Raw genomic sequence first — 288,358 nt, forward strand, 5'->3', positions numbered from 1 at the left:
AAGCAATATTGAGTGCAAGTTTGGATTTTTAATCATGGGTTTAGCTGAAACAGATCACAGACTTCTTGTTGTTGTGTTAAACCGGCAGAGATATAGATATTAGTTGCTGAAGAAGCAAAAAAAAAAAAAAAGTTAAATATATTTTTTTGTTCTGTTTTCTTTGTTTTTATGATACAAATGGGTGAAGCTAGTGAAGAAGCTAGAAGAAGAGCAATGGAAAGTCTTTCTTTGGAAATAGAGAAGTACCCAAGAGATCTATTGCAGAGATTTACGTGTATGAGCAGCAACACACAGAAACAGAAATCCAATGAAGAAGAAGAGGAAGAAGAGGAAGAGGAGATTGAGCTGAATCTGGGTTTATCATTAGGTGGTCGATTTGGTGTTGATAAGAGCAAGAAGGGGCTGATAAGGTCGTCTTCTATAGACATGTCATATAGGAACACAATAGATGTGTCGTATAGGACTAATACGACAGTGCTGACAAGGACTTCTTCTCTTCCTACAGAGACAGAGGAGGAGTGGAGGAAGAGGAAGGAGTTGCAGACATTGCGGCGAATGGCGGCGAAGAGAAGGCGGTCGGAGAAGCAGAGGAGTTGTAAGGCTGAGAGGGAAGAGGAGAGGAAGGAAATTGAGAGTCCAGTGGGATTGAATTTGAGAGATAGGCAACAGTCTCTTTCTCTGCCTGTGGCTATGGCTAATAGGCTTAATTCCACTTTGTCTTTGCCTTTTGGGATGCCCCCTTGGGAGAGTAATAAACGTCTTCAAGCTCAAGGTATATTAATATTAGCATTTGTTTGTTTGTTTTGTTGTTTTTTTGTTTTCTTCCCTTTTTTAAAATATATTTTAAGTGGGAAGAGGAATTCTAATCCTGTTGGGAAACACTAGAAGTAATATTAGCATTTGTTGTTTTTATCTATGTGTATGCATTTAATTGGTGAGCTACATGTTGGATGTCTCTATTGGAAACATTAGGACTAATACTACAATTCTCAACAACTTGTGAAAAAGGTTGTGAATTCTTGTAACACTTAAATTTCACCAAAAAAATTAGTTTGTTGAGAATTCATAATAAGGCTTGGTTGTTGTTGTAGTTTGAATTTTAAAATTTTGGTATGAATTGTTTAGTTAGATGGGTGGAATTGGACTAATTTTTCTTTTAAAGTTTGTTTGACTAGGTGTTCTGTTTGCTCTTGGAATTGGTGTTTGCAATTGATGTAGGGGATATTCTTTAGGTTTTCACAAGTACACCAATATTATGATGATCTTTTTGTTTCAATGGGTGTTTTCTTAAAATGTGCTTTCTAAGATTGTTTTAGGTAGGAGAGACATATTTTTTGGTTGCTGAGAAAATTGGGGAACAGAAAAAAGGAAATTGGACAATGAGTCATTCAAGACTACGAATCCCAATAGTTGTGTTATGCCTGTTAAAGTCTGATTAAGTGGGTTGCTTTTTTTTACTTTTCAAAAAGTAATTGGAAACATTGACTGAACAAAGAGATTCAAAGAATTAGTAAAATTATGTTCATCAATAGAAGAAGTTGAATGCTACTTTTTTACTAAACATTAAACTGATTGTTCCCCTAAAGATGGAAAATGGGTTAAATTGAAATAATGCATGACCCTTAAGGGTCCACATGATATTGTATTCACAGTGATTGAACCCAAAACCAATGCTTATTGTGCCGTGCAATATACTAGATAGTTTAGTGGATGCTCCTGTTTGCTAATTTTAATTATGTGCTTTTATGCATAAACTAAGGAATAAGTAAAGAGCTAACTGTAGTTCCATTCCTTTATCAGGGAAAAAAACATTATACTAGGTGGAGCTCACTTGAGTTGAATCCCTAAAAGTCTTGGTACCTTATCTGGATGCTTCTTAACTTTTAAGCAACCTGATGAGTCAGTTACCTCAACTTGTTTTGACACTCAGTTTTACACCACTCAAACTAAAGAGGGAAGAGAGAGGTAGAGGCAATTTTCTTAATAAAGGAATTGCCTGAATCTGTGTTGTGTTATTATTGGTTGCCTGGTCCAATGATGGTGATGCAAACCCTTTGGCCATTCATTGGAACCCATCAAAGCTTCTGTGCACAATGACATGGAAACTCGTTTTTCCCTGTTACAAAGCTACCGTGTTGGATGTTACAGTTCTTGAGTCTGGCTTATAATGTACCCAAAATTACAATTCTATGTTTATTTTCTGAATGAGTTCATATTTAAGGTGATATTTTGATATTTATGAAGTGCTTGCATAAATTATGCCATATTAGATGGGTGTTAAGTTTACCATGATGTATAAAAGAAGAATAATAAATACTTCTGTATGTTAGCCATGTTCCTGTGACCTGTCTCCTTGGTTTTGGAGGTTGTGCAGTCTGTTGCCTTGACACACCTCTACTCAGTAATCAACCAAAAGATTATGTGACATATATTTGTTAGACATGCTCTGGCCACAACGGAGTATGAAGATTGCTAACAAATGCAACCTCCAGGACATTGTCATAAACATCTCAGCCCCTAGCCCTAGGTATGGATGAACAAGGAAAAGAAAGTGTCAATTTCTTAAGTAATTCAATCTTTGATTCTAGTTATACAAGTTGACGCTATTTCTAACTTTTTGGTCTGTGTCATGGATCCTTTAACTTGAATTTTCTCTCAAATTGGAGGAGGCAGTTTTCAATAATCTAAACCCCAAATTTGTCAATTTTTGGCCTGTGATTGGTTCTTAAACATTTTTCCAAGTTTTCACTCACTGCATGCAACCAAGCTGTGTGTGATCTTCTTCTCAAAAAAAAAAAAAAAAAACCTGTGTATGATCTGTATCACCAAGTTCTTATGCTTGCCACTGTGTTGGTTTGCATGTGAAGGAAAATGATAGGTTAACTCCTCGTGTTTGTAGCTCATGGTATCATATTTTCGAAAAATTGAATTGGAGAATTCTTTTACTTTCAAATCAAGGTCCATATCAAATTTCAGATTGATAGTTCCCATGAGAAAAAGCATCTTGACCATACAGTTCCTTCCACTATTGCATTGTGACGCCTCTACCTAATCTGCACTGAGCTCATTGATGCTTGTCAAAATGATGACTTACTACATGCTTCAGAGAGGAATATTTACTGCATTTCTGTGTTTTCATTTCAGCCACACATACATTGTTAACATGTTCACTGTCGGTGGATCACCATTCTATTTTGAAAGGCATAATTTGTCCAATATGTGTTTTTGTGTATTTGAGTACATGATTTTTCCCTCTTAAAACTATTTGAACCTTGTAGGTGCTTGTTTGAACTTTTACAAATTTTAGATATGAACCATCAAATAACTAGGGCAGGTTTATTAAAGAGATCCTTAGACTGGATATGGAAGAGGTTGGTTTCCTGGTGGAAAGCAATGAGATGTTTCCAAGTGGCTAGAAGGTGTTATGAAGATCATGCGCGCCATAGATTGCCATAGACAGGAACACACTCTGGTAAATATTGAAATTTGATGCTGATCATGAGAGAATGATACCAAATTTCTATTGCTCGGAAATTACAGCACAAGTAACTTTTGGAGAGAGTAGGTAGGTATACCAATTGATCCAGTATAGGGTAATTAGAAGATAAAAATTGGATTTTAGTTGAAAGTCTAGTAACTGGTTTTTGTGACTGCTGATCCTTGCATGTGGACTAGATTGATTTATTATCAAAATTTTGACAATTGTAATACATATGAAGCCATGCACCAGCTAATTACAGTAGGTAGTGTAATTGAAGACTAACTTAGCTAATTACAAAATTTGATCAAGACTAGTGGTTTGTTCTCAGGCACAGAGACAGCACCACTGCTCATCCAAGACTGTTCTATATGCAATTGCAGCAATTACTAATCATTTATGCTTCATAGGAAAAGTTAATCTTTTAATTCAATGTGAACATTCTTAATGCAATCTGGCAAGCTGCAAGTGATAATTATTATGAATGTGGAAAAATAGAGGAGACTTTGCAGAGGATATAGGAGACACAGGTGTTTGAAAATCATTCTAGTGCTGATTGGAAGGAAGTTGTATTTAATTGATATTGCTTCACATAGCACTCTGAATTCCTAATTATTTTGAACTTGTTTGACTAAGGGAAAAAAGAAAGGATTGAAACACCTTGAGCCAATGGTCTTTGGACTTAAAAAGGAATCTCGTCCCCATAAAAGTATGTTGTCATCAGTTCAATTCAAAGGATGATGTAATCAGTTCAATTTATACAGGAGTGTGAGTCGAATTTTCCTACCAAAAACATAGGGGATGTGGTTAAAACTACTTAAAACTTGACTATTCTGTTTATTTCAATAATTGAAAAGATAGAATGAAAAGTATTCAAATTTCATGTCGCAAATGAAATAAGTGGACTATAATTTGTCAATGCATAGTTTTATTTGAGCTGTGTTGTATCATCTTTCTTGCTGTTTACAGTTGGGTTAGCTTGTTTGACGGATGTCACTTTCTTTCTTTGACTTTTTTCCTTGTATACATCCGGTGTACTAGGGTTGCATCCCTTCTTGCTTTTCTTTTAATGAATTTTTTACTATTAAAAACTTTCTTCCTTTGCTCCTATGGGTGCAGAGTGAAGACCTTGGTAATTACATAGTCGGAATTTCTAAATGTTATACTGAAAGATGCTTAGCTTGAATTTCCAGCTATACTTAGCAAATATTACATCAAATTTTGGAGTTTGTTATCAATTTATTCTATGTTTGGTAAAGGAAATGATGTAATGAAGTACAAATTCTTAGTTTTATTTTCTTATTGGTTTTCCTATACCTACAGGATTGAGCACTTGTGGTGAAGCAAGAAGCTCTGCTAGTGATCAGTCCTTACAAGAGCAAAGCAATCAGGAGGCTGTAGGTTCTTCAAGTACAAAGGCCAATGAAAATCTGTGCAGAAGTTCCACAGCAGAGATGGATTCTCCATCAAAGAAACCTGTTTATGCGGAAAATAGAGTGAAGGAGGTTGGGATGAATGCAATGGAAGATATGCCTTGTGTTTTCACAAAAGGAGATGGTCCTAATGGGAGAAGAGTAGATGGCATCCTATACAAGTATGGGAAGGGAGAGGAGGTGAGGATAATGTGTGTATGCCATGGAACCTTTCTCTCGCCGGCAGAGTTTGTCAAGCATGCTGGTGGTGGTGATGTTGCTCATCCACTTAGGCATATAGTTATAAACCCTTCTTCTACTTCCTTTCTGTGATGTTGGCTTCCTTGTCAATTTTCATCCCTTAAAAGAAAGGGTTGTAGAATACATTAAATAGAAGAAAAGAAAATTTAGAAGTAACAGCCTTTTTTTGTTGTTTATTTTTTGTTAGGTTCTTCAAAGAGAACTGTTTTCTATAACTTTTGCTCATGTTATGGAAGAGATTATAAATGCATCTCTTAGCAGTCCTTTATTGACCTTTGTGCTTTCCCCCTCGTTTGTTTGAAAGCTGAGTGTGCATGGGAAATATAAAGAAGGCAAATAAGCAGGAACATGGTAACCTGCTGATAATTGTTTCTTTTAGAAAAAGCTAAATTACTACAAATTTTGCAACAAAATACTTACAAAGTAACGTGACAATGAATGGAGTTAGGAAATCTAATTTGCTAAGATTAATTTTAGTGAATTACAAATGTTTAATGTTTAATAATGCCTTTTGTGTTACTAAAATATTCTCTAAATTCAATAACTAATAGCCATGCAAATTTTCTAGATATTAAAAACAAAAAATTTTAAAGAATGGTTAAACAGAGGAATGATTTTTTTTTTTTTTAAATTTTAATTTTCTATTATTATATTATTTTTATTTAAATTAACAAAAAGTTTGAAGCCGAAATTCTAACCCCCCGGAACTCATAACTCATAAGTCAATAGATCTCGAATTAATTGTTAACAATAACTATTAGTTATTTTTTTTAAAAAAAATTAATGTTGATATGAACAAAAAGTTGATATGAACAAAAAGTGTGAAATTGAATTTTAATCCCTCATAACTCATAAATCAAGTAGATTTCCAATTGGTAATCAAATAAGTAAAAAAATGAAAGGATTACAAATTAACAATTCAACTTAAAAAAAAAAAAAAAAATTTAAACAAAAGAACTAGAGCCCAATGTAAATTCATGCCTTACAAAAGATGGAGTATATTAGTAGTTGGATGGCATTAGGACATAAAAGTAGGATATGGTGATTTACATAAGCGTAATATTTAATTTTTTTGGTTAATAAATAGTTAATGGTAAAACTATTCTTACCTTTTCTTTTATTGCTCAAACTTAAATATCAAAAAAAAAAAAAAAAAAAAAAAAAAAAAAAAAAAAAAAAAAAAAAAAAAAAAAAGAGAAGCGCGAGATGACCAGAATACTACAAACACTTGGAGTGTATCCAGAGAAATAGTTGAAGTGTAGTATACTACAAACACTGCATGAAAACGAAACATTATCAAATTGCACTATATAAACCTACAACACTCAGAGTGATAATCCAAATTCATTCTAATCAAATTCTTTGAGTGAGAGAGAGAAGCTAAAATGTCTTTCTATAGTAAGTTTCTGTTTTTATTATTTTTTTAATTTTTAATTTTTAATTTTTTTTTTAAAGTTAAATATTGTTTGTTCTGTTCATTCTTTCATTGGATTAACTATGTTAGTCACCTTGTTTTGTTAATTCTAGTTTGTTTGCAATGTTATATGTGAGGAATTTGCATCTGTGCTAATTTTATTAGAGACCTTAAGTGCAGTATTTCTGTATTTGTATTATTTTATTAGAGATCTTAAGTGCATGCATATTACTATGTGATACTTTGTACCAGAAATATTCTGGATATATATATTTTTTTTACATTAGACTGTCAGTGATTGATCACTATCCCGCATGGAAGAAAGGAGAGAGAGATAAGGAAAAAAAAAACTATAATATATTAGAGTGGAATCTTAATTGAAAATCTAAAATAAATTCTAATTGCATCTTAATTCTGTATTATGTGTCTTTCTTAAAATTATAATTTGACACCAAGAGTGTGTTTGGCTTTTTCTTAATTCCCGTAACTTTTTTGCGTAGTCTTTATAAAAAGATATGGTTTTGGTAACTTTTATATTAAATATATTAATATTTTGGTATTTTGCATAGTGTTTGTCTTTTTGAGTTTGCTGATTACTTATTTCATGTATAGAAGGGAAAAAAAGTAATATTTTTTATTTGGTCTGTGATCTGCAAAAATATTGCTTTTCTTTCTGATAGAAAAAAGTGAGACATGTTTCTTTTTGTTTTTGGAGTTTGTAAGCTTGTTGAGTTGCCACATATATTGCTAGATTTAATATTAAATTTTGTGTCTTGTACTTTATGGTGCTTACTGTTTTTAAGTCAAAAGTTTAGTACTATGAATTCAAGTTATTCCACAAATTCATAAACGGTATGAATAAAAGTTATCCATATAAATCTCAAAGAATAACATAGTCGTGGATTTATAATTTATGAAGTGGAGGTTATTGATTGGAAAAAAACAATCAATATGATAGAATGTGATCCGGTTTCTTTTTTCAGTTTTCTTTTCTATTGAGGGAGGTGACTTGATTCATTAATATTTTTTTTTATCAAATTAGTTATTTATATATATAAAATAATATTATCCTAATCACATTGATTGATCCTTAGAATTGCTTAATCAGCCATGTGTTCCATAACCATTTTCAGTTTACTTGATAAAATTCTTGTTTAGCTTGAAGAACACTAATGTGAACATTGCTGTTTGTACTTGACAGAGTTTGTCCTGGTTCCTTTTCTAGTTCTTCTAACTATTGAAAGCTGTGTTGGAAGAACACTTCCAAGTAAATTATCTGATAGTACTAAACAGCCCCTACAAACATCTCGACCATATAACATTGCTCATCGAGGTTCAAATGGAGAGTTTCCTGAAGAAACTGCTGCTGCATACATGGTATATATGCCTCCTATCTATATTTAGTTTGATATATGTGATTGAAGCATTAACTTGGATTCCACATTTGTTAATATCACATCTTCTTTTGTTTGATACAAGGGCTTTGAATACTAGCATACATTATTAGATTATCTTTTTCTTCTACCTACTTTTTTGTTCAACTTTTTTACAAAATATTAAAAAAAAAAAAAAAGGCTGTTAAAATATTATATCTAGTTAAAGAATTGCCAAATTGCATGGATTTTAAGTTATCAAGCAACTCCTTTGGTGCTCAACCATGAATTTGTTTGCACATTGGATTGTTGTGTTTATTTTTATATATCATTTTATACCTTACAGTGCAATAATGAATATTCCCTAAACTTGTTATTTGGCTATTGTAGAGAGCTATTGAAGAGGGGGCAGATTTCATAGAAACAGACATCCTCGCCACTAAAGATGGTGTGCTGATATGCTCCCACGATGTAACACTTGGTGATAGAACAAATATTGCAAACTTTAGTCAGTTTGCTGATAGAAAAAGAACCTATGAGGTTCAATATGTGAACATGACTGATTGGTTCGTAGGTATGTATCACAGCTTCTCTTTGTATTTCTTCTACTTTTATGTTTTAAATGTAATTATGAATATGACTTTTATGCTGAATATCTTAATCTCTTTTTCTGTTTTTCATAAATTGTCTAGAACATAAGATACAATTCATCAATCTGAGTCTAGCCAACTTTGATTATGTGCAGTTGACTTTACACTGGAAGAATTGAAGTTATTAGGGGTGAACCAACGGTTCAGTTTTCGAGATCAACAATATAATGGTTTGTTTTCGTTTTTATTTTTAGTAAATCTTCCGAGTACTTATTTGTTCTCCCTACTTTTCTCTGGATTCTATACCATTTGTTGGCTCATAATTTATCTATCATTTAACGATGGCGACTGTTCTATCCCATACCAAGTCGTGATTAAACTTATTTTTTAAACTATATCATCATAATAGAATTGATAGCAAAAGGGATGGGTGGGAGCCCAACCCATTGGCTACTTGGATTTAAAATTTTCAATAAATAAAAGAAAAATTGTAATGATACATTTTCTAAAATTGCACAAGTTGACATATGTTGATTTCCTCTATTTAAGGTATGATTTTGGTTTCCTCTAATAAAAAATTATTAATTTCTTAATCACACATACTGTGACATATTGTTTGATCATGTTTTAAAGATGCTTCTTGTAGTGTTTTCTTCTCTTTTATATAATAGTGACATGTTTGTTTTAGTTATTTTCATAAAGCAAGGTACACTTGGAGTTGTCCAAACTGCCTAATGCCAGTATAAACTCATCACAACTTGTTTCAATTTTATTATTGTGTCTTTGAGTGAAATGACAAGCCATAATATAATTAAACATAATATGAAAAGCTTAATTGAGTTTAGTTTGAACTTAGTAATGAATGTAATTTTTATTTAAGATTACGAAAACTATCTCATTGATTAACTATAATTTATTGTATACCAATCTGTTTGTTCTTTAGGGAAGTTTCCAATTATAACCTTCGAAGAGTACATATCAATTGCACTGGATGCAAAAAGAGTGGTTGGAATATATCCGGAAATAAAGAATCCTGTTTTTGTCAATCAACGTGTAAGTGATTTTCCCTGTGTCATCATCATAGTTGATAACATGAAAACTATACCAACTCAACTCATACAGTTTTGGTACTTGAATCAATTAGATAGTGATCATGTATCTCCTTTATATTCATCAACAAACTATGTAGCCAACACCTCTACCAATTGTACAACAGGTCAAATGGTCAGATGGGAAGAAGTTTGAAGATAAATTTGTGGAGACACTGAAGAAATATGGATACAAAGGTTCATATGGTTCAAAAGAATGGCTGAAGCAACCTGCCTTTATTCAGTCATTTGCTCCATCTTCACTCACATATGTTGCAAACCTCACTGATTTGCCCAAAGTTTTCTTAATTGATGATGTGACAATACGAACAGAAGACACCAATCAGGCTTGTTCTTTACTCTCATTCTGGAAATCTGATTGACTTCTATAAATTGACTTCCAAATATGAATCATTTTGACAGTGAATATATATATGGCTGGTATTGTAGTGGAAATCTTAGGTAATATTCATTTAATAAGGTCCATAAATGGCTTTTACGCTTTTAGCTGACATTCAACAGATATGAGTGGTAGTGGTGTATTGGGCAGGGAACTCAAAAAGCCCATTAACAGCCTTAATTTGATAATAATAGAAAATAATTTTCAATTTTGTTTTAGAATAATAGATAATTTATTTATGGAGTCCATGTTTAGATATAAGTTTAATTATATTTAAGGTAAATTTTGTTATAGGTATGACAATAAAGAAAATTTCAACTACTTTGATAACAATAATTTGATTTCCAAAGGTCTTCTAGGTCTATAGTTGTACTTCAAATAATCTCAAGCACAAACTACATAGTTCTCTTTGTCATGGTTAAAAGTATTATCTTAAAATATTTCAGATAGTTATTTCAAATAGTTACCCTTTTTTTTATGGCCGACAAGGGGGGTCGGGGGTGACTATTGTGACTCACCCCCTTGAGCGTGATCATATGAGCACCCCCCATTAGAGAATGTTGGATTGAGCCATAGCTATTGTGGTTGGGGGTGACTAGAGCTAGTAAATCAGGGGTTAGCTGCAAGAGGCAACCCCACTTCTCGCTAGGGTTTGAATGTGGGACCTCAAGACAGCGATCACACACCTTGACCAGGAGGCTACCCCTCTCAATGGTAGATAGTTACTTGATGCAGTCACTTTTTATTATATGTTTCATGGAGTAAACTTCTTTCTAGTAATTGCTTTAGCTTTTCTAATAATAGTTGTGTTCTTGTTGAATAAATGCTTTGTGCAGACATATTATGAGCTTACTTCAGATAGCTATTTGGATTTTATAAAGAACTTTGTGATTGGAATTGGACCATGGAAGGATACAGTTGTTACTACAAAAAACAATTATTTGGATGAAGTAACTGATCTTGTTGCCAAAGCACATGCTCGTGGCCTACAGGTGCATATCTTTTCCTTAATGCATGATGTTTAAGATTTGTTAGGGAACTTAGTAAGCACAGCGATTACTATTATATGTTTTACAAAAACTGGTTAGAACATGATTGATAGCAAGTTCTTTCTTATCATTTCAGGTGCACCCATATACTTTCCGGAATGAAAATTCTTTCCTACACTTCGACTTCCACCAAGATCCATATGTTGAATATGATTACTGGATAAACAAGATTGGAGTTGATGGACTCTTCACTGATTTCACAGGAAGCCTCCATAATTTCCAAGAAAAGACATCCCCTCTCTCCTAAAAATTAAGATAGTAGATTGGACTCTTAGTTATGTTGAACTTCTTGTGGAGAAGAACAAGTCCTTAAATGGTAATTTTAGCTTTAGTATCTTAGTTTGCTTTCGATAGGTTATGTTGAACATGTTAGGGAGAAGAACAAATCCTTGAATGGTAATTTCAAACTATCTTCTTTATCTTTGGTTTTAATTTTCTTCATTTTTGAACCTTTATATTCATATTGATTGGGAAATTGTTCAAAAAGTAGCATAAATAAAAATTACCACCACTCTTGTTTATTGTGGTGAGTAGGCTGCTATAAACTCACAAACGTGTGTAGGAATGTCGTTAGCCTGTTGCCACATTTTTCCAAGATAAAGGAACTGTAGGATCATGCCAAATACTCATATACAACTCTATTACGAACTTGTTGTAAAATGGCCTCAATTATCAATTCATATCCAATTTCTGTACACTCATTATCTTAGCCTAAAAGAAGAAAACAATCCTCTTACACACATATACACGGATGAAGATATTATTACATAGAACTTAAAGAATAGTTGATACAAATGAAAGCAATAATTAACAAGGGTAGGTGTGTCCTTACAAATAGAGCAATTGACAAACCTTTGGACATATTTTGCAACTAATTGAGGTGCCTTTGCTACTATAGGATCATGTGAACATGGTAAGTGGCAAGATACCTCAACAAATTGTGAAAAAGGTTGTGAATTCTTGTACCCTTATTAACAAAACGACATTCGATAAGCATAGAAATTTGATCTCTTACTAGTCTTCTCGGCTGGAATCATAAATGGGGTTGTTTCTATAGGTAGAGTAGGATTGTCATTTTAATCATGAACCAATCATAGAAGGAATATAATTTTAGGAAAGCTACTCCAATGGGATGAGATAACTTTCCATCTTAGGCATTTGTTGTGCCCAAAAAGTCATTAGGTTGGAATCTTTTTATTGAATATTTTAATAAATGGATGTCTAGATACAAGAACCATAAAACTATTGAAATTATTCCATACATCCAGTGTATTACACATTCCTCATTTCACATAAAAATAAACCTCACGTGTGAATCCTCCACATAAGATCCATTATGTGAGAGAGAAGCATAGTTCATTGTGTACAAAACTTCTCCTAAAACTAACTATGAAGCACGGACACAGCTGGGAAGGTGCCGCATCGGAGTTCAATGTTGCTTGACGCGGGGTGTGGCGTCCGACGTGGCTGCTTGCGCATCGGTGCTGAGTCTGAGCTTTTTTTTTTATATCACGGATTCGTGTCGACTAGGCTTGATTTGCGCCGACTTAGCTTGATTCGTGCCTAACCAGGCCGATTCGGCCAGAATTGGGCCATATCGACTGAATCAGGTCGTATCGGTCAGCGACTAAAACGGTCGAAATCGGCCTTGAATCATGCCGGAACAGTCGAAATCGCTTTGAATGAGGCCCAAACATCCTATATCTGTCATTCCTCAATTTTATATTGAATATTTGTTACTTCTTTTGTGTTTTTATTTTTGTTTTGTGTTTCTTGCCTTCTTCTTTCTTTGTTTTGTGAATTAAGGCATAGTAATGTGTTTTTTAAGAATATTTTAATAGTAAAAATATATAGAAAATATTTTTAATAATTTTTTAATCGCCGCATCCCGTCACACTTGCACCCTACTTTTTCAAAAATTACCAAATCCTACACCGAATCCGGAAAGGCGGAAACACACTTGTGCTTCATAGAAAACTGACCCTCAAATAGTTGGATTCTGACTAAATATGAGCACTATTTTCCAGCAAAACAATTTCATCCACTAGACCATCCTAAGGCAGTTGATCCTCCATATATTTGCACTAAGAGTTTAAAGCCAATATTCACAAAAAGAAGAATTTATTGGCCTTATTTTAACTTAAAATATATATTTTTAAAAACATAACCATAATCATATCCATTTGCTAAAGACAGCTGACAGCTACATGCAAGTTCAAAATCATTTTTTACCCTTTCTGATGTTAAAATTGGCATGGAAACTGCAGATAAAGAAAGATCCTATACAGCTGGCTATCCATATGATCAACAACTACCAATTCTGTTTGGTTTAAATTTCAATGAAAAATGAACTGAGATACATGTATTGAAATACAATCAAATCTGAATATTTCTCAGCCAATGTCTTTCTTCTGCAGACTATAACCTATTGTAAGGAAACTAAAACCACCACCTTAGAATCAAATCTGAGAGATGCTCCAAAATGGAACTGGGTAAAACAACTGTATCATGCCTTCTATACTGCTATACTTTCTAAACTCTGGTGAATAATTCCAGAAGCCTAAATCTATCTAGCATGATGAAGGCTGAAGTTGTTTCAACCTATGTACAACTTGCTTCATGGTAGGCCTGTCAGAGAGGGACTCACCAGTACATGTCACAGCCAAGTGCAAAGTGCTCACCAGATCATCATGGGGACCTGCATCCCATAGCCCAGCTGTGAAGAACTCCTTAGTTTGATCCATTCGTAACAGCATGCATGCCCAAGAAACAATATTGAAACCATTTCCATGTGAAGAAAATGATGGATCCAAGGCTTTCTTATCTGATAACAATTCAAGCAGCACGACACCATAGCTGTAAACATCAGCCTTCTCAGACACACGACAGGTCATAGCATACTCAGGCGCTACATACCCAAATGTTCCTGCTACACCAGTTGTTGCATGGGTTTCAGAAGTTCCCAAAAGCCTAGATAAACCAAAGTCAGACAAATAAGCATTGAAGTCATTATCCAACAATATATTACTCGGCTTGACATCACGGTGTACGACACGCGGAACACTTTCCTCATGCTTCTCGTCATGCAGATAAGCAAGTGCACGGGCTATATCCAGAGCAATCTTGTGAAGAATCTTCCATTCAACAGCTCTTCTGACTCTTTCCTTAATAAAATTTTCCAAATTACCTCCAGGCAGATAATTGTATATGAGGAACATCTCTGTTTCACTTGCATGGAAACCTATTAAAGTTACGAGATTAGGGTGTCTCAACCTCCCAAGAGTATTTACCTCAGCACAGAGCTGTTGAACACCTTGGAACCTTCCGACAGCAAGCCTCTTTACAGCCAATATGATTCCTGGAGAAATTTCAGCCTTGTAAGTGCCCCCAAAACCTCCACAGCCAATGCTATTGCTATTACTGAAATTTCCTGTTGCTTGAACAATATTCTCAAATGTCAACGGAACCCCAATGTCAGTGAAAACTTCAATTGCTCTAGATTCAACCTGGACCCTGGAGTTTGGTACCCATTTTCTTGTGTAAAAGAAAAGGACAATTAGAGCTAGAAGAACAAAGACAATGACTGAAGCAGATGTTATGGAAGCAATCTCGATTGGGCTAAAAGTAGCTGATCCTGGATTAGCTTGGGAATCCCCATTGCTATCTGCCTTAGCTGGAGATGATGCCATTAAGGAGGCTATAGGGCAGGAGGAAAGGAAAGGGTTTCCAATGAGCCCACTACAATTCATCACATTAAGGTTATGCGGAAATGGCCCAGACAGGTTATTAAAGGATGCATTAAAAGTTGACAGAGATTTCACACTAGCCAAACTGGAGGGTATCTGCCCAGAGATTTTATTATTGTTGATCAGAAGAACATTTAAATTTCTCAAGTTCGCAATGCTTTTTGGAATTTCACCAGAAAGAGAGTTTGACGAAAGTTCTAACACTTCAAGGGAGCGCAACCTTGCAAAGCTAGATGGGATGGTGCCCGTCAGGTTGTTACCAGCCAGGGAAAGATGCTTAAGATGCTTCAGATGACTAACACCAGCTGTAATCTGACCATGCAATTTGTTCCCACTCAAGTCAAGAACAACAAGAGATCTCGAATCCCCAATACTTTGCGGTATTGATCCAGAGATTTGATTCTTCGAGGCATCCAAGAATTGAAGAGATCTGCACATTGGACCAATCTTCAAAGGAATATTACCAGAAAATTTGTTATTGCTAACATTAACAATCATTCCGTTTAAGCCATTACATTTTCCAAATAGACTTCCAGGAAATAATCCATCAAGCTTGTTTCCACCAGCAAGAAATGCATAATCAGTCTGCTTGCCCAATCTCTCTGCTGCAATCGGAAGCCATTGCATTGGACCAGTGAAGTTGTTCCCACCAAAATTATGAATCACAAGTCTAGCACCAGAAAATGGAAAAGGAGCTGTAAGACGGGTTTTACAAGTAAAGAATGACAAATAAGCAAATGCAGTGCTGTCAACTCCAACAATCAATGAGGGCAAACAGGAACACATGCTGTAATTAAATTTTGGGATGGGCCCTGACATGAGGTTCCCACTAATGTCAAAAAATGTCATACAAGGAACTGGAAATTTATTATCAAGCTCTCCAGTAAGCTTATTTGAGCTTAAATCAAGAAAATGCAGCTTCTTGCATCTCTCAAATACACTGGTGATCCCTCCACTGAAAAGGTTCTGAGCTAAGTTCAACATTTCCAAGTTCTCACAACTACCCCAGTTGCTTGGAAGCTTCCCTTCCAGATTTGCCCTTGGCGCCCAAACTATTCTCAACTTTGGAAGGGTTGTGATTTCCATAGGAATGGAGCCTTCGAAATAATTGTACTCATTTGGGGCAGCATTCAATGAATCTCCACTCGAATTCCTGTTGGTTTGGGGTGGATCAAAAAGATTCGAGAGGACAAGAACTGACAAATTGACACAATGTCCAAGCTCAGCAGGAATTGGACCGCTAAGGCTGTTTCTAGAAACATCTAGAGTTTCAAGCATCCGAAGCCGACCAAGCTCACTAGGAATGACATCACCAAACATATTAGAAAACAACAAAAGTGTCCGTAACCGCCAACATTTCCCCAAACTACGCGGAATCTGACCAACTAGGAAGTTCCCTGACACATCAAGATGTTCAATACTACTACAACCATTATTATCTCTAAACACTTCCTCAAAAGCCCCAGTTAACTTATTTTGAGACAGATAAAATTCCTTCAACTTCATAAAACTACCCAAAAATCCAGGAATGGACCCATTCAATCTATTACCAGCTAAATTCAAGACCTCCAAATTCACACACTTGGAAAATGAAATAGGAATCTCACCCTCAATTCTATTAAACCCAAGATTCAAAACCCTCAAATTTCTCAAACCCAGAAACCCCGCAGGCAAAGTTCCAGTCAACAAGTTATCTTCAAGGTCAACCACCTCTAACTTCTCTAAACCCCAAATTTCAACAGGAATGTCACCACTAAGACCATTACAAGGCAGTGATAAAACTCTAAGTTCAGTGAGTTTCCCAACCAAAGGTGATAACTTTCCCACTAGTTTTCCACTACCCCCACTTGAACAACAACAACAAGAAGTTCTTCTAGTTCTTCTAATCCCATCTAAATATGGAAAAATTCCAGAAAACTCAGAGCAAGAAAGTGGTTCAGAACAGTTACCTCTGCCAGTGATATTGAGAGAAAATACCCTTGAATTTGAGTCACATGAGACTCCAAACCATGAACAGTGATCTGGGTTGTTGGTGGAGTTCCAGCTTGAGAGAATCCCAGATGGGTCAGAAGCAGAGTTCTTGAATTCCAGCAGAATTGATTTCTCGGAAAACACTTTCCCAGAAACCAAAACAGAGTGACAAAACAGAGACAACAGCAAAAACAAAAACAAGACTTTGGTTTTCTCAGTCTTAAGCAACAGTTGGCATTTCATTTTTTCCCTCGGTTCAAACTTCAAACTCACAAGCACTTGTAAAAAGGTAAGAAGCTTTAAACCCTCTCCCCCCACAAAGATATAGAGAGAGAAGAAAAATGTTTTCTTTGTTTTTGGAAAACACTGATTTCAAAAAAAGAAAGTGTTTTTTTTTTTTTTTTTTTTGGGTTTTGGTTTCTGAATTCTATTACTTCTTCTTTGCTCTCTGATATGCCTTTGAAAATTTTTTTTTAATGATTTTCTTTTTCTTTAAATTCCACGGCTGTTTTTGTTGTTGAGGTGCAAAGTGCAACATGTGGGGTCCAGTGGAATTCAAAGGTTGTGGTGTGGGACCCACTAAAAGGTACATGCTGACATGGCTCCTTACCGTTGGAAAAGAGGTTAATGGGTCCCACAAATGTTTGTACACGTGGAGTCTCTGTGCCTGACCGTTACTCAAGGCTTCTGGTCAACTCAGCATGTTGATCTCTATGCACCTTTTAAAAAAGAAAAAAGAAAATGATTTTTTTTACTATTTTCCTTTTTAAAGCAAAATCTATTGGATTTTTGTAAAATCCATAAATGTAAGATCACAATTTTTATTGATGTGAAGAATTAAAATTGATATTTAATGGTTTCTCAAAAGAAGAAGAAGATATATAATGAAATTTACATCATCAAGACTTCATGTAAAAGTACTACTATTTATTTATAATTATTGATGTGACGTATCAAAATTGGTAAATAATGAAAAATAAAATTACATCATTGATGAGTTCATGCAAATTGATATATTTCTAATTTGTTTGCTTTTTAAATGACATAATTTTTTTTTTCTCTTTTGAACTTGGTAATATGACCACAATTTGAAATTTATAAGATTCTTTAAAAAAAAAAAAATGCTAACGAATGCCCTTAGGATATTAGTTAACATTCAATTTAAAAAAAGTTTTTATGAGAAAAGAAAAAAAACAATTAATATTTTGATTGTTTTTTTCATTTTCCATAAAAGTGGTGTCAAAATTTTCTTAAAATGAATTGTTAACTAATATCCTAAGGGCACTCGTTAGCATGGCCAAAAAAAAAAAAGAAAAAAAAAGAAAGAGAGATAAACCTATAAAGATGCTCTTAATAAATACCCTAATAAATACCTTAAAGCACACATTATGAAGTATTAAATATTCAATTATGAGCTCTTATCCATAATTTTAAAAAAGAAGACATATTTGTTTATTGGTTTGCATGCTTAAATATACTATGGATGTGAGAACTTTTCTTGATATCTGTGTACATTTGCTAACATTTTCCTTTTAAAATTACTAATTTAAGTGGCACATGCAAGACACGTGTTACTCCTTGGGTGAAAAAATTAAGGTAGAATTTTTATCTGGAGAAGTATAAAACTACATACATAAAAAAAAAAATGTATATTATATAAAGTTAATCTCATTCATATAAGAATTTTGGTCACATGCAAAGTTAAGAGAACTATTTAACATATAAATATCTATTTTACCATGATAGTTTCTTAGTACCTATTTGCTAAATGTAATATCCACTCACTAAAAATTTCTAAGAATGATAAAGAATATCATCTTCCAAAAATAAGCAACTGAATTTTGCTAAGATATTGCTACAATATTTAAATTTTTGCAATGAATGATGTCATATACTACAATTGAAGCTCTTCATCAATTACCTTCAATCATACATAATGAAAATTGTTTTCATTCATACTTTCTTCTTTATCATTCTACATGAGTCTAGATACAATGTTTAACTTACTTAGTTTTTAATGAACACCTATTTTTGGCAAGAAAACAAAAAACAAAAGGTATGTGTCATCAATTTTTTCATTAGATAAATTATAAGTTTTGAAGTTCTAAACCTAGAAAATCAATGTTCTCTAGTTAAAAAATAAAACACCTTATATCATCATTCCAACTTTCCAAGCATCACTACCATTTAAAACTCAAAATACATGAAGAAAATTTTTAGGATGTTAAAATATAGTGGGAGTATTTTAGACATTACACAAAGAAATATTTTAAGAATTATAAGTTTTTATTAGAGTTTAACTGGGAAAATAATAATATGACATATTTGCTATTTTCCAAAATATTAAAAGGAAAAATGCTTGATTTTAAATTTAAGGAGGAATTGTGAACTATCCTAAACATAAATGATGAAAAGTGTTTTTATCTCGAGTTTTTGTTTTTGTGTAAAACAATGTTTTTACTTAAAATGGTGCGTAAAGGAAAAAAAAAAAGTCAACCAAAGAAATCTATATGTTAAATAGTGAATTTTGGCTCAATAAAGTTGACTAAGCAAAAAAAATAAAAATAAAAAAACTCTAGAAACACAACAAATGACACATCATTTTCATAACATCTCTATAATTTTGCTATATTTTATTTTGACATACAAAAAATTGACATCTCAGTAGTTGTGAAAATATATTATGAAAATAATGCGTAAAGAAAAAAAAATAAAATAAAAATCAACCAAAGAAAACTGTATGAGAAATAGTGAATTTTGGCTCAACAAAGTTGACTAAACAAAAAAAAAAAAAAAAAAAAAAAAACTAGAAACATAACAAATGGCACAACATTTTCATAATACCTCTATAATTTTGTTATATTTTATTTTGACTTATAAAGAAGTGACACCTCAATAATTGTGAAAATATATCATGAAAATTATGTGAAAAGAAAAAAAAAAATACAAAAAGTTAACCAAAGAAAATTGTACGTGAAATAGTGAATTTTGGTTCAACAAAGTTGACTAAACAAAAAAAATTCTAGAAACACAACAGATGGCACAACATTTTCGTAAAACCTCTATAATTTTGTTATATTTTATTTTGATTTATAAAAAATTGACACCTCAGTAGTTGTGAAATTATATTATGAAAATGGTGTGCAAAGAAAAAAAAAAAAGAAAAGTCAACCAATGAAAATTGTACGTGAAATAGTAAATTTTGTCTCAACAAAGTTGATCAAAAAAAAAAAAAAAATCTAGAAACACAACAAATGACACAACATTTTTATAATACCTCTATAATTTTGATATACCTTAGTAGTTGTGAAAATATAAATTTCACAACAAATCATAAGTAACAGGTTGTTATGAGTTGTTATTGGTGGGCAAAAAAATAATTTCATTGGTAAGTTTAAATTAGAACCAATAACAAATTACCACCTATAATTTGTTATGAAAGTGTTGTGAAAAATGTTGTGAATGTAACACATTTTTTTTTCACAATATATTTATTTTTAATTGTGGTTGGTTCCAGTATGATATTTTATTATTTTATTTGGCCTATAAGGAATTAATATCTCAACAAATGTGAAAATATAATAGCAATTTTTTGTATTAATATTTTATTATTTTAGGGTAATAACTCATATGTATATAAAAATTTAAAAAAATAGAAAGCAAATTCAATAGGCAATATTAACTAAAAAAAAAAAGCCAGAAAAACTGTGTGAATTGAACAAATAAAAAATTATGTAACTTTACTCGTTCACTTTTATTTTTATATATATATATATATATATATATATATATATAAGAAGTATAATTTTATATAATCTTGACCCATGTCTAAAGAGCACAAGTTAACAAAAGTCATATATATAAGTAGTATATGATCACTGTGAGAGTAATATTTCTCCAATAAAATCTTATCGCTTTTAAGTTTTAACAAGAGTTATGTCCCTAACATCCCATCCTAATAATTCACACCTCATAATATGATTTTTTTTCAAATTTATTAGTAAGTCCTGTATTTCCTTTAAAAATTGGTGAATGATGTATAAACCTGTGCTTAACTACTTCTAAATGCAATTTTCTCACGGGATTGAGGAGGGAAAAAAAATGGTAATGGCTAGATTAAAGAATACATGAACAAAAGCTTTGACTTATTAAATAATTTTAACATGCATGTCAAAACAATACAAATCAATGGACAAAAACAGTAATTTAGTGATTTTTAATATAAGATTTTCTCTTCCCAGCATGAAACCATGGTTGATCCTTCATTTTATGCTATTTTATTATGTGTACTTTCTTTCTTTGGCTTATTAAATAATTTTAACATGCATGTCAAAACAATACCAATCAATGGTCAAAAACAGTAATTTAGTGATTTTTACTATAAGATTTTCTCTTCCCAGCATGCAACCATGGTTGATCCTTCATTTTATGCTATTTTATTATGTGTACTTTCTTTCTTTCTTTCTTTTTTTAGAGGATTCTTAGTGCCTATTTGACAGGGTTGTTTAAAAGTTCACTTTTTTAAAGTATTGACTTTTTAAATCTCAATTTTTTGTAGGTCAAATTTTCAATTAGTCTAGCTTTTGAAATTATTTTAATACATGAATTACAAGAAAAGAAATTGATGATGAAGACTGGACCTGTTCTTAGTTTGGTAGCTAAGTACATTCTGATTTTGATAATTAATAATTAAAAATATATATATATATATAAATTTTTGTCAACAAGATTCTCTCTTTCAAATCATTCATAAAATAAAGAATTGAGGGTGTTATCTAAATTATTATTTATTAAATAGTCAAACAATAATTTTTCCAATCATAGAATGTTTGCTGGCAGAGAGACAATCATTTAAAATTGTGAGAGAATGGATTTCATTCAGTGCAACTTTGTTTGGCTTCAAAGTCCCGAAGGTAAGGCCATACATCACACCTAGAGTAAGCAAACCAGACTCCCTTAGATTTGTCTACCATCACAACAGATTTCACATATTATTTTACAGAGGTGACAAGTTTTGAATGATAAATTGATATATTCCGTTGGTGCAGATGAAAATCAATAAATATTTATCAACTCAAGCATTATCAACACTGTTGTGTTTGTAACAATACTCTAATTTTTCATATAAAATTTTATGATGTGGTCAAGTATCAAAAGAACTAGGAGTTTGAATTTCTAGGAGTTTGAATCTCTCTCCCCACTTATTGTAATAATGTGTTTGGTGTCGATTTCTAAAAAAAAAAGAGTGTTGTCAATGGTAGACCGAAATGAAAAAAAAAAATGATATTACTCAAATCACAACAAGTCATGTCAACAGTTATGAAAAATGTTATATCCTTACGTTACAACATTTTTAACAATAATATAAGCAAGAGCTCATATTAATATATTTATCACAGTGGTTTTTTGGCTTCCACACAAAATTCAAATTGATTAACAAGGGATCTGATGGGTAGCCCTCTCCCTCAAATGATATGAGTTGCCTACTTGATCCAATAATTATTTCATAAATCAGATATACACCTTCCTTCTTATAGTGTGTGGACCTTAGATCGTTCATTTATCAGAGATTGGGAGTGGAGCTACATATTGGAAGCTCTAACTAGTACAAGAAAAAACCACACTAATTTCTTCCCTGAATCCATCCAAACATCATATCAACATAGGTCTGGAAATCCCCAGCCATTGCTGCTGTTAACACTTTTTTCTTGATGCTAAAAAAAAGAGCCAATTCAAATAGGATACCATAATACCAAGCAGCATATATAGAGAATGAAAAATAGAATCTGAAACCTGAAACTAGATTAGAAGAAATTATTCGGATTGAAAAGAATAACTGCAAACTTTGGGCCTTTACATCTTGACAGGACTCCTAATGAGAATCTGCATACACATTTCATTCTTGCCTCAGTTCTAAGTACCTAAAGGAGATGGCTAGTCACTCATTATGAACAAGGAGGCTTAGCACTCGCGTTCTCAACAACAATGAGCACAAGGACGACAATGAACACGAGAACAATAACTACCACCCTGTTGCAACCAAGAAAGGAAAGGAAACCAACATTTTGCAGTCGATTCTGAAGCCACTTTTGGGGATAGTGGCTTCTGCTGTTGCCGCTGTTCCTCATCTGCATTGAAAACAGCAGTACTTTCCACTACTGCAAAACTGCAGTGATCCAAAACAGACTGAATTAATGTATTTATACAGTTGACACTAAAGAGTGTACTGCAATATACATAACATTGTGAAATCATAAAGTTCAAGAAAACTGGAAAAGAGATCAGAGGTATAAAATTAAGAATACAAACTACAACAAACGAGTTTAAAAAACAATGAAATTACTAAGGGCAAAAATAGAGTAAAAAGGATAGATTTGTTTTCAATTGATACTTGCCATTAAATTATCATAGATAAAGAAAGAGAGGCATACATGGTAGAAGAATGACAAGAAAATACTTTTCGGCTACAGTTCCAACAGTAGCAGAACGCCCAGCTACAATTAGAACAGTAGCAGCTAGGCCACCTAAAGTAGCAGCTTTGCCATATACAGTAGCGGAACGCCCCGCTACAATTGGAACAATAGCACGATGGCTTTGCATGATTCGTCTTTCTGCATCACAAAAAGGGTATATTCCACATTGACAGTATTAGGTTTGGTGACTTTCCTTTTTAAATGTGTTACATGTATTATACATGTATACTTGTGGATAAGAAAGAAATGTATAACTTCATACAAATGTGCATACGCCTAATTATTGAGGCACATCTAATGCTGACTCATATACACCACAAGTCTGCAAACATACATATTTCTGTGAATTAAGCATACATGTATATAATTATGAGCATGTTTGAGATAGATATGATGGAGTGAATACTCATTCATTCTAATATGCATATGAAGCATGTCCATCCATCTCTAAGTACAGCGGAAATCAGCAATGTTGGAAGAGAAAATGTGTATTCAAAGATTAAAAGTGTTCACAGTTGAAGACTGAACATAGACTTACACAGGGAAAGCAAAAGATTCTGCACTGTTTCTGGTATCATCAGAATTTCGGGAGGGGCTAGAGGAATTCCTGGATACTGCTGGACGTGGCACATTTTGCAAGTTTTGAGCTTCTGTACTTACTTTTGCTGCATCATTGCTGTTCTCATCAACCTCTAATGTAGCTCCACCTATTTTTATTTTCTTTTTGTCAATTTCCTCTTTTGGAACGGAAGGGATTGAGCTGAGCTTGGTCAACTCACCTGATTTGCTCAGTTCATCAGATTTAAAATCACCAAACAAAAACATACGATCTTTCGAGAAACTATTGTTCCCTACATGAAGGCTAAACAATGAGTCATTGGAAGCAACACTCCAATCCATTGGTGTTGTGGATTTGCTTGTTTCAAAAACAGAACGTGGAATCCTAGAAGGATCATATCCTACTGAACGGTCCATCACTTGTATCTTAGGGGATTGTGTAGGAGACATATTCTGCGCCACTGATTCATGGCCTACATCAGAAACTGGAGTGGATCTGTTACTGGAAATGTCAGTTTCTTCTTCTATTGCTTCATGAGGAGTATCAGTGTTAGGATTTGGAAAGGAAGAATTACTTTCTCCAGATTTGGGGACTTTATTTATAATTATTTGGATGACATCTTCCAATGATGAATCTGATGAAGAAGTAGGCCCTAACTTTTTGGCTAGGGCATGTTGATTGGCTTCATTAATGGCATCCTCTTGGTGAATAGATGAATGGTTACTGCTATCAGTTCCATCAATAACTTCTGTCATATCTATAATATCTGAACAAGTTTCTGAATGCTTACTGCTTCCGCTTCCGTCAATAAAATTAGTCAGATCTATAACATCTGAACTAGTTTCTGAATGCTTACTGCTTCCGCTTCCATCAATAACAACTGAACACGTTTCTGAATGCTTACTGCTTCCGCTTCTATCAATAAAATCTGCATGTGTATGTGTTTCCTCATGCTTACTTTGAGTCCGAATAATAAGAGATGGATGTATTTCAAATTTTTCACTGCTTCCGCTTTCACCAAGACTTTCTGAATGTGTTTCTGAGTGCTTACTACTGCTTTCATCACTGATCTCTAGAAGTATTACCTTATAGCTTCCACTCCCATCCTTCAACTCCATACCTGAAATAATTGACAGCATTAAGATTCCAATGGTCTTATCTTATATTCTAGTTTAATTTCCCTTACGATGAAAAGAAAATTTGACTTGGAGTACATTTCCAAGTCAAATTCAAGTATGAAGGAAAAAAGAAAAAGAAAAAATTATTGCATTTGGATTTTCACATGTATGATACACTGATTGTTTTTATTTATTTATTTTTTTATAATCATAGAATGAGGTAGCATAAGTCACTAAACAGATGCATACATCAATATCAAGTAATTAGCAAACTTAAAAAGAAATGAGGAAAATCAGAGGGGATCAGTAATCAATTGATAAACAAAAAAACTAATGCAAGCTCAGCTGACTTAGTTTACTAATAGGTACACAAGCACAACATACATAAGAGGATTAGTGATCCATCAACATGGAATCTATGATCTCCTCTCTTTCAACCACAACTATCAATCATTATAATGAAAGGCATAAACAAACAAACTGAAGAATTAAGACATACTAATTACATTCAAGCTCATGGATTACAAAAATTTTTTTTTACATTGACCGATCTAAAGAGGGTTCTTACATCCAATAAGCTGACTTTGTTTTAACTCAGACTAGATGCATCTAACTAACCATCACTGCCCCTAGACTAAGATCTAACGTGTGTTCATCACATAATAGTATAATACCAATATTGCTTCTCCTGCTGTTATACATTTTTATCTCTGCTTAATTTGTCGTTTCCAAATCCATCATTTGCATATTTGTACAAAAATCACAATAAAAGAAACCCAAATAACATGAAATGAAAAAAAAAAGGAAGAAAGATTATATTTCAAACTGCATCTATAATAATCATAATAACAAGTTCAATTTATTCTCTAACCCTTTTTTTTTTTGGCATCATAATACTATAGGAATAGTGTAGATGCTATATACCATGATTTGTACACAATCATGATAGCTCATGGTATTATACAGAATTGCCACACTATCTATGTTATTCCTATTATACTGTAAATACTACGTACCATGGTGTTGTATGAAATCACGATAACCCATTGTATTATACAATACCAATATGTCTTCACTATGTTCAGTGCTTCTGGACAAAATTGCGATAGCCCATGGTATTGTACAAAACCACTACACTATCTATGCTATTTCTATAATAGGAGCATTGTTGAATACAAGCAAAATAATAGGGATAATAAAAATCTATGTATTCTCATTTATTCAAAACAAGGAAATCATTATCAAAACTCACTTTTTTTTTTCCTTTTTTTTTTTTTTTGGTGATGAATGAGAAAATTTACAACAAAACTCACTCTTAAATCATAGAGAAGCCCTTTGGTTCCGGCCTCCCCACTGCTGAAATCGAAGCACCGGAAGTGGCACCAGTGATCAGCAGCTTCTTCTTCACCTCAATCCAATCTGATATTTCAAACCCAATAAATAAATCATACAGATAAAATTTTTCAAAGCCCAGATAAAAAAAATTGAATATTTGGGTAAAAAACAAAACCCCAGATTGTTAAAACTCTCAAATGTAATGAAGAATCAGAGCAGAGATTTGAATTGCAAAAAATACCTGAAATCAAAATGCAGTGTGTATATATATATAAATAATAATAAAAAGATTGGATTTTGGTGAAGAATATATGAAAAGATTTAATTTAATTTTTTTTAAAAAGGAAGAAAAAAATGGAGGAAGTGAATGAATTGGGTAATGGATAATTAGGGTTTGGATTTGGGAAAATGAAATCTGAGGCCTTGCTAGAATTTCGGCATTTATTTTCAGTGTTTTTCTCACAAAGTCTGAATAAGAATAACAGCTGTTTATCTGGGTTTCGCGCCATTCTTCAACTGCCATAATTTAGTTATTCTTTATCTTTTATTACTATATGTGTTGGCCAATTGTGGAGCGCCACCTCATGAGTTCCAGATACTTTTTTAGCCAACTTGGAGTTCTTGTTGTAGATGCTAAGAATGTTTGTTGCGGACTCGGCTCTCTCCTAGGATTAGGAAGTATTCTAATTTATTACCAGCTTCATCGTATGCGCTTTCTCATTTGAGGTTTACATGTTTTCTCATTAATATTATGTATTTAGAACTACTAATATAATTTGGAGTGTCATGAGGCTACTATAATTTATTACTAGTCTTATCACACGCGTTTTTTCATCTATTCCAATTTGAGATTTACATGTTTTTTCATTAATATCACACATTTAGAACTACTAATACAACCTGGAGTGTCATGAAGCTAGTTTCAAAAAATAAACAAATATTGTGGAGCGCCACGTCATGAGTTCCAGATAATTTTTTAGCCAACTTGGAGTTCTTGCTGCAGATGCTAAGAATGTTTGTTGCAGACTCGGCTATCTGCTAGGATTAGAAAGTATGCTAACTTATTACTAGCCTCATTACACGCACTTTTTCATTTGAGATTTACATATTTTCTCATTGATATTACGTATTTAGAACTACTAATACAATCAGGAGTGTCATGAGGCTACTATAATTTATTACTAGCTTTATCACACGCGCTTTCTCATTCATTCCAATTTGAGGTTTACACGTTTTCTCATTAATATTAATGCATTTAGAACTAATAATACAACTAGGAGTGTTATGAAGCTAGCTTCAAAAAATGAACAAATATTACACGTTTATTTTGTAGCAAAAAAAAAAAAAAAAAAAAACCCTGTGTTCTAATTTAATATATATAATTTTTATTTTGAGAATCTAATTTATAAGTGGATAAAATAATTTGAAAATCAATAGGAGAGTGACCCTATTTTAGGCAATGTTTTAGTGGCAATTAGAGTTGCATTTTTACTGGATTCTCCTTTAGTTTTGTCTTTACTTAAATATAAGGATGTAGGAGCATTTTTTAACCAAAAAAAATGAGAATCCCAAACTGGTGAAGTCCCTTAAATAGTAGTATAAATTATTATTATTTATTTAAAATTTAAAATATAGCAAAATTCGATGATAATTGTTCTTTGTTATCATGTCAAAATACCAATTGATTTTTTTAAAAGAATTTTTAATATGTATTTTTTAAAAGTTAAGATAATATATTGCATTTAGAAATTTTGTGTTTTTCTAACATTGTTATTAGGATTAGAAGAAAATGAAATCAAACATAGATGCCAATCATTATAAGAGTTAATCTAGGGTCATAATTTTTACTATACTATTTACAACAATTTACTACAATTATCTTATTTGATAGATTTTAATTGGCGGGCTGTTACTTTCACATAAATTCATTACTTTTTTTTTTCCATTATTCACAATTAGTCACATATGATAGTTGTGGTAAATGGTGTGGAAAAGGAGAAATTATTAGATTCACCAGGAGAATTGCTGAAGTGGTCCTCCTGGTCCTTTAACCAAAAAAAAAAAAAAAAAAAAAAAAAAAAAAAAAAAAACAACTGTCATTCATGCAAATGCAACATTACCTAGTGATTTTAAAATTTTAATTCTTGTGTTGATTAAGAATTTGACTCACACACATTTGCATAAATGACATTATTTCATTAGTTAGGAGAACCATTTCAGCTGTCCTTGCAGTGGATCAAATAATTTTTTGTGGAAAAGGGTGTGGTACTAAAATTTTTGTTATTATAAATATTTCACAAAAAAATTATAAATAGTATTAACTTATTAAGACACTCTTTGAACTGGGGAGGGGAATAAGAGAAATAGAAGTGAAAGGAACTTAATATATTCATTTTCCTCATAACTCAATTTTTAATGACTTCATAATTGGGAGGAATTGTCAAGAGCCTTATAAATCAGTGGCACTACTTAGGCTTAAATTCCCTACATGTTATAACAATTGGATTATTAAAAGGGATGGAGAGAGGAATTGGAAAATAATTGCTTTTTACAATCAAGTAAAGATGCTAGAAGTTTTTTTTTTTTTTGGTTTGTTGGCAGGTGATTCGAACTCAAATATGTTGTCCAACAATAAGAAACTTTACTAATTAAGTTAACTAGTAACAGAATATATAATTTATTATCTAAATTTTATTGTAGATAATTTTTTTTTTCTAAAAATTAAACAATTTCTAAAAGTAATTTATATCTCTCTATTTTACAAATATATAATTTTATCATTTTAGGTGTTTTTGATTGATATTATTCATTTTTGAAGTGGTCTATATTCTTCTAATTAACTATTGTTATTATGTATTATATTTTCCTAATTTCTCTTTGTACAACTAAAATTTGTAAGCTTCTAATTTATTATTCAAATTTCTCATTCTCATAAAGAAATTATCATGATAATAAAAACTTATTTAATTATAATTGATATTACTCAAATAATTGCTGATACTATTGACGCAAACATGTTTTTCCTCATTTTTAAGTAAGTGCAAGAAAATGGATCGAATAGATTGAAGGGGAATTGGACCTTTGGACTGTAATGGACCAAAGTGGACCAAATTACATCGAAGTGGATTAAAATGGACCAAATGGACTGAAGTGGACTGAATTTTGACCTGTAATTAGTAAACATAACTCAAAAAATTAATAAATAATTATAATAATAAAGTAACGTAAAACCATAACCTATTATAAGTAATATGTTCCACTGTTTTGTTTTGATATGTGAAAGCTCACTAGTATAAATACTAGAGTTAGTTTAGAACCCCACTTTTTAAGTTATGGCTAGATTGTTTTTAATTTACTCTAAAAGATACGAAACAAGAGTAATAAATGCGCAATCAACTGAGACTACTAACTTGTGCATGGGCATACATAATTGACAATTAAGTAAAAAGCACAAGTAGTATGGCAAGAGAGAAGCAAACACAAGATAACAATGTGATGTGTTATAGAAGAGGAAAATCAGAGAAACCGACTAAAAAATCTCTTTGTGACCCTACACTCCGAATCGATCCACTAGTAAATCAGTTGGAGTACAATGATAACAAATAAACCCTCCAAGCCTAGACTACACTTTGTACTTGGACCCTCAAGTCCCATCTACCAATGGGCTTCACCAAGCCTTGTCTTCACTAACTTTCTGGATTCCGCAATTGCTTCCACCAAAGATTGGCATGATCCAATGCTTCCCAATTGCTCCAAATCAACTCACAACACTCTACACGGGTTTGGTTTGTATTTGGACTAAGAACCTCTCAAAGGATATGGAATTAGAGAGGGAAGAGAGTAAAAAAAACTAAGAGAAATGTGTAGAAGATTGTTGGTTTGCAATCTCTAACTCTGTAATGTGGACTTTTATTGTGTGGGTAAAGGTACGAGGGAAACACACAAAATTCTAGTTGTTAGTGCATCTTGTGAGTTAGTTTGTGAGTTGGTCAAGTCACAAGCTACTTGCGAAATGCCTCTAACACTTGAGTCGTTTGAACTTCCACATGTGCTCTTCACGTGGCCTTTCGTGGGTTGTACTAGTTGTGAGTCACTCGTGAAAGCCCTTGCTTCATAGTTCTTCACCAAATTGAACACTAAACCCATTGCATTTAGTCCCACAAAAATACATGTACATGATTGAGTAAATTACAACCAAATTTGTCATGGAATTTGTCACGGAATTAAAGCCAACTAACATGAATTGAAAATTACAACTTTACAATATAGAAATGGTTTGTTGTTGAAATAACATCAATCAGATTTGGTATCACATTAATATTTTGAACTAAATTATTTTGCATGCGTCTGTGATTCTATGTGCATGTTGAAAATTTTATTCAAGTTGAATTTGAAACCATGCATAGAAAGTTAGTATACTAAAAAAAAAAAAGAAAAATAAAAAGGAAAACCATTTGCATGTAATATTTTATGCAAAAAGAAAAAGAAAGGAAAAAAAAAACATTTGTCAAGAGCTTTATTATTTCTATCTCTTGAAGTTGATAAAAATGACATATGGTTTTCTAAGTGGGAGCAGCACTAGATCCTTCAACATTGCCTTGAATACTACATTAGCATAAATATATAATTACACTAGTGGAATATGATTTTTTTTTTTTTTGGGTGAGTATAAACTAATAATAGATAAATGGTATCTCTACCCAAGTTATTTGTATTATCATGTTAGTGATAAGTGATTGTCCTATCATGATTGATAAGTTACAATTAGGTTTTAAGAATTTGTAAATATGTAATATATTATTGAATACATTAGTGTGTGTATATATATATATATATATATATATATATATAAATAAGAAATAATGGAAAGAAATTGATAACATGACAACTGATATGGTTTTCTAAGTGGGAGCGGCACTAGATCCTTCAACCTTGCCTTGAATACTACATTAGCATACATATATAATTACACTAGTGGAATATGATATATATATATATATATATATATATATATATTTTTTTTTTTTCAGGTGATTATAAACTAATAATAAATAAATGGTATCTTTGCCCAAATTATTTGTATTATCTTGTTAGTGATAAGTGATTGTCCTATCATGATTGATAATAAGTTATAATTAGGTTTTAAGAATTTGTAAATATGTAATATATTATTGTATACATTAATATTTATATACATATATTTTTTAAAGAAATGATGGAAAGAAAATGATAATATGGCCGCTGATGTGACTTAACAGAAGAGGACCAAATCTGGACTAGATTCCTCTACCATTTGATCAAATCCTTTCTTGAAGGATTTGTTGGACCGAGAGTTTCAAAATTTCCAAGAAAAGTTTGATTCAATTTTGTGTTCTTGAATAGTAGAGTTTCTGATTTGGAATTACCTTGGAGAGTCCAAATATAATTTTGGATTAGCTTGTATCTTTTCTCTATTCTGAGATTTCTTGAGTGGGTTTTCAACAACTTGAAGCATTGCTTGTGGCTTCAATTGGTACTTTGTTATAATCAGTTGATATCCTTCAAGAAAACTAGGTGAAACAATTTGCAAGGCAAGTGCTACCTTGATTGAGATAGTGCTAAATTCGTATCCTCGGATGAGTATATAATAATAATAATAATAATAAAAAATACAACTATGATTCAACATATATTAAGATGGTAAACATTTATTATACACAAATAGACATAGAAGTAATTCATTAAAAAATATATGTAGAAATTAAAATAACTTAAACAAAAAAAAGGTTAAACCATTTTGAAATTTCATAATTTTCTTCCCAATAACTTTATATAAGTTAAGATATACAACTATGTAAATAATCAAAAATAAATCATGAAAATTATTGTGCTGGTTAATTTATTTTCTTAATATAGATTTTTTCTTTTCTTTTTTTTTTTTAGAAGAAGATTTCTTCTTTTTCTAAAATAAAGACTAAAGAGTATTACATTTTTTTTTCTTAGAAGAATATTACAATCTAAACCCCATAATTTAAGGGAATAACAAATTGAATTCTATAATTTTAAAAGTAAAAAAAAAAAAATAATAATTGAGCTTTGAAGAGTAATAAAAATATAAAATAAATTAAACAACTTGTGTTTGGCCCTTGATATTGGTTGAGGATTAATTTATTATATTTTTAAATTTGAGTTTAAATTGCTACTTTTGAAACTATTGAGTTTGTTAAATTTATTATACTTTCTAAATTATGGTTTAATAATATATGTAAAAATATTTTTTTAATTTTTGAAAAATAAGTAGATTATTGTGTTTAAATACCACTTATTTGTTAAAAATTAAAAATTTATTATCAAAAATAAATAATTTTTAATAATATAAATAATATCGAGAGACTAAAAAATATGCTAGTATGTGCTTTTTTTTTTTTAATATTTATGTGTTTTTGGCTGAATCTTGAACACTACAGTACCGCGAGATCCAGCCAAAAACGCAAACGCTGGAAACGTGGAAACTGCCGCTATCCAAACTAACTCACGACTTAATTCTTTGGAGTAAATGAAAAAGTGGGGACCGATTTGAATTTATGATGAATGAATGGGTTTACAAAGAATCCATCCACCTTGACTGAGTTCGATTTAAAACTAAAACTAAAAATACCAAAACCATTTCAAAAGGCAAAGGTTTGATCAGCTTTCTTCAATGGAAGATCCTCAAGTCCACATATTCCACTTATGGTAATTTCTCTATTAACTGTTCCTCTGAACAAACATATGTCTTTCTTCACTTTCAGCTATCCAAGCTTTCCTATATTGTCTGTCAACTCTGACACTGACAACCTCAAAAGGGTGTCTTTATTTTGTTATTCTTCTTCCATTTCTGCACCTGGGTTTCTCTGATTTTCATCTGATGGGGTTTCTGTGATTTCTCGATAGCCATAGAAAAAAAAAAGGGCATTTGGGTTTATCATTTCATGCTTTAGTTTATGTGAAAATTGATTTTTTTACTCATCAGTTGGGGTTTTGGGTTCACTGTTTGCATCTTTGCACAGTTGTTGATTAATGGTGGAGACAATTACTATAGGGAAATTTATGGACAAGTGGCTCATAAAGATTGAAACTTTATGGGTTTTGGGTGTTGAATTTCTAATTTAAGATTGAAAATCAAACTGTTTGTGTTAGACTGTTAGTTCACTGTATGCATCTCTGCAAAATTGTTATGGATTGTGGAGACAATTGCTACAGGGAAATTTATGGGCAATGGCTAAAAAAATGAAACTTTTGGGGTTTATGGTGTTAACTTTTAAGGATTTTGTAGTGAACCATTTTAGGAAACTTTCCTAAAATGGTTCATTAACAAATGCCTGGCATCTGTTAACCAGAACCAATTTTTAATAATGAAACTTTTTGGGTTTTGGGTGTTGAATTTTTAATTTAAGATTGAAAATCAAACTTGTTTGTGGTAGTTTTCGTCTGGGATGGAATTACTGGGGCAAGCTTTTAGGCAAATTAGTTTTCATTAGTGAATTGCATTAAAGTATGCATATTGTTTGCGCTTGTTGTTTCGTTTTTCTTATGGTAAGCAATATTGGTTACTACTATTGGTTCGAAAAAGTAAACTCAATTTAGATTTGATAGTTTTAACATGCTTTGTTGAGTGCTGGTCTAATTTTGTAATGTCTTAGAATTGAGAAAACTACATCTTGAGATGTAGTACATGTTTTAACATGTTTTCTCTTTCTTCTCCTTCTAAATGTAGTACACATGTTGTTACTTATCAAAGAGATGGTTTCTTTAACTTCCATTTGAACACTTCATTTTTCCCTACTTTGAGCCTGCTGATGGAAATATGATCTTGAATTGATTAATTTATTTGAGTTTCTTCTAGAACACTTCTACTTTTCAGCTTTTACTTCAGAAATGTAAAAAGAAGATGAATGGTATCGATACCAATGGCTTTGATTGCGTATACACTCAATTACCAGCTTGCACGAGCAAGATTGTGGTTGTGACACAGTGGCATTTGGATACAATCTGATTTGTTTCTGATACGGAATCCCTGGAGCAAAATATTTGATTGTGAAACAAAGCAGGAGAAAGTAAAATCTGATGGAAGAATCGCAGCCTCTTTATGGTCCTCCTAATCTTACTGAATCTGCATCTGCTCATAGTAGTGAGAGATTTCATTCAAATGGGAATAGGAGTAGAGGGTCTAGTATTACAGCAGGCCTGAAGAAGAGAGGTCACGGGAGTCGATCTTGGATAAAAATTGATAAAAATGGCAATTCAAAGACTTTGGAGCTTGACAAGGCCACTATAATGAGACATTGTTCTTTGCCTGCCAGAGATCTCCGACTTTTGGATCCTTTGTTCATTTATCCTTCTACAATATTAGGACGGGAGAGGGCAATTGTGGTCAGTCTTGAACAGATACGGTGTATAATCACAGCTGATGAGGTTATCCTGATGAATTCCTTGGATGGATCTGTTGTGAAGTACAAGTCAGAATTGTGCAAGCGCCTTCAGATAAAAAAATATAAAGCCGGTAAGAAAAGCATACAAAGTTAAATTTTTTACTAATCTGAAATGTATACTTGCTTCAACCTTCAGTAGCCCAATGTTAAGTTCTTGCTGAAAGTGGGTGCTGATGTTATGCTAAGGTGGTTTTTGTACTCTTCAAATTTAAAATGTTAAAATGCTGCATAAATTTCTTACCATGTGTACTGATTTGATTCAGAGGATCTGCCTTTCGAATTTAGGGCACTGGAACTGGCTTTGGAACTAATATGCATGTCTCTTGATGCTCAGGTATGCAATACACCACAACCTTTATGGGAACATCTTCATTGAAAATAGACCTAATTGAATATGTTATTTGCTCACAAAATATGGAGATAGAATTCTTGTACTTCGTAAAGCCCTGATGCTACTTACTAAACAATTATGGACATCCTTGGTCAAGCCCCAGTTTTGACTTACCTGGGTGATTCCTCAAAATCGATTAATGTGCTAGTGGCCACATTGTTTTGGACCACAAATGAGTCACAAGGTTGGGTTGGCTTGTATATATCTTTTCCATTCCATCTGATAGTCTGTTATACTACCTGAAGAGAGTGGAACCAATCGGTCCCTGTTCATTTCAGACTCGGTCTTGGAATTGGCTTTTGCTGTGTTCAGTCTTGGCTCCCTCTTAGTTGATATGGTTGATTTGACACACTGAGAACCCTGAGCACAAGGGCTTCATCTCTCTAAAGGTTGTAAATAGCAAGCACCTTTATGAAATATAGCTAGAAGTTTGTATGCAACCTAGCGTAATGCATCCTTTCTCAGCATAGTCCTTTAAAACTAAACAGGTATGTGATGAGGGTCTGCATGCACAATAATTTTGCTTGCTTATTCATTTAGTACTCGAAAACTTCATGTTGAACTTATATTTGCCAACCTTGTGATTTTACAACTGTGTATCTCATGCATGTGGGAGAGAATGCCCTGATTGGATATGACAGCTATCTATTTCATTTTTCCACATTTCTTTAAAAACTTCTTTTCACATCTCAACTCAAAAAATCTGCAATCTCAATTGCTTAGAGCCTACATGGATTCTTCTTCACCATCAAGTTCCATCTAGATCCATTCCCTCCACTAACCTCTTGTCACTCACATCCATATTTCTTAACATGAGAACTTTATTTTATTTTATTTTTATAGGTGAGTTACACACACACCTAGTGGGTCTTAAACCCACCCTTGACCTCACCTCCACATAGCACCTGCAAGGGAAGGAGGTGCCAGTTGAGCTAGAATTCATTGGTAACATGAAAACTTAGATTAGGAAAGGGGGGAAAAAGTCTTGCATGGGCAATATATGGACAGGATTGCAACCAACGTCTGAAGCTTAGTATTTTGTGTGCATTGTTGTAAGATTAGTGCGCTTGGTAAAACCAGGGTTCTATTAGAAGGTATTAAGTGAGGAAGAATAGATAAAATAATTATGTTTGAAGTATCATGTAATCTACATTTTTGAGTGTTATGTGAGTATGAATTAGCATTGGGAATTTGGAAGGGCCACCTCATAAATTAAAGCATGAAATGTTATTGTTAAACCCCTCACATTAAGGAGCTTCTGGATTTGATAGGTATATGAACTGGAAATGGAGATGTATCCTGTGCTAGATGAATTAACAACATCTGTTAGCACCCTCAATCTAGAACGCGTACGTAGACTCAAAGGCCACCTCCTTGCCTTGACACAGAGAGTTCAGAAGGTAAATATTTTAAATTTAGTCTTATTTGGATAACTCTATGCTTCTCATGCTCTATGTAACTTTAATTTCCAGGTCCGAGATGAAATAGAACATCTCATGGATGATGATGGTGACATGGCTGAAATGTATCTGACTGAGAAGAAGCAAAGGTCAGAGGCTGGTCTAATTGATGTTTGTATACAAACACATACCTCAGGTGGGGCCCGAGAGGTTTCAAAGTCTGCTCCTGTTTCACCTGTGGAGTCATCCACCAGTGGATCCCAGAAATTGCAAAGGGCTTTTAGCAGTATTGTGAGTTTGAGCAAACATGGAAGCTTAATTAGTTCATCAGATGCTGGGGAAAACATTGAACAACTGGAAATGTTACTTGAGGCATACTTCATTGTCAGCGACAATACTCATAGCAAATTATCAACGGTTAGTGATTTCCTGTAAACCATATATTTGGCCTTTCATTTTTATTTTATGTTTACAAAAAAAAAAATCATGATTTAGGCCACTTTTTGAAAATCACTGAGGTACTTCTATCACCTTATGTTCTTATGATTGGCTTTGCTATGTCTCCAGTCACATATCTTCAATGAAGGAGCCTGGGTATAAAATGCTTATTTTTCAGGCCAAAGCCAAAAATAACCTTTATTGATTAAAATTTAATAGGTTTGAGTCTCATTCAGTTATGGGAATAGGGTCCCCCAAATAGTGCCCTAGAAGATTGCCACTGAACTTGCAGGCACTGATATCAAAAGCTTTATTTCTTTTATTGGTGATGCAGCTCAAAGAATACATTGATGATACTGAAGATTTGATCAATATTAAACTGGTAAGGCATGATTTAAAACTTCCAAATTTTATGTTGCCTTTTCCTCCATTTATTTTGAATTTCAAAACGTTTATACTAAAGTTCTAGCTTTACACTGTTTACTTGAATAGGGCAATGTTCAGAACCAGCTGATACAGTTTCAGTTGCTTCTTACGGCGGCAACCTTTCTGGCTACAATATATGCTTCTGTAACAGCAGTATTTGGAATGAACTTTGCAGACTCAATATTTGACCATCCATCTGCATTCAATTGGGTTCTGGTTATTACTGGGAGTGCCTGTGGGCTTTTGTACTTCTCTTTCCTATTTTATTTAAGGCGCAGGAAAGTCTTTCCATTGTAAAGTGCACGCTGTTTCAAATTAAATGACAAATAAGGTTTTCACTACCTCTCTATCTTGTTGTCTCCAACACTCATTTCGTTGGTGTACCTTCCCTTCCCTTAAATGCAGGAGCTTGCTCAATCTGAGATCAGGTCTGCAGAAACCATTATTTCAACTTGGTTTGTTCTATTTTTGTTTAGGGTCAAGAACTATAAATAGATAAAAAGTGCCTGGTAGCTTTCCTAGTAACATGGGGATATGTTGTGTTATTTTAATTGAACATAAAAGGGTTGGGTATTTCACCTTTTGTTTGCTAGGACTCTAGTAAGATAATAGGCCACTAGATTCAATGGTTGCTAGACATTAAAATTACATGCTAGCTTGCCTCTGCCGATGATTTGTTGCTAGCACAAATCTGGGCTATCATTCGATGACTTCATACTTTCTATAACCTCCAGGCTGTAAGGTTGGTAATAGTGGCCAGATATCATTCTAACTCTAATCAAGTGTGCCTCATTCTCCCTGCCCCTCCTCTCTTTTCTCTCCCAACTAGTCAAAAAGGTTTCAGCCGATGGCTCCATTGTCAGCACCTCTACAACTAGTGTTAGAAGTGTGCTGATGATACAATAGAGAATACTATTAGGCAGCAGAAACTGTTGTTGATGTAGGGCAAAACTTAGATACAGTAATTTAGGTTTTCAACCACTTCCCAATTAAATTCAAGGGGATATTACACTTTGTCCATTTGTGATTTGCTCAAAAAACACTTTGCCTACCTGTGGTTCAAAAATTGACACTTTACCCACTTAAGGTTAGCTCTGTTTGTCTCCCGTTACCCCACCTCTGTTTAAAATTAAAAATAAAGGTAGATTTATATTTTTGTTACCATTTTATGTTTCTCTCCTCTCAAAACATAAAAAAAAACTAAAAAGTCAAAGGAAAAGATCCAAAAGCTAGGTTTTGAAAAAATTAAAACTTAACTTTTACATCTTCTTTTCACGTATTAAAGAAGCCTACATGTTTTATTAAGAATATGCCCACAGTATCTAAACAACAATAAAAATATCGACAATGCAAAACGTGCTTGGATTGCTAAAACGGTTAATAAAAATCATGGCACTGGCATTGCAAGCAAATAGAGAGCCCCTGCCTGTTTGAGTCGTTGCGAGCCTACCCCAAATGATATTGAGGTTCTCCATATATGGCAAAAGGTAAAGGTGAAATAGAACGCCTGGATGCAGATAATCAGCAATATGAAGACCCAGCACATCGATTGGAATAAAGCTAAAATCAGAACTAAGGATCCAAAGTTTTGGAAAAAAAAAAAAGTTGGAAGGAAAGTTTCTTATTTTCTTCTCTGTTAATTTCACTTTTTAATTGATGTTTGTTCTTCACTCGATATGTTTGTTGCTTCTCTATTTTGTGTTTCCATGTTTTCCTCTTTTATTTTTTTTTTGCATTCATGTTCTTGTCTGGTTGAAAACAAATACAAAGCTCACATGAGAATCCAATTCACACACAATAAAAAAGAACAAAATAAATGGAAAAGAAGTGAAGAGAGAAAACCTTGCCTTCTATTTTGTATGGATGGGTTGCTCCTTGTTGCTCTTGTAATTTCTTAGCCGCACATCTAAAAGTTGATTCATGAAAAGAAGATATAAAAGTTAGGTTTTAATTTTACAAAACCTAGCTTTTAGATCTTCTATTCCCTTGATTTTTTAGTTTTTTATGTTTTAAGAGGAGAGAGACATAAAAAGGTAACAAAAATACAAATTTACCCCTATTTTTAACAAAGGTGGATAATGGAAAACAAACAAAGATAACCTAAGGTGGGTAAAATATCAATTTTTAAACCACAGGTAGACAAAATGTTTTTTGAGCAAACCACAGGTGGGCAAAGTGTAATTTCCCTTAAATTCAATGATGGCTACATTGGCTAATGCAGTACAAATGATGTTGTTAGGGATCAATGCAACCACACAGTTGAATTTAATTAGAGAGCTTAAGGTATAACACTTAAGGATTTGCACCTTTGAGGTAAAGGGAAGCAACAGCTACATTATAGAAGTCTTGAACTTGGCCTCAAGCTCTTGACATTCACAAATTCTTCCTTGAAACTGACTAGGAGTTTGCAAATTAGTTGAAGGTTCTTCACATCCTTCGATTCTCCAAGTCATTGGGATATGAATGCTATCATTGAAGATATCTGTCAAGCGAGGGTCAGGTTCTCAGTGCATTTCTTTTCGAAAGTGGATAGATCTTACATGGAAGCAGCTCTTCTGGAATTGTATCCAGGAAGAAAAAGGAATTTAACAGCAAATTGCCAATCCCTATTATACCTGATATCAACTTCAGTGCCATTGGAAAATCATGATTTCACTGTTCAGAACATCACCACCCTTTTCACACGAAAGAATCAGATAATATAAAGATTATATTTTGTAACTAAAGATATAGAACATTCTAACTCGGAAAATCAAAAGTTCTTTCTCCTTTTTGCATTCAATCTTCAAACTGTCAGATCAATTTCTAAATATGTATTGAGTAAAAAAATTTCATTGATATCCATAATTTAACTGCACATGTATTTTTTCCCTTTGTCATCCTATAGACCTAAACAAACATTAGTAGGAATGGTAAAAATATTGCATGTCAATTAAGAAGGTAATGATAGAATAGAATGCCTAAAAAAACATTTGTTGATCTTGATTAGTTTGTTGAAGATTTATAGTTTTTCAAAAAATTTGAAACTAAAGCTTGGTTGTCATGGTTGTTGTTTTTCAACCTAGCATCATGACATTTATTGCTTATTCATTGATTTCAGCATTCTTTGAGCATTTAAAACCTTAGAAGAACCTTGCCTGGTCTTCTCCACAATCTGCTTTATCAATAGCTTTCCCATCTCATGATCGTCTTCATCAACATCTTCACTCTTTCCTGTATTGTTATGATCTAAATTCCTTGGCCATTTCTCCTCAATGATATCACATTGTGAACTGGACTCATTAGCCGTACCATCACCATCTTGACCCTTTAACATATTTTTGTGAAAAGGATTCAATTCTTTCTTATCACTGTTGTATGTTGTTTCTGGTGGAGCCCCTTCATCTGTTATAGTCATCTTGATAAATTCTTCATAAGCCTCAATATATAAATCTAGAGCTTCCCCTGACGTATTTATAATGAAAGGTCGTCCATCCACATTGCCTTCATCCATAAATGTTGGGCTTTCTTGGGTTGAAGATCTTTTTTCCACATACAAGTTATTTTGAGAGATCATATGTTCTGATTCAATGGCATGCAAACTCATCTGGGTGTCTTCAAGCGCAGTCTTGAGTTCCATGATACGTGCTTCAAGCTGCAAATGAATTACCTCATGGAGACGTATGCTCAACTCCCTAGGTGACACTCCACAGTCTGCTGTATGAGTGTAATCGGTGGGGGTGGAGGTCCCATCTACATCACAGTCTGAGTCAGATAAACAACCAGGTGGCCTAGTGAGCTTGAGGGGTGGCAGATCTTCTTGAACAACATCAACTACAAAGTTGGGATCCAGCTTCAATAAAGAAAGAAAAAAAAAATCCAGAACTGTTATACTACAGAAGGTAAAAGTAAAGGCTTGTTGTTTATATAGGAAATAGAAATTTAATCTCAAGTGAACAGATAGAGTAACAATAATATGACATATAAACGTAACACATATGGGGCAGTGTTTATAATTTTAAGTGGTGGATGATAAATGATAATTCTTGCTAAAGGTGTGATCATATGAACCAAAACCTATCAAAGTAACAGCAGCAGTTGTTAAAATTTGCACCAAGAATGGATTGGGTAGTTGGAAATAACACAACTGTCAATTGATTATCAAAAGAAATGTGGCCATAAGCCATATTGCCATGGGTAATATGGAATGGTTAAAATAAAACAGGTTCTATGTAGCCAAGTTGAGTTTTATTAAAAAAAAAAAAAAAACTACATGCACCCAGACTTTTTCCATCACAGGAAGCAAAGCTAAGAATTGCTTACGACTGATAACAGTATTGAAGCAAGAATACCACACTTTCCATCAAAAAGAGAGCTGCAAATGATGGAAGATATAATCTTGAGTCTGCCTTACTAAAAGCAACTTTTTAGGTTATCTTAAGGTTACTATCAACACCTGTGTCTTTTTGCATAATTTGCAATAATGTGTTGCCTATATCTTACTGCAGACATGCACAAGCAGCACAACTCAATTCAGTTTCACAGTTGTCTTGTCAAATACAGTGTTTTGGATTTGTGTACTGTTAGAATTATGGTTAAGTGATAAAACTCATCACTTCCTGATAGCTTAAACTTTTGGGACAATTGGTAATTTAACATCGTATCAGAGCTGGAGATCCTGAGTTTAATTCCTGTCTTCACTTTACCTTCCATTTAAAATGTTAAATTCCTAATTGTTGGGCTCTCACTTATTAAGGGGAAGTTTAGGCCCACAAGTAAGGGGGGAGTGTCAGAATTATGGTTAAGTGATTAAACTCACCATTTCCTGATAGCTTAAGCGTTTGGGATAATTGGTAATTTAATATGTACAAACAGATTTTTACATTTAAGCAAGACAGAGAAGAAACAAATATTACGGTGACGGTGCTGACAGAGGTGATGACCGGAATGCTAACACTAAATGCATGAATTATCTTTAGATCAAATTAGGTGATGACAAAACACTATCACCTAAATCCAATAATTATCTTTAGAGAAATTGATGGAATCTAAGACAATCTTATCTCATTCATAGAATTTAATATGTACAAACAGATTTTTACATTTAAGCAAGACAGAGAAGAAACATATATTACGGTGATGGTGTTGACAGAGGTGATGACCGGAATGCTAACACTAAATGCACGAATTATCTTTAGATCAAATAAGGTGATGACAAAACACTATCACCTAAATCAAATAATTATCTTTAGAGAAATTGATGGAATCTAAGACAATCTTATCTCATTCATAGAATTTTAAAGGAGCCAAAGTGAAGATGTATGGCACAGAAGGCCTACATAAGCAGCATAGAATTGAAGACACTTTAGATTCTCCATGGTACTGTAGTGTGAAGAGAAGTCAGACAGACTAATTATATACTCATTTCAAAATTAATAATGACTCAAATCTTTCATTTTCAATATAAACTATGTGTTGGAGAAAAAAAAATATTTATAGAGAAAGGTTAATCAAAAAGTTAACAAGTTTTATAAATTAGCATTCTGATGCATATAACAAAACCACATAACTACGAGATGACCATAGCCTGTCTTTGTTAAAAAAAAAAGTATGCATTCAAATTTTATTAGATTCAGGGGCAAAATTACCTCAACATCGTTTGATATTCTATCTAGACTATATGTCTTCATGTTTAATTCCAACCTCTCTAGTTCAGCTTCAAGCTCTGCCTCAATTTTACTTTTTGCCTCCGAGTCATCTGCCTCCTGATAATCTGGCTCCCTCCCATCATATTTTTTAGATTTATCTAATTCTAGCCCAGTAAGAGACGCATTTGGTATATGATCGAGGAAAGAAAATCCATTTGCTCCACAGGATTCAAAATCCTCATTACTGAGCTCTTTAAAAGTATACAAATCATTAATCTTGAGCTCCTCATGTAAATCTTGAACCAAGTTCTTAGCCTGCTTCAATACAGCATTCAAGTTGTCCACTTCTCTTTTAATAGCAACTATGGTAGATATTAGTCCAATATTGATACCAAGAAAGAAAAGAAACATTCCATTGTGTGAACCTGATTTTAGTTAAAATATTTAAGAACAAAAACAAAAGGAAAGATACAATCATGTATCAAGCAAAGAACTTTGGAATCAAGATTTTAGATGAATGTAAACATTGCCTTTTGTAAAAAGTAGTAGGTCTCCAAAAACAATTTCCTTCATCATTTTAATTTCTGTGCGTGGCTTCCCTATCCACCAAAATTAGATTAATCTCATGATTGTACTAAACTTTCATTATGATGATTTAATCAACTACAACCTTTTTATTTATTTATAATTTATGAGAGAATTTCATTTAAAAGCATAACAATGTACAAACAAGCAGAATGAGCCTGTAAACTTGTACAGGACCAATACAAACAAGCAGAATGAGCCTGTAAACTTTTACAGGACCAATACAAAGTAGCAGCAACTATTTATATATAGTTAGATATAGTTAGTACACCTATATCTAACACTAAACATTACTCCTTACAGCAACCAAATCCCTGTAACAGTTTCACTGTCAAGATTGTTCTAGTTTTCTGGGCAATATTAAATGTTTAGATATAATTGATTTTATCAAAAGAGTGGCTAAGAATTCAAGAAAGGCATGTGCCTACTTATCCAACAAGTTGATTACCTTATAAACTTTCTATTCCAAAAGAATCAAGTAAAAGCAGCTATAGCCATACATTCAATTAAAGATAAAATTTCTTTCTAGACAAGTTCTTATCACATTTAGCCTTGCCAAAGACATTCAAGGAATATAACATGAAAGATAAAAAAGACATGAAAGCAATGCATTAAAGCAATGTCATCAAAACCAGAATAAAGATCAAAACCTTGAGAATGAAATGCTCCACCATCACCACCACTAGAAGATGCCCTTGTTTGGCAACAGCTCAATCTTCTAGACCGCTGCGCCTTTCCAATACTTCGCTTCATTTTACTCACAATTTGCATGTCCTTGAAACTACTGCTATCTCTGCAGATTACTTGGTTCCCATCTGTCACCAACAATGGTCTAATGGCCAGTGTGGTTATTGAATGAATTGAATTGCACACATACTTTTCCATTCTAGCACTCACCCTATACAGCTGAGCTGCCATCCTACTTTCTGAAGAATTCACTGGCTTAACAAAATGCCCACAAGACTTACTTCTAAGCTGCCTGCTTCTACTACCAAGAACACCAACTTCATTCTTTGTTCCTTGAACATCACTAGTACTGGCCTCTCCAGTGGCTTGCAAGGAAGCTTCTTGGTCCTTTGGAAACAGGCTCTGCCAAAATTCAGCTATGTGCCCAGCTGCAGTAGTTGCTGCAGCCACCAACAAATCCATGATCTCTTTTTACTTTGGCATGTAAAGTAAAACAGTCAAATCCTCAATTCTTTTTCTTGAAAACCCTGTAAAGTATATGACTATCTGGATTGAAAAAAAAAATGAAAGAGATTAAATCAACTTTGATTGTGTTGTTAAAGAAGATTGAGAGAATGGAAGAAAAGGGTCATACAAGAAACGTTCTGACCAATAAAACAAATGAGAAAGTGTTTGCAGTTTAAAAAGTTAACGTTTGGCACAACTTGTGAGGGCCGTTGTGCCAAGTTCCTGACCACCAAGAGAAACAAAGAACGTACGTTGGTCTGTTATCTACTAATGTATTGTTTGGGATGAAATGAGGTTCCAAAATTAATAAGATGAAAATGACACTTTCTTTCCATTTTTAAAATGGAGGTGTAAATTTATAACCAAAAAGTAACAATGGGAAAGTGAAGTGTCACACAATTTACCCCAACTTTTACAATTTATTACTCCATTCATTATGTTTTGTCCACTTTGAAAAGTCAATTTTCATAATTTTTCTAATTTATCATTTGTTTTATTTAAAAAATCATTATGCTTATCTCATTTGTTTTTTTTTTGAGCCTAAATTAACTAGGCTAATTTTAAAAAGTTGTACTTTTTATTTGAAATACATTATATTTTTAATTACAATATTGGATATTTTAATGTAATCAACCAATTTGGAAAGGAAGGATCTTAGAAATGAGAATTCTTTTAAAAGCATGTAACCCTCTTCTCTCTCTCTCTCTCTCTCTCTCTCTCTCTCTCCTTTTTTTACAACAATTGGGGATGGGGGATTAAAACCCAACTTTAGGCCGCTGAATCATAAGACTATTTAACATTTGAAATGGGGTGATAGTGGTACATCTGAAATTTGATGACACAATAGAGGATATGTTCTAGTTTAAAAGTAGAAGGATGTTCAATATGTCTGTATTTGGTAGCCTACAAATTTATGGTAGGCTTAGAGTTGTGTTGTCCTTTTTGGAAAGTTTGGTTTGGTTTTACAGTGGTAGTGTTTTTTTTTTAGCCTTATCCAACGTTGTCCTTATAGGGAATTTGGGGCTAGTTTTACAGTGCTAGTGTTTTTTTAGCCTTATCCAGCGTTGTCCTTATAGGGAAATTGGGGCTGGTTTTACAGTGCTAGTTTTTTTGGCCTTATCAATCATAGATAACTGGGATCAAAACAATGTTCTGAATACTAAACTTGTTTTGATTGTTTTCCTTTTATTTCTGTGTGCTTATGGTTGATTACAACGTATAGATATATTATTTTTTCTTAAGAAACAATTAATCTCATTAAAATCTTCTTGCGTTCATATGATGACACTAACATGAAGTTCCTAGAATTTTCACCATTTGCGATAAATGAATGGTTCAGTTTTACTACATCATCTTAAATGGAAACCAAAATAATTGTAGTTAATGTTTGTATAAATGTGTGCAAAATGTTAAAAGATACCTTGGAGTTTGGATTAAATTCGTACATGCTCTTATACTCTCAATTTAGTGTATTTTTCCATTTAAATGTTGACAACATGATAAAATTTAAACGATTCATTTTTTTTTTTTTGGCGATGTTAATTACACACTGGAGTGTACGGTGTGTGTGTCACATCAATTGAAATCATGGGTTCAAAACACGATTTTGGTTAAATTGTAAAATCTTGTTTTCAAGATACAATTTCACCATTTCAAATTTATAACTAAAATCGTGTTGTGAATACACAATTTCCAAGTGACGTGTGTATGGTGTGTGCACTTCACGTCGTGCAACAACAATCTTCCTTTTTTTTGGGGGGGGGGGGGGAGATAGGTAGATTGTGGAGGAGGGCTATTCATTTAACCATGAATAGTTAAAATTTTAAGAACTCTATGATAGAGTTACCTTTAGAACTCTAAAGCATCTTAATCCAAGAAAAGAAAAAGAACATGGCTGGTCTAAAGCAGCTAGTTACACGAACCACCACCATGAAGATAAAAGTTACAAACATGAATCAATGATACTCTAATGATAATTACAATTTTCCCTTTTAGAGTGCACCTTCCCCTAGTCATGTTTATATAATTTAAACAAAATATGGTAAGATTCTGATGCTCAGCATCAAAAGAGAATTTTTTGGGTCTTTGATACTAGCATTTGCTTTTGAAATGAAATTTTTAATTTTTCTTTTTACTCCATGGCATGATGCCTTTTAAGAGTTGTCAGCTGGCTTCTGCTGTTGGTGGGCATGGCTACTTCAGCAGGGCATAACACTATACTGTGAACAATTAATTCACTGTTTCTTCATAATTGGACCATGAGTTTGAATAAAATGATGATTTTTTCATCTATAATGTTTGATATGATTGGCTGGTTGAAGATTAAAAAATATGCAGCTCATGAGATAAAAGTTTCAGAAATTCAACTAATTACAAATACCTGTATTTTGACATATCTTTGGTTTATTACAGATATAGCATCCTGTCTCTAGCATTCAAGTAATGATGTTGATATTACTTAATTCACAATTTAATTGTGGTAAGACAATAATAATTGCCTTTAAAAAAAAAAGTCATAACTATTGTGAAGTCAACACAAGAACCTCATCATTCAAGATGCTAGGGTCATACTTGGGCAACTATCCACAGTGCAGGCCAAGATGTCCCTGTAATCCCGAGAGATTCTGAAAGAGTCGTAAACCTTTCCATCCCTGCTCTTCTTGTACTCAAACAACAGGTTTGAATGGTCAAATGCAGTAAGTTTTATGAATCCATAGTCAAAGTCTCTAAAGAAACTCCATTTTGTTTGGAGGGTTGTGAATGGTGAAAGGCTTGCTCCTGCACCACCAGCAGCCACATGAATTGTTCCATTCAAGGTGCCCTTGTAGTAGCGTTTCTCTTCATTGGTGCAAATATTCTGCAAAAAAAAAAAAATGGCAATATATTGTTAGTTTAAAGAAGAGTTGGATGCAACACATTTTCGGGCTCAATTGCTGCTGGCTAATATTTATTTCACAAGTAGCATGTCTGTCATTTGAAAGGAGATAACGGTGTTGAGACATCATACTGTCAATAACTGACAGTTGACAGGTATTTGGATACCTCACTATTTTTATGACTTGTTTAAAAAAAAAAAAAAAAAAAAAAAAAAAAAAAAAAAAAAAAAATTTATTTCACAAGTAGCATGTCTGTCATTTGAAAGGAGATAACGGTGTTGAGACATCATACTGTCAATAACTGACAGTTGACAGGTATTTGGATACCTCACTATTTTTATGATTTGTTTAAAAAAACAAACAAACAAACAAACAACAAACAAAGACGTGAGAAAGGACAGCTATTTCATGAAATTTTTATTTAGGTATTACTTGTCTTCTGTTTTCCAGAAATGGAAATTTTTTCCAAATTCTAAAATAATAACAATAATAAGTAAAGTGGAGAGCCACTATTGTGCTTTGACTTCAATATATACTCATTTCTCAACCTCTGCAATCCTACTTCTGTTGATATGCCTGCCCAAATAGGCTATAGACCATTTTAAGTCAGGTCTATGAAGGGTTTGTTCAAAGCATTACTAAGATATTGGAGCCAAAAGCGCAAAGAAATATTAATACACCATATAATTCTGTGAAGTCTTTCCTCTTCATGTCTTTAAAGAAAAAGCACATACAAGTGACTTTCACATAAGAAGCAGTTACATATTTTCTGTAGAAGTAACTTCAAGAGAAGTGGAAATCATTATTACTAATGTAACTATTACTACCATTGTTGTTCTTCTTGTTGTTAATGATTTCTCTTGGATATTGAAAAGCTAATAAAGGATTATTCTTGGAGATGGGAAGAAAAGCAATCAGATATGTCTATATTATAAACGCCAGTAACTTGTTAGTCACAACTCACAAAACTTATCCTCAACATTGACAGGTTAATTTGAAAACATGCTATCCAATACTACATTTTTACTGTGACACTATTTGACTTAAGTGTAAAGGCACAATGAAAATGCCGTAGTTTCGCCAGAAAAAAAAAATCATATTTCCTTCCATGTTTGAGCAAGATGCAGCAGAAAGATGTGGATAAGGATAAGGTACATCTTTGTCACTACAGAGAGTTATAAGACTACCTGGTATATGGGGCATGTCCTTTCATAATTGTGCACATGGCCATACACAGCAATGTCCACCTTGTATTTCTGCCAGAGCTTTTGCAGGCTCTCCCTCCCCATTGGTTCCTCAAATGATCCTTCTTCTGCATAACTGGCATCAGATGAATAACCAAGTACTCGATGTGCAAGAAAAATTAGCCATGGTTGCTTTTGCCTGTCGACTGATGCCAAGCAGTGCTCAATGAACTTGTATTGCTCAGTTCCCTCCCTCCAGTCAAGTTCAGTGTGAGCTATGCAGAAGCGGAACATGCCATAATCAGTGGAATACCTGGAGTGGAGAATGAAAACAATATTGTTTAAACCAGTTTCTTGCACATCTAGAAATAAGTCCAAGTATAGAAGTTATTGTAGGCAACATATGGGGAAATTGTGGTACTGATACATTATTCATTGAACATATATATACGAAGAGATTTAGGTGAATGACAATCACTTTGCAATCTACTTTAATGACAATCACTTTGCAATCTACTTTCCATATAAATACACACAGATATAGGTGAATGGAAAGCAAAACAAGTTAGAAATGATATTCCTGTACCAGAATTTGGCTCTGTTCTCAGCAGGGACATAAAACATAGTCTCAGCCAACACACCACATTCCCCCCCCGAGTCCATGTTCCCATAGAAGGATCCAGTCCCTGGCCAGTCACGTTCATGGTTGCCACTGTAAGGATTGATCACCAATTGGCACATAAGACAAATTACAAGACAAGAATAAGCTCAAATATTATGAGTGAGTACATTATGATGAAACCTTGCAATCATGTATGGCACGGTTGATGCAATTGGCTCAACCTGTGCAGTAAATTGGTCCCACTGTGAGATGTATCCATTTGCATAACATATATCTCCAATGTGGAAAACTATATCAATGTTCTTTAAGTCTTGAATAAGCTCTCTAGTAGTGTTAAGTGAGCCACGCTGGAAATTGTTATATTCGTTGGAACCATCAGCTTCATCCTGCAGAAGAAAAGGTTTAAGCAAAATACTCCAGAAACTACATAAAGATTGGATAGGGATTCATGATCCTAAACAATGATCCTAAAACTTAAAGTAGCAGATTTTTAATACAGGCAGATATCAATCTTGGAGATCAATATTCTGAGTTTAAGGAATGTAATTACTGTGCATTCACAATGAGAAATTGCATATACTCCTTTAAGATCGGGCATATATTTGTACATTTAATATCATAGCAGTATAATTGAAAAAAAAAAAAGAAAAAGGTTAAGCAAGATAAATTAGTATGTTGCTGATGATATATATAAATTTACTGCAATAACCGACACACAAGTCATTGATTAATGATTAGCTATTGCTGCAATATAGGATTTACTAATTTAGATTAACATAAAATTTTCCAATAGAGTTCAAACCTTCCCCATGTCACCAAAAATAACTACACGTTGTAGAGAATTTTGACCAGGATAAGGAGATGCTCTAAATTGATATTGTTGACTCCAAACATATGTACCATTGAACAATTTATGCCCCAGCTTGTAAGTATACCTGTATAATCAATAAAAAAACATAATTGAATGTTTAGTTGCTCATAAGTCAAACAGCTGAATGTGAGAATTTTAACAAAATACCAACCCCATAACTTCTATGGTTGGTATCTTATAATCAAAACATTTGTAGTGAAAATTATTCGTATTTCAAACTCATTCCTTTTCAAGAGAACCATATTTAGAATTTTAAATTTATTGGACCACTTTATAAACAGTTAAGAGAGTTCGATTTCATCTTAGTCCACCCCCCACCCCCCACCCACCCCCTCCAACTTCATGTTTCTTCCGACTACTGTGACCAAGTATCCCAAACTTTTTTTCTATAAGTAATGAAATTTTATTGAAGAAAAGAACAACTAGATGAGTTGAAAATAATAAAAGATTAGGGTTCTGTGAGAAGAAAGAGGGAGCAATGAACATAGGCAAAGAAATATTAAAAAATAGGTTTAGAACTTAATTAATTAGTCCCCTCACCGTTACATATAATTTATTTATATTAGACTGATATGACATGATTAAAGAATAGGCTTAAGCTAATATAAGAATAACAAGCCTATACAAAATAACAGTGTTAACACTAACATACCTCATGTACACAAGAATATACACAAAGTATACAAAAATGAATAAATATGAATGATTTCCCTGTTTAAATATATGAACATAAAATGACATATCATTCAGAAACATCATTATGTGGGGGCCACTAAATAACACATTACCAAACTTTTTACTATTCTACCAGATATTTTATTATGTCAACCTTCCAATTTTATGTCATATTATTTTTATTAAGAAACTGGAAATAATTTAATAGTTGATTTTGAGTAACTAACAACTTGCTTATTTTACCATTTCTTATGAAATGGCAAATCAATACTTTCCTCTAACAAAAATCCTAAAATGGTTAATATTTTTTTTTTAGGAAAAAAAAAAAAAAAAAAAAAAGAAGAGTTTGACTAAAAGCTCAAGTCGATTATTAATCTTATTTATATATCAGTGTGGAGCGGTGTAACTGAATAATGAACTAAGGAAGGGTTTTTAAGAGCTTATGGATTGCAATTCCATGAATTTTGGCCCAAAAAGTGAAACATATGCTCAAAGAAAATTAAACAAAGCTTAATGTAATGAAGATAGAGAGCCTAGCCAGAAAGAATAAAAACAAAATAATGGTGTTGTTCCTCACTTCCTCTACATAAACTTAGCCCAAAAACCTGAATTTTTGAGAGTTGACACACCTAGAATCAACATTATATGCAAGAATAGAGATAAAACATACACTGCATTGGGCCACAACTCCTTCAGAAAACTAGTATGTATAAATCCAGGATCACGCCATCCCACTGTTCTTGCTGGTGCACCTGCTCATAAACATGAATAAGATAAATTATGGACCAACGGGAAAGAACTAATAACAGATTTTGGGTGATATTTGAACAGTATTGAAAAGCAAAATGAACCATCATGCAATTCTTTTGCAAATGTGTCAACTCCCAGATAATTTTTAAGAAAGCAAAATTCAAAGGAAAGAATTTTACACACCACACATGCTGTTATGATCAAAAGTCAGTGTCCCAGCTGGGGAATGCACTTGGTCACCTCCTTTTGGACCCCACTCAACAAAAGGTCCCGCTTCATTGATCCCGTATCCACTTGTCCATGTCACAGTCATCTGAGTATCAATTCAAAAGAATCAAAACCATGTTATATCCTTGATATTGTAAGCTTCTCAAGGAAAAAACAGTAACCCAAGGTCACTATAGGATAATTATCCTATGTTATTAGTGAAACATGGACAAAGGAGTCGCTATACAGTACAAAAAAAAAGGTTAGGTCAAGTACTCTGTGCCATGTTGCTATTCGATGCTCACAATGAGAGGACTTTTTACTTTTGTTATGCCCTAATGAACGAGATTCAAGTATTAAACGAAAGAAAAAAAATTTGAACTTACTTCGTTCCATTGTTTCCCTTGTGCTAAGCGTGGGTAAACTGGTGCATTGGGATTTGCAAAAGCTACTCGATTCGAAACTGCCACCAGCTTAGGCTATTATATAGAAAATAAATATGCAAGTAAACAAATTACAGCAAAGGTCAATCAAATTTGAAATGCAAATAGCTAAAAGAAAACTTTTAAGTGCAATAAGGGAGAACATTAAGAGCAAAAATGGAAAAAGAAAATGAAGGAAGACAAGAGCAGAGCCAAAAGGACATAGGTAGAAGCCTTGCAAGAAGCCATCACCTCCAAGTATTTCAGGAAAATATGGACGTCAACATGCAGAACAGCAAATATAGATAGAGTTATCCAAACCAAAATAGTTGAGATTAACACTTTGTTGTAATTATATTATAATCCATCAAGCAGTGATCACAAGCATTGTTTATATATGAAACTTCCTAAATATCAAAAGATGATTTTTTTTTTTTCCTTTCTTTCTTTCAAAGAACTGAACAGGAAAACATAATAGTTCAATGCATAATAACTATTAGTTCATATGAAACAGATAAGTTATCACATAAATATGCAGATATTGATATTTGTGAGCATACATTTGATAAGCCACCAGAAAATAGTGCAAATGAGAAATCTGATCTCTGGTTAATCAGCTGAAGCTTCAAATATCCTTTACCAGTGTCTTTGTACTCGGGACTGGAGTAGTCTGCAAACTGAAACTGCAAAAGAAGACAATCCAGTTCGCTCTTTTATCTCCTTTTCTATGTCAAAGAAGATCAGGGTAAGAAGAATTTCAGAAAGTCATTGCACTGTGCAGGATGAACCTTGATAGGTGCAGAACATAGTAGTGGAGGATAAACTGTAGGGTTTTCTTCAGGGCAGGTGGAAGCACTGAAAATGTTGTAGTGGAAAGGCTTCAAATTAGATCAATGCAATTTAGGTTAATTACAAGCACAAAAAACAAGAAAAGCTCACAAGGTTCCAAATGTAGACTGAAGGTTCAGAAATTCAATGACATTTACTCACCTGAAATTTGCAGGAGAAAATACTCCTATCCAATCATCAGCTGATGGCTTTGGAGAACTAAACTCCAATGTTACCCATTCAGTAGTTTGCGCCTAAAACAGTGAACAGAACTTGCATCAATAGCAAAACAAAATCTATGTTATGCACAATTTTAGCGGTTTGATCCCCGCAATTTAAAATGACAACCCAATTGAAATATTTAAATGTAAATAAAATTTAAAGGAGCACAGATGCAGAATTCACAAAATTAGAAAAATAAAAAGGGGTTTAAGACATTATCAAATTTACCAAGAAGAAAGTCATCAAACTTTCAGTAACATGGATCAAATTAAACACTAAATCATCAACTTTAACAAACCCTATCATCAACTTTAACAAACCCTAACATCAACAATTTAATTTAACAAAGACCCAGTTAACTAACCCTAACATCATCACTGCAAAACAATGCATAGTTCAAGATTTGAGTATGAAATTTCCCTCATATCAACACATCAACCCACGAATAGAACAAAGCACAAAACAAAACAAAAAAAAATAAAAATAAAAATCAAACCCACAAACCAATTCAATCTCAAAACACAATAAAGTTTCGCTCTTTTTTAGCAGGTTTAACAGTTTTATTACAAATTCAATACAGAACCCAAAATAGAAAACAAATTCGTGACTGATGACTTTCTTTAATTTTTCATGCATGTTTCTCGGCAACCAAACAGTAAACGGTGGGTACAAAGCAACTCACCTTTTTCTTTAGTTTTGAGAGACCGTGTAGAAAGAAAAAGGTTGTTGTCGCTTGATCGAAGCTTTTGGCGAAGGCTGACTGAGACTGAGAGTGAGATTGACTGAGAGTGAGAACAATGAGATGGAGAAGCCGGTGAGTGAGAGCGTGAGTGGAGAAAGTCAGTGACGGATCAGTGTGTGAGAGGGTGAGACAGTGAGTGAGAGCGTCGCCTTAAGCGTTTGCTCTGTGTGAGAGAGAGGGTGAGGGTGAGGGTGAGGGTGAGGGTGAGTGACAGTGGAGAGTGATTTGTGTGAGGTGAGTGAGGCGTTATTTTTGAAAATGTATTATTTGAAACTCGAGTTTCTGAGACTCGGTTTTACTTTAAGTAAACCCACTCTTAGAGATTGAGTTTAACGTGTGGCATCTACGTGGAACTCGAGTTTCTGAGACTCGAGTTCCATGTAGACGCCACGTGGATTTTTGCCACATGGAACAACCTAAACCGAGCCTCAGAGGCTCGATTTACGGGCCCAAAATCGAGCCTCTGAGGCTCGAGTTGCTAGTTTGCCAATATGTTTCCAAACTGACCCTACTAACTAAATAGTTCGGGTTTTATGGGTAATTACCCATTTTCGCCTGTTGGCACAAGCCAAAGGCGCGACTTCCCTAGCTTGTGTACTGTACAGATAACAATAAAAAAAATATATGAAAATGCGAGATATCAATTATCATTCCTTTTTAAAGCATAAAGAATACTTTTTTTTTTTTTACCATTTGGGTAAAATCCTCTCTAATAATAAAAGTATAAAATAAATAAATAAATAATTATATATATATATATATATATATAAAAATTAAACCATTCATTTAATCATGAATTGTTAAAATTTTAAAAAATTTATGGTAGAATTACACTTGAACTCTATAGCATCTGAATCCAAGAAATGACAAGAAAAAGGTTGGTCCAAAGCAAGTAGTTACAATAATATCTAAAAATTGAAGCATGTAACAAAGGTTAAAAAACATTGATGGCAAATAGCAATGAAAAAAAATATGGAGATACGAGGTATCGATTCTCGTTCTTTTCTAAAAGGGTTTAGAATACTCTACCATTTGAGCTACATCCCCTTTTATAATAAAAGTATGATATATATATATATATATATATAAATAATTGAACCATTCATTTTACCATAAATTGTTAATATTTTAAGAACTTTATGGTAGAATTACCCTTGGCTGGTCCAAAGCGAGTAGTTACAATAATATCAAAAAATGGAAGCATGTAAGTATGTAACAAGGGGGAAAAACACTAATGGTAGATAGCAATGAAAAAAATATGGAAATGTGAGATATCGATCCTTGTTCCTTTCTAAAAGTGTTTAGAATACTCTACCATTTGAGTTACGTCCCCTTTCATAATAAAAGTATAATATATATATATATATATAATTGAACAATTCATTTAACTTAAACAAAAAAACAAAAAAAAAAAAACCAATTCATTTAACCATAAATCGTTTAGATTTTAAGAACTTCATGGTAGAATTACCCCTGGCTAGTCCAAAGCAAGTAGTTACAATAATATCAAAAAATTGAGGCACGTAAGTATGTAACAAGGGGGAAAAAACACTGATGGTAGATAGCAATGAAAAAAACATGGAGATGCGAGGTATCGATCCTCATTCCTTTCTAAAAGTTTTTAAAATACTCTACCATTTGAGCTACACCCCCTTCTATAATAAAAGTATAATATAAATAAATAAATAAATAAATAATTGAACCATTCATTTAACCATAAATTGTTAAGATTTTAAGAACTTTATGGTAGAACTACCCTTGGCTAGTCCTAAGCAAGTAGTTACAATAATATCAAAAAATTGAAGCATGTAAGTATGTAACAAGGGGGAAAAAAACATTGATAGTAGATAGCAAATAAAAAAATATGGCGATGCCAAGGTATCGATCCTCGTTTCTTTCTAAAAAACGTTTAGAATACCCTACCATTTGAGATACATCCCCTTTTATAATAAAAGTATATAATATATATATATATATATAATTGAACCATTCATTTAACCATAAATTGTTAAGATTTTAAGAACTTTATGGTAGAATTACCCTTGGCTGGTCCAAAGCAAGTAGTTACAATAATATCAAAAAATTGAAGCATGTAAGTATGTAACAAGGGGGACAAAACACTAATGGTAGATAGCAATGAAAAAAATATGAACCATAAAATTGTTAAGATTTTAAGAACTTTATGGTAGAATTACCCTTGGTTGGTCCAAAGCAAGTAGTTACAATAATATCAAAAAATTGAAGCATGTAAGTATGTAACAAGGGGGAAAAAACACTGATGGTAGATAGCAATGAAAAAAATATGAAGATGCGAGGTATCGATCCTTCTTCCTTTCTAAAAGCGTTTAGAATACTCTACCATTTGAGCTACATTCCCTTTCATAATAAAAGTATAATATATATAATTATAATTATAATTATAATTATAATTGAACCATTCATTTGACCATAAATTTTTAAGATTTTAAGAACTTTATGGTAGAATTACCCTTGGCTAGTCCAAAACAAGTAGTTACAATAATATCAAAAAATTGAAGCATGTAAGTATGTAACAAGGGGGAAAAAACATTGATGGTAGATAGCAATGAAAAAAATATGGAGATGTGAGGTTTCAATCCTCGTTCCTTTCTAAAAGCGTTTAGAATACTCTACCATTTGTGCTACATCCCCTTTTATAATAAAAGTATAATAAATAAATAAATAATTGAACCATTCATTTAACCATAAATTGTTAAGATTTTAAGAACTTTATGGTAGAATTACCCTTGGCTGGTCCAAAGCAAGTAGTTACAATAATATCAAAAAATTGAAGCATGTAAGTATGTAACAAGGGGGGGGGGGGGAACACTAATGGTTGATAGCAATAAAAAAAATATGGAGATGGTAGGTATCAATCCTCGTTCCTTTCTAAAAGCATTTAAAATACTCTACCATTTGAGCTACATACCCTTTTATAATAAAAGGTATATATATAATTGAACCATTCATTTAACCATAAATTGTTAAGATTTTAAGAACTTTATGGTAGAATAACCCTTGGCTGGTCCAAAGCAAGTAGTTACAATAATATCAAAAAATTGAAGCATGTAAGTATGTAACAAGGGGGAAAAAACATTGATGGTAGATAGTAATGAAAAAATATGGAGATGCGAGGTATCGATCCTCGTTCCTTTCTAAAAACGTTTAGAATATTCTACCATTTGAGCTACATCCCCTTTTATAATAAAAGTATATAATAAATAAATAAATAAATATATATATATATATATATATATAAAAATAATTATATAATTGAACCATTCATTTAACCATGAATTATTAAGATTTTAAGAACTTTATGGTAGAATTACCCTTGACTGGTCCAAAGCAAGTAGTTACAATAATATCTGAAAATTGAAGCATGTAACAAGGGGGGAATAGCATTGATGGTAGATAGCAATTAAAAAAATATGGAGATGCGAGGTATCAATCCTCGTTCCTATCTAAAAAGCATTTAGAATAATCTGCCATTTGAGCTACATCCCCTTTTATAATAAAAGTATAAAATAAATAAATACACACACACACATATAACATTGAACCATTCATTTAACCAAGAATTTTTAAGATTTTAAGAACTTTATGGTAAAATTACCCTTTGCCGGTCCAAAGCAAGTAGTTACAATAATATCTTTTTTTTTTTTTTTTCAAACCGACAGTAGTATCTAAAAATTGAAGCATGTAACAAAGGGGAAAAAACATTGATAGTAGATAGCAAATAAAAAAATATGGCGATGCGAGGTATCGATCCTTGTTCCTTTCTAAAAAGCGTTTAGAATACTCTACCATTTGATATACATCCCCTTTTATAATAAAAGTATATATAATTGATCCATTCATTTAACCATGAATTGTTAAGATTTTAAGAACTTTACGGTAGAAATACCCTTGGCTGGTCTAAAGCAAGTAGTTACAATACTATCTAAAAATTGAAGCATGTAACAAGGGGGAAAAACATTGATGGTAGATAGCAATGAAAAATTATGGAGATGTGAGGTATCGATCCTCGTTCCTTTCTAAAAAGGGTTTAGAATACTCTACCATTTGAGCTACATCCTTTTTTATAGTAAAAGTATATAATAAATAATTGATCTATTCATTTAACCATGAATTGTTAAGATTTTAAGAATTTTATGGTAGGATTACCCTTGGCTAGTCCAAAGAAAGTAGTTACAATAATATCTAAAAATTGAAGCATGTAACAAGGGGGAAAAACATTGATGGTAGATAGCAATAAAAAAAATGGAGATGTGAGCTATCGATCGTCGTTCCTTTCTAACCTCTTTACCCTTCTCATTTTATTTCCTATAAATTTGCTATTCTCGCGCATGCACACACACGCACACTCTCTCTCTCTTATTCTTTCTTGCAACTCTACTATAGGCTAATGAATCATTGTGCTTTTTATAACTCTTGTTTAGGTTTATACATTTTGGTGTTGTTTTTTTGAGTTCCCGTCACAAGAAGTCTATCTCCCTCTTATAGTTTTGGTTTGATTTTTATTCAAGTTAATGTAGGGATGTCAATGTTTGACACGACCTGCGAACACGACACTGGTTTTTGTGGGTCAGGGTTAGACCTTAATGGGTTTGGGTCATAAATGGATTAACCTAAAAACGACACGATAAAAAGCGTGTCATTAGCGGGTCAACTTGCGTGACCCACAATAGACACGTTTGACACGCCAATTTATTTGTATCAACCCGAAATAACCCATTTAACACAACTCATCTAATAGATAAATATTCATTTTATTTTAGATTTATCAAATACCTTTTATATCTAATCTATATTTTAAACTTAAAAAGAAAAGTGAGTAATTACAAAAACTTATAGTGTTATAATTGTAAATTGAAACTTTACAAATTCTAGATCTCTAAACCCTACAAAACCCTAAATCTCTTAAACTTCTTATAAATATCTTATTTTATTTTATTTTTGTTGAACCATGTTATTTTGAACGTAGGTTGCAGACTTGAAATGTATGCTCTGTTTTTTGGGATTTAAAAAACTTATTTCTATATGGATTTTATATTTAATTTTATGCGGATTGAAATGGGTTGTGTCACATTTGTATCAACCCAACACGATCTGTTTATTAAGCATGTCAAGTAGGTCAGGTCATGTCAACCCGCCCCATTAACAGGTCAGATTAGGGTTGAAGAGTCATGTCACAATTATTAAATGGGTCGGGTTTAAGTTGAGCCATTTAGTTGAATACCCCTACCTAGACACGACATGAATATGACACATTAACCTAAATTGACACCGTTAAGTTATTGCTTAGTTATTTTATAAGTGAGAATTTAGATTTATATCAAAACACAATGGCTATAAATTTGAATGTTTCTATCAATTATTTGAGTAATATCTTGTGTAATTTTGTTATGAGTTTTGATTATTCTCCTTTAAAAGAATGGAGAATTTGAATAATTTATTTGAAACTTCAAAAGTTTAGTAGTACAAAATAAATTTGAAAAACATAGTGCACTGTAACATAATTTTAAAGAATATGGATCACCTCATAAAGAAATAATATCAATCAAACACATCCAAAACAAGAGAATGATATATTGGTAGAAATTGAAAGATGGAAAATAATTTTAGAAATTGTTTAATTTTTAGAAAGAACAAATTACTTAAAACAAACTTTAGAGAAAAAAATTATATATTTTATCACAATTACAAAATAATTATCTATGTGTGGGTCTGCGACTAGTAAAGATAAAAGTTAAGAACATGAATCAACGTTACTCTAATGATAGTTACACGTTGCCCTTTTTGAAAGCATCTTTCCCTAGTCATTTTTATATAAAATATACAAAATATGATAAAACTCAAATGCTTGTGATCAAAATAAAAAATAAAAAATTGGTGGGTTTTTGATAATATCATTTGCTTTCAAAATGAGCTTTTTAATGGTCCTTGCCACTCCATTGCATGGTGCCTTCGAGAGTAATCATTGGGGTACAATAGTTCCACACTGAACAGTTACTTCACTGTCTATATATATATATATATATATATATAGGGTGACCATGTGTGACTCACTTTCTTGGGCGTAACCATAGGGGCATCCCTCACTAGGAAATGTTGGATTGAGCCATAGTTATTGTAACTGAGGTGCTACAGACCTCACCCTAGCACACTAAGAGAGCTAGTAGTACAGGGCACATTACATGAGTGCTCCTACCTTCCATCCCCCATACTCACCAGGGTTCGAACGAAGGATCATTGCGCATGCGCGCGGGAACCTTACCGCTAGGCCACCCCTCTTGGGGCAGTTACTTCACTTTCTTTAGAATTAGAACATGAGTTTGCTAATATAATGATGAACTTTCATTTATAATGTTTGATATGGTTTTTTGGGACTGATAGTAGAAAAATTGATAGAGAAGTCACCCTTATTGCCACTCTATAGAACCGTACATGACATTTTTGAAAATCATTGGATCATTTTCCTTGTTCGAAAATCTCCTCCCTTCTTCCACTACGCCCCAAAGAGTAAAGTAGGCTTGATTCAGTCATGTTTTCAATCATTTGGAATTTGGGTTCTTCTACTTAATTTTGTCGAAATAAAGACGGAACCAAAAAATAATGCATAAATACAAATTCTATTGTATATTTGCTTTTCTACAATTGGCTGGTTAGAACAGAGATCAATGCAAAACATATACAGCTTATGAGATAAAAGTTTCAGCAACTCAACTAAAAACAAATGCCTGTATATTTATATATCTTTGATTTCTTACAGATATAGCAGCCAGTCTCTAGCATTCAAGTAATAATCTTGATAAGAGATTACTTATTCCTTTTTTCTTTTGTCTTGTTTTGTTTTGTTTTGTTTTGTGTTTTGTATTTTTGTATTTTTTATTTTTTGCTTAAGAAGAGATTACTTATTCACAATTTTATTGTGGTAAGACAGTCACAATTGTAATTAAAAAACAAAAAGAAAAGAAAAAGAAGACAGTCATAACTAATGTGATTTCACTACAAGAAGCCTCATCATCCAAGATGCTAGGGTCATGCTTGGGCAACTATCCACAGTGCAAGCCAAGATGTCCTTGTAATCCTGGGAGATTCTGAAAGAGTCGTAAACCTTTCCATCCCTGCTCTTCTTGTACTCAAACAACAGGTTTGAACGGTCAAATGCTGTAAGTTTTATGAATCCATAACTTCTATGGTTCCTATCTTATAGTCAAAACTAATCTAGTGAAAATATTCCTATTTCAAATTCAATCCTTTTGGGTCTATGGGTTAGCCCATTGGTTGTTATTGCTGGAGAGGTGTTACTGATTGATGAAATAAGAAAAGAAATTTAAGAGCTTGTGGATTGAAATTTTAACAAAATTTTGGCCGAAAAGTAAAAACTTATGCTCAAATAAAATTATACAAAGATTAATATTATGGACATATAAATGCAGAACAAAGGAGGTGCTGCTCCTCTACATAAAACTTGGCCCAAAACCCAATTTTTAAGAGTTCACACCTAAAATCAAAATCATATGCAAGAATAAAGATACAACATACACTGCATTGGGCCACAACTCATTCAGAAAACTAGTATGTATAAATCCAGGATCCCGCCATCCCACTGTCCTTGCCGGTGCATCTGCTCATATACAACAATAAGATGAGTTATGGACCAATGGGAAAGAACTCAACAGATTTTGAGTGATATTTCAACAATATTGAAAAGAAAAATGAACCATCATGCAATTCTTTTGCAAATGTGTCAACCTTCTGAACATAATCTGTCCCAATTCTAGGGATAAGTGTTTTTTTTTTTTTTTTTTTTTTTTTCATGCTGGTGAGTCCTAATGTTTAGAGCAGCAACATTCCCAGATAGTTTTTAAGAAAAAAAAAAAAAAAAAATCAAACGTACGAATTTTACACACCACACATGCTGTTACGATCAAAAGTCAATGTCCCAGCAGGAGAATGCACTTGGTCACCTCCTTTTGGACCCCACTCAACAAAAGCTCCTGCTTCATTGATCCCATATCCACTTGTCCATGTCACAGTCATCTGAGTATCAATTCAAAACCATGTTATCTACTTGAAATTGTAAGCTTCTTAATGTAAAAGCAGTAACCTAAGGTAACATTAGAATAAGTATCAAATGTTATTAGTTCAAGGAAAAAAAAAAGAGTAGAAGAAGGTGCTAGAAAACTAGTGGAACAAAAGCTTCAAGGTAAATGAATAGCTTTACAGTACAAAGCAGAACAGGCAGGATAAATACATGTGCTGTGTTGATAGTCTATGCACAAAATAAGCAGTCCTACTCTTGTTATGTCATGTATGAGCTTCAATTATTAAAAGAAAATAAAAATTGGACTTACTTCATTCCATTGTCTCCCTTGAGCTAAGCGTGGGTAAACTGGTGCATTTGGATTTGCAAAAGCTACTTGATTCGAAATTGCCACCAGCTTAGGCTATTATACAGAAAATAAATACATAAATAAACAAATTGCAGAAAAGGTCAATCAAGTTTGAAATGCAAATAGCAAAAAGAAAGCTTTTAATGTAAAAAAGAGAGGTCATGAAAATGGAAAAAGAAAATGAAGGAAGACAAGAGGAGAGCAAAAAGGACATAGGTAGAGGCCTTGCAAGAAGCCATCACTGCCAAGGTTTTAAGGAAAATATGGAGTCAGCATTCAGAATAGCATATATGGATTGAGTTAACCAACCCAAAGCAGTTGAGATTAAAGCTTTGTTGTATATATACTATAATCCATGAAGCAGTGATCACAAGCATTGTTTATATATGAAATTTCCAAAATATCAAAAGTTAAATATTTTTTTCTTTCTTTCAAAGAACTAAACAGGAAAACGTAATATTTCATTGCATAAGAAATATTGCTTCATATAAAACAAATAAGTTATCATGCAAATATGCAGATATTGACATTTGTGAGCATACATTTGATAAGCCACCAGAACACAGCGCAAATGAGAAATCTGATCTCTGATTAATCAGCTGAAGCTTCAACTATCGTTTACCAGTGTCTTTGTACTCAGGACTGGAGTAGTTTGCAAACTGATACTGCAAAAGAAGACAATCCAGTTCACACTTTTAGCTCCTTTTCTATGTCAAAGAAGATTAGGGCAAGAAGAATTTCAGAAAGTCAATGTGCTGTGCAGGATGAACCTTGATAGGTGCAGAACATAGTAGTGGAGGATAAACTCTAGGGTTTACTTCAGGGCAGGTGGAAGCACTGAAAATGTTGAAGTGGAAGGGCTTCCAATTAGATCAATGCCATTAAGGTTTATTACAAGCATAACAAAACAAGAAAAGTTCACAAGGTTCCAAATGTGGACTGAAGGTTCAGAAATGCATTGACATTTACTCACTTGAAATTGGCAGGAGAAAATACTCCTATCCAATCATCAGCTGATGGCTTTGGAGAACTATACTCCAATGTCACCCATTCTGTAATTTGCTCCTAAAACAATGAATAAAACTTACATCAGCCGCAAAACAAAATCTACGTTAGGCACAATTTTAGTGGTTTGATCCCCCAACACAAATTACAATCCACATAGGAAATTCAATGGCCATATTTTATTTTTACAACTAAAAAGCATGCAAACTTGAAGATCATCAAGCAAGTTCCTGATTAAAATACATATTCTAAATAATTAGACAGAGATGAAAGAAGCACAATGATGTTGATGCTTACCTTTAATCCAAGGACTGTAGGAGAATCTTTAATATAAGCATCGTGATTAAGATCAACTGTTGCCTTATGAATCGCAATTTTTGACAGAGGCTGATCCCCATGTGACCATGCCTCTTGAAGGGTTGTAAGAACCAAAAATATTGCCAAGGACAACAAATTTAGTCCTCTCATCCCACCCAAGATCTGAGTTCAATAAAAAGGATATGAGTTCATACTAAACAAAATTGCAACTCCAAAAACATACTTTCAAGAAGTTAAAATGCATAAAACACATGTAACACCCTAACTAGCACTGTCAATATGGTTTATTATCAAGAATTAAACTAACTTTTTATATATATATATATATATATATATTTTTCGAGCACAGTACCTAGGCTGATATTATTAACCGTGCTAACCTTGTACAGCAACCAATATAATATGAAGCTCAAAAGAATGTCAAGATACTATCTTCCCATTAAAAGCAGAATGAATGCAAAATATGAATGAAATTGAAACTCCCAAAACATGCTTTCAAGTAGCTATACCGCATAAAGTACATGAAACACCCTAACTAGCACTGTCAATATAGTTATTATCAAAAATCAGACAGACTTAATACAGCAACCAGCATAATACATATCTCAAAAGCAATTGAAGATACTATCTTTACCCCTTGAAAGCAGAATTGAATTGCAAAACACTGGCTCATACACACCGATATTATCAACCAAATGAACCCAACAAAATGGAAAAGCCCAATCAAATTCCCATAATAGGCTTACATTGCAATTTTACAAATACACCAAAGAAATACCTCTACTTACTGATTCTACTGCAAAGGAAGCTGAATAACAATCGAGAATCCAAAACAAGCAACTGGGTATTCACCTAAACTTCAGTAAGAAGCACAAGATAAGAAAAAGAAAGAAACTTGGTGCACCTGTAGAGAATTGTACTACCGAGAGCCAAAGGTCAACGTGAAACAAATAAATAAACCAAAGATGGTAAATTTGTAAATAATTTAAATAGAGCAATTTAAGAAATTATAGAAAAACATTGGACTTAGGAATATCTAAGAGAAGATTCGACCGTTGGTACCGAGGTTAAAGCTGAGTTGTCACTTGTTCGTTGATGGACATACCACGAAATACCCTCTTTTTCCTTCTTTCTTTCGGGTTGGGGGATTAGAACCCAAGTTTAGTTTAGTTTAAAAGAAGATGTTCACTATGTCTGTTTTTGGTAGCCTACAAATTTATGGTAGGCTTACAATGCAGTCCTTTTTGGAAGAGAAATGTTACCTTAACAAAATTTTCACAATAAATTTTAAGTGACAAGTTATTATTAATTGTTAAGAGTAAACAAAAAAAGTAATTTAAAGTGTGGATTCTAATTTAAATCAATAATAGCTTGTTACTAAGATTTATTGTAAAAATATTACAAAAATACCACTTCTCCTTTTGAAAAGTTGGTTGATTTTACGGTACTAGTGTTTTTAGCCTTATCTGGTGTTGTTCTTTTTGGGAAGTTGGGGTTGGTTTTTTAGTGCTAGTGTTTTTGGCATCAGTCATAGATAACTAGGATCAAAATGATGTTCTGACTTATATCCCATTGTTTATAAATAAATATTTAAAAAAAAAAACTATCATATTAAATCAATAACAGCTTACCACCTAAGATTTGTTGTGAAAGTGTTGCAAAGATATCACTTTTGTTTTTGAAAAGTTGGTTGGTTTTACGGTGCTAGTGTTTTTAGCCTTATCCAGTGCTATTCTTTTTGGGAAATTGGGGTTGGTTTTTTAGTGCGAGTGTTTTTAGCATCAATCATAGGTAGCTGGGATCAAAATGATGTTATGATTATATATACCATTGTTAAAAAAAAAAAGAGACTATTATATCCTATTCTAATAATATTCCAAAACTTGTTTGGTTGTTTCCTTTTTCTTTCTTGGTTTGCTTATGTTTGATTACAACTTATAAATAACATTTTTTCCCCTTAAGAAATAATTAATCTCAATAGGATCTTCTAAAAAGTTTGACTTACTTCTAATACTTTTTTAATTGGATATCTCATTTTGTTTTAAATATACAATAACAATTTTCCTAAAAAAAAAATATACAATAGCAAGTAGTTGTGGGTTTTAATCTCCACATCTTTAAATGGAAAACCGAAATTCTTTGTTTAAATGTGTGCAAATGCAAAAAGATATCCTAGAGTTTGGATCAATTTCAAATAAATTTGTATACTCACAACTTAATGTATATTTTTCCCTTTTAAAATCAAAACCATTCATTTTACCATGAATTGTTAAGAACTTAAGATTTTCAGAACTCTATGTTATAGTTCCCTTTGAAATATAGAGCATCTAAATCCAAGGAAAAAAAAAAAAAAAAACACATACTGGTCCAAAACAAGTAGTTACACAAACCACTACTATAAAGATAATAGGTATGCCCACAGCCTTGTAGCTGGATTGACATCTCCCCTTGCACAAAGTGATTGGTTTCTAAAGGGAAAAATGTTTGAATTGTGAGATTAACAGCATATTGTAACTATCTCAAAATAAAAAGTAAAAGTTATGAACAATGCCACACTGAACAATTGATTCACTGTTTCTTCATATATATATATATATGTATGTATTGGAAATGATAGAACATTTTTTTTTAGAGATAATTACAACTTTCTACTAACCTCACTGTTCGAACCCTTTCTCCCATAGACTCCCAACCATTTTGTGCATGGACAGGTGCCAATTCAGCTACAAAACCTTTGATATGATAGAACATTTTTGATCTCACATCACAATGGCTTTGAGCTTGTGACAAGGTTGAGAAGATAGGTATCACATCCATCATACTATATAAGTTGATCGATTGGAATAAAAAACTTAACCTCAACTAATACACTTTAACATTTGTTAATCAAATCCTAAACAAATTTCATAATTTTTTCAATAACATTTGATGTGATAATTTGGAATTAGTAAAACATCATGTTCAGGCTTCCAAAATTATCTTATTTCATCATTATTTTAAATTTTTAATTAAAGTGTATTTTAAAATATGAATTGCAAATTTTGCTACTTTTTTCGGGATTATGAAGAAATTTTCCATTGCAAGTGTTTTTCAGTACTTGATAAATTTGGCATTTTATTCTAAATTTATCAGTTTTTTTTTTTACTAACAATGATTTATTTTTTTTAAAGAGATTCTTATAAAAATTTAGATCATTTCATTATTAATATAAACAAAAGGGAGGAGCCTTAATTTCTTCAAACTTCAAAGAAGGGAAGTGTTTTTCTTTTTTTGGTCTGAGGTGGAGTGTCATTCCTATAAATCTTAAGGGAGAGAAGTGTAATTAGCCCGTAATACAATTCTAATCATTTCGTGCACCAACATAAATCCGAATTCAAATTTATAACGTTAAAGACCCAAACCGACGACATGAAGTCGAAAATATATAAAATATTATAAATTTTACTATATAAATAATGTGGCATTGAATATAATTTGACGAGGTTCAACCACTTAGTAAATTAATAATTAGTAAATAAAAAGTCAAAAAGATATAAAAATATTATAAATTTTATACCATATTCATAACGTGGCATTGAATATAATTGGATGCAGTTCAACAATTTAATAAATTAATTAATAAATATTTAATTTATTTTTAAGTCAACAATATAATAAAATTTGTAATTTAAGAAAAAAAAAAAAAAAAACCCGTTGTTCATAAAGTTATTTTATTTCATCATTTCTCTCTTTCTGTCTCTCTCTCTCTCTCTCTCAGCTTCCCAAAACCCATGGCCACAAAGAGACCTCTCAGCTTTCACTCTCTCCGAGAACGACAAAAAGAACAGAATATCAGCAACAATGAAGGAACCCCACTTGGTAAAATCGCTAATCTACATTGTTTATAATCTCTCTCTCTCTCCTGCTTTATTTTTTTTTTGTCCATGCCAGTTAAACTTTGGTACCTTCTTTATATAAAAAGATTTTTTTTATATGTTTGTTGAATCTCTCTGTGTTCATTTATTATGCTATATATATATAGTAAGTAATGTAACTGCTTGATCATGAATTTTTTGATGGGTGCCCATGAAATCTTGATGGTTGAGTCTGGGTTGGTTTTGTTTTAATAATGTTCTGTAATATAATAATGTCTGGTTTTGTCTGATATACTTTTTGTGCTTTTATATTAATTGTTTATTAGATGTTAAGCTTGTCACCTTATTTACGAGTTCTTGGTATTTTCAACGAAGACATCTTCTTCTTCTTTAACCTTAAAGGAGACATTTTTTTTTAATTATTATTTTTATATATAAGATGTCTGTTTATTTATTTTGTTTGAGAAAAATTAGAATTTTTTTTCTTCTTTCCTTTTTTTAACTGTTGGTGTGAAGTGTGAATGTTTGAGTTACTGAGTTAAATGAAAATGGGAGTGTATTGTAGCTCAGTAGTGTTGTCTAATTCATCTTGGGTGTAAATCTTCCTCTTACTTATTGTATAATAAGGGGGGAAAATTATCAGCACTGGTATGGCTTCTTCTTTTTATTTTTGAAGAATGTTGAGATTTTTTATTTTACTACTTAACTTTAGAGGCTAATGGGGTTTGCTAATTTGGAAAGATTTTGTTTTTGTTTTTTGCTTTTAAATTGTTTATAGTCCTTTTTCTGATTGGCTATAAACTTTTTGTAGTAAGAGGGTGAAAACAAAAGATGTTGATATGTTATCTATGCACAATGGATAGTGGAAATAACTAGATATTTCTTTATATATAAACAATTAACCTAGATAAGATCAAATTGGGAAAAAGTATTAGATCTACCTTGATGACACTTCCCATGAGGAGAAAAAAAAGATTAGAAAAAAATTTATATGATATACGAAAAAGACCTTCCCCATTAGTTCAAGAAGTGGTATTTTTGAACCTATCATGCATAAGATATGTGAATCATTCTTCAAATTGTGTGAACTTTACAACCATGTAAAACTCACATGCTATGAGAAGGAATGTGCATATATGTACAGTGCACAAGATACTTTCGTCTTCTTGAAGGGGAAATTAGTAAGTGCATTTTGTGTACGTCCTTCTCTCATATAAGCAAGAGCCCCACAACCCACTTATCAGATCTATACACGATGGAATATACCTTTATGTGAAAGAGAAGTATAGATGTGTAATACATCGAATCCTTGACAGTGCATGTGTTTTATAAATGTGTTTATATTGGGGAGAAAATACTACTAGTAAAATGTGTTTATAAATGAAAATTCTGTAGAGTAATTTTGTGATAATTGATTTAACAATATAAATATATTACCTTTGCAAGTAAATCATAATTTTTTTTTAATAATTATTGCGGCTGTTGGTGCCTGTCCTTTTGGACTGCAGGGGCAGTCTATAGTGGCCCAGATTTTCCTTAGCTGCTTTTGGGCCCAAATTTTAAATGCCCCACATAGGTTTGTGCCACCTGTCCCCATTTTCCCTCCTTAAATTTTTGTCACCTTGGTTTCTTTCGAAAGTGGTTTCTGGATGTGCCAAAAGTCAGAAAAGCACTTAGACATCCCAATAATTCCCAACCAGGACCTATTTTGGTCAAAAAGGAACTAAATTATTTTCAATTAATAAATTCCAAAAGTTGACCAGAATATTTTGATTGAACTTAATTAAATTCCATTAATGTTTTGGTACTCGTATTTGGAATGTCATGTTTTACTCTTCCACCTTGCAGGATGAAATTTGTGACATATGTGGTGATGCTGGTTTTGACAATGCATTAGCTACTTGCTCCAGTTGCTGTAGTCATGAACATGGGTATGATAATATTTTATGAGTGATGTTAGGATATTACAATTATTACTTCATAAATTGTATAAACTATGTGTCAACTTTTAAACACAAAACAAAAGTTATTGATGTGACACTAATCATGCTTATTGTCATGTCAGTCAGGAACCTTTTTTTTGGGTAACAAAAATGATAGTACTTTCAATGTTTTTCACTTCTTATTTGCCTCCAACACCTTTGTGTGCACGTGTGTGCATGTTCATCCATGCAATTAATTTCACTTTATTTAGCGCCCCATCAATGACTTTTAACTACTATCAGTACGTGAAAAATGAAATGCACAGTTATCATTTCCACCATTTTTTAAGTATACACAACTACTCTTGTTGTAGGAAGCAAGGAAACTTAATTCAGGTGGTGTTTTCTTCCCATATAGGCTTTTATGTTGGTTCTTTCAGGACCCAACTGCAGTGTGTTTAGACCATAAGTTCAAATTGGTTGGATGGATCTCTTGTTCTTGTACTTTTCAGCTCTTGAACCGTAATGATCATTCTATGTAGTACTCTTAAAGTTTTGTAAGGTCACTTGGATGGAATAGGTTGGATGTTTATGGTTCATTCTTTTGATTTGTTTCATGCCTTAACTCTTTAATTATATGCTTTTCAATTGATAAATATGGTGCAAAGATTGTCATTCTGATCTCTCCATTTTCAGTTATTGCATGCCGGTTCTTCTCCATGATATTCCAGAAGATTGGATTTGTAAATCATGTTTGTCAAGTGGGATGGTATTGCCAGAAGCTGGTGGGAAGGACATCACCATGAGAACCATGACAATATATTGCTCTGAAATGACTACAGCAGGTCTCAGTAATTTTTTTTTTTTTTTTCTTTTTTTGAATGAGATAATTTCATTAAACAATCAAGAAAGATTTTTAAATTGATCAGAAACAAAAGAAAGATACATGAAAAATTAGAAACAATCAAATGACAAGCAGCAACAACAGCAGAACACAATACCAAACTGCTAGATAGTGATTCTATAATTAAGAAACATATATCCAAATAACTAGACAGTTCCCTATTGTTCAACTTTTTTGAACCCATTGCATACTCCCATTCTAGCTTTAACATCGTTCTTGATTAACCCATAATCTTCTCCTCTTTGTGAATCAGACCATTGTGAGCTCTTGCAGTTCTTTAAAGCCAGACTTGATAAATGAAAGAAGCCCAAGCAAGCTTGTATAAGCTTGTATAAAGTGAGTGAATCCCCTAGTACCCATCCATTCAACAGCCTTTAAAACAAACTCAATTATAACACTTTCTGCCTCAGTCTTCTCGTAAAAGAGCATTCATAAGATAGAAAAAGAGTTTTACCTAGTGCACAAAGTCCCACTTTTGCGGGGGCTGATTCATGGACTTGAACCTGTAGCTTGTTGCTTTTGTGTTATTGAAATTGTGTTTACAGTTGGGACTGTAGTAGGCCATATAACAATTTGGTAACCTGATTGCTCTTAGTTATTGCTATTTCTGTATTTTGTAGGTGGTAAGTCCCAAGCTGTTGCTGAACAAAAGAACTCTGATGTTGAAAAAAGCAAGTTGGTGAATATTTTACCTATATTCAAGCTATACTGTGATTATCTCCCTACTTCACATGGTACTTGGAAGTCGGTAACCGATCTCTTCTTGTTTTGTATATAATCTATTCTTTCATGATGTTGGAACTCATTCAATCATAAAAAGAATGTTTAGAAGTAACATACTTTCATCATTTTGTCTAATAGATTGTTTCTTGGGATGTACATGGCAAACATTTCCTGTTTTTTCTCTATTGGATTTGTGAGTCATGCAAGATTTTTCTTTCTTCAGGGGAGGATTTTTTGTTACTAATTCTACACCTAAAAACTTTCTTGGTGGGTTCAAGGCTCAACTTCCACCCTCCATCAGTCGTAGAGCCTCTGAGTTTTCAGGAGAAATGCCTCTAGTCCTTAGTGTTGAGTTGCTTCCTCAATCCCAAATTTTGGCAGATCTTTTTCAGAATGATTGTCCTGATCTTCGTGACATTGCTCTATACTTTTCCCCTGATGATAATATTGAGAGGTTTGTCTTGGCATCTTATTTTTGTGTGGCTATCTCTGCTTCAGCTTTTAAGGGCATCTTCTGGTTATGCAGTTTTTTATACATCTTCTATTCACTTATAGTTCCAAAGAGCACGCTGCCTCCCTGTTTGAGCAGATGGAGGTCCAAAATTCATTGATGAGAAGCTCCTTTAATGGTGTGGAGTTGCTGATATTTACATCAAAACAGCTTCATGTGGACTCGCAGAGTGAGTTATCTTTTTTCCACATCATTCAGTTTTCCTATTTCTTTTCACTGTAGCTCAAGCTTTTCTGATTGATGAGCATAACAAGGTCAACCTTTTTAGGTTTTCTGATTATTTTTTTGATTGAGATTATCCTTATTGATACTGAAATAACTTGCATTGGAATCTAGGATTGTCTCCTGATATATTGTTCCTTATTTATACTTCCCTGACTTGGGCCTTGCCTTATTAGTTTTTCTGTATGAACTACTTTATTTTCCTGGTTTAACATAATTGTGCACTTGTGGATTTTTTAAGTTCATTTTACTTGAATATTGGTACCAAAAAGTTAAAAAAAATAAAAAAATCTAGTTGGTCCCTTATCAAATGTTAAATATTGTGGGCGTAGAAATTTATGAATACTATATGAGGGGGCCACCGTAAGTTTGGAATTTCAATATTAAAATGAATTCTTAGTTTTTCGAAACTATAAACAGTATATCTTCTTCATGCATGAGGATCCTGATATGTGAACTTATGATGCACCAGCAGACTTCCAGATTGAAGATTTTGGCTATAGGTTGATGTGGTGGTTGTTGGTGTTTTGTGTGTTTATTTACATTACAGCCAAATGGTTCTTTGTACATGACTTTCCTTGTCTTGATGAATATGACAAAAAAATGTGTTTATAGATGTTATTGCAAGGTTGGAAGCAAAATACCAGTTTTGGGGAGTCTTTCGCCCTGTAAAAGATAATCATACTCTTGACAAGGGAGATGCAGAACCCCCTCCAGTCATGTCTTCTGTGGAACACGCACACAATGACCGTGTGAGCATGGATGATAGTGAGGCAGTTGATATGGAAATTGATATGGCAGGTGGAGAGAATGTGGGGAGAGTTGATATGGTTGTTTCAAGATATGCATCCAAGAGACATTATGAACTCACTTCTAATTCTGGGAGTAACTTGCGTAGGTTAGCTAGAAATACTTCAACTATTTCGAAGTATTTGATTTCTAGTAGTGAACAATTAATATTAGGGTATAAACAAGGGGTTAAAAGTAGAATTGAGATTGCTTTTGAGCCCCACTTGCACAGCTCAAATAGGAAGGTTTCAATGCGGTGGACCAAGATGTCATTCCTCCGGGATTTGAGAAAGTTTTAAGACAAAACTGAGAGATAGTATACAATACTACAATCATAGAGGAAAATCCTGCAGTAACATTCAAGATAAAGTTCAGTTGATGGGGGAAGATATGGCAGCTGTAGCAGAGAAATATGAACTGGGGATGTATTATGCTGAGAAGGAATTTGAGTGAGCAGGGCTTCTTTCAAGCATGACCAAATGCTTTAACCAGTTTGGCTTTGAAATTTGTCCTTATGGCATGGAAAGAACTTCACACGTATACTTGTAGGTGTTAGTTGAACTTGTTAGCAACATGGTAAATCTGTAAATGCCTGTAAGATTTCATGATATAGTCAAATGATTTGAGGCCTGGACTCTTGGACTGATTAGGGCACCTGCAAAGTGTTCATTATAACTTTGCTTTTACCATGCCATTACAATGTGAATGTTGCATGCTTGCTGCAAATGACAGAGCCAAATTCCTAAGATTGAGATCAGTTGCTTATTATATCCCAAAAAAAAAAAAAAAAACTTGGAACGAATTTCATCCTGAGGCATCAGTATATAAAAAAGTCACACATGATGCTTATGAATAGCATTTTGTTATAGCAAAAAAGGAATAGCATATTGCAGTGCAGCGTATCACTCTGAAGTTGGCTATAACTTGGTTGCACAAATGATGTTCATCCATTGATAGATATAGCCAAAGAAAGGCACTTCACTCTATGGTGTGTGAGGCTTGGCACCTCTCCAATTGGAAGAAGCTTTATATTCCTTGTTGAGACCTTTTTTCTTGAATTTTGTTCAGTTGAATGGGTGATATTATTAGAACTCAAGACTCAAAACAGTTCTGCGAACAAGCAGAAGTTTGCAACTACAATAGTAACACAACCAAGCCTTGCCGGGGCAAAAAAGGTACAAAGCAAGTACGCTACATTAAGTGCCTAAACACCACAACTACAACTCAATTCTTGAAAACAGATTGAGATATACTCATGCAAAGAACTCTGTTCTTGACATATTTCTTTACTCTGCAGCAGAATTCCATCTTGGATTTAATGTACAACAAATAGAGAGGTGGATCCCTTCCTCAGACTTAATCTGGACATTGTAAATCTTGGTGTTTCTTTGAAGCTATATATTGTTGATAGACGCCGCTCAGACCAATCTGCATAGAGTGGATTTGAAACACTTCCTCCTCAAGGAATTTACCCCCCAATTGAACATATCATCCCACTTACAGTAAGGTTCACTAATGAAGAAATAACTTGGTACTTTCATCCAAATTCTTTTTGTAATGAACACTAAAAAAAGATATGATCTCAGATTTCAATACAATTTATACAAAACATGCATAAAGTATAATCTTCATAATCTCTCGGTATCAATCTATCCCTTTTTGAAAGCCAAATCCTCATTGGCAAACCAAATAATAAAAGAATGCCTGGAAATTGAAGGGACAGTTGGACAGACCAAAATAAATTGGATCCACTCTACTATGGGACATTTAGTTCTAATCTCCTCCCAAGTGATTTTACAGGACAATTTAACTGTTCTAGAAGGTAATCAAGAGAAAGTATCCTCACCCCCAAACTTCATCTCACGCAACCTAGATTAAATGGATTCTAGATACTCATACCTGGCTGGTGGCCAATGCCAATGGCCTTCATGAATGTAAGAAGATAACTTGATATTTGCATCATTATAGACGATCTTAAATATGTACTCGGGAAAAAAGAGACCCTTCTCGATGTCAAAAATCATGCCAAGTGAACTTTTGTTTGATCTCCCACAATATGCTTGCATTGGTCTTGAAAAATACTTCTCATTTTCAACAATTTCCTCCAACCCCAAGAGCAACCTAGTATTTTTTTTCCTTTCAAAATATAAATATAATGTCTATATTATTAAAACTTGAATTTTAAGGTAAGTTTTTTGAATCTTTATTATTTTTATTGCTTTTTTAGGGTCCATATCTCTAATGCCTATTTTATTTGTATTTTTTAGCTCAACACTAAAGAATTTGGCCCAAATAAAATAAAATTTCAAAAATTTAAGAAGAAAAAACAATTTTGAGTCCAAAACTAAAAATGCAACTTAAGAATCAATTTAAAGCCCAATAAGTCCAAAATAAACTTGAATGGACCAAATGACGTAAGTGGATTGAAATGGACCCTATTAGACCGAATATGACTGAAGTTGGCCAAATAGACTAAATGGACTTAAGTGGACCGAAATGTTACACTAATATGCCTCAAACGAAGAGCAAAAACAATGAATATCGCTTTAGTTTTTAAATATTATATAGATTTGTAACACATATTTGTAGTAAAATTTGCAGTAACTAAGTATCACTAAAAAAAATTAGGAATTTGTTTATTATGTTGTTAATGTAAAACTAATCAATCATGTTACTTTGTAAATTTTTTAGTTAGTAAACAGTATCATTTAAATGTTCTTTTCATATTACAAATTTAAATGAAAACATTCATATAATGCATTATTTAAAAGATCTTATTGTTTGATTAATATTAATTTAAAAAATGTTTAAGTGACTTCATGTACTAACAGATTTGGACAAAATAATTAAATTAACTCATTTAGATTTTTATTAATAGATTTTACAATTGGAATAGACTAAAGTGGACTGAAGTGACCAAGTTGGACTGAAGTGGACAGAAATATTAAAGTGGATTAAAATGGACCAAATTGGACCAAACTGGATAGAAATTCTAAAGTGGATTGAGTGAACATAAATACTACGCTAATGTGACTGAATAAGAGCGTAATAACAATAAATGATACACTTCAGCTTTTAGATATTATACAGACATAGATTAGAAATTGATAAAAACTTTCATACAAGATAAAAGGCTCAGTTTCTTAGACTTGATTAATCAGAATAATAAATATTAAAGCAACAGAACATGATGAGGAACTGCTAACACACACAACATTAATGAATCTTTATTTAAAAATAGCACTTAGCACTCATCAACAAAAATTTCCCTTATATTTGTATCAAGATACTACTGTGCTTGTATCAAAAAAAAAAAAAAAAACTACTGTGCTAGTGTAAATTTTGGACAACTATCAACAATACAGGTCAAGATGTCCCTATAATCCCGAGAGATTGTGAAAGAGTCGTACACTTTTCCCTCCCTGCTCTTCTTGTATTCAAACAAAAGGTGTGAATGATCAAATGCGGTAAGTTTGATGAATCCATTATCATAGTCTTTATATATACTCCACGTGGTATTGATGGGAGCAAATTCGTGAAGGCTTGCTCCTCCTCCTCCAACAATCACATGAATCGTTCCCTTCAAAGGGCCTACATAGTTGTGTTTCTCTTGACTGGTGCAGATATTCTGCACCAAGAAGAAAAAAGATATAAATTACCACTAGTCCTCCAAGCTTAAGTTGATAGAAAACAGTGAATTTAATTAATTGCTTAACTACTATTCTATGTTGTCCCTCATAAGGCTTAAACTACCCCTCAAAAAGTGAATCCAACACGTGGAATATTTAACTTTTGAATGGGAGGTAAAGTGGAGGCATGGATCAAACTTAAGATCACCTAATCTAATACCAAGATAAACTACCACTTATCCAAAAAGTTTTAACTGATTGTAAAGAGCGGATTTTATTACTTAACCATTTTTTTAACAATTAAATTGTCGGTTAAGAAACTGCAATGTCTGTGGTGGTACCAAATCTATGCAGTGCAAAATGTAGGAAGAAATGACTATGGTACAACTTTACCTCGTAGACCGGGCATGATCTTTCATAATTGTCCACATGGCCATAGAGGGCAATGTCAACCTTGTACTTCTGCCAAAGTTTTTCGAGGTCCTCCATTCCCATTGGTTCCTCAAAGATCCTTCTTCCACATAGAAGTCCACAGAAGAATAACCTAGTACTCTATGTGCAAGAAAGATTAGCCATGGTTGGCTTTGTCTGTCAACTGATGCGAGGCAGTTCTCAATGAACTTGTATTGCTCTGATCCCTCTCTCCAATCAAGTTCAATGTGAGCTACGCAGAATCGGAACATGCCATAGTCAGTAGAGTACCTGGAAACAAGTAAAAGTGTTCATCAAGAATCCCACCCCTTCTCCCTTCTTGAACAAGTAAATTTTTTTTGTGGAACCAATTTGGCAGCTGGTTCTTTACAGCCAAAAATTGGAGAAACCCACATTAATAGTGAACGTAAAACAATGGATTTGGGAGTAATTTCAGAATTTTTGGAGAGCGGTTTTGAGTTGTGAAGATGCATATGTTTTTTTTTTGGCAAAATTGAAAGAATGTTTTACAGAATTTCTAGCTGTGTTGGAAGATATTTCATGCAGTTGGGATCCTAACAATACTATCACACTACATAGAGGTCAAAGGTATGAACTAAATGAGCAGCACCTATGGTTAATAGTGAATATGACAGGTAAATAAAGCAAACAATTGCGACAAAGTTCTTTATATCTGAGTATTACTTCCGTCCCAGAAATTAGCCTTGTTCTCAGCGGGGACATAAAACATGTTCTCGGCTAACACACCACACTCCTCCAGAATCCATGTTCTGGTAGAAGGATCCAGTTCCTGGCCAGTCACACTCATGGTTACCACCGCAAAGACATTAAATGATGGCACATATGAAAAATCAGAAGATGTCTACATGCTTAATGAGCTATTTATGCATATTATGACCAACCTTCTAATCATGTAAGGCTTAGTTGATGCAATTGGCTTAATCTGTGCAGTGAATTGGTCCCACTGTGCAATATAACCCATAGCATAGACTATATCTACAATATGGAAGACTATATCAATGTTATTTAAGTCTTCAATATGCTGCTTAGTAGTGTTCAGAGATGCAGGCTGGCAATCTTCAAATTCAAAGGAACCATCAGCTTCGCCCTGTAAGGTGGACGATTAAACAAAAATCTTGTGAGATTCCATCCAAGTACAATTTGGATATATAGTATGCTGAAAGATGAAAAAGGCCAAAAAAGACTGGTAATTGATATTCAGTTAAATTAAAACTAGCAGCCACACATCCTTAAGAGGGCAAATGTATAAATGAATAGACCTTTACGCAATGTGACATTTGTAAATGTTAACAAAAGTAAAATATAGTTCTGAATTTTAGAGGTTAAGGAAGGGAGATTAAATAGTAGGTCAGACAATTTCATTAATCTATTTACATGTCCTTACATACACAACAAAATGCTACACTTAATAATCACTGAAACAACGTGCATACATTAGATGGTATTGAAGTCCCTAGTCATTATAAATGGGGAAATGGGCTTTATTTATATGCACATCCAGTCTTCCAAGAGAGTTCACACCTTTCCGATTCTTTAAAAAAAGAAAAAAAAGAAAAAAAAAGAGTTCACACCTTTCCCATGTCTCCAAATATGATCACATGTTGCAAAGAATTTTGACCAGGATAAGGAGATGCTCTAAATCAGTTTCTTGACTCCAAATACATGTACCATTAAACAACCTATGCCCCAGCTTGTATGTATACCTGAATAATCAATAAGAAGAATCGGAAGTTAAAGTAGCATGCAAATCAACATGAGCAAATAAACTCTAACATACCCTTTGTTAGGCCACAACTCCTTCAAAAAACTTGTGTGTATGTATCCAGGGTCACGCCATCCTACTGTCCTTGCTGGTGCAGCTAAATAGTAAATGGCTAAGATAAATTCATCTATTTTCCAAAAATAACCAGGAGGAAAAGTCTGGGATATTTTAACATATGGAAAAAAAAAAAGAAGAAGAAGTAATATTACAAGAGATCCATAACAGAAATTTCCTTGCAGGAATTAAATTTACTTCTACTTCAATTTTTCTTTCTTTCTTTTTATGACAAAATGTGTGATGTATCAAACTCCAGTGTACAAATCAAGTTTCTGGAATTCCATTACCAAGATTACAGTGGTTTGCCTACCCAAGGTTATTCTATTTCAAAAAACCAACAGATCTATCTGCAAAGACAAAATTGAAAGGTATAAATGAAATTATGCACCACACATGGTGTTCCGATCAAAAGTAAGTGTACCAGCAGGGGATCTCACTTGGGCTCCTCCTTTTGGACCCCATTCTACAAAAGGCTCAGCTTCATCAATTCCATATCCACTTTTCCATGTTACAGTCATCTGAAGATCATGTGAACATCATACATTATTTCCTTGAGATGTTGTAAGCCACGCCCCATGCCCCACTCCCCACTAAAAAAATATTAATATAAAGACATAGTGTAACACTTTGTGAACAAATGAATAGCTATGCAATAGAAAGAAATATAGGTATAACAATAAAATTTTGCTGTGTTGTAGTTCCATACACAGACAAATGGAGGACCCTGTCATTCAGATTGTAGAAAGTAAAAGCTTTGAGATAAAAATCAATACAGATATTGAACTTACTTCATTCCAAACTTTTCCTTGTGCTAGGCGTGGATAGACTGGAGAATTTGGATTTACGAAAGCTACTTTGTTTCACACTGCCACAAGCTTTGGCTGTAATGAAAAATTGATAAACAAACAAATAAATTGTTAATACAATCAAATGCAGAGCTGAAGTTACTACCAATTTTATTACAAAAGTCTTACAAAATGACGTGGCAATCAATGTGATTAATTCCACCTCAACAACATTATAAATAAATGTTTGAATTACTATTTGTGATTGGTGAGTCATCTTGTAAGACTTACGTAGTAAAATTTGTTGTATCTCTAGTATCACTCCTCGTAAAGCATTTAAAGTTTTATAGCAAAACATATAAGAAGTGATATCGAAAGTAATTGGCAGATTATAATTGCATAAGTCAAACAAAATTAGGCTCATCATGTAAACCATTTGAATTGTGAGCCATTTCAACTAGGTCAAAGAGTTGCGTTTATTTTAGAAAGACCTCAGATCTTATTTAAGAACCAAGGCTTGTATTATAACCAACACACCACTTAGGTTCCTTTGAACAACTATTAAGAATTATTCTATTTATTTTTAGATTTATGTGATTTATAATTTTTCAATGTATTCTATTACCTCTCTCTCTCTCTCTCTCTCCATATACCCAAAACCCACAAACTGGCGAACACAAATCTCTAAAATCTTCTTGAGCAAAGCTATACCCAAATCCCATCTACCTAAACCAAAGCCCCCAGATTTCCATATACCCAAAACCCACAAACAAATCCACTTGTTTTAACAAACCCGAAACCCAATCACAAAATTAAATCCACAAATAACTAAACAAACAAAGGAAACATACATTATTTAAGAGAAACCTTAGCGTTTTTAGGGGAGAAAATGCTGATATTTTTCAAGAATCAACTGAGATTTAAGAGTAACTTTTGAAATGCAGGCAGAACCCCTTCAACAATCAACTGAGATGTAAGAGTGATTTTTTATCGGTGTGTTTTGACGAGGCTGACTTTTACGAGTTGCTTCATCACAGGGTTGTCAATTTGTCATTCTTATTGCAGGTTCATTCTAGAATATGTTCAACCTCCATGCTTTTGGATACTGTTTGCTACTTTACCTTATGTGTCATTTCTTGAAATGTAAAGCTTGTTGTGATCAGGACCTTCAATAGTGGAAGAAGTTCACTTCTGTTATTGGTGGTTGTAGGTAATATACTGGTAACGTAATTTTACCGAGGGGACATGCTTTGGTTGCTTTATTTTGGTACCACTTACCACTACAAGATAACCACATCACTTCATAAAGAAAGTGAAAGTAATTAAATCAATTAACAGTTTAACACCCACAATTTTCCTATTCTGCCATAAACAGAATCCACAACTCCTTTATTTTTTTTTTTTTTGTAAATACTCACAATTCCCACATTAACATATTCGGCATGTTAAGCCATTCTGATATTTTATTAGAGGTTCATGACACAATACTAATAGACATATGGACTATGAACACACTTTCTATTGTATTGGACAAAAAAAAAAAACCTCCCACTTCTGAAATTTAAAAGTTGAGGAAGTTTTCTGGCAGAATAAAACCTAGAGCTCGTTAACTACTTAAAACATTATTAATGTTCAGAAAAGGGGATATTTCAAGAACCAGGATTGAACTTGTTAAACGGTTAGAAAAAGGGAGCTTTCTCATGACATTTGACAATAAATATAGCATTTTGTGCTGTTTTTCTCGTTGAACACTTTATGTCACATGCTGAACATTTGCTAATGTTTTTAGGTATATTTTGGATCATTTGGACAAGGACTTGCAGGAAAAACAAGGCTCATATGTCAGAGGTCAGTTATCGCGCAAAAACTTCTAGAAAAGTATATAATACAATGAAGGAATAGCAATAAATAGATAGATAACAAAAGGCTTAGACACAATCACCTTGCTAATCTTAAACAATATTTGCCCACACTCAAATGATACTAAAGGATTACTGCAAATTTGTTCCCAAACACAACTAAGCTTAGAATTCTTCAAGTAGTATTACCGAGAGAATTCTTGTGAATTTTTATGAAAAATGGTAAAAGAAGGTAGATACAAAAATGAATATAAGCTGAAGGGTTATGCCCCTTCAAAAACAGTCACTTTGATTGACTATAATATTCACAGAGTATTAGCCGTTTGACAAACCAGAAAATCCCCATCTAGAAAACTGCAGAAAAACAGTTTTTATGATCGATCGAGTATTCCTTCATCATCAAGCCAAGAATTGAACAAAGAACAGGGTTCTCATATTATACAGCCTTCGACTTATTGAGCCATATCTCGATTGATCAAAACAAGTTCAACCGATCAAATAGGAGTTGAGCTCTTTAAACCAAGGCTCAGCAGCACTTTCAATGGCATTTTGAAATCTCTCCTCTTTAATCTTAAATATATAACAACCTACATTGTATATAACTTTATATACAACAAGAACTCTGAACACTTCAATGTGAACTTCAAAAATTAGTCCACTAAACCATGGGTTCAAATTCAATTATAGTTTGCTATTCTAGATATTTCTAATAAACATGAAGGGTTCAGAAGAAACCTTGTGTCTTTTGTAAACTAGATTAGTTCTTGGATTGTGTCATATGTTTTTAACTTCTTAAAGGAATGAAGCTCAGCAGGTGACGCATCTTTCTCTCTCCCCTGTCCAGTGCAAAATTTTTAGTCCAGTTTATTGCCTAATGCAAACTTTTCACCCCATTTTTTTTATTTAATTATTTATTTATTCAGGGACCTTGTTTATATTCTCAAATCTCAAGCATATCAGGATTGACAGTTCTATTTGTATCAAAGCTAGTACCAGAGACTAAGGGGTAAATACTTGAAGAAATGCAGACAGGTATGAACCCTTTTCCAGCAAGGTAAGCCAGGTTTCTTGCACACTAGTATTTTTTTTTTTTTTTTGGTATAGGTAATAGATATCTTCATTAAAAAAAGTACGTCATGTTCATGATGATGAACAGAATGTACTAGAAACAAATACAAACAAATCAAACAGAGATAGAATGCACGAAATCAAAAATGGAAATACATTGTGTAACACTAGTTCTATAGTAAAGCATTTGAAATTAGGCTTTCTTCTACGGTTTATTTGATTGCTGATTAATTGGGAATAATAAAGAGAATCTGGAACATTAAAAGTATTTGGGACTAGTATTTCTTTTAAACTAATGGATATGATAGCATGTTTAGATAGATGATTATTGAAGTTTGTAACTAAAAGATAGCATTAAGTATATATGCTAGGATTTTTGTGTTCTTGTATTCAAATTGGTTCACTCAACTTAAAGGCTCCACTTTTCTTGCTAACTGAAATTACAAGGAATAGAGTTAATTTTTCAGGCAAAAAAAAATCAGGGACATTGTCTAGGAATCATTAAAACCTGAAAAAATAAAATACCAGTTGAGATATAGCTCATGGACACAAAGTGTTAGACATGGAAATTTCAGAAAATTTATGGATAAATCTACAAAAATTCCATTCAGGGGGTCAACAAATTGCAAAAACTATCAAAATCCCTCTTTGTTTATTTTATTTTTTATTAAAAAAAAAAAAGATGTAGTTCCTATTTCATAAGTCTAAAAGTCAAAAAAGAAAAGAATGAAGGTCCTTTTTTAAGGACCTTGAAATCAGAAATCATCGTTTCAGCAAGAGCTTTAACATTATGTAACTTGCATTAAATTCTTCTTCGGATTAATTCTGCATGATTTGAGTGATAATATCTTAGGGCATATAAGAATCACAAAAAAAAAAAAAAAAAAAACCCAAACTGAAGTTCTTCGATTTGTATGTGCAATTTGGAGGCTTTCAAATGCTGACTTAGTTGTACAATATAAATAGTCATGCAAATGATTCGATTGGCAGAATTGCAAAATAAGTGAGAAGTTGGGATGCCTACTTCCCACCTAATTATTATTTTTATCTATCTCTCAGCTTTTTTTATTTTGTTTTTGGTACTAAGCAATGAAGAATAGCAAGAACAAAAAATAACAGAAAAGAAGAAAAGTCCATTTACTTGCCCCATTGTTTACACAAGACCATATAGGTTCATAGAACCATATGAAGCTAACTTTGCAAGGATAGCTTACAGAGCTGTATTGATCTCTTACAGGATAACTTTGCAAGGATAGCTTACAATGATAGTTTACACAAGACCATAATAGGTTCATAGAACCATATTGATCTCTTGATTTCTTATTAGTGAAGCATGACAGGACAGCATTTACAACAGCTTCTGCCTATGAAAATTTGTTGCATTTTAAAGGATAGCTTACAGAGTTTTATCATACAATAACAATGGTGCAAAGAATATAAAATAAGACTCAGAATGTCAAATTCAAAAGAAGATTAGCTGCCTACCTCAGAGGCTCCAAAAGCCATGTGTTTTGCGTGGTCATTGGTTGTATGTTGTTTAGCATTACCAGTGATGGCATCATGGTGCTGTGCAATCCCTAAAGCATCCTCCAGGCTGACAAAGTTGGCACCGTCGGATCTCTTTCCAACCAAATATTCAAGTTGTCATGCTGTGTATTTTTAACATAAGGAAAATTCCTTCATTTATGTTTATAACCCAAATAAATGGTGAGAAAACTCCACCCTATTGATGACCGGAAAAAATCATCCTCTCTCCGCATAGAACACATCTTTGTGTTCCTTGCAAAGTTCTTGGAATATAAAATAGATAACTTTTGTGACCAAATACCAAGAAAAAATTACCAGGAATTTCCAGGATGGCGGCATGGGATGCTAGGTCATTTGCATCCAGCAAATCAAGTGTAGAGGAATGGAGGAAATAGCTATCCCTATCTATTCTGATTCAACATAACCACCAAGGCAGATTGACACTGATGTCATCCAAAATAATATCCCCTCAGAATTTGGACATATTGCTTCAAGACTGGGCAACTAGTGAAAAAGTCAGTCCAATAAGCATTTGCCCTGTCTGCATACCTTCTAGCAAGCATTGGTCAAGCTTATTAATGGCAGTAGATTTCAATCAATTTTGCTTGGTCAACTAAAGGTAGATGGAAAAACAGTAAAGCTTATGGGAAATAATCATCAGTTTTTACTGGCCATAATTCATTTGCTGCATTTTTTTGCCTTAGTACAGATAGATGGTGTAGAATACAAGGCATTAACTTGATCGTCTTGAGAAAATTAAACACACTCGTAAATGCATTATTATAACTAAGTGAAATATATTGAACAACTAATAAAGAGAAAGGTAGAAAAATAAGAATGTTTTAAAGCTCCATTCCCATTTTGAAATTAATTAAATTACATACCAAGAAATGATAAACAACAATTTAACAATAAGAATACCACTAATGAAGCATAAGAAGAAGAGAATACCTCTAAACAAATACATTATTTGGTGACTAACTAAGTATCAAACAGAGAGTAAAAATAATCAAGATTAATTTAGAAGATGTATCACACTGGAAAGACACAATCTACAGGGATTAGGACAGGATATCATAATATCTTTTGAAGTACCAAGCTAAATGTTGTAATAATTAACATACCCAACTCACAAATAAGTTTACAGAACATGAGATGCCGCATGGTTTTAACACAGATTCTAAGAACACTTTAACCTTAAATATGCTAGTAGAGATAGATATTATAGAAACTTAATTTCCAAATTAAACCCTCAATCTTTTTTGAGAGCCATTATCCAAATCATCTAGTAATGGACCTGATATCAAGAGTCATTATTTGAAAATCTAGTGCCATATTTGAGTTTTGAAAATTTGCTTTTCATGCAGTATTAGATATGGCCACCATCCTGTTGAAGCATGTGTTGTTAAAACATCCAACAAAGAGTCTGGGATTGAAAAATAGTTCATCTCAATTATTTCATGTAAGCTATTTAACGTGAAATGATGGAAATGCTTAATTGCTAAATTTTAAAATTTTAGGGATAGTTGCAATTTTTCAAATATTAGAAATGAATTGGAACTTTTTGTAAACTGAAAGGACTAAAATAGTGTTTGCCCTTGTAGGTATTTTTTATTCAATGAACTTGAAGAATCATTGCTCAAAGAAAAATATCATTGTAGCCTGAAAAATTATGCAAGCAATTTGAAAGTCTAACAAATAAATGACACAATAAATTGATGAAATTTGTACCAATATGCTATTTGCAGCCAAATTTTCCACTACTCCTTTGCCAGCGAAAAAACCACGACCAAGAGGACTGTATGGAACTATTCCAATTCCAAGCTTCCTACAGGCACAATAGCATCAAGTTTCAAGAGAGCATATTCATGCTTCTGAATGAGATAATTTCAATATATCAAAATCAAAGCTACACAAAATGGACAATTTTCCTTATTGTAGCAGTCATTCAAAAACAATAGTAGTATTGTGATCCCAAGAAAGAATAGAAGACAAAAATGGAGAGATTTAATTTTAGGATACATGCAATCTATCTCTCAATTAAAATGTTCACATTGTCGCATCAAGAACTGATGAACATGTTAGTGGTGTATTCTTCGAAAGTTTCTTAAACATGGAAACAATCAAGAGACCAAAATTTATTAAAATAACCAACATCTGTGAACTGAACATACCTGCAGAGTGGAATTATCTCTTCTTCAATATCACGAGTCCATAGGGACCACTCCATTTGTAAAGCTGTGATGGGATGCACAGCATGAGCCCTCCTTATTGTGTCTGGGCTAGCTTCTGATAGACCAATATACTTGACCTTTCCCTCTTCTACTTGACCAATATACTTGACCTTTCCATTTTTCAAGCAAATTCAAGCATTACAATTTTCAAAGAGAATAGAAAATTTAAATCTTTTCATGAAGTTTCAATAACATTGGATGATGCAACAGAGCGCTGAAAGTGCAATCAATAATGGATTACCATGTGATCAATTGAAAGTGGTTGACATTTTTCATTATTTCTTAATTTATATGTTATGTTTCATCATCCTTAAATGTGCAGCCACTTTTGGAGACTAGATTACAAAAAATGTAACTCTACAGCTAAGTAGCCAATGTGCTTAACATAAGCAAAAGAAACTTGATTTTGGAACTTGACAATAAGCATATACAACATGAGGATAAGAAGACTAATAAAAGAAGAAAAGGAATTGAACAGTCGGGAAATTTTGACCTACATTATTCAAATATGGCCTTGCATCTGCCCCCAAGAGATTGATATGCTCCGTTGCAAGAAATAAACCAACAGCGGAAACCAAAAGTATTTTCAGAATTGGCATTAATGCCACAATAAATAGATCGAGGAATTCCATTGCGAACTTCTTCACTAAACTCAAATGAAGTTTCTCCTAGCCAAGAAAAATGTCCAATAAGTACTCTCATATATATTGTATAATTAAGGAAAACATATTCAAGTTCCATACAAGCAACATCATTGCAAATCCGAATATTAACAAGTACTGAGGTGGCAAAAGCAAGAATATGACCCTGGGTATGTATGGAACAGTGAAATCCAAGAAAAAAGTGCCATTCAGAAATCCAAAAATAGAGATAAAAGACAATGTGACAAGAATATTCCAATTTATATTAAACATATACTAGAGAATAGTTATTAAATTGACTTTCATATAGTTCAACACTATGGTACTTCACATCACTGGCTTAGGCAAATTTTGATGGCATGATTAGAATGTAGCAATAATTGCTCCACATATTGACAAGCCTTTCTTCATCATCAAATTCTTCCTCTTCTTCTCTCTCTCTTTTTTTTTTTTTTTTTTCCTTTCTAAAATAGAAACTCTGTCATCAGATGGAGTGTCATGTCGCATTTGAGTGTTCATTAGGCAGAGTCTTAGGGAAGACATAAAAATAAAACTTTGTCATCAGATGGAGTGTTGTGTCAAATTTGAGTGTTTATAAGACATAATCGTAGGGAAGACATAAAATCAGAAATTCTGTCACCTTTTTGGGGTGTCATGTCACATTTTGTTCCATTATAAAAAAATATATATATCACATTTTGTTTTTACAAGGATCTTGTTTTTTTTTTAATATTCTGTAAAGAAATGCAAATGTCAAGCAAGAAGTAAGAACACACGATAGCTCAAATTCCAGTAATTCATTTAGACCACAATATCCAATAATAGGTGAGATAATTAAGTTTATATCTCAGTTTCCAGTTTTGCTAGTAAACAAACCCATTTCCAGTTTTCCTTCTCTAGACTTTGCAACAAAAGCGTGCCACTCCATTTGGTATCTCTCTTCCAAATTCCATCTGGGATTGAAATAATTTGTCAATCCTTGATGGGCCTACCTTCTGTTATGAAGTCTGATTTTACAAGCAACATCACAGCTAAGCTTTCTATCTATTAAGATTGCTTGAACTAGTATAGCATCATGCAGTATTTTCCAAATAAAAAGTGAAACTTTGCAGAAATTTTAACTTTCCACAATATTTTCTAGACTTCACTGTTAACATTATTAGTTCTAGCACTGTTACTGTCATCATCATCACCTCCCATTCTCAAATACCTCATTCCCACATGCCGGAACACTATCCTTGTGGTAGTAAAAAGGTCAAGTACCTTAGAAACAAAATTATTTTGTTCTATAAATGTAAGGCTCCTCTCAACTGGCAGGAGATCCGATGGATAGGTTAAAATAGAACGAAAACAGAATCTTAGAAGCCAAAAAACACATGCAGTGAATGTACGTGGACATCAAGTGATTTTCCTATTCAAGTCCTCTTAAAAAAAAAAAAAAAAGAGTAAATAATTCATTAAAAAGCAGAGGTGTGGAACCCATGTACATGATGTCCACATATTACACTTACTAGCCACAAACCAATAAAATGCCTAATAAACTTCATCTTAAAAACAAAGTTCCCCAAAACTACACCAGTAGACAACCATAATAATACAATAGATTAAAAAATAAAGAATTAAAGGCTCAACCCAAATGAAAAATATACAAATAAAAATTAAAACAACATTGGTCTTTCTATAAACAATTGTTGTGAATGTTGAAATTACACTGGGCACATTGATAGATCACTTTTAACATTGACATTGGTCTTTATTTCTTCAATGAAAGTACATTGTGTGTGGGTGAAAGTCAAATTACTATGTAGCACCTCCCAACTAGTGGCCATTATATGTGTTACTTGACATTTGGATTTTCCCCAAGAATACAGTCACAATGAGCAGGAAAGCTGCACTCTGCACAGTAGTAGAACCATTGCTTGGGATCTCGTTCTTCTTCACAGATATCACAGTAATATTCATTGGAGTCATCTTCAGGAGTATAACGGAGGTTGAAGGGATGTTCATGTTGGTTGTACCATGTGTTTTGTGGTAGTGTAGCACATCTTAAGTCTAGAGAAAATTCACAAGTGGAACAACGGAATACTCTGTATCTTTCATCGCCACAACTACTACACTTTTGTAGAGAGTTTGTCCAGGAGAGGTAAAGGCGATGCTCATGACAGGCAAGAGTGAGGGTGTTTGATAATAAAACACATTGAACATTGTAATCACGGTTGCATATTTGACAGTTGTATTTTAAGCCATTGCAGGTCTGGGCACAGGCATTACAGAAAAAAGAAGCTTGCTGATATTTGAGGGTGAGAGGGTGATAATGAAGTGGGTATCGTTTTATTTTGGGTAATTTAGAACAAGATTTATGAAGAAAGAAGCTACACGGGGTACAACTATAAAATGGAGAGAGAATGGATTGTACGCACCCGTTGCATTTTTAAAATAGACAATCTGGCACTTCTCCACTAAGCTTAGACGCTAATGCTCTCGCTGGCTGGGCTTGCTCAAATTTGATTTGGAAATCCAATTTTTAATGTCAGCTTGTGAGATTAGAGGTGAGGATTCTGGGATTTTAAGAAAGATAGGAGACGTTTGGGTTCATTCGGAGGTGGATGCTCTCAGCATTTGGGTTCAAGTGAGTGTTGCACTTGCACGCACATCAGATGTTTGATTTGGGACTCGTAAAAGTAAAACTAAAGTGGTTGGATTTAGAAGAAGCGTTTAATTAAAAATAAAGTTTATAAAAAAAATTAATTACAAATAAAAGGCTGTTAATAAATATTAAATAAAGCTTGTGATTTAGTTTCCCTAAAGTAATGCTTACTGGTTTTTTTTTTCAATGTAAAATGTGGAAAACAATGTTGAAAAGTTTTAAATATTGAGATAGATAATAATTTTTTTAAATGAGTATTAAAAAAATATTATGAATTTTCAATGAATATTTGGTAGGCAGTAGGCACAATGTATAAGTTGTTCTTTATATTCTCAAAAAAGTTGTCCTTTACGTTACAAATGGAATTAGATTTTATTAGTGTCCTTCTTTCAAATATTTGACTGTAAGAACATCTATTTTTGAAGTTTTGGAGGCATGAGTCAAGTGAGTGTTGCACTCACAAACATAAAGTGTTTGATTTGGGTCTTGGAAGTAAAGTTGTTGGACTTGGAAGAAGTAATTAAAAATAATAAGCATTGGGGCCTTGGGGCGTTTGTCAAATTAAGGTTGTAACAGCTGGTGGCATATTTTGTCAGTTAATAAACATAACTTGTAATTTAGTTTCCTTAAATTTTATTTTATTTTATTGTTAATTTTTATTTCATTTTTGCATTGTAAAAGGTAGAAAAGTTTTAAATATTAAGATAGATAAGATTTTTTTTTTTTTTTTTAAATGAGTATTGATTTAAGTTTGGTACTAGTAGTAAGAAATAGAGATCGATAGAGAAATAGAGAGAGGAGACATACCGTTTCTAGCATAGATGCATTCTCAATCTTAGTGTTGGAATTAGAGGATGACTCATTTTCATCTTTGTTTGAGTCGACATTGGAGTGGAGTGGCTTCCACTGGCTTCCAAATTGTTTTTGTTGTTATGTTAGACGTATGGAAGGCCCTCAGAGGAACTCATCACTCTGGCAAGAGAGATGGCACAATTAAGTCTCTTATTTCCTTCTGTTCACAGTTCACACTGCACATCACACACTCTCTCTCTCTCTCTCTCTCTGTCTCCACACATTTGCATTACAAAGTTTGGCTCCAACCACCGATAGGAAAATCACATTAATCCTTGTTATGTGCAATGCACATAACTTATTTAACTTCTTTTTTTTTTTTTTTTTGAGAAAGACATAACTTATTTAACTCAATCAACTAAGTGAGTCATGCACAATACACGTGACGAGACACACATTATCTCCTAAAAATAATCATAATAGTTTTTTTTTTTTTTCATACAAATCATAATAGTTTATGACTCATCATTTTATATTGAAAATTATTTTTTTGGCACAAGTGGAACATTTTTTTTTAAAAATATATAAAAATAGAAAATAGAAGTTACCAACAAATAAAATAAAATGCTTACTTACAATCTAAAGGTTTTTTTTTTTTAATAATTAAAAGATAGAAAACTAAGGGTATTAGTATAAGTGTATAACATGAATATTTCCATTAAAAAAAATAAAAGTATAATATGAATATTTGATAGACACAACAGGTTTAAGTAACCCTTTACAAAAGAATTTGGATTTGATTTGGGTCTCCATCTAAAAGTGTTGAACCAAATATCCCCTAATTTTTTTGGTCTCACACTCCAATATAAAATTATGGAATTAAGGAAAAGGTGCCTAAAGGGTAGGGATAAATAATAAGACATTAATTCTAAGAAAAAAAATAGAGATATTATTCTTGCACAATACAAGTTCCAATCATGTCTTTAATTGATACCACAATTATTATTATTATGTTAGAGAAGTGGAATTTGTTTTAGTTTCTTTTGTTTATGTCAATAAATATTCATTATAATTAAAAAAAGTTAGACTTTGTGTAATTTTACAAAAGTTGTTCTACTAAATAACTTTATTTTGTAATAATAGTTTTCTAAGCCTAAGTAAATATTCTACATGTTGAGAGCAATGCTCTTTCCTCTCATATAATTGAGGGTATTACTATTTAGATTCATGGTAGGAACCCACCATTTTTTAGGGAAATGATTATTGCTCCAAAAGTATTCAATATTTTTCATCAAATCTAATGTTAAAATAAATTTCTTTGCATAAGTAAAATGGGAGGCATTTGGAGTTAGATTCTCAGAATCTGGGCATAGTTGGAGTTTTGTAAAAATAAAGTTGTTGGTTTTGGAAGAAGTGATTAATTAAAAATAAAACTCATGGTTTGTCAAATTGGGGGTGGATTGGGTGGGGGTGTATTTTCACTATTTTGTCATCTGTTAATAAATATTTAATAGAGCTAGTGATTTAGTTCCTAAAGTAAATATATATTTATATATATATATATATATTTTCAATGTAAAATGTGGAAGACAATGTTGAAAAGTTTTAAATATTGAGATAGATAAAAGTTCTTTAAAATGAGTATTAAAAAAAATTATGAATTTTCAACTAAGATTATTAATAAAAGATAAAATGAATATTTAATAGGCACTATGTACAAGTTATTCTTTACATTATAAAGGGAATGAGATTTTATTAGGGTCCTCATGTCAAATTCTTTACACTAAGATTAATGTTCCTTCCTCCCACATAATAGTAGGTAACACTAATTAAATTCTTGGTGAGAATCTACGTTTATATGAGAGGAGAGATTGTTACTTTTGAAATATTCAAAAATTTTCTGCTTAACTCACAGTTGGAATAAATTTCTTTCCGAACCATCAGGTTTACCAAATATTATTATGATCTATCATTCTTTCGGAATATTGAATCAATTAGGCGTTAGAAACTCATTAATTTATAAAGGGATCTTATAGTTTTTTGAATTATTAAATATAATTAAACAAATAACCATATAGATTTAACAGTGGATCGCAACTGATTATTGCAAATTCTTGCATGTGATTAACCTATAATAGATATTTAATAAGAATGTGAATTCAAGAAAATAGTAATTTAAAAAAGTAACTAATTGATGTAATTTTTATGAAAGCAAAGTCAAATGTAGCATGAACCAAAACCATTTAGCAATAATTTGTATCTCACAAAAATATAATGTTAATTCAAGTACTAAATAAGGCAAAAAAATTACTTTATTTAACATCTATACAACAAAATTTAAGCAATCAAATCATCTATACAACAAAATTTAAGCAATCAAATCAACATATTCTTTATATAAAGTAATTAGAAAAACACACATGCATATAAATAAATTTGCAAAAACAACCATCATTACTTACTATAAGAATAATCCAATATTGACTTCAAAATGCACCAAGGAAAGCTTCCAAGTTAGTCTCAATATCAATTTCATCAAATATATGTTCATGTGGAGGTCATCCATAACTTCTTCTATATATAGGCTTCTTATGCCTTTGGCACATAAAAACATTTACCAACACAAAAGAAAGAACATGAGAAGAAATTGGGCAAGGAATTTGATGCTTACTTGTTCAAATGTTTATACTTATCTTTCTCATTTTCTCTTAACATTCACCAACACAAAAGAAAGAACATGAGAAGAAATTGGGTAAGGAATTTGAAGCTTACTTGTTCAAATGTTTATACTTATCTTTCTCATTTTCTCTTATTATTATTATATCTAGACTTCATACTAACATTTCCTCTTCTTTTCTTTTTCTTTTTTGTAAACATTTCCATACAATCAATTTATTTCTCATTCATTTATTATATTTCTTTATGCATCTCTATCTAGGTTATACATGCATGCATGAAACTCTATCTTTTTGTTCCTTAGATATATTCTTTGAAAATATCAAGATGTGCTAGTTGAGATGCACACCTTTTGGCGATAAAATAGTAATTTGATGATGATCGATCAATCCTAATTATGTAATGTATTCAACACCCAAAAGAAGCATCATATATTGTATTATATTTTATTAATTATATGTGTAACCATATTAAAACATAGATGATAATCTGTTAGTGGTTCTAATCTGAGCCATCAAAGATATCTTCTTTTTTTTTTACCCACTATTAACAATTTACCACCTGTTGTGAATATATTGTGTCCCTAGCTTTATTCATATGACTTAACTAATTGAATTTATTTTGTTATCTTTTATATTAACTAGCATGTAACTCCATGCAAATGCATGGATGCATTTAAAATTAAACAAAATTTTTATTATAAAAATATAAATAATTAGTCAAATAATTTTTTTTTTTTAAAGAATACATGTAACACATGCATTCATGCATACGTATAGATACATTTAAAATGAAACACAATTTTTATCATAAAATATAGATAATTAGTCAAATTATTTTTTTTAAGTTAATATTATTAGTCACATATAAAAATTCTTATCTAAATTTAATACTACTTATGATCATTTTTTTTCTTCTAATTTTTAATAAGATAGAATGTGTGGTGATTTTTATTTTATTTATTTTTTGAGAAACATGTGGGGATTTTTATTGAGTATACGTAATTGTTTTTTTTTAATTTATAATTAATTAATATTAGATTCTTAGTATTTTGCACTCATTAACTCATTTGACACAAAAATTTAAAAACTTAAGCAGACACATGGCACACGCTTAAGTGAATAATTATGGTATAGTCCCCACATAAATTTAAACATGTGCAAAATTGGATTATAATTTCAAATTCTAATTCAACTTTCTCTAAGTTTTACCCATTAATATTAATATATATATATAGATGACTTATAAATTTGAATTTTTTTTAGTTATATGATTATATTTTTTATGGTTTATTATATTAGACTTCTCGTTTTCTACACTAAATTAATTAATTTAGCACAAAAATTTAAAAATTTAGATTAGATGAGATTATTTGAAATTCAATTTTTACACTAAATTAACTCACTTGGCACAAAATTTTAAAATTTAGATTAGATGAGATACATGGCGCAAAATTAGACTCTAATTGAATTTCAATTTGAAATTTAATTGGATTTTCTCTCAGCTTTACCTATTTTTATTTTTATTGATAAGAAATACTCTCATTTTATTAAGTTACGAAACAGTACATAGCATCTTGCGAAACCGAAGATGCAAAGAAAGGTGGACACTCTTCCATCCAAGTTACAAAAGAGTCAATATTATATTTATAGATTAATGTATAATTGATTTCTTCTAGATAAGTAGATTAATAGCTGTAATAAATGTGTAACTTAGGTTCTAGTACATTTAACGCTTTTGCTTCAAAAGTTTAATAGATTGTTTTCCTTTTTGTGTGTGTTTCCTCTTTCCATTTTTTTTTGTTTTTGAAAAACATAAACATTGAGGTCAAAAAAAGAAAAACACAAACGTTAGAATGACGTAAAAGAGAAAAGGAAAGAAGATTGAAAAAAGAAAAAGAAATTATGGTCTATAAGAATTCTTACCATCTCTTCATATATTTTTTCCTAATAATCAAGAAAATAAGAAAATATATAAAGACAAAAAAACTTTAAAGAAATGAACTCCTTTATCTTTGCTTTGATTCCACTAAATCATTTTAAAAAATTAATTATTCCAAACTTGAATGCTATATCTTGTGTAACTCTCACTTCTTTATCTTTGCATAAATTCTACTCAATCATTTTAAAAAATTGATGATTCTAAACTTGAAAGTTATCTTTTTGTGACTTAATCATGTCAAACGTTGCCATTAATATCTGGTACCTTTAATAAGCATAAAATATCAGTTAGTCCATTGTATTATAGTTTATCAACATCTAATATAACTTTAAACAATGTTATACCTACTGTGATTAAGGGTCTAAGAGAGGATGAAAGCTTATTGGTTCCATACGGTCTACTGTTGGAGGATGCAAAGATTCTATCTCGACATTTTGATGAGCTGCGTTACTCTCATACAAAGAGGAAAGGCAACAATTTAGCACATAGTCTGGCTAAATATGCAGTTAGCATTCAAGATTTTTTATTTTGGATGGAGGATGTTCCATCACAATTTCTTTTTGTATTACAAACCGATTTATCGGATTTATTTTAATAAAAGTTTTGACGTGTTGTCCCTAAAAAAAAAGGTTTGCTTGAGATCTGCTTATTTTGCTAATAGTACTGTAGATAAAAGTAAAAGTTAGTTGAAATAATACAGTAAGACTCATGAATAATACCAAAAAGTGCAGTAAGACCCATGAGTAGTAGCAAAAATAAGCTGAATAATAAAAAAAGTTGACAAAAATAATCTTTGCAAAATAGACACTTAATCTATATATTACTTTTCCCTTAAAGAAAAAATCTATATATTACTAAAAACTGAAGCATGATATTTATTGCTGTTGAGCTCCTGTTGCGCCATCTCATCTCTATGTCATTCACTACATAATTATTATTTATTATTTATTCCTTTTTTTTTTTACAAATATATATATAAATAGATTATTGACTTTATATATTCATCTTTGTCAGTTTTAACATTTATATAAATTTATTTTTTATTTCCAATTTTCCTATAAATTTTTTTTTACATTCACTTATTTTTTAAATATTTATACTTTCTTTAACCTTTCTACTTCCCTTACCTTTTCATCTCCCTACTACCCTCTAATTTAATATTGCTATTCATCTTTCCCTTCATCTTCCTTTTTTTGTCTCTTCTTATCCATTCCCTCTTACCATTAATTTGTCACTATTTTTCATTCTTTGCATAGTTTTCTCTCACAGAAGGTTTTTCTCTCTCTCTCTCTCTCTCTCTCTCTCTCTCTCTCTCTCATAGTTTTGGTGGATTTTTATTTTTTATTGCATCTCCGCTTTAGGTTGATAAATTGTTGTGTTTTTAAGAACTCTAATTTAGGTTGATACAATTTAGTTTTGTGTTTTAAGTTATTACTATTATTATTTTGCTCTTTAATTGTTAAATTTTATCCGATTACATTATAAAAAATTAAAGATAGTAGTAAAAATAAAATAGTATTCCATTATATAGCATAATTTGAATAATTTAGTATTTATTGTTATATCTTTTAATTTTTCTTTTTTTTTTCTTCTCTTCTATTTTACTCAATATTGAAATTCAACCACATCCTCCTTATCATTAAATTATTTATATTTTCTCTCTCTCTTTTTGTTTTAAAAAATTAAAAAAAAATGTAATATTTTAGTTTAATTCAAATAAAAGAAAATTGTGCTCATCAAATTGTACTTATTTTTTTTAACATTTACACTTGCTCCAACCTTTTTCCTTTTCTTTACCTTTTCATCTCCTCAAACATTCTACCTTGATATCACTTTTCCTCTTTTCTTTTATCTTCCTTTTATTATCATCCTCTTAGTATAAATTCGTCATTCACTTTTCCATTATTTACATAATTTTCTCTCATAAAAAAGTGGTTATTTTCCACTCTTTCTCCCTCAATTTTTTGGTGGATTTTTATTTATTTATTTATTTGCATCTCTATTTTAGCTTGTAATAAAGTTTTGTATTTTTAGAACTCTATTTTGGTTGATGGGATTTATTTTTGTGTTTTAGGTTTTTTTTTTTTTCGTTAAATATTATCATATTGCATTATAAATAATTAAAAATAGTACATAAGAATGTACTATTATTATATTACATAGAATTATTTGGATAAATTAATGTTTATTGTTATGTATTTTATTTTTATTTTTTCTCATATCATTTTATTTAACATTTAAATTCAGCCACATCCCCCATATATATCATTAAATTATTTATATTTTCACTCATTTTTTTATATATTTAATGTCATAGAATCACCATCAAATTTTGGAAAACGATAGGTTGCCAATGGAGAGAGAGAGAGAGAGAGAGATGGGATAGAAAAAAAAAGGCGCAATACAAAGTAATAAAGAGTAGATAAAGAAAAAAAACCAAACGTCAATCAATAATCGTTGATTGGAAAATAAAAAGGTGGTTAAGAGGAGTAAAAAATAAAATAGAGATGGCTATACAGTGGACATTGAAAACTTTATAGTGCAATAAAATCAACCATTAGATTCACTTAATTAAATCAATAATCAGTAATCAACAATAAAATATAATAATACAAAATTTAAACTTAAAACTAATCAAACTCTAACTAGAGAAATTATATTTCCTATCATAACTAAAAATGAGATGTTCTTTAGTAATTTAGAAATTATATTAGAAATGAAGTTGGAAAATTTTATAATCTCATTTTTTGACATTTTATTTAACCTTATATATATAATCATAATCTTCACACACCATGACTTTAAAAAATCTATTGAATAGTTCTTCATCTTATTTAATGTCTATGTTATGCAAATCATCAACCAATAAATTTATGATAATGGTAAAAAAAAATGTTATAAACAAGATTATGAAAAAAAAAAAAAAAAACTATTTATAAAGTCTAGAGACTAAAGTAGTATTTTACCTAAAAAATTACCACGCGCAATGCGTGGGCCCGCAACTAGTATAATTAAAATTTTGAAAATATTTAGTGTTAGATTACATGTTCTTTATATTTTTAATATGCATCTATGAACTTTTTTGTTGGAAACACTAGTTGACGTCAATTGAATTATAAGACTTTTGACACAAAATTATAATTTAACTAGAAACATAAATGTTATATTATCACGAATTTGATAGGAATTCATCTAATAAACCAAACTTGATAACTCTATATTTCCATGGATATGATTTCAGGAATGGAAGATTCCACAAGTCAAATGGTCTCTAAATGTTTAAAAATTCAAGATTTACCTTTCACATTCCCTGTGGTGAATAGGTAGTTTCTCTCCAAGTGCAATGCAGAGTTTCAAGCTATGGTTATCAATTCCATAACAGTTTTAGAAAATAATTCTTGGATGATAGCTGCAAAGATATCTTGACTTTTGAAAAAAACCTTGCTTATTGTGACAACCATTCACCAATTAGTCTAGCACTTAGTACCACAATTTAATGGAGCTAATGTTTTAAGAAATTATTTTGCTTATTCGAACACGGATTGGTGCTGTTGTACAAGCATGCGAAATTCATTTTTTTGTTGAAAATGGATTCAATGATGCTTGAATTTCTTCAAATGTTCGCCCCTTGGTCTCTGGTACAAACTTTTCTACGAACAAAACAGTCAAGCCACATATGCTTGAGAATGTGAAGAATGTTCCTGAAAAAAGGTAAACATAAATTAAAAACTAAAGTGATAATATCGCAGTTTGCATCCAATATAACATCAATATTGAGAGATAAGACTAGCTTGGCATCACCTGCTGAGCTCCAATCCATTAGAAAGTTAAAAGCATATGAAACAATCCAAGAACTTAACCAGCTAACCAATGTAAGAAGGCTTCCAACTGAGCCTTTCATGTTTATGGGAAATATCTGAGACAAATTCAACTCTATTTCAGCCAACAATAGGCCTTCATGGCAATTATTTTGATAATAAAAGATGGTGTTTCAAGTATGATAAGGTCAATCTACCTCTGACACTATAACCCAAGGAATTCCTCCCATGCCTAATGAGAAAGATCCTGTGTACACCTGATTGCAGAACCAAACAGACAAATTCAACTTAACCAATCTTTAAACCACTAAGAATCAGGCTCAAACTAATAGTTAACATCAACTGGTCTACAATATTGGAATTGTGACCCTTAAACCAATTGCACCATGAATATAGATTGAGAGCTATAATAGATGACCAAAATCAGATCATAAAAATCCACAACTTTATGCAAGACCTTCTGAAATACTCATGCTTTTAAAGCAGCAAAAACTATTTCCAGATTGCTACTAATTGGTTAAATACAACCAATGGTAATGGTATTAAACAACATTCATTTTATGAGCTTTTAAACTTAATAGGATTTCCACACTCAAAAGTACTCAAAGACCATGGATAAAATGACGAAAGTTGGAGATAAAAGCAAAATAACATTTGTCACAGGCTGTTCTTTCTTTGGATGTTTTATAAGAAAACCAAAACTGTCCTCGGGATAATTGCAATACCAGTACTCCAACAAGTGCTAAAATTGGCGTTGTCTTGATCCATGTTTGAAGATCCTGCATAATTGAATATTTATTCTATTAAGAAATATTCAACAAAACCAATGAAACTAGTTTTCAAGAAAAATAGATTTTTCTGTAGAAAATACCTACAAGAAGAATGACAATCCCACAAGCAAGCAACCTACGCAAGTTCCTGTTGCAGAAACCTGTGAATATAGTGGGATTCAAAATTATTTTCATTCAACTCCATTACACAGTAGAGAGTTCTTAACCTTCTTTCCAATAGAAGTGGCCGCCTTCCAGATTTATCCATCAAAATTACCCCTAATGCTGTCATTGGAATCTGTACAAAATCAGAAAATCACTTAAAAAGCATTACATAGAAGCAAATGTAGGAATTCCGCAAAGAGAATCAAGAACCTGAACAATGACCATTGCTATGGTCCCAATACTACCTAAAAAGCCTGTCATTGACAAAGTATTCCTCTATTCAACTTCAATTTCCTGTTAACTATAAGTAGCATTAAATAAGGGAAAAAAATAAGAAAAAGAAAAAAGACAATCCTTTTTCTACTAGCTGATATGAATATAGCACTTGCATAAAATGCAATTCCATTGACTTCTCCAAATTGTTGTAGCACCATTAGGCCAACCCCAACCTAACCCGCTTTTATGTTAGCCAAAAAGATCAAACCTGTCTAAACAATTAAAAAAACATGCTACAAAGATTATGATACAAAAGCTTACAATAAGTGAGTAAGCATATTTCCATTGAAATAAGTCAAGAATACTAGCTTTAGAAAGTAGTTGAAGGGTTTCTATGTACTCCTGTAAAATGATTCAAAAACCATGTCAATACTTGTTTCTAAGCAAAATTGTTGGAAAACATTTAAGACTGTGTCAAAGTATGTAATTTTTCTAGTTAAAGAGGAAAGAAAGAGTTGTCCAAAAGTTACTCTAATCTCAATAGCTTTTGGAGTGATATCAGCATTCTGCCTCCTAAGGTGCTGTAGAGCAGCTTCACACTCTTCCTTTTGACCAATTTTTGCCTTAAAAAAAAATCATATGAGCATGTCAGTCAATGCTTGAATTTTCTTTTTCACTTTATAGCATTTAGATATCTTTGTCAAATCACATGTACTTGGCTAAAAAGAAGAATAATGGAAAAAGAAATGATTAGCAAAACTATAACTCTTTGTGTTTTTTTTTTTTTCTAGTTTTCAAATGCATTATCCAAAGAGCACCTTTTGTTAGAATATTTACGTGTGAGTGGTGTGGTTAGTTATAAGTTGTTTAGTTATAAGTAGTGAAGTCCCACACTGGATAATAATGACAAAAGTGAGTGATTAAATATAACATAATTGAGCCGAAACCCATTGCCTCAAGCTTTTGGGTTAAGTGATGTTGCAATATGTTATATTAACTCCTCAATTGGAGTCTCCCCAATGTGTTATCTCCCCAAAACCGTCCAAAAAAAACCTCTAATAAAATTTTGAATAACTCACCAGCCATCTTGGAGATTCTGGAATGAAGAATAGACCAAGAAGTTGTACTAGACATGGTATAGTTCTTGAATTAAAGAAAAAAAAAAGTCTTACTATGAAACTACCTTCAAATGACAAGAATACAGGACAAGAGCAGGGAAGCTTATCAATCAGAGCCAAAGTTCGCTAGTTCACAAAAGCTTCAATTAGATATGTAAACGATACGCCATAACAAATCATTAACTATATGAGTGGCAATTAGTAGGTGAACAGGACTGTCAAGGCAATGACTTACACAGTTTCCATATTCATGAGACTTTTGCCTTACCTAATGAACAGTTGTAAACCCTACCTGAAGATTCTTAGGTTTTATTTCTGCTAAATATATAGGTACCTGATTGCTATCGGGAACACAATTAATTTTACAGTTTACATGAAAGATAAATCATTGAAATTGCAATCTAATAACTTACCACATAGGAAAGGAGTCCCATCCCACAACCTACCAACAGTCTCCCAAGGTCAAGCCACCAAGCACCCATTCAACAAGCACCAAACATTTGACATTATGAAGTAGCTAAGATAAAATATCTACTGACTACCAATTAATTCCTGAAATAATTTTGTGACATAGGGTACATTTGGATTGAACTTATTTTTGCTGAAACTGAAAACTGAAAACTGAAAATTGAAAACGCTGTAGTGAAATAATTTTTAAATGTGTGAATAGTGTCGTGGAACCTGTGAACAGTGCGTGAACAATATGTGAACAATGCATAAACAGTGTTTTTTTGTCCTCTGTACAGTAAAATCATGTGATATTACTGTTCACGTGCAGGGGAAAAAAAAAGTCTGAAAACGCAAAATGTAAACACCACATTCAGTTGAATCCAAACGGGTACATAGTTGTTTCTGATCATGTATGATCATCTAAACTTTAGTTTTATGTAAGAGGAACTACAAAATTATGATGCTGCCTCAATGCTTTCCATTATCCTTATGTAAACATCTTTTCAGATAAAATGTAGGGGTTGTCATGCATGTGACATTAACATTGATGTTTGGAACTGCATAAAACAGAGAGATGGGATTCAAAACCTTTGAGAATGCTTTGGCTAGCCACCCTGCCAGGCAGAATATCTCTGAAAAGCCCATTGTCTTCCTTGCAAAACAACCAACAAATTGAAAAACTGGTGAACTGTGGAGTTTGAACCTTAATAATACCACCGGCAATGATTCCAGGGTGAAGTACTTACACCTCTTCTACCTATGTAATCTACTATTTGGCCACTCACTATTGCACCTATCATTGCTCCAATTGTCAATATTGAACCAAAAAGTGAGTACTGCAGTATAACCAAAAGATGTTGAGAAAATCATATACAAAACTATATAAGGCAAGCAAAAGATAGTTTACGAAGCAATGCAACAAAAATGAATTTTGCAAAAAGCAATACGATACAACATTTCACTTCATTTTGAAAGCTGAAACGGTGACTTCTATATGAAGATCAGATCAGTATCTCCAAGTCATATAGTCCTTACTACCAACTAAAATTATTTTCTACATTCAAACTTTGAAATGTCATTAATCCTAAATGTTGTATGCTTTTTAATTGTATTTAATATTACTCTAAGTCATAGTTGAACTTTATTCAAATTCTCTGATCAGAAAAACACAAGGTAGGTGATGAACTGTGTCTGTGATCTTGCCATGTGGACATGATTTTCCAAACACAACCTTTCTTCTTTTTCCCTGCAGTAGAGCTCAAATATTGGTATCTTCACATGAAGATTTGTTGTCACAAATCACCATAATCCCAGACAATAGAAGCATAAATACTGAAGTTTACACAAAATTTCAATGAAATTAATATAGAAATGGAAAAATGGTTATAATAATACAAATGTTATATTCATAGTAGAAGATGTTTCCAGAGAAAGATAGTTCAAGTGCTTAAAAGTGTTCTAATATGATAATATCATTTGCCAAAAGTAAAAATGCACTTTATAGTTTTACACCCACCTCTGCCACAGAAAGACCCAGGTCATCCATGATTCCAGACTGAGCAGGTGATGAATATCCCACCTACAAAATCAATTATACACCATTTTCAGTTCAGTAGTCAGCATATCAAACGTCTAGGCATCCCACATAGAGATACCCATCCCATTTATTGTCTTATTCAGTTATTCTCTCCAATGTTACAAAAACACTCCCTGCAATCCATTGACAAATCTATACCTCAATCATTTAGATGCATTTGGCGTTCAACTAATATATTTTCTATCATGGCCTAGTAGCATAGAAAACATTGTGACTCTTCAAACTGTAGAGATGATTCAGAAATTAATAATTTTTCATAGAATTTGAGTTCTCTACAGATTTGAAAATTTTGGCACTCATCATAAACACATCAAAATCTTTGCAGACAATATCCCTGGACCAAGGACCATGCGGACTAAAGAGAGTGTGGACCATTCTATGCTAAAGTAAAATTTCACTTACAGCTGTGCCAAAAACATAGGAACCAGAGACAGCAACCAAAGTGCTAAGCACGACCACACCTGTGGCTGAGGAAGATCCACTCTGACTCTCACCACCATCATCACAACCAGAACTGTTGGCACCACCAAGATGGTCACCACAGCCATATAGTTGATGGTAAAGAAACGGTATGTACAGTATGAATTAAAACTTCAATTTGTTTTTCAAACACAAAGAGAGGAAGAGACGAAGAAGTGTGGAATTTCTGAGTTTGACGGATAGAGATAATGAGATATTGAGTTGGAGAAAGTGGAGATGAAGTGTTTAGAGGGGACCCATGTGGAGTTCATCATTGGACACTTTTGTCAGTATTTATTTAATTTTATTCTTGGATGTGGTACTATCTTTGTCCTTATCCTCCTTATTACAGATTTAGATAAAGTGCCAGTATTTTCATCATGTGTAGGTGCCTGAATAAAAAAATTTAAAAATAAATTGAAGGATTATCTTTTTTTTTTTTTTTTTTTTTTTCTACAATCCTCTTGTCTAATTGGAAAGCCCATTGAATGCCCAGTAAGCCGTAAATGAACAAAATCATTTATAAATAATTTGGGTTTAGTTCGATAAAAAGTTCATTCATATTTATTTATTTATAAATAAATCAAACTTAAAACTTTAATTTTAGGCATAAATAAGTAAAAAGTGATTAAATTCACTTTTTTCAATTACTTTTGACTTAGAGTTGCTTCATAAGGTGTGGTTTCTAACCAATTGTTTAATCCCTTGAAGTTATCAACCTTTTAAAATTACAATTTTGAAATCAAGTTTTTGAGATAAATGATAATTTATGAGAAACTTATTACATTATTTCCAGTTTATAAATTCAATAGAAAGCCACCAAGTTATATTACAAAATTAGCAATTTGCTACACTATGGTGGTTTTTTGTGATATTCTTAGATTTTAGATGGTTAGCCTTTCTTCTAAGTGGTGGTCTGAAGCAAATAACTTCAGAATGGCAACTTAACTATTGTCAATGTGCTTGAAAAATTGTGTTCCCAGAATTATCAATTGCAGTCTTTTTTTCTTTTTAAAAATTCGTAAGCTATAAAACCATTGAATTAGTTGGCGAAAATTGATAATTTGATATCATGCATCATGAAAATAACATAAACAAAACTTGATGATAATAGGATGTTTACAATAACCTTGATAAAGGTGTGCATAAATTTCACAATACTTGATGATGAAAAGATGATCTTCCCCACCAAATAAATAAGCTGATTTCTCCCAAAATGTTTCCAATAACATTTTTCTTTGCCATGAAAAATTGTTAAGTGGTTTATTGGGTAGAATAAGTAACTGAACTGAGAATCATGATGCATGAGATAACCCCACAACTGAACATACTTAAACAGTATATATTCACAAGTGGAAGTTTGTTTTATAGGGTTTTTAGATTTTAGTTGAACTAAGATGAACAAATTTTCTTATGTCTTAAGGGTTTGAGATTTTATGCTGAGGATTGGTAAATGATGCATGAATTTCTTCCAGTGTTTGCCCCTTGCTCTCTGGTACCAGCTTTACAATAAATACAACAGCTAAACCACAAATGACTGAGAATATGAAAAATGTTCTTGAAGTATCATAGCCAAAATAATCATGATTAGTTACCACAGAGAAACCACGAAATTGGAATGTAAAAGTGAAGATGTGTGGTGGGTGGGGTGCTACTTATGAGTTACTTGCTAAACTCCATGCTATCATAAACTTGAAGACGTATACAATAATCCAAGCAAAGGACCAGTGTGCCGAAGTCACTAGGCTTCCAGCTGTACCCTTGATGTCTATAGGATATATCTGAAATGAAATCATCCTTCAAAATCAAAGTTCAATCTTATCTATAGTCTTGCTTGTCCTGTGAAACTCTTACACTTCTATACTTATATACTATCATGAAAAAGGAATTACGGATTCCCCCCCCCCCCCTTCTTTTGTGTCATCTTTCTAAATGGCCTTAAGTACCCAATTTATAGTTACATCTTGTGTGGTTTAGTACTACAGAAAAGAAATAGGATAGAAGGAATCAAACTATGATTGAGTTCTATAAGTTTATAATCCTTGCAAATTCTTTCTTACCTAACATGTTATTGGAGCATTGGATGATAATAAGAGTTAAGTTCATAATCCACTTCAAGGAATGTTGCTATTAGAGAGAGCCTAATGCTGTCACAAATAGTTAAAGCCAGTTTTCTCTTACAATATGTAGTGATCATTGAGAGCAACTTTGGATGTGCAGAAGGCTATTAAATTTTGAGTTCAGAGTTCAATAAGTTACATACCTCTGACATTATAACCCAGGGTAATCCCGCCATGCCTATTGCTTGAGACATACTAAATACTTGCACAAATTGTTAATTGGTCAAATAAATACATGTCATCTGATCTACCAGTACATGACAACTTGGCTAATAAATACAGGGCATTTGTAGCAGTGGAGCTAAATAGCTATAATGCTATTTTAATTCCACCAAAATACCAAAAAGGGCCACACAGCAATGGAGGCATACCAATAATTTTTAGCTGAACTGCTACAGTACACATCTATTGATAGATGTTCACTGTAGCCGTCATCAAAAAAAAAAAAAAAAGAGTTTTTTATTCAGCACTCCCGATTAAAATAATACGTTTATTTTTTTTCATTCTTTTATTCTTCATCTCACCGCCTAATCTCTCATCATTCTCAAGCTCCCATCTCTCCATCTGACCTCCCTCAAACTATCCGATTCACTCTCACCATCTCTCAAGCTGACCGACGCCGTCCCAGCCGAAGCTCGACCCACTCCCGCCTCATCCCTCAGCTCGCCGACCAGCCAGAAAAACAGTAGTAGAGGAGCAATAAGAGCTGAAGTTCTGCTACTCATATTTGTATTTATCGAGATCGAGGGGAGGTTGTTTTTGGAAGATTTTGATGTCTCTGACTAAGGGACCAAAAATTTCATTGGAGGTTCGTTTGAGAGATTTTTGTTTCTCTTTTCTTTGTTTTTGAGTTCTTTGTCGTAAGATTACTTCTCCCTCTTTAGTTAGCTTTGATTTTTTATTGTGAAATCTTTTATGAAATTTTGGCTCTAGAGAGGTTAGAAGTGAATGGTTTTTTTTTTCTTTGAGAGTGTTCTTTGGCAAATTCTTTGATGCATTAATTGATATCTTTGGTTGAAATTTGCTGTAGGGCTGTAGGATTGATAAATTATGTACTCGGACCAATGCCTTCCCGAAAATGGCATGTGTGATAGTATGGGTCTCTCCATTATTTGGCTTTGTTGCCGAATCGTGTCTTTGCTGAAGACTTTTGATTCTTCTTCTTTGTTTAGATTTTGAATTCTGCGGTTCTTATACTTTTGATTTTTTTTTTCTTCTATGGGTTTGATGGCTGTGGTGGTGGCGATGGTAGTTGTTGTGGCTATGGTTTGGTGTTACGGTGTTTGATTTTTTTTTTTTCTGTGGGTTTGGTGGCTGTGGTGGTGGCGATGGTGGTTGTTGTGGTGGTTGTGGGCTTGGTTGTGTCTAGTGGTGGTGGTAGTGGTGGTTGTGGGTGTGGTTGTGGCAGTGGCTGATGGTAGTGGTGGTTGTGGATGGTGCTGGGTTGTTTTTTTAGGGTAGTGGGATATATATTTTTATTATAGGAGATATATTATTTTATTGTGATGTTTATATTATTTTATTATGTTGATAGCTAAGATTTGCTGCAGCATGTGTGTAGGTATAATAGATAAAGTAATTTTTGGTGGAGCTAAAAAGTTAAATTTTTAGCTCCACTGCTGTGGATGCTCGATCAAGTGGAAAACAAACATAATAAATTGCTTATTTTCCTTTGCTAATAGGTGATAAGAGGGATTCAAGTCTTAGAAGACTATTACTTGAATCCATTTTCATCCAATATAAGCTCAGAACTTAGAATATACTAAAGCATTTTAAATCCCCACATATATTCTAGTTGGCACTTGTAAGTAAATGAGAAAAAATGTAAGAAGTTCAACAGAGTTTTTTTCAGTTCTTTTCTTGATAAGGGGAACAATTGTCTTGCAAAATATTGTATTACTGATAAACCAATTAGCACCAAAATGGGAGTGAGCTCCTTCAACAGGCTAAGGTTATGAGTTAACTCAATTGAGAAAATATTATCACTTGTATACAAATATATATATATATATATATATATGTGTGTGCGTGTGTGTGTATGTGTATGAATGTATGTATGTATGTATGTATTGGAAATGATAGAACATTTTTTTTAGAGATAATTACAACTTTCTATTTTTTTTTTTTTTGATAAGTGATAATTACAACTTTCTGTTAACTTCGCCGTTCGAACCCTTTCTCCCCTAAACTCCGAAGCACTTTGTGCATGGAAAAGTGCCAGTATAGCTACAAGACCTTTGGCATGATAGAACATTTTTGATCTCACATCACAATGGCTGTGAGCTTGTGACAAGGTTGAGAAGATAGGTATCACATCCATCATACTATATAAGTTGATCGATTGGAATAAAAAACTTAACCTCAACTAATACAATTAGACATTTGTTAATCAAATCCTAAACAAATTTCATAATTTTTTCAATAACATTTGATGTGATAATTTGAAATTAGTAAAACATCATGTTTAGGCTTCCAAAATTATCTTATTTTATAATTAAAATTCATTATTTTAAAATTTTAATTAAAGTGTATTTTAAAATATTAATTGCAAATTTTGCTATTTTTTTTGGGATTATGAAGAGATTTTTCGTTGCAAGTGTTTTTCGGTACTTGATAAATTTTGCATTTTATTCTAAATTTATTGGTTATTTTTTTACTAACAATGATTTTTTTATTTTTATAAAGAGATTCTTATAAAAATTTAGATAATTTCATTATTAATATAAACAAAAGGGAGGAGTCTTAATTTCTTCAAACTTTAAAGAAGGGAAGAGTTTTTCTTTTTCTGATTTGAGGTGGAGTATCATTCCCACAAATTTTATGGGAGAGAAGTGTAATTAGCCTGTAATATAATTCTAATCATTCCGTGCACCAACATAAATCTGAATCCAAATTTATAACGTAAAAGGCTCGAACTGACCAAACATGAAGTCGAAAATATATAAAAATATTATAAATTTTACTATATAAATAATGTGGCATTAAATATAATTTGACGAGGTTCAACCCCTTAGTAAATTAATATTTAGTAAACAAAAAGTCAAAAAGATATTAAAATATTATAAGTTTTATACCATATAAATAACGTGGTACTGAATATAATTTGACGTAGTACAACAATTTAATAAATTAATTAATAAATACTTAATTTATTTTTAAGACAACAATATAATAAAATAAGTAATTAAAAAAAAAAAAAACCCATTGTTCATTAAGTAATCATTTCATCATTTCTCTCTTTCTCCTACTTTCTCTCTCTCTCTCTCTCTCTCTATTTTTCATGTAAAATTCACATGCTATGAGAAGGAATGTGCATATATATATAGTGCACAAGATACTTTCGTCTTCTTGAAGGGGAAATTAGTAAGTGCATTTTGTGTACATCCTTCTCTCATATAAGCATTAGCCCCACAACCCACTTATCAGGTCTATACACGATGGAATATATGTGAAAGAGAAGTATAGATGCGTAATACATCGAATCCTTGATAGTGCATGTGTTTTATAAATGTGTTTATATAGGGGAGAAAATACTACTAGTAAAATGTGTTTATAAATGAAAATTTTGTAGAGTAATTTTGTGATAATTGATTTAACAATATAAATATACCTTTACAAGTAAATCATAATTTTTTTTTTTTTAATAATTATTGCGTCTGTTGGTGCCTGTCCTTTTGGACTGCAGGGGCAGTCTATAGTGGCCCAGATTTTCCTTAGCTGCTTTTGGGCCCAAATTTTAAATGCCCCACATAGGTTTGTGCCACCTGTCCCCATTTTCCCTCCTTAAATTTTTGTCACCTTGGTTTCTTTCGAAAGTGGTTTCTGGATGTGCCAAAAGTCAGAAAAGCACTTAGACATCCCAATAATTCCCAACCAGGACCTATTTTTGTCAAGAAGGAACTAAATTATTTTCAATTAATAAATTCCGGAAGTTAACCGGAATATTTTGATTGAACTTAATTAAATTCCATTAATGTTTTGGTACTTGTATTTGGAATGTCATGTTCTATTCTTCCTCCTTGCAGGATGAAATTTGTGACATATGTGGTGATGCTGGTTTTGACAATGCATTAGCTACTTGCTCCAGTTGCTGTAGTCATGAACCTGGGTATGATAATTTTTTATGAGTGATGTTAGGATATTACAATTATTACTTCATAAATTGTATAAACTATGTGTCAACTTTTAAACACAAAACAAAAGTTATTGATGCAACACTAATCATGCTTATTGTCATGTCAGTTAGGAACTTTTTTTTCTTGGGTAACAAAAATGATAGTACTTTTAATGTTTTTCACTTCTTATTCGCCTCCAACACCTTTGTGTGCACTCGTGTGCATGTTCATCCATGTAATTAATTTCACTTTATTTTCCTTATTTAGTGTCCATCAATGACTTCTAATTACTATCAGTACATGAAAAATGAAATGCACAGTTTTCATTTCCACCATTTTTTAAGTATACACAACTACTCTTGTTGTAGGAAGCAAGGAGACTTAATTCAGGTGGTGTTTTCTTCCCATATAGGCTTTTATTTTGGTTCTTTCAGGACCCCACTGCAGTGTGTTTAGACCATAAGTTCAAGTTGGTTGGATGGATCTCTTGTTCTTGTACTTTTCAGCTCTTGAACCGTAATGATTATTCTATGTAGTACTATTAAAGTTTTGTAAGGTCACTTGGATGGAATAGGTTGGATGTTTATGGTTCATTTTTTTGATTCGTTTCATGCCTTAACTCTTTGATTATATGCTTTTCAATTGATAAATATGGTGCAAAGATTGTCATTCTGATCTCTCCATTTTCAGTTATTGCATGCTGGTTGTTCTCCATGATATTCCAGAAGATTGGATTTGTAAATCATGTCTGTCAAGTGGGATGGTATTGCCAGAAGCTGGTGGGAAGGACATCACCATGAGAACCGTGACAATATATTGCTCTGAAATGACTAAAGCAAGTCTCAGTATTTTTTTTTTCTTTTTTTGAATGAGATACTTTCATTAAACAATCAAGAAAGATTTTTAAATTGATCAGAAACAAAAGAAAGATACTTACATGAAAAATTAGAAACAATCAAATGACAAGCAGCAACAACAGCAGAACACAATACCAAACTGCTAGATAGTGATTCTATAATTAAGACACATGTATCCAAATAACTAGACAGTACCCTATTGTTCAATTTTTTTGAACCCATTGCATACTCCCATTCTAGCTCTAACATCATTCTTGATCAACCCATAATCTTCTCCTCTTTGTGAATCAGACCATTGTGAACTCTTGCAGTTCTTTAAAGCCAGACATGATAAATGAAAGAAGCCGAAGCAAGCTTGTATAAGCTTGTATAAAGTGAGTGAATCCCCTAGTAGCCATCCATTCAACAGCCTTTAAAACAAACTCAATTATAACACTTTCTGCCTCAGTCTTCTAGTAAAAGAGCATTAATAAGATAGAAAAAGAGTTGTACCTAGTGCACAAAGTCCCACTTTTGCGGGGGCTGATTCATGGACTTGAACCTGTAGCTTGTTGCTTTTGTGTTATTGAAATTGTGTTTATAGTTGGGACTGTAGTAGGCAATATAACAATTTGGTAACCTAATTGCTCTTAGTTATTGCTGTTTCTGTATTTTGTAGGTGGTAAGTCCCAAGCTGTTGCTGAACAAAAGAACTCTGATGTTGAAAAAAGCGAGTTGCTGAATATTTTACCTATATTCAAGCTATACTGCGATTATCTTCCTACTTCACATGCTACTTGGAAGTCGGTAACCAATCTCTTCTTATTTTGTATATAATCTATTCTTTCATGATGTTGGAACTCATTCAATCATAAAAAGAATGTTTAGAAGTAACATATTTTCATCATTCTGTCTAATAGATTGTTTCTTAGGATGTACATGGCAGACATTTCCTCTTTTTTCTCTATTGGATTCGTGAGTGATGCAAGATTTTTCTTTCTTCAGGGGAGGATTTTTTGTTACTAATTCTACACCTAAAAACTTTCTTGGTGGGTTCAAGGCTCAACTTCCACCCTCCATCAGTCGTAGAGCCTCTGAGTTTTCAGGAAAAATGCCTCTAGTCCTTAGTGTTGAGTTGCTTCCTCAATCCCAAATTTTGGCAGATCTTTTTCAAAATGATTGTCCTGATCTTCGTGACATTGCTCTTTACTTTTCCCCTGATGATAATATTGAGGGGTTTGTCTTGGCATCTTATTTTTTTGTGGCTATCTATGCTTCAGCTTTTAAGGGCATCTTCTGGTTATGCAGTTTTTTATACATCTTCTATTCACTTATAGTTCCAAAGAGCACGCTGCCTCCCTGTTTGAGCAGATGGAGGTCCAAAATTCAATGATGAGAAGCTCCTTTAATGGTGTGGAGTAGCTGATATTTACATCAAAACAGCTGCTTGTGGACTCACAGAGTGAGTTATCTTTTTTCCACATCATTCAGTTTTCCTATTTCTTTTCATTGTAGCTCAAGCTTTTCTGATTGATGAGCATAACAAGGTCAACCTTTTTCGGTTTTCTGATTATTTTTTTGATTGAGATTATCCTTATTGATATTGAAATAACTTGCATTGGAATCTAGGATTGTCTCCCGATATATTGGTCCTTATTTATACTTCCCTGACTTGGGTCTTGCCTTATTAGTTTTTCTGTATGAACTACTTTATGTTCCTGGTTTAACATAATTGTGCACTTGTGGATTTTGTAAGTTCATTTTACTTGAATATTGTTACCAAAAAAATAAAAAAAAAATCAAAAAATCAAAAAATCTAGTTGGTCTTCTATCAAATGTTAAATATTGTGGGCGTAGAAATTTATGAATACTATATGAGGGGGCCACCGTAAGTTTGAAATTTCAATATTAAAATGAATTCTTAGTTTTTCTAAACTATAAACAGTATATCTTCTTCATGCATGAGGATCCTGATATGTGAACTTATGATGCACCAGCAGACTTCCAGATTGAAGATTTTGGCTATAGGGTTGATGTGGTGGTTGTTGGTGTTTTGTGTGTTTATTTACATTACAGCCAAATGGTTCTTTGTACATGACTTTCCTTGCCTTGATGAATATGAAAAAAAATTTTGTGTTTATAGATGTTATTTTTTTTTTGATAAGTAATAAGATTATATTGAATAAAAAAGGAACACTCTAGTACACAAGGAGTGAACAAGGGATAAGAAATCAAATACAAAAATTGCAAGAGTCTAGGAAATCAATAAAAGAAGGGAATGATTGTTTTTGCAAAGCAAACAACCAATCCCTTAAAGTTCTAAAAAAGAGTAGCTTGAGGTTTGGAATAGATCTCTCAATATCTTCAAAACATCTACTATTTCTCTCCCTCCAAAGACACCACATTAGGCAATGAGGAATGATGGACCAAATATAACCATTTCGATGGCGACCAAAGCTGCCTTGCCAACACTCTAACAGCCCCAAAACCGTGTGTGGCATAACCCAAGTTACTCCAAATAGACCCAAAACCATCGACCATAGATCCATAGCAAAAGGATAATGAAGGAATAGATGGTCAACCGATTCACCATTTCTCTTACACATGTAGCACCAATCCAAAATCCACACCTTCTTCTTTTGTAAATTATCAATCGTCAAGCATTTCCCTAAGACAGCAATCCAAACAAAGAAAGCTACCCTAGAGGGAATCTTTTGCTTCCAAATACTTTTCCAAGGAAAACCAAGGAAAGTGTTGCCAACTAAAATTTTATAATAATCACTAACCCTGAAACCCTTATGTTTGCTAGGAGTCCAACACATTTTATCCTCACCTAGCCCCCTTAAAGGAGAAGCATAAATGGTTTCCGTGAAGTCTGACATAGCCTCTAAATCCCGATCATGCACCCCCCTAAAGAATCTCACATCCCAAAAGAGGACACCATTGGTGGACTTCCTAAGCTCAGCCACACTGGCATCATTATTTTTGCAAAATCTGAACAAGTCAGGATATCTAACAGCAGGAGAAGTCTCCACACCACCGGTCTTGCCAAAACTTCACTCTAGACCCATCACCAATATCATACAGAATATGGCGTGAGAAAGAAGGCCATCCCTGACTGATATTTTTCCATAAACCAACACCATAAGGGCCATTCACAGATCTGGTACACCAGACCCCCCCCCCAACACACACACACACACACACACACACACACATCCATATTTCATCTCTAACACTTGTCTCCAAAGGGCATCTTTCTCAATCCCAAATCTCCAAAGCCACTTCCCAAGTAAAGCTTCATTGAAAAGTCTTATCTTCCTTATCCCTAAGCCACCCGAAGAAATAGGAGAACAAACAGTAGCCCATTTAACCAAATGAATTTTAGGATCATCTCCAAAACTGCCCTATAAGAAATTCCGCTGGAGCCTCTCAATTCGGTTAGCCACACTAGCAGGTATAGGAAATAAAGATAGGAAGTAAGTGGGTAAATTAGATAGGGTGCTTTTGATTAGGGTGACTCTACCTCCCTTGGATAAATATAAGCGTTTCCAACCCGCCAATCTCCTCTCCATTTTCTCTAGAATTGGATTCCATATAGACTTATCCTTGAATTTAGCACCCAAAGGAAGATCCAGATATTTCATTGGGAGAGAACCCTGCTTGCAGCCAAGAACAACCTGGAAAAGGTCAATATTATGGACTACCCCAACCAGAACAAATTCTGACTTGCCCAGGTTAATCTTTAGACCCGACACCGCCTCAAACCAGATAAGAATCATACGAAGAATCAAAATCTGATCTAAATCAGCCTCACAAAAAATTAGCGTGTCATCCGCAAAAAGGAGATAAGACACCGCCAGGAATCTTTCCTCCAAGTTACCCACATTAAATCCTGACATGCGTCCTTCATGAACTGCTTTATCCAACATTCTTCCAAGAGCTTATATCACCAAAACAAACAACAATGAAGACAACGGATTACCTTGCCTCAAACCTCTGGTGTTACCAAAGAATCCACAAGGAGAGCCATTAATCAAGATGGAGAAACGTACTATAGATAGGCAAAAGAAGATCCATCGTCTCCATTTGGCAGAGAACCCACTTCTTTCTAACATCTGGAGTAGAAAACTCCAGCTTACATGGTCAAAAGCCTTCTCTAAGTCCAGCTTGCAAATCAGCTTACAATCTGATTTGTTTCTGATACGGAATCCCTGGAGCAAAATATTTGATTGTGAAACAAAGCAGGAGAAAGTAAAATCTGATGGAAGAATCGCAGCCTCTTTATGGTCCTCCTAATCTTCCTGAATCTGCATCTGCTCATAGTAGTGAGAGATTTCATTCAAATGGGAATAGGAGTAGAGGGTCTAGTATTACAGCAGGCCTGAAGAAGAGAGGTCACAGGAGTCAATCTTGGATAAAAATTGATAAAAATGGCAATTCAAAGACTTTGGAGCTTGACAAGGCTACTATAATGAGACATTGTTCTTTGCCAGCCAGAGATCTCCGACTTTTGGATCCTTTGTTCATTTATCCTTCTACAATATTAGCTATATTAGGATGGGAAAAGGCAATTGTGGTCAGTCTTGAACAGATCCGGTGTATAATCACAGCTGATGAGGTTATCCTGATGAATTCCTTGGATGGATCTGTTGTGAAGTACAAGTCAGAATTGTGCAAGTGCCTTCAGGTAAAAAAAATATCAAGCCGGTAAGAAAAGCATACAAAGTTAAATTTTTTACTAATCTGAAATGTATACTTGCTTCAACCTTCAGTAGCCCAATGTTAAGTTCTTGCTGAAAGTGGGTGCTGATGCTATGCTAAGGTGGTTTTTGTACTCTTCAAATTTAAAAAGTTTTCTTACCATGTGTACTGATTTGATTCAGAGGATCTGCCTTTCGAATTTAGGGCACTGGAACTGGCTTTGGAACTAATATGCATGCCTCTTGATGCTCAGGTATGCAACACACCACAACCTTTATGGGAACGTCTTCATTGAAAATAGACCTAATTGAATATGTTATTTGCTCACAAAATATGGAGATAGAATTCTTGTACTTGGTAAAGCCCTTATGCTACTTACTAAACAATTATGGACATCCTTGGTCAAGCCCCAGTTTTGACTTACCTGGGTGATTCCTCGAAATCGATTAATGTGCTAGTGGCCACATTGTTTTGGACCACAAATGAGTCACAAGGTTGGGTTGGCTTGTATATATCTTTTCCATTCCATCTGATAGGCTGTTATACTACCTGAAGAGAGTGGAACCAATTGGTCCCCGTTCATTTCAGACTCGGTCTTGGAATGGGCTTTTGCTGTGTTCAGTCTTGGCTCCCTCTTAGTTGATATGGTTGGTTTGACACACTGAGAACCCTGAGCACAAGGGCTTCATCTCTCTAAAGGTTGTAAATAGCAAGCACCTTTATTAAATATTAACTAGAAGTTTGTATGCAACCTAGCGTAATGCATCCTTTCTCAGCATAGTCCTTTGAAACTAAACAAGTATGTGATGAGGGTCTGCATACACAATAATTTTGCTTGCTTATTCATTTAGTACTCGAAAACTTCATGTTGAACTTATATTTGCCAACCTTGTGATTCTACAACTGTGTATCTCGTGCATGTGGGAGAGAATGCCTTGATTGGATATGATAGCTATCTATTTCATTTTTCCACATTTCTTTAAAAACTTCTTTCCACATCTCAACTCAAAAAATCTTCAATCTCAATTGCTTAGAGCCTACATGGATTCTTCTTCACCATCAAGTTCCATCTATGTCCATTCCCTCCATTAACCTCTTGTCAGTCATATCCATATTTCTTAACATGAGAACTTTATTTTATTTTATTTTTATAGGTGAGTTACACACACACCTAGTGGGTCTTAAACCCACCCTTGACCTTACCCTCCACATAGCACTTGCAAGGGAAGGAGGTGCCAATTGAGCTAGAATTCATTGGTAACATGAAAACTTATATTAGGAAAGGGGGGAAAAAGTCTTGCATGGGCAATATATGGACAGGATTGCTACCAATGTCTGAAGCTTAGTATTTTGTGTGCATTGTTGTAAGATTAGTGGGCTTGGTGAAACCAGGGTTCTATTAGAAGGTATTAAATGAGGAAGAATAGATAAAATAATTATGTTTGAAGTACCATGTAATCTACATTTTTGAGTGTTATGTGAGTATGAATTAGCATTGGGAATATGGAAGGGCCACCTCACAAATTAAAGCATGAAATGTTATTGTTAAACCCCTCACATTAAGGAGTTTCTGGATTTGATAGGTATATGAACTGGAAATGGAGATGTATCCTGTGCTGGATGAATTAACAACATCTGTTAGCACCCTCAATCTAGAACGCGTACATAGAAAGGCCACCTCCTTGCCTTGACACAGAGAGTTCAGAAGGTAAATATTTTAAATTTAGTCTTATTTGGATAACTCTATGCTTCTCATGCTCTATGTAACTTTAATTTCCAGGTCCGAGATGAAATAGAACATCTCTTGGATGATGATGGTGACATGGCTGAAATGTACCTGACTGAGAAGAAGCAAAGGTCAGAGGCTGGTCTAAGTGATGTTTGTATACAAACACATACCTCAGCTGGGGCCCGAGAGGTTTCAAAGTCTGCTCCTGTTTCACCTGTGGAGTTATCCACCAGTGGATCCCAGAAATTGCAAAGGGCTTTTAGCAGTATTGTGAGTTTGAGCAAACATGGAAGCTTAATTAGTTCATCAGATGCTGGGGAAAACATTGAACAACTGGAAATGTTACTTGAGGCATACTTCATTGTCAGCGACAATACTCATAGCAAATTGTCAACGGTTAGTGATTTCCTGTAAACCATATATTTGGCCTTTCATTTTTATTTTATGTTTACAAAAAAAAAAATCATGATTTAAATAAATAGGCCACTTTTTGAAAATCACTGAGGTACTTCTATCACCTAATGTTCTTATGATTGGCTTTGCTATGTCTCCAGTCACATATCTTCAATGAAGCAGCCTGGGTATAAAATGCTTATTATTCAGGCCAAAGCCAAAAATATCCTTTATTGATTAAAATTTAATAGGTTTGAGTCTCATTCAGTTATGGGAATAGGGTCCTCCAAATAGTGCCCTAGAAGATTGCCACTGAACTTGCAGGCACTGATATCAAAAGCTTTATTTCTTTTATTAGTGATGCAGCTCAAAGAATACATTTATGATACTGAAGATTTGATCAATATTAAACTGTAAGGCATGATTTAAAACTTCCAAATTTTATGTTGCCTTTTCCTCCATTTATTTTGAATTTGAAAACGTTTATACTAAAGTTCTAGCTTTGCACTGTTTACTTGAATAGGGCAATGTTCAGAACCAGCTGATACAGTTTCAGTTGCTTCTTTCGGCAGCAACCTTTCTGGCTACAATATATGCTTCTGTAACAGCAGCATTTGGAATGAACTTTGCAGACTCAATATTTGACCGTCCATCTGCATTCAATTGGGTTCTGGTTATTACTGGGGGTGCTTGTGGGCTTTTGTACTTCTCTTTCCTATTTTATTTAAGGCGCAGGAAAGTCTTTCCATTGTAAAGTGCACACTGTTTCAAATTAAATGACAAATAAGTTTGGCACTACCTCTCTATCTTGTTGTCTCCAACACTCATTTCTTTGGTCTACCTTCCCTTCCCTTAAATGCAGGAGCTGGCTCAATCTGAGACAAGGTCTGCAGAAACCATTATTTCAACTTGTTTTGTTCTATTTTTGTTTAGGGTCAAGAACTATAAATAGATAAAAAGTGCCTGGTAGCTTTCCTAGTAACATGGGGATATGTTGTGTTATTTTAATTGAACATAAAAGGCTAGGGTATTTCACCTTTTGTTTGCTAGGACTCTATTGAGATAATAGGCCACTAGACTCAATGGTTGCTAGACATTAAAATTACATGCTAGCTTGCCTCTGCTGATGATTTGTTGCTAGCACAAATCTGGGCTATCATTCGATGACTTCATTCTTTCTATAACCTCCAGGCTGTAAGGTTGGTAATAGTGGCCAGATATCATTCTAACTCTAATCAAGTGTGCCTCATTCTCCCTGCCCCTCCTCTTTTTTCTCCCCCAACTAGTCAAAAAGGTTTCAGCCGATGGCTCCATTGTCAGCACCTCTACAATTGGTGTTAGAAGCGTGCTGATGATACATTAGAGAATACTATTAGGCAGCAGAAACTGTTGTTGATGTAGGGCAAAATTTAGGTACAGTAATTTAGGTTTTCAACCATTTCTCAATTAAATTCAAGGGGAAATTACGCTTTGTCCACCTGTGATTTGCTCGAAAAACACTTTGCCTACTTGTGGTTCAAAAATTGACACTTTACTCACTTGAGGTTAGCTCCGTTTGTCTCCCGTTACCCCACCTCTATTAAAAACTAGTAAGTTTCCCGTGCGATGCACGGATAATGTTATAATGTTTTATGTAAATTTGTTTTTTGGAAAATATTATACATATTTTATAGCATATTTATTATAAAACTTTGTTAGTAATGAGTTCATCATAAAAAGTAACAATTATAAATTGCTCACATATATCTATTATAATTATTTTGTTTAAGTAATAAGCAATAATGAAAACAACTTGGAGTAATATTGTATAATAAAAGTTGATAAAAGCATATTAATTCATTCTATATTATTGATTTTTATTATGTGATGTAATAAAAAGTTTCATTTCGAATTTTTTTTTCTTCAATGCTTTGTTATTGCGGTATGGTGACGCTTGTTGTCATCATCAGTTTCTCCATCTTCATCATTTGAAATTTAGTCCATCCATATTTGTTCAATTTTTGAGCTTTCATCATTTTTTCTTTTTGTTGCATCATTTGTGTTAATTACTAATGAATTGGCACCGAGAGATTCTTGATTAGATCTTACAAAGTTTGGACTTTGTCGCTAAGATTTTTCATAGGTATCATTTATATTAAATTTCAATGATGTGACAGTTTTTTATAATTTTTTTTTGTTAATTTTGGAATAGTGCAGCAAAAAGAATTAATATAGCATGTTGAATTGTGTTTTTTTTTTTTTTTCTTCCATACCTTTTTATCATTTGAAGGAGCATCAAAAATCTTAGCAACTATGTAATTTTCAAAACCATATTTTAGATTGAATTCATTCAAATGAAGTAGAGAAATCAATTTTTTTCCAAATTTTTTTTTTCAAATCACGTGGGATTCCTTCTCCAATATCAATATTTTTACAATAATTTAAATAAGTTGTATCTTAGTTTATTTTTCAGCAAGATCTCAATCTTGTAGATTTATTTAGGATTTTCTTGGCATCTCGATCAAATATCACAAACTTTGTTTTGTTAGTTGCATTAAAAACTTCAATTTGAATCTTGTATCTGAAATAGTTTGCAATTGTATATATATAGTAGTTATAGTGAGATAAATATATTATAAATATTTGGAGAGTATGTAGTTAATGTGAGTGCCTCTAACTTTGGGATAGAAAGATTTATTTTTGTTTTACATTTTGCACACCAAAATGATCCTACTTGTAATTTGACATTCCTTTCACAAAGTACGCACAAAATGTAATACCAACCCATTGTTGTATCAATGTTACTTATTATTGCAATACCCTAGCAGTTCACATCTTGCAATGAACTTTGAAATTAATATGTATTATTTTTTTAATGTAAATAATATGATTTATTTTTTTTTTTTTTACATAAATGATGAGTATAATTTGAAATAATTAACAAACCTATTTCGTAGGATCTCATTCAATGCATTTTATCTTTACTATTGTCTTCATATTATTTAAAGATAAATCCTCCTATGAAAATTGTTTTGCATGTATTTTTGGTATTTCTTGTATAGGATTATGTTTTTGACCATTCCTATCATTGAATTTTTTAAAAGAAAATATTAAGTTAATGGCATTTTGTGAGATAGTATATGCTATTTATTAGACTTTTTTTGTTATTATAAATTTTAGAAATATGCATTTGTCAATTATTTTAGCAACCTGAGGGATCTCAAGATTTATATATATTTTTGTTGCACTGGTCGATGACAGAGAATTTGTCTGCATAAATTGCATAGAATATTATTAATAGACAAAAGCATATTGAATTGAAATTGGGGAAAATGAAGAGATATTTCATGAGAATGAGATTTTCTAGAAGTATCATCTATACGTGGGGGAGGAAGAAGAGAATTTGTAAGAGGGTAAAAGTTTTTTCTTTGATTTACACGTGGGAATGGTCAAACTTGGGTCATAATATGTAAAGTAAGAACTGGGCCTGAGTTTTTCATAAGGTTTGATTTACTTTTAAAAGGTAATCCATTTTATAGTGAATAACTTTTGGTCTAATTGGTCTAATTGTCAAGAACAGTTCATATCAATATAATAGTAAAAATAAGTCACTATGATCTATTGGGTAACAGTAAAAAAACTTAATAAAAAGAGGTAAAAAATGCTAGTAAAAATAAGTTACTATGATTTATTAGGCAACAGTAAAAAAAAACTTAATGAAAAAAGGTAAAAAAATGTTAAATGCAATAAGTTACTATGATCTATTGGGTAACAGTAAAAAAAAAAAACTTAATAAAAAGAGGTAAAAAATGCTATATTTATATAATAGTAAAAATAAGTTACTATGATTTATAGGGTAACAGTAAAAAAAATTTAATGGAAAAAGGTAAAAAAGATTAAATGCAATATTAGAGTGCCACATGGCAGGACCTCATGCACTCTCACATGAGGTCTCTGCTTTTATATATATATTGATAAGGGTAAATTTGTATTTTTGTTACCATTTTATGTCTCTCTCCTCTCAAAACATAAAAAAAAAAACTAAAAAGTCAAAGGAAAAGATCTAAAAGCTAGGTTTTGTAAATATTAAAACCTAACTTTTACATCTTCTTTTCATGTATTAAAGAAGCCTACGTGTTTCATTAAGAACATGCCCACAGTATCTAAACAACAATAAAAATATTGACAATGCAAAGCTTGCTTGGATTGCTAAAAAGGTTAATAAAAATCGTGGCACTGGCATTGCAAGCAAATAGAGAGCCCCCGCTTGTTTGAGTCGTTGCGAGCCTACCCCAAATGATATTGAGGTTCTCCATATATGGCAAAAGGTAAAGGTGAAATAGAATGCTTGGATGCAGATAATCAGCAATATGGAGACCCAGCACGTCGATTGGAATAAAGCTAAAATCAGAACTAAGGATCCAAAGTTCTGGAAAAAAAAAAAAAAAAAAAATTGGAAGGAAAGTTTCTTATTTTCTTCTCTGTTAATTTCACTTTTTAATTGATGTTTGTTCTTTACTCGATATGTTTGTTGCTTCTCTATTTTGTGTTTCCTTGTTTTCATCTTTTATTTTTTTTTTTGCATTCATGTTCTAGTCTGGTTGAAAACAAATACAAAGCTCACATGAGAATCCAATTCTCACACAATAAAAAAGAACAAAATAAATGGAAAAGAAGTGAAGAGAGAAAACCTTGCATTCTATTTTGTATGGATGGGTCGCTCCTTGTTGCTCTTGTAATTTCTTAGCCGCACATCTAAAAGTTGATTCATGAGAAGAAGATATAAAAGTTAGGTTTTAATTTTACAAAACCTAGTTTGTAGATCTTCTTTTCCCTTGATTTTTTAGTTTTTTATATTTTAAGAGGAGAGAGACATAAAAGGGTAATAAAAATACAAATTTACTCATATTTTTAACAGGGGTGGGTAATAGGAGACAAACAGAGATAATCTCAGGTAGGTAAAGTGTCAATTTTTAAACTACAGATAGGCAAAGTGTTTTTCAAGCAAACCATAAGTGGCAAAGTGTAATTTCCCTTAAATTCAATGATGGCTACATCGGCTAATGTAGTACAAATGATGTCGTTAGGGATCAATGCAACCGCACAATTGAATTTAATTAGAGAGCTCAAGGTATAACACTTAAGGATTTGCACCTTTGAGGTAAAGGGAAGCAACAACTACATTACAGAAGTCTTGAACTTGGCCTCAAGCTCTTGACATTCACAAATTAGTTGAAGGTTCTTCACATCCTTCGATTCTCCAAGTCATTGGGAAATGAATACTGTCATTGAAGATATCTGTCAAGCTAGGGTCAGGTTCTCAGTGCATTTCTTTTCGAAGGTGGATAGATCTTACATGGAAGCAGCTCTTTTGGAGTTGTATCCAGGAAGAAAAAGGAATTCAACGGCAAATTGCCAATCCCTATTATACCTTATATCAACCTGAGTGCCATTGGAAAATCATGATTTCACTATTCAGAACATCACCACCCTTTTCAAACGAAAGAATCAGATAAAATAAAGATTATATTTTGTAACTGAAGATATAGAACATTCTAACTCAGAAAATCAAAAGTTCTTTCTCCTTTTTGCATTCGATCTTCAAACTGTCAGATCAATTTCTAAATATGTATTGAGTAAAAAAATTTCATTTATATCCATAATTTAACTGTGCATGTATTTTTTCCCTCTGTCATCCTATAGACCTAAACAAACATTGGTAGAAATAGTAAAAATATTGCATGTCAATTAAGAAGGTAATGATGGAATAGAATGCCTAAAAAAACATTTGTTGATCTTGATTAGTTTGTTGAAGATTTATAGTTTTTCAAAAAATTTGAAACTAAAGCTTGGTTGTCGTGGTTGTTGTTTTTCAACCTAGCATCATGACATTTATTGCTTATTCATTGATTTCAGTATTCTTTGAGCATTTGAAACCTTAGAAGAACCTTGCCTGGTCTTCTCCACAATCTGCTTTATCAATAGCTTTCCCATCTCATGATCGTCTTCATCAACATCTTCACTCTTTCCTGTATTGTTATGATCTAAATTCCTTGACCATTTCTCTTCAATGATACCACATTGTGAACTGGACTCATTAGCCGTACCATCACCATCTTGACCCTTTAACATATTTTTGTGAAAAGGATTCAATTCTTTCTTATCACTGTTGTACGCTGTTTCTGGTGGAGCCCCTTCATCTGTTATAGTCATCTTGGTAAATTCTTCATAAGCCTCAATATATAAATCTAGAGCTTCCCCTGACATCAATATATATATATATATATATATAACTAGAGACCTCATGCGGAAGAGCATGAGGTTTCGCCAAGTGGCGCCTTCTATGGTTAGCTCTTTTGTTTAAGTCATCTAGCTTTTTCCCTTTTTTTTTTTTTTTTTTTGGGTTACAAGTTATTACACCTCATCTGTTATTACTCCTCCTCACTCCTCTCTCTTCAATTGACTTTAAAATAATGTTTGAACTTTCAAGTATGTCTCTTAGAATGCGTTTGGATTGGGATGAAAACTTATGCGTTTGCGTTTTGTTTGGTTTTTTTTTTTTTTTTCACGCGTTTTTGAGCTTTTTGAGTGTTGCGGTTACTGTTCATGCACTGTTCAATGAACAGTAGCCGCAAACTTTGACTTTTCAAATTTTTTTAACCAATTAGTGCATATCGTGTACTGTTTATGGACCCACAAATTTCACTTTTCAGCAACTTTTTTATTACAAATGGGTCCCACGGTACTATTTACACATTTAAAAATTATTTCGCTACAGTGTTTTTCAGTTTTCAGTTTCAGTTTTCAGTTTTCAGCTGTATCCAAACGGACCCTTAGTCTTACGAAACTCAAACGTATCCTTAATTACACAAACTCATTTCGTTTTTTACCTCTTGCTATTCTGAGTTCTGACCCTTCTTATTTCCATTTCAATCTCCTCTCTTTTCCATACATTTGGTCAGACAACCAAAAAACCAATCTTCCCTGAACTATGTGGTTGAATCTCAATCTCAAAGGATTGCGTGAATGACTTCAAAGGGCCTCAAATCTACTCGAGAGATGTTCTCCATGCTTTGCATCGATTTCATCAGGTCACTAAATGTTTCTCTTTCTCTATTTCTCTAAAACTAAATTGTTATGCTCTTTCTCTTTCTCTTTCTCTTTCTCAGGGACTCCGCATGGGATGCTTTTTTAGCACACAATGTCTTGTTGAATTCTCTTTTTGTTTCCATAGAAATTAGCATCTCAGAAATTTTTGCTGCAAATTTTTGAAATTAAATGAATTTGAATTTTGGGTTTTTATGTGGTCTTTTAAAGTTTGGAATGATTCCAGGAATATAGGGCCGACCCAAAAGATCATCCTCTAGCCAAACGGTTGGCCTATCAAGGTAATAAGAGAACCTGCGTTTGGGTTTTTTAATTTATAAAATTTTTATGGTGTAGTTAAATTCTTAAAAAATATCGTTTGGGTTTTTCATTTTTTAAATTTATTATGGTGTAGTTAAATTCTTTATATAAAAAGAAAAAGTAAGAAACTTTTTTTGAAGCACAATTCTGTTAATTTGTCAACCACCAAACATTACCCCTATACTTCTCTCTAGTTGCAGATGGCAGTTAATCAGGGTAAATTTATAACTGGTGGTTCAACCAAATCCCATAAATCAAATGAATGAGTTACTTCTAAGCTTCTGAAGTGGCTTTCCTGGATAGAATACCTTTATGGACCTAATATACACAGTCAGTAGTCTCCAAAACAAGAACGACCAATTCCCAGAATTGCAGAGCTCTATGATCACTATGAATAGCAATAGAGTAAGAACTAATACTACACATTCATATATAACTACACACCATAACTGCCACACACACACACACACACACACACACACACACACACAAAAAACCCAAGTGTCAAGCTTCTACTATTATGTATGGCTACAGTAGGTGAGGTTAAGTGTATTAACAGTTGGTCATTATTTTGCAAGTGTAACCCAACAGTTGCCTCCTTTAAGTAAAGAAATTCCACCTCTTGGCCAAATTTCTGGAGCCTTTGACATAAGAAAAAAAAAAAAAAATTCCTTTTGTTTTATGCCTTTTATCTATTTTTTACTACCTCTTCTCTTCCCTTCTCAACATTTTCATCTGGCAAGCTCTTTTATAACTAGAACGGAAAATTATCAATCTTTGAACTTTTTTATTCCTTATTTAATATTACCTTGGTTGGATAATGGTCCCCAAAGACTTGAAGAAATTTCCAATAATCACATTTTTTGCACTTATCTCACTTCAGTCCAGTTGTGCATCAAATGTTTCTCAAGATGGAACGTTGGCATGCCTATCCACTGAAGGTTATCAAGGTTAGTTTTTTATCCTCTTAAGTTTTGTCAAACAGCCTAAAAAATTTAGTATTATCTATATATATATATTTATATTTATATATATAAAACCGAAGCCTCTAAAGCCCTCACAATTTTCCACGTCAGCACAATATTTAAAAAATAAATCATTATCATTTTTTTAATATAAAATTATTTTTGTTTAGTCCAAATTTAACAAGGAGTGAAACTCTATCTCTCTAACAACTTAAACTTAAACTCAAACTCATCATATATAAACCAAACGAAGAAAACAAACCCTAAGTACCCTTCAACAACTACACCATATAAACCAGATGGAGAAAACAAACCCTCAGTCCAAACTCCAAACTGAATGGTGCCACTACAGCCCCTCAGCTTGCTGCCAAGCCAAGTCTACCACCGTGGGTATGTGTTTCTAATTTGTGGCTTCAATTTTTTGGGTCTTTTGTTTTGGGGTTTAGGGAGTCCAGTATGCAGTGTTAATCAAGTGCTGCTCACACTACAGTAAAGAGGCCCAGTCGGAAAGAAGATTCTAGAACATGTCTCTCTAACGGCTAAACTCATGCTTTTGGAATTTCTTCCTTTTAATTTTCAAGCTTTTTCACACTTTTGGGCCCACTAAAATTTGGAGCTATTTGTTGATAAATAATATTTAATAGGAAAAGAAACACATGCCATAGCTTTATGGTTGTTATTCTTAATGAATTTCAATTCAACATGTGGATATTTGTTTATATTGTTATTAATAAATTTTATCTTTTATGTCGAATTTTTTATTTGCTTTCGCATGTGCTTGAGTTTTTCTTTCTATCTTATTTTTTTGTTATGTTTAGAATTGATTTTCTTTTGAGTATTTGGGTTAATCTCCATATTTATATTGACATTGTTTTCGTGGGTTTGGTTTTTGGGTTGAAATTTCATTTGAGTATTTTATATCATATATGGCATATGAAGCATCTCTCTTTTTTTGGAGAAAAATCAAAGTTACAACCTATGTTATAATGGAATGAGGTGTTATAATTTTAATATTGTTTCATATTTTGAATTGTCTATATTGTTATTACTATGACTAAGTAGGATTGAGAAAAGCATATAAGTTAAATATTTCTTCATTTTTAAAAAAATACTAACTAGCAAAATGTCTATAATATGCATATTATTAACCCAATTTTCTATTTCTAAATTTCTTAAATTTTATTATAAATAATTTTTAGTGCATAAACAACATTCTACCATTGCCACGTCAAAGTTGTGGCAAAAAGTTGTAAAATAGTATGGTCCTCAAACTACTCTTATGACTATGATGAGATAAATTTAATTTCTTCACTCATTGTTGGATTTTTTTTTTTTTTTTTTCATAGTCAATAGCTTTCCCGTGCATCGTACGGGTTAGCGACTAGTATTTATAATGAAAGGTCCATCCACATTGCCTTCATCCATAAATGTTGGGCTTTCTTGGGTTGAAGATCTTTTTTCCACATACAAGTTATTTTGAGAGATCATATGTTCTGATTCAATGGCATGCAACCTCATCTGGGTGTCTTCAAGCGCAATCTCGAGTTCCATGATACGTGCTTCAAGCTGCAAATGAATTACCTCATGGAGACGTATGCTCAACTCCCTAGGTGACACTCCACAGTCTGCTGTATGAGAGTAATCGGTGGAGGTGGAGGTCCCTTCTACATCACAGTCTGAGTCAGATAAACAACCAGGTGGCCTAGTGAGCTTGAGGGGTGGCAGATCTTCTTGAACAACATCAACTACAAAGTTGGGATCCAGCTTCGATAAAGAAAGAAAAAAAAATCCAGAACTGTTATACTACAGAAGGTAAAAGTAAAGGCTTGTTGTTTATATAGGAAATAGAAATTTAATCTCAAGTGAACAGATAGAGTAACAATAATATGACATATAAATGTAACACATGGGGCAGTGTTTATAATTTTAAGTGGTGGATGATAAATGATAATTCTTGTTAAAGGTGTGATCATATGAACCAAAACCTATCAAAGTAACAGCAGCAGTTGTTAAAATTTGCACCAAGAATGGATTGGGTAGTTGGAAATAACACAACTGTCAATTGATTATCAAAAGAAATATGGCCATAAGCCATACTGCCATGGATAATATGGAATGGTTAAAATAAAACAGGTTCTATGTAGCCAAGTTGAGTTTTATTAAAAAAAAAAAAAAAAAACTACATGCACCCAGACTTTTTCCATCACAAGAAGCAAAGCTAAGAATTGCCTAGGGCTGATAACAGTATTGAAGCAAGAATACCACACTTTCCATCAAAAAGAGAGCTGCAAATGATGGAAGATATAATCTTGAGTCTGCCTTACTAAAAGCAACTTTTTAGGTTATCTTGAGGTTACTATCAACACCTGTGTCTTGTTGCATAATTTGCAATAATGTGTTGCCTATATCTTACTGCAGACATGCACAAGCAGCACAACTCAATTCAGTTTCACAGTTGTCTTGTCAAATACAGTGTTTTGGATTTGTATACTGTTAGAATTATGGTTAAGTGATTAAACTCATCACTTCCTGATAGTTTAAACTTTTGGGACAATTGGTAATTTAACATGGTATCAGAGCAGGAGATCTTGAGTTTAATCCCTGTCTTCACTCTACCTCCCATTTAAAATGTTAAATTCCCACTTGTTGGGCCCTCACTTATTAAGAGGAAGTTTAGGCCCACAAGTAAGGGGGAGTGTTAGAATTATGGTTAAGTGATTAAACTCACTATTTCCTGATAGCTTAAGCGTTTGGAATAATTGGTAATTTAATATGTACAAACAAATTTTTACATTTAAGCAAGACAGAGGAGAAACATATATTACGGTGATGGTGCTGACAGAGGTGATGATCAGAATGCTTACACTAAATGCACGAATTATCTTTAGATCAAATAAGGTGATGACAAAACACTATCACCTAAATCTAATAATTATCTTTAGAGAAATTGATGGAATCTAAGACAATCTTATCTCATTCATAGAATTTTAAAGGAGCCAAAGTGAAGATGTATGGCACGCAAGGCCTACATAAGCAGCACAGAATTGAAGACACTTTAGATTCTCCATGGTACTGTAGTGTGAAGAGAAGTCAGACAGACTAATTATATACTCATTTCAAAATTAATAATGACTCAAAACTTTCATTTTCAATATAAACTATGTGTTGGAGAAAAAAAATATATTTATAGAGAAAGGTTATTCAGAAAGTTAACAAGTTTTATAAATCAGCATTCCGATGCATATAACAAAACCACATGACTACGAGATGACCATAGCCTGTCTTTGTTAAAAAAAAAAAAAGTATGCATTCAAATTTTATTAGATTCAGGGGCAAAATTACCTCAACATAGTTTGATATTCTATCTAGACTATATGTCTTCATGTTTAATTCCAACCTCTCTAGTTTAGCTTCAAGCTCTGCCTCAATTTTACTTATTGCCTCAGAGTCATCTGCCTCCTGATAATGTGGCTCCCTCCCATCATATTTTTTAGATTTATCAAATTCTAGTTCAGTAAGAGATGCATTTGGTATATGATTGAGGAAAGAAAATCCATTTGCTCCACAGGATTCAAAATCCTCATTACTGAGCTCTTTAAAAGTATACAAATCATTAATCTTGAGCTCCTCATGTAAATCTTGAACCAAGTTCTTAGCCTGCTTCAATACAGCATTCAAGTTGTCCACTTCTCTTTTATTAGCAACTATGGAAGACATTAGTCCAATATTGATACCAGAAAGAAAAGAAGCATTCCATTGTGTGAACCTGATTTTCAATTAAAATATTTAAGAACAAAAACAAAAGGAAAGATATAATCATGTATCAAGCAAAGAACTTTGGAATCAAGATTTTAGATGAATGTAAACATTGCCTTTAGTAAAAAGTAGTAGGTCTCCAAAAACAATTTCCTTCATCATTTTAATTTCTGTGCGTGGCTTCCCTGTCCAACAAATTTAGATTAATCTCAAGATTGTACTAAACTTTCATTATGATGATTTAATCAACTACAACCTTTTTATTTATTTATAATTTATAAGAGAATTTCATTTAAAAGCATAGCAATGTACAAACAAGCAGAATGAGCCTGTAAACTTGTACAGGACCAATACAAAGCAGCAGCAACTATTTATATATAGTTAGATATAGTTAGTACACCTATATCTAACACTAAACATTACTCCTTACAGCAACCACATCCCTGTAACAGTTTCACTGTCAAGATTGTTCTAGTTTTCTGGGCAAAAATCTAATTTCTTGAACTAGTATATTAAATGTTTATATATAATTGATTTTATCAAAAGAGTGGCTAAGAATTCAAGAAAGGCATGTGCCTACTTATCCAACAAGTTGATTACCTTATAAACTTTATATTCCAAAAGAATCAAGTAAAAGCAGCTATAGCCATACATTCAATTAAAGATAAAATTTCTTTCTAGACAAGTTCTTATCACATTTAGCCTTGCCAAAGACATTCAAGGAATATAACATGAAAGATAAAAAAGACATGAAAGCAATGTCATCAAAACCAGAATAAAGATCACAACCTTGAGAATGAAATGTTCCACCATCACCACCACTAGAAGATGCCCATGTTTGGCAACAGCTCAATCTTCTAGACCGCTGCGCCTTTCCAATACTTCGCTTCATTTTACTCACAATTTGCATGTCCTTGAAACTACTGCTATCTCTGCAGATTACTTGGTTCCCATCTGTCACCAACAATGGTCTAATGGCCAGTGTGGTTATTGAATGAATTGAATTGCACACATACTTTTCCATTCTAGCACTCTCCCTATACAGCTGAGCTGCCATCCTACTTTCTGAAGAATTCACTGGCTTAACAAAATGCCCACAAGACTTACTTCTAAGCTGCCTGCTTCTACTACCAAGAACACCAACTTCATTCTTTGTTCCTTGAACATCACTAGTACTGGCCTCTCCAGTGGCTTGCAAGGAAGCTTCTTGGTCCTTTGGAAACAGGCTCTGCCAAAATTCAGCTATGTGCCCAGCTGCAGTAGTTGCTGCAGCCACCAACAAATCCATGATCTCTTTTTACTTTGGCATGTAAAGTAAAACAGTCACATCCTCAATTCTTTTTCTTGAAAACCCTGTAAAGTATATGACTATCTGGATTGAAAAAAAAAATGAAAGAGATTAAATCAACTTTGATTGTGTTGTTAAAGAAGATTGAGAGAATGGAAGAAAAGGGTCATACAAGAAACGTTCTGACCAATAAAACAAATGAGAAAGTGTTTGTAGTTTGAAAAGTTTATGTTTGGCACAACTTGTGAGGGCCGTTGTCCCAAGTTCCTGACCACCAAGAGAAACAAACAACGTACGTTGGTCTGTTATCTACTAATGTATTGTTTGGGATGAAATGAGGTTCCAAAATTAATAAGATGAAAATGACACTTTCTTTCCATTTTTAAAATGGAGGTGTAAATTTATAACCAAAAAGTAACAATGGGAAAGTGAAGTGTCACACAATTCACCCCAACTTTTACAATTTATTACTCCATTCATTATGTTTTGTCCACTTTGAAAAGTCAATTTTCATAATTTTTCTAATTTATCATTTGTTTTATTTAAAAAATCATTATGCTTATCTCATTTGTTTTTTTTTTGAGCCTAAATTAACTAGGCTAATTTTAAAAAGTTGTACTTTTTATTTGAAATACATTATATTTTTGCTTACAATATTGGATATTTTAATGTAATCAACCAATTTGGAAAGGAAGGATCTTAGAAATGAGAATTCTTTTATAAGCATGTAACCCTCTTCTCTCTCTCTCTCTCTCTCTCTCTCTCTCTCTCCTTTTTTTACAACAATTGGGGATGGGGGATTAAAACCCAACTTCAGGCCGCTGAATCATAAGACTCTTAACATTTGAAATGGGGTGATAGTGGTACATCTGAAATTTGATGACACAATAGAGGATATGTTCTAGTTTAAAAGTAGAAGGATGTTCAATATGTCTGTATTTGGTAGCCTACAAATTTATGGTAGGCTTAGAGTTGTGTTGTCCTTTTTGGAAAGTTTGGTTTGGTTTTACAGTGGTAGTGTTTTTTTTAGCCTTATCCAGCGTTGTCCTTATAGGGAATTTGGGGCTGGTTTTACAGTGCTAGTGTTTTTTTAGCCTTATCCAGCGTTGTCCTTATAGGGAAATTGGGGCTGGTTTTACAGTGCTAGTGTTTTTAGCCTTATCAATCATAGATAACTGGGATCAAAACAATGTTCTGAATACTAAACTTGTTTTGATTGTTTTCCTTTTATTTCTGTGTGCTTATGGTTGATTACAACGTATAGATATATTATTTTTTCTTAAGAAACAATTAATCTCATTAAAATCTTCTTGCGTTCATAGGATGACACTAACATGAAGTTCCTAGAATTTTCACCATTTGTGATAAATGAATGGTTCAGTTTTACTACATCATCTTAAATGGAAACCAAAATAATTGTAGTTAATGTTTGTATAAATGTGTGCAAAATGTTAAAAGATACCTTGGAGTTTGGATTAAATTCGTACATGCTCTTATACTCTCAATTTAGTGTATTTTTCCATTTAAATGTTGACAACATGATAAAATTTAAACGATTCATTTTTTTTTTTTTGGCGATGTTAATTACACACTGGAGTGTACGGTGTGTGTGTCACATCAATTGAAATCATGGGTTCAAAACACGATTTTGGTTAAATTGTAAAATCTTGTTTTCAAGATACAATTTCACCATTTCAAATTTATAACTAAAATCGTGTTGTGAATACACAATTTCCAAGTGACGTGTGTATGGTGTGTGCACTTCACGTCGTGCAACAACAATCTTCCTTTTTTTTTGGGGGGACCGCCGCAGGGGGGGGGGGGGGGGGGGGGGGACGGGAGATAGGTAGATTTTGGAGGAGGGAAGGGAGAGTTCAAACCACGTACATAAAGCACCACAAAGGATGCCATTGCTACTAAGCTATCACTTGAACTCCAAAATCTAAGCTATTCATTTAACCATGAATAGTTAAAATTTTAAGAACTCTATGATAGAGTTACCTTTAGAACTCTAAAGCATCTTAATCCAAGAAAAGAAAAAGAACATGGCTGGTCTAAAGCAGCTAGTTACACGAACCACCACCATGAAGATAAAAGTTACAAACATGAATCAATGATACTCTAATGATAATTACAATTTTCCCTTTTAGAGTGCATCCTTCCCCTAGTCATGTTTATATAATTTAAACAAAATATGGTAAGATTCTGATGCTCAGCATCAAAAGAGAATTTTTTGGGTCTTTGATACTAGCATTTGCTTTTGAAATGAACTTTTTAATTTTTCTTTTTACTCCATGGCATGATGCCTTTTAAGAGTTGTCAGCTGGCTTCTGCTGTTGGTGGGCATGGCTACTTCAGCAGGGCATAATGCTATACTGTGAACAATTAATTCACTGTTTCTTCATAATTGGACCATGAGTTTGAATAAAATGATGATTTTTTCATCTATAATGTTTGATATGATTGGCTGGTTTGAAGATTAAAACATATGCAGCTCATGAGATAAAAGTTTCAGAAATTCAACTAATTACAAATACCTGTATTTTGACATATCTTTGGTTTATTACAGATATAGCATCCTGTCTCTAGCATTCAAGTAATGATGTTGATATTACTTAATTCACAATTTAATTGTGGTAAGACAATAATAATTGCCTTTAAAAAAAAAAGTCATAACTATTGTGAAGTCAACACAAGAACCTCATCATTCAAGATGCTAGGGTCATACTTGGGCAACTATCCACAGTGCAGGCCAAGATGTCCCTGTAATCCCGAGAGATTCTGAAAGAGTCGTAAACCTTTCCATCCCTGCTCTTCTTGTACTCAAACAACAGGTTTGAATGGTCAAATGCAGTAAGTTTTATGAATCCATAGTCAAAGTCTCTAAAGAAACTCCATTTTGTTTGGAGGGTTGTGAATGGTGAAAGGCTTGCTCCTGCACCACCAGCAGCCACATGAATTGTTCCATTCAAGGTGCCCTTGTAGTAGTGTTTCTCTTCATTGGTGCAAATATTCTGCAAAAAAAAAAAAAAAAAGGCAATATATTGTTAGTTTAAAGAAGAGTTGATGCAACACATTTTTGGGCTCAAGTGCTGTTAGCTAATATTTATTTCACAAGTAGCATGTCTGTCATTTGAAAGGAGATAACGGTGTTGAGACATCATACTGTCAATAACTGACAGTTGACAGGTATTTGGATACCTCACTATTTTTATGATTTGTTTAAAAAAAAAAAAAAAACAAACAACAAACAAAGACGTGAGAAAGGACAGCTATTTCATGAAATTTTTATTTAGGTATTACTTGTCTTCTGTTTTCCAGAAATGGAAATTTTTTCCCAAATTCTAAAATAATAACAATAATAAGTAAAGTGGAGAGCCACGATTGTACTTTGACTTCAATATATACTCATTTCTCAACCTCTGCAATCCTACTTCTGTAGATATGCTTGCCCAAATAGGCTATAGACCATTTTAAGTCAGGTCTATGAAGGGTTTGTTCAAAGCATTACTAAGATATTGGAGCCAAAAGCGCAAAGAAATATTAATACACCATATAATTCTGTGAAGTCTTTCCTCTTCATGTCTTTATAGAAAAAGCACATACAAGTGACTTTCACATAAGAAGCAGTTACATATTTTCTGTCGAAGTAACTTCAAGAGAAGAGGAAATCATTATTACTAATGTAACTATTACTACTATTGTTGTTCTTCTTGTTGTTAATGATTTCTCTTGGATATTTTCTACTTGAGAAAAGCTAATGAAGGATCATTCTTGGAGATGGGAAGAAAAGCAATCAGATATGTCTATATTATAAACGCCAGTAACTTGTTAGTCACAACTCACAAAACTTATCCTCAACATTGACAGGTTAATTTGAAAACATGCTATCCAATACTACATTTTTACTGTGACACTATTTGACTTAAGTGTAAAGGCACAATGAAAATGCTGTAGTTTCGCCCGAAAAAAAAAAAAAAAAAAAATCATATTTCCTTCCATGTTTGAGCGAGATGCAGCAGAAAGATGTGGATAAGGATAAGGTACATCTTTGTCACTACAGAGAGTTATAAGACTACCTGGTATATGGGGCATGTCCTTTCATAATTGTGCACATGGCCATACACAGCAATGTCCACCTTGTATTTCTGCCAGAGCTTTTGCAGGCTCTCCCTCCCCATTGGTTCCTCAAATGATCCTTCTTCTGCATAACTGGCATCAGATGAATAACCAAGTACTCGATGTGCAAGAAAAATTAGCCATGGTTGCTTTTGCCTGTCGACTGATGCCAAGCAGTGCTCAATGAACTTGTATTGCTCAGTTCCCTCCCTCCAGTCAAGTTCAGTGTGAGCTATGCAGAAGCGGAACATGCCATAATCAGTGGAATACCTAGAGTGGAGAATGAAAACAATATTGTTTAAACCAGTTTCTTGCACATCTAGAAATAAGTCCAAGTATAGAAGTTATTGTAGGCAACATATGGGGAAATTGTGGCACTGATACATTATTCATAGAACATATATATACAAAGAGATTTAGGTGAATGACAATCACTTTGCAATCTACTTTCCATATAAATACACACAGATATAGGTGAATGGAAAGCAAAACAAGTTTGAAATGATATTCTTGTACCAGAATTTGGCTCTGTTCTCAGCAGGGACATAAAACATAGTCTCAGCCAACACACCACATTCCCCCCCAGAGTCCATGTTCCCATAGAAGGATCCAGTCCCTGGCCAGTCACGTTCATGGTTGCCACTGTAAGGATTGATCACCAATTGGCACATAAGACAAATTACAAGACAAGAATAAGCTCAAATATTATGAGTGAATACATTATGATGAAACCTTGCAATCATGTATGGCACGGTTGATGCAATTGGCTCAACCTGTGCAGTAAATTGGTCCCACTGTGAAATGTATCCATTTGCGTAACATATATCTCCAATGTGGAAAACTATATCAGTGTTCTTTAAGTCTCGAATAAGCTCTCGAGTAGTGTTAAGTGAGCCACGCTGGAAATTGTTATATTCATTGGAACCATCAGCTTCATCCTGCAGAGGAAAAGGTTTAAGCAAAATACTCCAGAAACTACATAAAAATTGGATAGGGATTCATGATCCTAAACAATGATCCTAAAACTTAAAGTAGCAGATTTTTAATACAGGCAGATATCGATCTTGGAGATCAATATTCTGAGTTTAAGGAATGTAATTGCTGTGCATTCACAATGAGAAATTGCATATACTCCTTTAAGATCGGGCATATATTTGTACATTTAATATCATAGCAGTATAATTGAAAAAAAAAAAAAAAAAGGTTAAGCAAGATAAATTAGTATGTTGCTGATGATATATATAAATTTACTGCAATAACCGACACACAAGTCATTGATTAATGATTAGCTATTGCTGCAATATAGGATTTAATAATTTAGATTAACATAAAATTTTCCAATAGAGTTCAAACCTTCCCCATGTCACCAAAAATAACTACACGTTGTAGAGAATTTTGACCAGGATAAGGAGATGCTCTAAACTGATATTGTTGACTCCAAACATATGTACCATTGAACAATTTATGCCCCAGCTTGTAAGTATACCTGTATAATCAATAAAAAAACATAATTGAATGTTTAGTTGCTCATAAGTCAAACAGCTGAATGTGAGAATTTTAACAAAATACCAACCCCATAACTTCTATGGTTGGTATCTTATAATCAAAACATTTGTAGTGAAAATTATTCGTATTTCAAACTCATTCCTTTTCAAGAGAACCATATTTAGAATTTTAAATTTATTGGACCACTTTATAAACAGTTAAGAGAGTTCGATTTCATCTTAGTCCACCCCCCACCCCCCACCCACCCCCTCCAACTTCATGTTTCTTCCGACTACTGTGACCAAGTATCCCAAACTTTTTTTCTATAAGTAATGAAATTTTATTGAAGAAAAGAACAACTAGATGAGTTGAAAATAATAAAAGATTAGGGTTCTGTGAGAAGAAAGAGGGAGCAATGAACATAGGCAAAGAAATATTAAAAAATAGGTTTAGAACTTAATTAATTAGTCCCCTCACCGTTACATATAATTTATTTATATTAGACTGATATGACATGATTAAAGAATAGGCTTAAGCTAATATAAGAATAACAAGCCTATACAAAATAACAGTGTTAACACTAACATACCTCATGTACACAAGAATATACACAAAGTATACAAAAATGAATAAATATGAATGATTTCCCTGTTTAAATATTTGAAGATAAGATGACATATCATTCAGAAATATCATTATGTGGGGGCCAGTAAATAACACATTACCAAACTTTTTACTATTCTACCAGAGATTTTATTATGTCAACCTTCCAATTTTATGTCATATTATTTTTATTAAGAAACCGGAAATAATTTAATAGTTGATTTTAACAACTTGCTTATTTTACTGTTTCTTATGAAATGGCAAATCAATACTTTCCTGTAACAAAAATCCTAAAATGGTTAATATTTTTTTTTTAAGGAAAAAAGAAAAAAAAAAGAAGAGTTTGACTAAAAGTTCAAGTCGATTATTAATCTTATTTATATATTAGTGTGGAGCGGTGTAACTGAATAATGAATTAAGGAAGGGTTTTTAAGAGCTTATGGATTGCACTTCCATGAATTTTTGGCCAAAAAGTGAAACATATGCTCAAAGAAAATTAAACAAAGCTTAATGTAATGAAGATATAGAGCCTAGCCAGAAAGAAGAAAAACAAAATAATGGTGTTGTTCCCCACTTCCTCTACATAAACTTAGCCCAAAAACCTGAATTTTTGAGAGTTGACACACCTAGAATCAACATTATATGCAAGAATAGAGATAAAACATACACTGCATTGGGCCACAACTCCTTCAGAAAACTAGTATGTATAAATCCAGAATCACGCCATCCTACTGTCCTTGCTGGTGCACCTGCTCATAAACATCAATAAGATAAATTATGGACCAATGGGAAAGAACTCAAGAACAGATTTTGGGTGATATTTGAACAGTATTGCAAAGCAAAATGAACCATCATGCAATTCTTTTGCAAATGTGTCAACTCCCAGATAATTTTTAAGAAAGCAAAATTCAAAGGAAAGAATTTTACACACCACACGTGCTGTTACGATCAAAAGTCAGTGTCCCAGCTGGGGAACGCACTTGGTCGCCTCCTTTTGGACCCCACTCAACAAAAGGTCCCGCTTCATTGATCCCGTATCCACTTGTCCATGTTACAGTCATCTGAGTATCAATTCAAAACCATGTTATCTCCTTGATATTGTAAGCTTCTCAAGGAAAAAACAGTAACCCAAGGTCATTATAGGATAATTATCGAATGTTATTAGTGAAACATGGACAAAAGAGTAGCTATACAGTACAAAAAAAAAAGGTTAGGACAAGTACTCTGTGCCATGTTGATATTCGATGCCCACAATGAGAGGACTTTTTACTTTTGTTATGCCCTAATGAATGAGATTCAAGTATTAAACGAAAGAAAAAAAAAATTGAACTTACTTCGTTCCATTGTTTCCCTTGTGCTAAGCGTGGGTAAACTGGTGCATTGGGATTTGCAAAAGCTACTTGATTCGAAACTGCCACCAGCTTAGGCTATTATATAGAAAATAAATATGCAAGTAAACAAATTACAGTAAAGGTCAATCAAATTTGAAATGCAAATAGCTAAAAGAAAACTTTTAAATGCAATAAGGGAGAACATTAAGAGCAAAAATGGAAAAAGAAAATGAAGGAAGGCAAGAGCAGGGCCAAAAGGACATTCGTAGAAGCCTTGCAAGAAGCCATCACCTCCAAGTATTTCAGGAAAATATGGACGTCAACATGGAGAACAGCAAATATAGATTGAGTTATCCAAACCAAAATAGTTGAGATTAACACTTTGTTGTATTTATATTATAATCCATCAAGCAGTGATCACAAGCATTGTTTATATATGAAACTTACTAAATATCAAAAGATGATTTTTTTTTCCTTTCTTTCTTTCAAAGAACTGAACAGGAAAACATAATAATTCAATGCATAATAACTATTGGTTCATATGAAACAGATAAGTTATCACATAAATACACAGATATTGATATTTGTGAGCATACATTTGATAAGCCACCAGAAAATAGTGCAAATGAGAAATCTGATCTCTGGTTAATCAGCTGAAGCTTCAAATATCCTTTACCAGTGTCTTTGTACTCAGGACTGGAGTAGTCTGCAATCTGAAACTGCAAAAGAAGACAATCCAGTTCACTCTTTTAGCTCCTTTTCTATGTCAAAGAAGATCAGGGTAAGAAGAATTTCAGAAAGTCATTGCACTATGCAGGATGAACCTTGATAGGTGCAGAACATAGTAGTGGAGGGTAAGCTGTAGGGTTTTCTTCAGGGCAGGTGGACGCACTGAAATTGTTGTAGTGGAAAGGCTTCCAATTAGATCAATGCAATTTAGATTAATTACAAGCACAAAAAACAAGAAAAGCTCACAAGGTTCCAAATGTAGACTGAAGGTTCAGAAATTCAATGACATTTACTCACCTGAAATTTGCAGGAGAAAATACTCCTATCCAATCATCAGCTGATGGCTTTGGAGAACTAAACTCCAATGTTACCCATTGAGTAGTTTGTGCCTAAAACAGTGCACAGAACTTGCATCAATAGCAAAACAAAATCTATGTTATGCACAATTTTAGCGGTTTGATCCCTGCAACAATCCACATAGATGAAAGAAACACAGTGCTAAATAATAGGCATTATCATCAAGTTCAATCAAACAAGTTTCCCATTAAAATACATATGCTAAATAGTAAGACAGATGAGAGAAGCATATTTCTGTTGAAGCTTACCTTCACTCCAAGGACTGTAGGAGAAGCTTTAACATAAGCTTGGCCATTGAGATCGACTATTGCCTTATGAATAGCAATTTTCGACAGAGGCTGGTCCCCATGTGACCATGCCTCTTGAAGGGTTGTAAAAACCAAGAGTATTGACAAGGAGATAAAATTTAGTCCTCTCATCACACCCAAGATATGAGTTCAATAAAAAGAATATGAGTTCATACTTCAAAATGGAAAACGAAATTGCAACTCCAAAAGAAAACTTTCAAAAAGTTAAAACGCATAGAACACATAAATACCCAAACTAGCACTGTCAATATGGTTTATTGTAAAAAATTAAACAAACTTAATACTGCAACCAATATAATATGAAGCTCAAAAGAATGTCAAGAGACTATCTTCCCACTAAAAGCAGAACGAATGCAAAATATGAATGAACTTGAAACTCCAAAAACATACTTTCAACTTTCAAGAAGCTAAACTGCATAAAACACATGTAACACCTTAACTAAAACTGTCAATATGGTTTTTTATAAAAAAAAAAAAAAATCAGACCAACTTAATACAGCCACCAACATGATTTAAAGCTTAAAAGCACTTCAAGATTCTATCTTTCCCACTAAATAGCAGAAATTTGATGTGAAATATAGGCATATATCCACCAACATTATCAACCAAATAAACCCAACAAAATCAAAAGCCCAATCAAATTCCCACAATAGGCTTACATTGCAAGTTTACAAATAAACCAAAGAAATACCTCTACTTACTGATTCTACTACAAAAGAAGCTGAATAACTATTGAGAATCCAAAATAAAAATCAAAATAAGCAACTGGGTATTCACCTATTCTTCAGTAAGGAGCACAAGATATGAAAAAGAAAGAAACTTGGTGAACCTGTGGAGAACTGAACTGCAAAGAACCAAAGATCAACGTGAAACAAATAAATAAGCCAAAGTTGGTAAATTTGTTAAATAATTTCAAGTGAGGAATTTAAAAAAATAAAAGTAAAACATTGGACTTGGGAATATCTTACAAAAGATTCGACCATTGGTCCGAGATTACAGCAGAGTTTGTCACTTGTTCATTGACGGACATGAAATGAAGTACCCTGTCTCTTTCTTTTTTTTCCTTTTTTTTTTTTTTTGTGTAACAATAGATGTGGTTGGGAGATCAGAATTGAACCCAAGTTCAGGCAGCTGAATGTGGATCGTAAGTCTATTGACATTTGAGTTGGAAAGGTAGTGGTACATTTGAAATTTGATGACACAGTAGGGGTTATATTGTAGCTTAAAAGGAGAAGAATGTCCACTTCGTCTGTTTTTGGGAGGTATTGTGCATAACATCATCCATCAGCCATTCAAAATAGTAAGTTAGGAACGTTTTGAAAGAATTAAGAAAACTAACATCTCGAGTTTTAAAAACTCGAGATCCATATTATAACTCGAGTCCAAAAGACTCGCCTTGCGAGTGTGAAAATGCCACATAGATCTCGAGTCTTTAAAACTTGATTTCCATGCAAAAAAATTTCACCTATAGTGGCGTTTTTAAGCCTTACAGTGACGTTTTAAAGCCCTATAGCGGCGTTTTTTCTCAATTAATGGAAATCGATTTTTTAAAACTCGATTTTCAACCTGATTTTTTTCCCAATTTAACTCAATCCACTTACAAATCGAGACTTAAAAACTCGAGTTTTATCTTGGAACTCGAGTTTTAGACACTCGAGATGCTAGTTTTCAAAATTGTTTTGAAATGTGACAATTAACTAAATTTTTTAATATTTATTGTTATTTAGAAAAAAAATTCCTGTTTTTGGTAACGTACCAGTTCGGTTGGTTTATTTTACCGTGCTAGTGTTTTTAGTTGTTTAAATGTACTTTTGGATAGTTTCTCAAAAAAAAAAAAATGTACTTTTGGATAGTGCTTATTTAGTTGAAAATTGAAAATTGGTAAAAATTGAAAACTGAAAAATAAAAATACTGTAACAAAATAATTTTTAAATATGTGAATAATATCATGAGATCTATTTTTAATGAAAATTTTGTTGAAAAAAGAGATTTGTAGGTCCGGTAAATAGTGCATGAGCCCTACTAAATAGTGCATAACTATGTGAAAATTGACTTCTCAAAATAAAAAAATTAAAAAAAAAGTCAAAAAGCCAAATGCTGAGACCAAAAACGCAATCCAAATGGGTACTAAATTTGTGCATAATGCAAATAGATACCTTAGAGTTTGGATGAATTTCAAACAGACTCCTGTACTCAGGATTTAATTTATTTTTTTTTCCCTAAAAATGAGGATGACATGATAAAATTGAACCATTTATTTAACCATGAATTGTTAAGAATTTAAGAAATTTATGGAATAGTTACTCTTAAACTCTAGAGAATCTTAATCCCAAAAAAGACAAGAAAATGGCTGGTCCAAAGCAAGTAGTTACAATAATATCTAACAATTGAAGCATGTAACAAGGGGAAAAAAAATATTGATGGTAGATAATGTACGAGCTGTTAGGTTTGGGATGGGTGTAAGTGTCTGTGATCTAACTCCTAGCAGTTCATTTGGATGTCATTCTTGTTAAGTGCTAAAAATGACATTTTTATAACAAAGCCAAAAAAGGGAGAAAAATGGCTGAACATTAAGAGTAAAGAAAACAAAGCATGTACATGGAAAACGCTATGAAAAAAGATAATAAAAAAAAGGGGCAGGATGAAGGATGGGGTATCCAGAAAAATTGCCAAGAAACTGTCTGTATTTCTGGACCAAAAACTAAATGTTACACGATGTTCTTGCTCAAATCTTTAACACTTTTATTCCTTCCTTTTCTACTAAGATTTCTCTCTCTGCCTCTCTATGCTTAGCAACATTCTCCTTTTATAGTACGAGGAATGTTGCTAGCTGTAGAAGGATAGATGTCACATTCCATTGCCTATCTCAAACACTAGGACAACTATTGTTCGTACTATCCTTCAACTGGAGAAGAGAGAAAATCGTGCCTGCCAAGGTAGTGGACTGAAGGGCAACTCTGTACCTTGGCAAAGGACAACCAGCAGGGAAGAGAGAGAAACCGTGAGAACTGAGGAGGTCACACGTGTCTTGGGCAATGGTCCAAGCTTGTACTAGGCAATGAGAGTTGTTTTGCAGCACTTGACCAAAGGGGGATGATTTCTCTCTCATGGTACTGGTCAGTGTCCATGCCAGATTGCATACCTTCCTTCCTCCAATGGCATTCACGTTGTTGGCACAAGCCAAAGGCGCAACTTCCCTAGCTTGTGTACTGTAAAGATAACAATGAAAAAAAATATGAAAATGCGAGATATCGATTATCGTTCCTTTTTAAAGCTTAAAGAATACTTTACTATTTGAGTAAAAACCCCTTTAGTAATAAAAGTATAAAATAAATTAATAAATAAATAAATATTTATATTATATATAAAAATTAAACCATTCATTTAACCATGAATTGTTAAAATTTTAAGAAATTTATGGTAGAATTACACTTGAACTCTATAGCATCTGAATCCAAGAAATGACAAGAAAAAGGCCAGTCCAAAGCAAGTAGTTACAATAATATCTAAAAATTGAAGCATGTAACAAAGGTTAAAAAACATTGACGGCAGATAGCAATGAAAAAAATATGGCGATGCGAGGTATTGATTCTCGTTCCTTTTTAAAAGGGTTTAAAATACTCTACCATTTGAGTTACATCTCCTTTTATAATAAAAGTATAATATATATATATATATAAATAATTGAACCATTCATTTTACCATAAATTGTTAAGATTTTAAGAACTTTATGGTAGAATTACCCTTGGTTGGTCCAAAGCAAGTAGTTACAATAATATCAAAAAATGGAAGCATGTAAGTATGTAATAAGGGGGAAAAAACATTGATGGTAGATAGCAATGAAAAAAATATGGAGATGTGAGGTATCGATCCTTGTTCCTTTCTAAAAGCATTTAGAATACTCTACCATTTGACCTACTTCCCCTTTCACAATAAAAGTATAATATATATATCGATATATATATATATATATATATAATTATAATTATAATTGAACAATTCATTTAACTTAAACCAAAAAAAAAAAAAAAAAATCAATTTAACCATAAAATTGTTAAGATTTTAAGAACTTTATGGTAGAATTACCCTTGGTTGGTCCAAAGCAAGTAGTTACAATAATATCAAAAAATTGAAGCATGTAAGTATGTAACAAGGGGGAAAAAACACTGATGGTAGATAGCAATGAAAAAAATATGAAGATGCGAGGTATCGATCCTTCTTCCTTTCTAAAAGCGTTTAGAATACTCTACCATTTGAGCTACATTCCCTTTCATAATAAAAGTATAATATATATAATTATAATTATAATTATAATTATAATTGAACCATTCATTTGACCATAAATTTTTAAGATTTTAAGAACTTTATGGTAGAATTACCCTTGGCTAGTCCAAAACAAGTAGTTACAATAATATCAAAAAATTGAAGCATGTAAGTATGTAACAAGGGGGAAAAAACATTGATGGTAGATAGCAATGAAAAAAATATGGAGATGTGAGGTTTCAATCCTCGTTCCTTTCTAAAAGCGTTTAGAATACTCTACCATTTGTGCTACATCCCCTTTTATAATAAAAGTATAATAAATAAATAAATAATTGAACCATTCATTTAACCATAAATTGTTAAGATTTTAAGAACTTTATGGTAGAATTACCCTTGGCTGGTCCAAAGCAAGTAGTTACAATAATATCAAAAAATTGAAGCAGTAAGTATGTAACAAGGGGGGAAAAACACTAATGGTAGATAGCAAAAAAATATATATATATATGGAGATGCGAGGTATCAATCCTCGTTCCTTTCTAAAAGCGTTTAAAATACTCTACCATTTGAGCTACATACCCTTTTATGATAAAAGTGTTTATATATATAATTGAACCATTCATTTAACCATAAATTGTTAAGATTTTAAAAACTTTATGGTAGAATTACCCTTGGCTGGTCCAAAGCAAGTAGTTACAATAATATCAAAAAATTGAAGCATGTAAGTATGTAACAAGGGGGAAAACACTGATGGTAGATAGCAATGAAAAAATATGGAGATACGAGGTATCGATTCTCATTCCTTTCTAAAAGCGTTTAGAATACTCTACCATTTGAGCTACATCCCCTTTTATATAAAAGTATATAATAAATATATATATATATATAAAATTATATAATTGAACCCTTCATTTAACCATGAATTATTAAGATTTTAAGAACTTTATGGTAGAATTACCCTTGACTGGTCCAAAGTAAGTAGTTATAATAATATCTGAAAATTGAAGCATGTAACAAGGGGGGAATAACATTGATGGTAGATAGAAATGAAAAAAATATGGAGATGCAAGGTATCGATCCTCGTTCCTTTCTAAAATGGATTTAGAATAATCTGCCATTTGAGCTACATCCCCTTTCATAATAAAATTATAAAATAAATAAATACACACACACATATAATATTGAACCATTCATTTAACCAAAATTTTTTAAGATTTTAAGAACTTTATGGTAGAATTAACCTTGGCCGGTTCAAAGCAAGTAGTTACAATAATATCTTTTTTTTTTTTTTCAAACCGACAGTAATATCTAAAAATTGAAGCATATAACAAGGGGGAAAAAACATTGATAGTAGATAGCAAATAAAAAAATATGGCGATGTGAGGTATCGATCCTTGTTCCTTTCTAAAAAGCGTTTAGAATACCATTTGAGATACATCCCCTTTTATAATAAAAGTATATAATATATATATATATATATATATATAATTGATCCATTCATTTAACCATGAATTGTTAAGATTTTAAGAACTTTACGGTAGAAATACCCTTGGCTGGTCCAAAGCAAGTAGTTACAATACTATCTAAAAATTGAAGCATGTAACAAGGGGGAAAAACATTGATGGTAGATAGCAATGAAAAAATATGGAGATGCGAGGTATCGATCCTCGTTCCTTTCTAAAAAGAGTTTAGAATACTCTACCATTTGAGCTACATCCTCTTTTATAATAAAAGTATATAATAAATAATTGATCTATTCATTCAACCATGAATTGTTAAGATTTAAAGAATTTTATGGTAGGGTTACTCTTGGCTAGTCCAAAGAAAGTAGTTACAATAATATCTAAAAGTTGAAGCATGTAACAAGGGGGGAAAAACATTGATGGTAGATAGCAATGAAAAAAATGGAGATGTGAGGTATCAACCGTCATTCCTTTCTAACCTCTTTACCCTTCTCATTTTATTTCCTATAAATTTGCTATTCTTGCGCACGCACGCACACACACACACTCTCTCTTTCTCTCTCTCTTATTCTTTCTTGCAACTCTACTATAGGCTAATGAATCATTGTGCTTTTTATAACTCTTGTTTAGGTTTATACATTTTGGTGTTGTGTTTTTGAGTTCCCATCACAAGAAGTCTATCTCCCTCTTATAGTTTTGGTTTGATTTTTATTCGAGTTAATGTAGGGATGTCAATGTTTAACACGACCTGTGAACACGACACGGGTTTTTGCGGGTCAGGGTTAGACCTTAATGGGTTTGGGTCATAAACGGATTAACCTAAAAATGACACGATAAAAAGCATGTCATTAGTGGGTCAACTTGCGTGACCCACAATAGACACGTTTTACAAGCCAATTTATTTGTATCAACCCGAAATGACCCATTTAACATAACTCGTTTAACAAATAAATATTCATTTTATTTTAAATTTATCAAATACCTTTTATATCTAACCTATATTTTAAACTTAAAAAGAAAAGTGAGTAATTACCAAAACATATAGTGTTATAATTGTAAATTGAAACTTTACAAACTCTAGATCTCTAAACCCTACAAAACCCTAAATCTCTTAAACTTCTTATAAATATCTTATTTTATTTTATTTTATTTTTGTTGAACTATGTTATTTTGAACGTGGGTTGCAGACTTGAAGTGTATACACTGTTTTTGGGATGTAAAAAACTTATTTCTATATGGATTTTATATTTAATTTTATGCGGATTAAAATGGGTTGTGTCACATTTGTATCAACCCAACACGATCTGTTTATTAAGTATGTCAAATGGGTCAAGTCATGTCAACCCGCCTTATTAACAGGTCAAATTAGGGTTGAAGGGTCATGTCACGATTATTAAATGGGTCGGGTTTGAGTTGAGCCATTTAGTTGAATACCCCTACCTAGAATACGACACGAATACGACACATTAACCTGGATTGACACCGCTAAGTTATTGCTTAGTTATTTTATAAGTGAGAATTTAGATTTATATCAAAACACAATGGCTATAAATTTGAATGTTTCTATCAATTATTTGAGTAATATCTCGTGTAATTTTGTTATGAGTTTTGATTATTCTCCTTTAAAAGAATGGAGAATTTGAATAATTTATTTGAAACTACAAAAGTTTAGTAGTACAAAATAAATTTGAAAAACACGGTGCACTGTAACATAATTTTAAAGAATATGGATCACCTCATAAAGAAATATTATCAATCAAACACATCCAAAACAAGAGAATGATATATTGGTAGAAATTGAAAGATGGAAAATAATTTTAGAAATTGTTTAATTTTTAGAAAGAACAAATTACTTAAAACAAACTTTAGAGAAAAAAATTATATATTATATCACAATTACAAAATAATTATCTATGTGTGAGTCCGCGACTAGTAAAGATAAAAGTTAAGAACATTAATCAACGTTACTCTAATGATAGTTACACGTTGCCCTTTTTGAAAGCATCTTTCCCTAGTCATTTTTATATAAAATATACAAAATATGATAAAACTCAGATGCCCATCATCAAAATAAAAAATAAAAAATAAAAAATTGGTGTGTTTTTGATAATATCATTTACTTTCAAAATGAGCTTTTTAATGGTCCTTGCCACTCCATTGCATGGTGCCTTTGAGAGTAATCATTGGGGTACAGTAGTGCCACACTGAACAGTTACTTCATTGTCTATATTTTTTTTTTTTATAATCAAAAGGGGGACAGAGTGACCATGTGTGACTCACTCCCTTGGGCATGACCATAAGGGCACCCCCCATTAGGGAATGTTGGATTGAGTCATAGCTACTATGACTGAGGTGCCACAGACCTCACCCTAGCACCCTAAGAGAGCTAGTAGTACAGGGCACAATACATGAGTGCTCCTACCTCCCATCCCCCATACTCACTAGGGTTCGAACGAGGGATCATTGCGCATGCGCACAGGAACCTTACCACTAGGCCACCCTTGGGGCAGTTACTTCACTGTCTTTAGAATTAGAACATGAGTTTGCTAATATAATGATGAATTTTCATTTATAATGTTTGATATGGTTTTTTGGGACTGATAGTAGAAAAATTGATAGATAAGTCACCCTTATTGCCACTCTATAGAACCGTACATGACATTTTTGAAAATCGTTGGATCATTTTCCTTGTTCAAAAATCTCCGCCCTTCTTCCACTACGCCCCAAAGAGTAAAGTAGGACAGATTCAGTCATGTTTTCAATCATTTGGAATTTGGGTTCTTCTACTTAATTTTGTCGAAATAAAGACGGAACCAAAAAATAATGCATAAATACAAATTCTATCGTATATTTGCTTTTCTACAATTGGCTGGTTAGAAGAACAGAGATCAATGCAAAACATATACAGCTTATGAGATAAAAGTTTCAACAACTCAACTAAAAACAAATGCCTGTATATTTATATATCTTTGATTTCTTACAGATATAGCAGCCAGTCTCTAGCATTCAAGTAATAATCTTGATAAGAGATTACTTATTCCCTTTTTCTTTTGTTTTGTTTTTTTCTTCTTCTTTTTTCCTTTTTTTTTTTTTTTGCTTAAGAAGAGATTACTTATTCACAATTTTATTGTGGTAAGACAGTCACAATTGTAATTAAAAAACAAAAAGAAAAGAAAAAGAATACAATCATAACTAATGTGATTTCACTACAGGAAGCCTCATCATTCAAGATGCTAAGGTGATGCTTGGGCAACTATCCACAATGCAAGCCAAGATGTCCCTGTAATCCCGGGAAATTCTGAAAGAGTCGTAAACCTTTCCATCCCTGCTCTTCTTGTACTCAAACAACAGGTTTGAATGGTCAAATGCTGTAAGTTTTATGAATCCATAGTCATAGTCTCTAAAGAAACTCCATTTGGTTTGGAGGGTTGTAAAAGGTGAAAGGCTTGCTCCTGCACCACCAGCAACCACATGTATTGTTCCATTCAAGGTGCCCTTATAGTAGTGCTTCTCTTCATTGGTGCAAATATTCTGCAAAGAAAATGGCAATGAATTGTTAGTATAAAGAAGCTTGCAATTCAATACATTTTCAGACTCAATTGCCTGTAGCTAATATTTATCTCACAAGTAGCATGTCCCATGTCTTTTGAAAGGAGGCACTACTGTATCTGAAAAAAAAAAGGAAGGGAAATGAAAAGGACTACATGAAAATTTTGTTTTGGTGTTACTTGCGTTCTGTTTTCCAATTATGGAGTTTTTTTTTTTTTTTTTTCCAAACTTAAAAATTATAATGATAAAAAAAATTTATAGTGGAGACTGGAGAACCGTGACTGTGCAATTTTGACTTCAAGATTTACTTACTGCTCAACTGCCGCAATCCTACTACAGCCGAAATGCTTGCCTTAATAGGCTATATAGACCATTTTAAGTCAGGTCCATGAAGGGTTTGTTCAAAGCATTTATAAGATATTAGAACCAAAAGAGCCAAGTAATCTTAATACACCATATAATTCTGTGAAGTCTGTCCTCTTTGTGTGTATCTAGAAAAAGCATATAGAAATGACTTTTAGATGGAAAGCAGATACAGATTTGCTGTCTTAAGTTACATCAAGAGAAGTGGAACCCCTTATTACTAATGTAGCTAATATTACTATTGCTGTCCTTCTTGTTGTTTTTGTTTTTTCTTGGAGATTTTCTGCTTGAGAAAAGCTAATGAAAGATAATTCTCAGAGATGGGGAAAAAGTAATCAAATAAGTCTATATTCTACAGGTCAGTAACTCGTTATTTACAAAACATATACATAACATTAGCAGGTTATTCTGAAACCTGCTACCCAAAATCACATTTCATTGTGACCTTATTTGACTTAAGTTTAGAGGCACAATGGAAATGTTGTAGTTTCCTTTGAAACAATTCATATTAACTTCCTTGTTGGAGTGAGATGCATAAAAAAGATATGGATAAGTAACATTCTTTTTCATGCAGAAATTATAAGAATACCTGGTATATGGGACATGTCCTTTCATAATTGTGCACATGGCCATACACAGCAATGTCCACCTTGTATTTCTGCCAGAGCTTTTGCAGGCTCTCCCTCCCCATTGGTTCCTCAAATGATCCTTCAACTGCATAACTGATACCAGATGAATAACCAAGTACTCGATGTGCAAGAAAAATTAGCCATGGTTGCTTTTGCCTATCAACTAATGCCAAGCAATGCTCAATGAACTTGTACTGCTCAGTTCCTTCCCTCCAGTCATGTTCAGTGTCAGCTATGCAGAAGTGGAACATGCCATAATCGGTGGAGTACCTAGAAAATGAAAATAATATTGTTTACGCCAGTTTCTTGCACATCTAGAATTTAAGTCCTATTGTAGGCCACATATGGGGAGATTGATGTACTGGTACAATATTAATAAAACATATAAATATACAGCTATAGGTGAATGCCAATCACTTAGCAATCTACTTTTTCATATAAAAACACAAACATATAGGTGAATGGAAAGCAAAACAAGTTTGAAATGATATTCCTGTACCAGAATTTGGCTCTGTTCTCAGCAGGGACATAAAACATAGTCTTCGCCAACACGCCACATTCCGCCCCCCAGAGTCCATATTCCCATAGAATGATCCAGTCCCTGGCCAGTCACACTCATGGTTACCACTATAATGATTGTTCACCAAGTGGCACATAAGACAAGGTACAAGACAAGTATAAGCTTAAATATTATGCGTGATATTTTAAGATGAAACCTTGCAATCATGTATGGCACTGTTGATGCAATTGGCTCAACCTGTGCAGTAAATTGGTCCCACTGTGAAATGTATCCATTTGCATAACAAATATCTCCAATGTGGAAAACTATATCAATGTTCTTTAAGTCTCTAATAGGCTCTCGAGTAGCGTTAAGAGAGCCACGCTGGAAATTGTTATATTCGTTGGAACCATCAACTTCATCCTACAGAGGGAAAGGTTTAAGCAAAATTCCAAAAACTACATAAAAATTGGATAGGGCTTCATAATCTTAAACATTGATCCTAAAACTTAAAGCAGCAAATTTTTAATACACAGCAGATTTGATCTTGGAGATCAATATTCTGAGTTTAAGAGAATGAAATTACTGTGCATTCAAAGTGAGAAATTGAATATACTACTGTAAGATCAGGCAGATACTTGTACATTTAATATTATAACAAAAAAAAAAAATGCTAAGCAAGATAAATTAGTATGCTACTGATGATAAATATAAATAAACTGCAATAACCCACACACGAGTCATTGATTAGCCATGGCTGCAATATGGGATTTAATAATTTAGATGTACATAAAATTTTCCAATAGAGTTCAAACCTTCCCCATGTCACCAAAAATAACTACACGTTGTAGAGAATTTTGACCAGGATAAGGAGATGCACTAAACTGATAATTGTTGACTCCAAACATATGTACCATTGAACAATTTATGCCCCAGCTTGTAAGTATATCTGAATAATCATCAATAAAAAAACATAATTGAATGTTGAGTTACTCATAAGTTGAAATGCTGAAAGCGAAATTTCAACAAAGTACCCAACCAATAACTTCTACGGTTCCTATCTTATAGTCAAAACTAATCTAGTGAAAATATTCCTATTTCAAATTCAATCCTTTTGGGTCTATGGGTTAGCCCATTGGTTGTTATTGCTGGAGAGGTGTTACTGATTGATGAAATAAGAAAAGAAATTTAAGAGCTTGTGGATTGAAATTTTCACAAAATTTTGGCCAAAAAGTAAAAACTTAAGCTCAAATAAAATTATACAAAGATTAATATTATGGACATATAAATGCATAACAAAGGAGGTGCTGCTCCTCTGCATAAAACTTGGCCCAAAACCCAATTTTTAAGAGTTCACACCTAAAATCAAAATCATATGCAAGAATAAAGATACAACATACACTGCATTGGGCCACAACTCATTCAGAAAACTCATATGTATAAATCCAGGATCCTGCCATCCCACTGTCCTTGCCGGTGCATCTGCTCAAATATAACAATAAGATGAGTTATGGACCAATGGGAAAGAACTCAAGAACAGATTTTGAGTGATATTTCAACAATATTGAAAAGAAAAATGAACCATCATGCAATTCTTTTGCAAATGTGTCAACCTTCTGAACATAATCTGTCCCAATTCTAGGGATAAGTTTATTTTTTTTCTTTTTCCTTTATGCGTGCTGGTGAGTCCTGATGTTTAGAGCAGCAACATTCCCAGATAGTTTTTAAGAAAAAAAAATTCAAACGTACGAATTTTACACACCACACATGCTGTTACGATCGAAAGTCAGTGTCCCAGCTGGAGAATGCACTTGGTCACCTCCTTTTGGACCCCACTCAACAAAAGCTCCTGCTTCATTGATCCCATATCCACTTGTCCATGTCACAGTCATCAGAGTATCAATTCAAAACCGTGTTATCTACTTGAAATTGTAAGCTTCTTAATGTAAAAGCAGTAACCTAAGGTAGCATTAGAATAAGTATCAAATGTTATTAGTTCAAGGAAAAAAAAAAAGAGTAGAAGAAGGTGCTAGAAAACTAGTGGAACAAAAGCTTCAAGGTAAATGAATAGCTTTACAGTACAAAGCAGAACAGGCAGGATAAATACATGTGCTGTGTTGATAGTCTATGCACAAAATAAGCAGACCTACTCTTGTTATGTCATGTATGAGCTTCAATTATTAAAAGAAAATAAAAATTGGACTTACTTCATTCCATTGTTTCCCTTGAGCTAAGCGTGGGTAAACTGGTGCATTTGGATTTGCAAAAGGTACTTGATTTGAAACTGCCACTAGCTTAGGCTATTATACAGAAAATAAATACATAAATAAACAAATTGCAGAAAAGGTCAATCAAGTTCTAAATGCAAATAGCAAAAAGAAAGCTTTTAATGTAAAAAAGAGAGGTCATGAAAATGGAAAAAGAAAATGAAGGAAGACAAGAAGAGAGCAAAAAGGACATAGGTAGAGGCCTTGCAAGAAGCCATCACTGCCAAGGTTTTAAGGAAAATATGGAGTCAGCATTCAGAATAGCAGATATGGATTGAGTTAGCCAACCCAAAGTAGTTGAGATTAGAGCTTTGTTGTATATATACTATAATCCATGAAGCAATGATCACAAGCATTGTTTATATATGAAATTTCCAAAATATCAAAAGTTAAATATTTTTTTCTTTCTTTCAAAGAACTAAACAGGAAAACGTAATATTTCATTGCATAAGAAATATTGCTTCATATAAAACAAATAAGTTATCATGTAAATATGCAGATATTGACATTTGTGAGCATACATTTGATAAGCCACCAGAAAATAGTGCAAATGAGAAATCTAATCTCTGATTAATCAGCTGAAGCTTCAAATATCCTTTACCAGTGTCTTTGTACTCAGGACTGGAGTAGTTTGCAAACTGATACTGCAAAAGAAGACAATCGAGTTCACACTTTTAGCTCCTTTTCTATGCCAAAGAAGTTCAGGGCAAGAAGAATTTCAAAAAGTCAATGTGCTGTGCAGGATGAACCTTGATAGGTGCAGAACATAGTAGTGGAGGATAAACTCTAGGGTTTACTTCAGGGCAGGTGGAAGCACTGAAAATGTTGAAGTGGAAGGGCTTCCAATTAGATCAATGCCATTAAGGTTTATTACAAGCATAACAAAACAAGAAAAGTTCACAAGGTTCCAAATGTGGACTGAAGGTTCAGAAATGCATTGACATTTACTCACTTGAAATTGGCAGGAGAAAATACTCCTATCCAATCATCAGCTGATGGCTTTGGAGAACTATACTCCAATGTCACCCTTTCTGTAGTTTGCTCCTAAAACAGTGACTAAAACTTGCATCAGCCACAAAACAAAATCTACGTTAAGCACAATATTAGTGGTTTGATCCCCCAACACAAACTACAATCCACATAGGAAATTCAATGGCCATATTTTATTTTTACAACTAAAAAGCATGCAAACTTGAAGATCATCAAGCAAGTTCCTGATTAAAACACATATTCTAAATAATTAGACAGAGATGAAAGAAGCACAATGATGTTGAGGCTTACGTTTAATCCGAGGACTGTAGGACTGTAGGAGAAGCTTTAATATAAGCATCACGATTAAGATCAACTGTTGCCTTATGAATCGCAATTTTTGATAGAGGCTGATCCCCATGTGACCATGCCTCTTGAAGGGTTGTAAGAACCAAAAATATTGCCAAGGACAACAAATTTAGTCCTCTCATCCCTCCCAAGATCTGAGTTCAATAAAAAGGATATAACTTCATACTTCAAAGTGAAAAACAAAATTGCAACTCCAAAAACATACTTCCAAGAATTAAACTAACTTAATACACACACACACACATATATATATATTATTTTTCCGAGCACGGTACCTGGGCTGATATTATTAACCGTGCTAACCTTGTACTGCAACCAACATAATATGAAGCTCAAAAGAATGTTAAGATACTATCTTCCCATTAAAAGCAGAATGAATGCAAAATATGAATGAAATTGAAACTCCAAAAACATACTTTCAAGAAGCTAAACCACATAAAGTACATGAAACACCCTAACTAGCACTGTCAATATAGTTATTAACAAAAATCAGACAGACTTAATACAGCAACCAGCATAATATATAGCTCAAAAGCACTTCAAGATACTATCTTTCCCCCTTGAAAGCAGAATTGAATTGCAAAACACTGGCATATACACACCGATATTATCAACCAAATGAACCCAACACAATCGAAAGCCCAATCAAATTCCCACAATAGGCTTACATTGCAAGTTTACAAATACACCAAAGAAATACCTCTACTTACTGATTCTACTGCAAAGGAAGCTGAATAACAATCGAGAATCCAAAACAAGCAACTGGGTATTCACCTAAACTTCAGTAAGAAGCACGAGATAAGAAAAAGAAAGAAATTTGGTGCCACTAAGAATTATTGTAAAAATATTACAGAAATACCACTTCTCTTTTTGAAAAGTTGGTTCGTTGTACGGTGCTAGTGTTTTTAGCCTTATCCAGTGTTGTTCTTTTTGGGAAGTTGGGGTTGGTTTTTTAGTGCTAGTGTTTTTAGCATCAGTCATAGAGATCTGGGATCAAAATGATGCTCTGACTTATATCCCATTGTTTATAAATAAATAATAATAATAATAAAAAACTATCATTTTGAATCAATAATAGCTCCTCACCTAAAATTTGTTGCGAAAGTGTTGCAAAGATATCACTTCTCTTTTTGAAAAGTTGGTTGGTTTTACGGTGCTAGTGTTTTTAGCCTTATCCAGTGCTATTCTTTTTTGGTTTTTTAGTGCGAGTGTTTTTAGCATCAATCATAGGTAGCTAGGATCAAAATGATGTTATGATTATATATCCCATTGTTAAAAAAAAAGGAAAAAAAAAAAAAAGAGACTATTATATCCTATTCTAATAATATTCCAAAATTTGTTTGGTTGTTTCCTTTTTCTTTCTTGGTTTGCTTATGTTTGATTACAACTTATAAATAACATTTTTTCCCCTTAAGAAATAATTAATCTCAATAGGATCTTCTAAAAGGTTTGACTTACTTCTAATACTTTTTCAATTGGATATCTCATTTTATTTTAAATATACAATAACAATTTTCCTAAAAAAAAAAAAAGAAATACAATAGCAAGTAGTTGTGGGTTTTAATCTCCACATCTTTAAATGGAAAACCGAAATTCTTTGTTTAAATGTGTGCAAAATGCAAAAAGATATCCTAGAGTTTGGATCAATTTCAAATAAATTTCTATACTCACAACTTAATGTATATTTTTCCCTTTTAAATGATGATGACATGATAAAATCAAAACCATTCATTTTACCATGAATTGTTAAGAACTTAAGATTTTAAGAACTCTATGATATAGTTACCTTTGAAATATAGAGCATCTAAATCCAAGGGAAAAAAAAAAAAAAACACATCCTGGTCCAAAACAAGTAGTTACACAAACCACTATTATAAAGATAATAGGTATGCCCACAGCCTTATAGCTGGATTGGCATCTCCCCTTGCACAAAGTGATTGGGAGTTTAAAGGGAAAAATGTTTGAATTGTGAGGTTAACAGCATATTGTAACTATCTCAAAATAAAAAGTAAAAGTTATGAACAATGTCACACTGAACAATTGATTCACTGTTTCTTCATATACATATGTATGTATTGGAAATGATAGAACATTTTTTTTAGGGATAATTACAACTTTCTACTAACCTCGCTGTTCGAACCCTTTCTCCCGTAGACTCCCAACCATTTTGTGCATGGACAGGTACCAATTCAGCTACAAAACCTTTGACATGATAGAACATTTTTGATCTCACATCACAATGGCTGTGAGCTTGTGACAAGGTTGAGAAGATAGGTATCACATCCATCATACTATATAAGTTGATCGATTGGAATAAAAAACTTAACCTCAACTAATACACTTTAACATTTGTTAATCAAATCCTAAACAAATTTCATAATTTTTTCAATAACATTTGATGTGATAATTTGGAATTAGTAAAACATCATGTTCAGGCTTCCAAAATTATCTTATTTCATCATTAAAATTCATTATTTTAAATTTTTAATTAAAGTGTATTTTAAAATATTAATTGCAAATTTTGCTATTTTTTGGGGATTATGAAGAAATTTTCCATTGCAAGTGTTTTTCAGTACTTGATAAATTTGGCATTTTATTCTAAATTTAGCAGTTTTTTTTTTTTTTTAACTAACAATGATTAATTTTTTTTAAAGAGATTCTTATAAAAATTTAGATCATTTCATTATTAATATAAACAAAAGGGAGGAGCCTTAATTTCTTCAAACTTCAAAGAAGGGAAGTGTTTTTCTTTTTCTGGTTTGAGGTGGAGTGTCATTCCTATAAATCTTAAGGGAGAGAAGTGTAATTAGCCCGTAATACAATTCTAATCATTCTGTGCACCGACATAAATCCGAATTCAAATTTATAACGTTAAAGGCCCAAATCGGGAAAAAATTGCCAAATAGACTATTTCTAGGAAAAAATTAGGCGCGTGGCACGTGTTCAAAGTTATTTACTAAGTTGGACTGTTTTTTGAAAGTTGAGTTTGGCAAACTCGACTTTGGGCTGGAAACTAGACACTATAGTGGCGTTTTTTTTAGTGGCGTTTGTCAAAAACGCCACTATAGGTTCGTTTTCCAGTCCAAAGTCAAGTTTGCCAAACTCGACTTTCAAAAAGAGTCAAACTTACTAAATAACTTTGAACACGTGTCATGTGCCTAATTTTTTCTCATAAATAGTTTGTTTCGCAATTTTTTCCCCCAAACCGACGACATGAAGTCGAAAATATATAAAATATTATAAATTTTACTATATAAATAATGTGGCATTGAATATAATTTGACGAGGTTCAACCGCTTAGTAAATTAATAATTAGTAAATAAAAAGTCAAAAAGATATAAAAATATTATAAATTTTATACCATATTAATAACGTGGCATTGAATATAATTGGACGCAGTTCAACAATTTAATAAATTAATTAATACATATTTAATTTATTTTTAAGTCAACAATATAATAAAATTTGTAATTTAAGAAGAAGAAAAAAAAAAAAAAAAAAAACCCTTTGTTCATATAGTTATTTTATTTCATCATTTCTCTCTTTCTCTCTCTCTCTCTCAGCTTCCCAAAACCCATGGCCACAAAGAGACCTCCCAGCTTTCACTCTCTCCGAGAACGACAAAAAGAACAGAATATCAGCAACAATGAAGGAACCCCACTTGGTAAAATCGCTAATCTACATTGTTTATACTCTCTCTCTATCCTGCTTTTTTTTTTTTTTTGTCCATGCCAGTTAAACTTTGGTACCTTCTTTATATAAAAAGATTTTTTTTATATGTTTGTTGAATCTCTCTGTGTTCATTTATTATGCTATATATATACAGTAAGTAATGTAACTGCTTGATCATGAATTTTTTGATGGGTGCCCATGAAACCTTGATGGTTGAGTCTGGGTTGGTTTTGTTTTAATAATGTTCTGTAATATAATAATGTCTGGTTTTGTCTGATATACTTTTTGTGCTTTTATATTAATTGTTTATTAGATGTTAAGCAATTAAGCTTGTCACCTTATTTACGAGTTCTTGGTATTTTCAACGAAGACATCTTCTTCTTCTTTAACATTAAAGGAAACTTTTTTTTTTTTAATTATTTTTTTTATATATAAGATGTCTGTTTATTTATTTTGTTTGAGAAAAATTAGGATTTTTTTCCTTTTTTTAACTGTTGTTGTGAAGTGTGAATGTTTGAGTTACTGAGTTAAATGAAAATGGGAGTGTATTGTAGCTTAGTAGTGTTGTCTAATTCATCTTGGGTGTAAATCTTCCTCTTACTTATTGTATAATAAGGGGGGAAAATTATCAGCACTGGTATGGCTTCTTCTTTTTATTTTTCAAGAATGTTGAGATTTTTTATTTTACTACATAACTTTAGAGGCTAATGGGGTTTGCTAATTTGGAAAGATTTTGTTTTTGTTTTTTGCTTTTAAATTGTTTATAGTCCTTTTTCTGATTGGCTATAAACTTTTTGTAGTAAGAGGGTGAAAGCAAAAGATGTTGATATGTTATCTATGCACAATGGATAGTGGAAATAACTAGATATTTCTTTATATATAAACAATTAACCTAGATAAGATCAAATTGGGAAAAAGTATTAGATCTACCTTGATGACACTTCCCATGAGGAGAAAAAAAAGATTAGAAAAAAATTTATATGATATACTAAAAAGACCTTCCCCATTAGTTCAAGAAGTGGTATTTTTGAACCTATCATGCATAAGATATGTGAATCATTCTTCAAATTGTGTGAACTTTACAACCATGTAAAACTCACATGCTATGAGAAGGAATGTGCATATATGTACAGTGCACAAGATACTTTCGTCTTCTTGAAGGGGAAATTAGTAAGTGCATTTTGTGTACATCCTTCTCTCATATAAGCAAGAGCCCCACAACCCACTTATCATGTCTATACACGATGGAATATACCTTTATGTGAAAGAGAAGTATAGATGTGTAATACATCGAATCCCTGATAGTGCATGTGTTTTATAAATGTGTTTATATAGGGGAGAAAATACTACTAGTAAAATGTGTTTATAAATGAAAATTCTGTAGAGTAATTTTGTGATAATTGATTTAACAATATAAATATATTACCTTTGCAAGTAAATCATAATTTTTTTTAATAATTATTGCGGCTGTTGGTGCCTGTCCTTTTGGACTGCAGGGGCAGTCTATAGTGGCCCAGATTTTCCTTAGCTGCTTTTGGGCCCAAATTTTAAATGCCCCACATAGGTTTGTGCCACCTGTCCCCATTTTCCCTCCATAAATTTTTGTCACCTTGGTTTCTTTCAAAAGTGGTTTCTGGATGTGCCAAAAGTCAGAAAAGCACTTAGACATCCCAATAATTCCCAACCAGGACCTATTTTGGTCAAAAAGGAACCAAATTATTTTCAATTAATAAATTCCAAAAGTTGACCTGAATATTTTGATTGAACTTAATTAAATTCCATTAATGTTTTGGTACTTGTATTTGGAATGTCATGTTCTACTTTTCCACCTTGCAGGATGAAATTTGTGACATATGTGGTGATGCTGGTTTTGACTATGCATTAGCTACTTGCTCCAGTTGCTGTAGTCATGAACATGGGTATGATAATATTTTATGAGTGATGTTAGGATATTACAATTATTACTTCATAAATTGTATAAACTATGTGTCAACTTTTAAACACAAAACAAAAGTTATTGATGCGACACTAATCATGCTTATTGTCATGTCAGTCAGAAACCCTTTTTTTTTGGTAGCAAAAATGATAGTACTTTCCATGTTTTTCACTTCTTATTCGCCTCCAACACCTTTGTGTTCACGCGTGTGCATGTTCATCTATGCAATTAATTTCACTTTATTTTCCTAATTTAGTGCCCCATCAATGACTTCTAATTACTATCAGTACATGAAAAATGAAATGCACATTTTTCATTTCCACCATTTTTTAAGTATACACAACTACTCTTGTTGTAGGAAGCAAGGAGACTTAATTCAGGTGGTGTTTTCTTCCCATATAGGCTTTTATATTGGTTCTTTCAGGACCCAACTGCAGTGTGTTTAGACCATAAGTTCAAATTGGTTGGATGGATCTCTTGTTCTTGTACTTTTCAGCTCTTGAACCGTAATGATCATTCTATGTAGTACTCTTAAAGTTTTGTAAGGTCACTTGGATGGAATAGGTTGGATGTTTATGGTTCATTCTTTTGATTTGTTTCATGCCTTAACTCTTTAATTATATGCTTTTCAATTGATAAATATGGTGCAAAGATTGTCATTCTGATCTCTCCATTTTCAGTTATTGCATGCCGCTTATTCTCCATGATATTCCAGAAGATTGGATTTGTAAATCATGTTTGTCAAGTGGGATGGTATTGCCAGAAGCTGGTGGGAAGGACATCACCATGAGAACCATGACAATATATTGCTCTGAAATGACTACAGCAGGTCTCAGTATTTTTTTTTTCTTTTTTTGAATGAGATAATTTCATTAAACAATCAAGAAAGATTTTTAAATTGATCAGAAACAAAAGATAGATACTTATATGAAAAATTATAAACAATCAAATGACAAGCAGCAACAACAGCAGAACACAATACCAAACTGCTAGATAGTGATTCTATAATTAAGAAACATATATCCAAATAACTAGACAGTACCCTATTGTTCAATTTTTTTGAACCCATTGCATACTCCCATTCTAGCTCTAACATCGTACTTGATTAACCCATAATCTTCTCCTCTTTGTGAATCAGACCATTGTGAGCTCTTGCAGTTCTTTAAAGCCAGACATGATAAATGAAAGAAGCCCAAGCAAGCTTGTATAAGCTTGTATAAAGTGAGTGAATCCCCTAGTACCCATCCATTCAACAGCCTTTAAAACAAACTCAATTATAACACTTTCTGCCTCAGTTTTCTCGTAAAAGAGCATTCATAAGATAGAAAAAGAGTTGTACCTAGTGCACAAAGTCCCACTTTTGCGGGGGCTGATTCATGGACTTGAACCTGTAGCTTGTTGCTTTTGTGTTATTGAAATTGTGTTTATAGTTGGGACTGTAGTAGGCCATATAACACTTTGGTAACCTAATTGCTCTTAGTTATTGCTATTTCTGTATTTTGTAGGTGGTAAGTCCCAAGCTGTTGCTGAACAAAAGAACTCTGATGTTGAAAAAAGCAAGTTGCTGAATATTTTACCTATATTCAAGCTATACTGTGATTATCTCCCTACTTCACATGCTACTTGGAAGTCGGTAACCAATGTCTTCTTGTTTTGTATATAATCTATTCTTTCATGATGTTGGAACTCATTCAATCATAAAAAGAATGTTTAGAAGTAACATATTTTCATCATTTTGTCTAATAGATTGTTTCTTGGGATGTACATGGCAAACATTTCCTCTTTTTTCTCTATTGGATTTGTGAGTCATGCAAGATTTTTCTTTCTTCAGGGGAGGATTTTCTGTTATTAATTCTACACCTAAAAACTTTCTTGGTGGGTTCAAGGCTCAACTTCCGCCCTCCATCAGTTGTAGAGCCTCTGAGTTTTCAGGAAAAATGCCTCTAGTCCTTAGTGTTGAGTTGCTTCCTCAATCCCAAATTTTGGCAGATCTTTTTCAGAATGATTGTCCTGATCTTCGTGACATTGCTCTATACTTTTCCCCTGATGATAATATTGAGAGGTTTGTCTCAGCATCTTATTTTTGTGTGGCTATCTCTGCTTCAGCTTTTAAGGGCATCTTCTGGTTATGCAGTTTTTTATACATCTTCTATTCACTTATAGTTCCAAAGAGCACGCTGCCTCCCTGTTTGAGCAGATGGAGATCCAAAATTCATTGATGAGAAGCTCCTTTAATGGTGTGGAGTTGCTGATATTTACATCAAAACAGCTGCATGTGGACTCGCAGAGTGAGTTATCTTTTTTCCACATCATTCAGTTTTCCTATTTCTTTTCACTGTAGCTCAAGCTTTTCTGATTGATGAGAATAACAAGGTCAACCTTTTTAGGTTTTCTGATTATTTTTTTGATTGAGATTATCCTTATTGATACTGAAATAACTTGCATTGGAATCTAGGATTGTCTCCCGATATATTGGTCCTTATTTATACTTCCCTGACTAGGGCCTTGCCTTATTAGTTTTTCTGTATGAACTACTTTATTTTCCTGGTTTAACATAATTGTGCACTGGTGGATTTTTAAGTTCATTTTACTTGAATATTGGTACCAAAAAGTTAAAAATAAAAAAATCTAGTTGGTCCCTTATCAGATGTTAAATATTGTGGGCGTAGAAATTTATGAATACTATATGAGGGGGCCAACGTAAGTTTGAAATTTCAATATTAAAATGAATTCTTTGTTTTTCTAAACTATAAACAGTATATCTTCTTCATGCATGAGGATCCTGATATGTGAACTTATGATGCACCAGTAGACTTCCAGATTGAAGATTTTGGCTATAGGTTGATGTGGTGGTTGTTGGTGTTTTGTGTGTTTATTTACATTACCGCCAAATGGTTCTTTGTACATGATTTTCCTTGCCTTGATGAATATGGCAAAAAAATTTGTGTTTATAGATGTTATTGCGAGGTTGGAAGCAGAATACCAGTTTTGGGGAGTCTTTTGCCCTGTAAAAGATAATCATACTCTTGACAAGGGAGATGCAGAACCTCCTCCAGTCATTTCTTCTGTGGAACATGCACACAATGACCGCGTGAGCATGGATGATAGTGAGGCAGTTGATATGGAAATTGATATGGTAGGTGGAGAGAATGTGGGGAGAGATGATATGGTTGTTTCAAGATATGCATCCAAGAGACATTATGAACTCACTTCTAATTCCGGGAGTAAATTGCATAGGTTAGATAGAAAGACTTCAACTATTTTGAAGTATTTGATTTCTAGTAGTGAACAATTAATATTAGGGTATAAACAAGGGGTTAGAAGTAGAAGTGAGATTGCTTTTGAGCCCCACTTGCACAGCTCAAATAGGAAGTGTTTCAATGCGGTGGACCAAGATGGCATTCCTCCGGGATTTGAGAAAGTTTTAAGACGAAACTGAGAGATATTATACAATACTACAATCATAGAGGAAAATCCTGCAGTACCATCCAAGATAAAGTTCAGTTGATGGGGGAAGATATGGCAGCTGTAGCAGAGAAATATGAACTGGGGATGTATTATGCTGAGAAGGAATTTGAGTGAGCAGGGCTTCTTTCAAGCATGACCAAATGCTCTACCCAGTTTGGCTTTGAAATTTGTCCTTATGGCATGGAAAGAACTTCACACGTATACTTGTAGGTGTTAGTTGAACTTGTTAGCAACATGGTAAATCTGTAAATGCCTGGAAGATTTCATGATATAGTCAAATGATTTGAGGCTTGGACTCTTGGACTGATTAGGGCACCTGCAATGTGTTCATTATAACTTTGCTTTTACCATGCCAATACAATGTGAATGTTGCATGCTTGCTGCAAATGACTCAGCCAAATTCCTAAGATTAAGATTAGTTGCTTATTATATCCCCAAAAAAAAAAAAACACTTGGAACGAATTTCATCCAAGGCATCAGTATATAAAAAAGTCACACATGATGCTTATGAATAGCATTTTGTTATAGCAAAAAAAGAATAGCATATTGCAGTGCAGCGTATCACTCTGAAGTTGGCTATAACTTGGTTGCACAAATGATGTTCATCCATTGATAGATATAGCTAAAGAAAGGCACTTCACTCTATGGTGTGTGAGGCTTGGCACCTCTCCAATTGGAAGAATCTTTATATTCCTTGTTGAGACCTTTTTTCTTGAATTTTGTTCAGTTGAATGGGTGATATTTTTTGAACTCAAGGCTCAAAACAGTTCTGCGAACAAGCAGAAGTCTACAACTACAACAGTAACACAACCAAGCCTTGCCGGGGCAAAAAAGGTACAAAGCAAGTACACTACATTAAGTGCCTAAACACCACAACTACAACTCAATTCTGGAAAACAGATTGAGATATCCCCTAACTCATGCAAAGAACTCTGTTCTTGACATATTTCTTTACTCTGCAGCAGAATTTCATCTTGGATTTAATGTACAACAAAGAGAGAGGTGGATCCCTTCCTCAGACTTAATCTGGACATTGTAAATCTTGGTGTTTCTTTGAAGCTATATATTGTTGATAGATGCAGCTCAGTCTAATCTGCATAGAGTGGATTTGAAACACTTCCTCCTCAAGGAATTTACTCCCCAATTGAACATATCATCCCACTTACAGTAAGGTTCACTAATGAAGAAATAACTTGGTACTTTCATCCAAATTCTTTTTGTAATGAACACTAAAAAGAGATATGATCTCAGATTTCAATACAATTTATGCAAAACATGCATAAAGTATAATCTTCATAATCTCTAGGTATCAATCTATCCCTTTTTGAAAGCCAAATCCTCATTGGCCAACCAAATAATAAAAGAATGCCTGGAAATTGAAGGGACAGTTGGACAGACCAAAATATATTGGATCCACTCTTCTGTGGGACATTTAGTTCTAATCTCCTCCCAAGTAATTTTACAGGACAATTTACCTGTTCTAGAAGGTAATCAAGAGAAAGTATCCTCACCCCCAAACTTCATCTCACGCAACCTGGATTAAATGGATTCTAGATACTCATACCTGGCTGGTGGCCAACGCCAATGACCTTCATGAATATAAGAAGATAACTTGATATTTGCATCATTATAGACTATCTTAAATATGTACTTAGGAAAAAAGGGACCCATCTCGATGTCAAAAATCATGCCAAGTGAATTTTTCTTCGATTTCCCACAATATGCTTGCATTGGTCTTGAAAAATATTTCTCATTTTCAACAATTTCCTCCAACCCCAAGAGCAACCAAGTAATTTTTTTTTTTTTCCTTTCAAAATATAAATATAATGTCTATATTATTAAAACTTGAATTTTAAGGTAATTTTTTTGAATCTTTATTATTTTTATTGCTTTTTTAGGGTCCATATCTCTAATGCCTATTTTATTTGTATTTTTTAGCTCAAAACAAAAGAATTTGGCCCAAATAAAATAAAATTTCAAAAAATTAAGAAGAAAAAACAATTTTGAGTCCAAAACTGAAAATGCAACTTAAGAATCAATTTAAAGCCCAATAAGTCCAAAATAAACTTGAATGGACCAAATGACCTAAGTGACTCAAATGGACCCTATTAGACCGAATATGACTGAAGTTTACCAAAATAGACTAAATGGACTTAAGTGGACCCAAATGTTACACTAATATGCCTCAAACAAAGAGCAAAAACAATAAATACTATGCTTTAGTCTTTAAATATTATATAGATTTGTAACACATATTTGTAGTAACTAAGTATCACTAAAAAAAATTAGGAATTTGTTTATTATGTTGTTAATGTGAAACTAATCAATCATGTTACCTTGTAAATTTTTTAGTTAGTAAACAGTATCATTTAAATGTTCTTTTCATATTACAAATTTAAATGAAAACATTCATATAATGCATTATTTAAAAGATCTTATTGTTTGATTAATATTAATTTAAAAAATGTTTAAGTGACTTCATGTACTAACAGGTTTGGACAAAATAATTAAATTAACTCATTTAGATTTTTATTAATAGATTTTACAATTGGAATAGACTAAAGTGGACTGAAGTGTCCAAGTTGGACCGAAGTGGATAGAAATATTAAAGTGGATTGAAATGGACCAAATTGGACCAAACTGGATAGAAATACTAAAGTGGATTGAGTGAACATAAATACTACGCTAATATGACCGAACAAGAGCGTAATAACAATAAATGTTACACTTCAGCTTTTAGATATTATACAGACATAGATTAGAAATTGATAACAACTTTCATACAAGATAAAAGGCTCAGTTTCTTAGACTTGATTAATCAGAATAATAAATATTAAAGCAGCAGAACATGATGAGGAACTGGCTAACACACACAACATTAATGAATCTTTATTTAAAAATGGCACTTAGCACTCATCAACAAAAATTTCCCTTATATTTGTATCAAGATACTACTGTGCTTGTATCAAAAAAAAAAAAAAACTACTGTGCTAGTGTAAATTCTGGACAACTATCAACAATACAGGTCAAGATGTCCCTATAATCCCGAGAGATTGTGAAAGAGTCGTACACTTTTCCCTCCCTGCTCTTCTTGTATTCAAACAAAAGGTGTGAATGATCAAATGCGGTAAGTTTGATGAATCCGTTATCATAGTCTTTATATACACTCCACGTGGTATTGATGGAAGCAAATTCGTGAAGGCTTGCTCCTCCTCCTCCAGCAATCACATGAATCGTTCCCTTCAAGGGGCCTACATAGTTGTGTTTCTCTTGACTGGTGCAGATATTCTGCAGCAAGAAGAAAAAAGATATAAATTACCACTAGTACTCAAAGCTTAAATTGATAGAACAGAGTGAATTTAATTAAATGCTTAACTACTATTCTATGTTGTCCCTCATAAGGCTTAGACTACCCCTCAAAAAGTGAATCCAACACGTGGAATATTTAACTTTTGAATGGGAGGTAAAGTGGAGGCATGGTTCAAACTTAAGATCACCTAATCTAATACCAAGATAAACTACCACTTATCCAAAAAGTTTTAACTGATAGTAAAGAGTGGATTTTATTACTTTAACCATTTTTTTAACAATTAAATTGTTGGTTAAGAAACTGCAATGTCTGTGGTGATACCGAATCTATGCAGTGCAAAATGTAGGAAGAAATGACTATGGTACAGCTTTACCCCGTAGACCGGGCATGATCTTTCATAATAGTGCACATGGCCATAGAGGGCAATGTCAACCTTGTACTTCTGCCAAAGTTTTTCGAGGTCCTCCCTTCCCATTGGTTCCTCAAACGATCCTTCTTCCACATAAAAGTCCACAGAAGAATAACCTAGTACTCTATGTGCAAGAAAGATTAGCCATGGTTGTCTTTGTCTGTCAACTGATGTGAGGCAGTTCTCAATGAACTTGTATTGCTCTGATCCCTCTCTCCAATCAAGTTCAGTGTGAGCTACGCAGAATCGGAACATGCCATAGTCAGTAGAGTACCTGGAAACAAGTAAAAGTGTTCATCAAGAATCCCACCCCTTCTCCCTTCTTGAACAAGTAAATTTTTTTTGTGGAACCAATTTGGCAGCTGGTTCTTTACAGCCAAAAATTGGAGAAACCCACATTAATAGTGAACGTAAAACAATGGATTTGGGAGTAATTTCAGAATTTTTGGAGAGTGGCTTCGAGTTGTGAAGATGCATATGTTTTTTTTTTTGGGGCAAAATTAAAAGAATGTTTTAGAGAATTTCTAGCTGTGTTGGAAGATATTTCATGCAGTTGGGATCCTAACAATACTATCACACTACATAGAGGTCAAAGGTATGAACTAAATGAGCAGCACCTATGGTTAATAGTGAATATGACAGGTAAATAAAGCAAACAATTGCGACAAAGTTCTTTATATCTGAGTATTACTTCCATACCAGAAATTAGCCTTGTTCTCAGCGGGGACATAAAACATGTTCTCGGCTAACACACCACACTCCTCCAGAATCCATGTTCTGGTAGAAGGATCCAGTTCCTGGCCAGTCATGCTCATGGTTACCACTGCAAAGACATTAAATGATGGCACATATGAAAAATCAGAAGATGTCTACATGCTTAATGAGCTATTTATGCATATTATGACAAACCTTCCAATCATGTAAGGCTTAGTTGATGCAATTGGCTTAATCTGTGCAGTGAATTGGTCCCACTGTGCAATATAACCCATAGCATAGACTATATCTCCAATATGGAAGACTATATCAATGTTATTTAAGTCTTCAATAAGCTGCTTAGTAGTGTTCAGAGATGCAGGCTGAAAATCTTCAAATTCAAAGGAACCATCAGCTTCGCCCTGTAAGGTGGACGATTAAACAAAAATCTTGTGAGATTGCATCCAAGTACAATTTGGATATACAGTATGCTGAAAGATGAAAAAGGCCAAAAAAGACTGGTAATTGATATTCAGTTAAATTGAAACCAGCAGCCACACATCCTTAAGAGGGCAAATGTATAAATGAATAGACCTTTACGCAATGTGACATTTGTAAATGTTAACAAAAGTAAAATATAGTTCTGAATTTTAGAGGTTAAGGAAGGGAGATTAAATAGTAGGTCAGACAATTTCATTAATCTATTTACATGTCCTTACATACACAACAAAATGCTACACTTAATAATCACTGAAACAACGTGCATACATCAGATGGTATTGAAGTCCCTAGTCATTATAAATGGGAAAATGGGCTTTATTTATATGCACATCCAGTCTTCCAAGAGAGTTCACACCTTTCCGATTCTTTAAAAAAAGAAAAAGAGTTCACACCTTTCCCATATCTACAAATATGATTACACGTTGCAAAGAATTTTGACCAGGATAAGGAGACGCTCTAAATCAGTATTCTTGACTCCAAATACATGTACCGTTAAACAACCTATGCCCCAGCTTGTATGTATACCTGAATAATCAATAAGAAGAATCGAAAGTTAAAGTAGCATGCAAATGAAACAGAAGAGGGCTAAAATTATAGCATGTGCAAGTCCAATAATTCAAGGTTCATTCTATTACAATTGAATCCATGTAGTTAAAATTGTTAACATTTGGGATCAAAATACTTTGTAAGAGACCATATATAAAACTCATTGGGCTAATTCACAATGGAAAGACAGAAAGATACAAAGTTCAGTTCTTATTAGCCTATTAAAATTTTCACTTTATGGTTGTTTTTCCCGCCTCCTAGCTTTGGCGGTGCTTCCAACAAAGTAACCAGAAACATATGACACAACCAGAAACAACATAATATGAGCAAATAAATTATAACATACCCTTTGTTAGGCCACAACTCCTCCAAAAAACTGGTGTGTATGTATCCAGGGTCACGCCATCCTACTGTCCTTGCTGGTGCAGCTGAATAGTAAATGGCTAAGATAAATTCATCTATTTTCCAAAAATAACCAGGAGGAAAAGTCTGGGAGATTTTAACGTATGAAAAAAAAAAAAAAAAAAAAAAGAAGTAATATTACAAGAGATCCATAACAGAAATTTCCTTGCTGGAATTAAATTTACTTCTACTTCAATTTTTCTTTCTTTCTTTTTATGACAAAATGTGTGATGTATCAGACTCCAGTGTACAAATCAAGTTTCTGGAATTCCATTACGAAGATTACAGTGGTTTGCCTACCCAAGGTTATTCTATTTCAAAAAACCAACAGATGAAAAGACAAAATTGAAAGGTATAAATGAAATTACGCACCACACATGGTGTTCCGATCAAAAGTAAGTGTACCAGCAGGGGATCTCACTTGGGCTCCTCCTTTTGGACCCCATTCTACAAAAGGCTCAGCTTCATCAATTCCATATCCACTTGTGAGCCATTTCAACTAGGTCAAAGAGTTGCATTTATTTTAGTAAGACCTCAGATCTTATTTAAGAACCAAGGCTTGTATTATAACCAACACACCACTTAGGTTCCTTCGAACAACTATGAAGAATTATTCTATTTATTTTTAGATTTATGTGATTTAAAATTTTTCAATGTATTCTATTACCTCTCTCTCTCTCTCTCTCTCTCCATATACCCAAAACCCACAAACTGGCGAACACAAATCTCTAAAATCTTCTTGAGCAAAGCTATACCCAAATCCCATCTACCTAAACCAAAGCCCCCAGATTTCCATATACCCAAAACCCACAAACAAACCCACTTGTTTTAACAAACCCGAAACCCAATCACAAAATCAAATCCACAAATAACTAAACAAACAAAGGAAACATACATTATTTAAGAGAAAAAGTGTGTGCACCTTAGCGTTTTTAGGGGAGAAAATGCTGATATTTTTCAGCAATCAACTGAGATTTAAGAGTAACTTTTGAAATGCAGACAGAACCCCTTTAGCAATCAACTGAGATGTAAGAGTAATTTTTTATCGGTGTGTTTTGACGAGGCTGACTTTTATCTAATGCTAACAAATACAGGTTTAGTGTGGATGTGTACGAGTTGCTTCATCACAGGGTTGTCAATTTGTCATTCTTATTGCAGGTTCATTCTAGAATATGTTCAACCTCCATGCTTTTGGATACTGTTTGCTACTTTACCTTATGTGTCATTTCCTGAAATGTAAAGCTTGTTGTGATCAGGACCTTCAATAGTGGAAGAAGTTCACTTCTGTTATTGGTGGTTGTAGGTAATATACTGGTAACGTAATTTTACCGAGTGGACATGCTTTGGTTGCTTTTTTTTGGTACCACTTACCACTACAAGATAACCACATCACTTCATAAAGAAAGTGAAAGTAATTAAAATCAATTAACAGTTTAACACCCACAATTTTCCTATTCTGCCATAAACAGAATCCACAACTCCTTTATTTTTTTTATTTTTATTTTTGTAAATATTCACAATTCCCGCATTAACATATTCGGCATATAAGCCATTCTGATATTTTATTAGAGGTTCATGACACAATACTAATAGAAATATGGACTATGAACACACTTTCTATTGTACTGAAAAAAAAAAATTCCTCTTCTAAAATTTAAAAGTTGAGGAAGTTTTCTGGCAGAATCAAACCTAGAGCTTGTTAACTACTTAAAACATTATTAATGTTCAGAAAAGGGGATATTTCAAGAACCAGGATTGAACTTGTTAAACGGTTAGAAAAAGGGAGCTTTTTCATGACATTTGACAATAAATATAGCATCTTGTGCTGTTTTCCTCGTTGAACACTTTATGTCACATGCTGAACATTTGCTAATGTTTTTATGTATATTTTGGATCATTTGGACTAAGACTCGCAGGAAAGTGGTCAGTTATTGCGCAAAAACTTCTGAAAAAGTATATAATACAATGAAGGAATAGCAATAAATAGATAGATAACAAAAGGCTTAGACACGATCACCTTGCTAAACTTAAACAATATTTGCCCACACTCAAATGATACTAAAGGATTACTGCAAATTTGTTCCCAGACACAACTAAGCTTAGAATTCTTCAAGTAGTATTACCGAGAGTATTCTTGTGAATTTTTATGAAAAATGGTAAAAGAAGATAGTTACAAAAATGAATATAGATCACTATTTATAGCTGAAGGGTTATGCCCCTTCAAAAACAGTCACTTTGATTGACTATAATATTCACAGGGTATTAGCCGTTTGACAAACCGGAAAATCCCCATCTAGAAAACTGCAGAAAAACAGTTTTTATGATCGATCGAGTATTCTTTCGTCATCAAGCCAAGAATTGAACAAAGAACAGGGTTCTCATATTATACAACCTTTGACTTATTGAGCCATATCTCAATTGATCAAAACAAGTTCAACCGATCAAATAGGAGTTGAGCTCTTTAAACCAAGGCTCAGCAGCACTTTCAATGGCATTTTGAAATCTCTCCTCTTTAATCTTAAATATAAAACAACCTACATTGTATATAACTTTATATACAACAAGAACTCTGATTTTGAACTCTGACCATAATAGGTTCATAGAACCATATTGATCTCTTGATTTCTTATTAGTGAAGCATGACAGGACAGCATTTACAACAGCTTCTGCCTATGGAAATTTGTTGCATTTTAAAGGATAGCTTACAGAGTTTTATCATACAATAACAATGGTGCAAAGAATATAAAACAAGACTCAGAATGTGAAATTCAAATGAAGATTAGCTGCCTACCTCAGAGGCTCCAAAAGCCATGTGTTTTGCATGGTCATTGGTTGTATGTTGTTTAGCATTGCCAGTGATGGCATCATGGTGCTGTGCAATCCCTAAAGCATCCTCTAGGCTGACCGAGTTGGCACCATCGGATCTCTTTCCAGCCAAATATTCAAGTTGTCATGCTGCGTATTTTTAACATAAGGAAAATTCCTTCATTTATGTTTATAACCCAAATAAATGGTGAGAAAACTCCACCCTATTGATGATCGGAAAACATCATCCTCTCTCTGCATAGAACACATCTTTGTGTTCCTTGCAGAGTTCTTGGTATATAAAATAGATAACTTTTGTGACCAAATACCAAGAAAAAATTACCAGGAATTTCCAGGATGGCAACATGAGATGCTAGGTTATTTGCGTCCAGCAAATCAAGTGTAGAGGAATGGAAGGAATAGCTATCCCTATCTATTTTGATTCAACATAACCACCAAGGCAGATTGACACTGATGTCATACCAAATAATATCCCCTCAGAATTTGGACATATTGCTTAAAGACTGGGCAACTAGTAAAAAAGTCAGTCCAATAAGCATTTGCCCTGTCTGCATACCTTCTAGCAAGCATTGGTCAAGCTTATTAATGGCAGTAAATTTCAATCAATTTTTCTTAGTCAACTAAAGGTAGATGGAAAAACAGTAAAGCTTTTGGGAAATAATCATCAGTTTTTACTGGCCATAATTCATTTGCTGCATTTTTTTGCCTTAGTACAGATAGATGGTGTAGAATACAAGGCATTAACTTGATCATTTTGAGAAAATTAAACACACTCGTAAATGTGTTATTATAACTAAGTGAAATATATTGAACAACTGATAAAGAGAAAGGTAGAAAAACAAGAATGTTCTAAAGCTCCATTCCCATTTTGAAATTAATTAAATTACATACCAAGAAATGATAAATAACAATTTAACAATAAGAATAGAACTAATAAAGCATAAGAAGAAGAGAATACCTCTAAACAAATACATTATTTGGCGACTAACTGAGTATCAAACAGAGGGTAAAAATAATCAAAATTAATTTAGAAGATGTATCACACTCGAAAGACACAATCAACAGGGATTAGGACAGGATATCACAATATCTTTCAAAGTACCAAGCTAATGTTGTAATAATTAACATACTCACAAATAAGTTTACAAAACATGAGATGCCGCATGGTTTTAACACAGATTCTAAGAACACTTTAACCTCAAATATGCTAGTAGAGAAAGGAGTGATATAAATACGTGTAGATATTATAGAAACTTAATTCCCAAATTAAACCCTCAATCTTTTTTGAGAGCCATTATCCAAATCATCTAGTAATGGACCTGATATCAAGAGTCATTATTTGAAAATCTAGTGCCATATTTGAGTTTTGAAAATTTGCTTTTCATGCAGTATTAGATCTGGCCACCATCCTGTTGAAGCATGTGTTGTTAAAACATCCAACAAAGAGTCTTCTTCCTTCTCTAGACTTTGCAACAAAAGCACGCCACTCCATTTGGTATCTCTCTTCCAAATTCCATCTGGGATTGAAATAATTTGTCAATCCTTGAGGGCCTACCTTCTGTTATGAAGTCTGATTTTACAAGCAACATCACAGCTAAGCTTTCTATCTAATAAGACTCCTTAACTAGTATAGCATCATGCAGTATTTTCTGGACAAAAAGTGAAACTTTGCAGAAATTTTGACTTTCCACAATATTTTCTAGACTTCACTGTTAACATTATTAGTTCTAGCATTGTTACTGTCATCATCACCTCCCATTCTCAAATACCTCATTCCCACATGCCGGAACACTATCCTTGTGGTAGTAAAAAGGTCAAGTACCTTAGAAACAAAATTATTTTGTTCTATAAATGTAAGGCTCCTCTCAACTGGCAGGAGATCCTATGGATAGGTTAAAATAGAACGAAAACAGAATCTTAGAAGCCAAAAAACACAAGCAGTGAATGTCCGTGGACATCAAGTGATTTTCCTGTTCAAGTCTTAAAAAAAAAAGTAAATAATTCATTAACAAGCAGGGGTGTGGAACCCATGTACATGATGTCCACATATTACACTTATTAGCCACAAACCAATAAAATGCCTAATAAGCTTCATCTTAAAATCAAAGTTCCCCAAAACTACACCAATAGACAACCATAATAATACAATAGGTTAAGAAATAAAGAATTAAAGGTTCAACCTAAATGAAAAATATACATAAAAATTAAAACAACAGTGGTCTTCCTATAAACAATTATTGTGAATGTTGAAATTATATTGGGCACATTGATAGATCACTTTTAACATTGTCATTGATTTTTATTTCTTCAATGAAAGTACATTATGTGTGGGTGAGAGTCAAATTACTGCGTAGCACCTCCCAAATGGTGGCCATTATGTGTTGCTTGACATTTGGATTTTCCCCAAGAATACAATCACGATGAGCAGGAAAGCTGCACTCTGCACAGTAGTAGAACCATTGCTTGGGATCTCGTTCTTCTTCACAGATATCACAGTAATATTCACCGGAGTCATCTTCAGGAGTATAACGGAGGTTGAAGGGATGTTCATGTTGGTTGTACCATGTGGTTTGTGGTAGTGTAACATTTAAAGTCTAGAGCAAATTCACAAGTGGAACAGCGGAATACATTATACCTTTCAGAATTACAACTACTACACTGTTGTAGAGAGTTTGTCTTGGAGAGGTAAAGACGATGCTCATGACAGGCAAGAGTGAGGGGGTTTGATAATAAAATACATTGAACATTGTAATTACGCTTGCATATTTGACAGTTGTATTTTAAGCCGTTGCACCTCTGGCCACAGGCACTACAGAAAAAAGAAGCTTGCTGATAACTGAGGGTGAGAGGGTGTTCATGAATTGGGTGTCGTTTTATTTTGGGTAATTTAGAACAAGATTTATGAAAAAAGAAGCTACACGGGGTACAACCGTAAAATGGAGAGAGAGTGGATTGTACGCACCCGTTGCATTTTGTGTTATTCGGAATCTCATCAGTAAGCTTCAAATCGTGCCCGTGACTGAAAGTGTTTGATTTCTGTGGCTATTTCAGTTCCATCCTCCCCCATAGTGGTTTTTATGACTTTGCAAATTTTTGAGTCAAAGGATTGATGGAGCTCTGGATCTTCAGATTTTGACTCGGTGGACTGCTCCTCTTTAAGTTCCTGCAAATTTATGTACTCCCGGTTCCAGTGGAGCATAGCACAATAGAGGTGGGCAGCAAAATCGCATATTGAGCAATAGTAAAGGCAGAGTGTATCCACTTTTCGAACACAGAGTAGGCAAATTGGAGAGTCGGATTGATGGACTTCAAGAGAAGGGGTGAGGTGGAGAGGGTGGTCGTGACGATAAACTTTCAGTCTGCGTGGGCAAGCAGCACAACGTGAATGTATACCGAAATCGCATGGGACACAGAGGTAGGGCTGATTGCCTTCTTTGCCACAGAAGTCGCAAGTGAACTTCATTAGCTTCCAAATGCGGGTCAATTGGTGGTCATGGACTTCAGTTTGGATGGTGAGTGATAAAGAAGAACATCTGATGTGAATGATGAAGTTGCAACGGTAACAACAATAACTGTATTCATTACTCTTTTCTCCGCAGACGTCGCATTTGCTAAATCTCTCATATTCTTCTTTGTTGTTCTTACGATATGTATTTATGCCAAAGAGAATAAGAGGATGATTTGGGTGTGAGGGATGGTGCAGCCCAATGGGTAGTTCAGCACATGATTTATGATGATAGTAGTAACCATCGCAATCGCTTTCTATACAACTATAGCTAGGCCCAAATACTGGTTCGAAGCACCCCCAACAAAGACGTCCACTTCTCTCGTCTTCATTGAAGACCAACGGATGCCGCCAATGCCGCCAATGTTGAAGCTCCATCGTCTGGACAACATCAAATTTAGTTAGAAAATAATGACAGTGCAAAACAAACCGAGAAAGAGAGAGAAGCACATGAGATGTTTGATTGAAGGCTGGTAGCATTTGTTTTCTGACTAATTATCATCAAGTCACATGGAACAATCAGTAAAGTATTGTATAAAGAGTAAAGACCAATACCAAATCGACAATCTCGCACTTCCCCACTAAGCTTAGACGCTAATGCTCTTGCTGGCTGGGCTTGCTCAAATTTGATTTGGAAATCCAATTTTTAATGTCAGCTTGTGAGATTAGAGGTGAGGATTCTGGGATTTTAAGAAAGATAGGAGACATTTGGGTTCATTCGGAGGTGGACGCTGTCAGCATTTGGGTTCAAGTGAGTGTTGCACTTGCACGCACATCAGATGTTTGATTTGGGTCTTGTAAAAGTAAAACTGAAGTGGTTGGATTTAGAAGAAGCGTTTAATTAAAAATAAAGTTTATAAAAAAAATTAATTACAAATAAAAGGCTGTTAATAAATATTAAATAAAGCTTGTGATTTAGTTTCCCTAAAGTAATGCTTACTGGTTTTTTTTCAATGTAAAATGTGGAAATCAATGTTGAAAAGTTTTAAATATTGAGATAGATAATAATTTTTTAAAATGAGTATTAAAAAAATATTATGAATTTTCAATGAATATTTGGTAGGCAGTAGGCACAATGTATAAGTTGTTCTTTACGTTACAAATGGAATTAGATTTTATTAGTGTCCTTCTGTCAAATATTTGACTGTAAGAACATCCTTTTTTGAAGTTTTGGAGGCATGAGTCAAGTGAGTGTTGCACTCACGCGTTATCTCCTAAAAATAATCATAATAATTTATAACTCATCATTTTATACAGAAAATTATTTTTTTGGGACAAGTGGAACAGTTTTTAAAAAAAATATATAAAAATAGAAAATAGAAGTTACCAACAAATAAAATAAAATGCTTACTTACAATCTAAGGGTTTTTTTTTTAATAAATATTAAATAGAGCTAGTGATTTAGTTCCTAAAGTAAATATTTATTGTTCTTTTTTTTTTCAATGTAAAATGTGGAAGACAATGTTGAAAAGTTTTAAATATTGAGATAGATAAAAGTTCTTTAAAATGAGTATTAAAAAAATTATGAATTTTCAACTAAGATTATTAATAAAAGATAAAAATGAATATTTAATAGGCACTATGTACAAGTTATTCTTTACATTATAAAGGGAATGAGATTTTATTAGGGTTCTCATGTCAAATTCTTTACACTAAGCAGTGGATCGCAACTGATTGTTGCAAATTCTTGCATGTGATTAACCTATAATAGATATTTAATAAGAATGTGAATTCAAGAAAATAGTGATTTAAAAAAAGTAACTAATTGATGTAATTTTTATGAAAGCAAAGTCAAATGTAGCATGAACCAAAACCATTTAGCAATAATATATTTCTCACAAAAATATAATGTTAATTCAAAAGTACTAAATAAGCCAAAAATTTTGCTTTATTTTACATCTATACAACAAAATTTAAGCAATCAAATCATCTATACAACAAAATTTAAGCAATCAAATCAACATATTATTTATATAAAGTAATTAGAAAAACACACATGCATATAAATAAATTTGCAAAAGCATCATTACTTACTATAAGAATAATCCAATATTGACTTCAAAATGCACCAAGGAAAGCTTCCAAGTTAGTCTCAATATCAATTTCATCAAATATGTGTTCATGTGGAGGTCATCCATACTTCTTCTATATATAGGCTTCTTATGCCTTTGGCACATAAAAACATTCACCAACACAAAAGAAAGAACATTAGAAAAAATTGGGCAAGGAATTTGATGCTTACTTGTTCAAATGTTTATACTTATCTTTCTCATTTTCCCTTAACATTCACCAACACACACACACACACACACAAAAAAAAAAAAAAATGAGAAGAAATTGGGCAAGGAATTTGATGCTTTCTTGTTCAAATGTTTATACTTATCTTTCTCATTTTCTCTTACCCTTTTATTATTGTAAGGACACGATTTGGTGACGAACCTAACAGTATAGGGTTCACACGTAAAAGGCCCAGACAATACAATTTTTAGAGCGTGGGTGTAAAGAACTAGGTTAACTATAGCATTTCCCTCCAAGATCTCCCTTAAACCTGTTTCAAATACAAGGTTGGTCTCACAAATATTTTTCTTCTGTCAATAATACCACTTTTCCTTCTTGCTTTCTTCTCTCTTGTTCCTCTCCGTTTCTTCGTCCTCCTCTTTTTTCTTTTTTCTTTCGATCCCCTTTTTTAGATTCTTCTTTTAGTTTATATACCTCCCTTTGCGCTCCATCTTCGCCGCACACGTGTAGGTTAGGTCCGGAGGATTTCTTTCTGTCCCATCTGGCACCTCCTGGAACTTCCTATGGGCAGCTGTAAGGCTGCCTTCCCACTGTTCAGGTATCACCTGCACATTAATGCGGCCAGAGAGTTGGTTGAGAGGTCATTAATGCGGAGGTAGCTGTAGCTTCAGATATTTGTTTGTCTTATCTCTTTCATTTTTAGTCGGCTACACTACCCTTTGAGATGACCGAATTTGGAGCTCTGATCGCGATGAGCCCACGTCTTGATCGTCCTCGGAAACGATCGTCCTCGGACGAGTTCTGCCGAGGACCAGGGTGTCCTCGGACGGGTATACGGTCACTGATGGGCCACTGGCCCAACAGTCCTGACCCCACTCTGAATCCTAGGGGCCCATTTAGTCGAACGATCCCCACAATTATTATTATTATTATTATTATTATTATTATTATTATTATTATATCTAGACTTCATACTAACATTTCCTCTCTTTTGTTTTTTTTCTTTTTTTCTTGTAAACATGTCGATACAATCAATTTATTTCTCATTCATTTATTATATTTCTTTATGCATCTCTATCTAGGTTATACACGCATGCATGAAACTCCATCTTTTTGTCCTTAGATATATTCTTTGAAAACATCAAGATGTGCTAGTTGGGATGCACACCTTTTGGCGATAAAATAGTAATTTGATGATGATAGATCAATCCTAATTATGTAATGTATTCAACACCCAAAAGAAGCATCATATATTGTATTATATTTTATTAATTATATGTGTAACTATATTAAATCATAGATGATAATCTATTAGTGGTTCTAATTTGAGCCATCAAAGGTATCATTTTTTTTTTTTACCAACTATTAACAATTTACCACCTATTGTGAATATATTGCGTCCCTAGCTTTATTCATACGACTTAACTAATTGAATTTATTTTGTTATCTTTTATATTAACTAGCATGCAACTCCATACAATTGCATGGATGCATTTAAAATTAAACAAAATCTTTATTATAAAAATATAAATAATTAGTGAAAAAAAAAAAAAAACATGTAACACATGCATTCATGCATACGTATAGATACATTTAAAATTAAAATCAATTTTTATCATAAAATATAGATAATTAGTCAAATTATTTTTTTAAAGTTAATATTATTAGTCACATATAAAAATTCTCATCTAAATTTAATATTACTTATGATCATTTTTTTCCTTCTAATTTTTAATAAGATAGAATGTGTGGTGATTTTTATTTTATTTATTTTTTAAGAAACATGTGGTGATTTTTATTGAATATATGTAATTTTTTTTTTAAATTTATAGTAAATTAATATTAGATTCTCAGTATTTTGCACTCATTAACTCACTTGATACAAAGATTTAAAAACTTAAGCAGACACATGGCACACGCTTAAGTGGATAATTATGGTATGATCCCCACATAAATTTAAACATGTGCAAAATTGGATTATAATTTCAAATTCTAATTCAACTTTCTATATATATATATATATATATATATATATATATAGATGACTTATAAATTTGAATTTTTTTTTTGTTATATGATTATGTTTTTTATGGTTTAGTATATTGGACTCCTCATTTTCACTTTTCTACACTAAATTAATTAATTTAACACAAAAATTTAAAAATTTAGATTAGATGAGACATGTAGGGAAAAATTAAATTCTAATTGAAATTCAATTTTTACACTAAATCAACTCACTTGGCATAAAATTCTAAAATTTAGATTAGATGAGATACGTGACGCCAATTAGACTCTAATTGAATTTCAATTAGAAATTTAATTGGATTTTCTCTCTGTATTACCTATTATTATATATATAGATTAATGTATAATTGATTTCTTTTAGATAAGTAGATTAGTAGTTGTAATAAATGTGTAACTTGGGTTCTAGTACATTTAACACTTTTGCTTCAAAAATTTAATAGATTGTTTTCCTTTTTGTGTGTGTGTTTCCTCTTTCCATTTTCTTTGTTTTTGAAAAACATAAACATTGAGGTCAAAAAAAGAAAAACACAAACATTAGATTGACATAAAAGTGAAAAGGAAAGAAGATTGAAAAATGAAAAAGAAATTATGGTCTATAAGAATTGTTACCATCTCTTCATATATTATTTCCTAATAAAGAAAATAAGAAAATATATAAAGACAAAGACACTTTAAAGAAATGAACTCCTTTATCTTTGCTTTGATTCTTCTCAATCATTTTAAAAAATTAATTATTTGAAACTTGAATGATATATCTTGTGTAACTTTCACTTCTTTATCTTTGCATAAATTCTACTCAATCTTTTTAAAAAATTGATGATTCCAAACTTTTTTTTTTTTTTTGGAGAAATAATACAACATGCTACTAACCCTACAGCTCGAACCCTTTCCCCCTAAACCCCTAAGCACTTTGTACATGGGGAGGTGCCAATTTAGATTCCAAACTTGAATGTTATCTTTAGTGTGACTTAATCACGTCAAACGTTGACATTAATATCTGGTACCTCTAACAAGCATAAAATATCAATTAGTCCATTATATTCTAGTTTATCAACACCTAATATAATTCTAAACAATGTTATACCACTTAAGTTCCGTTTGAGATCCGTTTATTTTGCTGATAGTACTGTAGATAAAGGTAAAAGTTAGTTGAAATAGTACAGTAAGACTCAAGAATAATACAAAAAAGTGCAGTAAGACCCATGAGTACTTAAATAAATTTACAAAAAACAACCATCATTACTTACTGTAAGAATAATCCAATATTGACTTCAAAATGCACCTAGGAAAGCTTCCAAGTTAGTCTCAATATCAATTTCGTCAAATATATGTTCATGTGGAGGTCATCCATAACTTCTTTTGTATATTGGCTTCTTATGCCTTTGGCACATAAAAACATTCACCAACACAAAAGAAAGAACATGAGAAGAAATTGGGCAAGGAATTTGATGCTTACTTGTTCAAATGTTTATACTTACCTTTCTCATTTTCTCTTATCCTCTATTATTATTATTATCATCATTATCATCATCATATCTGGACTTCATACTAACATTTCCTCTTCTTCTTGGTTATAACTTGGTTGCGCAAATGATGTTCATCCATTGATAGATATAGCTAAAGAAAGGCACTTCACTCTATGGTGTGTGAGGCTTGGCTCCTCTCCTATTGGAAGAATCTTTATATTCCTTGTTGAGACCTTTTTTCTTGAATTTTGTTCAGTTGAATGGGTGATATTATTAGAACTCAAGACTCAAGACAGTTCTGTGAACAAGTAGAAGTCTGCAACTACAACAGTAACACAACCAAGCCTTGCTGGGGCAAAAAAAGGTACAAAGCAAGTACACTACCTTAAGTGCCTAAACACCACAACTACAACTCAATTCATGAAAACAAATTGAGATATCCCCTAACTTATGCAAAGAACTCTGTTACTCTGCAGCAGAATTCCATCTTGGATTTAATGTCCAACAAATAGAGAGGTGGATCCCTTCTTCAGACTTAATCTAGACACAGTAAATCTTGTTGTTTCTTTGAAGCTATATATTTTTGATAGACGTAGCTCAGACCAATCCGCATATAGTGGATTTGAAACACTTCCTCCTTAAGGAATTAACTCCCCGTCTGAGCATATCATCCCACTTGCAGTAAGGTTCACTAATGAAGAAATAACTTGGTACTTTCATCCAAATTCTTTTGGTAATGAACACTAAAAAGAGATATGATCTCAGATTTCAATACAATTTATGCAAAACATGCATAAAGTATAATCCTTCAGAATCTCTAGGTATCAATCTATCGCTTTTTGAAAGCCAGTTCCTCATTGGAGAATGCCTGGAAATTGAAGGGACAGTTGGACAGACCAAAATAAATTGGATCCACTCTATTGCAGAACATTTAGTTCTAATCTCCTCCCAAGTAATTTTACAGGACAATTTACTTGTTCTGGAAGGTAAACAAGAGAAAGAATCCTCACCCCTCAACTTCATCTCACACAACCTGGATTAAATGGATGCTAGATAATCATACCTGCCTGGTGGCCAATGCCAATGACCTTCATGAATATAAGAAAATAACTTGATATTTGCATCACTATAGACTATCTTAAATATGTACTTAGGAAAAAAGAGGCTCATCTCGATATCAAAAATCATGCCAAGTGAATTTTTGTTCCATCTCCCACAATATGCTCGCATTGGTCTTGAAAAATATTTCTCATTTTCAACAATTTCCTCCAACCCCAAGAGCAATGTAGTATTTTTTTTCCTTTCCAAATATAAATATAATGTCTATATTATTAAACTTTAATTTTAAGGTAATTTTTTTAATATTTATTATTTTAATTGCTTTTTTTAGGGTCCATATCTCTTATGCCTATTTTATTTGTATTTTTTAGGCCAATTAGTCCAAAATGGACTTGAATGGACCAAATGACCTAAGTGAACTAAAATAGACTCTATTGGACCGAATGTGACCGAAGTGTACCAAAATAGACTGAATGGACCTAAGTGAACTGAAATGCTACGTTGATGTGCCTCAAACAAAGAGTAGAAATAATAAATACTATGCTTTAGCTTTTAGATATTATATAGATTTGTAAGACTTATATGTAGTAAAATTTGTGAAAACTAAGGTATCACTAAAAAAAAATTAGGAATTTGTTTATTATGTTATTAATGTGAAACTAATCAATCATGTTATTTTGTAAATTTTTTAGTTAGTAAACAGTGTCATTTAAATGTTCCTTTTATATTAAAGATTTAAATGAAAACATTCATATGATGCATTATTTAAAAGATCTTATTGTTTGATTAATATTAATTTAAAAAATGTTTAAATGACTTCATGTACTAGTAGATTTGGACAAAATAATTAAATTAACTCATTTATATTTTTATTAATAGATCTTACAATTGGAATAGACTAAAGTGGACTGAAATAACCAAGTTGGACCGAAGTGGATAGAAATACTAAAGTGGATTGAAGTGGACTAAATTGGACCAAACTGGACAGAAATGTTAAAGTGGATTGAAGTGGACAGAAATACTATGGTAATATGACTGAACAAGAGCGTAGCAACAATAAATACAAGATAAAAGGCTCAGTTTCTTAGACTTGATTAATTAGAATAATAAATATTAATGCAGCAGAACATGATGAGGAACTGCTAGCACACACAACATTAATGAATCTTTATTTAGAAATAGCACTTAGTACTCATCAACAAAAATTTCCCTTTTATCTGTACCAAGATACTACTGTGCTTGTATAAATAAATAAAAAGAAAAGAAAAAAAGATACTACTGTGCTAGTGTAATTTCTGGACAACAATCAACAGTACAGGTCAAGATGTCCCTGTAACCCCGAGAGATTGTGAAAGAGTCATACACTTTTCCATCCCTGCTCTTCTTGTATTCAAACAAAAGGTGTGAATGATCAAATGCGGTAAGTTTGACGAATCCGTTATTATAGTCTTTCTATATACTTCACGTGGTATTGATGGGAGCAAATTCATCAAGGCTTGCTCCTCCTCCTCCAACAATCACATGAATCGTTCCCTTCAAGGGGCCTATATAGTTGTGTTTCTCTTGACTGTTGTAGATATTCTGCAGCAAGAAGAAGAAATATGTAAATTACCACTAGTCCTAAAAGCTTAAGTTAATAGAAAAGAGTGAATTTAATTAATCGCTTAACTACTATTCTATGTTGTCCCTAATGAGGTTTAGACTACCCCTCAAAAAGTGAATCCAACACGTGAAATTTTTAACTTTTGAATGGGAGGTAAAGTGGAGGCATGGTTCAAACTTAAGATCACCTAATCTAATATCAAGATAAACTAATACTTATCCAAAAAGTTTTAATTGATAGTAAAGAGAGGGTTTTATTACTTAACCATTATTTTAACAATTAAATTGTTGGTTAAGCAATTGCAATGTCCATGGTGGTACCGAATCTATGCAGTGCAAAATGTAGGAAGAAATGACTATGGTACAACTTTACCTTGTAGACTGGGCATGATCTTTCATAATTGTGCACATGGCCATAGAGGGCAATGTCTACCTTGTTCTTCTGCCAAAGTTTCTCGAGGTCCTCTCTTCCCATTGGTTCCTCAAACGACCCTTCTTCCACATAAAAGTCCACAGAATAATAACCTAGTACTCTATGTGCAAGAAAGATTAGCCATGATTGTCTTTGTCTGTCAACTGATGCGAGGCAGTTCTCAATGAACTTGTATTGCTCTGATCCCTCTCTCCAATCAAGTTCAGTGTGAGCTACGCAAAATCAGAACATGCCATAGTCAGTGGAGTATCTGGAAAGAGAAAGTAATAAAGTTCAAGACTGGCTCTTGGCACATCTGGAAACAAGTAAATTTTTTAATTTTTTTACGTGGAACCAATTTGGCAGTTGGTTTTTTACAGCAAAAAATTGGAGAAACCCACATTAATAGTGGGTTTGGGAGTAATTTCAGAATTTTTGAAGAGTGATTTTGAGTTGTAAAGACGCATATGTTTTTTTTTTTTGGGGCCAAATTTAAAGAATGTTTTAGAGAATTTCTAGCTGTGTTGGAACATAATTCATGCAGTTGGGGTCCTAACAACACTATTACACAACATAGAGGTCAAAGGCATGAACTAAATGAGCAACATCTATGGCTAATAGTGAATATGACAGGTGAATAAAGCAAACAATTGCTACGAAATTCTTTATATCTGAGCATTACTTCCATACCAGAAATTAGCCCTGTGCTCAGCGGGGACATAAAACATGTTCTCGGCTAACACACCACACTCTCCTCCTGAATCCATGTTCTAGTAGAAGGATCCAGTTCCTGGCCAGTCACGCTCATGGTTACCACTGCAAAGACATTAAATGATGTCACATAAGAAAAATCAGAATATGTCTACATGCTTAATGAGCTATTTATGCATATTATGACAAACCTTCCAATCATGTAAGGCTTAGTTGATGCAATTGGCTCAATCTGTGCAGTGAACTAGTCCCACTGTGCAATATAACCCATAGCATAGACTGTATCTCCAATGTGGAAGACTATATCAATGTTATTTAAGTCTTCAATAAGCTGCTTAGTAGTGTTTAGAGATGCAGGCTGGAAATCTTGTGAGATCGCATCAAATAAAATTTGGATATACAGTATGCTGAAAGATGAAAAAGGCCAAAAAAGACTGGTAATTGATATTCGGTTAAATTGAAACCTGCAGCCACACATCCTTAAGAGGGAAAATGTATAAATGAATAGTCCTTTATGCAATGTGACATTTGTAAATGTTGACAAAAGTAAAATATAGTTTTGAATTTTAGAGGTTAAGGAAGGGGGATTAAATATTTTGTCAGACAATTTCATTAATCTATTTACATGTCCTTACATACACAACAAAATGCTACACTAAATAACCACTGCAACAACATGCATACATCAGATGGTATTGAAGTCCCTAGTCATTATAAATGGGGAAATGGGCTTTATTCATATGCACATACAGTCTTCCAAGAGAGTTCACACCTTTCTGATTCTCAAAAAAAAAGAAAAGAAAAAGAGTTCACACCTTTCCCATGTCTCCAAATATGATCACACATTGCAAAGAATTTTGACCAGGATAAGGAGACGCTCTAAACCAGTATTCTTGACTCCAAATACATGTACCATTAAACAACCTATGCCCCAGCTTCATCACAGGGTTGTCAATTTGTCATTCTTTATTGCAGGTTCATTCTAGAATATGTTCAACCTCCATGCTTTTGGACACTGGTTGCTACTTTACCTTATGTGTCATTTCCTGAAATGTAAAACTTGTTGTGATCAGGACCTTCAATAGTGGAAGAAGTTCACTTCTGTTATTGGTGGTTGGAGGTAATATACTGGAAATGTAATTTTACCGTGGGGACATGCTTTGGTTGCTTTATTTTGGTACCACTTAATTACCACTACAAGATAACCACATCACTTCATAAAGCAAGTGAAAGTAATTAAATCAATTAACAGTTTAACACCCACAATTCTCCTATTCTGCCACAACTCCTTTATTTTATTTATTTATTTTTGTAAATACTCACAATTCCCACATTAACATATTCGGCATGTTAAGCCATTCTGATATTTTATTAGAGGTTCATGGCAAAATACTAATAGACATATGGACTATGAACACACTTTCTATTGTACTGGACAAAAAAAAAAACTCCCTCTTCTGAAATTTAAAAGTTGAGGAAGTTTTCTAGCAGAATCAAACCTAGAGCTTGTTAACTACTTAAAACATTATTAATGTTTAGAAAAGGGAATATTTCAAGAACTAGGATTGAACTTGTTAAACGGTTAGAAAAAGGGAGCTTTCTCATGACATTTGACAATAAATATAGCATCTTGTGCTGTTTTTCTCGTTGAAAACTTTATGTCACATGCTGAACATTTGCTAATGTTTTTAGGTATATTTTGGATCATTTGAACTAGGACTTGCAGGAAAAACAAGGCTCATAATGTCAGAGGTTAGTTATCGCACAAAAACTTCTGAAAAAGTATATAATACAATGAAGGAATAGCAATAAATAGATAGATAACAAAAGGCTTAGACACAATCACCTTGCTAATCTTAAACAATATTTGCCCACACTCAAATGATACTAAAGGATTACTGCAATTTGTTCCCAGACACAACTAAGCTTAGAATTCTTCAAGTAGTATTACCGAGAGTATTCTTGTGAATTTTTATGAAAAATGGTAAAAGAAGGTAGTTACAAAAATGAATATAGATCACTATTTATAGCTGAAGGGCTATGCCCCTTCAAAAACAGTCACTTTGATTGACTATAATATTCACAGAGTATTAGCCGTTTGACAAACCAGAAAATCCCCATCTAGAAAACTGCAGAAAAACAGCTTTTACGATCGATTGAGTATTCCTTTGTCATCAAGCCAGGAATTGAACAAAGAACAGGGTTCTCATATTATACAGCCTTTGACTTATTGAGCCATATCTCGATTGATTAAAACGAGTTCAACCGATCAAATAGGAGTTGAGCAACCTACATTGTATATAACTTTATATACAACAAGAACTCTGATTTTGAACTCTGACCATAATAGGTTCATAGAACCATATTGATCTCTTGATTTCTTATTAGTGAAGCATGACAGGACAGCATTTACAACAGCTTCTGCCTATGAAAATTTGTTGCATTTTAAAGGATAGCTTACAGAGTTTTATCATACAATAACAATGGTGCAAAGAATATAAAACAAGACTCAGAATGTCAAATTCAAATGAAGATTAGCTGCCTACCTCAGAGGCTCCAAAAGCCATGTGTTTTGAATGGTCATTGGTTGTATGTTGTTTAGCATTGCCAGTGATTGCATCATGGTGCTGTGCAATCCCTAAAGCATCCTCTAGGCTGACAGAGTTGGCACCATCGGATCTCTTTCCAGCCAAATATTCAAGTTGTCATGCTGCGTATTTTTAACATAAGGAAAATTCCTTCATTTATGTTTATAACCCAAATAAATGGTGAGAAAACTCCACCCTATTGATGACCGGAGAACATCGTCCTCTCTCTGCATAGAACACATCTTTGTGTTCCTTGCAGAGTTCTTGGAATATAAAATAGATAACTTTTGTGACCAAATACCAAGAAAAAATTACCAGGAATTTCCAGGATGGCAGCATGAGATGCTAGGTCATTTGCATCCAGCAAATCAAGTGTGGAGGAATGGAAGGAATAGCTATCCCTATCTATTTTGATTCAACATAACCACCAAGGCAGATTGACACTGATGTCATACCAAATAATATCCCCTCAGAATTTGGACATATTGCTTCAAGACTGGGCAACTAGTGAAAAAGTCAGTCCAATAAGCATTTGCCCTGTCTGCATACCTTCTAGCAAGCATTGGTCAAGCTTATTAATGGCAGTAAATTTCAATCAATTTTGCTTAGTCAACTAAAGGTAGATGGAAAAACAGTAAAGCTTTTGGGAAATAATCATCAGTTGTTACTGGCCATAATTCATTTGCTGCATTTTTTTGCCTTAGTACAGATGGATGGTGTAGAATACAAGGCATTAACTTGATTGTCTTGAGAAAATTAAACACACTCGTAAATGCGTTATTATAACTAAGTGAAATATATTGAACAACTGATAAAGAGAAAGGTAGAAAAACAAGAATGTTCTAAAGCTACATTCCCATTTTGAAATTAATTAAATTACATACCAAGAAATGATAAATAACAATTTAACAATAAGAATAGAACTAATGAAGCAAAAGAAGAAGAGAATACCTCTAAACAAATACATTATTTGGCGACTAACTGAGTATCAAACAGAGAGTAAAAATAATCAAAATTAATTTAGAAGATGTATCACACTCGAAAGACACAATCAACAGGGATTAGGACAGGATATCACAATATCTTTCAAAGTACCAAGCTAAATGTTGTAATAATTAACATACTCACAAATAAGTTTACAAAACATGAGATGCCGCATGGTTTTAACATAGATTCTAAGAACACTTTAACCTCAAATATGCTAGTAGAGAAAGGAGTGCTATACATACGTGTAGATATTATAGAAACTTAATTCCCAAATTAAACCCTCAATCTTTTTTGAGAGCCATTATCCAAATCATCTAGTAATGGACCTGATATCAAGGGTCATTATTTGAAAATCTAGTGCCATATTTGAGTTTTGAAAATTTGCTTTTCATGCAGTATTAGATCTGGCCACCATCCTGTTGAAGCATGTGTTGTTAAAACATCCAACAAAGAGTCTTCATCCTTCTCTAGACTTGCAACAAAAGCGCGCCACTCCATTTGGTGTCTCTCTTCCAAATTCCATCTGGGATTGAAATAATTTGTCAATCCTTGATGGGCCTACCTTCTGTTATGAAGTCTGATTTTACAAGCAACATCACAGCTAAGCTTTCTATCTAATAAGACTGCCTTAACTAGTATAGCATCATGCAGTATTTTCTGGACAAAAAGTGAAACTTTGCAGAAATTTTGACTTTCCACAATATTTTCTAGACTTCACTGTTAACATTATTAGTTCTAGCATTGCTACTGTCATCATCACCTCCCATTCTCAAATACCTCATTCCCACATGCTGGAACACTATCCTTGTGGTAGTAAAAAGGTCAAGTACCTTAGAAACAAAATTATTTTGTTCTATAAATGTAAGGCTCCTCTCAACTGGCAGGAGATCGTATGGATAGGTTAAAATAGAACGAAAACAGAATCTTAGAAGCCAAAAAACACAAGCAGCGAATGTCCGTGGACATCAAGTGATTTTCCTGTTCAAGTCTTAAAAAAAAAAAGTAAATAATTCATTAAAAAGAAGGGGTGTGGAACCCATGTACATGATGCCCACATATTAAACTTATTAGCCACAAACCAATAAAATGCCTAATAAGCTTCATCTTAAAAACAAAGTTACCCAAAACTACACCAATAGACAACCATAATAATACAATAGATTAAAAAATAAAGAATTAAAGGCTCAACCTAAATGAAAAATATACATAAAAATTAAAACAACAGTGGTCTTCCTATAAACAATTATTGTGAATGTTGAAATTATATTGTGCACATTGATAGATCACTTTTAACATTGTCATTGGTTTTTATTTCTTCAATGAAAGTACATTGTGTGTGGGTGAGAGTCAAATTACTGTGTAGCACCTCCCAACTGGTGGCCATTATATGTGTTACTTGACATTTGGATTTTCCCCAAGAATACAGTCACGATGAGCAGGAAAGCTGCACTCTGCACAGTAGTAGAACCATTGTTTGGGATCTCGTTCTTCTTCACAGATATCACAGTAATATTCACCGGAGTCATCTTCAGGAGTATAACGGAGGTTGAAGGGATGTTCATGTTGGTTGTACCATGTGGTTTGTGGTAGTGTAGCACATTTATAGTCTAGAACAAATTCACAAGTGGAACAGCGGAATACATGATAGTTTTCAAAATTACAACTACTACACTTTTGTAGAGAGTTTGTCCAGGAGAGGTAAAAACGATGCTCATGACAGGCAAGAGTGAGGGTGTCTGATAATAAAATACATTGAACATTGAAATTATACTTGCATATTTGATAATCTGTTAGTGGTTCTAATCCAAGCCATCAAAGATATCATTTTTTTTTACCAACTATTAACAATTTACCAACTGTTGTGAATATATTTTGTCCCTAGTTTTATTCGTACAACTTAACTAATTGAATTTATTTTATTATCTTTTATATTAACTAGCGTGTAACTCCATGCAAATGCATGGATGCATTTAAAATTAAACAAAATTTTTATTATAAAAATATAAATAATTAGTCAATTTTTTTTTTTATATAAAAAAAAAAAAAACTTGTAACACATGCATTCATGCATACATATAGATACATTTAAATTTAAACACGATTTTTACCATAAAATATAGATAATTAGTCAAATTATTTTTTTAAAGTTAATATTATTAGTCACAAATAAAAATTCTTACCTAAATTTAATACTACTTATGATCATTTTTTTTCTAATTTTTAATAAGATAGAATGTGTGGTGATTTTTTTATTTTATTTATTTATTGAGAAACATGTGGTGATTTTTATTGAATATATGTAATTGTTTTTTAAAAATTTTTTATAGTTAATTAATATTAGATTCTTAGTATTTTGCACTCATTAACTCACTTGACACAAAGATTTAAAAACTTAAGCAGACACATGGCACACGCTTAAGTGGATAATTATGGTATAATCCCCACATAAATTTAAATATGTGCAAAATTGAATTATAATTTCAAATTCTAATTCAACTTTCTCTAAGTTTTACCTATTAATATGAATATATATATATATAGATGACTTATAAATTTGAATTTTTTTTAGTTATATGATTATGTATTTTATGGTTTATTATATTGGACTCCTCGTTTTCTACACTAAATTAATTAATTTAGCACAAAAATTAAAAATTTTAGATTAGATGAGACACGTAGGGCAAAATTAAACTCCAATTGAAATTCAATTTTTATACTAAATTAACTCACTTGGCACAAAATTCTAAAATTTAGATTATATGAGAGACGTGATGCAAAATTAGACTCTAATTGAATTTCAATTTGAAATTTAATTGGATTTTCTCTCTGTTTTACCTATTATTATATATATAGTTTAATGTATAATTGATTTCTTTTAGATAAGTAGATTAGTAGTTATAATTAATGTGTAACTTGGGTTCTAGTACATTTAACGCTTTTACTTCAAAAGTTTAACAAATTGTTTTCCTTTTTTTGTGTGTGTTTCCTCTTTCCATTTTCTTTGTTTTTGAAAAACATAAACATTGAGGTCAAAAAAAGAAAAACACAAACATTAGATTGACGTAAAAGTGAAAAGGAAAAAAGACTGAAAAAAGAAAAAGAAATTATGGTCTATAAGAATTCTTACTATCTCTTCATATATTCTTTCCTAGTAAAGAAAATATATAAAGACAAAAACACTTTAAAGAAATGAACTCCTTTATCTTTGCTTTGATTCTACTCAATCATTTTTAAAAATTAATTATTCGAAACTTGAATGCTATATCTTGTGTAACTTTCACTTCTTTATCTTTGCATAAATTCTACTCAATCTTTTTAAAAAATTGATGATTCCAAACTTGAATGTTATCTTTAGTGTGACTTAATCATGTCAAACGTTGCCATTAATATTTGGTACCTCTAATAAGCATAAAATACCAATTAGTCCATTATATTCTAGTTTATCAACACCTAATATAACTCTAAACAATGTTATACCACTTTCATCCAACATAAGCTTAGAACTTAGAATATACTAAAGCATTTCAAATCCCCAAATATATTCTAGTTGGCACTTGTAAGTAAATGAGGATAAATGTAAGAAGTTCAACAGAGTTTTTTTCAGTTCTTTTCTTGATAAGGAGAACAATTGTCCTGCAAAATATTGTATTACCGATAAACCAATTAGCACCAAAATGGGAGTGAGCTCCTTCAACCGGCTAAGGTTATGAGTTAACTCAATCGAGAAAATATTATCACTTGTATACAAATATATACATATATGTATGTATGTATTGGAAATGATAGAACATTTTTTTTAGAGATAATTATAGCTTTCTACTAACCTCGCAATTTGAACCCTTTTTCCCCTACACCTCTAAGCACTTTGTGCAAGGAGAGGTGACAATTCAGTTACAAGACCTTTGGCATGATAGAACATTTTTTATCTCACATCACAATGGCTGTGAGCCTGTGACAAGGTTGAGAAGATAGGTATCACATCCATCATACTATATAAGTTGATCAATTGGAATAAAAAACTTAACCTCAACTAATACACTTTGACATTTGTTAATCAAAATTTAAACAAATTTCATAATTTTTTCAATAATATTTGATGTGATAATTTGGAATTAGTAAAACATCATGTTCAAGCTTCCAAAATTATCTTATTTCATAATAAAAATTCATTATTTTAAAATTTTAATTAAAGTTCATTTTAAAATATTAATTGCAATTTTTGCTATTTTTTTCGGGATTATTAAGAGATTTTATGTTGCAAGTGTTTTTCGGTACTTGATAAATTTCGTATTTATTCTAAATTTATCAGTTTTTTTTTTTTTACTAACAATGATTAATTTTTTTTTAAAGAGATTCTTATAAAAATTTAGATAATTTCATTATTAATATAAACAAAAGGGAGGAGTCTTAATTTCTTCAAACTTCAAAGAAGGGAAGTGTTTTTCTTTTTCTGGTTTGAGGTGGAGTGTCATTCCTACAAATCTTAAGGGAGAGAAGTGTAATTAGCCCGTAATATAATTCTAATCATTCCGTGCACCGACATAAATCCGAATCCAAATCTGTAACATAAAAGGCCAAGACTATCCAAACATGAAGTCAAAAATTTGTAAAATATTATAAATTTTACTATATAAATAATGTGGCATTGAATATAATTTGACCAGGTTCAACCACTGAATAAATTAATCATTAGTAAACAAAAAGTCAAAAAGATATAAAAATATTATAAATTTTAAACAATATAAATAAATAACGTGATATTGAATATAATTTGATGTAGTACAACAATTTAATAAATTAATTAATAAATACTTAATTTATTTTTAAGACAACAATATAATAAAATATGTAATTTAAAAAAAAAAAAAAAAACCCATTGTTCATAAAGTAATCATTTCATCATTTCTCTCTTTCTCCTACTCTCTCTCTCTCTCTCAGCTTCCCAAAACCCGTGGCCACAGAGAGACCTCTGAGCTTTCACTCTCTCCGAGAACGACAAAAAGAACAGAATATCAGCAACAATGAAAGAACCCCACTCGGTAAAATAGCTATTCTACATTGTTTATACTCTCTCTCTCTCTCTCTCCTGCTTTTTTTTTGGTCCATGCCAGTTAAACTTCGGTACCTTCTTTATATTTATATAAAAAAAGTTTTTTTTTTTATATGTTTGTTGAATCTCTCCGTGTTCATTTATTATGCTATATATCTACAGTAAGTAATGTAACTGCTTGATCATGAATTTTTTGATGGTGCCCATGAAATCTTGATGTACTTGGTTGGTTTTGCTTTAATAATGTTCTGTAATATAATAATGTCTGGTTTTGTCTGATATACTTTTTGTGCTTTTATATTAATTGTTTATTAGATGTTGAGGTTGTCACGAGTTCCTGGTATTTCCAACGAAGACATCTTCTTTAACCTGGAGATATATATATATATATATATATATATATATTTTATATATAAGAAGTCTGTTTATTTATTTTGTTTGAGAAAAATTAGGATTTTTTTTCTTCTTTCCTTTTTTAACTGTTGTTGTGAAGTGTGAATGTTTGAGTTACTGAGTTAAATGAAAATGGGAGTGTATTGTAGCTCAGTAGTGTTGTCTAATTCATCTTGGGTGTAAATCTTCCTCATACTCATTGAATAATAAGGGGGGAAAATTATCAGCACTGGTATGGCTTCTTCTTTTTATTTTTCAAGAATGTTGAGAAAAAAGTATTAGATCTACCTCGATGACACTTCCCATGAGGAGAAAAAAAAGATTAAAAAAAAAATTATATGATATACTAAAAGGACCTTCCCCATCAGTTCAATTAGTGGTATCTTTGAACCTATCATGCATAAGATATGCGTATCATTCTTCAAATTGTGTAAACTTTACAATTGTGTAAAACTCACATGCTATGAGAGGGGATTTGCATATATATACAATGCACAAGATACTTTTGTCTTCTTGAAGGGGAAATTAGTAAGTGCATTTTGTGTACATCCTTCTCTTATATAAGCATGAGCCCCACAACCCACTTATCGGGTCTATGCACGTTGAAATATACCTTTATGTGAAAGAGAAGTATAGATGTATAATATATCGAATCCTTGATAATGCATGTGTTTTATAGATGTGTTTATATAGGATGTGAAAGAGAAGTATAAATGTATAATATATTGAATCCTTGATAATGCATGTGTTTTATAGATATGTTTATATAGGGGAGAAAATACTACTAGTAAAATGTGTTTTTAAATGAAAATTCTGTAGAGTAATTTTGTAGTAATTGATCTAACAATATAAATATATTACCTTTGCAAGTAAATCATAATTTTTATTTAAATAATTATTGCGGCTGTTGGTGCCTGTCCTTTTGGACTGCAGGGGCAGTCTGTAGTGGCCCAGATTTTCCTTAGCTGCTTTTGGGCCCAAATTTTAAATGCCCCACATAGGTTTGTGCCACCTGTCCCGATTTTCCCTCCTTAAATTTTTGTCACCTGGTTTCTTTCGAAAGTGGTTTCTGTGGATGTGCCAAAAGTCAGAAAAGCACTTAGACATCCCAATAATTCCCAACCAGGACCTATTTTGGTCAAAAAGGAACTAAATTATTTTCAATTAATAAATTCCAAAAGTTGACTAGAATATTTTGATTGAACTTAATTAAATTCCATTAATGTTTTGGTACTTGTATCTGGAATTTCATGTTCTACTCTTCCACCTTGCAGTATGAAATTTGTGACATATGTGGTGATGCTGGTTTTGACAATGCATTAGCTACTTGCTCCAGTTGCTGTAGTCATGAACATGGGTATGATAATATTTTATGAGTGATGTTAGGATATTAGAATTATTACTTCATAAACTGTATAAACTATGTGTCAACTTTTAAACACAAAACAAAAGTTATTGATGCGACACTAATCATGCTTATTGTCATGTCAGTCAGGAACTTTTTTTTTTGGTAATAAAAATGATAGTACTTTCAATGTTTTTCACTTCTTATTTGCCGCTAGCACCTTTGTGTGCATGCGTGTGCATGTTCATCCATGCAATTAATTTCACTTTATTTTCCTAATTTAGTGCCCGATCAATGACTTCTAATTACTATCAGTACATGAAAAATGAAATGCATAGTTTTTATTTCCACCATTTTTTAAGTATACACAACTACTCTTGTTGTAGGAAGCAAGGAGACTTAATTCAGGTGGTGTTTTTTCCCATATAGGCTTTTATGTTGGTTCTTTTAGGACCCAACTGCAGTGTGTTTAGACCATAAGTTCAAGTTGGTTGGATGGATCTCTTGTTCTTGTACTTTTCAGGTCTTGAACTGAAATGATCATTCTATGTAGTACTCTTAAAGTTTTGTAAGGTCACTTGGATGGAATAGGTTGGATGTTTATGGTTCATTCTTTTGATTTGTTTCATGCCTTAACTCTTTAATTATATGCTTTTCAATTGATAAATATGGTGCAAAGATTGTCATTCTGATCTCTCCATTTTCAGTTATTGCATGCCGGTTGTTCTCCATGATATTCCAGAAGATTGGATTTGTAAATCACGTTTGTCAAGTGGGATGGTATTGCCAGAAGCTGGTGGGAAGGACATCACCCTGAGAACCATGACAATAGATTGCTCTGAAATGGCTACAGCAGGTCTCAGTTTTTTTTTTTTTTTGAATTAGATACTTTCATTAAACAATCAAGAAAGATGTTTAAATTAATCAGAAACAAAAGAAAGATACTTACATGAAAAATTAGAAACAATCAAATGACAAGCAGCAACAACAGCAGAACACAATACCAAACTGCTAGATAGTGATTCTATAATTAAGAAACATATATCCAAATAACTAGACAGTACCCTATTGTTCAATTTTTTTGAATCCATTGCATACTCCCATTCTAGCTCTAACCTCGTTCTTGATTAACCCATAATCTTCTCCTCTTCGTGAATCAGACCACTGTGAACTCTTGCAGTTCTTGAAAGCCAGATATGATAAATGAAAGAAGCCCAAGCTAGCTTGTATAAAGGGAGTGAATCCCCTAGTACCCATCCATTCAACAGCCTTTAAAACAAACTCAATCATAACACTTTCTGCCGCAGTCTTCTAGTAAAAGAGCATTAATAAGATAGAAAAAGAGTTGTACCTAGTGCACAAAGTCCCACTTTTGCAGGGGCTGATTCATGGACTTGAACCTGTAGCTTGTTGCTTTTGTGTTATTGAAATTGTGTTTATAATTGGGACTGTAGTAGGCAATATAACAATTTGGTAACCTAATTGCTCTTACTTATTGCTGTTTCTGTATTTTGTAGGTGGTAAGTCCCAAGCTGTTGCTGAACATAAGAACTCTGATGTTGAAAAAAGCGAGTTGCTGAATATTTTACCTATATTCAAGATATACTACGATTATCTCCCTACTTCACATGCTACTTGGAAGTCGGTAACCAATCTCTTCTTATTTTGTATATAATCTGTTCTTTCATGATGTTGGAACTCATTCAATCATAAAAAGAATGTTTAGAAGTAACATATTTTCTTTATTTTGTCTAATAGATTGTTTCTTAGGATGTACATGGCAAACATTTCCTTTTTTTTCTCTATTGGATTTGTGAGAAATGCAAGATTTTTCTTTCTTCAGGGGAGGATTTTTTGTTACTATTTCTGCACCTAAAAACTTTCTTGGTGGGTTCAAGGCTCAACTTCCACCCTCCATCAGTCGTAGAGCCTCTGAGTTTTCAGGAAAAATGCCTCTAGTCCTTAGTGTTGAGTTGCTTCCTCAATCCCAAATTTTGGCAGATCTTTTTCAGAATGATTGTCCTGACTTTCGTGACATTGCTCTATACTTTTCCCCTGATGATAATATTGAGAGGTTTGTCTTGGCATCTGATTTTTGTGTGGCTATCTCTGCTCCAACTTTTAAGTCATCTTTTGGTTATGCAGTTTTTTATACGTCTTCTATTCACTTATAGTTCCAAAGAGCACGCTGCCTCCCTGTTTGAGCAGATGGAGGTCCAAAATTCAATGATGAGAAGCTGCTTTAATGGTGTGGAGTTGCTGATATTTACATCAAAACAGCTGCATGTGGACTCACAGAGTGAGTTATCTTTTTTCCACATCATTCAGTTTTCCTATTTCTTTTCACTGTAGCACAAGCTTTTCTGATTGATGAGCATAACAAGGTCAACCTTTTTAGGTTTTCTGATTATTTTTTTGATTGAGATTATCCTTATTGATACTGAAATAATTTGCATTGGAATCTAGGATTGTCTCCTGATATATTGGTCCTTATTTATACTTCCCTGACTTGGGCCTTGCCTTATTAGTTTTTTTTTTGTATGAACTACTTTATTTTCCTGGTTTAACATAATTGTGCACTTGTGGATTTGTAAGTTCATTTTTCTTGAATATTGATACCAAAAAACAAAATCAAAGAATCTAGTTGGTCCTCTATCAGATGTTAAATATTGTGGGTGTAGAAATTTATGAATACTATATGAGGGGGCTACTGTAAGTTTGAAATTTCAATATAAAAATGAATTCTTAGTTTTTCTAAACTATAAACAGTATATCTTCTTCATGTATGAGGATCCTGATATGTGAACTTATGATGCACCAGCAGACTTCCAGATTGAAGATTCTGGCTACAGGGTTGATGTGGTGGTTGTTGGTGTTTTGTGTGTTTATTTACATTACAGCCAAGTGGTTCTTTGTACATGACTTTCCTTGCCTTGTTGAATATGACAAATAGTTTTGTGTTTATAGATGTTATTGCAAGGTTAGAAGCAGAATACCAGTTTTGGGGAGTCTTTCGCCCTGTAAAAGACAATCATACTCTTGACAAGGTAGATGCAGAACCCCCTCCAGTCATTTCTTCTGTGGAATATGCACACAATGACTGCGTGAGCATGGATGATAGTGAGGCAGTTGATATGGAAATTGATATGGTAGCTGGAGAGAATGTGGGGAGAGTTGATATGGTTGTTTCAAGATATGCATCCAAGAGACATTATGAACTCACTTCTAATTCTGGGAGTAACTTGCATAGGTTAGATAGAAAGACTTCAACTATTTCGAAGTATTTGATTTCTAGTAGTGAACAATTAATATTAGGGTATAAACAAGGGGTAAAAAGTAGAAGTGAGATTGCTTTTGAGCCCCACTTGCACAGCTCAAATAGGAAGTGTTTCAATACAGTGGACCCAGATGGCATTCCTCCGGGATTTGAGAAAGTTTTAAGACGAAACTGAGAGATAGTATACAATACTACAATCATAGAGGAAAATCCTGCAGTACCATCCAAGATAAAGTTCAGTTGATGGGGGAAGATATGGCAGCTGTAGCAGAGAAATATGAACTGGGGATGTATCATGCTGAGAAGGAATTTGAGTGAGCAGGGCTTCTTTCAAGCATGACCAAATGCCTCTACCCAGTTTGGCTTTGAAATCTTTCCTTATTGCATGGAAAGAACTTCACATGTATACTTGTAGGTGTTAGTTGAACTTGTTAGCAACATGGTAAATCTGTAAATGGCTGTAAGATTTCATGATATAGTCAAGTGAGTTGAGGCCTGGACTCTTGGACTGATTAAGGCACCTGCAAAGTGTTCATTATAACTTTGCTTTTACCATGCCATTACAATGTGAATGTTGCATGCTTGCTGCAACTGACTAAGCCAAATTCCTAAGATTAAGATCAGTTGCTTATTATATCCCCCCGAAAAAAAAAAACTTGGGAACGAATTTCATCCAAGGCATCAGTATATAAAGTCACACATGATGCTTATGAATAGCATTTTGTTATAGCAAAAAAAAAAAAGAATTTGTATCACTCTGAAGTTGGCTATAACTTGGTTGCACAAATGATGCTCATCCATTGATAGATATAGCCAAAGAAAGGCACTTCACCCTATGGTGTGTGATGCTTGGCTCCTCTCCAATTGCAAGAATCTTTATATTCCTTGTTGAGACCTTTTTACTTGAATTTTGTTCAGTTGAATGAGTGATATTATTAGAACTCAGTACTCGAGACAGTTCTGTGAACAGGCAGAAGTCTGCAAGTACAACAGTAACACAACCAAGCCTTGCTGGGGCAAAAAAAGGGTGAAAAGCAAGTACACTACATTAAGTGCCTAAACACCGCAACTACAACTCAATTCTTGAAAACAGATTGAGATATCCCCTAACTCATGCAAAGAACTCTGTTCTTGACATATTTCTTTATTCTGCAGCAGAATTCCATCTTGGATTTAATGTCCAACAAATAGAGAGGTGGATCCCTTCCTCAGACTTAATTTGGACATTGTAAATCTTGGTGTTTCTTTGAAACTATATATTGTTGATAGACGCAGCTCAGACCAATCTGCATAGAGTGGATTTGAAACACTTCCTCCTCAAGGAATTAACTCCCCGATTGAGCATATCATCCCACTTGCAGTAAGGTTCACTAATGAAGAAATAACTCGTTACTTTCATCCAAATTCTTTTTGTAATGAACAATAAAAAAAGATATGATCTCAGATTTCAATACAATTTATGTAAAACATGCATAAAGTATAATCTTCATAATCTCTTGGTATCAATCTATCCCTTTTTGAAAGCCAAATCCTCATTGGCCAACCAAATAATAAAAGAATGCCTGGAAATTGAAGGGACAGTTGGACAGACCAAAATAAATTGGATCCACTCTACCGTGGGACGTTTAGTTCTAATCTCCTCCCAAGTGATTTTACAGGACAATTTACTTGTTCTAGAAGGTAAACAAGAGAGAGAATCCTCACCCCCCAACTTCATCTCACACAACTTGGATTAAATGGATACTAGATACTCATACCTGCCTGGTGGCCAATGCCAATGACCTTCATGAATATAAGAAAATAACTTGATATTGGCATTATTATAGACTATCTTAAATATGTACTTAGGAAAAAAGAGGCCCATCTCGATGTCAAAAATCATGCCAAGTGAATTTTTCTTCCATCTCCCACGATATGCTTGCATTGGTCTTGCAATATAATATTTCTTTTCCTTCCAAATATAAATATAATGTCTATATTATTGAAACTTGAATTTTAAGGTGATTTTTTTTTAATATTTAATATTTTTATTGCTTTTTTAGAGTCCATATCTCTAATGCCTTTTTTTATTTTTTTGGGTATTTTTTAGCTCATAACTAATGAGTTTGGCCCAAATAAAATAAAATTTCATATTTTTCAACCCAAAAATTAAGAAGAAAAAACAATTTTGAGTCCAAAATTGAAAATGCAACCCAAGAATCAATTTAAAGCCCAATTAGACCAAAATGGACTTGAATGGACCGAATGACCTAAGTGGACCAAAATGGACTCTATTAGATTGAAAATGACCAAAGTGGACCAAAATATATTGAATGGACCTAAGTGGACTAAAATGCTATGTTGATATACTTCAAACGAAGAGTAGAAATAATAAACACTACGTTTCAGTTTTTAGATATTATATAGATTTGTAAGACTTATATGTAGTAAAATTTGTAATAACTAAGTATTACTAAAAAAAAATAATAGGAAATTTTTTTATTATGTTGTTGATGTGAAACTAATCAATCATGTTACTTTGTAAATTTTTAGATAGTAAACAGTATCATTTTAAATGTTCCATTCATATTAAAAATTTAAATGAAAACATTCATATGTGCATTATTTAAAAGATCTTATTGTTTGATTATATTAATTTAAAAAAATGTTTAAATGACTTCATGTACTAATAGATTTGGACAAAATAATTAAATTAACTCATTTAGATTTTTATTAATAGATCTTATAATTGGAATAGACTAAAGTGGACTGAAGCAACCAAGTTGAACTGATGTAACGCCCCAAAATCATAGGCAATAAAAATCTATTTAATCTGAATAATCCATAAAAATATTAAATAAAAGAAATTAGCAACCTTGAAACTGATTACAAAAGTCAGAGCTTTAATTCACCAAATACAAAACATCCTCAAAATAATTCTCCAATACAAAGTTTAATGCCATAAAATAATAATAAAATCCTCAATTCCACAAAAATAATTTGTAACTTCTGTCTCCCAAGAATCTCTACTCCAATAATCCACCTAATGTATCTGTAATGGGAAATAAAGGGGGGTGAGATAACTCAATAAGTGGAATTCACTAACATTGGGGTGTGGGAACAAACCTTTCAAATAAATAATTCTTTCCATAGATTCACAACTTATAATTCACCAATATTTTGTCATCAACTATTCCATGTAAAAGAAAATAATATCTTTATATTGTGAGCCATCATAATATATATATTGATACCATCACATAAACAATTCCCTAGGCTTTTCTCGTGGTCAACGTTTACGCCCCGTTGACAGGGTTGATTGATACCATCACATAAACAATTCCCTAGGCTTTTCTCGTGGTCAACGTTTACGCCCCGTTGACAGGGTTGTGCTGTCCCCTTTTTGGGACTGGAACCTCCTTTCATCCCATTTCTCAAGGATGGCTCCTTTGGAACCTAAAGGTACACTCCCTTGCTAAGGAGCTTCCTTTTGGATCCTCAATAGTATGCTCCCTTGCTAAGGAGCTATCAAATGTGCACTGTCCCCTTTCGGGACCGTCCCTTACTAAGGACTAGCTGCAGCATGATTGTCCCTTGCTAAGGACTAAATATCATACTGAGCTTCTAACCACGACTTGCCATAGGTTTTCAAAACATATTCAATATGCTCACAAAATAATCCATTCATACTTCTCAAAATATAAAGACATATTCACACATACAAGTTTAAATAAAATTAGGTTGTCCCACAAGTTTTTCATAAAACGAATAGCCAATGTACACATCAAACATTTGTAAAATATTCATTTATATATAGAATATCAACATATTCTTTCATATAAAATAGTTTAATTATTTAACACTGTTTTGGGAAAACCCCCAAAATTAGTAAACACCACTTACCTCTTAGTTGCAAAAATAAAGGAAATCAACCTCCCTTGAATCACAACAATTCATTAGAATTAGAACCTAGCAATACCAAAAATAGGTTCATCAATACACAATTTCCCACTTCAAAATTTATTTTCACACTTAAATGGTTTTATCCTAAACAATATTAATATATCCAAAATTCACCATTTAATCACTTAACTATCCAATTCACTTCCAGCTTTGATCAGATTTTTGGACTTACAATTACCGCTGCATAATCGTATCTTTTGGCTCTACCTAATCAGATTTTGGCTTAAAATCATTGCTGCATAAACAGATTTTTGGGCTTAAAAAGTTGCTGCATACTCAGATTTTTGGGCTTAAAAAGTTACTGCATACTCAGTGGCTTAGAGATGATAAATTAGTATCACTAGATGCAAAGGTAGGTATCAAATAACCTAAGGCAGCCCTTTTCCATTAATATAATCCATGCATGACTTTAATGCGGCAGAAAGATGGACATGTGATAACCTATAATATACATTAATCTATCCATCCAATTGCCTAGTATTCCCTTGATGCGCTGGACTAGGATTTAGCCAAACAAAAGGGCGTGGATGCAGGTCAAATTAACGGTGAGTACAATGAGAATATAAACTATTATATATAACCCACAAAGCACCCTTGTTCTAATAAAATAATCCTAGCTTTAGATCCATAACGGCAGCCCCTATTTTTTCTCTATTTGGTACGCCAATAACAGATGCTAAAAGTGGGAACAAAAGCTAGCCATGAGTATAAACTATCCTAAGTTTAGAGGAGCAAAGAATCGTACCTGAAGTCTCCACCCACAGCCACAGTGAAGAGAATCAACATTCAATAGTTGGCTGAAGCAAAAGAAATCCCATCAGCAAAAACACGTGAGACCTAAGAGGAAAAAGGGTTAGGGTTTTCAAGGCCCATATATTTACTTATGCCACCTCACTTTGGGCTTCAGATCCCTTAGTATTTATCATATTTTTAATACCTTGGGCCCAATACTAATTTATTCCATTTAATTATAGGCCTCCTTTAAAAATTTACGTATAATAATTTAATTGGTAACAAAATTTATGGGGTGTTACAACTGAAGTGGACATAAATACTAAAGTGGATTGAAGTGGACCAAATTGGACAGAAATATTAAAGTGGATTGAAGTGGACAGACTGAACAAGAGCGTGCAACAATAAATGCTATACTTCAGTTTTTAGATATTATACAGATATAGATTAGAAATTGATAACAACTTTCATACATAATAAAAGGCTCAGTTTCTTAGACTTGATTAATCAAAATAATAAATATTAAAGCAGCAGAACATGATGAGGAACTGCTAGCACACACAACATTAATGAACACTCATCAACAAAAATTTCCCTTATATCTGTACCAAGATACTACTGTGCTAGTGTAACTTCTGGGCAACTATCAACAGTACAGGTCAAGATGTCCCTATAATCTCGATAGATTGTGAAAGAGTCATACACTTTTCCATCCCTGCTCTTCTTGTATTCAAACAAAAGGTGTGAATGATCAAATGCGGTAAGTTTGACGAATCCGTTATCATAGTCTTTATATATACTCCACGTGGTATTGATGGGAGCAAATTCATGAAGGCTTGCTCCTCCTCCTCCAGCAATCACATGAATCGTTCCCTTCAAGGGGCCTATATAGTTGTGTTTCTCTTGACTGGTGCAGATATTCTGCAGCATGAAGAAAAAAGATATAAATTACCACTAGTCCTAAAAGCTTAATTTGATAGAAAAGAGTGAATTTAATTAATCGCTTAACTACTATTCTATGTTGTCCCTCATGAGGCTTAGACTATCCCTCAAAAAGTGAATCCAACATGTGGAATTTTTAACTTTTGAATGGGAGGTAAAGTGGAGGCATGGTTCAAACTTAAGATCACTTAATCTAATACCAAGATAAACTACCACTTATCCAAAAAGTTTTAACTGGTAGTAAATAGTGGATTTTATTACTTAACCATTATTTTAACAATTAAATTGTTGGTTAAGAAATTGCAATGTCTGTGGTGGTACCGAATCTATGCAGTGCAAAATCTAGGAAGAAATGACTATGGTACAGCTTTGTTATACAAGATCATACCTCGTAGACCGGGCATGATCTTTCATAATTGTACTGCTGCCATAGAGGGCAATGTCAACCTTGTACTTCTGCCAAAGTTTTCCGAGGTCCTCCCTTCCCATTGGTTCCTCAAACGATCCTTCTTCCACATAAAAGCCCACAGAAGAATAACCTAGTACTCTATGTGCAAGAAAGATTAGCCATGGTTGTCTTTGTCTGTCAACTAATGCGAGGGTCTTGATAAACTATATTGCTCTGATCCCTCTCTCCAATCAAGTTCAGTGTGAGCTACGCAGAATCGGAACATGCCATAGTTAGTGGAGTACCTGGAAACAAGTAAGTGTTCATCAAGAATCCCACCCCTTCTCCCTTCTTGAACAAGTAAATTTTTTAAAATTTTTATGTGGAACCAATTTGGCAGCTGGTTCTTTACAGCCAAAAATTGGAGAAACCCACATTAATAGTGAATGTAAGACAATGGATTTGGGAGTAATTTCAGAATTTTTGAAGAGTGGTTTTGAGTTGTGAAGATGCATATGTTTTTTTTTTGGCAAAAATTAAAAGAATGTTTTAGAGAATTTCTAGCTGTGTTGGAAGATATTTCATGCAGTTGGGATCCTAACAATACTATCACACTACATAGAGGTCAAAGGTATGAACTAAATGAGCAGCACCTATGGCTAATAGTGAATATGACAGGTGAATAAAGCAAACAATTGCTACAAAGTTCTTTATATCTGAGTATTACTTCCATACCAGAAATTAGCCCTATTCTCAGTGGGGACATAAAACATGTTCTTGGCTAACAAACCACACTCTCCTCCTGAATCCATGTTCTGGTAGAAGGATCCAATTCCTGGCCAGTCACGCTCATGGTTACCACTGCAAAGACATTAAATGATGGCACATATGAAAAATCAGAAGATGTCTACATGCTTAATGAGCTATTTATGCATATTATGACAAACCTTCCAATCATGAATGGCTTAGTTGATGCAATTGGCTCAATCTGTGCAGTGAACTGGCCCACTGTGCAATATAACCCATAGCATAGACTATATCTCCAATATGGAAGACTATATCGATGTTATTTAAGTCTCCAATAAGCTGCTTAGTAGTGTTTAGAGATGCAGGCTGGAAATCTTCAAATTCAAAGGAACCATCAGCTTCGCCCTGGAAGGTGTACGATTAAACAAAAATCTTGTGAGATTGCATCCAAGTACAATTTGGATATATAGTATGCTGAAAGATGAAAAAGGACAAAAAAGACTGGTAATTGATATTCGTTAAATTGAAACCAGTAGCTGCACATCCTTAAGAGGTCAAATGAATAAATGAATAGTCCTTTACGCAATGTGACATTTGTAAATGTTAACAAAAGTAAAATATAGTTTTGAATTTTAAACCTAAGACCTCAGATCTTATTTAAGAACCAAGGTTTGTATTATAACCAACACACCACGTAGGTTCCTTCGAACAATTATGAAGTATTATTATATTTATTTTTAGATTTACGTGATTTATAATTTTCCAATGTATTCTATTACCTCTCTCTCTCTCCATATACCCAAAACCCACAAACTGGCGAACATAAATATCTAAAATCTTCTTGGGCAAAGCTATACCCAAATCCCATCTACCTAAACCAAAGCCACCATATTTCCATATAACCAAAACCCACAAACAAACCCACTTTGTTTTAACAAACCCGAAACCCAATCACAAAATCAAATCCACAAATAACTAAACAAACAAAGGAAACACACATTATTAGGTTTCGACTAGGTCAACCCGACCCGTTTAGGAAGCCCAATCTGCTCTATTTGAATTTAGGCCTGATTTTCATCAGTTACTTAAGACCTACCAATCCGAAACACACTTCCGTAAGCCCAAGCCTCACTCGTTACAGTAGGCCCACACCTCACTAAGCCCATCAGTTGCAGGCAAAGATTGACTCAAGAGAAAAAGTGTGCACCTTAGCGTTTTTAGGGGAGAAAATGCTGATATTTTTCAGGAATCAACTGAGATTTAAGACTAACTTTTGAAATGCAGACAGAACCCCTTCAACAATCAACTGAGATTTAAGAGTAATTTTTTATCGGTGTGTTTTGACGAGGCTGACTTTTATCTAATACTAACAAATACAGGTTTAGTGTGGACATGTACAGGTTGCTTCATCACAGGGTTGTCAATTTGTCATTCTTATTGCAGGTTCATTCTAGAATACTTTACCTTATGTGTCATTTCCTGAAATGTAAAGCTTGTTGTGATCAGGACCTTCAATAGTGGAAGAAGTTCACTTCTGTTATTGGTGGTTGTAGGTAATATACTAGTAACGTAATTTTGCCGTGGGGGACATGCTTTAGTTGCTTTATTTTGGTACCACTTAATTACCGCTACAAGATAACCACATCACTTCATAAAGCAGGTGAAAGTAATCAAATCAATTAACAGTTTAACACCCACAATTTTCCTATTCTGCCATAAACAGAATCCACAACTCCTTTATTTATTTATTTGTAAATACTCACAATTCCCACATTAACATATTCGGCAAGTTAAGCCATTCTGATATATTATTAGAGGTTCAGGACACAATACTAATAGACATACGGACTATGAACACACTTTCTATTGTACTGGACCAAAAAAAAAAAACTCCCTCTTCTGAAATTTAAAAGTTGGGAAAGTTCTCTGGCAGAATCAAAACTAGGGCTTGTTAACTACTTAAAACATTATTAATGTTCAGAAAAGGGGATATTTCAAGAACCAGGATTGAACTTGTTAAGCGGTTAGAAAAAGGGAGCTTTCTCGTGACATTTGACAATAAATATAGCATCTTGTGCTGTTTTTCTCGTTGAACACTTTATGTCACATGCTGAACATTTGCTAATGTTTTTAGGTATATTTTGGATCATTTGGACTAGGACTTGCAGGAAAAACAAGGCTCATAATGTCAGAGGTCAGTTATCGCGCAAAAACTTCTGGAAAAGTATATAATCCAATGAAGGAATAGCAATAAATAGATAGATAACAAAAGGCTTAGACACAATCACCTTGCTAATCTCAAACAATATTTGCCCACACTCAAATGATACTAAAGGATTACTGCAAATTTGTTCCCAAACACAACTAAGCTTAGAATTCTTCAAGTAGTATTTACCGAGAGAATTCTTGTGAATTTTAATGAAAAATGGTAAAAGAAGGTAGTTACAAAAAATGAATATAGATCACTATTTATAGCTGAAGGGTTATGCCCCTTCAAAAACAGTCACTTTGATTGACTATAATATTCACAGAGTATTATCCGTTTGACAAACCAGAAAATCCCCATCTAGAAAACTACAGAAAAACAGTTTTTACGATCGATCGAGTATTCCTTCGTCATCAAGCCAGGAATTGAACAAAGAACAGGGTTCTAATATTATACAGCCTTCTTATTGAGCCATATCTCAATTGATCAAAACGAGTTCAACCGATCAAATAGGAGTTGAGCTCTTCAAACCAAGGTTCAGCAGCACTTTCAATGGCATTTTGAAATCTCTCCTCTTTAATCTTAAATATATAACAACCTACATTGTATATAACTTTATATACAAAAGAACTCTGAGCACTTCAATGCGAACATCAAAAATTAGTCCACTAAACCATGGGTTCAAATTCAATTATAGTTTGCTATTCTAGATATTTCTAATAAACATGAAGGGTTCAGCGGAAACCTTGTGTCTTTTGTAAACTAGTTTAGTTCTTGGATTGTGTCATATGTTTTTAACTTCCTAAAGGAATGGAGCTCAGCAGGTGATGCATCTTTCTCTCTCCACTGTCCAGTGCAAATTTTTTAGTCCAGTTTATTGCCTAATGCAAACTTTTCACTCCACTTTTTTTTTATTTAATTATTTATTTATTCAGGGACCTTGTTTATATTCTCAAATCTCAAGCATATCAGGATTGACAGTTCTATTTGTATCAAAGCTAGTACCAAGAGACTAAGGGGCAAATACTTGAAGAAATGCAGACAGGTATGAACCCTTTTCCAGCAAGGTAAGCCAGGTTTCTTGCACACTAGTTCTATAGTAAAGCATTTGAATTTAGGCTTTCTTCTACGGTTTATTTGATTGCTGATTAATTGAGAATAATAAAGAGAATCTGGAACATTAAAAGTATTTGGGACTAGTATTTCTTTTAAACTAATGGATATGATAGCATGTTTAAATAGACGATTATTGAAGTTTGTAACTAAAAGATAGCATTAAGTAGATATGCTAGGATTTTTGTGTTCTTGTATTCAAATTGATTCACTCAACTTAAAGGCTCCACTTTTCTTGCTAACTGAAATTACAAGGAATAGAGTTAATTTTTCAGACAAATAAAAATCAGGGACATTGTGTAGGAATCATTAAAACCTGAAAAAATAAAATACCAGTTGAAATATAGCTCATGGACACAAAGTGTTAGACATGGAAACTTCAGAAATTTTATGGATAAATCTACAAAATTCCATTCAGGGGTCAACCAATTGCAAAATCTATCAAAATCCCTCTTTGTTTATTTTATTTTTTATTTTAAAAAAAAAAAGTGTAGTTCCTATTTCATAAGTCTAAAAGTCAAAAAAGAAAAGAATGAAGGTCCTTTTTTGAATGCAGACCAACAAAACAGGGTGTGGTCAAGATTCTAAGAGGGGCATCTAAAGCACAAAATAAGCAAGTCCAGCAAGAGCATGGAAATTGTAATTCAACAACTATTAATGGATTTAATAGTCAAACTTTAAACCACACACTTCTTGTTTATTTTAAGTAATTTAGGGATTTTACCTTCTAATAAGCAATTTATACAAGCTACAAAAAGGTCTAGACCCATCAAACCATATTCTGTGCAAGTGCAAGTGGCATACCATGTTTCCTCTCTTTTCTACATTCTACAAACTATTTTCCAGAATTTAGGAAAGTTAGATACAAGTAATCTAATTAACTTCTTTAACAGTGACGCAAGAGAAATTGCAGAATTTGCCTACATATGCTTGTGGTGGGTTCAGGTTTATAGCGATTTGTGAATATAGGGTTTAGATTTGTAGAAGAAAGTTTTACGATGCAAAATTGGCTTTAGTTTGGTAAGTTTTTTATGCCTATTTGATAGAATAAGTATGTAAAGTTTAGGGGTTTCCAAAGATGAGGAAGGATTTGTCTTTGGCTTGTAAGGATGAAGGGACGGAAATTTATAGAGTTCTATTAACACTATCTGTGAAAAGTACCTCGAGAAGTAGAGGAAAAAAAGAGATAAGAGAAATGGAGAAAAAAGAACAATAATGCCAACATGTTTCCATCTTTATTTTTATAGGCCATGTCTCAATCCCAAACACACCCAATATTTTTAGTAATCAATCTGTATACTCTTCAAGTACAATCTGTACAAACCTATCTAGGTGTAAGGAAAATTTCTACCGCAGGTATTGGAAGACAAAGGAAGACACACTCAGCAGGGTTTGATGCCCCTCAATGCAGATCTGCAGAATAGTTGCTTGCTTGTGGATTCTTTGGTGCAAGAAATATATGCAAAGCCAAAGGACCTCAACAATACTTCACTGCAACCCAACCCAATAAGTTGTGATCATGTTTCAGAGAATTATCATGTCAGTTTGGATTCAAAATAATGATCCAACATGTTCAGGTTGGCTCATGGGTTAGAGAGGCACAGCTAATTCAAGAATTAGGGTTTTTTAAGCTAGTTTCATAATTCTAAACCATTGGATGCTTCAAACGTTAATCTTACATTACTCAAGGTGATACATTCCATTTGAACCGAATTTTCTAGCCATTTTGAAGATTCAGGAATAATAATAAACCTATAAGCTGTGCAAGACATGGAATAGTTCCTGCAAATGAAATTAATTAAAATCTAGTTGATAGAGCAATTATATTCAGTTTTATACAATAGGAAAAGTGAACTGAAGATACCTATCAGAGCCAAGGTGCGCCAGTTGACAACAGTTCCAACAAAATATGTAACTACTAACCCAAAAAGAAATCATGAACTGAACAATAATCAATAGTTATGCACATGAATCATAAAGATACTCACTCAACGTACAATTTCTTAGTGGTCTTGCCATAACTGATGCACAGTAGTAGATCCTCCTCGAAGATTTTTGGGGGTTATTTATGCTATATATACAGGTACCTATTTTTTTTAAAGAAGAGATGTCTTTAGCTAACATAATTGAAGAAGAAGAACTGATGAGTTGAAGAACATAATGCGCCTAAAATCTTTACATATACCTAGAGACATGTAAAGGGAATTAGCAAAACTTACTCCTCTGCGTCCTAGGATGTCTGCTATTCTTCCACTCAGCACTGCACCTAACATTGCTCCAATTGTCATAATTGACCCAAATACTGAGTACTGCAAATCAGGTCATACAAAAGAATATTGGAATTGTTGATCATATTTAGAGTACTACTAATTGTGCTCCTGGAGGTAATCTATGTTCAAGGTGTTGCTTGGCACGACTTCTTGCCTTTAGATGCTCATCAGCATCCTTAGTTGTCACTACTCACTATAAATGGATGGCAGGGATTGATAATTATCTTTTCAAGTGTCACAGTATGACTCAATATGTACTTTGCAATCTCCATATCAACTCCACACCCAACAAAGCCAATTAATTCAACCACCTTGAGGCATTTATGTTGACTTTTAGACTTTTTTATCTCCATTTTATTTTTCGTATGCTTCTCCAAGTCATAGAACTGCACAAGAAAAAAGGTTAGCATCCCTAATTGCAGAACTAAACAAATCTTGTGTATACCTAATTGCAAAACTAAGCCGATCAACAAAATTCAACTTATCAATCTTTAAACCTCTTAAGGATTTGGCTCAAACCAATGGTTAACATAAACTGGTGTATGATGATGGAATTATGACCTTCAAGACAGTATGCAAATGTTAAAGGCAATTGCACCATGAACATAGATTGGGAGCTGTAATGGATAGCTAAAATCAGTTATAAAAATGCACAAATTTATGCAAGAACCTACAAACTTGATAGTGTTTCAGAAATATTCATTCCATGGAGGGAAATATTCGTTCTTTCAAAGGGAAAATATGCCCATGCAATACACAGAATGATTAAAATTCTATAAATTGGGATGCCTACTTCCCACCTAATTATTATTGTTATATATTTCTCACCATTTTTTGCTTTTGTTTTTGGTACTAAGCAGTGAAGAATAGCAAGAACCTAAAAAATAAAATAAAAGAAGACAGTTCATTTACTTGCCCAATTGTTTACACAAGACCATAATAGGTTCATAGAACCATATGAAGCTAACTTTGCAAGTGCTTTTGTTTCTGATAGCATGGTTCCTGGAACTGCTATAACACAAAAAGATAGTTCTTCTATTACTAGAGAGACCTGCCATGGAGGTATTGTTATTCCTTTCCATATGTCTTCCATCATGCTTCATACCAAAAATATCAAGCTTTTCAAATCTTAGATCTTGGGCTTTCAAAAATACCAAAAATATAACTAGCAGGCAGCGTATATTGATTTCTTGAGTTTTTACTAGTGAAGCATGACAGGGCAGCATTTACAACAGCTTCTGTCTATGAAAAGTTGTTACATTTTATAGGATAGCTTAAAGAGAAGTATCATATGATAACAATGGTGCAAAGACTATAAAATAAGACTCAGAAGGTCAATTTGAAATGAGGATTAGCTGCCTACCTCAGGGGCTCCAAAACCCACGTGTTTTGCATAGTCATTGGTTGTATGCTGTGAATCCCTAAAGCATCTTCCAGGCTGACAGAGTTGGGATCATCAGATCTCTTTCCAGCCAAATATTAAGTTGTCCTGCTGCATTCTTTTTACTAAAGAAAATTTGCTTCATTTATGTTTATAACCCAAATAAATGATGACAATACTCCACCCTATTGATGATCAGAAAACGTCATCCTCTCTCTGCATAGAGCACATTTTTGTGTTCCTTGCAGAATTTTTGGAATATAAAGTGGACAACTTTTGTGATCAAATAGCAAGAATATATAACCAGCACTTTCTAGGATGGCAACATGAGATGGTAGGTTGTTTGCATCTAGCAAATCAAGTGTAGAGGAATAGAGGAAATAGTTATTCCCTATCTATTCTTATTCAACATAACCACCAAGGCAGAGTGACACTGATGTCATACCAAATAATATCCACTTAGAACTCGGACATATTGCTTCAAGGCTAGCTGGGGGACTAGAGAAAAAGCCAGTCCAATAAGCATTTGCGCTATCTGCATACCTTCAAGCAAGCATTGGACAAGCATGAGCCTTGATTATTAATGGCAGTAAATTTCAATAAATTTTGCATAGCCAACTAAAGGTAGAGGGAAAAACAGTAATACTTATGGGAAATAATCATCAGTTTTCAGTTGCTATGATTCCTTTGCTGTTTTTTTTCCTTAGTATAGATAGATGGTGTAGATTACAATGCATTAACTAGATCGTCTTGAGAAAATTAAACACATTTGTAAATGCATTACTAAAACTAAGTGAAACAGATTGAATTGATGATAAAGAGAAAGGTAGAAAAACAAGAATGTCCTAAAGCTCCATTCCCATTTTGAAATTAGTTACATTACATACCAAGAAATGATAAATAACAATTTAACAATAAGAATAGAACTAAAGAGGCAAAAGAAGAAGCGAATACCTCTAAACAAGTACATTATATAGTGGCTAACTGAGAGTATCAAACAAAGAGTAAAAATAATCAAAACTAATTTAGAAGATGTACCACATTCAAAAGATATAGTCTACAGGGATTAGGATAGGAAATCATAATATCTAGTAATGGACCTGATATCAAGAGTCATTATTTGTAAATATAGTGCAATATTTGAGTTTTGAAAATTTGCTTTTCATGCTGCATTAAAGCTGGCCGCCTTCCTGTTGAAGCATGATATGTTAAAACATCCAACAAAGAGTTGTCTTCCTTCTGTAGACTATGCAACAAAAGCATGCCACTCCATTTGGTATCTCTCTTTCAAATTCCATCTGGGATTAAAATAATTTGTCAATCCTTTGAAAGTTCAATAACGTGTAAAAACACCTTTGAACGTTTAGACCCCCAAATTACAACTTAATCAATTCAAGCAATATGTCAAACAACTAGTGTGCGGAAACTTAACATATGCTATCATACGAAATTGATTAAATACTATCTAAGCCATAACAAAATAAAATCCACAGCAGATAATTTAAAGGCAAAGATAGAGGAAGGAAGATGCAAACACAAAGACAACACGCGATGTGTTATCGAAGAGGAAACCGAAGTCCTCGGCGAAAAACCTCTCCGCCGCCCTCCAAGCGGTAATCAATCCACTAGAAAATATAGTTGGGATACAAGGACAGCAATAGACCCTCCAAGCCTAATCTACCCAGTGCACCTAAGCCCTCCAAGCTTCTTGCTCCAACGAGGTTGCGCCGAACCTTTTTCTTTTCTAGCTTCCCGGATTCCGCTACTAAACCATTTAGCATCAACTTGAAAGATTTCGTTCCTTCCTACTGCTTCCAGAATCGAAACTGTCTCACAGTGATGATGATGGTGAGAACCAGGTTTGGTTTAAATGCCTCTCAAGGATTTGACAATGGAGAGGAAGAGAGTTGAGGAATTTGAAGAGTCTCTAAGGTATAGATTGTGTGTGAATCAATTTAGTTTTTCTTTAGGGTTTCTCTCTCAAAATTCTCTCTGGAAGCTCTCTTTCAATCGTGGGTAATAGGGGTATTTATACTGGAGTGGAGAGGAATGTGAAACGTCAGGTTTTTACAAAACAGGGGTGGCTCGCGGCTTGACCTCGCGGCTTAACTAAGTCGCGAGATCCAGTCGCGAGATAACCGTATGGCCAGTTGTCCTGTTTTGTCCTGTAGTGCTCCAGCTAGCATGACTGTTCATCTTCCAGCATGCTTGGCACGTGTGCAGCTTCTGGCGGCTTGCAGCCGCGAGTCACCCGTGAGTCCCAGCTGCGAGTCTCTGTTTTCTTGCACACTCTTGAGCAAACTTCACTCTATCTCACTCACTACCCTTACATCAAACCCACCTAAATACAAGGTTACTAAATGCTGAATTACAAGCAAATTTGGCACGGAATAAAGCCAATTAGATGGTTGAATGAATTCAACCTTACAATCTCCCCCTTTGGCTATTCCGTGACAAAACCCTAAAACAGACTCTAGACTTAACATGTGAGTTGGGAACAGTTGAACAAAAACTCACTCACACCTAACTCTAGAAGCTGTGAAGCACTTGAATCATATGAACATAATACTCCTGAAACACAACAATACACCATAATCATTGTAAGCAGAAAATTATAAAATGCATATGAAACAGGCAATATGTGATCAAGCAAAGATGGAGTTATGAAACAAACCATGGCTTGATCAACCAAGTGAACACCACAAGGTAGTGATCACAGTGCTCATTCACACTTGGAATGAACACAAGGACATACAAGTTAACAAGCACAAGGCAAGACACTTGTATGCTCAACACTCAACCAATGCATATCACACAAGGCATATGCATCTAGGAACAATCCTACAAGGGCACATGAGTGACAGTACATAAACCAAAATGTATACCATTTAGATTGAAGTACTGATTTCAACATAGCATAAAGGCTGCACTAGGCAAGGTACATACCATAAAGCCTACAAACTATGCATAAAACATAAACCCTAAAAGCTTACACAAGCACATGGGTACAAAACACAAACATCCTGAATAACAGTTTACGGGTACAAAACACAAAACATCAACTTAAAGAGAAGAAGAATGTAAAGACACTCCCCCTTAGATAAAGACACTCCCCCTTTGATCATGCCTATCTCTCCCCCTTTTTGTCATGGAATAGGCTAGTCATCCTCTTCCAGCTTTCTCTGAATTTGATCCAGTTGAGTTTGAAGAGAAGTAAACTTCATATCCCACCGAGTGTTTTGATGGTGTAGAGAAGCTGTGAGTCCAGACATCTTTGTATTCAACTCGTGGACAGATGAGACAATGTGATCAAGTTTCTCATCCAGGGAGAGAGTGCTAAACTGAGAGTCATTGTGAGATGCAGAAGTTTCTGGTTTGGCTCTCTTCCGACTATGTCCAAAGCTTGCATTGAATGTACGCATGTTGATTGGACTTGGTTTGGACATAGGGGATTCATCAGCCATTGGATAAATTCCCTTGAGCTTCAAGATCCGGGAAATGAGACTGCAAAAAGGAACGCATATCCGAGACTCATTTCGAAGAACCGTTTTGCGCAGAACATGAAAGATATGAGCACAGATGTCTATTTCCACATCAGAGATTAGATCATGAAGAAACAAAGCCCGTCCAAGGTTCATATACCCAGTGCTTGACAAAGGGTACAAATTGTGAAACATTACAATTGTAAGCACTCTTAGCTTTGGAGAGAGAGAGGAAACACTGATGGACTTGCCATTTGGCGAGAACTCCAAATCTTGACCAAGACTTTCTTTAAGAAGCTCCTCATCAGGGCAGAGATCATCGTAAACTGGCGAATGTCGGAAAATGGGTCTGTTGATGTGAAGAATTTCTGCCAGATATGCAGGAGAGACAGAAAAGCTCTTTTTCCGAACCCAGCACTTAAGTTCATCTCCTTCCACAATTGCGTTGGCATAAAATTCTTTTACCAACTCTTCATACGCGTCATCCGGATCAGAGAGAAGGTAATTCCAATCCTTGTGAGCAAACCATTTCGGAATGTCAGTGTCATGAAGTGATGACTGATCCAAAGCTCTCTCTAGTAATGGTGTGGCATGAAGAAAGAAATTCTCATAAGACTGATAGGCTGCATATGATCTGAACCTGTCGGGATCGAATCTCTTCGATGAAGAACGAGTCCCTTTTGGTTGAGGTGAGAAATCATCAACATCTATGACTGGTTCCTTCCCTTTGGAACTACCTCCTTTTACAGCAGCCTTTTTGAATGGTGACATGACCAGTCTGCATTACGAACAAGGGAAATGACAGACCACAATCCAGCAAACTTTATTAGCAGTGGGTTAGTGGAAATATAGGGACAATGAAGAAACCCTAATAGCTGGATGGAAATGGATAGAAAACAACAAGGAGGGACACGAATGGCTCAAATTGAACTACACGGAAGAGGGAGTCCAAATAGAACCACATAATCAGCTGAAAAAGGACCCACAATCAACAACACATCAACAGGATACCACACAGGATCATAGTAAAACACGACATCAACAGCAGATTAGACAAAAATTAGCTAACCCTAGCTAAGCACATGATGAAGAACAAAACCACCCAAAATAAACTAGCTCAAAAACAGAAACACAAGCTTTCAAAGGCTAAACATAGACAAAGAGTAATAGTTGAGCTAAAAACCCATCACAAAAACACAATCAATAGTGAAAAATCCAGAGGGAAAACCATAACAACAGGAAAAATAGAGTTCAAGACAGAAAAACCATACCTGTTAGTCGACGATTTTGAGCTGAAAAGAGGCAAACAATGGAGATCGAAAATGGAGGCACGGTGTGAATGGACAAGAGCAAATGAGAAAGACAATGAACAGTCACAAAAAGATCGAGGGAAAAACATTTTAAAAACTGCCCCTGTATGTCCAAAACACGCGATTTTCACGACTGAGACGAGTCGCCAAAAAGTAGCCAGATCAAGCCGCCAAAACACCCTAGGACGAAAATTTGAAAATTTTTCTAAGTGTTTTTCGCGACTGGAAGGTCTACCCTCGAGTAAGTCGCGAGCTGAGCCGCGAAAATCTCTGAGTGAACCTCGCGACTGGACCTTCCACTCGCGAACAAGTCACCAAAAATGACCAGCGAAGGTGCGACTGAGGCTCGCGACTTGATATACCTGCGACTGAGCCGCCAAAACAGGGCAAAACTGGATATTTGAAATTTTCAGATTTTTCAAACAAAATACTTTCCAAAAACACCTAAAACACTCAAAAATCTTTTTGTGCTTGAATTAACAAAGATTGAGCATGTGAAAACACATTTCATCAAGTACAATCACACAAATGAATATGGCATTTATAGAACATAAACTTGTGTGTTGTGTGTGGATATCAACAATGAGATAGTCCTTCGTCTAATGTGAAGCTTCAATGATCAATTCAACCAAGGCATACACAATTAGCACTAGATCATGTGACCCATCTCAATTATAGAAATATGTGTATATGACCTCCCACAAAACTTGATAACATGATTTGGAGCTTTACATTTGACTCCACTTTCAATCATAACAATTGATCTTTTTGATCTTTTGAGTCAATCACCTCTCATTGTGAGAGTGATATATGATATTTCACTTTAAGGAATAAGCCTTTGGCTTTTTGAATAAACATTCACTTCAATATAAGGTCGCTTACCCTTTTTCCTAGTCAAATACTAGAATGTGCGACAGGCTTTTGCAGCTCAATATCTCTTTTCATTTGGAGATTTACATTTGGTGAGCTCTTTTTAGCAAAACAAAAAATAAAGAGTGGGAAGATATATAGACACAAGTCTATGCAAGTCTCAAGATCAACAAAACCATTCACTAATCATTCATGACAAGTTTGAAGATCTATTTACAACAATCACAAAGATTTCAAGATTTTTCCCACAGTGATATAAGTGTATGAAAACAAGCAATGCTTGAAAATGCACAAAGCCATTAGCACAAAGGTACAAGGCAAAACAAGTTTTGAGACAAAAGCTCAACAGAGTCAATCAAGCTTTTTGATTTTCTAATTTTTATGTGATTTTTGGATTTTTGACATAAAAGAAGAAAAATGATTGAACAATCACAGAAAGAACCAACAGAATTAACAGAAGGACAAACAAACAATAAACATATTGCACAAAGGGCTAACAAGGAAGTGTGTGCCACATCACAAGCAAATATATCAAGTTATAAATATGTGAAGCACACAACACACAAGAGAATCAAGGAATTGTACCGACACCAATGGTCTTACGGAGTGATTCAAACCGTGGACCATCGAGAGGCTTGGTGAAGATGTCCGCCTTTTGATTGTCGGTGTGTATGAACTCAAGACACACAACTCTTTCCTCTACCAAATCCCGAATGAAATGGTAGCGTATCTCTATGTGTTTAGACTTAGAATGCTGAACAGGATTCTTGGAAAGATTGATGGCACTGGTGTTGTCACAGAAGACACACATCGTTTCTTGAGGAATTCCATAGTCATGAAGTAATTTCTTCATCCAAAGAAGCTGAGTGCAGCAACTTCCAGCAGCGATGTATTCTGCCTCTGCAGTAGATAGAGACACTGAATTCTGCTTCTTGCTCATCCATGAGACAAGATTGTTACCAAGATAAAAACAGCCACCTGAAGTGCTTTTCCGATCGTCTACACTGCCAGCCCAGTCAGCATCTGAATACCCAGCAAGACAATCATTTGAGTCTTTTGAATACCAAAGACCATAGTTTGCAGTACCATTCACATATCGAATGATTCGCTTAGCAGCAGTCAGATGAGATTCCTTCGGATTAGCTTGGTACCTGGCACAAACGCCCACACTGAAAGCAATGTCCGGTCTACTGGCTGTAAGGTAGAGCAAACTTCCTATGATGCTCCTATACAATGTAGGACTTACTTCAACTCCCGACGAATCCACATTCAGTTTAGTGGAAGAGCTCATGGGGGTGGAGGCATGTTTTTTGGATTCGAGTCCAAACTTCTTGACGATGTTTCTGGCATACTTTTCTTGAGATACAAAATTACCCTCCTTCTGTTGTTTGACTTGAAGACCCAAGAAAAATGTGAGCTCCCCCACCATACTCATCTCAAACTCCTTCTTCATCTCTTCAGAAAAATCAGTAGCATGATCTTCGATGGTTGCCCCAAACACTATGTCATCAACATAGACTTGTGCCATAAGGAGATAACCTTCATCATTTTTGACAAACAGAGTTCGATCTGCATACCCTCTCTTGAAACCTCTGTCTAGAAGATAATATGTAAGACGATCGTACCAGGCTCTAGGCGCTTGTTTTAAGCCATAAAGGGCTTTCTTCAATCTTAGTACATGATCTGGAAAATGAGGATCTTCAAATCCTTTTGGTTGCTCAACAAATACTTCTTCATTTAGATATCCATTCAGAAATGCGCACTTTACATCCATTTGATAAAGTTTGAAATTCAAGGTGCACGCAATGGACATGAGGATGCGAATGGATTCGAGTCTTGCCACCGGAGCAAAAGATTCATCAAAATCCACTCCTTCAACTTGAGTGTATCCTTGGGCTACTAACCGAGATTTGTTTCGAATTATTTCTCCATCTTCATCAGTTTTGTTTTTAAAAATCCATTTTGTGCCTATAACATGAGTGTTCTCGGGCCGTGGAGCAAGTTCCCACACATCATTCCTTACAAACTGATTCAGCTCTTCATGCATTGACTCAACCCAATTCTCATCTTGAAGAGCCTCTTCAACCCTTTTTGGTTCAAATTGTGCAAGATAACAGTGATATGTCACATGATTAGCTAGCAGAACGTTTCCTTTCCTGAGGCGAAGACCGTCATCAAGAGATCCTATGATATTACTTTCCGGATGATTCTTGATAACTCTTGAAGATGGCCTTTTTGAAGTGGAAACTTCATCACTACGAGAGATAGGAGGATGGACTTCCGGAGGAGTAAGAGGGCTTGATGTTCTAGACATCGATCTCGTTTCCATTCTTGGGTTGATGGGAGTCGATTCTACTTCTGGTATAGGTTCTTCACCTTCTATATCCAAAGCTTCTACCTCAACATCGGCCTCTTTGGTGCTCGGCCCTTCTACATCATCAATCATTTCCACCTTAGGTAAGGCATCATCAATCTTGACATTTATGGACTCCATCACAGTTTTTGTTCTCTTGTTAAACACTCTATATGCTCGACTTGTAGTAGAGTAGCCAAGAAAAATACCCTCATCACTTCTCGCATCAAACTTCCCAAGATTCTCTCGATCATTTAGGATATAGCATTTACTTCCAAACACCTGGAAATACTTCACTTTTGGCTTCTTCCCATTCCATATCTCATAGGCAGTCTTCTTTGTACCAACTCGAAAGAAAATCCTATTGCCAATGTGACACGAAGTGTTGACAGCTTCTCCCCAAAATCTTTGAGATATTTGCTTGTTAAGCAACATGACTCTTGCCATCTCCTGAATCACACGATTTTTTCTCTCTACCACTCCGTTTTGTTGTGGAGTTTTGGGAGCTGAAAATTCTCTTTTAATTCCATTCTTCTCACAGAAGGACTCGAATCTTGCATTTTCAAATTCCCTCCCATGATCACTTCTAACTTTGGCTATCGGAATCCCTTTTTCGTTTTGTAGTTTCTTGCACAGAATTTCCAACCTCTCACAAGCCTCTGATTTTTCTCTAAGGAAATCAACCCAAGTGTATCTTGAGTAGTCGTCCACAATAACCATAATGTATCTCTTCCCCCCTAGGCTTTCTGTTCTGGTAGGCCCCATTAGATCAACATGAAGTAACTCCAAGCACCGAGAGGTGGCTATCACACTCACCTTGTGATGACTTGCCTTAGTTTGCTTCCCCATTTGACACGCACCACAAACGGTCTTTTTCACTTTTCCAAACTTAGGAAGTCCCTCGACTGCTTCAAGTTTTGAAACTTTTGCTACTTGTTTGAAGTTGGCATGCCCAAATCTGTGATGCCACAACTCCAACGTATCCACACGAGCACTTCTACACGATATGGGTGCCGTGAGAACAATTCCATAACAGTTATCAGTAGTCCGATTTCCTTCCAAAACCTGAATCCCCTCTTCATTGATGATCAAACATCCCTTCTTAGAGAATTGTACCAGAAAATCATCATCACAAATTTGAGTGATGCTCAGCAAATTCGCCTTCAGCCCTTTTATGTACAGCACATCTTTCAACAGCGGCAAACCAGGTATCTCAATGGTTCCTTTGCCTAGGACTTGAGCATGACTTCCATCACCAAAGGTCACATAGTCACCGACCCTTTCTTTGAGTGTCTTGAACAGAGACTTATCCCCTGTCATATGGCGAGAACACCCACTGTCAAGATACCACAAACACGCATTAAACACCTTCAATGAGGTATGCACAAATAGGTTCACATGTGATAGACATTCTTGACCTTCAAACACAAACTCATCATCTGTTTTCATGCTTCTTTCAGTTTGATTCTTCATTTTCAGATTCTCAATCATTTCACATAACATTCTATTCTTTCTTTTATATTTCTTAATCAATGATTTAGATTCAGATATGCTACTGTGTAAGACATAATTATGATTTTCAAGACATTCCAGCATGTGAACAAAAGCTCTAACATGTTTCTTAGTTTTTAACAACTCTACAAAAACATCAGTAAGACACCTTTCAGACATATGCATAGAGTCATTTTCACAAACACTTAAGCTACAATTCAGCATGGTATATTCCAAAACAATCAATCACTACACAGGGGTCTAGGATCACACTTAGGTAATAAAACCACAACAAGTGTACCTGCTCTGATACCAATTGAAAGTTCAATAACGTGTAAAAACACCTTTGAACGTTTAGACCCCCAAATTACAACTTAATCAGTTCAAGCAATATGTCAAACAACTAGTGTGCGGAAACTTAACATATGCTATCATACAAAATTGATTAAATACTATCTAAGCCATAACAAAATAAAATCCACAGCAGATAATTTAAAGGCAAAGATAGAGGAAGGAAGATGCAAACACAAAGACAACACGCGATGTGTTATCGAAGAGGAAACCGAAGCCCTCGGCGAAAAACCTTTCCGCCGCCCTCCAAGCGGTAATCAATCCACTAGAAAATATAGTTGGGATACAAGGACAGCAATAGACCCTCCAAGCCTAATCTACCCAGTGCACCTAAGCCCTCCAAGCTTCTTGCTCCAACGAGGTTGCGCCGAACCTTTTTCTTTTCTAGCTTCCCGGATTTCGCTACTAAACCATAGCATCAACCAATGAAGATTGGTTCCTTCCTAACTGCTTCCCAGAAATCCAAACAACTGTCTCACAGTGATGATGATGGTGAGAACCAGGTTTGGTATAATGCCTCTCAAGGATTTGACAATGGAGAGGAAGAGAGTTGAGGAATTTGAAGAGTCTCTAAGGTATAGATTGTGTGTGAATCAATCTAGTTTTTCTTTAGGGTTTCTCTCTCAAAATTCTCTCTGGAAGCTCTCTTTCAATCGTGGGTAATAGGGGTATTTATACTGGAGTGGAGAGGAATGTGAAACGTCAGGTTTTTACAAAACAGGGGTGGCTCGCGGCTTGACCTCGCGGCTTGACTAAGTCGCAAGATCCAGTCGCGAGATAACCGTTATGGCCAGTGCCTGTTTTGTCCTGTAGTGCTCCAGCTGCCATGGACTGTTATCATCCAGCATGCTTGGCAGTGTGCAGCTTTGGCGGCTTGCAGCCGCGAGTCAACCCGCGAGTCCCAGCGCGAGTCTCTTTTTCTTGCCACACTTCGTTGAGCAAAACTTCACTCTATCTCACTCACTACCCTTACATCAAACCCACCTAAATACAGGGTTACTAAATGCTGAATTACAAGCAAATTTTGGCACGGAATAAAGCCAATTAGATGGTTGAATAAATTCAAACCTTACATCCTTGATGGGCCTGCCTTTTTTTATGAAGTCTGAGTTTATTCTATTAACTTGTTCCTGCTGATCGTCTGCATAAGCTTGTTGATACAAGCAAACCAAAGCCTTAGACATTAGGAGAACATTATAGGCATTAGCACTTGATTTCTGTTAAGCCATATGACCCAGAGAGTGGTATACAGAGTTTGGGAAACAAAGTTAAAGGTTTCTATGTCAAACCTATTGGACGAGCCATTTTAAAAGTGCCCATTTTAGTGAATTAGGCTGAAACTCTGCTGTCTTTATCAATAAATCTGACCCAAACCAGATAGCTCTAGAAAAGGTGTAGAACACAAATAGGTGATCCATTATTTCAGTTTCTCTGAGACAAAGGTTACAAGCAACATCACAGCTAAGCTTTCTATCTAATAAGATTGCCTTAAGCTGATATCCACAGGAGATATACCAACAACTACTAACGATAATTACAAATATGACGCATCTCAAGTAAATTACAAATGGAAACCTGTCCTTAAGCTGATATCCACTTATGGGATCTAAGAAATGGAAAATTCCGAAGAGTTTTGAAAGAATAAACCTTAGCTATATTTAACAAATCCTTTGTATTTCAATTCTATATTTTGTTCTTTCAGGCCAAACTTAGTTAACATTTTTTGTGTTCTTATTACACCAATTAAACACAAAATTCCTGACTAGTAAGCCCAACCATGTTCACATCTAATCTCTAAGCATACCTTCAGAAGTTCACTCAATGCATTGGTCCATTTTCATTAACACTTGTTCTTGCGATTCCTCTTTTCTCTCAAATGTAGAAGCAGCAAAACTGTCATGAATGAGCTGCATAAACTCATAAGCTTTATTTTTATGTGCTACCCACTTTCAACCAAACAATTCTAGACCATATAACATATCTCAAAATGAATTATCACATTGGTACTACTCACTGAAAAATGTTTCAAGCACTCATAGACAATAACATGTCTCGTTTTGGTTGTCTACTTGGTTGTCACAAGAATTTTCTGTTCTTATCAATATGCATCTACGGTCTTTCATATTCCAACAGGAAACTAGAGGAAACAATATCATTATGGGCAAAAAATAATAATAATAGTAATATCCAATGGTAACATAGTCACAATAAAAAAAAACTAAAGGCTCAACCCAAATGAAAAATATACAAATAAAAATTAAAACAACATTGGTCTTTCTATAAACAATTATTGTGAATGTTGAAATTACATTAGGCACATTGATAGATCACTTTTAACATTGTCATTGGTCTTTATTTCTTCAATGAAAGTACATTGTGTGTGGGTCAAAGTCAAATTACTGTGTAGCACCTCCCAACTAGTGGCCATTATATGTGTTACTTGACATTTGGATTTTCCCCAAGAATACAGTCACGATGAGCAGGAAAGCTGCACTCTGCACAGTAGTAGAACCATTGCTTGGGATCTCTTTCTTCTTCACAGATATCACAGTAATATTCACCGGAGTCATCTTCAGGAGTATAATGGAGGTTGAAGGGATGTTCATGTTGGTTGTACCATGTGGTTTGTGGTAGTGTAGCACATTTAAAGTCTAGAGCAAATTTGTTTTAGTTTCTTTTGTTTATGTCAATAAATATTCATTATAATTAAAAAAAGTTAGACTTTGTGTAATTTTACAAAAGTTGTTCTACTAAATAACTTTTTTTTATGATAATAGTTTTCTAAGCCTTTTTTTTTTTGAGAAATAATTACAACATGCTGCTAACCCCACAGCTCGAACCCTTTCCCCCCTAAACCCCCAAGCACTTTATACATGGAGAGGTGCCAATTCAGCTACAAGGCCCTTGGCAATAGTTTTCTAAGCCTAAGTAAATATAATAGAGGGTATTACTATTTAAATTCATGGTAGGAACCCACCTTTTCTAGGGAAATGATTATTGCTCCAAAAGTATTCAATATTTTTCATCAAATCTAATGTTAAAATAAATTTCTTTGCATAAGTAAGATGGGAGGCATTTGGAGGTGGATTCTCAATATTTGGGCATGGTTGGAGTTTTGTAAAAATAAAGTTGTTGGATTTGGAAGAAGTGATTAATTAAAAATAAAAATCATGGTTTGTCAAATTGGGGGTGGAGAGGGTGGGGATGTATTTTCACTATTTTGTCATCTGTTATAAATATTAAATAGAGCTAGTGATTTAGTTCCTAAAGTAAATATTTATTGTTTTTTTTTTTTCAATGTAAAATGTGGAAGACAATGTTGAAAAGTTCTAAATATGATAGAAAAAAGTTCTTTAAAATGAGTATTAAAAAAATTATGAATTTTCAACTAAGATTATTAATAAAAGATAAAATGAATATTTAATAGGCACTATGTATAAGTTATTCTTTACATTATAAAGGGAATGGGATTTTATTAGGGTCCTGATGTCAAATTCTTTGCACTAAGATTAATGTTCCTTCCTCCCATGTAATAGTAGGTCACACTAATAAAATTCTTGGTGTGGATCTACATTTATATAAGAGGAGAGATTGTTACTTTTGGAATATTCAAAAATTTTCTGCTTAACTCATAGTTGGAATGAATTTCTTTCCAAACCATCAGGTTTACCAAACATTATTATGATCTATCATTCTTTCGGAATATCGAAACAATTAGGCATTAGAAACTCATTAATTTATAAAGGGATCTTATAATTTTTTGAATTATTAAATATAATTAAACAAATAACCATATAGATTTAACAGTGGATCGCAATTGATTGTTGCAAATTCTTGCATGTGATTAACCTATTGTAGATATTTAATAAGAATGTGAATTCAAGAAAATAGTAATTTAAAAAAGTAACTAATTGATGTAATTTTTATGCACGCAAAGTCAAATGTAGCATGAACCAAAACCATTTAGCAATAATATATATCTCACAAAAATATAATGTTAATTCAAGTACTAAATAAGCCAAAAATTTTACTTTATTTAATATCTATACAACAAAATTTAAGCAATCAAATCATCTATACAACAAAATTTAAGCAATCAAATCAACATATTATTTATATAAAGTAATTAGAAAAACACACATGCATATAAATAAATTTGCAAAAACAACCATCATTACTTACTATAAGAATAATCCAATATTGACTTCAAAATGCACCTAGGAAAGCTTCCAAGTTAGTCTCAATATCAATTTGATCAAATATATGTTCATGTGGAGGTCATCCATAACTTCTTCTATATATAGGCTTCTTATGCCTGTGGCACATAAAAACATTCACCAACACAAAAGAAAGAGCATGAGAAGAAATTAGGCAAGGAATTTGTATAAAGAAAATTAGTAAAGTTTTGTATAAAGAGTAAAGACCAATAATACCAAATAGACAATCTGGCACTTCTCCACTAAGCTTAGACGCTAATGCTCTCGTTGGCTGGGCTTGCTCAAATTTGATTTGGAAATCCAATTTTTAATGTCAGCTTGTGAGATTAGAGGTGAGGATTATGGGATTTTAAGAAAGATAGGAGACATTTGGGAGCTGGATGCTGATGAGTTTGGACTTGTTTGGAAGGATTTAGAACACTATCTCTATTTTGAGTTTACAGGTCTTTTAGAATTAGTATGGTGAATTTGGGCCTGAGAATGTGGGTGGGCTTATGAATTTTCAACTAAGGTTGTTAATAGAAGAAAATTTGAATATTTGATAGGCACAATGTATAAGTTATTATTTACATTATAAAATGAGTTATAATTTATTAGGATCCTCGTTTCAAATATTTGAATGAGTTATAATTTGAAGGTCTCCACTCTCCATGTAAAATGATGATGATGATAATAATAATAATAATAATAATAATAATAATAAAAAAAAAAAAAACAAGAAAGCTAAGAAAAAACGAGAAAGACATTATGCTTCCATAAAAGTTTCAACTATAATTGATCTCCCATTTCTTGTGACTAAAAAAAAAAAAACTTAGATTTAATTGTAGAAGGCATTGACAACTAAATGTTGTGAAAATTTTCATATGATAAACCTATGATAGATATTTAATAAGAATGTGATTCAATAACATATCTCACAAAAATATATTGTTAATTCAAGTAAAAATTAACAACTAAATAAGCCTAAAAGTTTACTACATTTAACATCTATATGACAAATTTTAAGCAAGCAAATCAACATACTATTAAAAAAAAGAAAAAAAAGCACACACACACACATCTATATAAACAAATTTGCAAAAGCAACTATCTATACTTACATAAAGAAGAATTCAATTTAGGCTTCAAAACACACCTAGGAAAGCTTCCAAATTAGCCTCAATTTCAATTTTTTTTAGAGCTAAGTTTATGTGAAGTTCATCTATTACTTCTTCTATATATAGGATCATTATGCCACTATGCCAAAAATACCTTCCCCAACAAAAAAGAAAGTAAAACAATAAAAGAGCATAAGAAGCAAACACATACAAGTATTGATTCTTGCTTGTTTAGGTTTATATACCTAAGACATTTATACTTACTTGAATAGATTTATATACTTTTCTTTCTCTTTAATTTTGCTTCAAAACACACCTATGGAAACTTCTAAGTTAGTCTCAATTTCAATCTTGTTAAGCTAATTCCATGTGGAGTTCATTCATAACTTCTAGTTCTACAATCATTATGACATTGTGCCAAAAATACCTTCTCCAACACAAAAGAAAGTGAAACAAAGAAAAAACATAAGAAGCAAATAAGTAGACAAGTCATTGATTCTTTTTTGCTTAGATTTTTATATCTAAGGCATTTATGTTTCTTTATTAGATTTATATAACTTTTTTTCTCTTTTATTTTATCTTTTTTCCCCCATGGTTAGACTTCATTCTAACTTTTCCTCTTTCTTTTCTCCACCATTCTTTTCCTAAACGTATCCATACTATCGATTTATTCTCAAATTCATTCATTAATGAAATCTAGTTAGACATCTCTATCTAGATTATATATACATATAATTCTATTTCATTTGTGATATTTGGATTATAACTTTTTTAGGTAAAATATATTCAAAATTGTAATTTAAAATTTCTAATATTGATTTCTATTGTTTATGTTAACAAGAAAGGTAATTCAAAAATTCTATGTTGTTTTATTATTTAAATTATGAAAAATCCAAAGTCAAAGTTCAATCTCTATGAAAGAATGCACCATTTACAAATTCTACCAACATCACAATTGTCATACTCTCAATCAATCCACCATGATTACACTCTTGGACAAAAAAATACATATATTCTTGGGGATCCAAACATTTTAAATTGTCAAACTTTACATTTATGTTTTGGATTTAATTTTGCAACAAGTATATCAATGCCTCCCTAATTTTCTTAATTTTATAGGAATCTTCTAAAATTATTTATATAGTTGATATTACTTTGAAACCTTAATTTTGATGTTCTAATTTCACCACTAACTACTTTTCATACTGCCATTGTCACCACCACTACCACTATCCTCATTGTTAATACTTTTACCACTGCCACCACCATCCCCATTTCCACCACTTGTTAACACCATTAAATGAAAATTCAGAGATATTAGAATAAAAGAAACAGAAAAGATCAAGCAAGATACTCCAACTTGCAAAATAAACTTGATCATATGCTTTTCTTCTCTCATTCATTACATTTCTCTTTCTATATCTTATTAGTTTAATATCTCCCTTCATTGAAAATAATCAATGAAGATGTCATTGATTCTTGCTTGCATAGATTTCTATACCTAAGGCATCTATGCTTACTAGATTAGATTTATATACATTTATTTCTCTTTTATTTGCCTTTAAAACACACCTAGGGGAGCTTCCAAGCTAACCTCAATTTCAATTTTGTTAAGCTAAGTTCATGTGTAGTTAATTTATAACTTCTACTATACATATGATCGTCATGCCATTGTATTAAAAATACCTTCTCCAACACAAAAGAAAGTGAAACAAAATAAAAATATAAGAAGCAAACACGTAGACAAGACACTAATTCTTGCTTGCTTAAATTTATATCCCTAAGGCATTTATGTTGTTTTATTAGATTTATACTAGTATGTAACCCGTGCTTACGAATAGATATGATGAATTGTAGTGGTGCTACTGTTGATAGTTAGAGTTATTAAACATATAGGACATAGTTCGATCAGGATATTTGGAGGTATTAAAATAGCTTTTCTTTACAATTTTCATGATATTGGTTACGTCAAGTTTCTCATTACATTGTTATTACATATATAATTTTGAAAATCACTATTAGATACTATATATACAATATCAATTCACAATTATTGCCTATGAAATTCTATTAAATACAACACAAAATAAAATAATAAATTGGTCAAATAGTACCTCCTAAATTGAATGGGGATGGGTACATGAGATCGTTCAGCTCAATTACAGTTTGTTACGTTCAATATCTTCGCATACCAAATATCTTAATAGAAATAATATAAAAAATATGTTCATTAGTTTAGTGAAAAAATAACAGCAAAAATATAAACAATTTAATTTGTATGAAAATTTAACAAAAGCAAAATCTAATTTTGATTCTAATTCAATTTTCTCTAAACTTTTGTTTAAAAAAGCATATATGTGTGTGTGTGCACGCGCGCATATTACCTAGTTAGTAATGGACAATACATAATCATGGCATATTACATAAATGACTTATAAATTTGAATTGTTTTAGTTATACAAAAAAAAGGCTCATAAATATAAAATCATTCCAACTCTCTCTTTCTCTAATTTTATATATAGAGTTAGATATATGATTAGGTTTTTTATAGTTTATTTATATTGGACTCCTCATTTTCTACACTAAATTAACTCATTTGACATTAAAAAAAAAAAAAAAGAAAAAAACTTAAATTAGATAGGACACATAACGTAAAATTAAACTCTAATTGAAATCCAATTTTTACACTAAATTAACTCACTTGACACAAAAGTTTAAAAACTTAAATTAGATGGGACACGTAGCGCAAAATTAGACTCTAATTGAATTTTAATTTGAAATCTAATTGAATTTTCTCTAAGTTATATATATATATATATATATATACACCTTTCTTTCTCTTTAATTTTATCTTTTTTTTCCCATGTTTAGACTTTATGCTAACTTTTCATCTTTCTTTCCCCTGCCCCTCTTTCTATTACTAAACTTGTCCATACTAATGTTTGTTGAGGTCTAAAATATCACAAGTATAAATCTAAAACTAAAGGGGCCCTCAAAAGTAGGCAAGGCCCAATCCACCAACTAAGACCCACTTAAAATGAGTAAGAGGAAGCCCAAACACATGGATGGGCAAGCTTTGGGGCCTTAAAAGGGAAGGAAAAGGAAAAAGGAAGCTCAGCCCAGCCTTTGTAATGAGAGTTTTCTGGGGAGCCCATAAAAGGACTAAACCAGGATACCTTGAGACTGCAAGAGCCATGGGATCCTTGGGAAATGCAGAAAGGGATCAGCTAGGACTTTGACAGCTCAAGAAAGCATGCTCATGGACAAAAGGAACGAAGATAGGCATGTCCCATCAGCCGTCTATGGCACAGAAAAAAGGCTGATGACTTAGGAATCAGCACTTCATGAAAAAGAAGTTTGGTACCTCGGGAAACACAGGAAGGTGAACCATGAAGGAAGGTGGTTGGGATCTTTCAGCTTGACAGGGAAGAATCTACCCATTTATAGAAAATGACAAAAGGTAAAGCAACCAAAATGTGGGTCTGAAAAGGAGCATCAAGAAGCTTTGGGAAGAGATGATTGAAAGTCAGCCCATAGGACCCCCCAAAAGAAGAAGGTCAGTTGGGGGCTTTTTGGGGCAAAACCACAAAAGGAAAACATTGTGAGAAAATGAGGAAGGGACCAGCCACCAATGTTACTAACACAACATTGGTTCTAGTACCTAGGGCAACAAATGGAGGGAATCAGTGGTACACCAAAAACCCTAGGAAGGTACTATAAAAGGGGGAGAAGTCATCAGCAAAAACCATTCAGCAATAAGGAGTCAGAGCAAAAAGATCCTTTAAAAAACTTCTTTAAAATTCAAAAAATGAGAAAAGAGGGAAAACACTGTGAGGGATCCTGAGACAGACACTAGAGGATACACTTAGATTCAAAGGAATTTAAACCTCACAAGTCTTAAAAGCCTACAAAGAGCTATCTAAGTCTGTGACTTTTGAACTTATTTGGACCTTGTGACATATCCCAGTGGAAAAAGGACCCAATGTACTAAAACTCAAAAAAATAATGAAATGTCATTTATCTTTCTGAGGATCCCTGGTGTCTTATTTACCTTTTGTATTATTCCTTTAATGTTCCTTACTATACAATACGTATATATTTTGTATGTATGTATGAATGTGTATGTGTTGTAGAATCCATGTTTTGTGCACAACTTGGTTCGTAATCAACTCAACACAACTGCGGTGAACCAAGGCCAGTCCACCAAACCACAAGTATAAGGCCCAGGATCCTTGTTTCTACTTGAGCCTAGGTGCTATCTAAAAAAAGAACCCACAACGTTTTATTCTCTAATTCATTAATTAATGAGATTTCTTTGCACATCTCTATCTAGATTATATACACATATTATTTTATCTCATTTGTTATATTTGGATTATGACTTTTAAGGTAGAAGATACTCAAAATTGTAATTTAAAATTTTCTAATATTGATTTCCTTTATTTATGTTAACAATAAAGGTAATTAAAAAATTTTGAGTTGTTTTATGATTTAGATTTTGAAGAAACCAAATTTGAAGTTCAATCTCAATGAAGGAATGCATTATTTATAAATTCTACCAACATTATAATTGTCATACTATTATGTATTAACCAATCCTCCATGACCACACTCTTGGACAAAAAATACATATATGCTTGGGGATCCAAAAATTTTAAATTGTAGTATATTGGTATCTCACAAACTTACTTTTTTTTTTTTTTTTTCTTTTTTCTTTTTTTGAGAAGAAACTTTCTTAATTTTATATGAATCTTCTAAATTTATTTATATAGTTGTTATTACTTTGAGCCCCTAATTTTGACATTCTAGTTTCACCACTAATTACTATTTATACTGCCGTTGTCACCACCACTACCACTATCATCACTATTAATGCTTTTGCCACTGCCATCACCATCCCCATTTCTACCATCTATTAACACTATTATGTGAAAATTCAGAGGCAATGGAGTAAAAAATAAAGAACCACTTGTTAACACTATTATGTGAAAATTCAGATACATTGGAGTAAAGAGAGAAAAGATAAAGTAACATACTAACTTGCTAAATAAACTTAACCATAGGCTTTTCCTTCTCTCATTCGTTACATTTCTCTTTCTATATCTTATTGGATTAATGTTTCCCTTCAATGAAGAGAATTTTTTTTTTTTTTTTTTTTTTTTTGTGATTATTTCTTGATTTTTAAGAAAATAATAAATTACACGAAGAAGTCAAGTAAATTTTAGAAAATATATTTTCTTATTGTAAAAGCGATTATCCTAAAGTCCCAATCCATTGCTCTACATGTTTACATGAAATATATATATATATATATATATATATATATAAAGGGTAAAATGCAAAACTAACCCTCTAAGTTTCTTTAGATTTCATTTCAGTCCTCTAACTTTCAAGTTTATTCAATTAAGACTTTTCCATCAAATTTTGTTATATGTTGTGGTTAATTTTTCAATTATATAAATTTTTCTTCAAATTTTTGAAATTAAAAAAATTCAATTAATGACTGAAAAAAATTTTTAGAATTTTTTTTTTCAAAATTTTTTAACAAAAGTTAACGGAAATGCCTTAATTGAATAAATTTGAAACCTAAAGGACTGAAATGAACGAAAATAAAGTTAGAGGACTGAGATGAAATCTGAAAAAAGTTAGAGGGTCAGTTTTGCATTTTAGCCCAAAAAAAAATGATAATCTAGAATGAACACTTGCTTCAAAATGTCTAATACCTAAAGCCACAGTTGGCCCAACCAACACCTAACCCCTTCAAATCCAAACAATTACTTAAAGGCAATTAAAGTCGTTCAACAAAAACCACCATACACATGGTCCAAAGTCTAAAATCCAAATCCGTACATATGACCTAAACTCACCACAACACTAACAACCCAAAGCCATAAGTTGTCTCCTATGAATAACAAACTACTTTTATGTTGATCAAACACACAAAAACACAATTCATAACTCATAAGACAAGAACTACAAACAAAGTGATGCATAAAAGCAATGATACTATCACACTCACTTTTTAATTCCACTTTTTCATATTTTCTAGTTTTTAAATGTGAACATTTTATTCTCGTTTTTTGTTTTAAATAGTAGATGTAAATGAGTGTAAGAAAATATTTTTTGGATTAAAAAAAAAACCATAAGAAAACTAAAATTAGTTTAAATCACCCAATTACCCCTAAACTCAATTAGACCATCCTCACCAAATCTAAAACAACGTGTTTAATTTGAAGCTAATGCCAACAATAAGAGAATGATTTAGGTTAAACCTAAAAAGGAAAAACTATAAAGAAAATAAAGAAAAGGATGAAAGAGAGTTTCAATCAAGGTTAAGACAATAGGAGGAAAATAGAAAAAGATGGGAAAAAAAAAAGCACTAAAAACAAAGAAAATAGATTTTTTTAAAAGGAGGATTAATGGGTTAAAGATAAACATTCAAGCTATGGTTATCAATCCCATAACAGTTATAGAAAATAAATGCTAAATAATTCTATGATATTTAAAAACCTTGCTTCATGTGACAAATAGTCACCACCAATTAGTCTCTAGCACACAGTGCCACAATTTTATGGGTTTTGAAGATTATTTTGCTTATTCAAACATGGATAGGTACCATCATATGGGAATAGGATATTTACCCTTCTAAAAATGGATTCAATGATGCTTGAATTTCTTCTAGTGTTCGCCCCTTGGTCTCAGATGCCAACTTTGCTACGAACAGAAAAGTTAAGCCACATACTTGAGAATATGAAGAATGTTTTTGATAAAAAGTAAACATAAATTTAAAACTAAAGTGATCATATTGCAGTTTGTACCCAATATAACAACTCTATGAAGAGATAAGATTGGTTTGGTACCTGCTGGCTCCAATCCATTAGAAAGTTAAAATCATATGATATAATCCAAGAACCTAACTAGCTAACCAATGTCACAACTCACAAGGCTACCTGCTGAGCCCTTCATGTTTATGGGAAATATCCGAGACGGAAACCACTCCATTCAGTCAACCATAGGCCTTCATGGCCATTATTTGACAATAAAAGATGGTGTTCCAAGTCTGATAAGGTAAATCTACCTCTGACATTATAACCCAAGGAATTCCTCCCATGCCTAATGAGAGAGATCCTGTGTACACCTGATTGCCGAACCAAATGGATAAATTTAACTTAACCAACCTTTAAACACTAAGAATTTGGTTCAAACCAACAGTAGCCAAGTAACCTTTCAACAAGCACCAAACATTTGACGTTAGGAAGTGAAGCTATGATAATATATTTACTCACTACAGATTGATTCTTAAAACATTGACATAGTTGTTTCTGATCACTTACGATCATCTAAATTCACTTTTTTGTAAGAGCAACTACAAAGTGAGTAATTGTGATGCGCCAAAATTATTTTTAATTTCCTAATATAAGCATCTTTTCAGGTAATGTTAGAGGTTATTATGTATGTAACATCAACATGAATGTTTGGAACTGCAAAAAGCAAATAGATAGGATTCAAAACCTTTGAGAATGCTATGGCAAGCCACCCTGCCAGACAAAATATCTCTGAAAAGCCCATTGTCTGCCTTGCAAAACGACCAACAAATTGAAAAACTGGTGATCTGTGGAGTTTGAAACTTAACAAAACAACTAGTGATAATTCTGGGGTGAAGTACTTACGCCTCTTCTACCTATGCAATCTGCTATTTTGCCACTCACTATTGCACCTATCATTGCTCCAATTGTCAATATTGAACCAAAAATTGAGTACTGCATTATAACCAAAAGATGTTTAGAATCTCGTATACAAAAATGTGTAAGGCAAGCAAATGAGAAATAACCAAACAATGCAACAAAGTGGACATTGCAGAAAGAAATTTGATTCACTTCACTTCATTAAGAAAGCTCTAACAATGGAGCACTATATAGTTTTACACCCACCTCTGCCACTGCAAGACCCAGGTCATCCATGATTCCAGTCTGTGCAACAGAGCAAGTGATTAGTATCTCACCTACAAAATCAATTATCCATCATTTTCAGTTCAGTAGTTAGCATATCAAACGTCTAGGCATCCCACATAGAGATACCCATCCCATTATTGTCTTATTCTGTTATTCTCTCCAATGTTACAAAAGACTAAGCCTGACAAATCTACACCCCAATAATTTAGATGCATTTGTATGTAAAATCCCTACAAATATTTGGTGATTCAACTAAAATATGTTCTATCATGGCCTAATAGGCTAGCTCTAGTATCATAGAAAACATTGTGACACTTCAAACTGAAGTGAAGATACAAAAATTAATAATTCTTCAGGCATTAATAATTCCAATGATTTGTGTTACAATAGTTTCTCTCCATTTCAAATGTATCTAGTTAGATATCATAGAATTTGGTACTCATCATAAACACACCAAAACCTTTGTAGACCATGGACCATGTGGACGAGAGTCTAGAGAGCGTGTGGACCACTCTATGCTAAACTAAAGTACGATGACACAAACATGAAAGCAACCAAAGTGCTAAGCCTAACCACACCTCTGGCTGGGGAAGATCCACTCTGACTCTCACCACCATCATCACAACCAGTAGTGTTGGCACAAACATGGTCACCACTACTAGTACCACTGCCACAAACTTGATGGTGTTCATCTTTGGCAACTAGATTAGTTGATAGCTCTCCTTCTTCAATGCTTTCTCTTCCCATATCGTAATTCTCTTTGGATGGCAAAGAAATGGCAAAATGGCATGCATGTATGAATTAAAAGGGAGACTTCAATTTGTGTCACAAAGAGAGGAAGGAATAGAAAGAGACAGAGAGTAGAGAAGAAGTGTTGAGGGGACCCACTTGTGGTGTGTCATGGGACACTTTTGTTGGTATTTATTAAGAGAAATTCTAGGACTACAATTATTTCACAACTCTAACGTGACAGATTATGAGTGGTTAACTATCACTTACACATGACTTACTATTTTTTCTTTACCAATCACACTCTGCCACGTTACAGTTGTGGAAAAAAGTTGTGAAAAATAATGTGGTCCTAAACTTTTCCATTTATTAAATTTTTTTCTTGAACGTGTTGCTATCTTTGTCCTTGTCCTCTCTATTTGATATAGATAACTGAGAGTTTAAAAACAATTTTTAATCTTAATTATTGAAAAAAAAAGTTTTAAAAATTAAAAGAAATAAAAATATTTGTGAGGGAAAATACTAATTTTAATATATCTATTAAAAAAAAAAACTAACTTTAATTTAATAATCATGTGACTTTTGCTTTAAAAAAAAAAAAAAAAGATTTAACTACATACATTATTGGAGCTTTAGATTTCAATTCCCACTAAAAAGATGACATGTTAAGAATTTATTTATATGTTAATATTAATAAGATTAAAGACTTGAAGGTTTACCTTTTTTTTTTTTTTTTTTTCTCTCTTAATATTTACTGACAAATAAAGGGATACAATCATCTTTAACCAAAAAAAAATTATTACCCAAGGCTTTACATAGATTAACAAGAAAAGTCCTTAAATGAATACAAACAAGAAAAAAAAGACATTCTCATGAAAATTAAAAAAAAAAATGTAATAAAATCAAATATATGATATGGTGCGATCAATAGAATATAAGTGGAATATTAAGAGTAGGACATGAATTTGCAAAATTTTTGTTTTTTTGAACACTATTTAAAATGACTTGTAACTTAATCAAAGAAGATTCCCACAAAGAAGAAAAAGAAAACCCCAATTAAAGGAGCTCTCCTCACGTCGTGGGAAATCGATCTTCAATTAAAGCTAACAAAAGCCAACCCACATGCACTACAGTTTTAGCCATAGCGTCTACACACTCGTTGAAGTTATTTTCAATGATGGTTTAATTTTGAGAATATCCCTATGATCAATTTTTTTAAGGGCAAGAATTAGTTACAATACTTAGGTGTTGTTCCTTATGTTCTCATCTTAAGATTCTGCTATGTAGATTTTTTCTCATAGGAAGGAAGTATATTTTTTAGTTAAGTAGCCTCATGGCAGAATCTTAAGAGGGAAACCTAAAGAAAAACACCTAAGGTATTGTACCTAAGTTTTGTCCCTTTTTAAAAAAAAAAAAATCTAATTTAGCTAATTGGACAGCCCATTGAATGCCATTGCCAAGAGCTTTAGTCAACATCGGTATATATTATACATTCAACTTTAGCACCCACTGAATTGCTGTACTCCAAATTCATAATTGAGGTTGCATATCTAGTGTCTACCCTTTGTTGCTACACCCTAACTCATGAGATTGCTTTCAAAGAGTCCTCTTACAACTTATTACATGAAACTTCAAATGCTCACAAATGGGTTAACTTGCCGCATGAACATATAAAAAAATATTGATTCAATGATTAAATTTACTTTTCTTTTATCACTTTAGACTTTGAGTTGCTTCATAAGGCATGGTTCTTAACCAATCGTGTTATCCCTTGGAGTTATCTACCTTTTAAATTTTTGGGATAAATGATCATTTATTAAAAATTTAAAAACAATTTCCAGTTTACAAGTTCAATAGAAAGCAACCAAGTTATATTACAAAATTAGCAATTTGCTACACAATGATGATTATTTATGATATTCTTAGATTTTAGATTTTCAATTTCGGATGATTTTTTTCAAAGTGATTATGAGTTTTTAATTTTAGAACTGTCTTAAAAGTAATAGCTTTGGTATGAATTTAACTATTGACAATGGCATTCAAAAGTTGCTTTATGTTGGTTAATAATACTCTACTTGCTGATTATGATTTGCCCTCATAAACATTATGGTATCAATGTGCTAGGAAAGTTGTTGGGCGAAATTCAAGAGTATGTTGAAATGAGAATATGTTATGCCACTAAACTACAATGTTTTTGCCAACTTTCATACCGTATATAAAATTAAGAATGTAAAGGTTAATTTAGGTTTAAGACTTGGAGATATCTATATATAAAACAATTTGGAATTGCGAACACAAAATGAAATTAATGCAAATATCACTTGGATGGTTATAAAAAAGAAAAAGGGAAAATCGTAAAATAATAAAAGATGGAAGAGAGTTTTCGTCATGATTAAGAGAATAGGAGGAAAACACAATATGTATGAAAAAGAAAAAGGTTTAAAGGGTTAAAGAGAAAAGGGATTTCGGAAACCTTTTGACTCAGTTGAGGCCCTTTTTCAACTCCAATCCCCAAGGCAAAGAATGTTCAACAGTGTAAAGTGTACTATAGATTTCTTTGCTCTTGAAGATCCACGTGCTGTGTCAACTATACGAAGAAGAGCCTATTGTCTACAGGCTTTTTTTTTTTTTTTTTTTTGAATTATGTTAGGGAAATAACTTTTAGCGCAATTTTGTGTCATAACTCGTCACATAATGAGTTGTGATTGGTAAGAGTGTGTCTCCACATGATCCACTGACATACTTTTACCAATTACAACTCGCCATATGGCAAGTTGTAGCACAAAGTTGTATTAAAAGTTGTGTCTTTAGCATAAATTTTTTTTTTTTTTTTTTTTTTTTTGGAGTAGAATCTCTGCAGGTTGATTGGAACCTTTCTCAAGAGTTGAGATTAATTGCTCATGACTAACAAAGAAAAAAAAAAAAGACCGCGTTTTGAAACCCATCGTCATCATCAAGTAATTAAACTTTTTTTTTTTTTTTTTGAGTTCATAAACAAAACTAGAGTTTCATCTTTTCCGGTACAAAAAGAAACAAGAAATCAATTTATCTTACAAGTTCAGAAACAAGTCAGGAAAAATAATTCTCAAGCAAGAATTCAGTTTTATTGTGCCTCTGCATTAATTGCATGCTGGCCTAAATCTTTTCAACTCACAAACTTATTTATACATCTAGTGGAACAAAATGTGGCATTTTAATAAAAGCTCTCAGGCTTTGATAGGGACACAACTCACACAAGGTATTAGCCATGGCAACTACAGAAAATGTAGAAGTAAGAATACAACTAACTATTCCATTTATGGTTCAAACCAAGTGTAGGGATTATCCCATTCCACAACCTGAGAGAGAGCATAATTTGTATGATTTTAAGCAACTAATATTTAAAAAGAAAAGAATAGAAAAGAAAGCAAATGATATATCTTGTTACCTGATTCATTGGTGAACCAGATGTTTTACACCCCAATAAATATAGATGCCAAGCCTCTATGTCCCAACTCCCGTCCAACCGGTACCAATTTTAATTTTGCCAAATTCATCTTTAAACCTGAAATAGCTTTAAAGCACAAGAAAATTGTGCTAAGTGGAGACCTTACTTGATTACCATGCATATCGCTTATATTCAATCTAATTCATTATTTCTCAATAAAATTCTATATTCTGTGATGAAACAGAAATCGTTAGTTAAGTGGATTCGTCCAGATGGGTCGGCAACCTCGTCCCTATACCTGAAAATGTTGCAGAAAGTCCTTGTTAGGTGGTCACCGGTGTGGTGCCTACCAAAGAGTCTCCGATGATAAAGTCAACGTATGGAAGTTTCAAGAAAGTATCAGAGATCAAAACTACGGCGTATCTTTGTATTTGAGATTGTGTGTACCTTGTTTTGGTTCTAAGGAGCATTTATATATGGTTCCATAGCATCTAGCCATTGTGGCTTTTATTGTGGCTTTAATACCTCTTTTGGTAACGCCTTCAGGCTCAGTAATGTAGGCTTTGATAGGCCTCTAATGGTCCATACAGCTGGTCTCGTAACCGTCCAAGGTATTGCATACTACATTAAATGGCTTACCTCCATTCGTCAGTGACATGGGGTGGTGGACGGAGATGTCTAATTAGTTCGTCCGAGCCAAAGGGTTCGTCAGTCCCATCATTCTGTAAATTCACAACTAAATCTGTATAACACAAGGACCTCGAACTAGTTTTTTTTTTTGCTGAAACCGTAAACGAGTTTAACTTTAGGCCTTAATAGAGTCTTCCAAGTTTCTAAGCTATCCAAACAACTAGACCGAGGTCCAGGCCGGCCCAAGGCCTAGGCCTAATCCCCCACCACAAAAAAAAAAAAAAAAAAAAAAAAAAAAAAAAAAAACCTAAGAAAAAAAGGCACCGTCGCCCATTGTAAATGGCCCAAAATTTTATAAAATTATAAATATATATATATATATATATATATAATGGTTGTGCACTCTTTTTATTATTAGTGATGCTAAGGATAACACAAATTTTAGTATAGAATTACACATTTAAATGTCACCAATCACAAAAAAGAAATTTAAACATTTATTAATTTGGTTGTTGAAGTTCATTGGTCGTAGTCATTGTCATATCATGTTGCGAAGATTATTTTGTAGCATCTTTAATGCATTTTTCCTTTTTATTTCTATCAAGACTACCAAAATACAAGACCAATAGCATCTTAACCCAATTGAAACCCTAAAATTTTTCAAAAAAAGTGTTGCAAATGTGTTAAATCATCATTTATAGATTAATCTCCCTTAATAGTTTGAGACTTAAATTTTTGTAAACCAATATTTTACAAAACCACACCAAATACTCTCTCTCTCTCTCTCTCTCTCTCTTAAAAACAAGTAATAAAATTAAAAATTAGATCAAGACACCAATTGATTTTTGGTGCAGGTAGGAATAGAACCCCAAAACTTTGTATAAGATCATTTATATTCCTTATTTAAGCTTGGGGTAAAACTTCTTAATAAGAGAAGGTCCAAAGTTAACATTGTTCTTTGTAAAATAATACTAGTCGACAATATTGAAAAACTTAACCCCTTTGGTTCAGCATCAAGGTAGTCCTCCTTGTTACCAGATCCAAAAAAACAAGGGTAGTCATCCTTGTTCTAACAACAAAGCCCTAATAAACCCATTTAATAACCATAAAAGTTAGGGCAATGTAGCCTGCAAACATATTCACTATTGATGCAAAAGGTTTCAATTTAGAATGGTGCACTACCAGAATCTTTCCACTAACACAATTTGGGCCTCAAAGCCCAATTATTTGAATTGTTAAAATAGCGAAACCTATTAGAATTAGACATCTAATTCAAGGCAAGACTTTACTAAGTACTGCAGATCAGAACATACAAAAGAATATTGGAATTTAAAGCAAGAAATTGTTAATGAATTTTTCAAGGCTAACAAGAATCTCCATTCGTTCGAATCAGACCAAACAACTTTTAGACTTCCGTGTGACATAAGGAGCATACTTGTATTTCATCATGTCAAGTTCAACAACGCATATTCATATAAGTTTGTAACTGCAGTTGCCACTACTGTCTTAGTTTCAAAGTGATGAATCAAGGCTATATAATGCATTAAAGCACTAAAAAGGGCATGATCTTTAAAATTTAAGGAGTAGGTAACTGCAATTCTTTCGTAGAACACTAATCTCAATTAACGCTATTCATAACATTATGGGGAAAAAAAATTGCATGCAGTGTTAAGCAGTGATACATACAATTCAAACTGTCAAACAGAGTTGTTCAAATAGACCAATGCTACATTTACTAATAGGTCTTGTACTTAAAATAAGAAATACCCCCTAAAGTTTTTCTTTTCTTTTTGTTAGAAAGAAAATACCACAAAAATGGTACAAAAGTAAAATCATCGTTAATTTACTATGCAAATAATATAAATAATATCTTTAACACTTATATTGTTCTCTGGGCAATTGTATAAAGGGGGGGGGGATCAAATTCAAACAAAGAAATAAAAACCAAATAATATAAATAACTATGTTTTTGGTAAATAATGTAAATAACTATTGAACTTTATAATTTCATAATACACATGATACATATCAAGATCCATCTCAAATTCAAAATCAATATAAGGTTTCTTATTCACTCCTCACCCTTTGAAGATGCCAAAAACCCAAGCACATTTCAGAAGCTCCACCCCCACCTTACCATCAAAAGTTGATAATTTTTATAGTACCACCAATTGTGTTCCTAGAGGTAATCTTGTTTCAAGGTGCTACCAAGCACGACTTCTTGCCTCTAGATGCTTGTCAAAATTCTTCGGTGTCCATCTATATGGATGGCGGGGATCGATAATTATCTTTTCAAGTGACACAGTATGACTCAGTATGTAAGATGCAATCTCCAGATCAACTCCACACCCAATAAAGCCAATTAATTCAACCAACTTGAGGAAATTATGTCGACGTTTAGACTTTTTTACCTCCATTTTCTCTTTCGTAGGCTTGCCTAAGTCATTGAACTGCACAAGGGAAAGGTAAACATCACATGGTTGTTCAAAGACAAGAACTCAAAGAGAGAATATAAACAATCAATACTAACACAAGTATAAAAAGCAAAGGTATCATCAACCAAAACATGAACCTAATACTAGGCAATATGCCATCTAGTTGTCCCATGAAAAATAAGTTAAATCACTGTAGCACTTTCAACATGTAATCCAACCAATATGCACGGGTTAAATAATCTAAGTATCATAATAAATTTATAAGGATTTCAAATTAAAACTTCCTTAAGGGATCTTAGCGACTAAATGAGCTACAAAGGCCTAATCCCATCATACCACATTCTGTGCATGTGGGATACCACATTCCCACAATAATCTAGATTCTAGGCAAGATGGATGTAAGTAAAGAGATTAGCTGCTTTAACTAGTAGTTAAACCTAAAAATATCTTTCCACTATTCTTTCCTTGTGGAAAGCTCTTTAGTACAGCAAGAGCAGCTTCAGCTAGCAGGTAGAAGCAAAACTCATACTGCCGTGATTATGTTCAACCTTACCATAATGTCAGATTGATAATACTTGACCCAAATCCAAATTATCAATATCAAGCATCAACCCAGATGTTATTGCACATGTACAAACTAAGACAAACAAAATAAAGAGATCACAAGCCTACTTTCTTCACAAGTCATATATCCTGTCATTTTGCAAAAAAAGACATAACCACCTAATTCAGGGTCAAACCATCACAGTGGAAAAAATAAGTCTACCCTAGGCACTGTAATACAAGATAAAATCATCAGCACTCAACAGATTCTAAAGCCCTCAATATTACCAACATAGTAGCTTGTTTTTTAAATTATGCAATGCAAAAAGGTAAATTCAAAAAAATATACATAAAAAAATAAAAAAAACCCACAATAGAGCAAGGTTTCATCTTTTCCAATAAAAAAAGAAACAAGAAATCCGTTTATCTTACAAGTTTACAAACAAGGAAACAAAATTCTCAGGCAAGATTAAAGTTTTATTGTGCCTTTGCATTAATTACACGCTAGCCTAAATGTTTTCAATTCACAAGTTCATTGTTACATCTACCAGAACATATGTGGCAATTTAATAAGGGGAAACTAACATGTGAGTGATATCTTGATACGGGCAAAGGTGTTAGCCATGACAACTTCATTAAATTTTGACATAAGAATATAACAACTTCATTTAGAGGTTGAAACCAAGTGTAAATAGAGATTATTCCCATCCCACAACTTCTTTTAGAGAGAGAGAGAGAATAGTTCATATGGTTTTATACAACAAACATTCAAAAAGACAAGTCCTAGATGAGTTTCTAAGAATTATGAGTTAGTTTGGATTCTCTTTTGAAATGCAAAGCTGATCCAACTATCAATATCACTTTTAAAATGATCACCATAAACAGCAAAGTGAAGGTTGAAAGCTCAAAGATTATTAGATTAGATTAGGCTTTTAACGTGTCAGTCTTCCTTTTACAATTTGGATTTGGTTTTAAATTTTTTTTTTCCATTTTTCTTTTTCCGTGATTAAAATTATATTAAAATTTTAATTTTCAGTTTAATAAGTGGCACTTTTCAAGGTTGAAATCACTTTTCCCTAACTACTAAATAAAAAATACTAATAATTAATGTAAGTTAATAAAATATTTTAATAATGTAAATTATTAAAAATATATATTAACTAATGTAAATTAAGAAATTATTTTACTAGTATCATGGAAACTATAGTTATTTTGGTGACTTGAAACTTTACTTAGAATGAATTAACAATCTTAGCAATTAATGTAAACTATGAGACAAAATTATGTAATTATTCGATCCAGTCTGATTGGGTTAACCATCTTGAAATCAATTTTTAACAAGTTAGAACCGGCCATTATTTTATACATGAAATCAATTTTTTATTCCAATATAAAAGTATAATTGTTTAATTTGGATTACAACTGAATTATAGTGACGCTATACAAATACAATTTGTGATAGAAATTGGTAATACCCACTCTATATTTGAAGGAGACTCTAGGCTCTTACTGTGAATGTTGGTATGACCCACTCTATTGCTGGTTCACTTGTGAACTATTCCTTCTCTCATACTAGGAGGTAGGGCAATAGTAACTCATGCCTTAACGAAGAAAGCTAAACTTTTTTCCCCTTTCTTAGTTTGGATGGAGTTTGTTCCTCTAGGTGTTTTAAATTCCCTTATTTCTAATTTTGCAGTTTCTTAATATAAGCAGCGTTGATCTTTTAGTGATTTATAATTTTTCAATTTTTTCTATTACCTCTCTCTCTCTCTCTCTCTCTCTCAATTTATTAAATATTATTAAGTTTGATTTCTTTGATAAATTTAATTGTAATTTAAGAATAATGCCTTTGCTTTGGAATTTGCTTAAATATTTCAAAGTGAATTTTTATTTAATTAAAATGATTTCTACTTGAAGGATTCATGGTTTTAAAAACTGGAATGGTCAAAGACCAAAAATGGATCTGATTTTCAGTTTTTAAAGGTTGAACTAACAATTTTCTCTATTTTTTTTTGGTCCGATTTTGTTTCTAGTTCCTAGTTGAACCGATTCAACTGGTCAGTCCAGTCTGGTTTTTAAAACTATAGAAGGATTGTTATCCGATTATTTTATGCTATTTATGTTGTACTATTTTCTACTAACCTTATAATATTATGAAAATTTATTTGAAATTCTGTTTTAATTTTTTATAGATATTTTTAGTCAATTTTGCTAATATTTATAAATTTAATATACCTTTTTTTATAATTAATTACAAAATCAATTTTGACATCATTATGGTTCAACCTTGACCTGACCATAAAAACCTTAAACATCTCCCCTTCTTGATTCTTTAAATGGTTTGGGTTCGAAAACTATGATGCTATATACACTACAATTTTTAGTTATCTACTTGGACATTTTCTAGATCAAGAGGAGTAGCTATCAATTCTTAGTCTTTTATATTATGCAATGATACATATTCTCCTTGAAGCTCAAAACCTATCTTTACCAAATTTAGACAATCACTTACTCTATAAGTCACATCTTTTGTTAAGTTGTTGGGTGCAATATTATAAATAGGTGATTTAGAAGAAAGAAGGTGTATTTTGGTGACAGAAAATACATTGGTATGTTTTTGAATTAGGATGGAAGGCTTTTGAATTGGGTTGGAATACCAAACCCACTCTCTAAATTTCACTAAAATTCATTTCAATCTTATAACTTTACTTTTGTTAAATTCAGTCTTCTAAGCTTCAAAAGTGTTCAATTAAGGACTCTGTTATTCTTCCGTTAAACTTATCCATTAACTCTCCTTAAAATGGGGTTGTTTTGGTCTATTCATAATATTTAAACTGGATTTCTTTCTCTCTGTGTTTTTCTCAATTTTCATTCAACAAATTTCAATCTCCCTCTCTCTCTCAAATCTCAAGCCTCGGCCATGAATTATGGGAAAACTTAGAGAGTGTGTTTGCATTTTTTCCTAAAATTTAATAATCTTGATTAAAAAAGTATCCGCTAAAATTTAAATAATTTTCAAACATAATACATGAGTTAAACTATATATAAATATATATATATAAAATTTATTTATTTTATTGATAAATTATTCCACAAATAAAAAATGTGGCATAATTTCATAAGCAAACAAATAATCTTAATAATCTCAAAATTTAGGGAAATATATATATATTTGAGAGAAGACTAATTACATTAAAATCTATAAATATATTAATTATAATTGTAAGAGTCAAAAACACTTGATCGAAGTCCTAAACAAGAATTCTTGATCAACACAACTAATTTCTAAAAAATGGGAGAGAAGAATCCACAAGGGAAGGACTAACAAGTTAATCAAAGACTAAAAATAGCTGGATCATGAGTTTATATTTGAAGAAATGATGTTCGCATTGTACAAAAAGGGGATTTGAGTGATAAATACAAGTGAAAAATTCTAACTATCTTTCTCTCTCTTGAATTAGAGAGGTCCTAATTTTTTCCATTAGACTTGAGAAAGTCTATCTCTCAACCTTTACCCTAAATATCCTTACTAAAAATTTGGCTCAAACCAATAGTTATCATTTGACATCAATTTAGGGAGAGTTCAGTGCACTACAAAAAGTAGTTCAGTGCACTACAAAAATTTTATTTTTAGTTTGCTTGCAAAGAATATTAAAATTGGAATCCCTAGGATTATAAAATGGAATGCTCCGCTAGAACCTTTTATAAAATTAAATACAGATGGCAACTCATTAGGTAATCCTGGATTAGCTAGTGCAGGTGAATTGCTACGCAACAACGCAGGTGCTTGGATTTCAGGTTTTTCATTACACATGGGTATTACTTCTAATAATATCGCTGAATTTCAGGGTCTCCTTCTGGCATGGAATTTGGGTTTTAAATTTATTCATCTGGAAATAGATTCTATAACAGTTCTTTCCTAGTTAACCAATAAGAAAGATATCTCACCAGATGTTATCCCACTACTATGTGATTGTAGGAATCTTATGAAGCACAATTGGACCGTCCAGTTGTACCACATGTTCTGTGAAGCTAATGGTGGCATGAATGCTCTTTCCAAAGAGGGGAAATCAGCAACAATGCATTTTGGAAACCTATGATACATGTCCCACTTTTGTATATGCGGCTTTAGTATGGGATATGGAACATCTAGGGACTACTAGAATGTGTTCCGTAATGGCTGTAATGCTTGCTGTTGTTTGATATTATATATATTTATATAATACCCCTTTTATCCAATATTTATATATATATATAAAAGGCTTATGAAGCACAAGTTTTTTGGGCCCAACTTGAGTTATAACCATGGGCTTCCAAGTAGCATAGGCTTTGTGCCTTGACCCTTTTTCATTTGACGACTTAGATTTAAAATTGCGTCTCCTTTTCTCTACTGGGCTTAAGAAGAATCGAGCCCACCTCATGAACCTTAAAAAAGAGGACGCCCCATCTCCCTTCATTCCCTCGTTCAATAGTTTTTTCATTTTGGTGTTCTTAAATATACTAAATAAATAACCTTATAAATATAACAATAACTAGCAATTAATTGTTGTGAAATCTTTGCTAGTGATTAACCTATAACAAGGATTTAATACGTACATATGAAGATTGGCAAAACTGAAATTGGGTCCCTAGAGAGAGAGAGAGAATAAACAAGTCCAGCTAGAGCAACAACAATGCTGCCTTATGCCGACTTCTTGCCTACAAAAATTGGGCCCCCCATGTGGGCTCGGGGGCCCATTGGGGGGGAGTGGTATGTTTTGAAACCATAGGTAACATAAAAATGGTATACGCTTCAATTGAAAAACACTTCGAGTGCATCATACATTTTCTTTTTAAGCATAAAAAGTAACAAAAAAAGAAAATGATTAAGATTGTTGAGGTTTTATGACAACAAGAAGCCATCATAATAAATTTATAAGGATTTCAAATTGAAACTTCCTTATGGATTTTAGTGACTACATGAGCAATTTATATGAGCTGCGAAGGCCTAACCCCAACATACCACATTCTGTGCAAGTGGGATAAAACATTCTCATTTCAATTCCTGCATTCCACAATAATCCAGACTCTACGCAAGATGGATGGCAGTTAAAACTAAAAAACAGTTTTCCACCATTCCTTCCAAATGGACAGTTCTTTAGTACAACAAAAGCATCTTCTACTATCAGTTAAAAGCAAGTCTTATATTACTATGAAGAGATAGGTTCAACAGAGAAATTTTCTAGCCAACCTACTGGTTACTGCCAGCATATCAAGGGAAAGAAAACCAAATATGTTCAACCTCACCATAAGGTAGTGCTTGACCCATTTCCAAATCATCAACTGGACGTTATTGCATGTATACATTACAAGCTAACACAAACATTAAATAAATAAATAAAATTGTTCATAGGCCTATCTTCTTCACAATTTATATATCTTTTTAACCTATGTAAGAATATATAACCTGCTAATTAAGGGAAAAGCCATCAAAGTGGGAAGGCTAAGTCTACCTTAGTCACTATAAGATAAAATGAAGTTGTCAAAACTCAGCAGGTTCTGAAGTCCTCAATGGGGATCCCCAAAATCATAACTAGTTTCTAGATTGTTTGGTGCATTTAAAAATAAATAATAAAATAAAGGCAAACTGAAACAAATAAACCATAAAAAAGTAGAGTTTCATCTTTTTTCCAGTACAAAGAGAAACAAGAAATCAATTTATCTCACAATTTTACAAACAAGCAAGGAAACAAAATTCTCAAGTAAGATTATGGTTTCATTGCGCCTTTGCATTAATTACACCTTAGCCTAAATTTTTTCAACACACAAATATATCTCTACATCTAGTGGAACAAAATGTGGCGTTTTAATAAGTGGAAACTAACATGAGAGTCATGCTTTGATAGAGACACATGGTATTATTCATGGCAACTACAGAAAATTTAGAAATAATAATACAACTATTCCATTTAGGGGTTCAAATTAAGTGTAGAGATTATCCCATGCCACAACCTTTTTTCAAAGAAAGAGAATAGTTTGTAAGAAACCATGCAACTAACATTCAAAAAGAAAAGAAAGCAAGTCCCTTTATAAATTTAAAACACACACACGAGGACCGCAATAACCCATTGCAGGCAACCCAACCAAATAGGTTCTGCTTGAGTTTTTGAGAACTAAGGGTCATTTTGGATTCAAATTAAATTACTTGAAAATATTGTCTGGTTTGGTTCTTGGTTAGAGAGGGGCAGCAAATCCAATAGTTCATGAGTCAGAGACTCAGAGTGCACAATAATATGTCCCACATCCAAATTATCAATCCAGGTAGTTATTACATGTATGCTATATTTGATTATACATGATAATACAAACCTAACAGAAAGTTCATAGGCCTACCTTGTTCACAAGTCATATTCAAATAATAACATACAACAATACAAAAACAGCTAATTCAGGGAAAAACTATAAAAAAGGGAAGAAAAACCTGGGTAGTGTAAGGAAAAAAAAATTGTCAACACTCAGTAGGGTTTGATACCCCTTAAGGGAGATCCCCAGGATAATAGCTCACTTGGGATTATGTGGAGCAAAAGATAAATGCAGTTTTCAGGTCTTTAACTCATAGATGTTAATATTGTTTAGGGTCCTCCTCTTGTATTCAACACACCATAAATCACTCTAAAAACTAAATCTAGTACCATCTCCCACTTCAAAAGCAGTAAACCTTGAAAACTTTTCCCAAGCCCCTCTGAATATAAATGTCCGAAGGTTCACCCCCCAACTGCCCCCTAAAGAGCCATACTTCCTCACACCCCTTTTGCAATCTCCTCTAGAAAATCAAATTTTCAATTAACACCCAATTTCAAAGAATTGTATCAACATACCCCATAAATCAAGGGAAAAAATACAAAAGCTATGCCTGACACAACTGGTGACATGGCAGCTTAGTACATATGGCATATGGCACATCAGACATTTGCGTTAAAAAAAAAAAAAAAAAAAAAAAAAAAAATCTAATAGATTTAATTAGAAATCTAAGAAAATAAAATTTCTTATTTTTAGTTGACATGCCAAGTGTATTAAACTGCCATCCCACTATTTGAGTTGAGGGTAATTTAGGCATATTCTTCCTTTAGGGGTGAATTGCTAATCTTTTTTTCTTTAAATTGGGGTGTGAAATGCACAAATCATTATCTTAGGGGAAGATTGCAAAATCAATAATAATCTAGGGTGGTAAAAGTGAAATTTACCCAAAAATAAACAATATCATAAAATCCACAATTAAAGCTCTCAGAAGTAAGAATATTCACCTTAACTTTAAATCTATTTCATGAAGGAGATGCACGTAGTAGGATTGTGCAAAGGAGGAGGCAAAACACACGGTGATTCAGTACCAATTCCAATTGCTTGAGATTCCTTGATTTGGGCAATTTGGGAAAGCAGGTTAACTTCTGAAAAATTCAATCACAACAAAATGGATCAGCATGTTATTTTGTTTGTACTTTGGAGCAGAAAAGTGGATTTTTACATACTGACCAGAAACTTTAAGTCCAACACAAGTGTCTTTAGCTGAGACAGATAGCTTTGAAACTGGAAAAAGCTCTTGATAATATAGCTGGCATAAGTCCCACCAAAATGTGCATTAACAATGGGGTGTGTGCTTCAAAACGTTGTAAATCCAAGGAGTCACCAGTCATAAAAGCTCTAGCTGAAGACCCAGCACCTGTCATGATCGCATTTGTCCATACACCGGTAACTGCACCAGTTGCAAAAAATTTTGGGATTATAAAAAATACACTAATATACTAATTATATATATTAACACAACTAATATTGTCAGCTTATTTCTTACTTAGCAATATCAAGTACATAGACATTGTTGTATAGGATTTGAATCATATATCCCCCAAATATATACAACTTTGTTCCATTGGCACCAAAGTTAACAGCTGCATGACCAGCTCGAGGGGGGAAACAAATGTCCTGAAGTTCGCTGCTCTCTCCAAGTTAAACCTGATGAAACAAACCAAAGAATTCAATTTATTATTAAGCCCCTAAAAAATGCATAATTGATAGCCCCAAACTATGCGGCACAGGTTTTATATGATGAAATTTTTTTTAGAAAATCACAATTGCAATTAAATTTGGCAACAAAGAAACTTATATAACCTTCCATCACATAGACATCGGAACAAAAAGAATCATGCCCATCTTTACCACCAACCACAATCATCTCGTCTAGTTGATATGAACAGACATGGCTGTTGCGAGGAGATGGTAGACTGCCAAATGTAGCAATACGGTTCCATACGAAACGAGCTACAAGTAAAGATAAAAAGAAAAAAAGATCAGTGTCTAATTTTATTTTTTGATCGGTAACCAGTTATGTTAAAAAATAACCTGTATGGAACATGTAGACATTTCTATAGTATATCTCATCATTATTATCACTAGATCTCCCACTGCCACCAAAAATGTACAGACTTTGACAGTAATGAGTTGCACTGTGCCATCTTCGTCGCTCAGGTATATTACCGATGACACGTGGAGATCTCCATCTATGAGAAGCTATAAATATGTTAAACATGTTAGCAAGTATGCAGTGGAATTCACAATTAATAGATAAAATATATAGATTTCAGTCAAACTTCTATTAGCACTCACTTAGTGAGCATATCAATTGTCTGTGCAAAGTGGCTAAAGATTAAAAGAAACTACTTACAAGTGTTGAAAATATGAATGTCGATGAGATGGTTGTTCGCATCTATACCCCCAAACATAAATAGTTCATCACCAACAGTGGTGCAGCTGTGGAAGGCCCGCGGAGAGGGTCCTCTGCATCTAATTACGGGTTGGCCCCATGTACGATTATCTGATTGTAATTGAATCAATTATAAATCACAAAATCAGAGACAGATGATCAATAACAATTAAAATATTTAGAGAGGATAGAGTCTTAATTGTTTGAGTATTATCTAAGAATACACTTAAACTAACCAGAATTTAAACATTTAAAATTTTTTGAGGGGTCAAGTAACATTCTATCAAGGGCTCATTGAAATATAATTAAAAGTTTGGGGAGCCACTCTGCCACTGGTGCCAAGAGAAATCAATGAAAAATAACACCGATAACAATCTAACAAAAAGATATTCAAGGCCATCCCAGAAAAGACTACTAAAATAAAATAAGTATGCAAAAAAATAATAATAATAATAATCAATGTCAAACCTTGATAATTCCACAGATTTAACAAGAACGCAAAGAAAAATTGAAACAAGATACTCAACAATGGCATAATTTTATAAAAAGAAGTGTAACAGAAAATAAAACTCATTTTGAATTCGAGAACTCGTGGCTTTGAAAGGATGGTTTTGCGGACAAGGTTAGAGGCTGGTGGCAGAGTTATAGTTTCCAGGTTACTCCTAGTTTTGTTCTAACTAGCAAATTGCAAACTCTGAAACAAGATTTGAAGTTATGGAACAATAAAGTATTTGGAAATGTGGGGATTAGGAAGATAAACCTACTAAATGATCTTAGGTTGATGGAGGAGAAAAGGAACAGTGGATGGGAGATAGATAAAAAATGGTGGAGGTGAAGGCTACCTTGGAAAAAACAATGTAATGGAGATCTCTTGGAGGAAAAAAAAAAAAAAATCAAGAGCTTTGTGGCTAAAAGAAGGTGATAAAAAAAACAAGCTTTTCCCCCGGTTTCCTGATTCTCATCATTGCCATACTTTTATTGCAAATATAACAAATATGGAGAGCAACTAGGTTACTCAAGATGCAATCCGGGAGGGTGGTGTAAATTTGTATAAGAATTTTTTATAGGCTATAAATTCTTTTTTTTTTTTTTTCTTTTGCCTTTCTCTTTTTTAGTGTTTCTAAATACATAAATAATCGTAATCTTATAATTTTATGAAAGAGAATCATTATAATGAAAGTAATTTCATTTCTTTTTTTTCTTTTTTTTTTGTCCTTACATTTTGGAACAAATCAATTTGGTCTCTAAATTTTTGTAACAATCAACTTCATCTCTATTATTTTTCAATTTATAATCAATTTGATCCCTACCATTAACTTACTAACAGAAAATGTCCACGTGGCAAATGATGTACACAATTGACATACTTGAAACTGATGTGGCATTAAAATAATAATAAAAAATGCCCCATCAGCATTTTATGAAAGAGCATCATTATAATGAAAGTAATCCTCTTTCTTTATTTATTTTTTCTTTTTTTTTTAATTCAATACATTTTACCTATTAAAAAAAAAAAAAAAACCAAACAAACAAACAAACAGAGGAGCTCTTTTTCAAATATCTTTGTCTTGATGTTGTTTCTTATATACTTGGTTATTAGAAAAGAATACAAAGATATTTTAAGATTTCTTATAGACTATAGATTCCTTTTTCTTTTTTACTTTTGCCTTTTTTTTTTTTTTTTTAGTTTTTCTAATAGGAATAGCAACGGGTCAAGTTTGGAACAGATTTCTTTATCCCTGAACCCTATTAAATACAGGGTTTTTTTTTTTTTTTTTTTTTTTTACCCCCAAACTAGCCTAACTATAATGAAAGTAATCCTCTTTCATTTTTCTTCCTCCCCCAATCTAATATTTAAGTTTTCCAAAAAGAATGAAAATGGATAAGACACACACACACACACACACAAAAGAGAGAGAGAGTAGGAAAGGTAGTCTTTTTATAAGGATTGGTTTGTGAGACAAAATGTGCAATGCTATATACACAACAAATTTTGCAACCCCCCACTAGGGCCACTACCCATTCTTTTTTTTTTACCCAAAAAAAAAAAATTGCAACTTTTATTTTTTTCACATCTTGTTAAGTTGGGAGAATATAATTGGTGGCAAAACCATTGTCATCTGACTGGCCCACACACCAATTACAGTCTGCCAAATCAGAAAAAGTTATGAAATCTGTTATCAAATTCTGTGTGTACTTAGATTTTCTCTACTCTAATGTGAATATGATTGTGAGAAAGAGTGAGAGTGTGCAAGAAAGAAGAGAAAGATTGAGAGTCAAAATTCAGTTTTGAACTTCTTATTATAAGTTCTCATTTTTTTTTTTTTTGGTTGTATGGGCCTGGGCTTGCAGTACCTTACCATTATGTATGAACATACATACATACATACATATATAATAGTTAGTGAGAGTGGGCTTAAATAAAACAATATTCAAGTGAACGGGTGGGTCTAAAGGGAGTAATCGGGGTTGGTTCAAATGTGGTCGACCCGACCTGTATCCTAGTTTCACTTCCACTAAGAGCTCAGCCTAAACCCAAAAAAGCTTATGCCACCACCACCATCCACCATCTCCGGTGGTAGTGGTGTTGAAAGCAACTATATTAATTTGAAGCATGAAAACTTTTTTTTTTTCCTTTTTTTTTTTAGTGTTTCTAATAGGAATGGTAACGGGTCGAGTTTGGAACAGATTTCTTTATCCTTGAACCCTATTAACTAAAAGGGTTTTTTTTTGCCCCCAAACTAGCCTAATTATAATGAAAGTAATCCTCTTTCTTTCTTTTTTTTCCTCCCCCAATCTAATATTTAAGTTTTCCAAAAAGAAGGAAAATGGATAAGAGAGAGAGACACACACACACAAAAAAAGAGCATAAGTACTATTCATCATGTCTTCTCGAATATTACTCCCAACAAAGCTCTTGTGTTTTGAATTACAAAAGCTAACATGACTTGAAACTTAATTAGTTGACACTTATTGGTATTTCAAATAGAGACATTCAGAGTTCAAATCTTCCACCCAATTATCTAATTTTATATATGTATATATATATATATATATATAGAGAGAGAGAGAGAGAGAGAGAGAGAGAGAGAGAGCGTAGGGTTCAACTGAGAAATTTGTTGGTTGACATACCACCACCGTATCAAGGGAAAGAAACCAAATATGTTAATGTTAGATTGCAATGATGGTAGTTGATCCATTTCCAAATTATCGACATGGATGTTATTGCATATTACATGCTAACACAAACATTAAAAATTTAAAAAAATAAAAAATAAAAAATTTCATAGTCTTATCTTCTTCACAACTCATATATCTTATTATTTGTATAAAAGTAAATAATCCCTTGATTAAGGAAAGAATCAAAGTGGGGAAAATTATTAGGTTATAGTACGGTGAAATTGTGTCATTTCCTCTCATATTCATGGTGGATCTTATCATGAATTTAATTTTTGGACTCCACCATAAATATATGAGAAGAAAGAGCACAACATCACTATATTCTAAGAGTACCAAAGTGGGAAGGCTTAGTCCTTAGGTACAATTAGACAAAATGAAGTTGTCAGAACTTAGCAATTCTGAAGATTTCAACGGGGATCCCCAAACAAGTAAGGAAAAACAATTCTCAAGCAAGAAAATGGTTTTATTGTGCCTTTGCATGAATACACGTTGGCCTAAATTTTTTCAACTCACAAAATTATATCTACATCTAATCGAACAAAATGGCCTAGACCCATCAAACCACATTCTGTGCAAGTAAAGGAAAAACTAACACCCCTTTTGTGACACCCCCCCCCCCCCCCCCCCCCAAAAACAAAAAAATCAAATTTTCAATTAACACCCAATTTCAAAGAACTGTATCAAGAACCCCGTAAATCAGGGAAAAAAATATACAAAAGCTATGCCTAATACATTTGGTGACATGACAATTTCATACATGTGGCATATGCCATATCAGACATTTATGTTAAAAAATTTTAAAAAATACAATAGATTTAATTAGAAAACTAAGAAAATAAACAATTTCTTATTTTTAGTTGACATGGCAAGTGTACTAAATTGCCATCTCATTATTTTTGTTATGGGTAATTTATGCATTTTTCACATTTAGGGCTACATTGCTACAATTTCTTAAAAGGTGTGTGAATTGCACACATCAAAATTTTAAGTTAACATTGCAACATCAGTAATACTTTAGGGTGGGTGGTAAAGTAAAATTCACCCAAAAAGAAACAACATCCAATCCACCACTAAAGCTTTGAAGTAAGAATATTCACCTTAATTGTAAATCTATTTAATGAAGGTGCTACGCATAGTAGGGATATGCAAAGGAGGAGGCAAGATAAGCGGGAAATTCAGTACAAATTCCAATTATTTGACCTTAACTTGGACAATTTGGGGAACCGTGTTAACTTCTGGAAAATTTAAATCACCACAAAAATTGATAAGCTTTCTTCTTTTGTTTCTATGTTCTTTCTTTCAAAAATAAACAGAGGTGTGGGGGGGTGGGGGGGGGGGGAGCAAAAAATTGGATTTATATACTAACCTCGGTACCTATGTCCAATACAATTGTCTCTAGCTAAAAGATATAGCTTAGAGGCTGGAAAAAACTCTTGATGATATAGCAAGCATGAGGCCTTGCAAAAGGCTGGTGTGTATACTTGAATGAAATCTTTTCCATTGCTCCTAGATATTTAAATGACACAAGATTCTCTGCATAAATATAAAGGCTTTCCAAGACACAAGAGAATATCTCCAAGTGCTTTAGCTTGAGTGATGGGCTAGAAATTTTGCAATTCATCACATGTGACATTGATATATATATATATATATATAAGGATTCAAGAAATGGGCAAGCAAATAAAATGTATTCAAGAGCTTCTCCAGTCACCTTGACAGAGCACAGACGAAGTTCACTTGACAAATAAAGTCTTTAATTACGAAGCATTGAAGGCGTAAGAGTGTATGACTGGTTATTTAAAGCCCAGTTACATGTGAAAATCAAATGAAGCCTTTTAACTCCCTTTTGACATGCAAAGCTGATCCAACTATCAATATCACTTTTAAAATGATCAGCATACATACAAAAGTGAAGGCGAAATTCATCTAAAGTGTACCTTTATGTAAATTTAGTACTTTATTTACCCAATCAACAAATCTCTTCCTTTGAACAAGAAACGGTGGTATGTAGGAATGAATTGAGACAGATCAAAGAGTGGGACTAAGAGGTTGAGCTTTTAACAGAGTCACTATGCTCACATCATCTAACTCTAAATGAGTAGCGAAAGTCCAAAGGTAATGCCATCTGTGGGCAAGGACACTGGTTCTTATTACTTCTTCTATAGGTAAGAGTGACAAAATGGAAACAAGTATTTCATCTGGCAATTTATCAATAGCAATGAAGGATTATTATATGATTTTTTTTTCATGCTTATTTATGTTGTACTATTTTCTATTAACAATATTATGAAATTTTATTTGAAATTCTGTTTTAATTTTTATTTATTTATATTTTTAGTCAAATTTGCTAATATTTATAAATTTCATATACCTTTATTTGTATTTTAATTAATTACAAAATTAATTGTAACATCATTATGGTTCAATCTCGATCCAACCATAAAAACCTTGAATCTCTCATTTTTCTGGCTTTTTAAAAGGTTTGGGTTTGAAAACCATGATCCGACCATATCCTCCTTGTAGCTACTTTTCAAGGAGAAAACCCATCTTTATTAAATTCAAACAACCACTCACTCTACAAGTTGCATCTTTTGTTAAATGTTTGGGTGTAATATTATAAATAAGTGGTTTAGAAAAAAGAAAGTGTATTTTGGTGATAGAGAAGACATGGGTATGTTTTTGAATTGGGAGGGAATGCAAAACCCACCCTCTAAATTTCACTAAAATTCAATTTAGTCCTCTAATTTTTCTTTCATTCAATTCAGCCTTCTAAATTTCAAAAATGTTAAACTAAGGCCTCTATTATTCTTCCGTTAAACTTATCTGTCAACTTCCCTTAAAATGAGGTTATTTTGGTCTATTAATAATATTTAAACTGGATTTATTTCTCTATGTCTTTTTTTTTTTTCCCAATTTTCATTCAACATAATTCAATCTCCCTCTCTCCCTCTCTGATCTGAAGCTTCGGCCATGGAAAGGGTGTTTTGTATTTTAACCTAAAATTTTATGACCTTGATTAAAAAAGTATCTGCTAAAATTTAAGTAATTTTCAAACATATTACATGAGTTAGACTATACATATATATATATATATATATGTAACAAAACTTTATTTATTTTATTGATAAATTATTCCACAAATAAAAAATGTGGCATAATTTCCTAAACAAACATATAATCTCAAAATTTAGGGAAATAAATTTATAGATTTTATTGTATATACAATAAAATCTATATAAATATTAATTATATTAAATTTCTCTCTCTCACAATTTCCATATACCCAAAACCCACAAATTGGCGAACACAAATCTCTAAAATCTTCTTGCGCAAAGCTATACCCAAATCTAGGGATGGCCATACCCATTGGGTAATGGATATCCAACCCTACCCGATCCAAATATTTCGGATAATACCTGGTTCTTAATGGGTAGAATTCAACCGGATAGGGTATGGATATTACCCGAATTTTTCGGGTAGACTATGGATATTATCCATACCCAACCCGTTTAAAAAAAAAAAAAAAAAGTACTTAAATTTATGAATTCCCTTTATTGGTGCAGCGAAGTAATAAGTAAACGGCTTCCAAGTGGTGTCATATATCAGGTACTCTTGGGGATATTAAGTCGAGATTTACTTTGTTCTCTTGACTATGAAAATTTGAATTTGTGCAGATTCATTTTGATATTTCTGTACACTATTCTGTAGTACATTTCTGTTCTTATGTGACTTGACAAGTCAGTGGCATTTCATTGCTTTGCTTAAGTAAGAAGTAGCATAACGTGTCATGTTCTTGTTGGCCATAAAGCATCGGGTTGCTTAGAACTGCATGTTTCACCATGCTGTTTAGCTTCTTGATATTTTCAACCGCTATGATGGTCTAAACCCAGAAAACTGTTGACTTCACATGATGTTATTATTGAAATAATTAGAACTTAATGGTGATGCTGCTTCAGCCTTAATTTTTCTGTTAGTAGCCTTTAAAAAAAAAAAAAAATCTATCTTCCAAATGAAATAAAAGGATCTATAGAAATTTCAAGGATGTATGTAATGTTAACAGATGTTAACATTACATTTCTGTAAAGTTATAAACTTCTTATGCTTTCTTCTCTTATTTGCAATCTTTATGTTTTGATATATGAATGTGTTATGAAGGTTTAGATATAGTGTGACTCTATTATGATATATAAATGAAACTTTCTTGGTTTCATTTATCACATTTTTTTTTCATTTTTTTTTATTGATTAGTTTTTTCTTTTTTAAGATTGGTTAGTTTCTATGTTATAATGTTTTGAATAAAAAAAAAAAATTAAATGGGTTTCGGGTAGGGTATGGATATCCATGGATAATATGTTCGGGTAAGATTCAGGTATGGATATTATTGGGTATTGATAATCGGGTATCCATGGGTAAATTTTTTGAGTCGGGTATGGGTATACCTGATCCATACCCTACCCATGGCCATCCCTACCCAAATCCCATCTACCTAAAGCAAAGCCACCAAATTTCCATATACCCAAAAACCCACAAACAAACCCACTTGTTTTAACAAACCAGAAACCCAATCACAAAATCAAATCCACAAATAACTAAAAAAACAAAGGAAACATGCATTATTAGGTTTGGGCCAGGTCAACCCGACCCATTTAGGAAGCCCAATCTGCTCTATTTGAATTTAGGCCTGATTTTCATCAGTTACTTAAGACCTACCAATCCAAAACACACTTCCGTAGGCCCAAGTCTCACTCATTACAGTAGGCCCACACCTCACTAAGCCCATCAGCTGCAAGCAAAGATTGACTCAAGAGAAAAAGTGTGCACCTTAGCATTTTTAAGGGAGAAAATGCTGATATTTTTCAGGAATCAACTGAGATTTAAGAGTAACTTTTGAAATGCAGACAGAACCCCTTCAACAATCAACTGAGATTTAAGAGTAATTTTTTATCGGTGTGTTTTGACGAGGTTGACTTTTATCTAATGCTAACAAATACAGATTTGGTGTGGACATGTACGGGTTGCTTCATCACAAGGTTGTCAATTTGTCTTTCTTATTGCAGGTTCATTCTAGAATATGTTCAGCCTCCATGCTTTTGGATGCTGTTTGCTACTTTACCTTATGTGTCCTTTCCTGAAATGTAAAACTTGTTGTGATCAAGACCTTCAATAGTGGAAGAAGTTCACTTCTGTTATTGGTGGTTGTAGGTAATATACTGGTAACGTAATTTTACCGTGGGGACATGCTTTGGTTGCTTTATTTTGGTACCACTTAATTACCACTACAAGATAACCACATCACTTCATAGAGCAAGTGAAAGTAATTAAATCAATTAACAGTTGCACTGCAGGGGTTTTGGTCTGATGGTGTTTGGTTTGGCAACTAGGTGCCCTCTTTTTTGATCCTCAAAAAAAAAAAAAATTAACAGTTTAACACCCACAATTTTCCTATTCTGCCATAAACAGAATCCACAACTCCTTTATTTTTTTTTTTTTGTAAATACTCACAATTCCCACATTAACATATTTGGCATCTTAAGCCATTCTGATATTTTATTAGAGGTTCATGACACAATACTAATAGACATGGACTATTAACACACTTTCTATGTACTGGACACACACAGAGGGAAAAAAAAAAAAAAAAAACCTCCCTCTTCTGAAATTTAAAAGTTGAGGAAGTTTTCTGGCAGAATCAAACCTAGTGCCTAACTTTACATACAACAAGAACTCTGAACACTTCAATGCGAACTTCAAAAATTAGTACACTAAACCATGGGTTCAAATTAAATTATAGTTTGCTATTCTAGATATTTCTAATAAACATGAAGGGTTCAGCGGAAACCTTGTGTCTTTTCTAAACTAGTTTAGTTCTTGGATTGTGTCATATGTTTTTAACTTCTTAAAGGAATGGAGCTCAGCAGGTGATGCATCTTTCTCTCTCCACAGTCCAGTGCAAATTTTTTAGTCCAGTTTATTGCCTAATGCAAACTTTTCACTCCACTTTTTTTTTATTTAATTATTTATTTATTCAGGGACCTTGTTTATATTCTCAAATCTCAAGCAAATCAGGATTGACAGTTCTATTTGTATCAAAGCTAGTACCAGAGACTAAGGGGCAAATACTTGAAGAAATACAGAGAGGTATGAACCCTTTTCCAGCAAGGTAAGCCAAGTTTCTTGCACACTAGTTCTATAGTAAAGCATTTGAAATTAGGCTTTCTTCTACGGTTTATTTGATTGCTGATTAATTGGGAATAATAAAGAGAATCTGGAACATTAAAAGTATTTGGGACTAGTATTTCTTTTAAACTATTGGATATGATAGCATGTTTAAATAGACGATTATTGAAGTTTGTAACTAAAAGATAGCATTAAGTAGATATGCTAGGATTTTTGTTTTCTTGTATTCAAATTGATTCACTCAACTTAAAGGCTCCACTTTTCTTGCTAACTGAAATTACAAGGAATAGAGTTTATTTTTCAGAAAAATAAAAATCAGGGACATTGTCTAGGAATCATTAAAACCTGAAAAAATAAAATACCGGTTGAGTTTTAGCTCATGGACACAAAGTGTTAGACATGGAAACTTCAGAAAATTTATGGATAAATCTACAAAAATTCCATTTAGGGGGTCAACCAATTGCAAAAACTATCAAAATCCCTCTTTGTTTATTTTTTTTTTTATATTAAAAAAAAAAGTGTAGTTCCTATTTCATAAGTCTAAAAGTCAAAAAAGAAAAGAATGAAGGTCCTTTTTTGAATGCAGCCCAACAAAACAGGGTGTGGTCAAGATTCTAAGAGGGGCATCTAAAGCACAGAATAAGCAAGTCCAGCAAGAGCATGGAAATTGTAATTCAAAAACCATTAACGGATTCAATAGTCAAACTTTAAACCACACTTCTTGTTTATTTTAAGTAGTTAAGGGATTTTACCTTCTAATGAGCAATTTATACGAGCTACAAAAAGGTCTAGACCCATCAAACCATATTCTGTGCAAGTGCAAGTGGCATACCATGTTTCCTCTCTTTTCTACATTCTACAAACTATTTTCCAGAATTTAGGAAAGTTAGATACAAGTAATCTAATTAACTTCTTTAACAGTGACGCAAGAGAAATTGCAGAATTTGCCTACATATGCTTGTGGTGGGTTCAGGTTTATAGCGATTTGTGAATATAGGGTTTAGATTTGTAGAAGAAAGTTTTACGATGCAAAATTGGCTTTAGTTTGGTAAGTTTTTTATGCCTATTTGATAGAATAAGTATGTAAAGTTTAGGGGTTTCCAAAGATGAGGAAGGATTTGTCTTTGGCTTGTAAGGATGAAGGGACGGAAATTTATAGAGTTCTATTAACACTATCTGTGAAAAGTACCTCGAGAAGTAGAGGAAAAAAAGAGATAAGAGAAATGGAGAAAAAAGAACAATAATGCCAACATGTTTCCATCTTTATTTTTATAGGCCATGTCTCAATCCCAAACACACCCAATATTTTTAGTAATCAATCTGTATACTCTTCAAGTACAATCTGTACAAACCTATCTAGGTGTAAGGAAAATGTCTACCCCAGGTATTGGAAGACAAAAGAAGACACACTCAGCAGGGTTTGATGCCCCTCAATGCAGATCTGCAGAATAGTTGCTTGCTTGTGGATTCTTTGGTGCAAGAAATATATGCAAAACCAAAGGACCTCAACAATACTTCACTGCAACCCAACCCAATAAGTTGTGATCATGTTTCAGAGAATCATCATGTCAGTTTGGATTCAAAATAATGATCCAACATGTTCAGGTTGGGTCATGGGTTAGAGAGGCACAGCTAATTCAAGAATTAGGGTTTTTTAAACTAGTTTCATAATTCTAAACCATTGGATGCTTCAAACGTTAATCTTACATTACTCAAGGTGATACATTCCATTTGAACTGAATTTTCCAGCCATTTTGGAGATTCAGGAATAATAATAAACCTATAAGCTGTGCAAGACATGGAATAGTTCCTGCAAATGAAATTAATTAAAATCTAGTTGATAGAGCAATTATATTCAGTTTTATACAATAGGAAAAGTGAACTGAAGATACCTATCAGAGCCAAGGTGCGCCAGTTGACAACAGTTCCAACAAAATATGTAACTACTAACCCAAAAAGAAATCATGAACTGAACAATAATCAATAGTTATGCACATGAATCATAAAGATACTCACTCAACGTATGATTTCTTAGTGGTCTTGCCATAACTGATGCACAGTAGTAGATCCTCCTCGAAGATTTTTGGGGGTTTATTTATGCTATATATACAGGTACCTATTTTTTTTAAAGAAGAGATGTCTTTAGCTAACATAATTGAAGAAGAAGAACTGATGAGTTGAAGAACATAATGCGCCTAAAATCTTTACATATACCTAGAGACATGTAAAGGGAATTAGCAAAACTTACTCCTCTGCGTTCTAGGATGTCTGCTATTCTTCCACTCAGCACTGCACCTAACATTGCTCCAATTGTCATAATTGACCCAAATACTGAGTACTGCAAATCAGGTCATACAAAAGAATATTGGAATTGTTGATCACATTTTGAGTACTACTAATTGTGCTCCTGGAGGTAATCTATGTTCAAGGTGTTGCTTGGCACGACTTCTTGCCTTTAGATGCTCATCAGTATCCTTAGTTGTCACTACTCACTATAAATGGATGGCAGGGATTGATAATTATCTTTTCAAGTGTCACAGTATGACTCAATATGCACTTTGCAATCTCCATATCAACTCCACACCCAACAAAGCCAATCAATTCAACCACCTTGAGGCATTTATGTTGACTTTTAGACTTTTTTATCTCCATTTTATTTTTCGTATGCTTCTCCAAGTCATAGAACTGTACAAGAAAAAAGGTTAGCAGCCCTAATTGCAGAACTAAACAAATCTTGTGTATACCTAATTGCAAAACTAAACCGATCAACAAAATTCAACTTATCAATCTTTAAACCTCTTAAGGATTTGGCTCAAACCAATGGTTAACATAAACTGGTGTATGATGATGGAATTATGACCTTCAAGACAGTATGCAAATGTTAAAGGCAATTGCACCATGAACATAGATTGGGAGCTGTAATGGATAGCTAAAATCAGTTATAAAAATGCACAAATTTATGCAAGAACCTACAAACTTGATAGTGTTTCAGAAATATTCATTCCATGGAGGGAAATATTCATTCTTTCAAAGGGAAAATATGCCCATGCAATACACAGAATGATTAAAATTCTATAAATTGGGATGCCTACTTCCCACCTAATTATTATTGTTATATATTTCTCATCATTTTTTGCTTTTGTTTTTGGTACTAAGCAGTGAAGAATAGCAAGAACCTAAAAAATAAAATAAAAGAAGACAGTTCATTTACTTGCCCAATTGTTTACACAAGACCATAATAGGTTCATAGAACCATATGAAGCTAACTTTGCAAGTGCTTTTGTTTCTGATAGCATGGTTCCTGGAACTGCTATAACACAAAAAGATAGTTCTTCTATTACTAGAGAGACCTGCCATGGAGGTATTGTTATTCCTTTCCATATGTCTTCCATCATGCTTCATACCAAAAATGTCAAGCTTTTCAAATCTTAGATCTTGGGCTTTCAAAAATACCAAAAATATAACTAGCAGGCAGCGTATATTGATTTCTTGAGTTTTTACTAGTGAAGCATGACAGGGCAGCATTTACAACAGCTTCTGTCTATGAAAAGTTGTTACATTTTATAGGATAGCTTAAAGAGAAGTATCATATGATAACAATGGTGCAAAGACTATAAAATAAGACTCAGAAGGTCAATTTGAAATGAGGATTAGCTGCCTACCTCAGGGGCTCCAAAACCCACGTGTTTTGCATAGTCATTGGTTGTATGCTGTGCAATCCCTAAAGCATCTTCCAGGCTGACAGAGTTGGGATCATCAGATCTCTTTCCAGCCAAATATTAAGTTGTCCTGCTGCATTCTTTTTACTAAAGAAAATTTGCTTCATTTATGTTTATAACCCAAATAAATGATGACAATACTCCACCCTATTGATGATCAGAAAACGTCATCCTCTCTCTGCATACAACACATTTTTGTGTTCCTTGCAGAATTTTTGGAATATAAAGTGGACAACTTTTGTGATCAAATAGCAAGAATATATAACCAGCACTTTCTAGGATGGCAACATGAGATGGTAGGTTGTTTGCATCTAGCAAATCAAGTGTAGAGGAATAGAGGAAATAGTTATTCCCTATCTATTCTTATTCAACATAACCACCAAGGCAGAGTGACACTGATGTCATACCAAATAATATCCACTTAGAACTCGGACATATTGCTTCAAGGCTAGCTGGGGGACTAGAGAAAAAGCCAGTCCAATAAGCATTTGCGCTATCTGCATACCTTCTAGCAAGCATTGGACAAGCATGAGCCTTGATTATTAATGGCAGTAAATTTCAATAAATTTTGTATAGCCAACTAAAGGTAGAGGGAAAAACAGTACTACTTATGGGAAATAATCATCAGTTTTCAGTTGCTATGATTCCTTTGCTGCTTTTTTTCCTTAGTATAGATAGATGGTGTAGATTACAATGCATTAACTAGATCGTCTTGAGAAAATTAAACACATTTGTAAATGCATTACTAAAACTAAGTGAAACAGATTGAATTGATGATAAAGAGAAAGGTAGAAAAACAAGAATGTCCTAAAGCTCCGTTCCCATTTTGAAATTAGTTATATTACATACCAAGAAATGATAAATAACAATTTAACAATAAGAATAGGACTAAAGAGGCAAAAGAAGAAGCGAATACCTCTAAACAAGTACATTATATAGTGGCTAACTGAGAGTATCAAACAAAGAGTAAAAATAATCAAAACTAATTTAGAAGATGTACCACATTCAAAAGATATAGTCTACAGGGATTAGGATAGGAAATCATAATATCTAGTAATGGACCTGATATCAAGAGTCATTATTTGTAAATATAGTGCAATATTTGAGCTTTGAAAATTTGCTTTTCATGCTGCATTAAAGCTGGCCGCCTTCCTGTTGAAGCGTGATATGTTAAAACATCCAACAAAGAGTTGTCTTCCTTCTGTAGACTATGCAACAAAAGCATGCCACTCCATTTGGTATCTCTCTTTCAAATTCCATCTGGGATTAAAATAATTTGTCAATCCTTGATGGGCCTGCTTTTTGTTATGAAGTCTGAGTTTATTCTATTAACTTGTTCCTGCTGATCGTCTGCATAAGCTTGTTGATACAAGCAAACCAAAGCCTTAGACATTAGGAGAACATTATAGGCATTAGCACTTGATTTCTGTTAAGCCATATGACCCAGAGAGTGGTATACAGGGTTTGGGAAACAAAGTTAAAGGTTTCTATGTCAAACCTGTTGGACGAGCCATTTTAAAAGTGCCCATTTTAGTGAATTAGGCTGAAACTCTCCTGTCTTTATCAATAAATCTGACCCAAACCAGATAGCTCTAGAAAAGGTGTAGAACACAAATAGGTGATCCATTATTTCAGTTTCTCTAAGACAAAGGTTACAAGCAACATCACAGCTAAGCTTTCTATCTAATAAGATTGCCTTAAGCTGATATCCACAGGAGATATACCAACAACTACTAACGATAATTACAAATATGACGCATCTCAAGTAAATTACAAATGGAAGCCTGTCCTTAAGCTGATATCCACTTATGGGATCTAAGAAATGGAAAATTCTGAAGAGTTTTGAAAGAATAAACCTTAGCTATATTTAACAAATCCTTTGTATTTCAATTCTATATTTTGTTCTTTCAGGCCAAACTTAGTTAACATTTTTTGTGTTCTTATTACACCAATTAAACACAAAATTCCTGACTAGTAAGCCCAACCATGTTCACATCTAATCCCTAAGCATACCTTCAGAAGTTCACTCAATGCATTGGTCCATTTTCATTAACACTTGTTCTTGTGATTCCTCTTTTCTCTTAAATGTAGAAGCAGCAAAACTGTCATGAATGAGCTGCATAAACTCATAAGCTTTATTTGTATGTGCTACCCACTTTCAACCAAACAATTCTAGACCATATAACATATCTCAAAATGAATTATCACACTGGTACTACTCACTGAAAAATGTTTCAAGCACTCATAGACAATAACATGTCTCGTTTTGGTTGTCTACTTGGTTGTCACAAGAATTTTCTGTTCTTATCAATATGCATCTACGGTCTTTCATATTCCAACAAGAAACTAGAGGAAACAATATCATTATGGGCAAAAAATAATAATAATAGTAATATCCAATGGTAATATAGTCACAATAAAAAAAACTAAAGGCTCAACCCAAATGAAAAATATACAAATAAAAATTAAAACAACATTGGTCTTTCTATAAACAATTATTGTGAATGTTGAAATTACACTAGGCACATTGATAGATCACTTTTAACATTGTCATTGGTCTTTATTTCTTCAATGAAAGTACATTGTGTGTGGGTCAAAGTCAAATTACTGTGTAGCACCTCCCAACTAGTGGCCATTATATGTGTTACTTGACATTTGGATTTTCCCCAAGAATACAGTCACGATGAGCAGGAAAGCTGCACTCTGCACAGTAGTAGAACCATTGCTTGGGATCTCGTTCTTCTTCGCAGATATCACAGTAATATTCACCGGAGCCATCTTCAAGAGTATAACGGAGGTTGAAGGGATGTTCATGTTGGTTGTACCATGTGGTTTGTGGTAGTGTAGCACATTTTAAGTCTAGAACAAATTCACAAGTGGAACAGCGGAATACAAAATAGTTTTCAAAATTACAACTACTACACTTTTGTCGAGAGTTTGTCCAGGAGAGGTAAAGACGATGCTCATGACAGGCAAGAGTGAGGGTGTATGATAATAAAATACATTGAACATTGTAAACTATGGCATATTTTTGACATTTGTATTTGAAGCCATTGCACCACTGGCCACAGGCGTAACAGCAAAAAGAAGCTTGCTGATAATTGAGGGTGAGAGGGTATGGATGAAGTGGGTATCGTTTTATTTTGGGTAATTTAGAACAAGATTTATGAAGAAAGAAGCTACACGGGGTACAACTGTAAAATGGAGAGAGAATGGATTGTACGCACCCGTTGCATTTTGTGTTATTTGAAATCTCATCAGTAAGCTTCAAATCATGCACGTGACTGAAGTGTTTGATTTCTGTGGCTATTTCAGTTCCATCCTCCTCCACAGTGCTTTTTATGACTTCGCAAATTTATGAGTCAAAGGATTGATGGAGCCCTGGATCTTCAGATTTTGACTCGGTGGACTGCTCCTCTTTAAGTTCCTGCAAATTTATGTACTCCCTGTTATGGTGGAGCATAGCACAATAGAGGTGGGCAGCAAAATCGCATCTTGAGCAATAGTAAAGGCAGAGTGTATCCACTTTTCGAACACAGAGTAGGCAAATTGGAGAGTCGGATGGATGGACTTCAAGAGAAGGGGTGAGGTGGAGAGGGTGGTTGTGACGATAAACTTTCAGTCTGCGTGGGCAAGCAGCACAACGTGAATGTATAGCGAAATCGCATTGGACACAACAATAGGGCAGATTGCCTTCTTTGCCACAGAAGTCGCAAGTGAACTTCATCAGCTTCCAAATGCTGCGGGTCAATTGGTGGTCATGGACTTCAGTTTGGATGGTGAGTGATAAAGAAGAACATCTGATGTTAATGTTGAAGTTGCAACGGTAACAACAATAACTGTATTCACCACTCTTTTCTCCGCAGACGTCGCATTTGCTGAATTTGTCAAATTCTTCTCTGTTGTTATCATGATATGTATATATGCCGAAGAGAATAAGAGGATGATTTGGGTGTGAAGGATGGTGCAACCCAAGGGGTAGTTCAGCACATGATTTATGATGGAGGTACCACCCTTCTCCGCATTCTTTACAACTGTAGCCATAACAAATACTGGTTCGTTGCACCCATAACAAAGTTCTCCACTTCTCTCGTCTTCATTAAAGACCAACGGATGCTGCCAATGCAGCCAATGTTGAAGCTCCATCGTCTGGACAACATCAAATTTGGTTAGAAAATAATCAGTGCAAAACAAACTGAGAAAGAGAGAGATGCACATGAGAAGTTTGATTGAAGGCTGGTAGCATTTGTTTTCTGACTAATTATCATCAAGTCACATGGAACAATCAGTAAAATTTTGTATAAAGAGTAAAGACCAATACCAAATAGACAATCTGGCACTTCTCCACTAAGCTTAGACGCTAATGCTCTAGCTGGCTGGGCTTGCTCAAATTTGATTTGGAAATCCAATTTTTAATGTCAGCTTGTGAGATTAGAGGTGAGGATTCTGGGATTTTAAGAAAGATAGGAGACATTTGGGTTCATTCGGAGGTGGATGCTCTCAGCATTTGGGTTCAAGTGAGTGTTGCACTTGCACGCACATCAGGTGTTTGATTTGGGTATTGTAAAAGTAGAGTTGTTGGATTTGGAAGAAGCGGTTAATTAAAAAAAAAGTATATAAAAAAAATTTAATTACAAATAAAAGGCTGTTAATAAATATTAAATAAAGCTTGTGATTTAGTTTCCCTAAAGGAATGCTTGCTGGTTTTTTTTTTTTCAATGTAAAATGTGGAAAACAATGTTAAAAAGTTTTAAATATTGAGATAGATAATAATTTTTTTAAATGAGTGTTAAAAAAATATTATGAATTTTCAATGAATATTTGGTAAGCAGTAGGCACAATGTATAAGTTGTTCTTCACATTACAAATGGAATTAGATTTTATTAGCATCCTTTTGTCAAATATTTGATTGTAAGAACATCTTTTTTTGAAGTTTTGGAGGCATGAGTCAAGTGAGTGTTGCACTCACACACACATCAAGTGTTTGATTTGGGTCTTGTAAGTAAAGTTGTTGGACTTGGAAGAAGTAATTAAAAATAATAAGCATTGAGGCCTTGGGACGTTTGTCAAATTAGGGCTGTACCGGCTAGTGGCATATTTTGTCAGTTAATAAACATAACTTGTAATTTAGTTTCCTTATATTTTATTTTATTTTTAATTTTTATTTCATTTTTGCATTGTAAGAGGTAGAAAAGTTTTAAATATTAAGATAAATAAGATTTATTTATTTTTAAATGAGTATTGATTTAAGTTTGGTACTAGTAGTAAGAAATAGAGATAGAAAGAAAAATAGAGATCTCTGCCGGATCTAGTGCATTTTGTCCTGAAATCAACTATTTTGGCCAGATTTTCCATCATGGACGGTTTCAACCGAACCGACCGTGTTTCCGACGCAAAACTGACCGCTCCAATCCGACTCCCTCGCCAGTCGGTGACGGGTCAGAACGTTCTCTACCCATTTTTATCGGGTCGGCCTCGAGTTGGGCACAAAGCCAACCTGTGGACACCTCTACGAGTATATTTTTATAATTCTATTAAACTTAACAATAAACTAAAAATACACAAACAAAAAATGAACAAAATTCATACACCAATTAACAAACTTAACAATCAAATAAAAGTTGATAGTGAAAAATAGAAAGGTACCTTTGGGTGATGTAGGCGAGGAGCTCGTCGATACTGAAGTGATCGATGTTGATATCTTGTAAGTGGCCGCAACTGCGATTGATGTCGTGAATGCACATCTTCTCGAGGTCGTAATCCATGTTGTGGCGAACGCCCAGATTGCGCATGTTGATGGAGTTCCACATGGAAGGGTACCGTATCCAGAATAGATGCATTCTCAATCTTAGTGTTGGAATTAGAGGATGACTCATTTTCATCTTTGTTTGAGTTGACATTGGAGTGGCTTCCACTGGCTTCCAAATTGTTTTTGTTGTTATGTTGGACGTATGGAAGGCCCTCAGAGGAACTCATCACTGTGGCAAGAGAGATGGCACAATCAAGTCTCTTATTTCCTTCTGTTCACAGTTCACACTACACATCACTCTCTCTCTCTCTCTCTCCACACATTTGCGTTACAAAGTTTGGCTCCAACCACGGATAGGAAAATCACATTAGTCCTTGTAATGTACAATGCACATAACTTATTTAACTTCTTTTTTTTTTTTTGAAAAAGACATAACTTGGGGGGCATTTGGATACACATTATCTAATGTTAAATTTCTTTGCATAAGTAAGATGGGAGGCATTTGGAGGTGGATTCTCAGAATTTGGGCATAGTTGGAGTTTTGTAAAAATAAAGTAGTTGGGTTTGGAAGAAGTGATTAATTAAAAATAAAACTCATGGTTTGTCAAATTGAGGGTGGACCGGGTGGGGGTGTATTTTCACTATTTTGTCATCTCTTAATAAATATTAAATAGAGCTAGTGATTTAGTTCCTAAAGTAAATATTTATTGTTTTTTTTTTTCAATGTAAAATGTGGAAGACAATGTTGAAAAGTTTTAAATATTGAGACAGATAAAAGTTCTTTAAAATGAGTATTAAAAAAATTATGAATTTTCAACTAAGATTATCAATAAAAGATAAAATGAATATTTAATAGGCACTATGTACAAGTTATTCTTTACATTATAAAGGGAATGAGATTTTATTAGGGTCCTCATGTCAAATTCTTTACACTAAGATTAATGTTCCTTCCTCCCACATAATAGTAGGTCACACTAATTCAATTCTTGGTGAGGATCTACATTTATATGAGAGGAGAGATTGTTATTTTTGGAATATTCAAAAATTTTCTGCTTAACTCACAGTTGGAATAAATTTCTTTCCAAACTATCAAGTTTACCAAATATTATTATGATCTATCATTCTTTTGGAATATTGAATCAATTAGGCATTAGAAACTCATTAATTTATAAAGAGATGTTATAGTTTTTTCAATTATTAAATATAATTAAACAAATAACCATATAGATTTAACAGTGGATCGCAACTGATTGTTGCAAATTCTTGCATGTGATTAACCTATAATAGATATTTAATAAGAGTGTGAATTCAAGAAAATAGTAATTTAAAAAAAGTAACTAATTGATGTTATTTTTATGAAAGCAAAGTCAAATGTAGCATGAACCAAAACCATTTAGCAATAATATATATCTCATAAAAATATAATGTTAATTCAAGTACTAAATAAGCCAAAAATTTTACTTTATTTAACATCTATACAACAAAATTTAAGCAATCAAATCATCTATACAACAAAATTTAAGAAATCAAATCAACATATTATTTATATAAAGTAATTAGAAAAACACACATGCATATAAATAAATTTGCAAAAACAACCATCATTACTTACTGTAAAAATAATCCAATATTGACTTCAAAATGCACCAAGGAAAGCTTCCAAGTTAGTCTCAATATCAATTTCATCAAATATATGTTCATGTGGAGGTCTCCATAACTTCTTCTATATATAGGCTTCTTATGCCTTTGGCACATAAAAACATTTACCAACACAAAAGAAAGAACATGAGAAGAAATTAGGCAAAGAATTTGATGCTTACTTGTTCAAATGTTTATACTTATCTTTCTCATTTTCTCTTAACATTCACCAACACAAAAGAAAGAACATGAGAAGAAATTGGGCAAGGAATTTGATGCTTACTTGTTCAAATGTTTATACTTATCTTTCTCATTTTCTTTTATTATTATTATTATTATATCTAGACTTCAAACTAATATTTCCTCTTTTTTTTTTTTTTTTTTTTTTTTGTAAACATGTCCATACAATCTATTTATTTCTCATTCATTTATTATATTTCTTTATGCATCTCTATCTAGGTTATACACGCATGCATGAAAGTCCATCTTTTTGTTCCTTAGATATATTCTTTGAAAACATCAAGATGTGCTAGTTGGGATGCACACCTTTTGGCAATAAAATAGTAATTTGATGATGATAGATCAATCCTAATTATGTAATGTATTCTACACCCAAAAGAAGCATCATATATTGTATTATATTTTATTAATTATATGTGTAACTATATTAAAACATAGATGATAATCTATTAGTGGTTCTAATCTGAGCCATCAAAGATATCTCTTTTTTTACCAACTATTAACAATTTACCACTTGTTGTGAATATATTGTGTCCCTAGCTTTATTCATACGACTTAACTAATTGAATTTATTTTGTTATCTTTTATATTAACTAGCATGTAACTCCATGCAAATGCATGGATGCATTTAAAATTAAACAAGTTTTTTATTATAAAAATATAAATAATTAGTCAAATAATTTTTTTTAAAAAAAACATGTGACACATGCATTCGTGCATATATATATATATATAGATATATTTAAAATTAAACACAATTTTTATATAAAATATAAATAATTAGTCAAATTATTTTTTTAAAGTTAATATTATTAGTCACATATAAAAATTCTTACCTAAATTTAATACTACTTATGATCATTTTTTTTTTCTAATTTTTAATAAGATAGAATGTGTTGTGATTTTTATTTTATTTATTTTTTGAGAAACATGTGGTTATCTTTATTGAATATATGTAATTTTTTTTTAAAAATTTTTATAGTTAATTAATATTAGATTCTTAGTATTTTGCACTCATTAACTCACTTGACATAAATTTAAAAACTTAAGCAGACACATTAAACATACTTAAGTGGATAATTATGGTATAGTCCCCACGTAAATTTAAACATGTGCAAAACTAGATTGTAATTTCAAATTCTAATTCAAATTTCTCTAAGTTTTACCTATTAATATTAACTAGCCGTGAACCCGGTGTTGCACGTGATAATTATTTTTATGGTGGTTTTATTAAAAAAAATTTTACAATTTAAACTAATCTAATAATGAGTAATGTATTTCGTAATTATATTTTTATTTATTATAGGAACAAGCATAAATGTAATATAGGAACAATCCAAAACACCAAAAAAACGTAAACTAAAAAAAATTAATAAAATTTAACAATGATTAATTGAACCAATATTAGGATAAAATTTTGTTTTTGATAATCTATTAAGGTTATTTTCTTTGTAGAAATTATAATTTCGGCTGCTCAAAACATATTATCAAATAAACAATTATTAGCAAAATATAAGAATTAAATTTCTATACATGCATTGTTATAAAATAATAATAATAAAAATAAAATTACAAAAGCTAAAATTCGTCACCTATCCGATTATTTTCGTTTGGCTAACCTTTGTTTTTCTTTAAATAAATGGCATTATAGAGTACTTCTAATACAGCTATTAAGGGTACTTTGTCCACCACAAATGATTAGAAAATAAACAAAAATTAGTAAAGTCTCGTAATTTAACATCTAAATTGAGTACCATAAGAAATCATACTATGTAACATAATAAATACCAAATTATCCAAATCATGCTATATAATAGAATAATATTATATTTTTATATGCTATATTTAATTCTTTAGAACGCAATAGGATAACATTTAACAATCAAAGAGAATAAAATAAAATAAAAACAACAACAACAGCAATTTAAAAAACACAATTTAAAAAACAAAACTAAATCACATTAACCCAAAATAGAGTTTAAAAGAATATAAAAAATTATCAACCTAAAGTAGAGATGCAAGAAAAAAAAATCCACCAAAAAATTTAAAGAGAGAGAGAGAGAGAGAGAGAGGGAACCTTTTTTTTTTGTGAGGGAAAACTATGCATAGAATAGAAAAGATAGTGACCAAATTATAGTAAGAGGGTGTGAATAAGAAGAGACAAAAATAATGGAAGATGAAGGGAAAGAGGAAGAATGGTATTAATGTAGAGGGTAGTAGAGAGATGAAAAGATTGAAGAAGTAGTGGGGAGATGAAATGGTAAGGGAGAGAGAAAGGTTGGAGAAGTGTAAATATTAAAAAAATAAATGTTAAAAACAATTATAAGAAAATTGAAAAAAAAAAAAAAAACCCTAAAGCTTGAAAGGCTTCAACATTTTGTTTTTTTTTTTTTGGTTTTTTTTCCCTTTAAGCTGAAAAGGCTCACACAAAACCCTAAAATTGAACTAAAAAGGATTTGGATTGGACTTGATAGTAGAACTAAATAAATAAGAGGTAGACTGGATTAATTATACAGACTTATTATAGGGTGATAGTTGAAGTAAATAAATAAGTAGTGGGCTGCATTTATAGAGTTGAAAATTGTAAAAACCATTTTAAATTGTAGGAAAAAAAGAATGACGTGGCAGTTAATGTGGCGCAACATGAAAGCAGCAGCATTAAATGCTATACTTCAGCTTTTAGTAATATATAAATATATATATATTTAGATGACTTATAAATTTGAATTTTTTTTTAGTTATATAGTTATGTTTTTATGGTTTATTATATTGGACTCCTCATTTTCGATACTAAATTAATTAATTTAGCACAAAAATTTAAAAATTTAGATTAGATGAGACACGTGGCGCTTAATTAAACTCAAATTGAAATTCAATTTTTACACTAAATTAACTCACTTGGCACAAAATTCTAAAATTTAGATTAGATAAGATACATGGTGCAAAATTAGACTCTAATTGAATTTCAATTTGAAATTTAATTGGATTTTCTCTTTACTTTACCTATTATTATTATTATTATTATTATTATTATTATTATTATTATTATATAAATTAATGTGTAATTGATTTCTTTTAGATAAGTAGATTAGTAGCTGTAATAAATGTGTAACTTGGGTTCTAGTACATTTAACGTTTTTGCTTCAAAAGTTTAACAAATTGTTTTCCTTTTTGTGTGTGTGTTTCCTCTTTCCACTTTCTTTGTTTTTAAAAACATAAACATTGAGGTCAAAAAAAGAAAAACAAAAACGTTAGATTGACGTAAAAGAGAAAAGGAAAGAAGATTGAAAAAAGAAAAAGAAATTATGGTCTATAGGAATTCTTACCATCTCTTCATATATTCTTCCCTAATAATCAAGTAAATAAGCAAATATATAAAGATAAAAACACTTTAAAGAAATGAACTCTTTTATCTTTGCTTTGATTCTACTCAATCATTTAAAAAAATTAATTATTCCAAACTTGAATGCTATATCTTGTGTAACTTTCACTTCTTTTTTAAAAAAAAAGATATTAATGGCAACATTTGACATGATTAAGTCACACTAAAGATTACATTCAAGTTTGGAATCATCAATTTTTTAAAATGATTGAGTTGAATTTATGCAAAGATAATTGCCATTAAAATCTAGTACCTCTAATAAGCATAAAATATCAGTTAGTCCATTATGTTCTAGTTTATCAACGTCTAATATAACTCTAAATAATGTTATACCACTTGAGATCCGCTTATTTTGCTGATAGTATTGTAGATAACGGTAAAAGTTAGTTGAAATAGTACAGTAAGACCCATGAATAATACCAAAAAGTGCAGTAGAACCCATAAGTAGTAGCAAAAATAAACTGAATAATAAAATAAGTTGACAAAAATAATCTTTGCCAAATAGACACTTAATATAATTAAAATTTTGAAAATATTTAGTGTTAGATTACATGTTCTTTATGTTTTTAATATGCATTGAACTATGAACATTTTTGTTGGAAACAGTAGTTGTCGTCAATTGAACTATAAGACTTTTGACACAAAATTATAATTTAACTAGAAACATAATTGTTATATTCTCACGAATTTGATAGGAATGCATCTAATAAACCAAACTTGATAACTCTATATTTCCATGGATATGATTTATGGAATGGAAGATTCCACAAGTCAAATGGTCTCTAAACATTTAAAAATTCAAGATTTACCTTTCACATTCCCTAAATTAGGTGGTGAATAGATAGTTTCTCTCCAAGTGCAATGCAGAGTTTCAAGCTATGGTTATCAATTCCATAATAGTTTTAGAAAATAATTCTTGGATTATAGCTCCAAACATATCTTGACTTTTGAAAAAAAAACCTTGCTTATTGTGACAACCATTCACCAATTAGTCTAGTACTCAATACCACAATTTAATGGAGCTGATGTTTTAGAAATTATTTTGCTTATTCGAACACGGATTGGTGCTGTCGTACAAGCATGCGAAATTCATTTTTTTGCTGAAAATGGATTCAATGATGCTTGAATTTCTTCAAGTGTTCGCCCCTTAGTCTCTGGTACAAACTTTGCTACGAACAAAACAGTCAAGCCACATATGCTTGAGAATGTGAAGAATGTTCCTGAAAAAAGGTAAACATAAATTAAAAACTAAAGTGATCATATTGCAGTTTGCATCCAATATAACATCAATATTGAGAGATAAGACTAGCTTGGCATCACCTGCTGAGCTCCAATCCATTAGAAAGTTAAAAGCATATGATACAATCCAAGAACCTAACCAGCTAACCGATGTAACAAGGCTTCCAGCTGAGCCCTTCATGTTTATGGGAAATATCTGAGACAGATTCAACTCTATTTCAGCCAACAATAGGCCTTCATGGCAATTATTTTGATAATAAAAGACGGTTTTTCAAGTATGATAAGGTAAATCTACCTTTGACATTATAACCCAAAGAATTCCTCCCATGCCTAATGAGAAAGATCTTGTGTACACTTGATTGCAGAACCAAACAGACAAATTCAACTTAACCAATCTTTAAACCACTAAGAATCAGGCTCAAACCAACAGTTAACATCAACTGGTCTACAATGTTGGAATTATGACCCTCAAACCAATTGCACCATGAATATAGATTGAGAGCTGTAATAGATGACCAAAATCAGATCATAAAAATCCACAACTTTATGCAAGACCTTCTGAAATACTCATGCTTTCAAAGCAGCAAAAACTATTTCCAGATTGCTACTAATTGGTTAAATACAACCAATGGTAATGGTATTAAACAACATTCATTTTATGAGCGTTTAAACTTAATAGGATTTCCACACTCAAGAGTACTCAAAGACCATGGATAAAATGACGAAAGTTGGAGATAAAAGCAAAATAACATTTGTCACAGGCTGTTCTTTCTTTGGATGTTTTATAAGAAAAACAAAACTATCCTTGGGATAATTGCACTACTAGTACACCAACAAGTGCTAAAATTGGTGTTGTCTTGATCCATGTTTGAAGATCCTGCATAATTGAATCTTTATTCTATTAAGAACTATTCAACAAAACCAATGAAACTAGTATTCAAGAAAAATAGATTTTTTTGTAGAAAATACCTACAAGAAGAATGACAATCCCACAAGCAAGCAACCTAAGCAAGTTCTTGCTGCAGGAACCTGTGAATATAGTGGGATTCAAAATTATTTTCATTCAACTCCATTACACAGTACAGATTTCTTAACCTTCTTACCAATAGAAGTGGCCGCCTTCTAGATTTATCCATCAAAATTACCCCTAATGCTGTCATTGGGATCAGCACAAAATCAGTTAATCACTTAAAAAGCATTAAGCAGAAGCAAATGTTGGAATTCCACAAAGAGAGTCAAGAACCTGAACAATGACCATTGCTATGGTCCCAATACTACCCGAAAAGCCTGTCATTGACAAAGTATTCCTCTATTAACTTCAATTTCTTGTTAACTATAAGTAGCATTAAATAAGGGGGAAAAAAAAAGAAAAAGAAAAAAGACAATCCTTTTTCTACCAACTGATATGAATATAGCACTTGCATAAAATGCAATTCCATTGACGACTCCAAATTGTTGTAGTACCATCAAGCCAACTCCAACCTAACCCGCTTTTATGTTAGCCAAAAAGATTTAACCTATCTAAAAAATTTAAAAAACGTGCTACAAAGATTATGATACAAATGCTTAAAATAAGTGAGTAAGCAGATTTCCATTGAAATAAGTAAAAAATACTAGCTTCAGAAAGTAGTTGTAGGGTTTCTGTGTACTCTTGTAAAATGGTTTAAAAACCATGTCAATACTTGTTTCTAAGCAAAATTGTTGGAAAATATTTAAGACTGTGTCGAAGTATGTAATTTTTCTAGTTAAAGAGGAAACAAAGAGTTATTTTCTCATTGACATCTAAAGTCCAAAAGTCACTCTAATCTCAGTAGCTTTTGGAGTGATATCAGCATTCTGCCCCCTAAGGTGCTGTAGAGAAGCTTCACACTCTTTCTTTTGACCGATTTTTGCCTAAAAAATAATCATATGAGCATGTTAGTCAATGCTTGAATTTTCTTTTCCACATTGTTGCATTTAGATATCTTTGTCAAATCACATGTACTTGGCTAAAAAGAAGAATAATGGAAAAAGAAATGATTAGCGAAACTTTAACTCTTTGTTTTTTTTTTTTTTCTAGTTTTCAAATGCATTATCCAAAGAGCAGCTTTTGTTAGAATATTTACGTGTGAGTGGTGTGGCTAGTTGTAAGTTGTTTAGTTATAAGTAGTGAAGTCCCACATTGGATAATAATGACAAAAGTGAGTGATTAAATATAACATAATTAAGCCGAACCCATTGCCTCAAGCTTTTGGGTTAAGTGATGTTGCGATATGTTATTTAACTCCTCAGTTGGAGTCTCCCCAATGTGTTATCTCCCCGAAACCTTCCAAAAAAATCTTCTAATAAAATTTTGAATAACTCACCAGCCATCTTGGAGATTCTAGAATGAAGAATAGACCAAGAAGTTGTACTAGACATGGTAATGTTCCTGAATTAAAGAAAAAAAAAAAGTCTTACTAAGAAACTACCTTCAAATGACAAGAGTACAGGACAATAGCAGGGAAGCTTACCAATTCGAGCCAAAGTTCGCTAGTTCACAAAAACTCCAATTAGATATGTAAACAATACGCCACAACAAATCATTAACTATATGAGTGGCAATTAGTAGGTAAACAAGGCTGTCAGGGCAATGACTTACACAGTTTCCATATTCATGAGACTTTTGCCTTACCTGATGAACAATTGTAAACCCTACCTGATGATTCTTAGGTGTTATTTCTGCTAAATATATAGGTACCTGATTGCTATCGGGAACACAATTAATTTTACTGTTTACATGAAAGATAAATCATTGAAATTGCAATCTAACAAGTTACCACATAGGAAAGGAGTCCCATCCCACAACCTACCAACAGTCTCCCAAGGTCAAGCCACCAAGCACCCTTTCAACAAGCACCAAACATTTGACATTATGAAGTAGCTAAGATAACACATCTACTTACTACCAATTAATTCCTGAAATAATTTTGTGATATAGTTGTTTCTGATCATGTATGATCATCTAAACTTTAGTTTTATGTAAGAGCAACTACAAAATTACGATGCTGCCTCAATGATTTCCATTATCCTTATGTAAACATCTTTTCAGATAAAATGTAGGGGTTGTCATGCATGTGACATTAACATTGATGTTTGGAACTGCATATAACAGAGAGATGGGATTCAAAACCTTTGAGAATGCTTTGGCTAGCCACCCTGCCAGGCAGAATATCTCTGAAAAGCCCATTGTCTTCCTTGCAAAACAACCAACAAATTGAAAAACTAGTGAGCTGTGGAGTTTGAACGTTAATAATACCACCAGCAATGATTCCATGCTGAAGTACTTGCACCTCTTCTACCTATGTAATCTGCTATTTGGCCACTCACTATTGCACCTATCATTGCTCCAATTGTCAATATTGAACCAAAAAGTGAGTACCGCAGTATAACCAAAAGATGTTGAGAAAATCATATACAAAAATGTATAAGGCAAGCAAAAGATAGTTTAGGAAGCAATGCAACAAAAATGAATTTCGCATAAAGCAATACGATACAACATTTCACTTCATTTTGAAAGCTGAAACAGTGACTTCTATATGAAGATCAGACCAGTATCTCCAAGTCATATAGTCCTTACTACCAACTAAAATTATTCTCAGCATTCAAACTTTGAAATGTCATTAATCCTAAATGTTGTATGCCTTTTAATTGTATTTAATATTTCTCTAAGTCATAGTTGAACTTTATTCAAATTCTCCGATCAGAAAAACACAAGCTAGGTGATGAACTGTGTCTATGATCTTGCCATGCGGACATAATTTTCCAAACACAACCTTTCTTCTTTTTCCCTGTAGTAGAGCTCAAATATTGGTATCTTCACATGAAGATTTGTTGTCACAAATCACCATAATCCCAGACAATAGAAGCATAAATACTGAAATTTACACAAAATTTCAATGAAATTAATATTGAAATGGAAAAATGGTTATAATAATACAAATGTTATATTCATAGCAGAAGATGTTTCCAGAGCAAGATAGTTCAAATGCTTAAAAGTGTTCCAATGTGATAATATCATTTGCCAAAAGTAAAAATGCACTTTATAGTTTTACACCCACCTCTGCCACAGTAAGACCCAGGTCATCCATGATTCCAGACTGAGCAGGTGATGAATATCCCACCTACAAAATCAATTATACACCATTTTCAGTTCAGTAGTCAGCATATCAAATGTCTAGGCATCCCACATAGAGATACCCATCCCATTTATTGTCTTATTCAGTTATTCTCTCCAATGTTACAAAAACACTCCCTGCAATCCATTGACAAATCTATACCTCAATCATTTAGATGCATTTGGCATTCAACTAATATATTTTCTATCATGGCCTAGTAGCATAGAAAACATTGTGGCTCTTCAAACTGTAGTGATGATTCAGAAATTAATAATTTTTCATAGAATTTGAGTTCTCTACAGATTTGAAAATTTTGGCACTCATCATAAACACATCAAAATCTTTGCAGACAATATCCCTGGATCAAGGACCATGTGGACTAAAGAGAGTGTGGACCATTCTATGCTAAAGTAAAATTTCACTTACAGCTGTGCCAAAAACATAGGAACCAGAGACAGCAACCAAAGTGCTAAGCACGACCACACCTGTGGCTGAGGAAGATCCACTCTGACTCTCACCACCATCATCACAACCAGAATTGTTGGCACCACCAAGATGGTCACCACAGCTATATAGTTGATGGTAAAGAAATGGTATGTACAGTATGAATTAAAACTTCAATTTGTTTTTCAAACACAAAGAGAGGAAGAGACAAAGAAGTGTGGAATTTATGAGTTTGACGGATAGAGATAATGAGATATTGAGCTGGAGAAAGTGGAGATGAAGTGTTTAGAGGGGACCCATGTGGAGTTCATCATTGGAAACTTTTGTCGGTATTTATTTAATTTTATTCTTGGATGTGGTGCTATCTTTGTCCTTATTCTCCTTATTACAGATTTAGATAAAGTGCCAGTATTTTCATCATGTGTAGGTGCCTGAATAAAAAAAAATTTAAAATAAATTGAAGGATTATACTTTTTTTTTTTTTTTTTTCTACAATCCTCTTGTCTAGTTGGAAAGCCCATTGAATGCCCAGTAAGGCGTAAATGAACAAAATTGTTTATAAATAATTTGGGTTTAGTTCGATAAAAAGTTCGTTTATATTTGTTTATTTATAAATAAATCAAACTTAAAACTTTAATTTTAGGCATAAATAAGTAAAAAGTGATTAAATTCACTTTTTTTCAATTACTTTTGACTTAGAGTTGCTTCATAAGGTGTGGTTTCTAACCAATTGTTTTATCCCTTGAAGTTATCAACCTTTTAAAATTACAATTTTGAAATCAAGTTTTTGAGATAAATGATAATTTATGAAAAACTTATTACATTATTTCCAATTTATAAATTCAATAGAAAGCCACCAAGTTGTATTACAAAATTAGCAATTTGCTACACTATGGTGGTTTTTTGTGATATTCTTAGATTTTAGATGGTTAGCCTTTCTTCTAAGTGGTGTTCTGAAGCAAATAACTTCAGAATGGCAACTTAACTATTGTCAATGTGCTTGAAACATTGTGTTCCCAGAATTATCAATTGCAGTCTTTTTTTCTTTTTAAAAATTCGTAAGCTATAAAACCATTAAATTAGTTGGCGAAAATTAATAATTTGATATCATGCATCATGAAAATAACATAAACAAAACTTGATGATAATAGGATGTTTACAATAACCTTGATAAAGGTGTGCATGAATCTCACAATACTTGATTATGAAAAGATGATCTTCCCCACCAAATAAATAAGCTGATTTCTCCCAAAATGTTTCCAATAACATTTTTCTTTGCCATGAAAAATTGTTAAGTGGTTTATTGGGTAGAATAAGTAACTGAACTAAGAATCGTGATGCATGAGATAACCCCACAACTGAACATACTTAAACAGTATATATTCACAAGTGGAAGTTTGCTTTATAGGGTTTTTAGATTTCAGTTGAACTAAGATGAACAAATTTTCTTATGTCTTAAGGGTTTGAGATTTTATGCTGAGGATTGGTAAATGATGCATGAATTTCTTCTAGTGTTTGCCCCTTGGTCTCTAGTACCAGCTTTACAATAAATACAACAGCTAAACCACAAATGACTGAGAATATGAAAAATGTTCTTGAAGTATCATAGCCAAAATAATCATGATTAGTTACCACATAGAAACCACGAAATTGGAAAGTAAAAGTGAAGATGTGTGGTGGGTGGGGTGCTACTTATGAGTTACCTACTAAACTCCATGCTATCATAAACTTGAAGACGTATACAATAATCCAAGCAAAGGACCAGTGTGCCGAAGTCACTAGGCTTCCAGCTATACCCTTGATGTCTATAGGATATATCTGAAATGAAATCATCCTTCAAAATCAAAGTTCAATCTTATCTATAATCTTGCTTGTCCTATGAAACTCTTACACTTATATACTATCATGAAAAGGGAATTACGGATTCCCCCCCCCCCCCTCTTTTGTGTCATCTTTCTAAATGGCCTTAAGTACCCAATTTATAGATACATCTTGTGTGGTTTAGTACTACAGAAAGGAAAAAGGATAGAAGGAATCAAACTATGATTGAGTTCTATAAGTTTATAATCCTTGCAAATTCTTTCTTACCTAACATGTTATTGAAGCATTGGATGATAATAAGAGTTAAGTTCATAATCCACTTCAAGGAATGTTGCTATTAGAGAGAGCCTAATGCTGTCACAAATAGTTAAAGCCAGTTTTCTCTTACAATATGTAGTGATCATTGAGAGCAACTTTGGATGTGCAGAAGGTTATTAAATTTTGAGTTCAGAGTTCAATAAGTTACATACCTATGACATTATAACCCAGGGTAATCCTGCCATGCCTATTGCTTGAGACATACTAAATACCTGCACAAATTGTTTATTGGTCAAATAAATACATGTCATCTGATCTACTAGTATATGACAACTTGGCTAATAAATACAAGGCATTTGTAGCAATGGAGTTAAATAGCTATAATGTTATTTTAGCTCCACCAAAATATCAAAAAGGGCCACACAGCAATGCAGGCATAGCAATAATTTTTAGCTGAACTGCTACAGTGCACATCTATCTATAGATGTGCACTGTAGCAGTCATCTAAAAAAGAAAAATTTTTTATTCAGCACTCCCAATTAAAATAATACATTTATTTTTTTTTATATATGTGTACTTTAGCAATTATCTAAAAAAATAATAATTTTTTATTCAGCACCCCGAATTAAAATAATACGTTTATTTTTTTTCATTCTTCTATACTTCATCTCACCGTCCAATCTCTCATCACTCTCAAGCTCCCATCTCTCCATCTCACCTCCCTCAAACTATCCGGTTCACTCTCACCATCTCTCAAGCTGACCGACGCCGTCCCAGCCGAAGCTCGACCCACCGCCGCCTCATCCCTCAGCTCGCCGGCCAGCCAGAAAAACAGTAGCAGGGGAGCAATAAGTGCTGAAGTTCTGCTACTCATATTTGTATTTATCGAGATCGAGGGGAGGTTGTTTTTGGAAGATTTTGATGTCTCTGACTGAGGGACCAAAAATTTCATCGGAGGTTCGTTTGAGAGATTTTTGTTTCTCTTTTCTCTGTTTTTGAGTTCTTTGTCGTAAGATTACTTCTCCCTCTTTAGTTAGCTTTGATTTTTTATTGTGAAATCTTTTATGAAATTTTGGGTCTAGAGAGGTTAGAAGTGAATGGTTTTTATTTTTTTTATTTTTGAGAGTGTTCTTTGGCAAATTCTTTGATGCATTAATTGATATCTTTGGTTGAAATTTGCTGTGGGGCTGTAGGATTGATAAATTATGTACTCGGACCAATGCCTTCCCGAAAATGGCATGTGTGACAGTGTGGGTCTCTCCATTATTTGGCTTTGTTGCCGAATCGTGTCTTTGCTGAAGACTTTTGATTCTTCTTCTTTGTTTAGATTCTGAATTCTGTGGTTCTTAAACTTTTGATTTTTTTTTTCTTATGTGGGTTTGATGGCTGTGGTGGTGGCGATGGTGGTTGTTGTGGCTATGGTTTGGTTGTACGGTGTTTGATTTTTTTTTTTTTTTTTTCCTGTGGGTTTGGTGGCTGTGGTGGTGGCGATGGTGGTTGTTGTGGTGGTTGTGGGTGTGGTTGTGGTGGTGGCTGATGGTAGTGGTGGTTGTGGATGGTGCTGGGTTGTTTTTTTTAGGGTAGTGGGATATATTATTTTATTATAGGAGATATATTATTTTATTGTGATGTTTATATTATTTTATTACGTTGATAGCTAAGATCTACTGTAGTATGTGTGTAGGTATAATAGATAAAGTAACTTTTGGTGGAGATGCTCAATCAAGTGGAAAACAAACATAATAAATTGCTTATTTTCCTTTGCTAATAGGTGATAAGAGGGATTCTTTTTTTTTTTTTTTTGGTAAACTATAAGAGGGATTCAAGTCTTAGAAGACTATTACTTGAATCCATTTTCATCCAATATAAGCTCAGAACTTAGAATATACTAAAGCATTTTAAATCCCCACATATATTCTAGTTGGCACTTGTAAGTAAATGAGAAAAAATGTAAGAAGTTCAACAGAGGTTTTTTCAGTTCTTTTCTTGATAAGGGGAACAATTGTCTTGAAGAATATTGTATTACTGGTAAACCAATTAGCACCAAAATGGGAGTGAGCTCCTTCATCAGGCTAAGGTTATGAGTTAACTCAATTGAGAAAATATTATCGCTTGTATACAAAAATATATATATATATATATGTGTGTGTGTGTGTGTGTGTGTGTGTGTGTGTATGTATTGGAAATGATAGAACATTTTTTTTAGAGATAATTACAACTTTCTATTTTTTTTTTTTTTGATAAGTGATAATTACAACTTTCTATTAACCCCGCAATTCAAACCTTTTCTCCTCTAGACTCCCATGCACTTTGTGCATGGAAATGTACCAATATAGCTACAAGACCTTTGGCATGATAGAACATTTTTTATCTCACATCACGATGGCTGTGAGCTTGTGACAAGGTTGAGAAGATAGGTATCACATCCATCATACTATATAAGTTGATCGATTGGAATAAAAAACTTAACCTCAACTAATACAATTTGACATTTGTTAATCAAATCCTAAACAAATTTCATAATTTTTTCAATAACATTTGATGTGATAATTTGAAATTAGTAAAACATCATGTTCAGGCTTCCAAAATTATCTTATTTTATAATTAAAATTTATTATTTTTAATTTTTAATTAAAGTGTATTTTAAAATATTAATTGCAAATTTTGCTATTTTTTTGGGGATTATGAAGAGATTATTCGTTGCAAGTGTTTTTTGGTACTTGATAAATTTTGCATTTTATTCTAAATTTATCGGTTATTTTTTTACTAACAATGATTTTTTTTTTTTATAAAGAGATTCTTATAAAAATTTAGATAATTTCATTATTAATATAAACAAAAGGGAGGAGTCTTAATTTCTTCAAACTTCAAAGAAGGGAAGAGTTTTTCTTTTTCTGATTTGAGGTGGAGTATCATTCCCACAAATTTTAAGGGTGAGAAGTGTAATTAGCCTATAATATAATTCTAATAATTCCGTGCACTGACATAAATCAGAATCCAAATTTATAATGCAAAAGGCTTGGACTGACCAAACATGAAGCCAAAAATATATAAAAATATTATAAATTTTACTATATAAATAATGTGGCATTGAATATAATTTGACGAGGTTCAACCCCTTAGTAAATTAATAATTAGTAAACAAAAAGTCAAAAAGATATTAAAATATTATAAGTTTTATACCATATAAATAACGTGGTATTGAATATAATTTGACGTAGTACAACAATTTAATAAATTAATTAATAAATACTTAATTTATTTTTAAGACAACAATATAATAAAATAAGTAATTAAAAAAAAAAAACCATCGTTCATAAAGTAATCATTTCATCATTTCTCTCTTTCTCCTACTTTCTCTCTCTCTCTCTCTCTCTCTCTCTCTCTATCTCAGCTTCCCAAAACCCGTGGCCACAGAGAGACCTCTGAGCTTTCACTCTCTCCGAGAACGACAAAAAGAACAGAACATCAGCAACAATGAAAGAACCCCACTCGGTAAAATCGCTATTCTACATTGGAATTTTTTTTCTAAATAACAATAAATGTTAAAAAATTTAGTTAATTGTCATATTTCAAAACAATTTTGAAAACTAGCATCTCGAGTGTCTAAAACTCGAGTTCCAAGATATAAATCGAGTTTTTAAGTCTCGATTTGTAAGTGGATTAGTCTAAAGTGGAAAAAAATTAAGCTGAAAATCGAGTTTTAAAGACTCGATTTGCATAAATTGAATAAAAACGCCGCTATAGGTCTATAAAACGTCACTATAGGGCTTAAAAACGCCACTATAGGACTCCATAAATCTATACTTAAGCAAAAAAAATTTCCAGGAAAACGCCGCTATAGAGATTTAAAACGTCACTGAAAGACTTGAAAACGCCACTATAGGTGAAATTTTTTTTGCATGAAACTCGAGTCTTAAAGACTCGATATCTATGTGGCTTTTTTATAATATGGATCTCGAGTTTCTAAAACTCGAGATGCTAGTTTCCTTTATTGTTTCAAACGTTGCCTAACTAACTATATACAATTATTTTGCAATGCTGTTTTGCACATTACCTCTTCTACATTGTTTATACTCTCTCTCTTTCTCTCTCTCCTGCTTTTTTTTTTTGGTCCATGCCAGTTAAACTTCGGTACCTTCTTTATATTTATATAAAAAAAGATTTTTTTTTTTTATATGTTTGTTGAATCTCTCCGTGTTCATTTATTATGCTATATATTGTATGTAAGTAATGTAACTGCTTGATCATGAATTTTTTGATGGGTGCCCATGAAATCTTGATGTACTTAGTTGGTTTTGCTTTAATAATGTTCTGTAGTATAATAATGTCTGATTTTGTCTGATATACTTTTTGTGCTTTTATATTAATTGTTTATTAGATGTTGAGGTTCTCACGAGTTTCTGGTATTTCCAATGAAGACATCCTCTTTAACCTGGAGATATATATATATATATATATTTTTTTTTTAGATATAAGAAGTCTGTTTATTTATTTTGTTTGAGAAAAAT

The 288,358-nt window shown here is 33.0% G+C and overlaps 16 protein-coding genes, 4 long non-coding RNA genes and 7 pseudogenes across 35 annotated transcripts in view; 9 read left to right on the plus strand and 18 right to left on the minus strand.

The window, feature by feature from the left end:
* The window catches only part of LOC115979072 (ninja-family protein AFP3-like), a 5,655-nt gene extending 232 nt beyond the window's left edge, over nucleotides 1-5,423 (plus strand). The window contains exons 1-2 of the mRNA XM_031101033.1: nucleotides 1-772; nucleotides 4,802-5,423. The exon at nucleotides 1-772 is cut by the window's left edge and continues 232 nt beyond it. Of these exons, the coding sequence (XP_030956893.1) occupies nucleotides 169-772; nucleotides 4,802-5,223 (1,026 nt within the window). The 5' untranslated portion in view covers nucleotides 1-168 and the 3' untranslated portion in view covers nucleotides 5,224-5,423. The remainder of the gene's footprint in view (nucleotides 773-4,801) is intronic.
* A 1,088-nt stretch (nucleotides 5,424-6,511) lies between these two features.
* Nucleotides 6,512-11,484, plus strand: LOC115979074 (glycerophosphodiester phosphodiesterase GDPD6-like). Its single transcript, XM_031101035.1, has 8 exons — nucleotides 6,512-6,549; nucleotides 7,767-7,942; nucleotides 8,329-8,512; nucleotides 8,684-8,758; nucleotides 9,472-9,581; nucleotides 9,745-9,963; nucleotides 10,853-11,008; nucleotides 11,142-11,484. The coding sequence occupies exons 1-8, from the start codon at nucleotides 6,537-6,539 to the stop codon at nucleotides 11,310-11,312; spliced, it is 1,104 nt and encodes a 367-aa protein (XP_030956895.1). The 5' UTR covers nucleotides 6,512-6,536; the 3' UTR covers nucleotides 11,313-11,484.
* A 1,882-nt stretch (nucleotides 11,485-13,366) lies between these two features.
* LOC115979073 (LRR receptor-like serine/threonine-protein kinase RPK2) lies at nucleotides 13,367-17,227 on the minus strand. Its single transcript, XM_031101034.1, has one exon. The coding sequence runs from the start codon at nucleotides 17,023-17,025 to the stop codon at nucleotides 13,636-13,638; it is 3,390 nt and encodes a 1,129-aa protein (XP_030956894.1). The 5' UTR covers nucleotides 17,026-17,227; the 3' UTR covers nucleotides 13,367-13,635.
* A 5,195-nt stretch (nucleotides 17,228-22,422) lies between these two features.
* LOC115982154 (dentin sialophosphoprotein-like) lies at nucleotides 22,423-26,552 on the minus strand. 2 transcript variants are annotated; one of them, XM_031104679.1, is made up of 5 exons: nucleotides 26,509-26,552; nucleotides 26,246-26,351; nucleotides 23,794-24,934; nucleotides 23,214-23,393; nucleotides 22,423-22,948 (listed from the first exon to the last, which is right to left on the minus strand). In XM_031104679.1, the coding sequence occupies exons 3-5, from the start codon at nucleotides 24,930-24,932 to the stop codon at nucleotides 22,759-22,761; spliced, it is 1,509 nt and encodes a 502-aa protein (XP_030960539.1). In that variant the 5' UTR covers nucleotides 24,933-24,934; nucleotides 26,246-26,351; nucleotides 26,509-26,552; the 3' UTR covers nucleotides 22,423-22,758. The 2 variants fall into 2 exon arrangements, with proteins under 2 accessions (XP_030960539.1, XP_030960540.1); XM_031104680.1 differs by lacking the exon at nucleotides 23,214-23,393.
* A 6,160-nt stretch (nucleotides 26,553-32,712) lies between these two features.
* LOC115979075 (magnesium transporter MRS2-5) lies at nucleotides 32,713-37,721 on the plus strand. 3 transcript variants are annotated; one of them, XM_031101036.1, is made up of 7 exons: nucleotides 32,713-32,981; nucleotides 34,132-34,788; nucleotides 34,981-35,051; nucleotides 36,380-36,508; nucleotides 36,581-36,925; nucleotides 37,281-37,328; nucleotides 37,439-37,721. In XM_031101036.1, exons 2-7 carry the CDS (start codon nucleotides 34,353-34,355, stop codon nucleotides 37,667-37,669), a joined length of 1,260 nt encoding a protein of 419 aa, XP_030956896.1. In that variant the 5' UTR covers nucleotides 32,713-32,981; nucleotides 34,132-34,352; the 3' UTR covers nucleotides 37,670-37,721. The 3 variants fall into 3 exon arrangements, with proteins under 3 accessions (XP_030956896.1, XP_030956897.1, XP_030956898.1); XM_031101037.1 differs by having other exon boundaries at nucleotides 34,150-34,788; XM_031101038.1 differs by having other exon boundaries at nucleotides 34,298-34,788.
* Nucleotides 37,722-40,329: 2,608 nt separating this feature from the next.
* Nucleotides 40,330-44,995, minus strand: LOC115979532. 2 transcript variants are annotated; one of them, XM_031101586.1, is made up of 4 exons: nucleotides 44,906-44,995; nucleotides 44,235-44,817; nucleotides 43,000-43,424; nucleotides 40,330-41,204 (listed from the first exon to the last, which is right to left on the minus strand). In XM_031101586.1, the coding sequence occupies exons 2-4, from the start codon at nucleotides 44,731-44,733 to the stop codon at nucleotides 40,449-40,451; spliced, it is 1,680 nt and encodes a 559-aa protein (XP_030957446.1). In that variant the 5' UTR covers nucleotides 44,734-44,817; nucleotides 44,906-44,995; the 3' UTR covers nucleotides 40,330-40,448. The 2 variants fall into 2 exon arrangements, with proteins under 2 accessions (XP_030957446.1, XP_030957447.1); XM_031101587.1 differs by having other exon boundaries at nucleotides 43,000-43,361; nucleotides 44,235-44,995.
* Nucleotides 44,996-47,139: 2,144 nt separating this feature from the next.
* Nucleotides 47,140-139,855, minus strand: LOC115979078 (probable inactive purple acid phosphatase 1). Of its 3 annotated transcripts, XM_031101043.1 has the most exons (13): nucleotides 64,709-64,941; nucleotides 63,900-64,082; nucleotides 53,376-53,467; nucleotides 53,174-53,240; nucleotides 52,946-53,068; nucleotides 52,350-52,442; nucleotides 51,940-52,069; nucleotides 51,677-51,758; nucleotides 50,263-50,395; nucleotides 49,641-49,846; nucleotides 49,425-49,550; nucleotides 48,842-49,151; nucleotides 47,140-47,635 (listed from the first exon to the last, which is right to left on the minus strand). In XM_031101043.1, exons 2-13 carry the CDS (start codon nucleotides 64,068-64,070, stop codon nucleotides 47,330-47,332), a joined length of 1,839 nt encoding a protein of 612 aa, XP_030956903.1. In that variant the 5' UTR covers nucleotides 64,071-64,082; nucleotides 64,709-64,941; the 3' UTR covers nucleotides 47,140-47,329. The 3 variants fall into 3 exon arrangements, with proteins under 3 accessions (XP_030956903.1, XP_030956900.1, XP_030956902.1); XM_031101040.1 differs by lacking the exons at nucleotides 63,900-64,082; nucleotides 64,709-64,941 and adding an exon at nucleotides 139,674-139,855; XM_031101042.1 differs by lacking the exons at nucleotides 47,140-47,635; nucleotides 48,842-49,151; nucleotides 49,425-49,550; ... (8 more) ...; nucleotides 63,900-64,082; nucleotides 64,709-64,941 and adding exons at nucleotides 133,320-133,815; nucleotides 134,881-135,190; nucleotides 135,437-135,562; ... (7 more) ...; nucleotides 139,366-139,457; nucleotides 139,674-139,855.
* Nucleotides 67,664-73,636, plus strand: LOC115979083. Of its 2 annotated transcripts, none has more exons than XM_031101052.1 (7): nucleotides 67,664-67,778; nucleotides 69,623-69,705; nucleotides 70,393-70,541; nucleotides 71,221-71,344; nucleotides 71,547-71,777; nucleotides 71,879-72,003; nucleotides 72,672-73,636. In XM_031101052.1, the coding sequence occupies exons 1-7, from the start codon at nucleotides 67,761-67,763 to the stop codon at nucleotides 73,142-73,144; spliced, it is 1,203 nt and encodes a 400-aa protein (XP_030956912.1). In that variant the 5' UTR covers nucleotides 67,664-67,760; the 3' UTR covers nucleotides 73,145-73,636. The 2 variants fall into 2 exon arrangements, with proteins under 2 accessions (XP_030956912.1, XP_030956914.1); XM_031101054.1 differs by lacking the exon at nucleotides 67,664-67,778 and adding an exon at nucleotides 69,154-69,350.
* LOC115979084 lies at nucleotides 76,097-176,211 on the minus strand (annotated as a pseudogene).
* LOC115979089 (sugar transporter ERD6-like 5) lies at nucleotides 98,147-100,275 on the minus strand. 2 transcript variants are annotated; one of them, XM_031101058.1, is made up of 7 exons: nucleotides 99,880-100,275; nucleotides 99,732-99,802; nucleotides 99,610-99,640; nucleotides 99,460-99,513; nucleotides 98,932-98,991; nucleotides 98,718-98,832; nucleotides 98,147-98,617 (listed from the first exon to the last, which is right to left on the minus strand). In XM_031101058.1, the coding sequence occupies exons 1-7, from the start codon at nucleotides 99,928-99,930 to the stop codon at nucleotides 98,487-98,489; spliced, it is 513 nt and encodes a 170-aa protein (XP_030956918.1). In that variant the 5' UTR covers nucleotides 99,931-100,275; the 3' UTR covers nucleotides 98,147-98,486. The 2 variants fall into 2 exon arrangements, with proteins under 2 accessions (XP_030956918.1, XP_030956916.1); XM_031101056.1 differs by having other exon boundaries at nucleotides 99,610-99,652.
* Nucleotides 106,167-110,974, plus strand: LOC115979097. 2 transcript variants are annotated; one of them, XR_004088944.1, is made up of 3 exons: nucleotides 106,167-106,437; nucleotides 109,655-109,737; nucleotides 110,435-110,974. It is a non-coding gene; the product is annotated as an uncharacterized LOC115979097 (long non-coding RNA). The 2 variants fall into 2 exon arrangements; XR_004088943.1 differs by lacking the exon at nucleotides 106,167-106,437 and adding an exon at nucleotides 109,295-109,382.
* LOC115979093 lies at nucleotides 113,981-118,204 on the plus strand (annotated as a pseudogene).
* On the plus strand, nucleotides 124,251-125,811 carry LOC115979095. The gene is made up of 3 exons (XR_004088942.1): nucleotides 124,251-124,476; nucleotides 124,719-124,773; nucleotides 124,993-125,811. It is a non-coding gene; the product is annotated as an uncharacterized LOC115979095 (long non-coding RNA).
* On the minus strand, nucleotides 127,104-129,156 carry LOC115979091. Its single transcript, XM_031101061.1, has 2 exons — nucleotides 129,100-129,156; nucleotides 127,104-127,521 (listed from the first exon to the last, which is right to left on the minus strand). Exons 1-2 carry the CDS (start codon nucleotides 129,139-129,141, stop codon nucleotides 127,132-127,134), a joined length of 432 nt encoding a protein of 143 aa, XP_030956921.1. The 5' UTR covers nucleotides 129,142-129,156; the 3' UTR covers nucleotides 127,104-127,131.
* LOC115979092 lies at nucleotides 148,537-155,070 on the minus strand (annotated as a pseudogene). Its single transcript, XR_004088940.1, has 12 exons — nucleotides 154,049-155,070; nucleotides 153,716-153,791; nucleotides 153,513-153,579; nucleotides 153,285-153,407; nucleotides 152,704-152,796; nucleotides 152,259-152,388; nucleotides 151,897-151,978; nucleotides 151,312-151,445; nucleotides 150,714-150,919; nucleotides 150,497-150,624; nucleotides 149,958-150,267; nucleotides 148,537-148,987 (listed from the first exon to the last, which is right to left on the minus strand). The product of XR_004088940.1 is annotated as a probable inactive purple acid phosphatase 1 (transcript).
* Nucleotides 157,664-163,487, plus strand: LOC115979080. Of its 3 annotated transcripts, XM_031101050.1 has the most exons (7): nucleotides 157,664-157,765; nucleotides 159,610-159,692; nucleotides 160,390-160,538; nucleotides 161,215-161,338; nucleotides 161,541-161,771; nucleotides 161,873-161,997; nucleotides 162,664-163,487. In XM_031101050.1, exons 1-7 carry the CDS (start codon nucleotides 157,748-157,750, stop codon nucleotides 163,146-163,148), a joined length of 1,215 nt encoding a protein of 404 aa, XP_030956910.1. In that variant the 5' UTR covers nucleotides 157,664-157,747; the 3' UTR covers nucleotides 163,149-163,487. The 3 variants fall into 3 exon arrangements, with proteins under 3 accessions (XP_030956910.1, XP_030956909.1, XP_030956911.1); XM_031101049.1 differs by lacking the exon at nucleotides 157,664-157,765 and having other exon boundaries at nucleotides 158,583-159,692; XM_031101051.1 differs by lacking the exons at nucleotides 157,664-157,765; nucleotides 159,610-159,692 and adding an exon at nucleotides 160,107-160,273.
* Nucleotides 166,064-174,415, minus strand: LOC115981450 (annotated as a pseudogene). The gene is made up of 9 exons (XR_004089359.1): nucleotides 174,278-174,415; nucleotides 171,830-171,964; nucleotides 171,577-171,708; nucleotides 169,444-169,537; nucleotides 168,983-169,064; nucleotides 168,483-168,615; nucleotides 167,806-168,011; nucleotides 167,596-167,719; nucleotides 166,064-167,170 (listed from the first exon to the last, which is right to left on the minus strand). The product of XR_004089359.1 is annotated as a probable inactive purple acid phosphatase 1 (transcript).
* LOC115981451 lies at nucleotides 174,857-175,747 on the minus strand. The gene has a single exon (XM_031103599.1). It carries the CDS (start codon nucleotides 175,745-175,747, stop codon nucleotides 174,857-174,859), a length of 891 nt encoding a protein of 296 aa, XP_030959459.1.
* A 7,027-nt stretch (nucleotides 176,212-183,238) lies between the features above and the next one.
* On the minus strand, nucleotides 183,239-189,311 carry LOC115979087 (annotated as a pseudogene).
* Nucleotides 189,312-195,180: 5,869 nt separating this feature from the next.
* LOC115979086 lies at nucleotides 195,181-199,042 on the plus strand. The gene is made up of 6 exons (XM_031101055.1): nucleotides 195,181-195,257; nucleotides 195,953-196,101; nucleotides 196,763-196,886; nucleotides 197,089-197,319; nucleotides 197,420-197,544; nucleotides 198,213-199,042. The coding sequence occupies exons 2-6, from the start codon at nucleotides 195,960-195,962 to the stop codon at nucleotides 198,695-198,697; spliced, it is 1,107 nt and encodes a 368-aa protein (XP_030956915.1). The 5' UTR covers nucleotides 195,181-195,257; nucleotides 195,953-195,959; the 3' UTR covers nucleotides 198,698-199,042.
* Nucleotides 199,043-203,677: 4,635 nt separating this feature from the next.
* On the minus strand, nucleotides 203,678-263,225 carry LOC115979085 (annotated as a pseudogene). The gene is made up of 6 exons (XR_004088939.1): nucleotides 263,114-263,225; nucleotides 262,929-263,031; nucleotides 205,474-205,678; nucleotides 205,262-205,387; nucleotides 204,527-204,831; nucleotides 203,678-204,117 (listed from the first exon to the last, which is right to left on the minus strand). The product of XR_004088939.1 is annotated as a probable inactive purple acid phosphatase 1 (transcript).
* On the minus strand, nucleotides 210,328-211,033 carry LOC115979094. The gene is made up of 3 exons (XR_004088941.1): nucleotides 210,812-211,033; nucleotides 210,457-210,679; nucleotides 210,328-210,374 (listed from the first exon to the last, which is right to left on the minus strand). It is a non-coding gene; the product is annotated as an uncharacterized LOC115979094 (long non-coding RNA).
* On the minus strand, nucleotides 234,843-235,138 carry LOC115979620 (sugar transporter ERD6-like 5). Its single transcript, XM_031101674.1, has 2 exons — nucleotides 235,085-235,138; nucleotides 234,843-234,986 (listed from the first exon to the last, which is right to left on the minus strand). The coding sequence occupies exons 1-2, from the start codon at nucleotides 235,136-235,138 to the stop codon at nucleotides 234,843-234,845; spliced, it is 198 nt and encodes a 65-aa protein (XP_030957534.1).
* On the minus strand, nucleotides 250,256-250,854 carry LOC115979098. The gene is made up of 2 exons (XR_004088945.1): nucleotides 250,640-250,854; nucleotides 250,256-250,554 (listed from the first exon to the last, which is right to left on the minus strand). It is a non-coding gene; the product is annotated as an uncharacterized LOC115979098 (long non-coding RNA).
* On the minus strand, nucleotides 250,966-252,867 carry LOC115979090 (kelch domain-containing protein 3-like). 2 transcript variants are annotated; one of them, XM_031101060.1, is made up of 4 exons: nucleotides 251,874-252,867; nucleotides 251,504-251,671; nucleotides 251,273-251,422; nucleotides 250,966-251,116 (listed from the first exon to the last, which is right to left on the minus strand). In XM_031101060.1, exons 1-4 carry the CDS (start codon nucleotides 251,881-251,883, stop codon nucleotides 251,046-251,048), a joined length of 399 nt encoding a protein of 132 aa, XP_030956920.1. In that variant the 5' UTR covers nucleotides 251,884-252,867; the 3' UTR covers nucleotides 250,966-251,045. The 2 variants fall into 2 exon arrangements, with proteins under 2 accessions (XP_030956920.1, XP_030956919.1); XM_031101059.1 differs by having other exon boundaries at nucleotides 251,826-252,867.
* Nucleotides 263,226-268,208: 4,983 nt separating the features above from the next.
* On the minus strand, nucleotides 268,209-270,916 carry LOC115981452. The gene is made up of 3 exons (XM_031103600.1): nucleotides 270,587-270,916; nucleotides 270,344-270,471; nucleotides 268,209-269,034 (listed from the first exon to the last, which is right to left on the minus strand). Exons 1-3 carry the CDS (start codon nucleotides 270,914-270,916, stop codon nucleotides 268,296-268,298), a joined length of 1,197 nt encoding a protein of 398 aa, XP_030959460.1. The 3' UTR covers nucleotides 268,209-268,295.
* A 6,073-nt stretch (nucleotides 270,917-276,989) lies between these two features.
* On the minus strand, nucleotides 276,990-281,911 carry LOC115979088 (annotated as a pseudogene).
* Between the last annotated feature and the right edge of the window lie 6,447 nt (nucleotides 281,912-288,358).

This window comes from Quercus lobata, chromosome 3 (genome assembly GCF_001633185.2).
Source record: "Quercus lobata isolate SW786 chromosome 3, ValleyOak3.0 Primary Assembly, whole genome shotgun sequence".
Lineage (NCBI taxonomy): Eukaryota > Viridiplantae > Streptophyta > Magnoliopsida > Fagales > Fagaceae > Quercus > Quercus lobata.

What these genes read in the sequence shown, in the direction of transcription:
- LOC115979620 (XM_031101674.1), bottom strand. Translation starts at nt 235,138, where the DNA reads ATGATAGGTGCAATAGTGAGTGGCAAAATAGCAGATTGCATAGGTAGA. An exon ending in ATTGCATAGGTAGAAGAGGC is followed by an intron (nt 234,987 to 235,084) that starts GTAAGTACTTCA and finishes TTTGCAAGGCAG; the next exon opens with ACAATGGGCTTTTCAGAGAT.
- LOC115979090 (XM_031101059.1), bottom strand. Translation starts at nt 251,883, where the DNA reads ATGTTTGGGGGTATAGATGCGAACAACCATCTCATCGACATTCATATT. An exon ending in TGTCTACATGTTCCATACAG is followed by an intron (nt 251,423 to 251,503) that starts GTTATTTTTTAA and finishes CTTTACTTGTAG; the next exon opens with CTCGTTTCGTATGGAACCGT. An exon ending in CGATGTCTATGTGATGGAAG is followed by an intron (nt 251,117 to 251,272) that starts GTTATATAAGTT and finishes TTGTTTCATCAG; the next exon opens with GTTTAACTTGGAGAGAGCAG.
- LOC115979074 (XM_031101035.1), top strand. An exon ending in GAACAGAAGACACCAATCAG is followed by an intron (nt 9,964 to 10,852) that starts GCTTGTTCTTTA and finishes TGCTTTGTGCAG; the next exon opens with ACATATTATGAGCTTACTTC. An exon ending in CACATGCTCGTGGCCTACAG is followed by an intron (nt 11,009 to 11,141) that starts GTGCATATCTTT and finishes TTATCATTTCAG; the next exon opens with GTGCACCCATATACTTTCCG.
- LOC115979075 (XM_031101036.1), top strand. Translation starts at nt 34,353, where the DNA reads ATGGAAGAATCGCAGCCTCTTTATGGTCCTCCTAATCTTACTGAATCT. An exon ending in GATAAAAAAATATAAAGCCG is followed by an intron (nt 34,789 to 34,980) that starts GTAAGAAAAGCA and finishes GATTTGATTCAG; the next exon opens with AGGATCTGCCTTTCGAATTT. An exon ending in CTCATAGCAAATTATCAACG is followed by an intron (nt 36,926 to 37,280) that starts GTTAGTGATTTC and finishes TTGGTGATGCAG; the next exon opens with CTCAAAGAATACATTGATGA.
- LOC115979086 (XM_031101055.1), top strand. Translation starts at nt 195,960, where the DNA reads ATGCCGGTTGTTCTCCATGATATTCCAGAAGATTGGATTTGTAAATCA. An exon ending in ACTTCACATGCTACTTGGAA is followed by an intron (nt 196,887 to 197,088) that starts GTCGGTAACCAA and finishes TTCTTTCTTCAG; the next exon opens with GGGAGGATTTTTTGTTACTA. An exon ending in CCTGATGATAATATTGAGAG is followed by an intron (nt 197,320 to 197,419) that starts GTTTGTCTTGGC and finishes ATTCACTTATAG; the next exon opens with TTCCAAAGAGCACGCTGCCT.
- LOC115979091 (XM_031101061.1), bottom strand. Translation starts at nt 129,141, where the DNA reads ATGAAGACATATAGTCTAGATAGAATATCAAACTATGTTGAG. An exon ending in GAATATCAAACTATGTTGAG is followed by an intron (nt 127,522 to 129,099) that starts GTAATTTTGCCC and finishes TCTTTATCGAAG; the next exon opens with CTGGATCCCAACTTTGTAGT.
- LOC115982154 (XM_031104679.1), bottom strand. Translation starts at nt 24,932, where the DNA reads ATGGAGTTGAAGGATGGGAGTGGAAGCTATAAGGTAATACTTCTAGAG. An exon ending in GAATCTTTTGCTTTCCCTGT is followed by an intron (nt 23,394 to 23,793) that starts GTAAGTCTATGT and finishes TTTGTGATGCAG; the next exon opens with AAAGACGAATCATGCAAAGC. An exon ending in TCTTGTCATTCTTCTACCAT is followed by an intron (nt 22,949 to 23,213) that starts GTATGCCTCTCT and finishes GGATCACTGCAG; the next exon opens with TTTTGCAGTAGTGGAAAGTA.
- LOC115979080 (XM_031101049.1), top strand. Translation starts at nt 159,586, where the DNA reads ATGTTCTACTTTTCCACCTTGCAGGATGAAATTTGTGACATATGTGGT. An exon ending in TGCTGTAGTCATGAACATGG is followed by an intron (nt 159,693 to 160,389) that starts GTATGATAATAT and finishes CTCCATTTTCAG; the next exon opens with TTATTGCATGCCGCTTATTC. An exon ending in ACTTCACATGCTACTTGGAA is followed by an intron (nt 161,339 to 161,540) that starts GTCGGTAACCAA and finishes TTCTTTCTTCAG; the next exon opens with GGGAGGATTTTCTGTTATTA.
- LOC115979083 (XM_031101052.1), top strand. An exon ending in CTCTGAAATGACTACAGCAG is followed by an intron (nt 70,542 to 71,220) that starts GTCTCAGTAATT and finishes TGTATTTTGTAG; the next exon opens with GTGGTAAGTCCCAAGCTGTT. An exon ending in CCTGATGATAATATTGAGAG is followed by an intron (nt 71,778 to 71,878) that starts GTTTGTCTTGGC and finishes ATTCACTTATAG; the next exon opens with TTCCAAAGAGCACGCTGCCT.
- LOC115979089 (XM_031101056.1), bottom strand. Translation starts at nt 99,930, where the DNA reads ATGACAGGCTTTTTAGGTAGTATTGGGACCATAGCAATGGTCATTGTT. An exon ending in CCACTTCTATTGGAAAGAAG is followed by an intron (nt 99,653 to 99,731) that starts GTTAAGAACTCT and finishes TTTCTGCAACAG; the next exon opens with GAACTTGCGTAGGTTGCTTG. An exon ending in GTGGGATTGTCATTCTTCTT is followed by an intron (nt 99,514 to 99,609) that starts GTAGGTATTTTC and finishes TCAATTATGCAG; the next exon opens with GATCTTCAAACATGGATCAA.
- LOC115981452 (XM_031103600.1), bottom strand. Translation starts at nt 270,916, where the DNA reads ATGAGTTCCTCTGAGGGCCTTCCATACGTCCAACATAACAACAAAAAC. An exon ending in CTCGCCTACATCACCCAAAG is followed by an intron (nt 270,472 to 270,586) that starts GTACCTTTCTAT and finishes TAAGTTTAATAG; the next exon opens with AATTATAAAAATATACTCGT. An exon ending in GAGGGAGTCGGATTGGAGCG is followed by an intron (nt 269,035 to 270,343) that starts GTCAGTTTTGCG and finishes TCTTTAATGAAG; the next exon opens with ACGAGAGAAGTGGAGAACTT.
- LOC115979073 (XM_031101034.1), bottom strand. Translation starts at nt 17,025, where the DNA reads ATGAAATGCCAACTGTTGCTTAAGACTGAGAAAACCAAAGTCTTGTTT.
- LOC115979532 (XM_031101586.1), bottom strand. Translation starts at nt 44,733, where the DNA reads ATGGATTTGTTGGTGGCTGCAGCAACTACTGCAGCTGGGCACATAGCT. An exon ending in TGGAGCATTTCATTCTCAAG is followed by an intron (nt 43,425 to 44,234) that starts GTTTTGATCTTT and finishes AACTAAAATCAG; the next exon opens with GTTCACACAATGGAATGTTT. An exon ending in GAATATCAAACGATGTTGAG is followed by an intron (nt 41,205 to 42,999) that starts GTAATTTTGCCC and finishes TCTTTATTGAAG; the next exon opens with CTGGATCCCAACTTTGTAGT.
- LOC115979078 (XM_031101040.1), bottom strand. Translation starts at nt 139,844, where the DNA reads ATGAGAGGACTAAATTTTATCTCCTTGTCAATACTCTTGGTTTTTACA. An exon ending in AAGGGAAACAATGGAACGAA is followed by an intron (nt 52,070 to 52,349) that starts GTAAGTTCAAAT and finishes ATTGATACTCAG; the next exon opens with ATGACTGTGACATGGACAAG. An exon ending in TGATCATAACAGCATGTGTG is followed by an intron (nt 51,759 to 51,939) that starts GTGTGTAAAATT and finishes GTTTATGAGCAG; the next exon opens with GTGCACCAGCAAGAACAGTG.
- LOC115981451 (XM_031103599.1), bottom strand. Translation starts at nt 175,747, where the DNA reads ATGGAGCTTCAACATTGGCGGCATTGGCGGCATCCGTTGGTCTTCAAT.